We start from the raw sequence: 288,358 nt of genomic DNA, 5'->3' as shown, positions 1-288,358 counted from the left end.
GATGCTTGTTATGTGTAGTGCTGCCATCTGTCCCCAGTTTTACTAACTATGAGTGAAGTGTTATGGTTGAATGATTTACCGTTGTAGGACTGTTGCTCTCTGTGGCGAGACTTTTTAACGGGGAGATCGGCTCGCATTTGCGCCTTGAAGTTGGGAACCACAGAAAACCAACTTCAGCCGACCACCACTGTGGGGTTCGAACCCGGATCCTCGCATCACGAGTCCGGCACTATAACCACTCGACCACCACAGCGGCGAAAAAAAAGGATAGAAGTAACTTCCACTTCCAAAAAAGAAAATTCTCGTTGTTACTTAACCCCCACTCCCCGCATTGTATGTGTAAATAAAAGTGCACTGCAGTATTTAAAATATTACATTGCAATACTATGCAGTGATTAGCACTTTTAATAACTTTATCAGTATTAATTTTATTGTATTTCTCTTACAGGACTGCAATCAGCAGCAACAGAACAGAACAAACGCTGGCACATATCCGGGAACAGCAACCGGCAAGATGCTGCTCCTAGAGACGATCTCCTCGTTTCCCGATGCCAAAATGTCTGTGCGACTCCATCGATCTCAAGCCTCGCCATGGGAAACGGTCCACACGATTGCACGTCGGTCCATCCGCCTGCCTCACGAACTTATACCAGAACGGAACTAGCGGAAATCTGCACGAAATGCTTCTGCCGTCAATCGAGTCCAAACAAGGCTAATGATTTGAAGTCACCAGCATTCGATCACACGGAAACGCCCTCGGACCAATACAGCGTCTATCTCAGGATAAGGGACCAGAACCCTCTCCCATCGAAATTCTCGCAGCTGTACGACCCGAAGACGAACACGTCCACTTCGGGATTCGTACCGATATCCAACCCACACCTCAGAAGCTTCCGGAACCACTCCAAATCGGTGACGAGTCGAACTCTACATCCTACAAGACCGCAACCGGAGGTCAGACCCAAAACTGTGGCGTATTCGGATCGATTGTTATCTAGATACGACGACGACGATGCAATACTTACGGACATCTCCTCATTCAAGTCCAAAAGACTCCGAAGTAGTCGGAAAATCAAGTCCAGACAAGGAGACGTGGCAAAAACGTTCCCCGACTCCGGGAAGACAACGACAAGATTGCATGACTCGGATATGAAGAGGCTGAAGAAGATCCCGGATGAGGCTCCGAAATCCAAGATGGAAGCCATCAAATTTTCGGTTCCCTACGACCCCGAGAATCTTAAATCGACCTCGGGTTTTGTACCGATACCAAGACCTACGTACAAGAATCCTAGCAGCAGCAGCAGTGGCATTCCTAACACTAGTCAGGAGAATTCCAAAAAGAAATCCTTGGCAGGAGTAGGAGACGAGGATGTATCAGCCGAGAAACTCGTCAGGAAGGCCAGTTACGATAACGTCGACGATATCGTGAACAATGACGGGATTCTCGGTGACGGTAATTTCGAGATAATTACTGGCGGAATGTTCCTCGATCCTGAAGACAACGAAATCGGAAGATATTTCGATCTGAAGCCAATTGGCTTCGACACCAGAAGGAGGAGGAGGAGGCGGAAGAACAAGAAGCAGCGTAAAAAATTCGTTCCTTCCAGAGATTTCATCTACCCAAAATACTTCCAAGGAGATACTCCAACTGAAAACGCCATGCTGTTACCCATGAGTTACGGCGAGTTCTGAGAGATTTCCTGTGGAGAGTTCACTAATAAAATTTGTTATGACTCCCTTTGTATTTTCTAGATTTCTGGCTCCACAAAGAGCTATTGCGCAACACTTCATAGTTCCTCTGACATCACAAAGAGCTGCTGCGGAATTATGCATAGTTCCTATCACGTCAAAAATACCTGTTGTGCGATACTGCATAATTTCTGTGATGTCACAAATAGCATTTGCGAAATGACGCATGGTTTCCAGATATCACAAATTGCTGCATAGTTTTTATAGCACCACAAAGAGCTGATGCGCAATGCTGCATAGTTTCTATGATATCATAAAGAGCTGTTGTGTGATGCTATATAGTTTCTATGATGTCAAAAACAGTTTTTACGAAATGCTACGTACTATCGACGTCATAAAGAGCTGATGGGAAATGCTAAGACACCTTCATATACGTGTGTATAAAGGGGTTCCTCTGGGAAATGCTAAGACACCTTCATATACGTGTGTATAAAGGGGTTCCTCTGGGAAATGCTAAGACACCTTCATATACGTGTGTATAAAAGGGTTCCTCTAGGAAATGCTACATAGTTTATATGACGTCACAAACAGCTGTTGCGAAATGACGCATAATTTCTATGACATCACAAAGAGCTGTTGCGCAGTTCCGCATAGTTTTCATGACGGCATAAGCAGTTGTTGCCAAATGACGCATAGTTTCTATGACATCACAGAATTGCATTTGATAATGCAGCACATGGTTAGGTCCCTTAAATGCAGAGTGGTTCAAAAGTTTCTTGTCAAACAGAACGGATGTAGAAGCAGTGCCGCCGGATCTTGTTGAATCCTGCAAATTACGCGGCCGCAGGAGGCACCAACTGAAAGGGAGCGATTTCATAGGGCTCTAATCTAAAGGGAGAGGAATGATTTTTTTTTAATCCCAATATATATCATTCGCTTACACTTGAAAAATGTCCAGAACCTGCCCTGCGTAGAAGGTAACTGGTAGTAGTAGGAGAAAAGGGCCCCCAAAATTGAATATTTTTATAAGGCCTGTGTTACACTATAAAAGTTTGATAAAAGTCCTATTATAAAACTTTAAAAATGCAACCAATAAGGTCAACCGTTGCATTTTCTAGAATGCTTACCAATAACCTTATTGGTTAGATTTTTCAACTTTTATAACAGGGATTATATCAAACTTTTATAGTGTAATACCGGCCTTAGAAATGTGTCGGGAACCTGTGCAGTTCAGCCGATAAGGAACTGCACATTCATGAATCGCGTAATTACAGGAACACGGAAATAAACACCTACCTACACAAAAATATGTGCGCACAACTAAACCAAAACTAATGAAAAATTCATGTTGACCGAAATAAATAATTTCAGAATTTAATGAAAATTTTACTCAAATATTTTCAGAATTGAATTAAAGTCCCTGCTTACCGGAAGAAATGATTTCAGAACAATACCTGCGCATTAATCTGTAGAAAATTCCGCCTTTCAGACGTGACAGGGTTCTAGATAGACCTACGAATGAACTCAGTTGACATACGAAAACACAGTGTTACTCACTTACTCACACATCCGTAGGAGAAAATGTCGAGCACCTAAGCCACCTATCGATAAATTTTGGTACTTTTTCTATTAATTAAATGACAAGCGCATCATTTGAAGTGTCGGCTGTCTGAGTTGGCTTGGTGCCATCCATCAAGCCAACACCTTCTAAATCAGGCTAAAGCTTCTGATTCAGGTGTTGATCAGTCCCAGTAGAGCGCCCGAATTCGATTCCGATAACCCCGTATTTCGCCGGATTTATTCCCCCGTAAGCAAAAGTGTTTTTTTTCATCTTATTTATTGTGTGCGCTGGAATAAAATATTCAATCGAAAGATTTGTTCACACTTTCCTGTAACTAAATACAGGAAAGACACGGATTGCGGAGCACATAAACAGCCTACAGCAGGAGGAAGAACGTTATTCATGCAAACAATTTAGACGTTCAATGGAAAAAAACATTGCACGATAACATTTAATTTTATTCACAACTTAATTACTTAATTCTTCTTTTTCGTACACGAGCTATTTGGGTGGGTTTGTTTTTTGCATCAGACGATGTACTAATTGCGATCGCACATTTGCATTAATTAGGCACGAGCAGAAAGTAAACACTCACCAACGTATATATACGCGAGTGTAATTTCTTCCGGGAAAGTGATCGATTAGGGGATTTAATTCTACGCAAGACACGATAAGGATTATATACGATGTGTATGTAAATTAACACAAGTAAGCGTGTACAGGGTGCGTCAAAAGTTCGTTAAAAAAACTTAGAAATTGCTTATAAGGGAACACACAGAGATTTCCCCCCCCCCTTTTCCACCCGAATTGAGTGTTACGAGCGAATGGACTTGGTCTCTTGGTGATGTGTGTGATGATATTGTGCGTCATGTGGTGGTGTTGAGTATGCTGTGGCGGCATTGAATGTGTTAAGGGAGACAGACAGACCATGACCGATTGGACTTCTTTCTATCAAACACATACACGCACAACACAATTCTATACACAAACAATATATACTTTCCTTTCTTCATAGGCCTTCTTGGCTAGTTTGTATGCTGACAGGCAGCCCATAGGGCTGGGAATCAGCCAAAATTCAATTCTGGTCTGGTCTGATAAGGGAACACACACACACACACACAAATTATGCTAAAAAGTTGTGATTTGCACGAATGGGATCAGAGAGAATCGGTATAGGGTGTCCCATAACTCCGTAAATAGCCTAAAAATTAATAAAAATTAGAGGAATTAGTATACAGTGAGACCTCGATATAACGGTACTTTGAGGACCAAGAAAAAAATATCGTTGTAGAGGGGTTATTATTGAATCGAGAGGCAGCAATATCATCAACCGCTACCAAATCTATGTTGTTGTTGGTAGCTCTTCTGAATTAGCGTTGTTTGCACCATTATAAAATGCATTCGTGAGACTTTATTCGCGCCAAAATATTAAATTCGATTAGTTGATGAATAAAATTCAGTTATTTGTTTCACCCTGTAAAACAGTTTTTTGTGCAATACTTTTATGTACTACACACACAGGAAGTAGCTTCATGGCGACTTCGTCAACATTTCCGGAGGGTAGATAATGCAAAATATACCGATGTTACTGAAAACCCCTCCGAAGAACAAACATTGATGAGGAATATAAAACTACATGAAGATGATTTTGAGTGAAATATGAAAAATATCGTTGTAGCGAGAGAGATTTCTAAATATCCTAAAGAAATATCGTTGTAGAAGGGGTTTATTATAGTAAAGCGGTTTGCGAAAAAAATACTCCCACGAAGGGGAACTTTTTTTTTTTTGGTACAATAAAAAAAAATTACTTCAAATTTTTGTCGATAGAGAGCGCTAATACGAATGTAAATCCCAGAGTTTTGGGCTCGATCCTTTGTTCAATTACTTCTGTACCCGAAACGTTTGTGAAACTCTATAAATATAAAAATATATCATATATTGCATATAATCTGCTCCATTCGCAGCTGAAGATGTCTGCCTTTGCTGAGGAACGGATTTGGGGGTGGGGGCAATAGGTAAGAACCGAATAATATTGGAAAATTTTCCTGTCCCGTAAAATACGGAACAATCCAACGAACGTACGCAAACCATCGACCTGGATCCGCAGCTGTCGGTGCCCCATGCAGCCCCGCAGGTCACACGGCCAAAGAATCGTCCCTGGCTAAGAGCCCCGATTATGGTTTCTTTTCTGAATATGTGGATAGATAATAAAAAGGGCTGGACAAATCCAGAAAAATTTACATTCACGAATAAAAACTTTTCATGCAAGAATAGATCATGTGGTTGTGGGAAAAGAATACATGCCTCGTCAAAATTTTTACATTTCCCGGGCATTTCGGGCAATAGCCCAAATGATAACGTTGTCGTTTCTATAAAGTCTTGGTTGACACGTTTTTCTGTAAAAGTACGTAGTGGTTTTTAAGAGCCCCAGTGTGATATAAACGAGCCAATGATAGCCAAAACAATAATTAAAGTCAACTATTAAGACCACGGTGAGGGGGGGGGGCGATTTCCCCTACCCAAAATATGAGGAAAATGGCCGATGGAGATGGGATAACATGATCAAGAGTGTGTTGTTCTATCCTTTGGTTACACCCCCCCCCCTTCCTCCCGCAGGGCCGTCTTAAGTGCACTATAGGCCCGCACTGGCAAAGTGATTTTTCTGCCGCCCTCTCTCACCAAGCTGGAAGCTACTAAAAATTGTAACCAGATCTCATTATCACGAGGCTCCTTTTGTACTTGAGAGGTCCTCCGTCCAGGGCCCTGATGGGCCCATGCGTTAACACAGCACTGCCCCTTCCGAAATAAATTACTGGCTTCCACTGAGATCAAATACTTTTGGTTTTACTTTGGAGGCCCGAAAAAATTATGAGATCTGAGAAATAGCCCACTTGTCCTGCGCAAAAATCGGTGCTCCCCCTCCCAACATCTTGCAGCAGGATCCCTAGGTTGGGATCTTTGATGGGCCCCCTCTAAAGTGAATTTTTTCGGTCATTTTCTCACATGGGGGGGGGGGGACCCAGATCCCCAAATCCGCCTCCTTCCTCCCGCTACGGCCCTGCCGGGAACCCAAGGCCAGTGCCGTCTTAACGCATGAGCCCACCCGGGCACAGCACAGGGGTCGTGAAATGAGATCTGGTTGAAATTCTAAGAACCAAGAGATACGCTTATTGGCTGCATTTTTCAAGTTCTATAAAAGAAACTTTTGTCAATTTTTTATAATGTAAATAACGGACTTACGATAAGAATTTTATGGGAGACTCCCTATTGACAAGTATTTTATCGGCTGATTATGCCCACCTCCCCCTCTTCTCGCAAGTGCCGTCTTAATGCGGGGGGGGGGGGGAGCGCACCAGAGCACGGCCTGGAGGAGACGGGGCTCAACTGTAGAAAGGGGCCTCGTGAATATACGATCTGATAGAAAAATTTGAATATAAAAACGCAAATTGGTAGGCAGCAATTTTTTTCTAGCCAGATAAAAAAAAGGAAGGTGGGGCCTCAGAAAATCACTTCGCCACAAGGCTTATACAAGGCCGCAACTAGGGCGGAGCAGGCTGGTTTGGTGAATCGGGTGCTGGACCAGAGAGGGAACAAATTTCACCGTTTAACCTCTGCTTCAACATTACAAGAGGGATGCCAAAATGCTTGCTTGACACAGCTGACCAAACCTCTAGTTGTGACCCCGGGTCTACGATGGTCTTAAGGTGGTCTTAATGTACCAATGGGTAGGGGACAGAAAAAGAAAGGAATCTCTGCCCATGAGAGATCTGTTTTTGGTGCCCCGATGACGTTTCTCAGCTCAACAATTTTTTTTTACCATCCAATTCGGATTTGGCACCCTTCCGTAGAGAGGTGCCCCATGTGGCTGCACAGGTAGCACGGTCTCTGTGGGGGGTTGAAAGGTTTCAGCCTAGTGTCTTGTAAGTTTTGTTTTTTTAACACTATTAATTCTTATATCGAGGGACCAGTGAAAAATCTCGCCTCTAAGGCCCCAACAAAGATCTCAGCCTAGTGACCCCCTACTGCAGGACGTGGGTGCGATGAATGCATCCAGTCTTCCCGACTAGGCCAGTACGTCCTATAGATATTGTATCTAAAGCCGGGTTTTCCTAGGAGCAGGTTTCCTGTGCCACGCGCAACGTGATTCGCCCAGCGCGACACGCCGTCCACTCACCAGTAAGAAAAACAGCATGACTGTTTTCCTACTAAGCGCAATACGGCTCACGACAGCGCTTTACGTTGGGCGTTATTGGCCGACTCCTTCTGAAGGAGTCAAATGCGTCGTGCGCCGCGGTTTTGCCGATATTCTCTTCACTCTTGTGTGTATTATTTCCCTTCCCTTCAAACCGGAGCATGCAGACGACAGAAGCTGATGCCAAAGCCATATTTAACTTTATATATAGCCGCCCTGATTTGATGCGCCTCGCTAGGAAAACACAAACGCGTAGCGTGATTATGTAACTCGTTTCTGTCGGCGCGAAATTGTCTAATTCGGTTCACGCTGCGCAAAATACCTATTCCTAGAACCCGGCTTAAAAGAATAATAAGACATTCACTTTAAAAAATATTGTTTGTGCTGCTGTTTACTTTCAAAATCAGAAGTCCTTATGTGGTGATGACGAAGCTGAGGTATAAAAAAACCAGTGACGAACCGGGGGTGCTTTGGGTGCTGAAACACCCACGGTAATTTGTGGCATTGATCCGAGCACCCCCAGAATTAATACAGAAATTAAAATTTCCGATATAAAACTAGAGACGAGCACCCACAGTTTCGAAACACTTACGACGCCCCTGTAAAAAACTAAATTCTTCATTCGAAGCTCCTTATAAACGCAGCTTATAAACTGACCTGAAAGATCAAACTTCCAGTTCAGTTATTTTTTCAAGACCCACAGAGACATCCAAAACAAAAGACCTCCAAACAAGCAGACAATAGGGTCAATAGGTAAGATCGTAAAAAGTGAATTTCCACATTATAACTTTATAGTAATGTGCTGCCATCTAATCTCAATTTTAAAAGTGACTCATGTGGTGATGATGAAGTTTAAAGTAAAAAAACTATATTCTTCATTCTGCTTAGTTCCTTATAAACAAAGTCCATAAACTGAACTGGAAATTTAAACTGAAAGTTCGGTTATTTTATATGAGCATAAGGAGACGTCCAAAACAAAGAACCTTCTAATGAGCAGACGACAGACGGTTTGTTCGGTTCCCTACAAGCTGAAGCTCACAAACAGAACTGGCAGTTCGAACTCTCAGTTCAGTAATTTTTTCAGGACACAAGGAGACGCCCAAAACAAGTAACCAGACGAGAGAAGCAGACGACAGAAATTCTAAGCATCGAGCTTAAATTACTGGAGGGAGCATCCAGCCGCCGCGACGTCGTCTACATCTAATGCAAGGACACCACGTGACTCGGTGCAAACAAACACGATCCCCCATAGAGATCAATGTTAAAATTGCCGATTTTATCATAGAAATGCGGAAATTTGGTAAGGTTTTCCGCCGCATCAATAATTTTAAAAATTTAATTGAATTTTTGATTTTTGAAATATTGAGCTCGCTTAGAGATACGAAGCCCAGAAAATTAAATATAAAATAATGAGCTAGACCCGGTTTTGAGGTTGATACCCATGCAATAACATTGATTTCAGCTTTTTATTTATATCTTCTCAAGCTTGAAAATTAATGTCTCCGTATTGTCTTACATTATCCAATTGCATCAATCCGTATAGTTTAGGATGTTTTGAAATTAATTCTGGAATTATTTCTTTATTAATTATTATTTCTTTCATTAATGCTGAAATTATTTCTTTCATTAATGCTGAAATTATTTCTTTCATTAATGCTGGAAGTCATGGCCCCCACATCCTGAAGCAGGGCCCCTAAGCTGGGATCTTTCCCGGGGCCCCTTTATGATGAATTTATAACGTGAAAAAACAAAAAAATTATTAAAATCCTGACGGGCCCCAGGGCTGGAGCCTTGTCAGCCCACCTCCTTGTGGGGGCCACTCTAAGGAAGAACCATTGAATCTTAGAAGGACCATAATATTACCAATAGGCAGGGCCGTAACTAGTGGGGGGGGGGGAAGCAGGTAGGTCTGGTACCCCGGCCGCAAATTTAACCAGTTAACCTATCATTCAGCGTTAAAAGGGGATGCTAAATGAGTGGTTGCCCCGGCAAACCAAGTATCCAATTGCTGCCCTGCCAATAGATATCTTATTTCTGACGGGAATCGCCGTTGCATTGGGCATTTTTTCTTTTAGATACATTCTCAAGTTTGTAATTTACACCTGGTAGCATTTCTTTTACTTCTGTAGATCAAACTACACAGTTGATCCACTAATGACCCACAAAAATCATGTCCTTATTCTGTAGAACTTATCTACTCCATGGGGGGCCCATCTGGCATCGGGGTGTCAAGTGACAATTAGATCTGGTTCCGATTTTCAAGAGTAAATATGCAAATAGGTAGGTAGGTAGTGCTTCTCTCAAAAAAATCGCTTAGCATGTGGGCGTACGATGATATTAAGACAGCCCTGCGCGTGCTTTATGAAAATTGTGAAAAGCTAATCAAAAAAACTCTGCAAAATAATGTGGTCTAGTTTGCAATATCATTAGTTTCTCATCTTTTGTGCCATCCTTTGTGATAATGATCAACTATACAATCGAGTGTTCTTAAAATTTTAGGATCTTCTATCAGATGATCGATGTTGAAGAACTATTGTGCATTTAAAAAAAAATACCATTTGATATCTTTTTGTGGTGCCCCTTTTGTATTGATGCCCTAAGCACGTGTTTATTTTGCTTAATCCGGACTTGATTTGTTGACGTATGATTTGGGGGGGGGGGGGTTGAACTATGCTTATCATCGACCACTCTTTATAACAGTACGAAATATTCTTAATCAGCTACAGCCCTCGAAATATTGAAGTTGAAATATTCTTAATGACAATTACTCGGCGAGGCAAAAACGGGAAAACCTTTCGCTAGTTTGTGGGCATCTGAACTAACATTCTTCCTATTGATAAGTCCTCTATAGAGCCACTTTAGCGATCTCAATGTTCCGCGAATCATGCAAGTGATCTAGAAATGTGCCGAGGGTAACTTGAGTGATGTAAAACTGTACTTTGGGGGGGGGGGCGTTTAAGTACTCTAAAACAGTACCACGTCACTCAAATGATCACTAAATGTGCCACGGACAGCTTAAGTGTTCTGGAAACTGCCCCGTTTAGTTCATTTTTATAGAATTACGTTTGAGGTGATGGGGTTTATCATATATGGCTTGAAAGATGGGTCGCAATGAATTTCTTAATTATGTTCTTAGCCTTCAAATTAACAGAAATTGATAAAAATATAAAAGTATTTTCTTCCAAAAAAAATTTTTTTTTTAAATATTTTTTGCATCAAAATAACTTTTTGGTTTTAGGGGAAGGGTGGCAAAAGCTTCCCTCCCCGCGTACGTCCGATTCCCATATGCATTAAGAGGTGAGGGGCAGAGCCAACATCATCTATAGGTCCTTATCTATGGCAAAGCCTTCGCGCGAAGCTCGTAACGTCACCTCACCTAAGGCGACTGTATATAAGGCATTATTCTAGAGGCTATAATCTCACCTATAGCAATTGGATATACAGGGTGGGCAAAAAAGTCCGTAAAAACTTTAAAAATAAAAACTCGAAAAATAATCGAAATAAAAAACGGTTTGCAGGGTTAGCATTGTTAGGTCACGAATTTTTTTAAGACAAAAACTCAAAAACAGTGGATAGGTAGCACTGGTACTAGCGACTTCGGGGGAAATATGCAAATGAGACGATTATAAGAACTTCCGCTCCTAATCCACAAGCAGTTCACCTTTGTAAACAGTGTATGCGGACCTGCTGCACTCTACCGTTGCTGGATTTGTGCCTCACCTGCAATGTTATCCCCTGTGGTGGTCATGTGGAACATACTGCGGTAATAAATGACTTGGAGGCATTCTGCTCGATATTTGCGTATCTTCTGACTTGTGCATGTCAGCGCCACTAATCAGTTTTTTTTTTCTGTCTTAAAAAAACTTTCCGTGACCTAGCGACGCTAAGTTTTTTTTATTTCGGTTATTTTACCGGTTTTTATGAATTTTTGCGCACGCTGTGCTACAAAGGGATAAAGAGGCGCATGCGTTGGTCCACTTCAAGGCCACTGGAGTCCCTTTATATACATATATGAAGGCGTCTTAACTGGAATAAGGACCTTCAGTGACGTCACGAGCTTCACGCGGAGGCATTCTGCTATAGATGGTGTTGGCATAGATGACAATTTTGTTGACAATTGAAGGGTAGTCAAAAATAGTTGAAAATCTGGCGCAATACTTGAACGGCCCAACTGCTATGGCAGCCCGATGGATCAAAGATATCGATATTAAATTAGAGATCAATATTTTGTGATTTCAGACTTCAACCTTAACATGAACATTCATCTCACATATTAGAATAAATAATGTATCGCAATTTATATACACAATTTATATAATTTTTTTATTCGCCTATGAAGAATAAAATCCACCACAGGCCGCACGAAACAAAATATATTTCAGTAATATAAAATTTTTTTTTTAGGAAGCTGCATTTGACTAAGCACTGCAAGTAGTTACATACACACAAGTCACAAAATTTATACCGAAAGCATTTTGATTCGATTGACATCTGTTTATAGTAAATATATAATTTTCTTGTAAAAAATAAACTATTTCTCAGAAACTATAGGCAATTTACATACATTATATACTACAAATATACACTAAAACACTATCAATTTCAGTAAAATTTAAAAATTTTGACTATAAAGTTGTTCATAGTTATGGTAGCACACAAATGATGCTCAGAAAAAAACCTCCTTTGTACATATCACATTTTTAGTAAAGCAGGATGTAATTTTATACATGTGAAATAATATTGCTTAAAAAACATTCACATGTGAGGGAAAATGCCACACATCACAATCAAAACCGAACTAGATGGACTCGAGCAAACAAACACATCTTATCAACAAAAAAATAAGTATTTTTCAGTTTATCTAGGGGAGTACAATTGCTGGATTGTCATTTGAGGCTAGATGACACGTCCATTGTTATCAGTCGTTGAGCCAGGGCTATTACGGATCTCCCCTTGCTCCAGAATATACAGAGAAAATAGTTCTATCTTGCAAAACATAGGGGCTTATTGCTCTAGATTTGCACCAGTAATTGTTATGATGAATCAATCATCTATGCAGAGGTCAGTCAGTGAGATTCATGTGTTCACATATTGAGAACTCGATACTGTGTGTCACTCTTGAAATTTTCAACAAACATTTTATATACATTTCACATAAAACTTTCAGGCCTATGGATGATATTGAATAATAATACCTGCCATACCACCAATATTTACAAATGACTGATTTCCAAAGTGTTTCCTACCAAGTGAGAATGATCCGGGGGAGGGGGGAGATTACAAAAAATATGGGAAAATTTTGTCCAGTAAACTATGCATGATAATTTTTGTGTCCCCTAGCTGAAAAATATTTCTGGCTCCTCCAGGTTTCTAAGCCAAATTAAGAGACTAATACTACCTAAACTGCACTTGTACCTCTTTAGCATTCTTCTGAGGAATTTTTAATGAATATATTGTTGCATGCCAGAAAATGCTGTGTACCAAATGTGATATTTCTGAAAATCATGTGTAGTGCTGCCATCTGCCTTCCAATCAACAATCTACAAATTATTTTCCTTGTATATATTGTGTTAATTTTAAATGTTGGTCTGATTAGTCGCTGTTGAGTGACTAAACAGAACAAATCAATTATTCTCTTATATCAGGTGTTTCTGACAAGAGGATCGTGGACCTCTTGTTGAGATTTCAGGAGTGGAGGGTCCATAGAGCTTGAATGAGGAAAACAAAAAATCTACTAATTACTTTTGCACTGCTATATACTGAATATAGAGGTGTCTGTGGCCCCAAACCGTTAAGAACCCCTGCCTCATAAAATTTTTCTGTCATTAAAGAGCGATTCAAGGTAGTTTTTCTCATTTGTGTGCAAGGTCAGTACTGTATGTTCTCGTTTGAAATATCAATGCAGAAAATTTTAGCAACCATAGTCTCAGAGTTATTGGAAATAATGAGTGCTTAAAAAAACAGATGAGGGACCTCAAACCATATACTTCTACAGATACAGTGGATCTTGCTCATAATGTTCCCATTTACAACATTTTCCCTGCTTAATACAACTTATTTCCATGGTCCGAACTCTCTCACCAAGATTTCCCATTTAAAGCTTTTTTTTCTTCTAATATATGTTGCAAGCATTGGTGTATGCAAAGTTGGGATTCTAAACCCAACCCCCACCCCTCTTCCTCCAAGCCGAGATTAGTGTTATTTTGCAGGAAAAAATGTAAACCACCACATCCCACCCCCCGAGAAAAAAATTGAAATCCCCTCCCTTGAGAAAATTCTGTGTATGCCTATGGTTGCAAGTGCATCCTACTTTATGACAGAGGTGTAACAAACATTAGGAGGGCTCAGGCCTAAACGCCGGATACAAGTTTATGCTTATGCTAGCAACATACAGGGCTATATTGAACATGTATTCCTTGAACTCTTACTTCACTACTAAGAAAAAAAAGTCTTCATAATACACTTTAACACAGAGCTATTTAACATAAATGCTTAAAAATTCCAACTGTAACAAGATGAGAAAAGAACTGCATAGGAATATATTCCTCTCCGTACACATTAAAAGAAATATGAATATACTTTTACAATCTTTTGATAGATTGATCTTTGATAAATTATTGATAATGATCAACAAATCCATAGAAACTTTAAATTTGATAATTGCACTCACTGAATTTTTGACTAAAACGCCATTCCCTTTCCAAAAATGGTTGGGAAGGTTCAAATACAGTAGAGTCTCAAAAGTTCAAGGCTCTGGATAATCTGATGTGCTAGAAAAATCATTTCAAAATTCCTTCTCAAAAAACCTCTAAATTACCCCAGCCTAGGATCTTGGAAGCCTAGGCTGCAGTATATGATGAATCCTCGGAATTTTTCACAGGCCTCCCCTTTAAAGAAAATTTATAGTGTAAAGAAATAACATTCATATCAGACCTCAGGGATGCAACAGCCCCTGTCAGCATCCTATATAAAGAGGCCAGAGTGCCGTCTTAATACATGGGTCCACCTGGGCACCTCAAGTGCAAAAGGGGGGTCCTTCCATAAGTGAATAGACTTCTAAGTGGTGGGGAAACATCAGAGGATGCATGTAGTTAACAGGGGGGGGGGGGGGGGCAAGCAAATGTACAAATATGCCCTCCTGCCTACAACTTTTTCACTGAAAGGAAGGATAGGGAACATTGTCCTCCCATTTATCCACCTATAATGAGGGGACTCGTAATGATATCTTGTAAAAATTTGAGATTGAGCATAAAAATCAGTAAGCAATCATCTCTTAGTCAGGTCAATAGGGCATCGGAAGAATCAATTTGTCTGGGGGGGGGGGGGAACGAATGACGCTGTTAAGGAGGCACTGGGCTTGGAAGCCAAAATCTTAGGTCTTACACTCCACCCCCCCCCCCCACCAAAAATTGATTCATTTTTTTCAGATTGTTTTCATTAACCTTATGTAAAATAGTCTCTGATACCTCAAATCATTGAGATTCTACTGTACATACAACTTTCAGGAATAAGCTCGACTTTAGGAACTATCAATAGTTTGATACATGTACTCTTAAAAATCTAAAATGATGAATCTTACCCTCAATTCTGCTGACTTCCGAGATTATATAAGGTTTTAAAATATTGATGGCTGACATTCAGATATATGAGAGTTTTACTGCATTAATAACAATGCTCAAGGAACTGGAAATAAGTACCAGTGAACAAGGAATTTATCATTATAGGTAGTATACTAACACTATGGAAAGTGGATCAAAACCGGAGAAAAATATTGTGAGAAAGATTATTATAGTCAGAGAATATTGTTACACAGCATATTGTTGAACATTATTTTCATTGTAGCAGTTTGTATGAGAAGTAATTTTTTTAAATTGCAATGATAGTCTCGAGACAACACAGATCGCTATCAATAGCGCTCTATGACTTGTTCTGTATGTCATAAATATTTTCTTCGAAACTCGTGAAAGCACTATCAAGAAATAAATCCTTTTAGTTTGTCACATATACATATATACACACACACATTACATGAATATTCTATTTTTCTGGATACAATCGAAGAATAGTTTGTCCTGCATTCTCTCCTCGACTAGTCAACAATATAGGTTCCCTCTGGTGATACGAGATCAAATCTGCTACAGTTGGAAAAGTCTAGAAGAAAACAAATGTTCATATTATATTATTCAAAGTGTCTCAAAAACCATAGAATACATTAATATTAGGAGCTACAACAAATATAGTCAATATAATTTTCATAAATTAGTTTATATATATATAAATGCGGCGGTTATACATACTTTTTCTTTCATTTTTTCTTTTCCTAATGCATACGTTTCATCAGACCTCAACCTTATGTTCAGGTGAAAGATTTTACTGTTGTGTAAAACTGTGAGAGCATATGGGTTGTCTTTTCCAGCTCGTTTGCTGGGTCTCACTAAAAATGCTCCGCTGGAGTCCAAGTTTTGAATTTCTTGCTCTGCATCTTCTCGTTCTATCTCATGGAACCAAGGAAAACTTGTAACAGAGATCTGAAACAGAGTTTTTTTAAAGATTTTTATCAACCCTTGAATAAGTTATTTGCAGTTCAAGAATAAGTTTTGTAATTTCTCTACATCATCGTAAGAAAATCATGATGAAAGTCAGTACACATGCAGTGAAAATTTTATGTAATAATTACCCTCTACAATGATTTTTTAAAAAAAGTCGCCCATATAACAATATTACTCTTTGATCTTGAAATTTTTATAGTGTTAATATATTCTACGATCACTTCTTTATAACGATGAATTTCTCTCATCTTTTGAGTATTGTTATACAGTCAATGCTACTTATTAGCATCATGAATAATGTTATCATTTGGGTATTACTATCACTTTTGCAAGGAATGGACCAATGTCAGATCATGGGTGAAGATTTTTTTTTATAGGACTTTGGATAATTTTAAAACGTCCTTCATAATCGTAGCCCTGTGCATATGCTTAGAATTTTTAATGCACTGTTTCTCCAATTCATTTTCATTCAACCAATCAATGATAGTGCTCACTGATCCGATATGTAATTGTATAGCGTCGCCCACATGCTAATTGGATACTTTATTTTGGTATCTAAGTTTTACCCGAAACGCAAACATGTAGACCTATTCCTATTGAAACATGTTACAAAACATTAAAAAAAATAACTTCTGCAATAACAAACCATACATGCACCCCATCACAATCCTCTAAAGAATTTTATAAAAATTAATACATGTTATAATGCACGTGTTGTGAACCTAACGTAAAGTTTGTTACTGTGTACTGCTTGTTATGTGTAGTGTTGCCGCAATATATACATATGCTTCTGAAGCCCTTCAAGCCTCTTTTCACTCATGATTAAGACATCAGAATGGCTGATTTTTTAATATCACTAAAGAACTAAAATTCCCCAAAATTATACAGTTCATTTCATTACATTATTAATAGATGTATAAAAAAACCAAATAGAAATACCTGCTTATTTTGAACACTTTTCAAAGCTGTCTGTGGTACTGGAGGCAGAGGACGAGTCGCAAAATTTTGAGCTGAAAATTACAAAAGAATAATTTAATCTGAAGAAATCAAGCAGAACAAAGAAATGAAAATCTACTACATAAATCGCAATTATATTTCTAGAAATTTTTTTTTGGGGGGGGGGTGGAGGAATATAAATGGAACAAACGTGGTTAAAAAAGAATAGCCAGATTCAGTTATTAATTATAAATGCGATCAATCTATATAAATCACCACCATATGTTCTGAATGCTAATATATTTCCTATTCATACACCATATATTCTAAGCTAACTTGAAAAAAGAATGGAAGTGGAAATATATTCACTACAGATCATATGTAATAAAACTAGAAGAGGGGAAAACGAAATACTGTATAACAGTGGAAGGAACAGAACTAACTTGAATCATCAATCTTAGGTGGTGATGACTGTCTCATGTTATCTGTAGATACGCTGATTGTACAACTAATAAAAGCTGAGCTGCCAACAGTAAAAAATCCTAGAAGTAAAATTGTTTTTTTTATGATAGACATCCATAGATACAAATTAAGTTTTAATGCAAATAAAACTGATTTTTATTTTTTGAAATTAAAAAACTGCATAAGAGTTTAATTGATGTTTTGGTTTGAATCAAATACAAGAGCATCTAAGGCAGGAGTTCTCAACCAATTGCGCCAATAAGAGAACCAGATACCCCTCTTGCCAATAAGATGGCCACAGACCCCTTCACAGAATATTCATACACATCATAATGTGAAAACAATAAGTTAATTATTTCCTCATCCAAGCTCATAGACAACTTCACACCCCTCCAAGGAGTCTGAAAGTCAAAGTCTCTCCCCCTAGTTAAGAGCCAATGGTCCAAGTCTTTAAAATATATAAAATTATGAATGAGGAAGAAAATATACATAGGAAGAAAGAATGATAGATCTGATAAATATACTAGCGGGCTTCGCACTTATGACAGTGATTTTATAGTAAATATTTTTCATCCCTTTCACTGCAATGACTAATTTCACATATCCTTATTAGAAATGTTATTATTTAAACAAGGCTTTCTTCAAAAAAAATGTAAGCTCTTCTCCCAACTTTGAGCACAATTAATCCAGAAGAAAAATGCTGTCTATCATACAGTTGCCTAGAACCACTAAAATGAGAGGTGTGATAGTTACACATTAAGAAAATTATTACAATATGACCCAGAGTCAAACCCCATTTATTCAAGAGATGTGTGCATTACCATACTTCAGCAGTCACCAAAATAAGGCAACTGTGCTCAAAGGAAAATTTATACATGGAGTGCAGCGTGAGAAAAATTCTCCAGGAATACTGACAATTTTGGAGGGGGAGATAAATCATCTTGTATACCCCTCTAAAAGGTATATAATTATATATGTAGGAAGTACAAATATTTTACCCTTTCTTCCCTATCACCACGTTTACATTGAGACTTTATTTTTTGATGCCATATAGGCTTGAATTGCATGGTAATATGCTATTGAAAGTCATTTGCAACTCCAAGTTTTATAAGAAAAATTCTCTTGAGATATAAAATCACCCCTCATTCTAGTGGTTGAGTTCTGAGATACACTGTCACATTGTACATATATTCTCTCCCTAGTTTGAATACGCCAATTTTCAAGAGCATCGCTGACATTTTTCATCCGCATGGGGATGAAAAATGTTTGTGAAGTGTGCTTCACAAAATTTCTGGGCTTGTCATTGCCAAAATAAGGTGTCTTAACCCTTTAAGCGGCACAGCAGAAATCAATAAAACCACTTTAAAATGTCATCATTTAACTGACAAGGAAAGGGTCCCAAAGGTGTCGTTCACAAAAAAATTATGAATAAATTCAAGTACATTCATTTCACCCAGAAGCACATAAAAACTGAAAAATTAGTAGCAGTGTGCAATTAATAAAGCCCCAAAAAATGAAAATTACAACAGTTGGCTGCTCATCGCTTCTCATGCTTCTTGGCAAGATATTTGAAAAAATTCTTTTGACAATTTTCCTACTCTGTGGCTCTATTATTTTTCCTCTTTCCCTCCAGCTTTTCTCTTCCAGAAAAATTAGTTCTTTATTTCTCTACCTGTCCTGTACATGACCTTATGATGCTTGAACGATGACATTCTAAGACTAGGGTTGCAGGATTTTGGATTCATTCTTGGCCTCCATTGGAGTTCAATATATATATATTTTTTTGAGTGACCCATAATTCTGGAGGATTTTTTTCATATTTCTGTGCATATAAAAATGAGTAGGGTCAGAGGTAATTTTGCAAAATTTTTTAAAGTCACCTTGGGACCCTTTCTTTGGAAGAAGACTTTCTTCAACAAGTACAAAGTAAGGGTACGTGGGAAAAAGGTTTTGCTGAAAAGAGAATCTGTGTACTGAACCTTACAAAGTATCTGGGCTTGTCAATGCTAAAATAGAAGTGTTTTAGACCTTCTTTATGTGGTACTGATGGTATATCACTTAAAGGAGGCAAGATATCTCGTACATATTGATGAAAAGGTTAATGAGGTTGATCTTCGGGATCCTATGGCTGAACGTTCATGTCAGTTTTTTGTTGAAGTGGTCATGGCTACAAAAAAATAGGAATACATTCTTTCTTGTATTGTGTGTGAAATCAAACCCCATACAGCTACTCGTGTTGATATCATATAGGAATATGAGAACTAGCAATTTTCTCAGTCATTTCTGACAGGAGGCAAAAAAGCATTTGCTCTAGTGAGTTTGATTATCTGCCACAACTAAATAAGTTTGACTTATGAAACTTTTGACCTTCAAGGTAAAAAAATTTCCTATCATACACAATGCTACGAATGATCAACTTCTGGTAAGTCATTAATTATAAAGCATTTTTTTAATTAATTTAACTCACCATCTTTCTCCGAATTCACACTCGATGACAGACCATCATTTAAGCCAACAGAAAATATGCTATCATTACTGTTTCTCTTGGCAGTAATCTTTGACAATGAACCAGAGTTCCTTCTACCCAGAAACGAACCAAGGATGCTCGTCCCAATAATACCAGCAGAATGATTGTTGTCATGACCAGCATCATCATCTTGCCTAGCAGAGGGCAACTTCTGCCTATTCAAAGATCGAACACCATCACTTACTTGGTGATTCGAGAAAGAATCCTGTAATTTTTTAGGTTTCAGAGGCAGTGGCGGAGGTGGAATATTGAGAGATGTGTGAGGAAGACGTGGAGGTAAGTTTGGTTTTTCTGGTGGTTTCACAGGCACTGGAGGTCCTAGAAAAAGAAGATAGATTTACCAAAATGCTAATTATAATTACTCTTTTAATGATACTAATAACTTCTTTGATAGGTCATTTCTGGAACTGCAAGTTGAGTCCTTGCTTACAATTCTGTATGATAGAGCTTTGGTTTAATGTGCAAACATATTGTTGAAATCCAAAACACTTGTATATCAAATCAAATTTTCCCATAGTAAATGATGGATACTCAAATGATTTGTTTCACAGCTGTTCTACCTTAGACCTCCACCACGTTTCTTTTCAATAAAGCTAGCTAACTTATTTTAATAATATTTTTTACTTATTTTGTGTTGAAGGTTTGAGTATTTCTAATATGATACGGAAAAGTAAGGGGTTTCACTTTGGAATCCCTGCTTGCATTAATGCACATTGAAGGACTGGACAGTCCCTGCTTCACATCTTTGAGAGACAGACATTAATCTACACGAAGCCATGACAGTCTTTTATGAGCTTTTGCTATGAATATTACTCCTGAAGTGGCCTTTCAACAAATGGGCTTAAAGCAAACATCTTGAAACTATTAAAGGGTTTCATTAATACAGTTGTGTACACAATATATTTTTTAATTTTGTCTTCCACTAAAATAATAGCTAGCCTGGTACTTAAACTCGTTAAGATGCTATTGCCCACAGTGAGAGAAAACAAACCATCGGCTTTTTAGTTGTGATCATGTGATGCTCAACAGACAAAGGAAAAAAAAAAAAGAAGCTCCATTTCTGACTAATTGTTCATCTAAAATTATTTGGTTTTCATACTACTCATATTACAGGCTATCAGCAGTTCATCAAGTAAAAATTTGTTCTAAAAATTTTAAAACTTCTACTCGAAGTGCGAGACATCATTTGTTAATCAAATCAAAATTTTTGAAACTTTTGTTCTTATATAAAACAAAGTAATCAATACTATGAATATCGTACTCATAATCTATACTATATCTTACCATAAATTAAAAATGTTATGTTTTGAAAATTTTGGATCATTTGGGGCAGAGGCATGACTCTGACTGACCACTGGCTATGTAAAAGCTCATTAATACTCCAACAAAATGTGTTTAAGAAAGGCTTTTTATCAAGCTTTTGAATCAACACTTTGTTCTACTTATGTGAATGTGCACAATAATTTATTATGATGCAAAATGAAATTGATATGCAGAATAATTATGATTAAAGGTATTAAAACATTTCACCATACCTTGAACAACTTCATAGTTTTCTTCAGTCTGAAAATATAAAAGAAAAAATAAATATCTAAGAGTTACATTATCAAATAATCTATTAGAAATGATTGTGATTCAAAGCAAGAATAAAACAGGTTTTCAGAAAATTTTTTTGCTAGTCTTACTTCTGATTCCAAGCAGAAAAGTTTAGACCAGCAAAAAAAAAAAAAATGTCTCTTCAAAATACATCTTAGTTTCTTTGATTGGTCCCCCCACCATTTCCTCAAGTCAATGATTATTTTATCTATTTCAATACACTATCATACATCTTTGTAAAGTAACCCCTTTTTCTTACAATGTTTTTATTACATTTTATGTGTATGAATGGTTAAATAGAACTATCATATACACAGTGCCATCTTAACGCATTGCCCTGCCCTGGCAAGACATGGGGCATCATGATCTCGTTGAAATTTTCTAGAGTGAGCGCATAAATTTCCCTGGTAGGGCCTCCAAAAAAACACTTAGCCCAGGAGCACATAACCTTGAGATGGCCCATCATATATAAGGTGGTCTAGAACTCATGGTAGACTTTATTCTAGTGTGCTCCATCACCTCTTAAACAGAGATTGCATGCATGTGCATACATGTGGCAATTACGCTGTATCAATTGCCATTGATTTAGGGTACTATCAGATGCAAAGAGCACAAGAACTGCAATAACTTCATTTACAGAATTTCTCCAAGTTCCTCATTTATGATATGGTTTTTTCCTACTTGAACATTGTTCAACTTGGAATGCTTAAAATATTTCCCGTGATGGAATATTCCTACTAACAATCTAAGGTGATCATTTTGCCACTATGATGTACTTATCAGATTCAGAGAAGGTAAGTATCACCATTTTGAAGTTTGCCCAGAAATACTTCAACCAGTGAAAAAATTTTATTGTGTGGAATGAACCTTAACCCTCTCACTGGCAATTACGAGGCATGTTACCTCTTCAAAAAATTAGTCATTGACAAGCCCATATATTCTGTAGAGCAAATTTCTATTAAAATAATAGTTTTTCTTATCTTTCCCTATCAAAAATGAGTTCTGTAAGCAATGTGTTAAGAGTTTTTGTTTCTACTCAACAGCTTTCAAGTTAAAGTGATAGTATGATCAATTCTTGAAAAGTTAGACTCTGACAACTCAAATATCTGTTTAAATTGAAGTTTTCACTCAGCTTCCAAACTTTTTAAGAATTTTAGTGTTAAAATTTTCCTTCGACTTTTCTTCCTTTAAGTCGAAGTTTTTGGGAGAGGAATTTAAAAAATTATATTTAGCAATAGAATTTAGCAGATTCATTTAGTGGATTAGTTTTTGCACTGATTGCAAGATATATATATATTTTTTTTTGTCTTTTCATGAGAAAGTCAAAGTTAAAAATCACAGCATTTTTTGATGGAAAATGAATCTTATATAAATGAAATGAATAATAAATAAAGTATATACAAGTATCATGCATACATCTATTTCTATAATACAATATGTAAGTCTAGTTTATTTCTAAATATTTTCATTCAATAATTAAATATGATTAAATTAAAAAATAACTTATCTTTTCGAATTTCTTCATCTTCAGTGGTTTAACATGTTTTACCAATATGATATTCATAAATAGCACTTTTATTTTAATAAATTACTTTTCCCCCCATTCTGAAATTGACATTTCCAATAATTCGAAATAACTTGAATTTTTTGGTTGCCACACTGCACTGCATATTCAACTTATCAAGATTTGATTGCAATTGAAGCCACTAGAGCCAAATTATGTCATTTGTACCAATGCAATGCTCATATAAAATTGAGTATATTTTGATTTCTTCCCCCCCCCCCCGAAGTTTTTACTATGGGTTTAGAATCACAATTTAAGAACAATTAAAGAAAATTGTACTTACAGGCTCAATGATTTCATATGTTTCTGTCAAGAGGAAAAAAAATTCTCAATTAGATTACAAAAAAACTTTTAAAAATAAGTATAATATAAACAGCTGTCTCATGCAATATTTAAACTTCAATCACAAACTACATTCGTCTATTAACACATTTTTGTGCTCCACACACCAATACTAGCTTTGCCTAATGTTGAATACCTGTTTTTTTTAAACACAAGTGCAATATTTCAAAGTTTCTTCAATTATATTGCCACTTTTAAACTGAACAGCCCAGGCCCTAGAACTGTTGAGTAATTAACACTATTTGCTATTACTATGCTATTACTATTTTATTTGCAATGCTCATATCTAGGGTGACCATACATCCGATATTTCTTGGGAAAACCCTGGGTTTTTCCCCATTTTTCTGACTTCAAGCTTTTTCGCAAAAATGTCCCAGTTTGAACTTTTTAGTTGGGGGGTGTCTTGAATTCATTATTTTCATCAAAAAACATCGGTATAGGTAATTTTCAAAACTCAAAAACTTGAGATAGACTTGACATTTTCAGAAATATATATTTGTATTTTCTCTGAATATAACACGTATTGGCAACACTTCGAAAGCACACCAGACATATTTTATGTTTATTCAGACACCACATATTTATTTTGAAATTGATCAAAACCTTAAAAAACATTGATTACTGTTTTTTTTCTTTGTTATTGCATTGTACTTCAATAAAAAGCAAATTGAAGCATTTTGAAACATTAAATGAGGTCGTATTTCTCAATGTAACAAAATATCAGGCAAATAATATAAATATAATCTTATGCAAATAATATAAATATAATCTTATGCAAATAATATAAATATAATCTTATGCAAATAATATAAATATAATCTTATGCAAATAATATAAATATAATCTTATGCAAATAATATAAATATAATCTTATGCAAATAATATAAATATAATCTTATGCAAATAATATAAATATAATCTTATGCAAATAATATAAATATAATCTTATGCAAATAATATAAATATAATATTATGCAAATATAATATTATGCAAATATAATATTATGCAAATATAATATTATGCAAATAATATAAATTAATATGACATTTTTTGCTTATTGCCATTTCTCAAAAGCCTGTTGCTTTTTGCATTTGACAGGTAACTATGAATGATTATATTCATTTAACAGATTCACTTGAACATCTTATACGTTGAGAGTAAAATTGATTTTTTTAAAAATAAAACGTAAACATGACCAGTGAATTTCACCGAAATGTTCTGCAGCACTGCCGTCTTAACGCACGACCTGGGGGCCTAGTCGCATATCTTTGGCTGGCTTGTTTGAATATTTTCACATAGTTTTCATTAGCGTCTAAGCTTTTGATACAAGGCTGGTGTGCTTGGTCTACGGCTCCAGTCAACGATTAGTAAAAATTTCTTCTTACAATACAAGTGAATGAACATTAACAGACAATGTAAGATTATTATATTCAGAGGTATATTTCCTAGGTGGGGAGGGGATATGCGGGCTTTATCCCAAAATGACAAGTTCAAGTGAAAGGGCGTGACCAAAATTAAGTAATTGGTGATCAAGAACATGAATTAGAAAGGAAGAAGGAAGGCAAGGTTTGAATAGCCCACAGGTGGGAAAACTATAAATCCGCCTCTGATTATAGCCTACATTTATTAGGATAATTTTAATTTTAAAAACAATTTGTATCGTACATATAAACACTCCACAATATCTAAACCTTTATTTATTTTCAGTGCTTTGAGTATCATTTTATTTACACTTATATACGTGAATATCGCAGTAAAACCCGATGATTTATAGAATAATACGTGATGGTATTTTGAACTACCATAATTTTTTTCTTTTGTTTTAAAGATACGTAGAAGATTTCAATTTATTGCAATTTAAATTGAATTCAAACAATTTAATTTTAAAAAGTACTACATTATTTTTTGTCATCCGTATAACCTGTATCTCTCTTTAAGATACAACAAAAAACTCAAATAAAGAAAATTTATAATAGTCTAATTCATTTTGAATTGCATTAAAAGTTTTTATAATTTCGGAACATGAATTATGGGGGAAAAAACTTTTAAACACACACGTAAACCAACATATCATTTCCACGTTTGGTTTTACAATATTCCATGTTTATGCCAACAGAAATATGTAGACTAAGCACACCAACCTTGTTCCCAAAGCTTAGACGCTAATGAAAACTTTGTGAAAATATTCAAACAAGCCAGCCAAAGATATGCGACTGATTATAAACATAAGATTAATGGTTATATTATATCTATGCGACTGACCCATAATCATCTTTCTTATTGGTGATTACATTGTCTCTGTCGGTGCTCATCCTGTGGGCATTATGAAAACTTCATCGAATCGTCATTCATAATGCACTGTACATTTCCATCCTTGAACTGCGCTCAACTCCCTTCGCTGTGAGAAATAGAAATCCCAACAAAAGCGGGAAGTGCGGCTTATACGGTGAAAATTAAATATTAATTTAATTGAATTATTAATTAATTAAATATTTCAGGTTCTTATGGAGATACTGTAATGGTAAATGTTGGTGATTCTTGAAGGGGGGGGGGGCGAGCCCATGGGGCAGATAGAAATTTACCGTTAAAGATAGGCTCACTGTAATTTGGGGAATATCATACAAACCGAAATTTTTCCACCTGATATTGAAATTTTATCACAGCAAAAATCAATTATTTAACATTTCAAATTTTTATAACCGAATTTTCAAATATAATTGAACTTTTATATGCAGTTAAATTTTTTAATGTAATTGATATTGTAATTTTAATTTCGAGTGTCATGTACATGAAGAATAACGATCTAATTAAAAGTCTGATTTCATTCTTTTCACTCGAGAGTTGTTACTTTAGAGTTGAAAAAAAATCAAAAATCGATTGACATTTGTAGTGGTGTCAGAGACAGAGGTGCTGTTGGTGCCCAGGGTACTTTATGGAATGGGTATGAGCACCCAGAGAAATGATTCAGAAATCAAAATTTCCTACTTCAAGATCAAGACAAGAACCCACAAGTACCAAACACTTCCGGCATGCTTGGCCAGTCAAAGGTGCCGACATGAAGGAAACATTGAGGAGGTGGAGGAGGGGGGGGGGTTGAAAATCGCCATTCATTCCGTTTATAAGGGACTCAAACCCGTACTCAGGGACTCAAATCCCGACAAGAAGTGGGAAATGCGGCTTATACGGTGGAAATTAAAATTTAAAAATTTATTTGATCTCAATTTTTTATTTGGGTGAGCTCTTTAACATCCCTCACTGCGAGAAATGGAAATCCCGACAGAGATACGGCTTATATGGTAAAAATTTAATGACTTCAATGAATACTTTCCTTCATTTGTTAAAAATTAAAACAGAGGGGGAAGGGGGAACATTTCCAATAAATGAGAAAAAAAATTAGTTCCATTTTTTACGCCTAAAGCACCTACCCTATTTATAAGATCACAACAAACATATGAATTTTAAAGCAATTCAAATTTGTCGCGATGAAATGAGCTTGCGACAAATTTGTACGCAACGAAATGAGCCTGCGACAAATTTGTACTGCGACAAAATGAGCCTGCGACAAATTTGTACCGCGTCGAGTTTGTAGCACGACGAATTGACGCTGCGACAAATTGACTGCGACAAATTGACTGCGACAAATTGTCCCGCGACAAGTTGAGCGCGACGAATTGACCTAGACCCTTTTCTAGGTAGGGCCTAAAAACATCACTTGGCTTGGGGACCCATGATACTCTTAAGATGGCCCTGGGTAGCAGTCATTTTAATTCACTTGAGGGGAAAAGGTTTGGTGGATGATTAGAAAAATATATTTCAATCAATTAATGAGAAACAAAATATTCGGAATTCTAAAATTACGACAAAAATGAACTTGTTCTGAAAATCTTTTCAAACTTGGGGATTTGAAACAGCTATTTGTGATATTTTAGAAAGTTTTATCAGTTTTGTGCCATTTAATTGGCAATTTCCTCATAATTTGGTGACAATTGGCAAAGTCCTGTATTTTCCCGTATTTGCCTCAAGGAAAAATGGTCAGCCTATTCATATCTTGATGTTACATTCAACACAAAATTTAAAATTTTTTCTCACACTGAAATTCCAAAATTGCTATATCATTGCATTAATTGAATTGCTGATTTAATCACTGAGTTAATTATGCATGAGGCATCACATGCATAATTTATTGATAGAATAAAAAACATAGTTCTCACCGGTTGTTTCGATGCCATTAGTTTGTTTGGGAGAGTGATTCAACTGAGCTTTATACGAATTGATTTCCTGAGCTACATTCAAAGGCAAAATTTTATTGGGAGATGATGCACATGGTGTAACTTCTAATGGGTGACTGATGGGGACCTCATATTCTTCAACAGTAACTGCTTCTTGACTCTGAGGCTGCAAAATAAGATAAAATAACTTAAAAATAATACTGAAAATAACTTTCACAAAATATTTACGCACTGAATTGTAAAAATCCAGATTCAACTGAATGCGATACCTCAAATTTGTAATTAAAGCCAGTTCTCATTATACTCTTGAGCAGGCCCGTTATTAGGGTCTTTTACACACTACTTCAGTCAAATATATTTTAACATATAGAAATTCTATATTTCAAAATGAAGATAGTAAACGATTGAAGACACAGATGGCAGTACAAACAAGCACCAACTCTGACAACATGAATATTTTAGCACCACTCGTATCCACACACGTTCCTGCATATATCAATTAGTCAGAAATCTTGCAGAACAATGTTTATGAGGGTGCAGCATATGTTTATGAGGGTGCAGCATATGTTTATGAGGGTTTATGAGGGTGCAGTACGGTTAAGTAATAGATAATAGTAGCTGACAAATATTTTACACCTTGTGTCCAATCCTGCTATAAGAAGGATGAAAGTAATTAATGAGGTTTCTCTGCGGCCATTCTCAATTGAAAGACTTTTTTGGACAAAGGGCCTTTGTCAATATAAGAGTTCATTTCCCGACACTTCCCCATCACCAGCGCTTCACATCTAGAAAGATGTAGTTGGCCAAGAATCATCAAACAATAAGATTGGTTGTCTGGCTGATTTCGTTAATTTAAAAAGAGTTTAACAGACCTAATTTTTTTATCCGAGAATTTATCACTGTTCAAATTATGTTGTCTTGTACATGCTTCAAATATGGATATGATCTTGATTTCAATAATTAAGTATCACCAGAAAACATTAATATTCATGAAAATTTATCTTCCCCCTTTACAGTACACACACTAGAAATTTGTGGCGAAACATTATTGAAATTGATTTTTCTGAACAAATCTATTACAAGATATTTAAACTATTGTAGCAATTTCAATTCACAACAGTGAATAAGTAGGAAACTTTAAAAAATTCACATCTTTTCTAACATACAAAAACATGCAGTAATGACTATACATACACAGTAACACAAAAAATTTATACATTTTATTTTTTCTACCAATATAAATTACATACCCTAGGCACAGGAGGTGGTGGTGGTCCACTTGGAGGCCGTTTAATCGGTGGCCTTGGAAATGTATTCCTATGAGAAACTTGCGAACTGTAAGGGAATAAAATTTAAATTGAAATATCTATTTTTTATAGATAAATTATAATGTATCCCAGTTAAAAATTGTGAACAACAGGTCTACAACGATAAATTATTCAATCATGGTTGGAAAAACTGGTGGCAGATGGCAGCACTACCCATAACATTACACAAAAACAAACTTCACGTACACGCACATTCCCACATGTAGCAATTCGTTAGAGGTTCGTTAGAATAATATGTACGAGGTGCATGTGTGGTTTATTAGTAGTTAAAAATTGTGTTGAATAGATAAATGTATCACCATGAATGCTTTAAATTTATGTCTTTCATAACTAACCTGATTGATGAAGCACAGACTGCTGATGGCTCAGAATGACAAGACTCATTTTTCTGCTCGATTCCTGTGCCATCAACATTCGGTAGATCTTTCACCGGAGATACTAAAATGTTAAATTCAGAGACAAAAACTTGAACTCAGTGAAAGAACTCAATATTCATCATTAATTGAATAACAAGAAAAATAGTCCCAAATTTCATTTTGTACAGCTAAGATAAAATAAAAACTCACATGAGGAATCTGTTTTATCACTTTGATTTGTGCTGCTGCTATGTTCCGAAATTTGATCAGAAGTTGCTTCGGGCTGTTAAGAAATTAATCGTACTGCATTAGTAATTTTTTGTTAATCATTGGAATTTGAAATGAATATTCAATTTGAAAATGCATTGATCCATGTAAAAATAAAGATAAAACTTAAACAGCTGAAAAATCAAAGTTTAGCCATTAAATAGAAAATATTTAATTAAACTCTCTTATCACAGTAAAATAAACGGTCAATCTTTGTTTATACTCTATATAACTTATCTGTCATATAGGGTATTAAAATTGTTCTGCTTGTATCATGAGATGAAACTATAGGAACGATTTTCTTTATTCAGTCAATGATTACGGGCACATTTACAGGACAGGGTTAAGTGGCATATGGTCCAGAGCTGCTAATTCAGGCAGTGGCTTGTCAATAACATTAGAATAGAATGAGAGTAGAGTGGCAATGTGTACTGGCATTCAGCAAAACATAGATCTGCCTAATGATAATATATCCAGAAGTAACTAATCAAACTGGAGAACTGAAGCTAGTAACCGAATCCACATAGTACAATCAAGGCATAAAATATATTCAATCAAAGAAAATTTAATGTCAAAATAGTGTTCAGATTATGGAGAATTGAATACTGAATAACACAGGGCTGCACAAATCGCAAAAAAATCTAGATGCCAGTTAAAATTTTTATCCAGAAGTCCAAAATAATGGTTTTTTTTACTTTTTTCAGAGCATAGTGACACACTTTCGTGTTGGCGGATATGCTGCTATAAATTCCAAATATTTTGTGCTGCTTCAGCCTGAAAATTAATAACTATACAAAGAAATGTTAGTCGACCTAGCACCTGGAATTTGTCCAGCCTGCTGGATAATTGATACTGGAGAATTGGAGCTAGTAATTAAATATTCAAAGTACAAGGGTATGAAATGCATTCAATCAAAATACATCTAATCTAAAAATAGTGTTTAGATTATGGATGTTTATACACTTTATAATTGGCAGAACATATACGTTGGCAGTCCCTGAACCAATCCCTCTTCAACTTATTTATAACTTAAAAAATGTGATTAATTCCAATAATCCCAGGTTATGGAGCCCTGTCAGCCTCTTTCCATATAAAGACCATGATAAGTGGAACACTTTCTATGGATATATTCATTTTAAATGTGGTTGCAAACATGTTCTAAAGTGAAACCATTGATTTTGTATTCACTGACCAATTTGGCTTTGAATTTATATTTTTTTCCCAGCCACTTCATTGGGCAGTTTACCTGTTGCAGTCTGTATATTTGTATATAGTCAAGAACTTTTTATTCATCAGCTAGTGAATTCTCTATAGCCAAAAACAGCATTGGATTTGGTCAAATTAATCAAATCTAGTTTTTAGTGACTAAATAATGTTTTGAAAGCGATTTAAAATTTACTGCTGTTTTAAAAAAAATCCTGATTTTATATACATACCTCATCATCGAAATCCTCATCAAAATCAGAGTCCCAATAATCAAAATCATCATCACTTTCCCAGTTACCTTAAACAAAGCAAATTAAATTTTATCATTTCTTTAAATGTGATATTTTCTTTTCATACACGCAACAATAATATAATGAAACTATTTTGTGAGGGGAATATATTTTCTCTAATAGTCTGTTTAAATCTTTACCATTTGCTTCAGCTGCCTCTGCAGTTTTCCTCTTAGAGCGATGATGCTTGATTGTTCCAACAATTCTGCATGAAAAACACAAGTAATAAGTATGTGCACTAATGTACTTGTAAATGGTAAATTACGCATGAAATTCAACTTTACATGTATTAACGGTTGTACAACAAATGGTGTAAAAGGATGAAAATTCAAAAATCCATATCACGAACTTTTTAGCATGAGCAGCTTGGGATTTACATTCATTCACGCATTTCGCTAATTGCCTGAAAAGGAAAAAAAAAGGATTAACTAACATTACACAAATTATGAGCTCAATGACCCACATTATTGTATTATATTATTTTTAGGCCTGTTTAGTTCATAAAAAAATAAAAAATATTGATTGTCACTCATGCATACACTAACTTTGATTATTTGCACAGTGGTATCTTAACAGGCAGGCCAATGAGGCCAGCAGTTAATTAGGGCCCCAAACGATTAATTATATTGCACACAAATACAAGCTGTCTGACTAACATAAGTTGGGCTCAAAGGGACCCCCATAAAAGCTTAAACCCTGGCCACGGAGGCCACTGAGATGGCAATGGCTTTGGGCATGTGTGAATGCAACTTTTTTTAAATTGTATATCATTTATTTTTTGTGGCAATCATAACCAGATAGAAACGCTAACAACTCCAGTGATGCAAAAGCAACTTGCTTCCATTACTTCAATGAGGCAGGGTTGTAACGGAAAACTAAAGTTAGTGAAGATTTATAACAGTGGTCCCCGCCCAGGGCTAGCAAGTACCAAATTTCTTCTGCTGCTGCTGTTCTCCGGTGTAGACAACTATGAAATCGTTGTAAATATTGAAGACATTTGACTAAAAAATGTATACCTGTCACAGGCGGGTATGGGGCGAGAGAAGTGACCCCCCCCCCCTCCCGTTCGAAGAGCCTATATCCGCTTATGGTGGCCATGAATAATGGAGAAATGAATATTTCCGTCAATCGAGGAGTCCACACAAAATTCCTAGGTGATAGAACATGGGAGTCTCTGGCCACTGAAGCACCCTAAAAAGAATTGTAAGTGTGGGGGGGGGGGGTGAGCCATCCTCTAATTCATGAATATAAAATCCACTGGAACACCCGCACCCTTCACTACACACGCTTTTTAATCCCGTATATACTGGACGACTGGCAATCGTTCAATGTTTTTTTTTGTACCTGCGCTCCAATCAAATTTCTTGTCCTCCAATCAAATTTCTTGTCGCAAAGGGGCAAAATTTAAGCAATGCGAAGCAACCTAATCTCGAACAGGGATCATGACAACTGTTTTGAGAAAAAAGGGGATGATGTGCTTTTAATTCGTTCCATGGAGAGCCTGGAACGATCCAAACGCTGCGAATCTTATGAGAAACATTCTCAAGATTGAGCCTTGTGCATATCAAAAACAAGTAAATGACTGAAAAAAAGACTAGGAAAAGAATAAAGAAATTATAAAGCGTTCAACCATTAATATTTTTCTCTCATCATTGGCTATTTTACCGATGATAACTTACTCATATAATTTTCAATTCCCAAAAAAGCCTCTCATATAATTATAAATTCCAATAAAATTCAATTAAAACGCAGATTTGGCGGAAAAAATTCCGAAACATTGAGAAATGGGTTAAATGCAAAACAAAAATAATTCCCTACTGTAATTGAATGTATGTAGAAAAATATCTGAACTCTTACGATTTTCATTATTTTCGAAATTTTTTTCACTGAAATATAACAGAACTTTTCTGCACAAAAAAAGTAACTTTTCTTATAAAAGAAATAAATTGCCGTCATACAAGAAAGGAATATGAATAAACGTTCATTATTCGCCCACAACCGATTCCAAAAACTGGAAGACGCAAGAATAATCTGAATGCATAATAACGATCAAATAATATCTCTTGCAGGTAATATGCTGCCATATCCCCGAATAACAAAGAAAAACAGATTTTCCATGTAATGCTATTAATATACTGTACCTTTAGGAACAGCAGATTCCAGCAGGTGTTAAGATGAAAGATGAATTACATCCGGGGAGAAGGAATCTTATATTTCCCCTCATCCTATTTGTATAAGGCAGAGTTATTTTTAGACCATATGCTAGATAAGCGATTCCTCAAAAAAATTGTTACCTAGTCTGGCAAGCAATAAAAGTTCTTTATATTTTGAGATTTGCAAGTCCTCACTAAAAAAAAAATCTATGTCTGCAACTTTTCGTTTGACTTGTCAATGCTAATCCATAAAAAATTTGTTTCATACATGAAGCCATAACTGAAGAATTTATTTTTGGAATATATTTTTAGATTTTATTCTTAAATTCTGAAATTTTCCTTTCGGTAATTATGAAATTATTTTTTCATGAATTCTGAAGTTGTTTTATTCTATAACTCTTGGAATAATTTCTTTCAAAAATTCGGAATTCTATTAAAGCGTTTTGTAGAATTTCTTTATTATGCATGCTTTTTTTTTGGGATGCCCTCACTTTTCACTCTTGAAATTTATGAAATTAGTCATCCCTCGCAAAAAAAATTAGGCCCCGGGTCTCCCCAATTTCTCAAGTGAGGCAGATATTGTATTAAATGCGCAGAATCTGAAAGCATTTCACAATTTTGAATAACAGTTATATACTACGGTATTCAAAACTAGCCCGCGGGTTTATCGAATTATATTTTTTCACTTTTTAATGTTTTCAAGTCATTTTGAAAAAAGTTGGCCACGGCAAAAACCTCCGAAGGATACCGCACGTCGCTTGTGAACCATGTGTTAGAAGCCTGCCTTACAATATTTGAGGAGCTAATGCACTTGCCCACATAATGAAGATATTACTTCGACGCACTCCAACCCCGGCCACATGACTGTAAGCAAGTTACTGACATTTACGAGTTGGATTGAAGGTGCTATGTATCAGTGATCGCCTCAAGCTCGTTAGGCAAAATGTGTTATCTATATTATTTCCCTGGTTTGAACCTGGGAACTAACGACAACCTTCACGGTTGTAGAAGTGCATGTATAGATAACGAAGAGGCTAAAAGAGCTCTCACCTCGAAAATTTTGTCATATATGAAAAGTACCATTTTATTATTTTAAATTTATTGCAAATAAAAAGATAGAAAATAATTTTGTTCTACAGATTGAAGTACGACGCATGCTCGAGTTCTGAAAACATTTTCGGAATGCGGACATTTATTCGAGATGTGCGACGTCTGAGAGAGAGAAACAGCTATACCTGTACTAAATTTTAATAGATAATTTCTCAATTAAAATTTTACTGTCCTGTAAAATGGATCAATACGTGAATAGACAGACAGATGTTGAAAGTAGTATGAAAAAAATTAGCGAAAGAGACTAGGCTAACGAGAATGGTACTTTCTGTCCGTACGCCGACTGAATAATATCCATTGTCTGTCAACGAATTTAACATAGAATACAAAGAACTGCTCATTCACCGTATATTGTCTTCACACAAGAAGTTTTCTATTTTTTCTTACAATTAAGGAGCAATAACGTATGCCTTAAAACAAAGCTTTTCCAACTTTCGGAAAGCCATTCCATAACACTGGGATCAAAGTTGGTTGGAAAACTGTCTTAGAAAAGCATTCCAAGCTCATTCATGAGACAGACCTGATGAATTTGCTACTTCAATTCCAACACAAAGGACAAGACATGATCGTATCTGTGAACTCGTTCGAACAAATGCTCCGACTCTCATTGTAATCACGGAAAGACAAATCACCGACTATATATTTTTTCTTTCGTACACATTCAAGATCTGGATTAGTGATTATAGCGGCTCAATGTGTAACAATTTCAAGAACAATTTTTATCATTTTTCTTTTTGCAGCAATACGAGGAAAATAAAGTTTCCCTAAAAGAAAAACGAGGTTGGACGAGAAGTTCTAGACACATTTTACAAATTAATAACGAATCAACAAAACTGACATAAAAATGTGCGATTTGCACTAAAATACTTGCCATAGCCTAGTTTTTTTTTCATATATAAATTTAAAAAAGTTCAAATTTCCCTCACAGATGGCACTATACAACAAACTCGACAAACATTAATTATACACTTTGTTTCATTTTATGTATGACAATTTGCATTGCATATGTTTCAACATGAGCACCATGACCCCCAGAAAGAGAGGGCTAACAGGGCTCCATCTCTGGAACCCGGGACGATTATCATCATTTTTTGTTTTGTCACGTTATAAATTCATCATGAAGGGGCCCGAAAAGCCTGGTGTGGGGGCCCTGCTCCAGGATGCGGGTGGCCAGAATGAGCACCCTTCCACCCGTTTAGATGGTAGCCCGAGAAAAAAAGGCGCTCATATTGAAATTTAATACGTAGTTTTATGTAACGCAAATTGTCATAACATTAATATATGCACTCTGTGTTGCATTTTTTGTCGAGTTTGTGTTACAAGCAAATTTAGACAAAATACCTTTCATATTTTCCAAACAACGAAACATCTTTTAATCAGTCATGGGTGACCCCCTGGGGAAAAAAAACTTTGCGGGGAATTATACCGTTACACAAATTCATATCAACAGCCAAAAGATTTGACTGAACATCTGCTTAATATAAAAAGGCTCTAGTATTCTCTTTCGAATTGCTAAATGAAGTCTCTTATTTTCCAGGAAATAGAAACGAGATGAATGCAAGGTAACAGAAGTTCCTAAACGACAAAAAAAACTATTAACTTGCGGTAAAACGGCAAGAAATATGCACAACTGACCAACCATCTTAATAGGGAATAATAAACATTCCTTTAGTCATGGAATAAAATTCCACAGACATAGGTGGAGTACACACTTTAATATAACAGCTGCGGATGTTTCCTAAGAAATTGCAGCGGTGAAGAAAATGCGTTTTCAAGCAGCTGGGAATGCATTTTGTGGTGGTGAAATGATTCAATACTCAAACTGACTCATTTCATGGACCAACATCATTCCGACTCGGTTCCTCTCTCTCCCCCTCCTCCAGACTGGCACCAGGAAATGGAGGGGAGGAGCAAAAATAATTTTTCTTCACCAATTTTCTCGCGAGGGAAGATTAATTTAATAAACCGTGTGTCAACGACACTTTTGCGCACAAAAAATACATCAAAAAAGTACTTGAACAGCTGTTTGCCTGTGCCACCCAAAGGAAAGAAACGTTTGTTTTCCAAACTCATTTGATAATCTTTGTCTCTATCGCACATATTTTTATGACAATTGACAAATATTTTCTGTGATATACAGGGTGATTCAGAACTCATGGGCAAAATTTGAAGGAGTGATAAAAACATCTGAGAAGCAGTTTTCGTCATATGGCCGCAATGCGACGCTAGACGGCGTTGTTGAATGATGCACAGAGCTGGTTTTGCCATTTATCCTCATTTCTATCGTTGATTGCAGAAGGAATGGCTGGTTTCACGAATCGAAAAAGGCAGATATGCATTTCATGCATGGTGTTTCGAAAGGGAATGTCCTGGAAGCCGAAGATGCTAGATAAAAAAAAACTTAATATTACGCTTCGGCTAGTACATATACTAAAATTGGAACGATACAGATCACAAAAATGTTTCAGCGATTGCACCGGTGTCGGTGTGAAACAGACCTTTTTTTCAGTAGTATGCAGGATACAAGGAGTACTAAGAGTGTGAGGACGCCACAAGAAGCCACTTTCGAACAGCATTCCCATCCTCTTACACCCGATTCGTGAAACTAGCCATGCATAACTGGACAAATCTATTACACGACATCTCCGGGGCATGTAAAAATTTTGACCGGACATGTATGTTTTTCGACAACATGCCCGACGCATGTTGGAGAAACAAGAAAATTGAATGCTCCCATTTTCAATTTTTTCATCGATGATGCAAGTGCTCAAGCACTCATGCGTGAAATTCCACAGAAATGCTTTCTTCGGCATCCATGACGCAAATTTGTAATCAACGTATTTTGGTCTATCTTCATGGCCCTAATATTTAGCAGCCGATACGGTCACGGTCCTTATATACTGCAATCTCTCTCTCTCTCTCTGGGCTGTTCTGGAAAAAGAAAAACCTCACATCCAGCGAAATGGAATATCGTATCCTATTACACGGAGTTATTAAGTAAATAAAGTATCCGAAAGGGATAACAATTCTGGGATTGATCTTCAAATTGCGCATTTCTCACACAAAAATATCGAAACACGTATCCATTACAAAAATATAGGACTTTGGTTTTTATTTGATAGGTGGCAACCAAACTTATAATTTTTAAGTTAGTTGAGTTCAAACCGATATGCAGCATGAAAATAAACAAAATGCCTTATATCAAAATATATTATTTGTTTTTATGCTGCATACATACAGGTGTAAATTTCAAGCACCAAAATACCGGTTAATATGTTTTTACGTTTACGGCTGAAATACTTTAATCAACATAGTAATCGGTATTTTGGCGTGCAAAATTTACAGCGGTATGAAGCATTAAAAACAAAAAGAATCAAAGTTTTAATATCACATGTCTATTTGCATTTTGCGCATCGACATGAAATCAAAAACATTCTATTTTACGAATTACAACAAATAGTTTTGTTTTTATTCAATAGGTGACAGCATAAGTCTTAGCTTTACGCGGTTTCTCGTATTTGTAATAGCAAGTTGGACACGAAGTAGTTGAGAAGTCCCTGAGGCAATCGGTCCCACTCCTGCACCAACGCAGTTTTCAGCTCCGGGATGGTGCTCGGAGGGGGATGGCGAGATGTGATTGCCCTCCCAAGAGCATCCCAAACATGTTCTATAGGGTTTAGGTCAGGAGATCTCGTTGGCCAATCCATACGCTAAATTTTCTCACATTCCAGATATCCGTTGACCAGGTGAATCCGATGTGGACGAACGTTGTCGTCCATGAACAGAGGGCCAACTGCGTCCCTGAAAAGTCGAACATAGGGATCTAAGATCTCTCTACCTCTTAGCAGTCACAGACCCTCTGTCGAACACATGGAGGGGTGTGCGGCCGTCCCACATGATGCCTCGAATAGAAACAATATGCAAATTCTCTTAATTTTACACACGAATGTATGTGCACGCTCCTATCTATTTATAATTTTCAACTATTATTTTCCTTAACATTTAATTTTGTAGATTTCTACTTTGCATTCAATGTTTCCTGCATCATTAATCGCAAGCCCAATTTGTGTTGCCACTTTTGCCAACGGTCTATGTGACCATTTTTAGGTAAATAAAGATTATTACATAAAGAAATTTATAAAAATGAAATGCTAATCAGAGAAGGTTAGGAAAATTTCCTCCAATTTTTTTTTTCCGGTTCACAAATCGTTTCTCTCATTCACGCGAGTTCGCGAAAACGTTTCCTCATTTTCATTGATCTGCAATAAGGAAAAAAGTTAGTGAACACATAACTAACCCGAAGGTCTGGACACACATATCCGCACCGTAGCTTGGGCGTCAGTTGGCCGTGGCTCGGCTCGTTCCTCTTCCGACCATACCTTTCTGTGTGTTGCCCGTGTGGCTGCCGTAGACTACTAGCTTAACGAAGCTGTGTCAATTGCTTCAAGGCTTTAACGCAGACGGTTCGGTGTAATCAAAACGTTCAGTAAATTAATTAACAAGAGTGATTGATATAATAGCCCTAGCATAAATTAACAATAATTAATTGTTCTAAACATTTCTGTAAATAATCTATACATGCATATAAATTTTTTTATCTGTCTGTATATGTGTGCGTGTATGCTTTCTATAGAAATTTTGTTTTTATTTTGGATTGCTCTCCGATAGATTTTTTATATGTGACAAACCCGCAAAAAAGGATAAGATCTTTAATTGCAGCTGAAAATAAAAAGACACGGCCATTTGCTTAGTTTGACTATATACATTCTTGTTTATAGTTTGGAGAGAGGAGATTGTTTACGGATTGATAAAAGAGAGAGGAGAGAAGAAAAAAAGTCAGAAATTAAAAATCTGTGGGGGGGGGAGCGGTACTCTCTTCCTCACGTACACACTCGTTTTTATTCAGAGTCAACAGCCATCATAAATATAATCATCTGTAGGGGCAGATGGTGTCAAATTCCGATAACACCTCGGAGAAGTTTATCAGCTCAGTGGGAGTATATTGTAAGAAAGAGAGCGCATATATTTTACTCTGTGTGTGTGTGTGTGTGTGTGTACACGCGGAATCTTCTAAACTAAAAATTGGCTCCTCTGCACATGGCAAACGGATATTAGAATCAATAACAATTGGGGTGTTTAGTCTGCCGGGGCTCGATTCAATGATAATGCCTCACCAGTAGTCGATAATAATTTAAAGTACTCATTGCCAAAGTCCTAGTCGCTGAAACACCTTTGTCAAATATTTAGCACAAATGTGCTCAACTTTTTCGAAGGTGTGGGCCACTTCATTGTTTTGAAATATTTCGCGGGCTTCTTGAGTTATCCAGAAATCAGCCAAACCAAACAAGTTGGTTTGGTTTGAAAATCATGTTCAAGATTTATTTATAAAGCATCGGAAGTTAAACCCAGTTAGTTTTCCAATTTTAAATTATTTTAACAAAAATCGCCCCAGCAAAATTTCGTTATATGCTATGAAACATAATTTTAAACGTTGTTTTCCCATCAAAGTTGTGGAAATGTTTATCCATATGTTTTCTACATATTACGCTAGTGCTACAGAACCGAGGCCAGGTGCGTCTAAACAATTTCGGGGCACGAAAAATGTTTAGGACACCCCACAGAGTAAGAATATATATATCACATCTTTAGTCTATGGGACACCCCCTTCCTTTAACAAGATTTCATATATTTTGCGGGGAAGAGGGAATCCGCATACTGAATGTACACGAACGCTAAGAAATACCCCATACAAAAAAAAACAACTAGCTACATAAATGTGAATTAAGACAAAAATTAATGGAGGTAATTTTAAACAAATGTGAGAAACTGTTTCCTAAATTAATGAAAACTTTAGAATCGATGGATTAAAAATAATTGAAATTATTTCAGTACCAATGAAAAATTTGAATTAATAAAAAGAAATAACTTCGGAATTATTAAAAATTCAGAATTAATGAAAATAAGTCCAGAATTGATGAAAATCAAGAAATAAATAGAATTAATATAGTTCCGCAATTGATGAAAATTGAAAAGCGAAATAAAATAAATGAGCTCTTTTATAAAAAAATATATCTGCTCTCTCTCTCCCGAGACCGCACAGTCACCGTAAAAATATAAAATAAACTACTTGGTGACGGTGTGGACGCGGTGCGGTGACTGTGCTCGGCTACGGTGCGGAGATGTGTGAACGGCTGCATTGCTTAGCAAGGAATTATTCTTTGACCGTGTGATGACCTACCCTCGGTCGACGCACATGTCGGGCACGGTGCAGATGTGTGTGTCCAGATCTTAAGACTCAAACTTTATAGCCAATCGGTAATTTTTGCCATCGATTATTATCATTCAATTTGTGTAATGCCCCAGTTTCTTAGTCGCGTGATCTGGCGACGCTATCCTAGGTCCGCACCTGCCGTAAGGTCCCGTACCGTAAAATCGGCCACGATTCTATAAACGATGTGAATTGCAAGTTGGTCACTTTTTTCCCAGACACCAACAGCGTGGAAAATTGTAATTAGCGGTTTGGCTAATTTTTAAATGTTCTAATGGTGACCACATTTTTTCTCTGTAATTTTTGTATTTATCAAATTTTCTATTTAAAAAAAAGTATCGCTTTCTATATTTTTTTATGCAAAATCTGTTTTAAAATTTGTTCAAGTAAATCCAGTGATATTTTTCTGACAGAAAACTAGACGCCTGAATCAATATTTATAAGTTACATGCCCCGGATTCGTTCAATCTTGCCTTCTGCCATCCATGAAATGACGATAAGTGACAAAACCAGCACTTAATGCGTTCAATTACAACGTGGTCTAGGAGTTCACCACTTGCGTTTCGACAGTAAATTTTACAACGAAAATTGCTTGTTCAGATCTGTTATATCACTCCTCAAAGTATTGAGAAGTACTGAATCACACTGAATTCATTGGCATATAAAAATTTCTAACATGAAAAGTAGTCATTAGCAGAAGAAAAAAAAACTAAAAAATACCTACCATATCATAGTTTTAAACTTAGTTAGAACCACCCAAAAGAAACGCAGGCATTTTGCCAACACGATTCTAATATCCGTTTCAGTTAGCGCTCAAATGAGATTCTGCCCTGAAACTCCTACAGCTAACGATTTAGGAGGGTCGTATAAGTTATATGAATTCAAATGAGATTCATGGCTGGATAAAAAAAAACGAACAAAGACATCTGTGTGCTCGACCGACCTGTGGGAGTCCAATAATCGACGTTGAGAAGATACCACTGACCCGACCTTCGGAGTTTAGATCTCCACCCTAATTAAAGCATGACATGACCTCAGACTAAATACATTGCTCCCATCCAATGTGTTTCATGTCTTGAAGCTGATCTCCATGTACAGAAAGAGCAGAGTGAATGAATCGAAACATTCATGCAGTTCACATAGCAGGATGAAGCAATACACGTTTAGGTTCATGGGAGGAGATATTAGGGGTGGGGTGGGGGGGGGGTCATAAAGGGGAACATTGCCCCCCCTTCCTCAATGATGAGGGGACTTACCGACTAATATATGTACTGTGTTGATCATGACCCCCCACCATGTTCATTTATTCTCATTAACCGAATCGTAAACGGTATTTTTTTTCTTAATAAAAATTTGAGCATGTCCTTATACTGCATACACAACCAGCTAGGGGGAAGGCTGACAAAGCTCTGGTTAAGAGCCTTGGTAAATGAGTTTATTAAAAAAATCAATAGAAAAAGGTAATAGAAAAACCCCGAGTTAGAGGACCCGGCAAATACAGTACAAGTAAATGTATGTAATTGATGGTCCACTAGCATACTACATTTTAGAATATAAGAGACGAGTACTGTATGGGAGAAAAAAAAAATCGAGTATAAAGCACATAGGCGGAGATAGACGTGGAAGTCTCGGGGGGCACGGTCATTATTGCTGGGGGAGGGCACGATGATGTCAATTCATCTACACATATATGCATTAGATCAGTCGACTTCACCTTTGATGCTGGGGGCAATGCCGCTCCCCCTCCCCCACCCGTATCTTCGTCCATGATGAAGCATAATGAAGAGAACAGAAAATAGAATAAATTAATGATTTTTATAGATCAGATTAGTCATAAGTATAGCCCGGAAGTTTAGACACTAAAAATGGTCGAAATGATTTAGTGCAAAAAGGCACTAAAAAGCATTTAGAATTTTTGGAAGGAAGAAAAAAAAACTAAAAACAAAAGCAGTAAGGGTCCAAAAACTAGCTAAAAAATCGGTTGCACTCAATCCATCTATTGTCTTGATCATAGTTTACAGTTTACGCTAACTGCATTACTATCCAAGTTAAATTGATTTCAAGCCCAAAATAAAATGTTAGTAGACCCTCAGGATTAGGCCAATTCCAATGCCACTCTTATCAGACGTGGAGCCCGTACAAAAAATGATCTGTGGGCATGAGTACCAATTCACAGACTTGAAAAATCTGTAGTTTATCACTGATGACACACTCCGCATCAAAGAAAACATGTCATACATATAAAAGGGAAATTTTTAAATTGTAATGGGTGACCATATGGTAAATCCCGTTTTTCCGGGAGAAATTTTCCGTTGTCCCGATTTTTTAAGCAGTAGTTGGCCACTTTGCATGCATATGACATATTTGGCGACAATTAGCTACAGATTTTTCGTACTTGAAATCCATATTCCCCATATTTTTCCCGAGAAACCGGTCAGCCTGAAATTGAAAGGACTGGAAGAGTATTTTCTTTAGGGATTTTCCATTCAAACAAAGCACAATGAGGATTTTTAGGGATTTTTCTATAGATACGAAAAATCGGAAGAACCTAATTTCCGACCGGAAGATTTTAATAAGGCTTCCGGGTGAATCGGAAGCATTGGCAATTATGTGTGGGGCTCCCTGGAATTGCGAATAATTCTCATTTGTTGTATTAGTTGGAGTAATCATTTTTATAGTTGAAATATGGCTATCTTGTTCCATTTTTGTACGTAAAAAAATTAACTTTTTTATGCCACTACGTATGCGAGACTCAAGTGCGGGGGCCCTGTGTGGCCAATGTGGCCACACACCCCTGAGGGTGACTGGTCAATTTAATCGAATAACTAAATAAGTATGTTTAATAAACAGCCATGGCTGTTTCCAGTGCAGTTTATGGTGCAAAAAATAAAATCAAAACATGGGACCCAGAGCCCTGTCTGCTCTTACCCCGCTTTAAATTGCTCCAATCTCCATTCATGACTTCTTCGGACAATCATTGGTCCGCTATGCATATACAAAGCTGTACAATGCCTGAGCGAGACATTATGTGATTTTGTGGAGAAACAAAAATTTCTAATTCACCTCTGCTTTTCTAACACATGCAGCGTTTATCTGAAACAATCATTCACATCTTACACCATCCGCTCAAAGCAAAGTTGGGGCAAGGCAACACCTATCTCTCAGATCACTGTTTGAGTCTAAATGGGGCTGGAAGGGTATGGGAAGCTTTCTGATGATAATTAATACTAAGAGTTGAAAATTATAAAAATCTTAAAGTTCTTAATGCTCAAAATATCCGGGTTTTTCAAACTACGGCCTGTAAAATTCACTAACAAATTTAAAACAATGTTAAAATAGGCATTTATGACTCGAAAATTTAAAAAAAGGCATTTTCACCCATTTTCGTTCGAAAATGGGCAATAAAAGGCATAAGATTTTGCTTGAACTTCCGACTTTTGTCATAAGGCTTTCGACTGAAATAGTTTCCCGAAATGGGAGATATCGCTTCTTGATGGACACGGCAAAGAATCTCTCTCTCTCTCTCTCTCTCTCTCTCTCTCTCTGAGAATCAGCTCCTCTGCCACCTAAAACCTACCCACACTTCCCCTATGTCCTATAAAAACTGCAAGCTTGTTACTGAGTGGTTTCAAAAGTTCATACCTTCCCAGAGAAATTAGTGCTTATCAACAAAGATAAGCTCACAGACTAAATACAGTAGAACCTATCGATAACGTACATCCTTGGAACCGAAAATTGTCAGCTAACGAGGAGCGTACGTTATTGGGTATTAAATATATTGAAGCCCGTTGAAATTTTTTCGAAGTAGTGTCCGTTGTGAGGCTCTACATTGTATGAGTTATGATGTATAATAAATCATAACAGGTCTGTGGTTGACCCCAACACCAAAAACCATCTGCAATATATTAAATGCGTTATAAGAAAAAAATAAATTTATGAAAGGGGGAGATGAAAAAATGGGGGGGGGGGGATTTTTCCTCTAATAGGGTTGTGAATAAATGGAATATAATTCACGACCCTCGGAGAGGTGAGCTAACAGAATTAACATGTTTAAAAAGAAATACGATAAACATATTGGGATAAATCGAGAAGCTATCCATACTTAGATGAGACAACCACAATTTTTTTTATGAGCAATATATTTATATTTTTTCATAGTTATTGGTTTTTTTATTGCTCTTATTCGGTTGCTGTATTTTTGATATAGTTTAGAAACATATTCGACATCTATATTTTTTTATAGGCATTTCTTTTCAGCTACCTCGTTGGGCATTTTGTCTGTTGTGGCCTTTGTATTAGTCAAACATTTTTGACATACGCCAATGGACATAAAAAAACGGGTACTAGGGATATTGAAATGGTCCCGAAAAGAAAGTACTATATACATCAATCATTGAGAATGCAAATAAAAAACTAGCATGTTAAAACAAATCTTATATGTGCCAAATGGAAAGTTGAGCAAGACAGGCTTGTACTAAAAAAAGAAACTGCATGGAGTGGAAATCTCTGCCTCGCAACGGTTCACGAGAAAATCATAAATCAACTATTTCTATGGAAGTAAAAAAAGAGTGGATATATAATAAACTTGCGAGAGGGAGAAGGGTGGAAAGTCCATGACCTACCTATCTGTCAGCTAATTTCCTTAGCGGCTGCGGCTCTGAAATCCCTATGAGTCATATCCGAAGCGTATTACATACGTATCCATGTACTCAAGAGAACACATTTCATTTCTTAAATTTGTGCATCTATATGGGTCGCTCTCAAATTCCAAACTCCACATTTTCACAATTTTTTTTTCAAATAAGTTAAAATTTGATTTTTCTGGTGGCAAATCGGAAAAATATTAGAATCTAATTGCAATAATGATGAATGTATGAATCTTAGCGAGAAAAAAATGTATTCATATTAGCGAGAAAAAAATGTATTAATACTATTGAAAAAAATATGTATGACTCAGGATTAAAAGCGAATCTAACTGAATGACCACATGAATCAACGGGGAAAAATATCTATGGATCTAGTTTTTTTTTAATGTATGAATCTGGATAAGAAATGAATCGGAAGAAATGATGGATCTAATTCAAAAAAAAAAAATTAATCTAATTAAAAATCATACATAAATCTGATTGGAAAAAAAAGCATGAATCTGTATTAAGACGAATCCAATTTAAAGGAAATATCAACCTAACCAAAAGAAAATAGCTAAGAATTGGAAAAAGGATATTTATGGATCTAGTTAGAGATAAAATATGTAAGAATCTAATAGGAAAATAATATCTATGGATTTAGTTGGAAAAAAGTGTGAATCTGGATGGGAAATGAATCTAACTAAAAAGAAAATATGAATCTAAGAAATAATGATCTAGTATAAATATAATTGAAAATATTAAACTAATTGAAGAAAAAATAATTTTAATTAAAAAATATGTAAGAATCTTATTTGGAAATCATTGCTATCGAATGGCGTGCTGTCTCTCCCAATGGTGTTGCAAGACCGGGAAGGGGTGCTACCAGATTTTTTTGAGGGGGATAAATTACTCAAGTTTAGCTGTAAGAAATTTTTTTAGTATGAGGTGAAGCAGTATCATTACTATCGTCCGTCAACATTAATAGAAAAGCACACTCTTATCAGATCAAGACAAACATAAAATAACTTTTCTGCAAAAACGATGCAAACTTCAATTTTTACACCGATGTAGGGAAAGTATTTACTTTTTTTAATGGGAACCGAAATGAAGCTGAGTATTCAGATTGAATACAATAACGTTTGCGTAATGTATGCCAAAATAATTACGACCTTCGCACCCCGGTAGGCGTTGCCAAGTTTACAACATGCGTAGGCAGCAATAACAACAATACGACGTTTAGCGTAGGCCGACAGCAAACGAGCCCCGACCAATTCAAGAACAAAAACAATTTCTGTAAAGAAAATATGTACGCGTGTATTGCTCTGTTGTATCACAGTTGTTGAATCTTCATACCATGTCTCATGTATATAATATATACATGCGATCGGGCACGTAGGGATTGCAAGAACATTAATGAAAGTTATCAAACTTTGTGTCAGAAAACGTCAAACCTCGAAGCACGTTAAACGCATGGGTCATTTAAAAACACCAGTGGATTCCGAAAGCCTTTGAATAAGAGTTTCGCAAACCGAATAGTGAATGGTACTTTCAACTCAAATAACTTTACTGACCTTTCGAATGACGAAAACAAACATCCGCTTGTTGAATGGGCTTCATTCCTTTTCATTTCTTTCATAGACCGGAAGAAAATATCTGAAAATGCTTTGACGCACACAGCATGCTACTGTGCATTATACATATCGTATCGGAGTCCTTGCGTGTTTCCTGGTCAGTTGCTTTCGCACGGACTATTATATCTAAACATATGTATATGAAATAAGGACATTCGTCGGATGTAGAGATGCTACTTTTTTTTAAGATTCAAGAAAAAATTGCGTGCAACGTGTCATACAAAGAGACTAAAATATACAGTAATATCTTGATATACATGGTTTCACTTGAAACCAAGAGATTATAAAGCTGAATTTTTTCACTTGAAACTAAGCTGAAAAGGACCATTGTTTAGTTCGAGACCGACTCGTGTTACGCATGCATTCAAAGGGCAGATAACCCTCTTTAGAACATTAAAATTAAAGGTACGCTGCGTTTGGAAACATTCAAAAGTTGTACGTGTTGATGTGACTACTTCATATTCGCTCTAAGCTACTTGAAAATGGCTTCAAGTTTGGACGATAAAGTCAGAAAAATTCATGATAATTAGCTAAAAGTTATGTGAATTGTCACTTAAAATATTTAGGTTTTTCAATTTTTTGCCTTTGGGTGTTGATTCTAACGCCAGCTGTTCCCAAACTTTTGCTTTAAGAACCTTCTGGAAATGCATAGGAGACTTTTTGCACCGCTTCGAAATTTCAATTTTGAGTTCGTTACGTTAAAAATACACATACACAGCTCATTTTTCTCGTATGCTTGGATGGTCGGTTGAGGTTCATTGGTTGAGTCGATTTTCTAAAAATAGAAGGGTTTCAATTTTCAACGTGTTTGCGCAATAGGTCGATTGCCCCCAGTCTGATTTTTATTGTTGTACAGGGAGAGTTATCAACTGCTTGGTGGGAGTGTTATAAACAGGTAAATGTCTAATTAAAGAGTTTCCACCAACCTTTGTCAGGGAAGCCGCGGTGGCCCTTACAATGATGCTTCGAAGTGATTCTTTGTTATACTGCCTTGGGAGAGCTACGGATAAGCGTTGTTGAGGGAAAGGGGTGACGCGAGTGAAAAAATTGGAGAACCAATGGCCTAAAAAGAGGTATAAACCTCACCAGGGAGCTATGAAAATTTAGGAACATGTTAATGACGGGATAGGAAAAAAAATATTGAAAACAAAAGATACTAGTCCCCATGGTAAATAATAACCCTTTGGTTTTTATATATAAAAGGTGTTGTTTGGTTTTTGTTTCCAAATTTTGTTTTTAACGTTTTACGTTGTCTTCCCATACTCAGGAAGAAGCTCCACATAATTCCGAAATCCATTTTGCTTTTCTCCACGTTACGTTTTAGAAAAACCTTGCCAACCTCTTCAATCGGTTGACATTTTCTAAGCATACCACGAACATAAAAAATCAGGAATCCCCCTGCACAACAGATTAGTTCTACAAACTGGATATACAAATTCCTTCAATCAGTTCAAACATTCCCAATTGCAAGATGTTGTGTTCGTTACTAATTTTTTGCAAACATGTAGCCAAATGTATTACACGTCATAGCAGTTGCGATTAATACGTTTGGGGTGATTAAAGTATTACGTCAGCATCGAGGGGGGGAGGGGTTTCGGATTTGCTGACTTGATGACACGGGGGGAGGGGGTGAAGGTTGCCTACGTCATCAACCACCCCTTTTTGAAGATATGAAATATTCTAACCTGCGACGAAATTTTGCTGACAAGGGGGGATGGGGTCAAAAATAGCTTAAAATATGCTTACGTAATACTTGAATGGCCCCTTTGCCAAAAAAAATTTACTAGTGTCATCTGTTGTTGGCTTAAAAAACTAGTTTCTGAACTGATGTATATTTTCGAAATATGCTAAATGTCTTCTTTTAGAGAAATTTTTGTTTCAAATTATTTTGATGAAATTTATTACCCCGTTCAGCTTAACTAATAGTGAAATTCGTCAGAGTCACATATCAGTTAAAACAAATTTTCAATAATAATTTGAATATATACCAACTAACGTCCGTTTCGGTTTCGAAAATTACGTGTTCCAATCAAAATTAGTTTCGGTTCTTACTTCACCAGAGACATCTGTTGGCAATTATAGATACTTCCTTATTGTGTGTTTAAATGATCATTTGCATTTTCTGAAAAAAAAAATTTCAAAAAACTAAAACCTATTATTCTAACAATATTTCAAATAGCTGAGCCCACCGAGAAAATAGGACATACTAAAATATCGATATATAATTACGATTTCCCCCCCCCCCCCTAATCTTAGTGAATCTCAAGCCATAAAAGAATGTTAGGGGCCGTTCAAGTATTACGTAAGCAAATTTTCAGCCATTTTTGACTTCCCCCCCCCCCCCTTGTCAGCAAAATTTCGTCATCAGCTCTGCCTCTCTGAATCTTAACGCATATTGGTGGGATCAGAGACGTACACGGGAGGCATAGGGGGCCCCCTCCCACACGATCAAAAATTTATTTTTTAATGCAAAAAAATTTTTTAATTGAAATTTCGGAAGAGAATACCTTTATGTTATTATAATCAATTTCTATTAATTTCAATGTTATTTGAAGGCTATAAACTCAAAATTTATCTTTACTAAATTCATTGCGACCCACCCTCTAAGCCATATAATAAATCGCATAAAGGCAGTTGGTCCGCGCCCCGCCCCACTCCATCGATGATGACGTAATACTTGAACGGCCCCTTCAAAAAATTTAGCAATTTTTATTCGACGGGGAAAAAATAACTTTCAGCTGTTGATTTCAACGGAATACGCCAAGAACGCATTTATTATGGAACGGAATATGGAGCCCAAACAAATATGAATATTCACCACTGGCATAGATATTTTTATTGCAGCATCAATGAATATTTTCACCCCACTCCCCACTTTGGTACAAGTTGGAACCTATCTTCAAAAAGGTATCAGCGAGACAAAAATCACATTTATAAGCAGCTCGGTTTTCTGTCTCTCAGTGAAACCTCCCTTCCCGCCACCCCAAATATACGGTCCAGAAGCTAACGACAGCACGTCGAAAAAGTTAATTCATATCCAACTTATAACGCATCATCGCTCAAGCAGTACTAAGCGAAAGTGAAAATCCACCTAAAACGCTGGAAAAACGATCTGGAAAGAATCTCCTCATTTAGCAAGTGAAGAGATTCGATGGTCAAGGAACAATAACTCATTCCCTTGATGACAAAAGACGAGAATATATGCATATCAGTGTGAATTAGATGCTAATAACATGCAAATGAAACCCCAAATGGTGACAAAATCAAGGCTCCGTATCAGAGATAGAGTTTCCACACTGAAAACGTGAGTCACATTATATCTAACTGGAAAACAATAGACCTTTATTCACGACAATGAACAATTCTTTGCCTTATCCTCTGAAGACAGAATATAGGGACTGCCAATCAGAAGTCACGCCTCGACACGTGCCGAAATTTTTTTTATTTCCTTATAACTTTCGCATAAGCTCGCATTACTCAGAGGAGATAGAAATACTGAAATCGATGTTTGACTGAAGCAGCGATTACCAAAGGTCTTTTCACGGGTGCCATAAAGCAGTGGTTCTCAACCTTTGGAAGCCCGCGGCCCAGTTTCACTTATTTTTGTAAGTGGAAGGGCCCTGTCAAATACATGACTAATGGAAAATGAATGGGGGGGGGGGGGGAAAGGGAATGAAACGGCAGATCAGTCGTGGCCCGGTATGAATAATGTCAAGGCTCCAGTGGTTTAGAAACACTGCCATAAAGGGTGACTAGAGATATTTCGGGGATAAAAGTACATTGGAAAAAGTTGAAAAGTTTGATTTCTAGCCAGTACGTTACGGTACCACCGAAGTACCTAGATATGGGTCAAAGGTGACCCAAATTATGTGAAATTTCTAAGTGTACCGCGAAGGTAAAAAAAATTGAAGCCTTGCACAAGATATTTATCTGCTATAAACTGGAAGGTATTTAAAAATGAGCACTATTCCTGCCCCCCCCCTTCTCTCCCATTGTTTAATCAAGGGGTTGTTGGGAAGGCAGTGGTTCTCAAAGTGTGTGTCGTGGCTCGTAGAGGCATCGCCAATCCAAGTCAAGAGAACGGAGACGGGACGTGTGTGTTGGGGTGAGCTGGCGACATCAATGTGTGCCTGTCTATTTAGTGAAAGTTTCTTTTCAGACTATTCGGGGAAGTCGTGGATAAGCTTTTTCTGGCAAGGAAGCCGCGGGTAGCAAAAGTTTTAAAACCACCGTCGACAAGGTGCTTATATAAAAATACTGTTTTAGTATGCCATCTTTCGTTCAAGAAAAAAATACGGCCATTCGGAGCAGTGACCGATTCACATACCCTTTTAAAAAGTAATATTCAGTATGTAATACAGGGGTCTACAACATTTATTGAGTCACGAGCACTGGCTATGATCGCCATCGAAAGCCCAGCGTTTGCAAATCATGCTCCCCAAAGCACAAAGAGTGCTCTATGCTCGTGTTCAATTTCGTGCTCACAAGCACTTAAAGCTTTAATTAAATATCCTGTGAAAATAGTATCCAAGGATTACAGTTATACAGATCTCAGGTATACTTACAAAGTTTCCGTAAGGGTGTTCCTCGTATGATGATGGGCATAGCCAGTGCCCATAACCTTTATTGAGTCGCGAACACTGGCTATGCCCATTACCAAACGAGGAGCACCCTTGTGTCAACTTTGACATAAGTGCCCGAAATCAGTAATTTTTAATTTTTGGGTGCAATTTTCACAGGTTGTTTAATTGGAGCTTTGATCAAATGATCACGACCATCGAGCATGAAATTGGAAAAGAGCATAGAGTGTGCTCTTACTGCTCGCAAGCAACAGGTGGGAATGAAATATAAGTTGGTCGGATGAAATATAAAAATGATACGTTGATCATTATCTCATCCAAGCTCACGGATCCCATAAAGGTGGATTCACATCTATAGACACTCACCGTGTCGGGCTAGAAGCGGCATACATTATTTAACATAAAATTGTCTGTCTGCGCAGCCACGATACGATAGATATGAATACGTTCATTGGTTTTATATTAGAGAATGTTTGCCTTGTTTGACACGACACGATGAGTGTCTGTAGATGTGAATCCGTCCTAAATATCTTCGAAAATCCTACTAAGGGGTCCGTACACCCGTTTAAGAGCCCTTGCTGTAGGGAGCCGACCCTTCAGAAAAGTGTCATTGCAATTATTCTCTTCACTTAATGATCCGTTAAATGCCTCATGGGCTTAAATGCGAAGTGAAGCTCTGAGCAAGTTAAAATTGTCTCCAAAAGCATTTTGAGAACCTTAAAATGCATCTTCCCCCCTACCGATTACCGAGACCTTTTTCTTGTCATTTTATCACTCGTTACATAAGCATGCAGTGAGTTTACGAGATAAGGAAGCCAAGTTATATTTTTCAAGGCTTTAGAAGAGTTCAAAGGTATTGTCAATGCTTATTGAGATAATACTCAAATACAATTAAACCTCTCTGATGGCCTACCTTCCACTCCTTTTTGCCACTCACTGACATGGTTCCTTAATAGCAGGAATTTACAAATCGGGCAAAACAAAATTAGACACCAGCCAAATTACCCAGGAACCTAGAATTTTTTCTTCTGCGTAAAACCGATAAAATTATTTTTTTTAGGCTTTTCCGAGCCTTTTTTTCAGGCTTTTCTGAGCTTTGTAACTTCGTATGTTGGTGCGAACACTTTTACACAAGTTCCGAAAGTTCTCTGATTAAGGGTAATTTTTTTCCGAAATTTTTGTTTGCACATCAGCTTACCTCTATTAAAGGACAATCTTCAAAGGTCCAGTTGTCTGAGGAAAAGAAAGTGGGGCCCCTCTTTAGAGGTATATAGTTAAGTGTAAGTATTCTCTTTCGTTTAAAGCAGTGTTTCCCAAAGTGGGCAATATTGCCCCCTCAAGGGGGAAGGAATGGTCGGGGGGCGATAGAAGCTACGGGTTTAGCATGGGATCCTATAGGTTCACTTGAGTTAGGGGGAGAAAAAATTTGAGGTGGCGATGGAATAAAAAGTTTGGGAAACTGATTTATACAGCGTTCAAAATGAAAATAGTTGCAAGACACAAATTTGTCATTTTCCAATTTTCACTTTCTGGTTTTATTAAGTAGCTGATGATTCAATAATTTCCTTCTACGCTTCCATAACAATTCGTCACCGGCGATGGGATTTACGTCACCGAAAAACATCGTAGCGGAACCAAAACCCGCTCTGGAGCGGATAAATAATTCATGGCTCACCCTCTGACCCGGAATAACCCTTAAAAAGAAATCGGATGATGACTCTACAATCTTTCACTATAAGTAACAGTAATCCTTTTTCTCTTTCATCGACGGTAAACACGTCTGTTTATATAATCACGGTGGTGAGCAAAGTTTTGAGCGTATGTAGAGTAATTAATTCGGCACACCCAAACTTTCTCCTAGCATGGCTGAATATAAAACGAGTTGGTATAACAAAACCAGACCCAATGAAGCCAGTTTTATTTTTAAAATCGTCCTTCCAAGGAGAACGGCTGTAACTGGGATAATCAACATCCATTAAAAAACTCGATAAGGACAAAACTCCTGTATTTAACTGTTTTGTTCATTAGTCATATCCCAAGTTAGAAAAGTAATCTTTTTAACTTTCTGTGCCTTCTTAGTGACTTATCGTATTGTGGATGATACGCGGCTTGGGAACACTAATCCCGTTCACAGATGCCATTACTAATGTTCTTAAAAATAATGTGATATTATACCACCGAACCTCGAGAGATGGAAATTGCATTTGTAAGAAGCTTATTTGGTGCAAAAATATTTTTGGATTTCGTTACAGAAACGGACACAAGGAAACTTTCCTACAAGTAAAAATCGAAAACGCCTCTGACTGAGCCCGATTTCTACTTGCGCAAGTGGAGCATTTGCTCAGTACCTCCATATCAGAACATGCATTCGCTAACTCAATCAACCAATTCGGCGAAGAACACCAATTTATTGATCCAAAAATGAAAAATATTAGTTTTACAATTTCACCTTGATACTCAAATATTTAAAATAAGGAAATAGCAGTACTGTGGGCCGGATTAATCCATATGAAGGCCCTAAGCACACAAGTTATTTTGGTGCCGCTCACCCGTCACTTTTAACCTTAGCGCATGACTCGGAGAACCACATGACAAATCTGTTTACAATTTTCAAGTATGTAAATTGGTAATCAGGTATTTTTAAGGGTGGGGGTATTCAGAAAAATCATTTCACTTGAGGTCTATGATTCCACGACTCGGCAGCCTCGAACGCCGGGGAGACCTCATGATAATTTGATCTGGTTAAAGTTTTGGGGGAGAGTAAGTATGCAAATTGATATTCAGGTATTTATAGCTAGATGGGGAGGGGACTCAGAAACATTTGTTTTACCCGGGACAATGATGCTGTTGAGATGCTCTGGGCTGGCTTTATGGAAATAGAGCAAAATTCCAAATCAAAATATTGAGCATTGATACAAGTTCTTGTTCGCACTTTACTTAGTTTCTCTACTTTTGTGTCCTTTCAGGGCCGCAACCAGAAACTAAACTTTACCCTGTTAGTTAGGGGAATCAATCGATTTTTTGACGTCCCCTCCCCACAATTTTTAACAAAAAATAAACTCGGTACCCTTCCTGGTCCAGAGCCCGGGAACTAGAACCCCATGCCCAGCCTTAGTTGCACCCCTGGTCGATAAAGATCTTCAACTGTACAATCAAGTGCTCTTAAAATTTTAGGATTTTCTACCAAATGACTGATGCTGGTAAAAAAATTTAAAAATATAATATACTATTTGATCATTTTCTGTGGTGCCCCCTTACCCCTTGATGCCCCGAGCACGTGCTTATTTTGCTTACTGGTTAATCCGGCCCTGGCAGTACTACTAGAACAACAAACACGCATAACTCCGGCAACATAAATACGTTAAAGATACATGAATACGTCAGGGCAGATATTCTTAACTTTTTGTATTCCACGGACCATTTGTGCCAATAACAAGGTGGGTCACAGATCACCTCACAGAATAATATTCAGTATATAATGCAAAAACAATAACGTACTTTTCCCATCCAAGCTCACGGACTCCTTTAAACCTCTCCAAAGACCCTTGGTTAAGAGCCATTGCATTAGGGTCACAAATGTGCTACAAAACAAGATCCAACATATACCATTTCGCTGGGCTTGACAAATCCAAGCCGCCACGTCGTCATGCCAACTGAAAAATTTGTATTGGCACCTACAATTTTCTATTTGTGAATGCCGGCTCTAGGAAAAAGAAACTTGACAATTTCGAAAAAAAATCCAGGTGCCAACCGCGTATATTTTGAGTCAAGTCCTGTCATTTCGTTAGAAATTCCCTTAGAGCAGAGGTTCTCAACCGGTGCTCCGCGGAGCCCCAAGGGCTCCTTGTGCAACTTCCAGGGGCTCCGTGGTGACTCGAGGAAAATAATATAAATCAGTAAATTCGACAGGTAAATAAATAAAAGAGGCCAACAAGGTTCTGCCATACAAATTATGTACAAAAAAGGGCTCCTCGAGTCAAACAGGACTCCACCACAGAAATTATATATTGGATAGGGCTCCGCGAGTTATAAAAGGTTGAGAACCGCTGCCTTAGAAGAATGTTTACAAGGTACCAGTAGTTTAGGCGACTTGATAAGGATCAGTGGCGTCGGAGCCGGGGGTGCTCAAGCACCCACGATAATTTGTGGCATGCATCCGAGCACCCCCAGAATTGATTCGGAAATTAATATTTCCGATATAAAACTAAAGACTAGCACCCACAGTTTCGAAACACTTCCGACGCTGCTGATAAGGATCTTATTCTAGTGGCAAACCAGCCGGGTTTGGGGGTGCACAAGGAATTTTTTTCAGACACTTGAGTTACAAGCCTTTAAAAACATTTTAAATTAACAGGAATCGATTAAAATAGTATATAAAGGTAATTCCTTTCAATATTTTAATTTTTTCACACATATTTGTTGTTTTTTTATCGTCTTGGGGGGGCCGGACGATAAGAAAACAACAAATATGCCCCGCCCCGCCTTATGTACACCTCAGCGAGGTGCACGTGCACGGTTAAGTAGTCTCATTACACCTTCATAACACGCACAAGTCCCCTCCGACAAGACTTCTACCCCTTGCTTGAACATTTTCTACTAAATTTATAGTGCAAAAATTTAAAAATATCGGTCTATTCCCGTCCCTTCGGATTATAGCCATACACAACACAGTGTGAGCTTTGTGTGAATTGTAAATAACGACCCCCCCCCCCTAAAAAGGTGAGGCTGACGAGGCCTTCGGGGTCTTGGACGATTCTAATTTTTCCTTTTCACACTGTAAATTCGCTATAGAGAGCCAGTGAAAAATCTGGCCCAGGAGCCTGCCAAGGATTCTAGCCTAAGATCCCTGCTGCAAGGTGTGGCGTGTAGGCAGCCATATATTCAAATATTTTAGAGGGATAAAACATTGTTTTCTCACGAAGACGCCAAATTTCCAAGCTTGGCCATGTTCTTAATGGTTTGAGCCCATCTGTGAGATCCAGATGTATTGCGAGATCAATCTTTAAAACCCATACTAGAGTTACCTGCTAATTTTTCAAGTTCATGGGAAATTCAAAACAATTACAGTATTAGCAAATCGAAGCCCACTAGAAAACTCCCACCCAAGTGTGTAGGAAGTTCTCCATCTGTGAAAACACATTGTTTTAAATCGACCCGATCTCGCCCTTCTCTTCAAGGATATGAAACAATTGCCACACGCCTAGCCAAACGTAATCAAACATAAACTGAACATGATTTCATGGCCACTGAACGTTGATGTAACAATAACGATACTGTACGATAGGACGGGGTGACAAATAAGAAAAACAAAATTTAAGCACCAGCCAAATTTCTCGAACCAAAGTCTGGTATCTTGGGGAGAAAAAAAGCATTCTGATTGTTTTTTTTTAACTTTTCTGGGATTGAATGACCCTTTGACCATTAAAATTATGTCATCCTTTGGACCCGATTTTGTACCCGCATATACAAAATTCTAGACTTCAATACCAATGTCTTAGTCAGCTGGGTCACGCCATGCTATAATTAGAAATAAATTTTTATGGCTTTGCGCCAGTGGGCTGCACTAATTTTGCTGCCTTTATCTCATTATAGTCTGATCTAGACCACTCATTCCTCAAATCTGATGCCACTCCGAAGTTTTCGCCTTTGGCTATAAGCCCCCCCCCCCCCCCCCTCCCCGTAAATAGGCCTTTCTATACAATGTGAAAATGAATATAATAAGTCCTGAATAACGAACGAAAGAAAAAATCTAAAATTTTTTGGAAGCAAATATGGTTTTAAGCAATGTAGGTCGGTTTAATGCTGTGTTACGGAGGACTTCAAAATTAGTACCCATGAACAAATTTTTGACACCTACTGCGGCTTTGTTTATTGAGGGTTTCATGAAAATGATTGTACAAATCTGGTGAACTCTGGCTCCTATTCGCAATTGAGTAGGAGCTATGATCATACCTGGGAAGAGGGGAAGGGGGGGGATGAGGAAAAAGTTCACTTTTAACGTCTTTCAACACTACAGGAGATGCGTGCATGCAGGGCTGACCAAGCATCTAGTTGCTGCCCTGGTAGGAGCACTTTCATAAGCGACACACAAACCCCTTTAAAATCGACCTTATTTAATTTCTTGCACATGTAATATGGAAGCCCACTAAAAGTCCTGGCCATAAAGCCAGGATTGAAGATATATAGGTCCTACTTTTAGTAATATAAAAAAAAAAAACTCACCGTCTCATATAGAGCTTCATCGAAAACCAATCGACATCGAAATACTCTTGAATAGCCAATTGAATTTCTTCAGTTTTTCTCTGCATGTTTCGGCCGAATAAATTAAAGTCCACGCACGGTAATAATCGATCAGTTCATTCGAGTTCAGAAAACCTACACCATGATGAACCAAAACAAAACAGGTCACCACATTCACGAACGAAATTGCAATTGACCGGTGCAAGGCGATATCTGCTGCTGCAAGGCACGACAATCTCAAAACCCACTGATACAGAGGAGAAATGAAGAACGTCTACTCTTTCAAGTATATTTACTTTTTGATCAGAGAAAAAGACACGATTTATCTCTCAGAATAACGTCACACGTGAAGATAAGTTGCTCTCAACCTGGAATAAAAAAATTAGAATACACAAGGTGTGTCCTATAAAAGTCTAATTCCGAAAACCAACTTGGAGAGAGAGAGAGAGAGAGTGCGGATGTAATCTTATTTGGGTCTTGGGCAAGGTTTCTCCGAAGCGATGTTTTTTCTGCTGTTTTTCCGTACCAAAAACACCTCACTAGTGAATGGCAAGAAACCCACATGCACATTCACTGACTTTTTACACAACTGAGACTGGGACCTACTTGAGAAAACTGAGGAGAAATTGGGACCGAATCAGCGGAGGAGGAGGAAAAAACTAACCGGTTTTTTGAAACAGATGTCGAGAGTGGTGAGAAACTGAAATAGTGTAAAAAAAACTGAATCTAACAGAGAGGAGAGAGAGCAATGAGAGAGAATAAAAAAAGAGAGCGAGAGAGATCTTCTCTCCAGATTATGGTTTTTTTAATATGCAGTATATTCCACACAAAAGGTTCTTTTTACCCTTCGTTTTTTTTTTAACAGAATAATTTTCGTTTCTAGTACAAATTTCAATCAGGTTTTTCCTTTGTGACCTTGAAACTTCTTTTTCATTTGATCCTAATTTGAATGTCGTGGCTTCATTGGAAAGCACGTGGACGCCTAATATTTTTTTTGAAATATGGTTCATCAGAAACGATCATCATTTATTGCTTATTAATGATGAATCATGATTAATTTTCGATGTCGAATAATGAACTAGTTTGTATAGAGCAGCGGTTCTAACCGGTGCTCCGCGTACACTCTCCAGGGGCTCCGCGGACATTCGCGAGGAAAACTAAAAAAAAAACAGTAAAATTAAAAAAAATTATTTTAAATATTTTTAAAAGTAAAAATAAATCAGTAATTTTGATGAATAATTAAAAAACTGACTTACGGGCTCCTTTTTAGTAAATTTTTTTACAAAAAAGGTTGAGAACCGCTGGTATAGAGCATAGTTTCCCAACCTGTTTTGTCCCATCGCCCACTTCATAAATAGTTTTCTCCCATCGTAATATCCACCCATGATGATCCCACCCATAGGATCCTATGTTATGCCCGTAGCTTCTACCGCACCTTTGGAACTTTCCAGTGATTCCCAACGGAAATCACTGGTATAGAGCAAGGGTAAATCTGAGGTCCTCGGAATGATTTCGGGGGCTCATGAGCTCTAAGCGGATACAGGCTCCTTGAACATGGGAGGGACGGGACGAATGCCCAACTCCGCCCTCCCACCCATGCAAATAATACAATTTTTTATTGGACGCCCCCCCCCCCTTCTATATCCGTCTATGTCGAGCTGGGATAAGAAAACAATTTTTTTATTATTTATAATTGATATATACTGGTTGAATATTATTTTATGTAGGGGTCCGGAGCATTGACACACTTACTTTACCGCATACCAATTACGGTCATAAAGTATATCACCATACGGCAATTTCTAAACAGTGGAATTGAGTGGGAAATGAAGGCGTCATCTATCGGTTGTCCTTCGCCTGGATTCGAACCCGTGGATCTTGACGATAACCTTCATAGTGGAAGACGAGCATCTTACCACTGCGCCACTCGGGCGCAGGCATTGGCATACGTAAGCATGCAGAAATAATAGTTTTATTTTTTTGCACTAAAAACCTAACACTTAATTTGAAAAAAAAAAAGATGCCGCCCCCACCCAAAAAACCCTGTGCATCAACACCACCTATACTAGAGGGGTCTCCATATGGAGTTCGTGACGTCAATTTTTCTTTTTATCTTTCAAACAGAACACAACTTCGGTCTACTGCCATGGGCAATTTACTACCGACTGAGTTGGGCCGGAAGTGGGAGTGAGTATATACAGGGTGATCAGCGAATAAGCCCTTATTTCAAAATTAAATATCTCTACAACAAAGATCAATAGAATTATGCGGTAAACGGTACGTTTATTAGCAAAACTGTAAGAATGTTGTACAGAAATTCCGAAAATTTAGTTTATTTTTTTATTTTTTAAAATTAAAAAAAAAAAAAAAAACTGGAGATTTTGGGGTTACGAAAATCCTTATTTGTGTGAAGAGAAACCACTGCATTCGCCTAAAGTTACTGCATGGGCTGCGGTATGCTCCAGAGGCATTATCGGCCCCTTCGTGCGAGAAACGATTACTACTGAACGTTACAATTTTGGAACAACTTGTCAGCACACATGGCGCATACCGCAGCCCATGCAGTAACTTTAGGCGAATGCAGTGGTTTCTCTTCACACAAATGAGGATTTTCGGAACCCCAAAATCTCCAGTTTTCTTTTTTTAAATTTTAAAAAATTAAAAAAAAAACTAAATTTTCGAAATTTCTCTACAACATTCTTACAGTTTTGCTAATAAACGTACCGTTTACCGCATAATTTTATTGATCTTTGTTGTAGAGATATTTAATTTTGAAATAAGGGCTTATTCGCTGATCACCCTGTAGCTTTGTGTCTGATTTTCCAGTGCTGTCATCTATACTTCAGAAGTGAAGTGTAATGATTGAATAATTGTACCGTTGTAGGCCTGTTGCTTTCTATGGCGAGACTTTTTAACGGGAATATCAGCTCGCACCAGCACCTTGGAATTGGGAACCACAGAAAACCAACTTCAGCCGACCACCACTGTGGCGACGGTCGGGTTCGAACCCGAGCCCTCGCGATGCGAGTCCGTCATTATAGCCACTTGGCCACCACAGCATCGTGGCGTCACTGAAAAAAGTCATCTCACCTATAGCCATTGTGTGTGTGGCTATATCCAATGGCTATAGGTGAGATGACCTTCAGTGACGTCACGAGCTTCATGCGCAGTCACGAAGCTCACTATAGGTGGTGTTGTGTGTACGCTTATTATCCGCAGATTTAATTTTATTGTCTCCAAAGGGTTCGTGTAACCAAGCGCGGACCCACAAAAAAATAATGGGCCGATGAGTGATATCATACAAAAATGATGTCCCGCAAAACACGGTACAGTAATGACCATTAACACCCTATAAGCTTCCCCCAAAAAATACACATCACGCTGCCTTAATACTTTACGTTGATCACCAGCAAAGCCTTGTTAATAAAGTAGCACGGCTATCTTTACGGTACGGGCGCGTCTTTAATACGACTTTATCTACCAGGGTCGTTTCTGTTGCATTTTAAAGCCAACATATGGATACTTTTTACCGCTACACTCCTTGAATCCGCTTCACGATTCCTCCAGGGTGAAATATCACCCCCCCCCCCCCGTCTCCTTCCTTTAGGAACAACTGAAAATGGTGTAAAATATTTTCGAACATGAAATATTAATGCTGGATAGATTTTATTTGATTAGATCTTTGGCTTCATCTCATGTCTTTGCTGATGTTACTGTGAAACCTACATAATGGCTACGGGGACCAGTGTTTCAAGCTAAGCCAGCAGATGCGTATATTATGATAAGGGATAAGCACGCAAAGTTTTGTATTAGATCAACGTGTTGCTAAAAATAAACTATGCATTCGGATAATTGCAATTGAAAAGCAGCACGTAACCAATACAACCGATGATAGATAAAAAGAAATCATTCCAGTTGCAACAAAAAGCAATAGTGAAATAAAAGATAAGACAGCACTACATCGGGGGAAAATGAAAATTTCGTCACCATTCTGTATGCACCGTTTCTAAGGAAGCCTTGACCTCCAATAGGGCGATAAATTGACACCAGGCATGAAAGCTGTTAACAATCAGTGAAATTGGACTGTGTGTGCATTGACCTGCCCTTCCCACTCAAAGTGTGTTGTAATTCGATCGAACACAAAACAGCTGTTAATCGAGCACTCGAGTGTATAAGTGCTTCCAGAAGTGCCCCCACACTATGAAGACTAGTTTGACATGCGATTCCACGGGGAACCACGTGTAAAAAATGTCTATAATATACTTTACAATACAACCGTTCTGAGTTGAGATTACATTATAAAAACTTAAACGAAGGTCCGTAGTTGAAAGATGTTCGGATAAGAAGCTAATTAAAATGATCGATGAAAGATGTTAGCTAGCTCTTCTAGTGGATTTATTTTTTTAGTCCAGAGGTTCTTGACACGGGGTTCATGAGAGAACGATTGACTCGGTGGTTCTCAAAATTTAACCACCGACGACTCCCTCGAATTGGTCATCGTTTATCCACGTCTACCCAGAATGATATCGAAAAGCACCAGTTCATAGCGCTAAATAGTCACACATGTATGTTACATGCTGAGTATTATTTATAAGGGCGGTCCTTGACATTCTTTTTACTGGCGGGGGAATCGGGGTTCGCAGGCTAAGAACTCCTGCTCTTAATGTTGAAAACGCATTTATATTCTTTCTTCAAAATTGGAACACTTCAGGGCCACCCCACTACATGGGCCCGCCAAGGCACCCCAAAGACCCACAATGAAATCTGGTACAACAATTTTCGAGAACCCGTATGCAAGTTGGTAGTGTGATTGAAGGGCTTAAGCAGAGTAACCTTTGCGGGATTGGTACACCAGTGGAAAGTGTAGTGAATTTTTCCTAAAAAAATGTGAGTTAATACTCTTCAAAAAGTAGCATTTAAAAATGAATGAAATCGATTGAAGCATTTATAAGTATAAAGATATTTTCTTTTAATATTATATTACTATTTTCAAATTTCTGTTCACCTTGGGGGGGAAGGGCCCCTCTCTCAGCGTATCTCTCTGGATTACAGAGAGTTTCAGAGCACCACTTTATCCGTGGACTAGGATGACACTATTCAGGCGGTACCACATACAGTGGATCAAACTTACAATGTTCAATCTAAAACGTTTTTCCCCAATTAATACAACCTTATTTTGAGATTCCCAACTCTTGATAACCACTCATAATGATATCCCGTTTAAAACACTTCCCGCTTGCAACGTTTTTCAGAACTGTTTTTTTAAAACGTTACAAGTGGTATCCACTGTATTTTACGTTAGATACGGTATGAATGTAGGTTCAGCTATGCTTAAAAAAAAAAATGAAATATCGGCTGCATTAGAAAACTTGCGAATACGGGGCCTTCACAAAATAGAGCCTTATGTTGACAAAACAAACGTCTCGTAACGCTGCCAAACTAAATAAACACGCGTACACTTCCGCGGTGAGACTGGTGCCAGTGCTTTTTATCTCTTACGAAAGGATTACGAAAAACAAAATTAACTTCGGGGTAATAACTTGAATCTCAAGTTTTTGAAATACCAGAGCTTAACACGCGACATCACGACTCCGCCAGAGCGATAAAACTACATTCTTTGTTAAACTAAGAAAGTGTTCAGGAAACGATATTATATATCGTAATATTATGTAAACACCTTCCGATAGGTTCTAGATATGGTGGATTTTTTAAAACTTTTTACTTTCGCTGCACCCTATCTGACCCCGAAACACTTCGGTAGCACCCTAAAGTGCTCCGACACACTTCGGGAATCAAAATTCTTTTTATAGGACTAATTCAACACTATATAGAACGGCGGAAGCGGTCATTTTGACCGCAATCATTTCGACTTTGACATGCGATTATACCAGAACGGTTTACCTCAGGTTGTTGAAAGAAATTTCATGACTTTTCTTATCTTGTTGAGGCTCTTAATTTCTTGAAATATGAATATATTCCAGATCTCTTAGTTTAGTAGTAAAATGAAGCTCTACCTAGAACGACGGTAGCGTTAATTCCGGCCGATCACTATAGAAATATTTAACTAACATGATAGTAAAACATGCTGAAATGGACAGTTTTCTTATGAAAACATTGATATTGGAAGAACAAAATAATGATAGAAATGATGTTTTATCATTGTGTGTGTTTGCTTTTCTCCAGTACCGTTCAAAAGTACACTTTTGGAAAAGCTCGTCATCGTGCGTTATTAAATTTATTTAGCGTTTTTATGGATCTTTGCTCTTTTGCTGCATTACATTCGCTGGTACAATGCCACACGACGAAAAGAATCTTCATTTTTCATTATTTTGCCCATGGACACGGCTTCAGCTAGGAGGCCAAGACGATTCTTATTTTTTTTGTACCTTCACACTATAAAATGACTGTACAAGGGCCCCACCACAGATCTCAGCCTAGGGAACTCTGCTGAATGATGTGGGAAGCCATTATTTTACCACATATCACACTTTTGAGTAAACGAAAAAATATTCTGCAGTTGGTAAGCAGTTACCTCGACGAGAATATTGTGGTGGAAGCGAGACGACTGCGTGTTGCCGACTTCGAAAAGACGCTCAAGACCTGGCTACAGCACCTAAGTATGGACATAGCGGTAAACCAGATAATGCTATCCAATAGTAATCTTGTGATAGCGCCCGATATAAGACTGGTGATATATCGATTGAGCGATCCGTATAACGGATGGCTCAAAGACCCCCGAAGGAACCGGTAGTGCATTTGTGGTTTTGCGGCAGTATGACTCTCGTGAAGTATCTTGGAAGAGAAGGCTTGTAACTGAGAGCAGTGTCTTCCAGGCTAAGGTACATGCAATTTCACACGCAGTTCAATGGGCGCAATCTGAACAGCATCCAATTATCATATTTTCAGGCAGTGCACCAAGTCGGTTTGGGCAACATAAAATCCACGTTCGACATATTATAATGCCAGAGATTCGCCGCATCCTCTATTTAAATCGAAGAATAGGGCTGGCCTGGGTGAAGAGCGCCCTCTGGAGTAGCTGGCAAAGAGCAAGCTGACCAATTTGCTAAGGAAGCCACTAATCTTCAAATCCATATGAACATGCATATCGAAGAGGGCTTTGGCCACCACTTATTGCGTGAGGATCTATTGAAGACGTGGCAATGTAGTTGGAATTTCAATGCTGCCAAAGACACCTACAAAGTTCAGCGACGGGTCCGATGGCACCATTATGTTTGGCCTAGAGAAAAAACAATAGTGGTCACAAAGCACGGTCATTTCCAGCCTATTTAGAACAGTTTAACAACTCAAATCACTGTGTCTTTTGATTGTGGAGCTTCTGGATCCCTCTGGCATTATGCAACGCAGTATCCAAAGACGGCCCAGTTCCACTTCAGTAAGATGCCTGAGTCTCATACTTTAACCTGGAAGATGAAGACCCTCCGTAGTCCCATGAACTTTCACTGCCTGATCAGTCTCGTCAGGTTCCTGGAACAGAGCTTGCATCAAATACACGACAAAACCAGAGAAGGACGCAAACCGAGAGCAGGCACCGACGTATGTGCCATTAAGGGAAAGCGGCAGTCAGCTGAGGGAGTATGATTTGAGGCCAAGCAAGACTGGGAGGAGTTACTGACGCTACATACCTGCCCTCGCGAGAGGTGCAGTAGTCAAGCGAGGACATACAACTTGCGGTCTAGACGACGACGGACCTATGATTACCGAAGACCCGATGGCGACAATCGAACTGATATGTGGAAGCTGGACACTATAGAAACATGGATGACTGTGATTAGCTGATTCACTGCGATTCGAAATTTTATATTCCAAGATTATCGGCAATCATTCGATTAATTGACGATTGCTAGATTCTTTACTGGATGGACTATACGCCATCATCCTGTTTATAGTTTTTATTGCCCATTGGCGTTTGTCGTTTATATTTTAATTATGTTATAAGATTGCAGATTCACGATCGTTTTCATTTTTTTAATATAAAAAAGGCGACAATGTTTTGTTGTTTATAATGAAATTTTCAGGGTACACCCATCCTTCGGGAACGCTTCGATATCTCTCTCAAATGGGAAGCGGGATGTGTCCGCTCTTCAAAGGTCAAAGTTGGTGAGCAGAGAAAATCTATGTATTGAGTACTATGTACATACAAATTGAAATCGCAGACATAAAAAATTTCTGAAAGAAATCATGGAATTTCATTATTCTACGGGTATCTCTCGCTTTAAGCGATTTCGCTATAACGCTATTTTAAAAAGTTGATCTTAGGAATTCCTACCTGCAAAATTCGATTCGATTTTAATCCTGGAAATGGGCTTGCAAATTAAGAATATATAACAGTTAAATCCTCTGACGTCAAATATACGGGAGATTTGATAATGTAGCTGAGATAAATATGGAAAACATTCTCAGATACAACACCCCAAGTCTCACTAATGAACAACGTTTGGTAGCACACTGACATTCATTCAAATCGAGCACAACTCCGATCTATCGCCCTAGGCAATTTACTACCGATTGAGTTATGCCGGAAGTACGTGAGTGCCGTCCCCACTCACGATCATAGAAATAGAAAAATATGATCCATCAAAAATTCTTTAGTGCAGTTTACTTTTATTATAATTCAGAATTTTCATCAATTATGGAATTCTTTCATTAATTATGAATTTCCATGGAACTGAAACTGGAACTATTTATCTCTACTTATTTTTTTAAATTCACCAATTCGAAATTTTCATTAATCTTTGTGATAATTTACATTTAATTGCGTGTTCCTATTTTTCTCACTGGTATTTTTCAGCATTCCTGTACATTCTGTAATAATGTATGAATTATAGACGACTAATGATTTCCCTCCTCACAAAATATATAAAAAAGTATAATAAAATCAGTATAGCCAAGAAGTTTAGGCACTAAAAATGGTCGAAAAAAGGCAGGCAAAAAGCGAATAAAAATGCCTAAAATTGGCACAAAAAAAAGGCATTTATAGTTTGTGGAAGGAAGAAAAAATTAACTGAAAATAGTATTAAGGGTCCAAAAACTAGCTGAAAAATTGGTTGCACTCAATCCATCTATTGTTTTATACATAATTATGGTTTATACATTATTATCCAAGTTAAATTGATTTCAATCCAAAAATAAAATGTTACTAGACGCTCAAAAACGATTAGGCCAATTTCTAGACCACCATAACCAGAGGCGGAGCAGATAGAGAAAATGATCTGTGGGGCTATTTCTAGTTGCGAATAATTTTCGTTTATTTGTTGTATTATTTAGAATAATCATCATTTCTATAGTTGAAAAAATAAACTAATATAAAACCTGTCACACATCCCGTGAGGGCGACTCTGGCCAATTTAATCGACTACTAAATATGTACAGGGGGGCAAAAAGTCCGTAGAAACTTTAAAAATGAATAAAAACCGGAAAAATAACCGAAATAAAAAACGGTTTGCAGGGTTAGTATCGCTGTCACAGGAATTATTTTTAAGACAGAGCAAAAAATAACTAAAAAATAACCGATAGGTGGCACTGGTACGAGTGACTTGGGTGGAAATATGCAAATGAGATGGTTATAAGAAATTGCGCTACTGAACATTGAAGGACCGGACACACCCCGCTTCCCATCTCAAGGAGATATCAAAGCGTTCCCGAAAGATGGGTGCATCCGGAATTTTATTAAATATGAATATACTGTATATCTATATAAATTTGTATAACAGAATAAGTCCAATTACAGGAGTATAAATCAACGGAATGTTTATGATAAATCATGATCTAAAAATCGAAATCTAAATTGGTATTATAGCGTCCTTGGGACACGTCCGGACTCGATAATTAAATTCCGTTGGTGGCGGTCCGTCCGCGTTCGTTGGATGTCACTAGTCGTGTAGGCCGTACAACGACGAATCGATGTCATGTTTGCGTCACATGCCTTGTCCAAGTGTCCAAGTCAGCCAATGTTCGGACACCCAGATGTTTTAGCTCATTCTAGGCACACATTCCTGTTGCATAAGCATCCTACGTCTTAATTCTCCTGGGCAATTAGGAGATTTTCATCATTCCCGAAGCTACATCGGCTGGCTAGCTGGATTATGGGTGGCATTGATTCACCACGTTAACATGTTAAGTGTTTATAGTTTCTCCAATAAAGTTCGCCGTTCAACGACGTATCAGTTTCGTGAATTTCCAGTACCCCTACGTGGCCGCAAGTTGTAGACTCTCCCTGGTATCAGCTTTACTGGTTTGGATGGCTGAAATTCATCCTGCTTCTTCCGTAGTCCACCCTTCTTGTCGTGCAGCAAATATAGGTTACGGTCTAAAAATTGAATCAAATTTTGAATGCGTGAGAAGTTCATCGGACTTTTTAGTATTCTTATTTTGAATGCCGTCATCTGACTTTGTGACATCTGACCAAAATGAAACGCTGATGTTTCGTTGAACGCTGTGTGGACGTTGGCAGACGTAATGCCATAGCGAGCCCGTAGCACCACACTTACAAGCATTGTGAGATGATCGTCCAAAGCGCTGCAAGTATGTCGGAAATGGACCATGCTCAGTTAAAAGGATTGTTTTTGTTCGCGGCCATACACACTTGCGCACTTTGGAGAATCAATTCCAGATTACATGGGAAAATGGTGAATTGCGTCATTGCGCTCACCATTGAGAGTCAATGATCAGAGGTAGTTTAATAACGTATATAAAGGTGTCTTAATCAGAGGTATTTTAAACGAGTGGGAAAATGAGGGCCGGCACTATAGTTCGTTTCAGGTTAACTTTGCAGTGGAAGAAAGGTAGAGAGTGTACTCCTTCGCCGCAAAATAAAGTTCCCATAAATCGGAGTTTTACGATGATCACAGAATATTTCAATTTTTTTAATGATTTTGTGAAAAAAAAGGAGGAAAAATATCGTTTTGAACCGATGTTTCTTCGTTTGAAATTTTTAAATTAGAAAAAAATATTGGTTACCATTATCCAAAAATCTATAGCAACCACAACGACATTTTCGCGGTATCCTAGAAATCGTCCATGCCTTACCGAGGCCGCGCATCGATACATTGGTTAAGAGGCTTTTGGTGCCATAGTAAAGAGTGATGAGGTTCCCTCGTGGCTTCCTCTTTACTGCAAAGTTAACCTGAAACGGACTATAGAGAGAAACCAAGTGGAGCAACTTCTCTGGGCAGCGGTGATGAGAGAGAGAGAAAGGGCAACAAAATTTAAAACTAAAAGGTGAAAAGAAGAAAAGAAAGATCTTCACTTTAAACATATTGTAAAAAAAATTGTTATAGACCTATGGAGTGTGTGTATGGGGGGGGGGGGGCGCAAAATCAAGCTTGCCCCTTCTGACAAAAAATATTAATTACGGCGGTAGCAAACAACACCCGAGACCAAAACTCTCGAGTGTAGACGGGTCCCTTAAAGTCATTAAAATTTCTGGTCTTTTTACTTAAATTTCCAAATATTTTTCACTTGAATATGAAAATATACCATCTTTTCTTACTGGTAATTGGATTTGATAGTTCATAACTGAGATATTTTTAACAGAAATTGAAAAGGGCCCCAAAAAGTGTTTCGGCACACTGCCCCCAGAACTCATCAGGACACCACTGCCTGAGTTCATGCAATGAATGAAAATTAAAAGTATTTACTCCAGAATAAAAGAAAACTGTCATGCCCCCGATACAACAAATTTTGATTTAACCAATTCCTTGATTCAACATTTTTGTAGAAGTCCCTGCCTGTGGTTATATGTATTTATGCCTAATATCAACAACTATACACAGATTTTCATCGATTAACCAAATAAAACTGTCGGCTTAATTTACTTCGTTAAATCGGGGTTCGACCGCAGTTATTATGCCCAGTCCAATATAATTTTGAAAAACTAATATTTTATACGTTATTATTATTTTTTGTATCAGATAAATTGATATAATCGAAATTTCTCTCATACCATTCAATAACATACATTATCGAAACATCACGATAGTATATTTTTAGTTTTGATAGCATGATTACCTCGGCATATGCGTATGATACGTCTGTAAACAAACTCGTTTTCCAAATGTAAAAACGCTCCAATTTCAGACTCATGATACTCGTATCGGTGATACCATCAACATTCATTACAGGAAAGTTATCGCAAAAGTTTAGGATAAGAATCTGATTAGTTCTGAAACGTTTGGGACAGCATGAACGAGCTGTAACTATTCGTGAATGATTGGAGAAATCTATATAATTATAATAGTAATGTTTCACGTGAGTATTATATGATGGATTTTTCCTCCTCCTCCATTCCAAATAATGCTTCAGATGCGAGATAATAGTGAAGGAAAGAAAGAGATCACACAGCATTACTGAAATCATACCCCCGGGAACTGGGTGACCCCTTATTTTCACTGATCATACGCAAAAGCCTTGGCCATCATACGGCCGTAGACACGTTCTCCACGATGCCTATTATGTATCATTTACAAGCATGGCGTGAACGTAGACGTGGAGAGACAATAAATAATATTATAATGGTGTCCGTCAGACACGCGTACGGTGAAATGAGATCGACTTGTCATCGTTTGTCCATTTGAGATTGAATCTTATCCGTTCGTAAAAATTACTTTTGGGATATCTGAATAGCTGAAAAATCGTGTAAAAATAATTGAGATTGGACAATTTTTTTCCAAGGTTCGAAGACCTCGCACGTCGAAGTTGAGCCAGCACAAAAAAGGAAAAAAGAATGCCAATTTTCGAATGGAATTTGGTGATTCTTTTCTAAGATTCATTACGGTACTTCACAAGAATCGTTCATTGTCGTCTTAATTTATCACACGAAATGTTTCCACTAATCTATTTTAACTACAGTAGGATACTGATTATCCGACTTTCGGGTTATCCGAAGCAATTCTCATAAACCGAATTCAGAAATTGTGTACAATAACCTCTGTGGAACGTCTCTTATCGCGACAAAACTAGTTCACAAAAAGTCTATGCCTGTTTGAAGAGAGAGCGATATCGTTCTTTGAGCGGGGGGGGGGGGGGGGGAAGAATCATACAGCATGGAGCCCGTACTCGGCACAAGTACCTGCTTAACACTCACTATACACATTTACTCTAAAAAATTGTAAGCAGTATTTCATTATTGTGAGGCTCCCCGGACATGCCCGGGTTAGAGCTCCTTTATATACGCTCATCTATATGAAAGGCGTCTTAGTCTGCGTGGGCCCATATGTTAGGATGACACGGCAAATATAATATGGGATCCTATAGGGTAGAGTGGTCCACAATTTTTAGAAGCCCGCGGCCCGGTTGATTTATTTTTGTGAGTAGAACGCCTGGTCATACACGAGACAAATGGGAAAAATTAAACGACGGATCACTCTCTCACGGACCGGTTTAACCGATTTTAGGGCCCGGCAGTTCAGAAACACTGTTATAGGATACCTAAGTAAGAGGGAAGACAAGATTCTTATTTTTCGGAGAAGGGGTCATTGAGTGGAAAACGTTTGTAAGACTACGGGTTGGAGAAAGATTTCAAATAAGTTATTCGCAAGCACCACGGTGCCGTTTTAACGCATTGACCTACTCGGACATGGCCAGCGAGACTCAAGTGCATAGCAGGCCTCGTGTTAACGAGATTCGAAACCATTATTTCAAAGAATAAGTGTAAATTGGCAAGCAATCAGTGGCGTCGGAGCCGGGAGTGCTAGAGCACTCACATATTTTGTATGGGTGTGTCAGAGAAACCCCAGAATTAATTCAGAAATCAATGTTTCCGACGTAGAACTCGAGAAAGAGTACCCACAGGTCTAAAACACTTCCGACGCTCCAGTAGGCATCGAGCTTATATTACTGGAGGGAGCATCCAGTTGCCGCGACGGCAGCTACATCAAATGCAAGGAAATCACGTGACTCGGTGAAAGTTCGTGCCTGGCAATTTGCCCATAGAAATATACAGTTCGCTCTCTAAATATTGGGTTTTAAAGATTAAAAAAAAAGGATAGAGAACTCATCTAAAGATGAAAAAAGATTAAATCATTTATTTCATTAATACTGGAATCATTTCATTCATTAATGTTGAAATAATTTCTTTCATTAATGCTGGAATAATTTTTCTTTAATGCTGAAAAACATTTTTCATGAATTCTTGAATTTTCCTTCATTAATTCAGGATTTTCCTTAATTAATTCTGGAATTTTCCTCCATTAATTCTGGAATTATTTCCTTTATTAATTACTATTTCTTTCATTATTTCTAATATAATTGCTTTCATCAATTCTGGATTTGTTTCTTTCATCGATGCTGAAATTATTTCTTTCATTTATTGTTTTAAATTCCTGTGGATGCCATAAGAAAATAACGGGGGATTGTGTTTGTTTTCACCGAGTCACGTGATCTTCAGACGAAAGGTGTTGGGGGACACCGTTCTCAGCACTGCCAAGGCGGAGACCGCTGACGTCACTCTTTCCAGTAATATAAGCTCGATGCTAGTAGGCAATTATTATCTGGAATGGATAAGCATTATAACGGGTGAAAACTATTATAAGCAGGTGGGTTTCACACCCCTGGTGCGGGATCAGTGTTGGGAGATAGAATGGGCACCGAATTCACCATTCCCTTTCATTTCTTGTTCGTTCAACATTATAGAGGCGGGATGTCAAAATGCGTGCTTGCGCCTTGGTTTATCAAATACATTTTTGTGTCTGATTGCGTTTATTATTGGGAAGAATAACAGGATCCTAAATACTATCAGGATTTTTTTTTCAGTGTCTCTGGACTATACGTTTTCATATACATACGTCATACTCAACATATGTTTTCATATACAATCGTCATACTCAACATATGTTTTCATATACAATCGTCATACTCAACATATGTTTTCATATACAATCGTCATACTCAACATATGTTTTCATATACAATCGTCATACTCAACAATCGAGGAATGTTGAATATGATGGTAACACGAACTGGGCCCGGTCACAATTTGAATTCTGGCGAAAACCTTTGAAATCATGAGATATAATCCTAGTCGAGGGCTTTTTTTTGTGGGAAGGGGACCTACCGCAAACAAGGGGGCCACAGTACAGCATACAGGTCTGGTGAATTGAATGCCAGACCAGAGGAGGTCGAGTGGTCAAAGACTCGTATCATGAGGACCCGGGTTTGGGCACCACAGTGGTACTCAGCTGAAGGCCTTTGTAGAGCCTACTTGCTGACTCATTTGTCTACAACAGCGAGTAACTCCCGCTATAAGAAGTATTTTACAATATTTTTCACTACTTCTGTTATTGATGAAGGAACTTCATATAGTTCCGAAACGCAAATAGCCGAGGTTCCTTTTTGCAATTTTGGGTCAACTAACGTCGGTAGTTCAATTGTATCATCTAACCGAAAAAGCAATTCATTTCTAAAACACAATCTGTTGTAAATTGCTTATGGCGATAGACCTGAGCTGTGCTCCGTTTGAAAAAAAGACCAGAGGGACTCCGAAATCAATGTTGCCTGATCTGCACTTCATCAAAATATGGGGCTTGCCCAAGCTGACCAAGTAACTAGTTTCGACCATACCGAAAACGATTCCGTTGGCTAAGATGCCTTTTGTTAAGCCAAAACTGAAGTTGTATTTGGTTTTTTTTTTGTAGCGTGATAGATAGGACGTTGAAAAGGCTAATTTCCTTATAAAACATCACCAAGGATTCGATAATCTAAAGCGCATAAAATTGACCCCACATTGGAACTGCGTTGGTCATTTTGGAAAGACGACGGTAACCAGTCATAAATAAGGTATCCATATTGAAAAAAGCTCAATTCATTATAACGAGGTGGTACCATACTGGTTAGAAACAACAAATGAGCGCCGAAGTGAAGATGAAAGACGACACCGGCTCTTCCCATACACAAAGCCACACGGGGTTCCTCACAAAATGTGGTTACGAGGAACAGAAATTCAAGTGGACCCTGAAAGACTTCGCGTTCGGATCGTACGTGTGCCACGACGACTACTTCACCAGCTGCATATTCCCGGACGACTCGACTACAGAATCTAGGTGGAGCCTGGAGGTGGTGCCGGAGGACGAGAACGAGCACGAGAGAAGGATCCCAACTTCCATCCTGCTGTGGATGATAAAGCCTCCCATACCCATCGACGAGTACGCTTACCTCAAGGGTGGAGTCGCCGTGCAGTGCTACGTCACCGTCAAGTACGGCAAGGAAGTGTTCAAGAATACGGTGCGTCGATACCTGATCCAGGGCCACAATACTACGATATGGAAAGGCCACCTGCCGTTATCCCAGGAACCGAACGACGAACTGGAGATCGATATCGAGATCAGGGCATCCATCTGCGAGACGAATACCGAGAAAATATATTCCTAGATGCGGGAAAAAGACCCCTTGCGTTTGTAATACACCTCACCTCCTTTAATCACTCGATTCGTACGATATTTTTGATTGATTATATTATGCATCATGTTCCGATATTTTAAGAGAAATCACTCAGCTTTTATAGAATTGAATCAATCGATTTCTGTTGAAATTTTATTACATTAAAAATTCCAATTAATATCAATACCTGATCATTTTTGTCGCACCACGGTCATTTTCTGCACACGAGGGCTAATTAGACCGGGACCTACAATTTATTGCCGATTCCGAACGGCAGGGTTGTTTTTCATACTCGTCGAGATGTTGGTGCACTAACATCCTTGATGGGGGACTCCCTGCGGTAGCAATTTTTCTGCGGTCATGTCGCCGTTTCTGTTGTATCCCTGTGTCAGGAAAGTTTTCTGACAAGGGCGAACCGGGTATCGAACTCGCGACACCTCTAAACATCCTTTGGTACTTTAGGTATCTTATTTGAGTATCTTATTGACCTGGACTCTACTGCGCCCAACAATACCTGATATTTCATTTCTGAGATTGCATCTTTCTTGCACTTTACGGAAATTATGCAACGTGGAACCATTTGAGTCATGTTTCTGGGTGGGCGTTCGAGATTCAGATTAGTGTTTAAAATACTCAAACCATCTCATACCAATAATAAGCATCAAAATCCGAAGAATCAAATACCCTGAGCAGTACTCCCCCACAATACTTCGTGAAATTATATAATTACAAAGCAAAGTTCACCTCTTGCGTATTACTAGTCCCGTATAAACGGAGGGATTGGAAACACATATTACCAGCCCCCCCCCCCCCCTCATTATTTGCTTTCATGCCTATAAAGAGAGATTACATAAACGAAACGATACATTTTTCAGAGGAATGTTCACCTACACTGTGGTGGTCAAGGGCCCGGGTTCAAACCTCACCGTCGCCACAGTGGTGGTCGGCTGAAGTTGGTTTTCTGTAGTTCCCAACATCGAGGTGCGAATGCAAGTCGATCTCACCGTTAAAAAATACAAAGAGCAACAGGCCCACAACAGTTAAATTTTAATTACACTTCACTCATAGTTCGAAAAATAGGAGGCAGATGGCAGCACTATAACCAGCATTACACAGAAACAAGCTTCATATTAGGTCAGAGCTGGTTAAAGAGTAAGCGTTCCCACAATGCATTGAAGGTGGGCGCAAAGAAACAGTAGTGTCATCTGTAGTGTGAGAGGCGAAACAAGCGCGAGAATCTCGGCTTAGCCACGCCCATGTCTATCTTGATTGACACTACTTTCAAGGCCAGTTCCTTCCATAGGCGGATATAGACTTGGATGTCGGAGGGGGGCACGATGATGATGTCTATACGTATATATACGTATTTATCACTAATTTGGATGACTAATTAGTTAATTAATTATGATCTTAATTAGCATCAGGATCGTTGTGATTGATAAATGACAAGCTTTCAAATTTAAGAAAATTAGAAAATTCGCATTTTTACTAATTTTCATGGAAGTTACTAAATGTCAGCTTTTGCCAAAGGGCTTGGTAAAAGCCCGAAATGTATACGTTTTCAAGCGTATTTCGGGCTTTTACCAACTCGACTTGGTAAACGCCTTTACCACTCTTCGGGCTTTTACCGTAACATATACATTAGATTTACTTCTTTCATATCGTAAGCAGCAACAATAATTCGATGCTCCACCGCTTGCTATTTCAAATAACGTGAAAAAATAAAAAGGCAACGATAAAAAAACAACAAAAGTAATGATTAAAAAAATAGCTTTAATTTCAAGAAAGAAATTTAACCCTTATAAGGCCATTGAAAATTAGATGAAATTTAAGGATGAAATCTATATATATAAAATTGATTTTCTGTGTGTGTGTGTGTGTGTATGTTCTCTATACAAATCTACAATTTTAGATCGATCGTCGCCAAATTTTGCATGTATACCAAATGGGACCCGACTTGAACGATAGGCTACTTTAAAATTTCGTCAGACCAGGGCAAATGCCCCAAATGGGCAAAAAACTGTCTGGCAACAATGGTTTTTGGGCCTCAACAATCACTTTCCGAACGTTTACTTTGGTTACCGTGGTTCCCTAGCGATGAGTTTCAGACGTGTTTATGTCTTTACAATGGTTTGTCACTTTGATGCTGCCAGTTATGCCTTTATAATGGTTTGCCACATTTTCAATACTCTCAGTAATGAGGCTTTTTGAATAGACGTCATAATCATCACCATCATCGCTTTGAGGGTCAAGAAAAGGGTGATCCTCATAGAAATCACTATTAAAATTGCCGATTTAACTGCATAAATACGGAAATTTAGTGGGGGGGGGGGTTTCCTGCCACATCAATAATTTTAAAAATTAAATTGAATTCTCGATTTTTGAAATATTGAATTCACTTGGAGATACGAAGCCCAGAAAATTAAAAATATGAATAATTTGCCGGATCTACTTTTGATATCCATGCAATAACATTGATTTAAACTTTTTATTTATATCTTCCCAATCATGAAAATTAATGTCTCCGTATTGTCTTTTGATATTTATTTGCATAAATTCATATAGTTTAGGATCTTTTTAAAATTAGTTATGGGCCCCGTAAAGTGCATCGAAAAAATTCCACAGATTTAATTAAGCATTTTTGGAAGCTGAAACAGGCAGAGACGGGGATAACTTGAAGTTCAGGGGGAGGGAATCGAAATACCTAGCACCCATCAAAAAAAAAAAGGGGGGGGGGGACTATTCATTTCTATGTTTCTTTAAATTTAGATTTGTTTATTTCATGAGTCGCGCAGGACGTCGCCATATTGGTTAACTTAGACACGGTTTGCATGTCCCTCAAAGAAAGAGGGAGATATCACGTGGTTCATAAAGCCTCATTGAAGAAAATCCGGGCAACGCCGGGTATTATAGCTAGTTTAAAATAAAACGAAAACGGCAGAAGAGAGAGCAAGTGGAAAATGAGAAATTGCGAGAAAAAAATGGTGCTGAACGAGGGAAAGGGGAAAAAAAATCCTTTTTGTAGTTCGTCCCTCTGCCGATAGTGGTGGCGCTAGTTCGCGACCGGTTTTTCCATAGCGGTGACAACGCTTTACTCTTTAACCAGACTTCAAATTAGGTTCACAATACTAACACGCACATTCCAACATGTACCAATTTGTTAGAAGTTCCGCAGAGGAATATGGAGGAGGTGCATGTATGGTTTAGTCAGGGGAATGTTTCGTCGGAAATGTTTGGAATTTGTGGGTGCCCGTATTGAGATTCATGTAGGAAATTTCGATTTTTGAACTAATTCTGTGGGTGAATCGACATGCTCAGACCCGTTCCACAAACTTCCGTGGGTGCTCTAGCACCCACAGCACCCCCGGCTCCGATGCCACTGCTCGATACATAAATGCTCTCGAGGCGCGAATCCGAAATGGTCTCCCATTTAAAAGGTCTTTCCCAGAAAGCAGGCAGACATCGAAGACGGTATTTACATAACACGAAAAATCTGGCATCTGCCACTTCTAATGTGGAAGGTAGATGGCAGCACTGCTAGAACATGAAACATGCACAACTTTAACACCATTAAATACGTTAGGTTGAGACACGCAACAAAATCCGACATGCACCAATTCATCAGAAATATCTCAGAGGTATGTTTACGAGGTACATGTTCGGTGAAGTAGTATGCAGCGGATAATAGTTCACTAAAACGAATTATTTCGTTATTTGGTAACTTCTTAAGATTATTACTAGCGGGTATGGCCACAAAATTTGGAATTACCAGTGCCGAGCTTTTTAACGGGGAGATCGGCCTTAATCGGCCGGAGATTTGCACCTTGAAGTTGGAAACCACAGAAACCTGAAACCTGCGGCGAGAGAGCAACAGGCTTACAACAGTATATTATTCAATCATTACACTTCATGCATAGTTCGAAAAAAATTGGATGGCAGATGGCAGCATTACACATAAACATTACACAGAAACAAACTTCACGGAAGGTTCATTACACGTATACACACACATTCCAACATCTAAGAAATATGGACGAGGTGCCTGTCTGGTTTAGTAGTAGTAGTGCCGAATTTTGAATCAAAAAATAGATTACACTCCCCTTCCCTCATGAGCAGAACAAACAATGATTAAGAGCTGGGCCTGATTTTGACATAAGGAAGATCGGAGATGGAGGTGCTTGCAAATACAAATACAACGCCACAACAGGAAAAATGCCCAACGAGGTGGCTGAGAAAAAGATGCCCATAAAAATATGGATGTCATATGTTTCAAAAATACAGCAACCCAATTAAAAATGCAATTAACACAAATTGTAAACAATATATACACGTGATAAAATATTATACAATGCTCATAAAGAATACTTATGGTTGTCTGATTCTAAGTATGGATAGCTTCTCGATTTACCCCAACCAGGGAAACTTAACTAGAATGAAAAATTTTGTTAGTCTGTGAACATGTGTTGCCTAAATTTTGGGCCGCTTAAATTATCAAGCCACCTGCCCATACGTAAATCAAGCCCTGGTTAAGGGCAGTGCCGTCTTAACGCGTGGGCCTCAAGAGGAGGGGGCTCACAAAAATGAGAAATGGTTGAAATTTTCGAGAATTTTTTAAGTAGGACTTCAAAAATATCATTTGCCCGGGGCCTATGATGCTCTTAAAACGGCCCTGGTACCGGGTACAGTTTTTCAAGAACAATGGGCGACTCCATTGAGCACCTCCTAGAGATAGAAGGCCCCCGGCACGGGTTGCCATAAACGTCATCCAGAACTACCTAGCAAGTTTGCCACATTTTGAAACAGCATCCTATTTCGTTTCTTCTTATTTTGGTGTAGAATCTTCCTGATTGGCTCACAAATACCGCATAGTGATTGGATGGGGGCATAGAAATCGCCAATTCTGAGCCCGATCATTTCTTTTCCGCACAACGATGATATTGGCACGAGCAGGGAACTCTTTCCCTGAATATTCTGAGGAAAAATGGACTACTTACTGACGTCACAAGCAGCGTGCGGAGGTCTTCTATCTCTAGGAGATGCTGCTCTATTCCGGTACCTGTTCACTGGCCACAAGGCAAATTAATAGCTGAGAATTTTAACCCAATTTAAAAACAATGAGGATCATCCTCTTTCGTGGAACCAATCCCCCCCCCCCCCCACACACACACACATTTTACTTTAACCTTAGCCGCTGTACGGTCGTGTGGTCATAGAGACAGAATCATGAGTACCCGGGTTCGAATTCCTCCCCTTCGGTGGCACAGTGGTTGTCGGCTGAAGTTGGTTTTCTGTGGTTCTCAACTTCGAGAAGTGAATGCGAGCCGATCTCCCGTTAAAAAGTTTCGCCACAGACCCGATGCGTTGAAAGTGTTCTACACCAGTTGGGTGCCCGACTTGTTATTTACAAAAGAGATTTTGATATCTGAATTGATACTAGAGGTGCTCCAGCACTCCACGAACCCCAGTTTCTGTCGCCACGGCAACAGACAGAAGATCAACAAAGGTATCAGTATTCAACCATTATACTTCACTAGCAGTTTGATAATAGATGGCGGCACTAAATACCCCAGCAACAACACTAGATACACACTCATACTTTTAGGTACACATGCACACTTTCAGCACATCTAATTTCGGTAGTAAAATTGCCCATGGCGATATTCTGGAGTTGTGCTCAGTTTGAAAGAAAGAATTTAACCTTCAAAATAATCCGAAATTGTAGACCTGTTTTAAAGTTTACCAAATGAAGAATATTCACTATTTTCATAAACTAATACTCACATCAGGTTTGCTTTAGAGTCAGGGCCGTAGTGTGTCTTCTCGGGGTTCCGGAAAAGACTTTTCCTTGGGCCCCTGTCAAGAGGGGACACATGGAGTCTGCATAATACTAAATAAATTTACTATTATGCAAACCAAATGTAAACAATTGGGGGGGGGGGTGCATTCGGCTCGGGGGCAGTGCTCCGGTTGCCCCAGCCTAGTTACAGCACTGCTTCGAGGGGAAGTGGATCAACGGCTTTCATGGGCCCCATTTGGCCCATGGGAGACTGATTGAGCATGTAAAATAAAAGAAAATGTTTCAATCAAGCAATATAGTTGAAGAAAACAGTGAACTCGCAATCATAAATCTCTATTCCTATGGAATCATTTTCAAGCAGGAAATTCTGAATCATCTGTAGCAGTAAGCTGGAAGGGACTAATGAAAGACATATTGACATCAACACATGTAGATAATTGCAACATACTTGATATTAAAGGCAGAATTTTTTTTAATTTGTCCCTCACTTGGGCTGCGCTGGCTACTTGCCAAATTAGCAGTAGAAAGAATGAGGTTAGAAATAAATGAAAAAAGAACTATCTACAATTCAATTGTTACTTTTCAATGGATAAATGCCATTGAAAAGTGGCGCTTACATTATCTTTTCTTTTGAAGAGTTACTATACTTCAGGGAAAAAAGATAGGTATTATTTATTTCTCAAACCAGTGATTCTGCACCTTCGGAGCCGAGCGGGAGCGCGATCCATTGGAGAACACGCTCTCAACCTTAATACAGTCAAACCTCGTTAGTGCGTCCCCCGGTTAACACGTCACTCCGCTTACCGGATCACTGTTTGGAAGTCCTAATTATCCTCAAGCAGGAATTGGCAGAGGAATTGGCACAGCTATGGCTTACTCCGTTTAACGAGTCACTCCGCGTATCAAGTCATATTTTCGCTCTCCCAAGAGTGACTCATTAACGAGATTTGACTGTATTCCCCTAGACTTCTTATGCCAATGAGACTAAGGGTAATAATATCAATGATAGTCCCCTTAAAAACACATTCTAAAATAAGTAAGTACCAATAGGGAAGAACGAGATAGTCCCATTTGTTTTCTGTTTTACAAAAAATAAGCAAATTGTGACAATCATCGTTTTCCCCCTCCGACCCTTCAAATAGAAAACTTTAGACGCCAATGCCAATTTTTTAGTTGAAAGGGTGGACTGGTGGCCTGGGATTTGTCAAGTTCCGCCCCATGAAACTGAATACTAGATAGATTCATTCAAAGGTTTTTAACAGCTGACTGATGCAAAGATAAATTTTTTTGGAAAGAGAAAATTCAACTGCCCCTGCGGGGAATTGAACCCACGTCCTTTCACTTTCCGAGTGAATGCACTAGACCACGTTTCTTAACTTTTTTTTGAAGCACCCCCCCTATGAAGCATATTTTTTTTCTAGTGCCTCCACTGTCTTACCCAGAGTCTTCGACCCTCATCTAGAAGCAAGATAATTTATACGTATTCATTCGCGAACGCAAAGGGGAAGAGGGGTTGGGGTTCTGACACCCCCCCCCCCCCCCCGAGCCGAGATTATAGTGTTATTTTGCAGGAAAAAAAGTAAACCCCCTCCTCAGAAGGAAAAAAAAAAATCTGAAGCCCCCCCTCTCGAGAAAATTGCGTACGCCTATGTACGTATTGAATTGGTTTTTTCAGTGAATTTATACTGAATGAAAATTTTGCAAATAAGATTGGCCTCCAGACCACTGGCCTAGAATTTACTGAGCTCCCCGCTAATCCGAGTTCTATTCAGGACCGTCTCAACATCATGGGCCCCCTTAGGCAAAGTGATGCTATAGTAGTCTCATACTTCGCCGGAAATAAACAGAAGGCATATTTCCTACTTATTTTCAAAATTTATTATACTATACAAAATATCATAAGGTGGACTTATGACTTGGTGTAATATCACTTATGGACATGAGACTCCCGTGCATGACCCCTCACAAGAGTGGGACTGACAGAGCTGCAGCCCGGGACCTGATATGGTTCTCATCATTTTTTGTTTTTCTCACTATAAATTTAATATAGAGGAGGGGTCTGTGAAAAATCTAGCCGGGGGCCTGCGAAAAACCCCATCCTAGGGAATCTACCACAAAATGTAGGTGGTGAGGCCCGGGTGGGTCTATGCCCTAAAACGGCTCTGGTTTTGTGGGCGGTTTTGTTGGATTCTGTATAAGTGTATAGTCACTAATATAGAAGCTTTATTTCTTCACACATTAATTTTTCTTCTCGGCTCTCTGCAGCTCTCCAAACCACCTGTCATGGCCCCTTTCTAAATTTTCTTCCGTGGCCCCCTTGAAGTATCCCAGTACCACTAGGGGGGCCATATGGCCCCTGGTTGAGAACCACTGCACTAGACTACAGAGGCAACGAATATCTCAATCTTTCCTTGGAGCTCGTGTGCACTGAATGGGACCGTGCATGCACGGTCGGACACAATTGAGGCCAAAGCTCGCAATTGCTGACGATGCCACCAGATGGCGACTCATCCGAGGATGACATCACTCATCACTATCCATGCAAAGGTTTTTAACAGCTGGCTCTCTGTGCGAAGATATACATATTTTCTCTCTTTCCAAAAAAAATTATATCTTCGCATCGGCCAGCTGTTAAAACCTTTGTATGGATAGCGGGGAGTAACGTCATCCTCGGATGAGACAATTGATGAATTTATGCAAATATTTCTTTGTATTAATAAAAACGCTTTCAAATAAAACATTTTCATGAGAGAAATTTTAATTAAAAAAAGAAAATGTGATCGCCACCATATCGTTCAATTCAGAACAAATGAAATGTATCAGCTCATTTCAGATTTTTCTACGAGTTGCTCAACTCCTACACATACAGGCTTTTGGCAACTAATTTGGATGATCTCTATTTGACGTATCGGTGATAAACCTGATAACCTTGTCCTAACCTAACAGCACACTAGAAAAAGAAGAAAGGAAAAGAAAACAAAAGTAGAAGAAAAGTAAGAATATAAGAAGAAAAGTAAGAAATAAATAGAAAAGGAAAAGCAGTATAATAGATAAGTGAATATAAGAGAGTATACAGAACATTTCTATTTTCACCCTCACCCTATGTGTTCTCTTTGGCTCTTACATATAGTGGAAAAACACACATCATATGTGAGGGAAATCACCAACAGGTGCGTAGAAAGAATGGGAGGAAGAAGAAAAATTGGTTCATTAGGGTTACAATAAAGCTTCACGATGGTGAGGAGGTGGGGGGGGAAGAAAACACAGATAACTGGATTGGATTCATTCCACTGACATTTGAACAAAATACTTTATCCGTGATTGTGAAGGGAATTAAATATGTATTACATTGCTCATGCTTAGAAGGGAAAAAAAGTTTGGGTAGCAGAAGATCCAACGTTGCTATGAGGCAATCTTAAGAGCATATAACTCTCCATACATACTGTAGGTTTTTGAAGTATTTTTTATCAAACATTTGGAATCAATTTCAAAGAATGGTTGGCCATGCGCTACAACATACTGCGGGTAGTTGAACACTCTCAGCTGTATTTTATATGTTTAAAAAAAATTATCCTTACCCCTCCCCTCCATAAATCGCAAATCATCAGCAAGCCACTAAAATCATTGTACATGAGAGATGCAAGCAGTTTAAGCATTAAGCATAAAATAATTTTAATATAGGATTTATTTAAAATAAATTCTGAAGTTTTTGTATAATAATCAAACAGGGGTGTCTGAAGTGTTTTGAACCTGTGGGTGCCTGTCTTGAGTTTCATGTGCGGAATTTTGATTTGTGAATCAATTCTGCGGTTACTCGTACCTTATTCAAATCAACTTTTTACTATAAGATGAGCCTGATCTGGCGGTTATACCTTTCGGAGTTCTTTAATTTCTTCCTCCGTATATTATGATACGTCCATTGACAAACATTGATTGTATGTGAATTTATATATGTGCAATATATATGTAATATTTTTATTTATTATTCTGAAGGTATTTAATAAAATTTCCAGACACACCCATCCCCCAGGAACGCTTCGATATCTCAATGAGATGGGAAGTGGGGTGTGTTTGGTTTTCAAAGGTCAAAGAGGGTACTCGTACCAGTTCTACAAACTTCCGCGAGTGCTTGAGCACCCACAGCCACCCCGGCTCTGACGCCAATGATATCAAATACAAGAGCATTTAAGAATATAACATGGAGTTGTCAAGACAAAATAGCTCACCCTCTATGCTTGATTTTAACATCTTGATATGTGAATAGTTTTTGCTCCGTAAGCTCCTAGAAAAGAATAATTAATAATTATTTTTCAATATTGTACTACAAACCAAACAGTAAAGCATTTGGAAAACTTGACATTTTATTTTGAAAACTTGAAGTAATTTGATATACTTTTTCTGCGGAAATAGGAAAAAAAATTGAGTTTTTATTTGGTTTTTGGCTCTCAAAGACATTGGTAACAATATGCGCCAACAGAGTTAAAAATTTTTGAACAATAAGTTTTTTGTAAATTCTCATCAACAAAAAACAAACAAAATCCACATCCTGGGACTTAAATTAGATTTCTAATCAAAAGATTACATCATATTCTTCAGTTATATTTGAATACCTTATATAGAAATAATCTGGTACCTGTGGAATTAAACATCAATTATGAAACTTGTACAACACTAGTATAAGCTGTTAATGGCAGTTTAAAGTGAAATCAGGCAAAGATTTATGGTCTTGCCGCCTGTGGAATACACACATTTCGTCACCTTTCGCCCATTCCAGTTGAGTTTTCTCATTCCTCAAATTTTCCGCCATGAACTACAGCCTGCTTAGCCCAACATATCTACTTTCAAGTCACACTTTTGGCCACTTATATGCTTGCACATTTCCTTGGTCACTTTGGTCACACACTGACCCGGCCCTTCACTCTATGGGCCCCCTTTTGGTCATTCACATGCTTGCAAACTCTCTAAGTTACTCTTTTGGTCTTGATCTTGTCTCTAGGTCACTGATCTAGTCACTCTCCCCCCCTGAACATCGTTTATTTGATCACTGATGTGATTGCAAACTGTGTATGTTCTTTAGGCCAGCGGTTCTCAACCTTTTTTGACCCACGGAGCCCTTTCCAGTATATAATTTCTATGGCGGATCCCGTAGGCCTATTTTTTATTTATTCATCAAAGTTACTGACATTTTTATCATTCAAAAATATTAATAATTATTTTTTTCATACTTACGTTTTTATTTTTATTTTCCTCGAGCGGCAGTGGAGCCCCTGGGAGTTCACATGGAACCCTTAGGGCTCTGCAGAGCACCGGTTGAGAACCACTGCTCTAGGCCGTTCACATGCTTGCATATGCTGTAGGTCTACCTTAAGGTCTCCCACATGCTTGCAAATAATTTTGTCAATCACTGACCTGGCCTCTTGCTCTCTAGGTTACTCATATGTTTGCAAACTCTCTAGGTCACTTTTTTAATCATTCATTGACATGGTATCTAGGTCAGTGTCTCTCAATCGCTGGGCCGCAACCTGGTATTGGGCCCTGACATCATTCATACCAGGTCACGAGTGACTAGCTATTTTCTTTCCCCATTCATTTTATTTTATTCGTGTGTTTGACCAGGCCTTCCACTTAGAAAAATACTGTCTAGGCCACGCTTTTAATCATTCACCAACATAGTTCCTTGCTCTGTAGCTCACTCTTTTGGTCAACCACTGACTTGGTCCTCTGTTCCCTATGCCAATCATTTGGTCACTCATTAAAATATTCCCTGACTGCAGAGATGAATTTATGGTTTTGCTGCCTTTGGGCAATATAAATTTCATCACCCTCTTCTCCCACATTTTACTAATTTACCACTCATTTCTGAAATTTTCAGCCCCACTCCAAATTAACTGGCCTGGGCCCACTAAAGCAGCCCTATAAATATACATCTGGGTGAAATATTACAAGTAACATCCTGGGAATTGATTTCTGTGATTATGGGCATTTATTTAGGGCCCTTCCAATAATTTTGATGGCCCCAAATTTACAGATCGCCGACTGAAAAAAAAAATTAACTGAACAGTAATGGTCGAGGGGGGGGGGGGGTAGGTGCCCTAAATGTTTGCATAAAGATCCAGGAGGTCTTAACTTTTTTATTGTGTAATAATGATAATAAAAATGAATATAATTAATTGATGGGATAAGAATTACAAGAAGTTCTTACCAATAATTTCACTCCATCAATTTTCCGGCACTCAAATGCTGGAATACAGTCATCAAGTTTGACCTGTACAAAAGTAATTTACATATTTTTATTAAGCTTTTCATAATCAGCACGATGCATATTTATTTATTCAATTAAAAGCAGATGTAAAAAAAATATGAGATAATTAACATTTTAGATTGATTCCTGGCCTTTCACATCCTGGAGCGGGGGGGGGGGGGGAGCAGGCTATAATGTTTGGCATCCCTTGGCATTTAGTGAATTTATATCACGAGAGAAACAAAAATGATGAGAATCCTCATGGGAGCCCTGTGAGCTCCACCTTCGTAGAAGCCATCGATTGATTATGTACAGGGTTGTCTTAACAGCCTTGTGAGTGCCTGGGACAAGGACAAGTGATATTTCTGACCACCTCTACTTGGTTAGCAGAATCTGCCTATCAATTTTCATACTTACTCTCGAAAATGGCAACCAGATCCCATTATCATGATAGGTGTTATCCCGTTTATATCTGCTTTGGGCAGCCGAAATGAAAAGAAGGGTCTAGTGATTCTCTGCTATGGTCTCTAAAAGAACGTTATGAATTAATGCCTGTTAACTATTTCTTCTTCATTCTCCTTCTGCACTTGAGCCATGCCGGAACGGGCCCATGAGTTAAGACTGCACTGATTTTGCATAAAATAATTAAAAGACAGATGAACAAACATTTATTATTACAGTGAATACAACTGTACAGACCCCCGTCTGATAACGGACCACCCCCCCCCTTTTACAGATGAATTTTTTTCCCTGCCATGTATGCAAAAGAGAGGTTTCACTGTAATACAAATATAATTATGGCCTGTAGGACAACATGAGAAAATATGACAAGGCATAGCCCAGGGAAGAATGATTTTATCCATTTTATTGGGTTTTTTGAAATGTACATTCTAGGCCTGGGGGCAAAGATCTCTACATAAGATCCCAGCCTAATCATTATAACTGAATAATAGAAGGCAATATCATTTTAACCCCTGGGTCCACCCGAGCACGGCACAGGGTCTCAGAAAAATCACTTGGCCCAGGGGTCCATGATGCTTTCGAGACGGCCCTGTTAATAATGATGATAAGGAACTAAGGAAAACTAGGAGACCATAGCAATGATAAAGAAAAATAAGATACAAAATCTTCATAGGGAGGCAATGTGAATTCTTTGCATGGAGGGGCGGGGGGGGGGGCACAAAAACACAAGCATAAGAGGCCCTGAAGTAAAACTAAGTAAAAAATTAAAAACAGGGTATTCTAAAAATATTCCTGGGGTAGGGAGTGACACCATTTGATACCAGCCTTAAAGCATGTGAATTGTTAGGCAGGCATTTCTAGCAAGGTGGGGAGCCTCAGCAAAATCACTTTGCTTAGGATTATTGCCCTCACAGGGCTTACAATGCTCTAACCCTGGGGGCCTAGAATCATCATTATTTTTTTGTTTTTTCATGCAATAAATGCACTATTGAGGGAGGGCCCTTGAAAAATCCCACCTAGGGGCCCTGCCAGAGATCCAAATCTAGGAGTCCTGCTCCACGATATGAAGGGTCATGCACAAGATGTTCTTAATTAACACAGTGCTGCCTGGGAAGCCCTGTTAACATCAATGTAAAATAATATATAAAATTTACTTATGTAAAAATTGATCTTTTCCGACAAAAACATCTTCATGCAAGAAAAAAGGCAATTTCTGTTGCAGCTATGATCACCCCCCCCCCCCATGCCATCCTGGGTCTAAGTCACCTGGGGGGGGGGGCGTCTTAGTCTTAAAAGCGTCATGGACTTCCGGGCCAAGTGACTTTTCTGAGACTCCGCCAGGCAAATTTACATGCTTACTCTGGGAAATTTAACCAGATCTTATTTTTGTGAGGCGTTCTTATCTTGTGAGGCCAGATCTTATTTTGTGAGGCTTGAGATTTCTGGCCAGGCCCGGGTAGGCCTATGTGTTCAGACAGCACTGCCTGGGGCTCAGTATAAATAAATAAATAAATATATATTTTGTGCTATCAATTAAGTCTGGGAGGGGTTCGCTATGAAAAACCCTGGCCTGGAAGCCCTGTTCGATCAAATCTTTTTATTTACTCCAGAGGCCCGGAGAGCCTCAAACTGAAAAATTTAGGGGCCATGCCCCAGTAGCCGCATCAAATTTCACAAAGAATATCATTTAAATAAAATGCAGCCATAAATCCACTTACCTTTTTCAACCATTTAATAACTTTTTCCTGAGTCCATTTTTCAACGACATCACATGGAGGAAGTTTGATTTTATTCGCCATCTTGAGGGATACATGCGACACTCGACAATCACGACAATAGTTCTCAACAATAGACGAGCTGATCTCTTCTTTCAACAATGGGAATGGAGCAACGTGATTGACACTTCTGTTATCTGGGAAGCTGACACATTTGTTATATCAACATGTGGTTGTTTACAAATATTACCCTCAGGGCACAGCAGACGATAGGACTGGCAGCCTCACACGGCAATGTCTTGGGAATATTTCCGAGATAGAAACTCGACGAAACAGAAAACAATCCACGAAACTAGATAAAATGATGAAATTAAATCTAAAAAATATCATAAAAAGATTAAAAATTGCGTGATTTAAAACCTGAATGGGCGTGTCTTAGTTATTTCACTTCCGCCACCTGTATTAACAACTTCCGGCGGTGAAAGTGATACTCTCCTGGAGAAACAAATTGATCACATGTCGTCTGCATCCACGAAATTTCATGATGATTTATAGTTAATTTATGGATGAAATGATTTTTAATTTGAATTTATATCTATTTTTGATTTTTAAGATAATTTTTGATTGTGAATTTATTTATTTTTAATCAGAATCACTTACTCGATTAACAACCACTACTAATCATGCTTATCGTTTGCTTCCTCCTGGCAATGTGATGATCATGGAGGAAACTGAGCTACAGCAAACTAAAAAAGAAGAGGAGGAAATTAAGGGCAATTTAGTGACTAATACCTCTCCCCTGTCAGCCTCTACTGCTAAAGAGAAATTAAGTGAAGAGGATGGCGTTGGTAAAACCTCTGAACCGTCCTCTAATGTCGACGCTAAAGACGTACAACAGGTCGAAAGGTCGGATCCTCCATGTGACGATGGTGAGTGTTTACGTCCTAAAAATATCATAAACAAACCTAATCTCTGTCAATATCTATGTGTGAGAGACATTTTTCTTTCAAATGAACGCTGAAATTATGTAATAAATTTATTAGTTAACGCAGTTATTTAAAGTAGGATGGAGGCCTAGTTTTTGTTCTAGTTGTTTCACGGGGCCGGGGTCAAAAATTTTGTGGGTCCAGTGCGAGAAACATTTTTGTGGGCCATCTATGGTGTCTGTATGCATGGCCTACAGCTGGGAAAGCTGACATGGTCTCAGCCAGTGTCCAAATGTGACTTGAAGGTGGTCCTGATCGAAGCAACAGTAAGGGGCCCCTCAACAATTAGGGTCAAAGATGTTTAGTTGGTTAATGAATATTTATTGCTTAAATTCGGGGGCCCTGATCTAACTCTTCACTTACCCATGTAGAAATCAAGCTCAACTTCTAGCCTAGATAGCCAGAGATTGACCCAGGGTCATCCTAATTGGATATGGTCACTTGGGCGCAGCCTGGGGCTTTCTAACAATCTTGCCTTTCAATTGAAAAGGATGGCATTGGAAAAGCCTCTTAACCATCCTTTAATGTTGATGCAAAAGACCTACAACAGGTCGAAAGGTCAGATCCTCCATGTGATGATGGTGAGTGTTTACGTTATAAACAAACCTAATCTCTGTCAATATCTATGTGAGAGGTATTTTTCTTTTAAATAAACGCTGAAATTATGTAATAAATTTATTAGTTAACGCAGTTATTTAAAGTAGGGTGGAGGCCTAGTTTTTGTTCTAGTTGTTTCACGAGACCGGGGTCAAAAATTTTGTCGGCCCAGTGCGAGAAACATTTTTGTGGGCCATCTATGGTATCTGTATGCATGGCCTGCAGCTGGGAAAGCTGACATGGTCTCAGCCAGTGTCCAAATGTGACTTGAAGGTGGTCCTGATCGAAGCAACAGTAAGGGGCCCTCAACAATTAGGGTCAAAGATGTTTAGTTGGTTAATGAATATTTATTGCTTAAATTTCGGGGCCCTGATCTAACTCTTCACTTACCCATGTAGAAATCAAGCTCAACTTCTAGCCTAGATAGCCAGAGATTGACCCAGGGTCATCCTAATTGGATATGGTCACTTGAGCGCAGCCTGGGGCTTTCTAACAATCTTGCCTAGATAGCCAGAGATTGACCCAGGGTCATCCTAATTGGATATGGTCACTTGGGCGCAGCCTGGGACTTTCCAACAATCTTGCCTTTCAATTGAAAAGGATGGCATTGGAAAAGCCTCTTAACCATCCTTTAATGTTGATGCAAAAGACCTACAACAGGTCGAAAGGTCAGATCCTCCATGTGATGATGGTGAGTGTTTACGTTATAAACAAACCTAATCTCTGTCAATATCTATGTGAGAGGTATTTTTCTTTTAAATAAACGCTGAAATTATGTAATAAATTTATTAGTTAACGCAGTTATTTAAAGTAGGGTGGAGGCCTAGTTTTTGTTCTAGTTGTTTCACGAGACCGGGGTCAAAAATTTTGTCAGCCCAGTGCGAGAAACATTTTTGTGGGCCATCTATGGTATCTGTATGCATGGCCTGCAGCTGGGAAAGCTGACATGGTCTCAGCCAGTGTCCAAATGTGACTTGAAGGTGGTCCTGATCGAAGCAACAGTAAGGGGCCCTCAACAATTAGGGTCAAAGATGTTTAGTTGGTTAATGAATATTTATTGCTTAAATTTCGGGGCCCTGATCTAACTCTTCACTTACCCATGTAGAAATCAAGCTCAACTTCTAGCCTAGATAGCCAGAGATTGACCCAGGGTCATCCTAATTGGATATGGTCACTTGAGCGCAGCCTGGGGCTTTCTAACAATCTTGCCTTTCAGTTGAAAAGGATGGGATTGGTAAAGCCTCTTAACCATTCTTTAATGTTGATGCAAAACACCTACAACAGGTCGAAAGGTCAGATCCTCCATGTGATGATGGTGAGTGTTTACATCATAAACAAACCTAATCTCTGTGTTTATACCTATACGAGAGATTTTTTTTGGAATAAACATTGGAATAATGCAAGAAATTGGTTTATACACAGAGTTTTTTAAAATAGGAGGGGAGGGAGCTATTTTTAGTTCTAATAGTTTCACGGGGCTGAGTTCGGGGAACATTTTTGTTTTCCAACTATAATATCTGTGTGCATGAGACCCACAGCTGAGCAAGCTGACAGGGTCCTAGCAGAAATGTGACTTGAAAGTGTCCCTGATCGAAACAGGAGCAACAGGCCTTTAACGATTAGGGTCAAAGATGTTTAGGCCTAGTTGGTTAGTGAATATGTATTTCTTAAATTTGGTGGCCCTGATCTAATTCTTCACTTGTTCAAGCATAAATCACTTATGTTCTGGCCTAGAAAACAAGATTGACCCAGGGCCATCTTAATGGATATGATCACTTGGGTACAGTTTGGGGTCCACTGACAACCATTAGAGGACAGTTCAGAGGCTTTGTCAGTGCTTCCTATTTATTGCTATGCATAACCTTCCAATTTGTTCTTTAATGTTGATGCTAATGAAACATGGTAATCATATAAGAAGTCCAGAGGCATCAGAAGTATTTTGAACCTGCAGGTGCTTCCCTTGAGCTTCATATGCAATTTCGGAATATATTCTGAGGATGCTCAGATTCATGCCACAAATAAATATAGGTGCTTGAGCAACCCTGGTTCCCATTACATTGTATCAGTCGCAGTGGGACAGTATTACACTTGGCTGGAGTTAGGCATTTTGCATTCTAGTGAGAGGGAGTAAGGTTTGGTAGTAAAGTAAACACCTAATAAAGGAAAAATGTTTGTGGCCCCTCTACACTATCTGTATGGAGGATGACCTATATCTGACTAGCCAGAGCCGAACTTTTATTTGAAGGGAGGAGGGGGTGCTTGGGCAAAGCTGGCATTATGGGTCACCTAAGGATTAGGATCAAAGATATTTGGTTAGTAAGAACATACTGCTTAAATTTAGGAGCCCTGCGCTAATTCTTTGCTTGCCCATGTGGAAATCAGGGTTACGTTCTTGCCTAAATATCTATAGATTGATCCAGGGTCAAGTATAATACATTTGGTCACTTGGAAAAATATCCTTGGAAGACTGACAATCTTGCATAGCAATTAAAAAAAGAATGGCATTGGTGAAGCCACCAAACTATCTTCTAATGTTAATTTAAAAGATGTGCCACTTCTAAAAAAACCACTTTAAAGTACTGAAAAGGTACAGATCAATATCAAAAGCTCACAGTTACACTGCTAGAAGTCGCAGCACAGATTTTCTTATAAATTGCTGATGTGTACATGCTAACCTTGGGACCAAGCCTTTTCGTAGTGGTAATGGGAGGGTGATCCCCCCCCCCCCCAGGTTTTTTCCTTATTACCATTTTAAAAATTCATTTAAATTTTCTTAAACTCGACTATATCAGATATTTACTCAGCTCTGACGAACATTTAAAATAGCCTTTTGTTTAAAATTTGGCCTGTTTACCTTGAATATTCCTCATGAAATCAAATTGGAAGTTCTTCGGTTTTTGGAACAGGACACTAACACTGCTTTATCGTCGTCATCCCTTTTCAATTTTCTCTGTAGAAACTTATCCATAAAAAATCTTATGAAGAAATTTGATAAATTAACAAACTTAGTTTTTTTTCAATTTAGCAATTAAACATTTTCGCTATAGGTATTCCTGGGGTTCACCTGGGGATTCAACTTGCGGATTTGTGGGCAGCTGAACAAAGAAAGGAAGTAAACATTTAGAATGACTATGAACAACAAGGTTACTTCACTTCATTTCAAATTCAGCTCTATGTTTAAATTTTGGAGATGCAGTCTTTGCGTGACATCATTTGGTATTTGATAGGATAATAGAATTCAGAGAAACTTCCAATCAAAAACAAATGCCTTTGGAAAAACAGACTTCTGTAGTTTTTCACGATTCACCATAATTCTGTACTCTATGATAGAAATCCGAAGGAACTATAGACATTCTGTAGTAGTCGTGAAGTATGCACTGATGTAAACCATTACATTGTTTTTTAAAAAAGTCATATTTCCTAAGATTTCCAAATGCCATATTTCCCAAATGCCTATATTTCAATATTTCTTGTTTTAAAAGTTTTTGCCGTGTTACTCTTCAGTTCAAGCCCTGCATGTGTTAATGAGGAGCAAGTGTGAAATGAGGTATGTATGTGTGTTAATGAGGTATTTTTTTTTTTGTAGATGTTAGTTCTAATACAGAGATGATGAACATAAAGGATAAATTTTCTGATTCGAGTAAACCAGCTAGTATAAATGTTTTCGCTGTCAAAACTGAAGAAGAGCCACAGGAAGTGGAAGAAAGCAAGATTGTTGAAACTGAAAATAAAGCAGATATATTACCATGTGAGTCTATATATCTTTTCTATGTTCTTGCTACATAATTAGTAATTCTCCGTATGGAATGATGATAAATGCTGAACATCACAGATCACCATAGCCATACCACAATTGAGTCGTCCAGTTACAGAATCCGTTGATTTCCAACCAGATTTTTTTTACAGAAAGTGAAAAAGAAACTTTTGTATATATAGGGTATTTTTTGAGCTTACCGTTTGAAATTTAAAATTTTAATGACATACCATTAACATTTTAACTAGTGTCAACTCAAAAAATATCCTCTACAAAAGTTTTTTTTCGCTTTCTATAAAAAAATCTGGTTGGCGCTTAACAAATTTTGCAACTGGACGACTTATAATTGAAGTGCCTATCGATTTTAATGTCAAACAGCCTATAATGTGTGTTTCTGAAGTACTTTGCACAATTTTCCTGTTGGTCCATCGTTAGGTGGAGAGAACAATTGGTCAAAAGCGGATTTATTTGAATGGTTATAATATGCAAAAACACAATAATTTATTACTGGAAGACCCAAAAGCTAATTCAGAGTGCACAGAGAAACATTTACAATCATTTCCGGTGTAGCAAAACCTAAATCTACCAAGATAAGCTGATCATGTATACGTTTCACTGAAGCAGCCTAGCCTGCGATGGATTATTTGTTTGTCTATAAATTTGACCTTCATGTGATCAGCAGAGATTTATTTCTAACATTTTTGGGTGTCATTTCTATCAACCAAGGATCTCATTGTGTGAGATTTCTATGGACCCAATGCCATGTTAAAAATATTTTCTACTATGTTTTATTCATGCTTTTAAAATTAATCCCTAATATGCGTAAACACTATCAAATCAATAGTATCACGAAAAAAAATTCAAATAAGTCCTCTAAAAAAATTGTCGGCTCTGCTAAATTCTAATTCCTCCTAAACTAATTGATGTAATATATTATATTAACAAAATAAATTACCTTTACAGCTGGAGAAATGGAAATAACTCTACCACCTGTCATCATTGAACCAGCTGAAGAGCATCTTACAACGGAAGTTAATAATGCTGATCCCGAGAAGGAGAAAAAGCGAGAAGTTTCTCCAAGTGAGTCCATTCAGAGTTTTGTTACTATATCATTTGAATTATTTTGTGAAATGGAAGGAAATTATGGAATTTATTTCATAGCCTATGACAGGAAGTTAAGTTTTCTAGGTGCAGCAGAATCTCGACAGTGGCACCCAAAGGGGTAAAAAAAAAAGCTTCAGTTTAGTCGTTAAATGTTCTGCTTCCTCCTATGTTTGTAGAAAGCAAAGAATCACTTCAGCATCATCTAACGCATCTTAATGAGGTAGTGCTGTTATGCAGGCCTCAACAAATCTCAGGCTTTAGTACTTTGTATGAATAGCGGAGAGTGACATCACGCTCATTTCCCTCAATAGGTATCTATTCCCTCATAGGTAGCCCGAGAAGGAGAAAAAGCGAGAAGTTTCTCCAAGTGAGTCCATTCAGACTGTCCATTCACAACAACAACAAATTTACAGAATTTATATTGACATACAGGGGAAAATTATCAAGTCCTGGATCACCAAGTCTAATAAGATTATTACGGATTGCTTTTCTTGAGAAAAAAAGTGTTTGGTTTACAATTTAGCTGGCGCCTAAAACTTTTTTTTTGATTTGCCAATCTTTGATGTTGTGCCTTAATTTGAATTTTATATTTTCTATCAAAAGATCGTTTATTCTAAAATATTTTTCTTGACAAGATCATCTGCAATATAATCATTTATAGGACAAAATAGATTAAATGCTTTTGGCCAATGTTCAGCTGCAATTTCTGTAGATTAATTGAGATAAAATTGTAGAAATCTCCATAGACTTCAGTAGGCTCTATCAAACACTTTTCAAGTTTGTTCAGATTTCTATTAAGAGAAATTCCACCATCATTATAATAACTGTTGGGTCTACTGCAGTCAGGTGCAGATCCAGGAGAATGCATTAGGGTGGTGAATAATTGTGTAAGTTTCAAAAATTGTTCAGTAAAATACGAAACATTCTTTGAAACTCGCACATCAAACCATTTCTTTCCCATATTATTCATCTATTGAAGAGGGGTGATCGCCCCTTTCGCGCTCCTTTGGATCTCCACCTAACTGCAGTTCCAACTATATCACCATTTTAGTTCCCTGATATCTTCAAAAAAGTGTTCATCTTTTGGCTATCATTGTAAATATTAATAAAGTGTCATACTTATGTATTTGCTATAATAGTCATTTTCAAGTGTGGAATTGTGATTTGGCATTCTGATTCCAAATCTTTTTTTCAGGTGTATCGCTGCGGGATTACTTATATGGAGAAATACGAAGGGGATATTTGCTGGAAAATGACGAGCAGCGTTATACAGAAAGAAGAAAGAAATTCTATATATTCTTCAAGATTCCCAGAGAAATAGAAAAAGTTAGATTTATTTTGAAAAATTGTGGCATCAGTTTCTTGACTTCAAGCTGTCATTTTATTGATGCAATTTTTATGTCAAGTGGCAATTAACATCGTAATGTTTTTATTTTCATTTTTGTTCCAGTTTATCTTGTATGGGTTTTTCCAATGCGTTGATGCCTTCTTGTTCCTTTTTACATTTCTTCCATTGAGGTCTGCCCTCTCTCTGTGGTTTCTAATCAGCAGATCTATGAGACTAGTTGCTTTGTAAGTAATTTTGAGTTAAACAGTCAGCCCTCTATATTCGTGGATTTCATGTTCACACTTTTTCCCCCCAGTTTCCCGGAAAACATTGTTGCAGCATCAATTCTTATATCAGAACAAAATATAAGTTGCACATGTTAAATAAGCATTTAAAAATCCCTCTTAAAGATTTTTCTGGTGCTTCTAAAAATGCTTCTATAATACTGTTATTTTTAAATGCTTCTATAATACTGTTATTTAAATGCTTCTATAATACTGTTATTTAAATGCTTCTATAATACTGTTATTTAAATGCTTCTATAATACTTTTATTTAAATGCTTCTATAATACTGTTATTTAAATGCTTCTAAATTTGAAAAACTTGCAAGGAAAATTAGAAATATTGACAAAGGTTAACTTCATTGCTGTGGTTTCCCACTACTATAGCATCAATGAGTCTACAGTCAAATATATATCAAGAAATAAGTTCTTAAAATTTCATCAGCTATTGATGTCGTTACATCTGCTACTATATTGCCCTGGATCCGCACGTCTCTCATGTTGAAGATGTTTTTCTGTAGATGCAATAAAAAGATATGCAAGTTATGTATTGCGTAACTTGTACACTGTAACCATCATTATTTAATCTGCAATAAAAAGGTATGCGTGTGGTGTTGATGAAAAGAATAAGTGACAATAATGGAAAAAGGTTCACTGATGGGAATTAAAATAAATTAAAGAATTAATTAACAATAATTCAGAAATTGACAGATGAGGGATTAATCGAGCTAACTGCTTCTCAAACTGAAGCAATATCTTATGAAGATGATCAAGATTGAGAATTACAACATAGCAGAAGCTTCAATCAGCAATGAACGATTTCCATGAAATAGACCCCTCTGTGGTACGCATTTCACATGTATAAAAATTGGTAGCAGAGGCTTTGTTACTATAGTATATAGTATAATACTCTACAAATTAACTGTAATTCAGAAGAAACGACTAACAAATACAGTAAAACCTTTGTTCAACGAAATCTGGATTGAGCGGAAACCTGTCTTTGACAGAAAATAATCGTGGTTCCCATGATTTCAATGCCAAAATACAAATTAAAAAACCTGGATTAAAATGTAACCTGTCTTGCGTGAAAATGGGAAGAAAAATTTTACCCTTTAATGGAAAATTTCACACAAACACTTCGACTATTTCATGACCAATTGACCAAAGGTCATACAAAATATTAGTTCTTCTATCTAAATTTTTAATGCAATGACTGCTTACCAATGCGAGTTCTACTTCACTCACTCTTAGATTTGTAAAAACAGTTACCGTATTTGATGCTATGGTTTTTGAAAAGCCACATGTAGTGAAACAGTTGCTTTCTGAAATTGCAACAAAATTTTTCGGTAAAACAGGATTTTCTTTGGAGAAATCAGTGTAATGGTTAGATTTCCAAATGACATACAATGACTCTCAAAATTGTATGCAAACTGCTTTCTGTGATCGCAAGTGCTGAGCAGGGCCGGAATTAGAGGGGAGCGAGAGAGGGGCAAAATTTAGGAGGTGGCAGATTTTACATGGGAAAATCATCAAGTTTTACAGCAGTTGGGCAGTGAAGTCATGCTGCTCCCACCACACACAAAAATCCTAGTTACAGCCCTGATGCTGAGAATTACATAATATAGATGACAATGTACAAACTGAACCTGACATGACAGATATTGACACCCTCATTAAAAATTTCATAGAAAGCAAAAAAAAAATTAAATGTAGTAAAAAGTAAATGTAGTCATTTCGAATGAAGAGCAGTGTGGATGAAGTTTCATACAGATGCTGTGAAATCCGAAGGAAATATTTAGTAATTATAGAGTAAATAATGTACATTACTTTATTTTATGTATATTTAAATTAATTAGTTTACTTTCAAGTGATTTATTTTTATTATACTGTACTTCAATTACATATGAGATCGTTACATAGTTTTGTACATTGTCAATTGAACCTCTATTAATCGGAAACCTGTGTTAAACAAAAAAATCTCGGTCCCTTGCGATTCCGTTGAAGACAGGTTTTACTGTATTACATTGCTCTTTCAGAAAGCATCGCTTAGAACCACTGAACCCCCCCTCCCCCTTCTTCCACACGTAGCAAATGTTGTAAAAATGAGATGTCTAAAGAACAAAATTTTAGGGCTTTGGGTATTCACAGATTTTTTTGTATTTGCTATCACCCCTGGAACATAACTCCCATGAATACGGAGAGATGACTGCATTTTCAGTGGGTATTGTTGAATTCATGTGTGAGTAATTATAATAAGGGGTTGCACACAGCCTCAGTATTTCTTGCAACCAAACTTTGATATTTATATTTTTTAAATATTAAATTTTTCTGCAGAACACTTTTCAGCTCTCAAAGGGTCAGCTCTCGTCTCTTACAACCAGCAGAAATATGTGATCTTCTAAAAGGCAGTATTGTGATCTCAGTTAGCTTCATGATGACTTATATCGACACGTCCATGATGTATCATATTGTAAAAAGTCAATCTGTCATAAAGCTTTACATCATGTTCAACATGCTAGAGGTATGAATCTTCGCTTTTAAAGTGTCCATTATTCTCAGTATTCTGTAGGTATATTCTGGTGTATTAGCAAACCCCCCCCCCCCCCATTATTTCTATCATTTAGGTGGCTGACAAACTTTTCTCATCGTTTGGTCAAGATATTCTTGATGCGTTATACTGGACAGCTACTGAACCTCGGGGAAGGAAAAGAGAGCACATCGGCCTAATTCCTCACATTGTACTTAGTGTAGCATATGTGTGTATCCTTTTATGTGTTGCAAATTATGGAATTATGTATATTTTCTTTCTCTCCCCCCCCCCCCTGTTGAAGAAATCTAATCCTTACAAAGGTTTTTCCTTCTTCTTTGAATTATACAGTAAAGAACAAATCTTCTACCTTTTTGAGTCGCAATCTCTGGTCTACACCCATTTTAAGGAAAAGTGCACCCCAGTATGGGACGCCTGTGTAGGATCCAATGTTGTATCTTTAGATTCTACTAAAGAAGCTATATTGCACATTTTGGAAAACACTACGTTAGATCAATTGCAAAACTATCAGTGAGAAACATTTTAACATAGATCATACTAAGCTAACAGTAAAATTAAACATCTGTTTTTCAAGTAATTCAGGTTTTTTTTTTGGTAATCTCAGTTAAACCTGTTCCTATTCACTTCAGGTTCTAGAAACTCTGTTTACCCGTGGTTACGATTGTGTGAATTTGGTAATCTGAAAATTACTTGACAATGAATTCCCCCACATAACATTTGAATTCCGCATGACACGTCCTTTGGGGTTGAATTTTCAGAAATTCCATCTCTTAGTGAGCCTTCACATTATAAAATATAATGCTGAAACCAAATTTCATATTTATAGCTTCATCAGTTTTGGCTCGGTGACGATTAACTTTACCCCATATAACTTTTCAACCACCTTATGACCCCCTTTGAGGCTGAAATTAGAAATTCCTTCTTTAGTGAGTCTTTAAATTATAAAATAAAACTGCTAAATTTCACATTTTTAGCTTCAGCGATTTTGGTTCTATTATGATTGCTCTATATAACTTATGAACCCTCCCCAGGAGTTGAATTTTGAAATATCCCTTCTTATTGGGTCTCTACATTATAAAATAAAAATACTGACCAGATTGTATATTTGCGGCTTCAGTGGGTTTAGCTTGGCATGATTTCTCTATATAACCTTTGAATTCCTCCCCTAGGGGTTGAGTTTTGAAAATCCGTTTTAGTGAGCCTTTACATCATGAAATAAAACTACTGATCAAATTTCACATTTATAGCTTCAGCGGTTTTGGCTTGCCAATGATTAATGAGTGAATCAGTCAGTCAGGACATGTTATTTTACACGTGCATGGCTTCACATCAAAGACAGACATTGGCAACCTTCAGTAGGTTGTTAAAAAAAACAATGTTCTGTTGTGCAACTTGCATTGAATTATTCACTGGTGATTTTTTTTTAAGCCAGAAATAACTTGCTTTTGCATCCGTTATTCATAGAAACAGATTTCAGCATTCAAAAGAGTGAGAAAAATCCTATAGGAAACCAATGTTAACTCAATTTTGATTTTTTTTTTTTTTTTTGAACAGATGCCCATCTTTGATGTAAAGCCACTCATGCATAGATAATCTGAATACTTTCGTTCCCCTTCAATTAAGATAAATTAGCTGTTAGTGTATGTTAAACTGTTTGTTGTTAGTTGTGTTTCTTTCTTGACTCACTTATTATTCAGTCGCTCATGCCATAATTGTACTTCTCCAAGCAACAACACTGAATGTGGCCATTAATTCACAAAATAAAGCATTACTCACCATCATGTTGTCGAACAATGTAAGTGGCTTTTCGTTATAACCAGATCGTTTTATTTTTCACTGAACTTTCTCATTTCTATTCTTATTCTTGTTTGATACATTGGAAGAATCACTATTAATGACTTTTATATTGCCACAAATTCATGTGTTATGGGAATTTTTTGTATGTTTAAGTACTAAATTGTAGAGTATCAAGCTGTTTCCTCATCTATTGTGTATGATACTCACATTCTCTCTTATGTATGGGGGATTAATATTACTGTATACGTTTTTTAAACTTTTCTCAGTCTTGAGCACGTCTATGCTCATCAGGTAACTCATCTGTATGGCATTTCATTTCGTAAACTGCCCAGGCTCTATCGACAATTGTCAATCCTAGCGATTGCCCAGATGTCAGGCTGGACGGTGTCTGGTGCTTTATTATGCATGTATAAATTACCAATGTGTTACATGCACAACAATAAAACACATTAAAAAAATGTACAAATAGCAATAAATTTACAAAAACGCTCTCGGAGAACAGATGTGACATTCTTCATGGTTGTGTTTTTTCACCCATGTCTTCATGTTGCCGATCGGTCCATCTACCTGCCAAAGGGACAGTGCCGTCTTAATGCAGCCCACCCGGGCATGGCCCGGGAGCCTCGAGAAGAGGGGACCCTCATGAAAATGAGACCGCCTGAAAGTTTCCAGAATTAACAAGGTAGGACCTCAGGAATTGGCTCGGGGCTCATGATGCTGTTAAGACGCTGCAAAGGGACTTTGTATTGCAGGTTCCCAGTTTTGCCCTCAGTGCTCTGTTGAGCTTTTGCTGGCCAAAATTATTATTTTGCGAGCTCCCAGTTGAGCCCTTAGCACTTGGTCGAATTTTTGCTGCTATATTTCAGATTTGCTGGTTTGCCTAGATGCCAGCCAAAGGGACTTTGTGTTGCAGACTCCCACATGAGCCCTCCATGCACAATAGAGCTTTTGAATGAATTTGATTTGGTAGAGCTTTTGCTGCCATATTTCAGAGTTGCCGACTGACCCAGGTGCCAGCCAATGGGATTTCTATATGGCAACTCTGACACGGAATGAATACCGACCTGAATAGAATGGATTTGCACATTGCTATAGAAACTGTGGTTTCAGACCAGTGTGGTCCATTCAAATATTTTATGTCACATAAAACAATTCAAAATACAGTAGAACCTCTGTAATGAAACATTGAACATTTATATTTATTCAGTCACGATAACTGTTAATCAACTAATCTTTTGCTTACAATGATTCTGATGACTTTCTTTTTTTATTAATTTTTAGTTCGTAGAGCTCAAAAGTATGGTTTTCAAGAAGTTTGAGAAAAACAACCTTTTCCAAATGGCCTGCAGTGATGTCCGCGAGAGATTTCATTACTTAATACTTCTTTTCATAGTGATCATCCAGACCATGAAGGAATATAGTTGGAATTATGGTAAGCCTCTCGCATACATGTATAGCTTCGTCTTTCTTTACCATAGTGTTGCGGATAATTTTCCACAAGACTTCGAGATTGCAAAACAAGAAGCGGTTCGACGGACCAACACAGATTTATTTACAGAACAGCAATTTACACGTATTTACAGCCTAATCAGAGAGCTAACAACTTTCTTGCAAAGTTTAAATGCATCTGACTGAATCTCCTTGTGCCTCTATGAGCCTGTCTAGCCTCTCTCAGTCTGCCATCTTGCGAGTGCCACGGTATTTATAACCCGGATAGAAACTTCGAGAAAAAGAACATTCCACAAAATTCTATTTCACAGTTTCCTAGTCGGCGGCGCTACCGTATGGAGGGGCGGGACTTTCTAGATTTTTCTCTACACGCCCTGCCAGTTCTCCGCCAATCGCATGTCTCTGCGCTTAGACCGAAACCGGTGTCATCTATATTTCTATCAAACAAATCGCGCCATCTATCGTCAAAAGTCCGTAACAATAGACTTACTCTGGCCATATCACCAGGACTGTTTACTGCTGATTAAATTGTGTCAAAATTATTTTTCTCTGCTGGAGGTTGTGGTTTCCAACTTCGCGGCACGAATGCGACCAGATTAAAAAGTCCATTAAAAAGTCTCGCCACAGAGAGCAGTGGTAAAATCTTCAATCATTACACTTCACTCATAGTTAGAAAAATTAAGGCAGGTGGTAGTTCTACATTTAACAAGCATTACACAGAAACAACTTTACATTAGGTTCACAATATGGACACGCACATCCCAACATGTACCAATTCGAAGTTCCGCAGAGGAATATGGACGAGGTGCATGTGTGGTTTAGTGGTAGTGCCGGAGTAATTCAATTTTGAATAGAAATGTTGTGTTTACATAGCAAAATATGCTTCTGTCTTTGGGGACATTTTGTTGGAGTATCATTTATCTCTGTATCTGGCTCAAGTTTGAGAGAAAAATATTTCTTTTTTTTAGTTAATTTCTGGAATCTAACCATTAGATCCTGACACTTGTCTCACAGTTGTTTAGAGACCATTACCATGGTGCTCTTGCATGTATAGCAGGGCTTGATGAATTGCATAAATATTTTGGCTTCAGCAGAATTTCATAGGCATCAAGTATTCTCCCCCCCCCCCTCACAAAATTTATCGAAAATAGTGTATTCTTTGACTTCTACGGGACTTAGGTACCCATTTCCATACTAACAGACAGGCTGACATAATTGCAGAAAATTTTGTGGTCCTAAGACTTCATTCAATTCAGTTATCAAACATAAAAAGAATAGGTGCCAATCAGAACTGTTGAGTCGTCATGGCGACCTGACGCCTGTGATTTTTTTTAGTCCTGACATATAGCCTTGCATTTTTTTTAATATTTAAAATTTTTTTTCATGGGATCAGTTGGTACAAGAAACACAACTTTTTTATAGGCACAAAAAAAGTCTATATTGTAGTTGAATCTGTTTAACATGGAAACACAAAGGAGAGTCGATGCAATTACTTTGTATTTACTAAAAATTTTGTTATAGTGAATTTGAATAATCTTTTACTTCAATAGGTATTACAAACACAAAATTTTAATGAAGTGGTATTCAGCATTATGCAGTTTTGTATTTGCAAGGCTTGACTGTGTTTGCAAGTTTGGAAAATGCTTTTCTGCTATTTCAAAATTTGTATTTTTATTGGATGTGAATTAAAGTCGCGTGAGTTTTGATGTCTTTTTTTTTTAATAAATTTTCAGAGCAATTTGTGATCCTCTTTCCATATTGTGTTGGTGTTATTGGGGCGGAGATCCTTGTGGATTGGACAAAACATGCTTTTGTTACAAGATTCAATGAAATATCTTTCGAGGTGAATAGGTTTTCTTTTTCTTTGTATGTGTTAATGTGGTAAAATGACAAAATAAACTATACTTGGCACATTGATAAGCAACTAAAAGGCCTGTTGGGCAAGAAACCTGCCTTTTCTCAAGATCTTTTTTTCTTAAAAAAAGCCAACATCAATAGGTTAGAACAAAGGTGTCTATAATACAGTTGACACCCATTATAGTGACCATGCTCTCACACTCACTGGTATAGTCCCATAATTTTCCATATAAGCAACCTATTTGTTGTCCTTTTGATATAACAACCATCTAATAGAACATCCAATTTCAAAGCTAAAATTGAATTTGGCTGTGTTTTGAACTGTCCACAGCCTTGACTACCCATCAGAATGTTATAAAGCTCCAGGAATGTCTTTATAAAGGAATTGGGGGGGGGGGAAGAATTCTGGAACTCTTTAAAGACCAAAAATCTCAGCATAGCTCTGAAGGTGCAGAATCCCAGTGTTGGTAAAATAGTTTTACCAGCTGAGCCTGTGAACTCAAGTAATGCTTTCGAGGGAAGAAATACAAAAATGGTTCTGCTGCAGATGCTTAGACACCCTGCCTCTGTAAATACCAATCATTGAATTAGGTGATTTTCATTAATTTGGATTAACCACGAATGCTTCAGTCATACTAGATGAAAATTTCCATGATCTGTGTTCTCATATTATTTTTCCTTGTACTGCTTTTCAACTCATTGATGTATATTTATAGGTGTATAGGGATTATAGAGTCAGTCTGGCATATGATTTAGCAAGCTGCAAATTGAAAAATGTGAGTTGTTGCAACAATATTCTTATTATTATAGCAAAATATTTTAGGGACTGAGGGATATAAGGTTTTTGTAAAGTTTTGATCGTTTTTTTTTCAACTTTCTTGCAGGCATTTTCTGATCATTCTGATTTGATATCACGAAGAATGGGTTTCATTCCCTTGCCACTCGCAGCTCTTGTTCTAAGAGTTGTGGTAGGATCAGTGCCATTTGAGGGACTTTTTGGGTACATTGCCCTCTTTCTTGTTTATTTGTGGTGAGTTCTTAGAATTTCTATTTTAATTTATTAGTATGTATGCATGAACATGTAAATATGTAATGTGTGAATGTTTCTTTTATATGTGAATACATTACAACCAATGACTGAAACCTGGGACTCATTGTGAAGTTTTCAGACTCCGAAGCTGACCATGTCCTAATATTTACGTGTTGGCTAACTATAGACATGAAAGGAATTTGTGAATAATATTTGATTTGCACACTTGTGTACAGATCACAATCAGTCAAGTGAATACTTTATATCAGTATTTCCCAAAGTATGTGATATCACCCTTTGGGGGTGAAAATGAATAGTAGAAGCTATCGGGCCAGTTCTGAACATTTTCCAAGTGTAAGCAAATAATATTGCTAATATGGTGATAAAAATCGCCCTTTCTCTTCAGTTGGTGCCCTAAAAAATCTCCCCCTTCAGTTGGCACCTTCTGCAGTCGTGCAGTTTGCGAAATCCATCATCCGGCCCTGGAAGCTATAGATACATGAGACAACTGATAAGCATGCAGTATTTCAACAATAAAATTCATTTGCCATCAATAGGCTTGGACAATTTCAATTAGGCCAAGCAATGCACTAGGACCTCCTAATAAGTCAGGCATAATTGATGTTGATTGTTACACAAACTCATGAGACGTTAGGTTCCTTGTGCCATTCTTTTCCACGACAATGCAAGACCACAAACTGTTACATTTACAGCTGAAGGTGGTTCACTGTTTACTGGACACACCTGGAACGCCCTCCCTGTTCAGATAGATATGCATGAGACAACGACCAATGTAGGACTATTTATTCAGGGATAGAAAAATATATTCACGCACACACACACAGACAACCGGAACCAGTTGGTTCAATGTGATGGAGCATCATCTATACAGTTATTATGTGCAGTACTACAGAAACAACATTAAGGAGCGATTATACAATAACACCCCCTTTCTCCCCATCATCAGATAAAGTTCAGCTGTAAAAATGGGGTGACTGTTAATCATAGGTTTGAAATGCATATTTTTTATTATGAAAGGCAAATTATTGTTTGTTAAGGGATGGGGCGCATCTGAGGGGTGATGTTAAGACATGTTTTACTAGCATTTTCCCTCAGCTCAGATTTTTCCCCTACCCTGTGACTACCATTTGTTGAGGCCACTTGAAACCAATTGTCTCTGTTAATGCAAAATGTCATGTGTCATAAGTAAATTTTTTTATGCTACTAAAAGCTTCTTCACATGTGTTTCCATGTTCTGTAAATATGCCATATGTTTCTAACCAATAGATAGCTGCAGGACTTCGACTTTTCCTACTTTTTGGTAAAATGTCCTACTTTCCACCAAATTTTGTCGTCAAAATTTGTGTAATTTTTTTTAAATGAAAAAGGAATCATCGAAATATTGCCAAAGAATACAAATGTAATATATTGCAGTTAATGATTCTGCTAAAGCAGAAATCGTATCATTTTCCTCAGGTTATTTAGGGTTTTTGTATGTGGTCCATTTGGTTCATTAATTTTTTCTTTTCTTCAGTTTGAGGGTTCAAAAACTCATTTTGTGTCAATGTTTTGAGTAGTCAATAGAAAATTCTATATGGATAGACACAATAATTTTGTGTTTATGATAAAGTTCATACTTTTCGGGCTATTATGCTGTGTTCACTGCACTAAATATGCCCACCACGTAGGGCAAATATGCCCACACGTAGGGCAGCTATCTACGTAGGCCTATTCTAGGTTTTGTGACTGATTCTTCCCAATAGCATTCAATTGTCACATGTATTTTTTAGGACATACAGAGGCATAAACAATGCTCACAAAGCTCTGCATAGAGCTAGAAATGAAAATGCTTCATTTGTCAAAAACTAGTGTTGAACAGTAAAATTGAACAGTAAAATGTAAACAAACCCCCTTTAAAAAAGGATGGACAATGCAGTAAGAACATCCAGTTCACCTTGACTTATTTACATCAGACCTTTTAATTTACACATTTTGCACTGTGCTTGTGGAAGTTGTCTCAAACGAGCGTCATTCTTTAAAAAACCGTACGCCTTCATAATTGGCTATGCATCCAGAAAAAGAGTTTACAGACTGGACTTTGTAAGATTCCTCGAAAAAAATAATGCAATATACAGTATATTGTGAGGAGAGACAGAAAATAATTATCTGTGGTTTCTTGTATGCAGTTTTGGCCTGAAATCACTTTCGTTACCAAGTCATTTCTGCCATTTTGCTTTGGCTCGAAAGTCAACTTCATAGGATACTGAAATAGTACTATGAAAAGAAAAAATGTAATTTAAATTTTTTTAAATAATTTTTTTTCTCATAAATCTATGATTATGATCTCTTAGGATGTACTCCCCCTCCTCCCCCATTATCCTAATTTTTCTAATTTTTTGAGTCTGAGCCCTGCAGCTGTAAAAATGTATTATGACATTTTTACAGAACAGTGGAATGCATGTGAAGAAGCTTTTAGCGGCATAAAAAAAAATTTAGGCTTTTGATGTATGACATTTTGCATGAACAGCGACACAATAGCGATTTGACGATCATGCAGGAGTGCGAGTATAATGTTTACAATATTTCCTTTTCTCTCATGGAACTGGAGGCAAAAGTTCACACGAGAACCTTTTCCCAACTTTCTGTAGATGCGCTCTTTGTATTTTTTTTTGAGAAAAGATTTTTTTTGAAAAACTGTCGATTCATTTGAAAAAGTATATTTCAGAATTGTAACTTATGTTAAAAAATTTTAATTTATGTGAATATTTATTTCTTTAAAAAATAAAATAATTACAATTTATATTTGATTCATTTTCTAGATTTATGTTATTAATATCTATCAATATTTTGGCGGTATAGAATGATTCACAAGCAGGCCTGTAACTATGCTAGGGCAACTGGTGCCCCACAAAATTGTTTTCTTGATTTGGCATAAACCTTTCATGTCTGCCCTGGGGCTCCCTTGAAGGCACACTATGGTCCTGTTCACCATACATCCATTGTTTTAAATTAAAAAATTTCATTTCAGACACAAAATTTTTTATTATGTATGTGACATTTTTATTTTTTGAAAAACTAATCACAGTAGAGTCTTGATAATTTGAATCTGAAAACTTCAAGTTTCCAAGGTGCTGGAATTTTTTTCAAAACCTCTGTTTTTTTGCAACTAGTTTTGTTTGGTTTTATTTTTATATCATTTTTTCCATAAAACGAATAATTCCAGTTAGGAGTTCTTGATCCTTAGACAGGGTCTCCATGCCAGAATGTCCCCTATAATAAATTTATAGTACATAAAAAAACATTCATATCTGGTTCCCAGGCCTGGAGCTTCTGTCAGCCTGCTGAATCCATGGGTCTTGTATATAGTCCATGGGCAGTTGTGTAATGAATTAAGGGCAAAACAAGGAGTAAGGTACCCCACCTCTCCACTCAAAGTATTTTTCTATTTCTTTTGGATAATCTGAGTTTTTAGTAATTCCCTATGTGGTCCCGTTGGCCTCAGGTTATTTTGAGACTCTACTGTATAGCCAAGGTTTATTAATCTATGGAAATTTGTATTTTCAGCCTTGGAAGTGCAAAGCTTTGGATCAGTATTGCATTATTAGGTATAGCTTGTCAAGAAATTGAATTGCATAGAAGCTTACAGCGAGATAAATATATGCCACAGAGACAGTGTAATAGCCTTCCATCTAGTCGACACCACAGGTGAGACCGTCAAAGAAACCATCATTGCATTACGACATAAATCAATAGAATTTTTTTCATGCATCATGAATGTTGTATGTCCATGTGTGTGTGTGGGAGTTCGTGCTAGATTTGATTAAATTTGATATCTTTTATCAGGATATCACTGTTTCTTTGTATCATCACTTACGAAAATATTCTTTTTTTTTAAAATGTTTTTATAAATCTGTTCTTTCTCATGCAGCACGGAAGATCTAAGAGCGAACTGTAGTACGAAGCCTAAAAGTATGCCACAGAGTCAGTGTGCCAGCATGTCCTCTAGCCTGGCAGATTTAGCTGCTCAGGTTGAGCTCCACAAGGACATCATAGAGCAGAGCCCTTTGTTCGCGAACAGCACAGTCAGCTTGGATAACTTGGGAGGAATAAACGATGGGACTTTTGTGACGGAACAGTTTTTACCGGATAAGCTGGATCATGGCGAGAAGTGGAAAGCCACTGCCACGTTTGGTGGTGTCACGAGGCCACATCCTCCTGAAGCAGTGAAAAGAAGAACTTCACTTCAGGAAGAGCATAGAAACGGAGCTGCCATATGATCGAAGAAGTAAGCCCTTAAAGGAAAGCAGTTTGTCATGCTTTCGAGTTTTATGATTTGAGGGAGTCTCAGTGAAATCGTCTTATTGAATACTTTTGCATGTTTAAAGGCTTGTGGCAGCATATTACCGCTGTTTTTTTGTAAATGTTTTCCTCATCTATAATTGTGATAAAGAAAAAAAAACTTTTTCAGATTTTTTTCCATAATTATGTGAGAGTTAACCAAAGTCATGCGAGAGGTTGTATATCATTGCAGTGCTTTTTACACACTGTGTAAGTTTTACATTATATCTTTGTTAGAGAAATTTCTATCGATATTGATGTTTTCAATGTAGAGGTCTTATAATTTTCTTTGTTTCTTGCTGTATTTGAGTATTGCAAATTTAGGTTATTGTTATGATTTTAATATTCATAAACACTCAATATTTTAATTTTGTATCTTTAAAACTATGTCGTACTTTTCCCAATTCATATTCTTGCGTACTTATTCTCTGGCGTACAAATTCCATTCCATAATTTGAAGCCGTCCCATTCTGATTATGATTTGTATTCAAAAAATATGAGCCATGTTATGTGGCATGATTACTTGTATTTTATGTATATACCCACTCTGTATTATCTTGAATCTACAAAATATTTGAGGCTTAACAAGTTGTACTGCGATCATGAACGAAGCCTAATCTAAGTTGAACCCAGTCTATAACAAATTTCTTGATGTAGCCCTCGAAATAGGCCATTTTGTAAAGAAATTTATACCAGTTGACCACTTACAAAAAAAAAAAGAAGACAAATAATAGCTGACTCTAAGGCAGGGATTCCTAAACTTTTTAAAGTTTGCGGAACCTTGGAAAATTTTTAAACATGTTGTGGCACCCTAGGAATCATGTTTTCGAGAACCAGTCTAATTACCGCTTTCGATAAATTTTTATTCTCAAGATATCTAACAGGACCCCTCCTTGACCAAAACTTTCCAGCATTACAATATATTAGAGCAGTAATTTGCAATGTGTGGGCGTTAATGCCTCCTTGGGAGCAATATGATGTTTTGGGAGCGGTAGAAGCTATGGGTATAACATAGGATCCTATGGGCTAAAATTGCATTGAGGGTCATGGGAGAAAAAAAATTCTGAAGGGGGATGGGACGAAAAAGGTTGGGAAACTATGCATTAGAGCAACGATTCTCACAGAGAATCACTGCTCTAATGCATTGCTAAACTCAATGGTGTTTCCAGCCTGTGGGTGCATTATGTAGGAAATTTTGATTTCTGAATCAGTTCTGGGTGCTCCAACCTGTCTCAAGTTACTGTGGATGCTCAAGCATCCGCAGCTTCGATGCCTGTGATTAAACTTAAATGCTTGTGACACCCTTGGGAAATGAAACTAAAATTTTACTTATCTCGAAACAAATCGCTGCTTCTGTGAGACTGATAAACAATCTCATGGCAACATATTCCCTGCCATTGGCAATTTTTCAGCATTTTTAGTGATAGTTGGATACTTTCCTTGTGTTAGTAATTTTTTGGCTGTAATTGACAGTTTTAGTTGCAGTTGACAGTTTTTCACTCTAAATGGCAACTTTATTTGCTTCTGACAATTTTTTTAGCTGTAATTGGCAACTTCAATTGAAGTTGTCAGTTGTTTTTTCACTGTAAATGGCAACACTACTTGAATTTGAGGGTTTTTTTCTGGCTATATGTAATTGACAACTTTACTTGAATTTTACCATTTTTTGGCAGTAATCAGCAACTATACTTGCATTTGACAATTCTTTGGTGATAAATGGTGATATCCTGTATGGATTCTCAGATTTTTCGTATTTCTATGAAGGAAATATGACCAGTGCAGGTATTTATCATTCTGTGTATCCTGCGGTGCCACATTTGGCCAGTGGTTGTGCACCCCTGCTGTAAAGTGTTACAAATTTTTTTTGTAGAAGATCACATCCCACCAGTGAAAATTTTTTGCTCTTTACTGATGGGCTCACCAGTGAGGATGTTGAAAAATTCTTGTCTTGAAGTTCGTTATAAAAGGGATTGACTGTATATTGATATATTTTTAGGGTTGGATTGATTACAGTATCCAACAAAGTCTACTTACTAGTGGTCACTGGTTATATATCAACTATTCAGTACCAGCATGCTCGATCAATATTTACTTCTACATTCGAAAAGTTCAGAAACTTATTTTATTACAGAAGAATGAGTACAGATAGAACCTGTTCCCTTCAAAGTAACTACCCTGTGCAGTTATGCATTTTTCATACGAAGATGTAAATGCAGTTTGCAAGCCTTTTTGTCTGTCACATCCTCCAGTGCTTTCGTTGCACCAATGGCCATACCATGCTGAAAAGTCTGGTTCTCATCCGATCACAGAAGCTAATCAGCATCAGATGCAGTTAGTACTTAGGAGGTTGACCACCTGCATGCTGTTAGCATCAGTTTTGAGGCGTGGTGGTAAGATGCTAATTTACCACCGTAAAGGTTGCCGTCTGGTACTGGGGAAGAACATAGTAAACAAGATATTTTCCCTAAAGAGATTGAGGTGACTACCAATAGACGTCATCTTCATTTCCAACCAGGGTTTAAGCTTGATAAAAAATTCCTTTCGCAAAAAAGCGAAAATGGGGGAAAAGCTTTAGCAAAATGCTACAATGCTAATGTAATAATTGATGGTCAGATGTCTACTCCTTGTGTACCTCCTGTACGCATTTTTGCGGAAGTGGCTACTACTTTTTTTGCATTCTACGATTTTCTTTCGCATTTTGCAAAAAATGCAACCGTAGCTTAAACAATGTTTCCAACCCAATTGGAATGGCAGTAAGTTAGAGTGTAGTGATATCGCCGGAGTTAGTGCATGGTGAAGTAGTGCCTTCGTCGCTGCACTTCTTCGGAACCTGACAATCGTTGCCACTTAAGCAAATTCTTTATACGAAGGAAAAGAGAAAAGTCACATGAAGTGAGATCAAGGGAATAAGCCCATTGTAGAAGTTTTGGAACGTGGTGTTTGGACGGGTAATCTGACATCTGACACCTGGGGGGATCTCTGAACTGGTGCATTATTGTGATGAAGCATCCACAACTTGGCCTTCCAAGGATGTAAAAACATCACATTCTGATACTTTCACAACCAGCCTATTCCCTGAACTCTCGCTTCACGCGACTTCCCCCCCCCCTCCTCAGATGAAGAATTTGCTTTAGGGGCAATAATTCTCAGGTTCAGAAGAAGAGCAGTGGCAAAAGCACTGTCGGATGTAGCAAACAAAAAAGCTTGCAATTCGTATTTACATGTTTGTTTCAACAATGGCAAAATTCATAATTGCACAGAGTAGTTACCTTGAAGGTAACACAAAATAAACAGGTTCTATGTACTCATTCTTCTGTAATAAAATAAATTCTTGCACGTTTTAAACACAGTAGTATATTTGATTCATGTCTTATGAGAAGTGCCATCTATAAATATGGTATAAAGATTATAGGTGTGTCAACCCTTTTTAGTATACCATTGATACTCCCATTTTAGTTATTTTTTTAATCAAATTATTGTGTGCATAACTTTGTATCAATACAAAGATATATACTATATGAAATTAGCTATCATTTGTTTTGTTTTTATCGATTCCCATTTAATTTTAATATCTGTGATATTGTTGTATAGAATTGTCTTCTCCCCCTTCCTTGTCATACTCTGTGTATAAAAAATGTTTTAATTATAATAATTCTATGTTACCAGAGACATGTATATGCTACTGCCGAGACTTGAAATCAGTATGCGAATTTACAATTTCATTGTAAATTGATTCGGCCTATGTCTGAATTTCTGGCCAGCCAGTTCACGAAGTGTCCATAGATCCCTGGCCAAAGTCTGAAAAGAATAGCATGATTCGGAGTCATTCCCATTTGGCATAATTTTTCATGGCAATTATGTCCATGTTAGCTATGGCAACCCATCATATCACAATCTTGATTCAGTAATCTTTTCTTTCAATATTTGACAGAAAAACTATATTGTTCAAAAAAAATTTTTTCTCTTCACATGGAACTAATCCATTACAGCTACCACATATAGCCATTCATGTATCACAGGTTAGTGATGAAAAAGAAAAGATTTGGGGCCCCACCAATCCATCTTACTCTAGCCATTTTTGTGAATTGGCCAGCCAAAGCCTGAATGATTTCTGAAAATCAGCCTTTAGCCAAAACTCTCGGCCAATTTCACTAAGTGGCTGCACTTCAGACTTTGGCAGTAACATATATAAAGGGCTGTCTTGAACTCTTCTGACAAAAATCCACCTTGGGTTGCAACAAGCTACTCAGTCAGCCGGGCAAGCAGGCATTTTGGCATCATTTTACAATGTTGAACAAGCAGTTAAAGAATGAATTCGGTGCCGGAGGCATTAGACCAGCCTTCTAGTTGCGAACCTCTCATTATCCCCACAGCACCTTCTCTCCCCAAATTGTTGTATCCCTTCAGCTTCAAAAACATTTGTATGAAGTAAAAAAATTTGGAAGAGGTTGGTTTCATCCATGGCTTGATTCTGGCTGAATGTATATATTCCGTGTGATATACACTCCAGTCAGAAAGGCTCCATTGTCTTAATAAGCATAATGGAAGTCCTAAGTTCCATCACAAATATTGTTCACATTAATGTGAGTCAGAACTTGAAATACCCAGATGCTTCGTTATGGGCATCTTAATGTGCATTACGATCGAGTTTGGCTTACAGTGAACAGAATTTTCGGCCCCATGGTATGTTCTATTATAACAAACATTTTTTCTGTCTTTAGAATTTCGTTATTGTAAGGGTTTACTGAAATAGTTTTTTTTTAATTTAATGATCGCCATAACCACTTGTATTCCTAAAACTGTACATATGATTATAGCTGTTTATTTTCCCCCCAACGTATCATTGGAAATTTCACGATTTAATATTGGAAAGTTTTATATTATTTGCTATATATATATATATATGTCAGTTGTAGATATTTAGTTACGTTTTTTTGCTTTCGTTGAATTTGTTTTAACATTGTTTTTCAGTAAGTTATTACAGGGTGTCCCCAGGGGCAGGATTTCTGCAGATTCTGACAGAAATCATTCAGAGGAGCATTTTGGTATGCAGTGTTGAGCATCTCTGAATGTAGCGTCATAGCCTAGTTGCTGACTATGACAATATGTTCTACCCTCCCTCTCCGTTGAACATCAAAATGCTCATCTCAAAAACCTTTATTGGAATATGCAGAAACATCTGATGAAACGTATACCTGTTGGGATGGACACCCAGTATGTTTCCTTCTTTTTTGCGTGTTAGTTTTGTGGTCTGTTCGACAGTTGTATAATGAGCCAGCTACGACCAGGATTAGTGAAAAAACATTTTTAATTATAAATACGCATGTGTATATTGATATACTGTATATTATATAAAACCCGTTTCATGACATTTTTGGAGTATTAATGTTACCATTTTGTTATTTTAGCTGGCCATGAATAAATCTTTTGTTGATTTGAAATTAGCATCGCTCTGTTTTTTAAATTTCTTTAACCCTTAGGCTGCGGGAATAGTTATAGAAATGCTCATCTCAAAATGACAGCGTAAAAAAAAATTCTCTTTTTTGTGAAAGATAGATGGCACTCTTGATTTGCAAGTAATTGAAACATATCTAAGACAGTGTATGAGACTTGAACCTGTCTTCGACGGAATCAAAATAGTCCCTTCATTGATTGCTTTTATTTATGCGAAGCCACCCTTAGGGGGTATGCGACAAGTGCGGTCACACCAGCCCTGCTTTTTGGAGGAAGTCTAGCATTTACGATAACAAATAAATGAAATGAAATCAATTCAAAAAATTGATCAATAGTTTTAAAAATTACTTTATTTTCCTACATAATCACCATGTCGTTCCAAACACTTTTGATATTGTGAAACAAGCTTCTTCAAACCTTCTGCATAAAATTCCACCTAGTTTTACACTGCGATTTTCAATTCACTTTTCTCAAAACATGTAGACACATGTTCAGCCAGTTTTTGAGATATCTGAAGAGATGGTAGTCACTGGGGGCAGGATCAGGACTACAAGTGGGATGATCAAAGATTTTCCCATCTGAATTTTTGAAATTGTTTCCATAGTGAGTGCAACCGTGCATTATCGTGAAGGAGAACAATTCCAGAGCTTAGCATTCCTTGTTTTGAATGGCACTGTGCAGTTTAGAAAGTGTTTCATAATAGACTTATGATGTAGTGGTTGTTCCAGTTTCCATAAAATCAATCAAAAGCATACCCTTTTGGTCCCAGAATACAGTTGTCACAATTTCCTTCCTTTGAGACTGGATTTGTTCGGTTTAAGTGAACCAGAATGATACCACACTGCATGGATTGTTGTTTCATCTCAGCATTGACATATGAAATCCACATTTCAACACCAGTGATGATATGGGAACATAATTCTGCTCAAATTGTCACAATTGACGATGAATTTGAACAGCATTATGTCCTCTTGTGTTTAGAAATCTAATCATTGATTGAATTTCACAACTTTCAGGATTTATTACCGTACTCATTTTAAGTCTTGCGAAGGCAGACAACAATCAAATGACAGCAATATGGCGGTTACATTCCCAACAAACCAAGTAATGCTGCTACGTATGCGTGAACCAATCAGTATTGCCATTCGTTTTGTCATACTTGATCGGCCCTTAATTTTAAACCACCCCTCAGTGGGAAAAAATAATTAGGAAATCTAGAATTTACAGAAAAATAAAGTGAGAATCAATGAAATTTATAATCAGAACTATTTGAGAATCAAAGAAAATTCTAGAATTTGTGAAAATTATTTCTCAATTTATCAAGGCCCAGTAAGGGTATAAGTATATAAAGAATTTTTCACGCTAATAAATATGAAATTGTTACTTATAGGAGCTTGCAATCTTTTAAATTAAAAAAGGAACCCTGAATACAGCTCGTGCTAAAGCACCAGAGGGGATTCCTCGCTATTCCTCTTTGTGCCTTGAATAGTTTCAATATTTGGAAGAAGCAGTGTGGTAAATATTAAAATTATGTGTGGTTATAAATTATGCTGCAGAGAAATTTTTTTAATTACGTCACTTATACAAGGTAATTATTTTCGATGCAGAAAACATTTCCACAGAAAAATGATATTGTAGATGACGTTATCCAACTAGTTAGGCATATGTATTACCACCATAAATGATATTAAAAAATATACATTTTGCTGACTTGATATTGGGTTAAGACTACACGTAATGCAACAAAATCTTCAACAGAATAAATCACATCTGTTTGAGCAAATAAAAACCCATGCAACAACACGTATTGATAAGAACAATTTATTTTACAAATTATACAATTTTACACTTTGAAAAAGAGAAAAAAGAAGAGCGAAGAGAGACTCGACGGAACTTAAGGATAAATAGCTCAGGCAAATGTTAGGCACGTGATATGAAGACTTTCGTCTCATTCTTTTTGTAACTTCTCTCTGCGACAGTTATAAAAATATTACACAGCTATACACATACAAAGATATACGAGTATATGTACTACAAATGCTCGGGGGGGGGGGGGGGAAAGAGAGGAAAACAAAAAACGCCTTTCACGCACAGACTCCTGCATGCACTATATGCATATACATGGATGTAATACCACATTTATGATAATTGTAACCAATAACAATGTAGAATCGAGGCAGATGATGATACACATAACAAATGTGACAATAACTTGAGAGAAATGAAATGATCACATTGTATGAATGTTATGCATCTGTGTACTAGACATATGCTGACAAAAATAACGCATAGGACACAGTTTCATACACATCTCTTCCCTCTTAACACATTCAAAAACTGGCGCAAATATATGGCATGTAAGATTTGCAGTCGCAAACTGGCCTTAGAGTGATTTTATGGCACTGAATAATTTTATAGCAATGTTTCTTCAAATGAAATTATCTGGTATCTCAAGAACAAGTCCAATTCAAATTACCGAATACGAGAATCATTTGATTCCAGCTCCACAAAGGAATACTTGGGATTCTGTGAAATCGAAACAAACTGTAGATGTGAATGTAACGAAGGCACAGTAAAGTATTACACATACATGTATAAAATAAAAAAACCCTACAACTTTCTTTCTGGTACATTAAATTAAAAAATAAACAGATATTATGCATCAAGTATCACAGCGCAGCTTATAGGATACTACAGCTCTCTCTCATTATTGCATTATTTCTTCTAGATCACTCTCAGAATAGACAGTGTGTCCAAGTTAAAGTAGCTTTTCTTAAAATTTTCCTTGGCAATGCCATCTCTTGGCAAGTTTCTAAGCCACGACCATCTGTAATTTCGTATTTTAATTTAATTGTAAACTTTGATGTATCAATGTGTTTCTTTAAGACTCATCAGAAACTATAAAATTACCAAAAAATATCAAAATGCAATTTTGACTGAAGATCTTAGTGAACAGGCAAGCATGGGCGAGGTTCTCTGTCATTTCCATGAGTAAATGACCTGAAGCTCGAACTATATAGTGCCAGAAAAAGGCCTCAGATCACCCACCAAATTTGGTTCTAGCAGAATTGTGGCTATTCTCGTAAGTCAGGTTAATGACCATGAGGACACCATCCTGTTCTACGTATAAAAAAAACAAATACACCTTTTGACAGCGCAGTCCTTCCAGAACCTGGACACGCTGCAAACATAGCCAGGACTAAAAATATAGCATCTAAAATCATGGGATATATGAGAGAGAACGGTTTTTATTACTTCAAATAATGATAGATGCATTATATTTGATCCATGATACATCCAGGTTCTTCCATAAATAATGAAAATATGCAGGAAATAAGAATAAACTAGTTTTGCAGAATATTGCCGTCCACAATGCATTAAGACAGTGTTCTTCAAGCACTGTATGGACCAGTCCGCAAAAAAATAATTTCGAACAATTCATTTAGCCGCTACATCATTTAAGATTTATTTTAAGTGTTACAACCGTCTCTATAATATTGGTTTTTAATTCTGTCTTAGCCATCAGCAGGTCTGCAAATTATTTCAGACTCATTTATTTAATTTTTGTCAGTCTGCAAATTTATTTTTTGTTTGTTTGCAGGTCTGCAAATTATACCTCCCATTAATTTTCTTTTAATGTCCATAAATTATTTATCCCATTCATTCATTTTTTGCTGGTCCTCAAATGATTTCTCCAACTTATTTATGTATTTTTCGCAGGTCCACAAATTATTTCTCTCATTTATGATTACTGCCAGTCCGTAAATTATTTATCCTATTTATATTTTTTGCCAGTCTGCAACTTATTTTTTGCTGGTCCGCAAATTATTTCTGAAATTTCTTTTTTTGATGGTCTGCAAATTATTTTTCGTAATTGCCTTTTACCAGTCCATGAATTATTTTCCCCATTCCTGCTGGTCCATGAAATTCACCTATTTTTACCAGCTCGCAATTGTAAAAAGGTTGAAGAACACTGTGCAAAATAAAAGACCTACAAAAATTCAAGAGATACAAAATTATTGACAACAATATGTGTAATAAGTGGCTCTTGAATTGCCTCTGGTCGAGACAGACCAGAAATAAAAAAAGGACACGTACAGGCACTTTGCTAATTGAATCACAGAAAAATAGTTTCCAGAAAGTACCAAAGCAAAAAAGTCGCTGACATAATTCCACTCCAAAAATTTAAAACTTTTCCCAGACAAATCCAGGAACATAATCTCGTATAAAACTACATTATATGTATATCTATGAATATTCTTATCCCGATGCATACAGGTACAGGAGCTGAACAACATGAAAGGTTTTGCACGACACAAATCGACTCGTAAATAGAAATTGAATGTATATATATATATATATATACACACACACACACCGGTCAGTAAATCGAGAAAATAAGGGAATTTTACAACAAAAAGTAAAAAAGAAAAAAAAAATACAACAGGTAGAGAGAAAAATTAAATTTTCTCACACAGAAAAATCTACAGGCAATATACGGACGAAACATTGCTTTGATTTTACATGGATCACAATATTCTACATAAAAAAGGCTATTATATAAGTCAAAGCCAATAATACAGTGAAACTTCCCACATAATGGACACCTTACAACACATTGTCACTGTCAGACACACCGTTAGCCAATAAAAAATTTTCTTTACCCACCTAGGTGTCCATTATCAAGAGTTCTTAACTGTAAATGCACTGATATGTCTGCGAGAGCCTTTTGTTATTTTCATCTATGTGCAGGTTTTTATTAATTCATCAAAGCTTTGATGATAAAAGTAAAATTAAGCGTTCCCATTTACTCCAGATATTTTTTGTGCAAGGTTGCAAATGATACTGCTCACCAAAAGAACCTCTCTCTATTTTTTTGGCACACGCATCTCACTCTCTACCAAACTCTGCTGAATGATATGCAATGCTATGGAAATTTTTGATTGATCAAGGAAATAATTATAATAATTGTCTCAAAGATAATGCTGCTATTCATTCAGAAAATAAGGTACACTGATTAGATTGATTACCTGATTGCATACGATGATGAAAAATAGCTGCCAACTTTGGAGAGTAAGAATTGAGGGGATTTTCACTCCGATCACAATTCCACACAAAGACCATATACATGAATGAATGAACGCCAGGACTCTGCCACCGGACTTACCCCATTGCTGACATCTCTTCCAGTCCCGCTTCATGGCAGAGTCTGGAACAAAGTGTGTGTGCTTAACAGTCTGAGTGCTTATATATCTAGTGTCATCTGAGGTTTTTTTTTTTAGTGCTGTCATCTATACTTCAAATTGTGAGTGAAGTGTAATGATTGAATATTTGTATTGTTGTAAACCTGTTGCTCTCTGTGTCAGACCTTTTAATGGGGGAGATCATCTCTCATTCAATCCTGAAAAGCGAGAACCATAGAAAACCAACTTCTGCCCACCACCACTATCTATGGCACTGTGGGGTTCAAACCCAGGTCCTCGTGACGAGAGTCTGTCACCATGATCACTCGCTCACCACAGTGGCAAAAGAAAAAAACACAGATAAATATAAAAGGGATTTTTTTTTAAAAGAACAGATTTTTAATAAATAAAAGTAAAAATTGAAATTTTTTTACCGTTGAAAAAACAAGCTTTGATATTACATTAACAATTGCCAATCAAGGCAAAAGAGGCCAATCACATTCCAACAGAAGGTTAAATTACACATCATTACTACAATCAAATGAAAATGATGCCAATCAAAAACTCACCATCGGTTCCAAAAATGGAACAGATAGATTCATAAAGGGCCTATGGCATCTGATCTCATAAATTTAAATGTTGAGATACTAAACTGATACCTGGCTGTTTGGCAAATTCTGCCTTTTCCTTGCAAAACTGAAACATTTATTCATTATTTGGAAAGTCTGGCAACCAGTTTTACCCCAAAAAAATTTTTGCCCATAAAGTATGGATTTTTGGCAATCAGGCTTAAAATCGGGAGACATAAGAATTTTTTTATGTGTCTGGGAGACTTGGCAGCCATTTAAAAGGTGTACAAACTGGGCCAAAATCTTCTGAGAACAGCCATTTCAACAATGGTCAAAAAACAATAACAAGTTAATTCTCTCATTCTCTCTCTGCGCTATGCCTTATCATCATCTCTCCACCTGTAAGATTTGTCTGGGAAGTCTCTCGTCCTTGAAAAAACTACTGACAAGCACAGAGGCACCATTTTATTTTTTAGGTTAGCAATTTAGAAAATTTTAATTTTTATGAATGGCTCGACTGAATACCTCTTATGAGTGCCAAGCAGCCAATAGTGACGTCCAAACGATGCTTTCTAAAGAAATGTATTTTCAAGGAAAAAATGTTGGATGATGGCTCATTGCACTATCAAATTCTATGGTGAACAATGTGCTGCTGCTACAATCGTTATGGTTGTTTATGATTCATCACACAACCATTTAACTATGCGATATACAGAGGATAGACAAAATAACAAGATTTCCTTACAAACACACACACTCTAATTCTTTCCACAGTAAACTATTTGCAACACCAACAAATTTACAGGTAATATTTTTTTTTCTTATCAGTTATGTGGCTTACATTATTGTGTACATGTCAGTACTTTTTGTTCAAACATTCCTCCCTTTATGCCAGAAACACGAATGAAAAGAATTATAAAACAATGGAAACATTTGAATGTTTACTCAACCCATGCTTCTCTATGAATCTTTTTCTTCGAAAATGAATTTTAAAATGTGTTTTAATAAGCGATACATTTTATGCACTTTTCTGCTAAAACTTAATAGCAAAATAAGTGATGAATCCAAAAAGTTAAAATTTGCGCATTCATGTCTCTCACATAAGGGGGGGGGGGAATAATTTACAAACAGTTAAGCATGTCATTGATTACAACCATAACACATGCCAAGGGCGTGGCAGTGAGCTGGTGATATTGATTTGTGTGCCTATTTATACTTTGTAGTTTGTTTTTTTTTTTTTGAGAAAATACCTATACTATTCTGGGGAGAACAGCTGCAAATGAAACACGTCAAGGGAGCCGTGGGTGTTAAAACTTTAACCACTGGTCCACAGTATCAAAATCTGATTTTTGACTACAGCTGCTTCTATCGACCTATGTTTTGCTAGTATTAGCATATAAAGAAATGATTAAGGATACAGTAGATCTTGATGAATCTAATATCAATTCAGATGACTGATGACCAAAAAAAAATACACACACATGCATGTACAATTGTGATAGATCATGCTTTCATGGAAATTATAGTAACACCCAAACCGCGATGTAAACTTGAATGGTGAATAGAACTTGAAACAACAATGTAAAGGATAATAGAAAATTAAATCTGACGATAGATAAGAAACTACCAAAAAAATTAATCTTTACTATCGTTTAACAACATTACAAAATCTGTTCTCATAGAAAATTTTTTTTAAATATAATGGTCTTTGATGGAAAGGACTGAAAATGCTGGCTGTCAAGATGAGGAGATACAGACAAAGGACTGAAAGTCACAGCGAGTGCCTTGGAAGTGGAGTTGTTTTCTTATTATGCAGATTTTTCTGGTTCGTTTATACATCAGTGAAGTTATGCAACATATTGAGATACAGGAAACTGAATCCATAGAGAAGGAATTGATAGGTCAAATACAAAAATGGAAAGAATATCACACACTAACAGTAATGTAAGATACATTATTGACCCCCAAAGCAGAATATTTAGCACTGTTCTGCGACGAGCCCTCAGCTGACTGGAAATGTTCTGTGGTAAAAATCCCCATACACATAATAGTGTTTTTTGCACTTTTTCTTAAATTGCTTCCAAACTGTTCTGCAGTAGCACTAATTGTTCTGCGACATACATTGCAAATTTTGGCACATTCTGCTTCAGGCATTATTGATAAGAAAGAAAAGATGTTCATTACCTTTAAATTTTATGCAGCTGGCAAAAAATACTTCAAGTTTATCGAGTTGAAAAGAAATGGGGCTATTCACATAATTTTTTTGCTATTTGTATATATATCACACATAGGCAGATAAGTTCTTAAACACAGATTTCGGATAAGTAATTAACACCAAACTATATTTCCCTTTTGGTTGAACAGTATCAATTGCAAGATAAACAGCTATTTTTTCTGTATTTTTGCGCAAACACAAGCCAGTGAAAAATACAAAAAAAAAAAAGGAGAGAAAAAATATCGATACAATTACATTATATATAGATATATACATATATAACTATATTTACATTTAAAAAAGTATTAAGTAATAGATTAAATAAATAAAAACATGCAGGAATGACGATATGATGCGCTAACTGAGTGTGAACAGAGAAAAAGTTTGCTTTTTTTTGTTTTTGTATCTGCGTCGAAGGCGTTAGTGGCCTTCTTCCTACATACTATATATAAACAACGTTCATTAAGGTAATTCCAAGTATTTGTATAAATATGTACAGAATATTTTATTTTTGTTTTTCTCTACAAAATACTCTTTCCATCTACCGCGGCGTTATAAAGATGCCTCGCACAAAAACACTAATAAGGCTATAAACAATTTTTCACTAATCAACAAACTGTTACTTATACGAGTTTTACGACGATAAATTTATACAATAAAAAGGACCCCTGAATACAGCTCATACTGCTAAAGCACCAGCGAGGATTCTTCGTCATTTAATCCCCTTTTTATTTTCTTAAATAGTATTCAGTATTTGAAAAAAGAAGCAGCATGGCGAGTATTAAAATATATAGTTTGTAATTATACACCGAGAGAAGGCAAAAAATGCTAGTTATCAGATGCCGGAACTTTTCAGAAAATAAACGCATCCATATCTCTCTGTCAATCACTATTCCAGTGAAAATAGCCAACCTTGTGTCTCTTTCCATTTCTGAATTTTAAATACAAAATTTACAAGTATTTTCGACCGAAATTCTTACCAGAACTAACCTTAACTGAATAACAAACTTACAAACGTCTTGGGAATGACAATGTAATTAACAGCAGCATGAACATATATTAATGGGTGCGTTAAAAAAAATGACTATGAAAAAAAAAACAAACAAGGCTCATTTAAATCTGAGGAAAATCTTTCAAAGCGTTGGTAAAATTTCATTTAGTGTATGTGGAAGAGCAAACTTTTTTTTTTTAAATTCCCTTTCACAAAAAAAATGATCACGAAAAAAGCAAAAAAAAAGATCCCTTTTTTAAAAATATATCGGATCAACAGAGTTACTGACACATTCCTGCTCACAGACAGAACTGGAAGATTCCGTTACCACATCACTGCACTTGCTTCCATTGTCCGTAATCTCCGCCGTGGTACATGCAGAGTCAGACACTTCCTTGGAATCACAGTCTACTTTGTTTTCAGGTTGCATTGATGATTCGCCTGGCAAGACAGACAGATCAGCAGGAGCTGAATCAACATTGTTTTCATTGGAGACTTCGCCTGATGGTAAGCCATTATGTGCATGATCTGGATCACCACCAGTGGCAGTAGAATCAGATGGGAATATCTCGATGGCCGAATTTTCTGGCGATGACTCCTCCACCACTCGATTTAATACTGAAAAAAGTGAGTAGAAATATAAGTATTACCATAAAGTTTCTGATACATCTGCATGATAGCAAGTTTGGACCTCAATAGCTACGTTTACATGTGGCAAGATCTCTAGTGCAAGGGTGGTTCATTTTCAAATATGGAATCTACTCAAATTTTTTTTCCCTTGTAGGGAAGAATAAAAATTGTGATCTATTTTTTGGAAATAGATGAAGGAGGGGGGGGGGGATTCATACTAAATTTCTCATAATTCTTGGGTACCATGGATGAATGGTTCATGAGGCAAGGAAGTCAATGATAATGACTTGTAAGCACAGCAACTAATAATTAATGATACACAATGCAAAAGAACCAGGATAACACTGATCTGCAATGCAAGGGAGCAAAGGGAAAAATGATGTGTAGGGCAAGGAAGCCAATGACAATGATTTGTAAGACAAAGGAGTTAAGGATAAATTTACTTATTTATTTATTTATGTGATATTGTTTGGCCAAGGAGTATACAAGAGAATGCGCTTGATGGAGACAGAGAGATATTGTTTTATATTTTTAAAAAATTCAACAATCATGGGTGAATTGACAACAGTGAAAAGGAGTTTGTTCTGGCCTATATATGTGGAAAGAAACTAAATGATATTAATGTCGAGGGAGCAAATGACAATGATTTGTAACACAAAGGAGCCAAGGATAAACATTATGCAAGGCAAGAGAGTCAAGGGTAAATGTTGTGTAAGGCAAAGGAGTCAATGGCAATGATCTCTATGACAAGGGAGCCAGTCATAGCAATCTGCAAGGCAAGGTAGCCAATCATAGTGATCTGTAAGGCAAGGTAGCCAATCATAGTGATCTGTAAGTCAAGGTAGCCAATCATAGTGATCTGTAAGGCAAAGAAGCCTCAGGCGTCAAAAGTTACATCTACTGACATAGGACCATTTACTACCAAAAAAAAAAAAAACACAACAACAACACAGTGAATAATACCTGAAGATAGCTGCTGTTGCTCCTCTATTACATCAGGCGTATCTTCCGACATTGATGATGTGATGGAGACAAAACTGTTTGGCCGTGATTGACTTGCACTAACATTACTTGGTGACCGGGAACGTAGGGAACAATGGCGGTGTGTCTCGTGCATCAAGTGAATCTGCTCTCGAACATTACTCAGCTCGTTTCTAAGTTGCCGTCTCTCATTTTCCGACTCAGTTATCATAGCCTGTGGGAGAAAAAAGGGAAAGATTGTTACATTACTGTTTACTGTTGGAAATTCATACATGGCAAGAGTAAGAAAATAATTAGACAGCACCTGAAGGAGCGATATGAGACATATATTATCTTCCTAGATGCCATTACATGAATTGCATCCTAGTGAATATGAAAAGCCATAAATGAGAATGCTATGATTTATTTCCCTTTATTACAAACCTGAATTATATCTATTCAACTACCAACAGACAAAAAGTGACTATGCTGGTGGATTATCGCACCCCCCCCCCCCCACTAGAAGAACTTGTGACAGTATTTCTTCAGCATGCAGAACATTGTTCATGCGGAAGAGGGTAAACTATTCTTTATGCAATACAGTGTATCCAATCATTAAAGTCACCCTATTCTAATTTGCCTGGTTTGGGGTCATTGGAACACAGGTTGTTGGAAAATCCAAGTTTTTACTGAGTAAGAGTGTCCATGAGCAGGGTATGAAAAAAATGATTATAGAAAAGAAAAATGATTATAGAAAAAAAAAATCGGATTAATTTGATTTAAATTAAGCCATCTCTTAATAAGTAAAACTTATTTTATTAATCATTTAGAATTCATACTTTCTCATCTAATTTCTCAAACTTAACTTTATTTATAAAGACAAACTAACCAACTCCAACAGGCAAGAAATATGAACACCAAAAATCTGTGTTTATGTAGGTTAACATGAGAGTTTCAGGAACTTGAATTAACTTCAAGGACAGATATTTCTCATGAAATGAAAAAAAACAAACAAAAAAAAACACTTATTCACAAGGGCTATCCCGTTTTTTGTATAGTAAATACCAGGTAGCAACTCAGTATCGCATATCATGCAGGATTCACTCTATGTACTACCGAAAGGCTCTTCAGCATGAAATAATTGAAAAGCATATTATATTGACTATACTGTTTTTGTGCACATGCATTGGTTGATGCATTTATTATGATGTTTCCAACTTGAATATGTCACTTGAAAATTTTAATTTTCCTCCCTCCCCATCTCTCTCACACACATCTATTATCATTTTAAATCAACAATTAGGACATAGAATTCAGAGATTTATACAAAAAATAATTTTCCTAATTTTTTATCAGGGGAAACTATTGCCCCCATAGTTGACACATCTATGACACGTTGATTACATACAACAATAAACATACTGGGATAAATTGAGAAGCTATCCATACTTAGATAAGACAACCATAATAATTTTTTTTACGGGCAATGTGTATTATATAGTATTAATTATGTCTTTTGTTTTGTGATATATGCTCTTATTTAGGGTTGCTGCAGTTTAGTTATATGTGACATTCATATTTTTTATGGGCATCTTCTTTCAGTCATCTCAGCGAGCAATTTGTGAAAATACTTAGTGCAGCTATATCTAAGTGTGATTTCCTTTATTTCTCTGAATTTTTTTTCACATAAGCAAATGTAGGACGGAACAGCTACAGTTCTGCATGTATCTAAGGATAAGGCTCAAGTATGTATTTACTAGATCTCTTCCATATTGTTTAAATAAAGAAATCTATAATTTTAACTATATTACAATATTATGTTATTACTAGGTTATTTTTACTTGAGCAAAACTGAAGTTAAATGAAGAAAAATGTAGTTTAAATTTCCCAATTTAAATCAATGATTTTTTTTGTTCTAAATCGGCAGTCTGTCCATGAAAAGTGAATTAAATTTTTATGCACCATTTTGTGAAATTTCAGATATTTGACATCCTTACAGCACTTCAGAGATATCTTTGGTACACTTAACAATGTAATGCGTTTTTCTAAACAATGGAATGAATCAAAGAGATGCTATCATTTCGAGTGGGGAAAGTTTACTTTGAGAGAATACAAAATTTCTTGGTACCTCTTGAAAACAATGAAATTTGTTGGTCGAAGTACTTTTGTGTTTAGAATGTGTGTGCGCTCAGGGTATCAGCAGAACAAAACTTTTCACCAATTTTGTGTCATCAAAAGTCAGCATCAAAATAATAACAATAAATGAAATAAAATAGAATATTTTTCATCAAATTATTTAAGTCGGAGCATTTCCATACCAGAAGGTGAGTGAGCTTTTTGTTCAGAGAGGTCGAACTCGTCAGTAATTTATCTGCACAGACGAGTGGAACCTTCGGAACTCTTCTAAATGCACTTGGACTATGGTTTGAAAAACCATCTACAGCTATGGAATCACCATATTCACTCACATCTAAGAGAAAAAGAGTGAAAAATATTACAGATAAACAGAGTGAAAAAATAAACAGATAAAATATTACAGATGAGTCAAACAAATTATTACTAAGATTATTATTATTACCAGATTATTACTAAGTCAAAGAGAGCTGTGAAAATATTCCCAATTCAATTAAAATTGGTGTTTCAGCACAATTATGATTGTAATAAAGAAAAAAAAAATTTGTCCCTACTTTCTAAAGCAAGATCATAACACGTCAGACAAATTACAGGCATGAAGCATCTGAATGCATGCTATAACAATGAGAGTGAAAAGAGAGGCTGCACTGCACTCCCAAAATATTCCAGCTTAACTATTTCCAATAATTAAGGAAACTGAGGTCTAGATATTATGCAAAGAGCACTCATATTACATCCTGTGAGGTTAAAGTTGTAAGGTTTAAAATGATCACATTTAAACAAGGTACACACAATTTTAATAACTTCTATCAGTTTTCCCATACCAGGGTTCCCAGTAAGATTTGCTTAACCCCTCGGGGTAAAAGGCTTATATCCCTCTTGGGACAGAGCCTGGATCACGACTGGTCTTACAGTAAGATTTGCTTGATCATTTTCTCTGATTAAAGCTCAAAAATTTCCTTTATCGAAAGGGCATATGCTATATCAGCCTTTTACCAAGGACTGAAACATTGACAAACACAATAACATTCTACCTCAAGAAAGAAATACAACTTAAAACTCTAAATCTTAATTTTCCAAGCATATAAAAGTTTGTTTCTCCCCCTTTTCTGATTTCCCCCGACTATTATCAAATGTTTGAATATTTCTGACTTTGCAGGTAGCTAGGAGTCCAGCAAACACCAACTAATGTAAATATAGATTTAAGAATGACATCTTAATTTACACAGAACATATAATCACAAGATTTTTTTCATCAATTACAATACTTTTATGCACACATTACAATACCTTTATGCACACATTGTTTGTAATAAGAAATATCTCAGAATTTTCTGAACATAGGTGCATCATACGTCAAATCACATTTAAAAGTGACTTCCAGACAACTTGATAAAACTGGCAGAAAAATATGAAAGTAACATTATAACTACGCTTGTCAGTGTGAAGAAATCAAATTTTAAACAAGGTGCACAGAATAAAATTTGAACCTTCATTATTGTGGACACTGCTGGCTTCCTCTGCAGTAGCATTCAGGCATTCATTCAAGAGGACAGATAATTGATTCGCTGCAAAAAAACGAAACTATTTTAGATGTCATTCATAAATTCTATAAGTTGAAAGTTTTCAGTTTTTTTCTCTGATGAAGACTAAATAATTATAATTATCACACTTATTAGGATCAGAAAGTCTGATTTTTATACTATCCAGATTAAAAATAAAAAATGCCAAAATAGCAAAATGAACTTGCTCGATCTTAAGGAATTTCAGCAGTACCCAAAATTGCTGTGGCACACTGGTTGGAAGTTACATCAAAATCTTTCCATGATCAATATAATTTAATTCCAGAAATATCTTATGGAACACCTGATTAGATCTCTACATGGTTTGGGTGTGTTTTTGGTTTATAACCCATTATTAAACACCATTTTTAATTATGCATCAGTAACTTAAAAATTTCAATGATAATTTTTCAATCATTTATAAGAAAACTTGCATTTTCAATTGCACTTTAAAAAAAAAAAATAAAGACTAGTGTTTTTTGGTAATACTTGTCTTGTACCCAATAAAACAATATTTAATGCATTTGCATGCAAATTTGCACTCTGACTTACACACATATTGTCAGTCTCACTTCCAGATATTACTGTACAAATAAATATAAAGGCCACAACAGTCAAACTGCCCGATGAGCTGGCAAAAAAAAAAGATGCCCACAAAAAAGTGAGTACTTGAAAAATCGGTGAAAATTCTAGTTAACCCTTCATTTGCTGACGGTACTTTAAAGTACCAAGTTAGATTATTTGTTACGCACTAACTTTATGAAAAACAGTATTTCTCTTAGTTTTTATATCTTTAATTATGACCTCCCAAATAATTTACATAATAATTATTTATTATCATCACTTAATCTATATTTTTATTTGTATTTATTATCATTTTATTCCTATTCTATTTTTCATAATCTGGTGGATAAATGATTAAAGGACTTTGTAGGAACAAACTACTTGAAAAAATAAATAAATAAATAAAAAAGAGATAATAGATAATTTGACAAAGTGTGAAATAAATACCTTGATAAACAGCTGAGGCAATCAGCTCCTGCGCATTTTTTCCGTCGACATCTTCATTAAACTGAGAAGAAAACAAAAATACAAGGGAAAATGTATCATAAGGTCATAAAACAAATATTACAACCACTCTCAGATTTACACTAATCAATTAATCAATTATAGCTTATATTTATGTAACAAAGAATAAAACTGAAATTTTTCTTGACTTCCTCAGGGGAAGTCCCAACTCAAATCTTGTTTTCAAATCTCATGCAACAGGTCGTTCACTTAATGCTTGTAATTGTCAATCTTTAGGAGAGGTCTTCTTGTGGAAATATCTCGGTATCTACATTGATTCTAATTTGAAATAGAAATCTCACGTTGAATTTCTCATGAAAAAAACTCAGATTTTTCTTGTATAAGTTTTATCGTTTGCGAAGAATTGTTCATCACACTTTCTTGTGCTGCTTCTTATGCCTGGGTTCATTCATCATTGCAATATGGTGTGCTTACATGGGGCTGCGATTATAAGACTAACTTATTACCAATTATAACTATTCAATTCAAATTTCTCAAGTTTTTAGGGTACTCGATTTCAAATGACATTTCTTATAATATATCCTAAACCTACGACAGCTTGTCTTCTATAAAGCAATTATTTTTCTGCACAAAAACAAATATTTGCCCACCCAAAATGACTGTTTCCTCGAGACGACCTCATATGGTCTTAGAAATTCCCTTACATATAAAAAATTTTTTTGCAAATACTTTTTTTACATTGCTCTTAAAATTTATAACATTTTACCTATAGGATTGCAAAATATAACACTTTCCTGCTTTTAAACGACGACTTCAACAATACCTTGCTAGCATACTAAATATTAAAACTTATTTTAATACTCAGACATAAATTTATACATTTTGATTGTGTTTCATCGAAGCGATTTGCTTATTTTTTTTTACAAATAAATCCCTGTCTGGCACCTCTATTTTATATACTCAGCGCATGTATTTTCTTGATTTGTCGTTCACATATATGTATATTTTTTTCATACGTCTTTTTTATTTATTATTTTTATTTTTGCGCATTTAACATAGCAATACTAATTTCACTAGTGACTTTTAGTTTTAGCTTCATTGCATGTTGTCAGTACCGGTAACCAAGTTACCCCTTGTCAACTCATGTAACTAACTCAGTGTATCAAAAATTACTTCAGTCTGTAATGCGTTGTGCATATGTGCGTATATTTTTTTTCCTTTTTTTTTTCTCATCTTGTATAAATGAAAGTGAATAAATTTCTTTTTGGGGAAAAAAAATTTCAAACAAACAATATTTCGATACCTATGTATAGTTTTGTGAATACTAAAAAAAATCGTATCGTGCTTACCTCTATTGAAGAAATCACCTCTTCAGCTGGGACCTGTAGAATATCACTAACCAACTTTTCTTTCTCTTGCATTGCTATGGAAATTTCCTGGTCCTTCCGTCTTAACCTCTCTAATACATACAGAAAGTAGTTTTTTTAGTATTTTTCTATTAAAATGAGAATATATCAAACAAGCATAATTTCTGACGCAAGCATCAAAATTCATATACAAAACTTTTTATATCATAATAAAGCAATGAATAAAAATCTCTCAATTTCACAAGTTCATCAATCTATGAAACTCAAATACACCCTAATTCTCAGCCTGGTCTTACAGTTTATATTTCAGTAAACTTCTTTACAAGAATTAAAATATATACTGCAGCAAAATAAAACTTCCTCTACTCACCAATGGGAGTCAAAACAGGCTCAGCCGTCTGAAGCACAGCACCCTGGCTGACAATGACTTCACAGGGTTCTATGAGCTGAGGACCATCAGCGATTTTTAAGATTTCTACCCGTTGCAGACGTTTTTGAGTTCTATTTTGTAACTCCGCATTGCTTGTGCTGTCATCTGGACTGGTAGGGGAAAGTGTGGATTCCGAAGAAATGTTATCACCACATATCACAGCATTAGAAGCTTCTACTGAGTCCGCAGAGGGTTGTGAAGAAAGTCTGGTAGAAGTGACGCTGTCCATGCTCTCCGTGGAAAGCTTCTTCTCCTTCATATCTTCTTTGCTCTGAGCTCTGTCACGAGAGGAAAAAACAAGTGTCTTTTCAATATAAAGAAATAGAATTGAAACATAAAATGAACCTTGAATGCTTATAAAGCCTAAAAATATGTTTATGACTCATCTAAATTCAATGAAATACATTAAAAGAAGAGAAAATAATACTATCTGAAAATTTACTCACTCTTTGTTCAAATTCACAGACTCATCTGTGTGGCTCTCTTCAGCATTACCTGGATGTTCAGGTTCTCCCACATTGAATAGTTCTGGCTGCCTAACAGGACCTAAACGAGTATTGCTGATTTCGACTGCTTCAGTCAGATATCTACACCACCTGTAATGATTTATTTCAATTACATACTGGTCTATTGAAATTAGGTTATGGTCAAAATCAGTTTGGATTAGTGGGGTTTTGCTTTATACAGTCAAACTTAGTTAATTCAAAGTCACAAGATAAAAGTTTAAAGCATACGAAATTTGAATTATCTAATTAAATTACCCAGATCCATTTTGAGTGTAACATAATCATCAGCATTCACATATGAAAATATAAATAAATAAATATACATATATTAATAATAATAATAACATGATCTTCACGTATTCCCAAGGGATCAGCATGATCCGTCCAGGGAATTTGTTAGTGTTAGGTCAGTAGACATCCATGCCCAAACCGGGATTCGAACCCAGACCTGCACAGTGAGAAGCTAGTTCCCTAACCACTCGACTGCCAGGCGGCGATTTATTTATCAATTATTAAAATTTTATCATCAGTTGCACAACTGTTTCCCAAATTTTAATAATTTTTAATTATATTAATTTATCTTAGCTGCTACATATTCCACTGTTCTGGAATCAGCATCACTGCAGAGTTTCTTGACTATGTTCAAAGCCTGATTAAAGGAAACAGTTCATAATCATTCGTTTTAAAACTGTTGCCCAAATTTTGTTTGACATTCTTATTCTACCAAGGAAATATACTTTCATTAACATAGTACAATCTGAACTGTTAGATACTTTGAATAATCTTAATGACAACAGAAAGATTCAGACTTTGAATGGTACCCCTTGATCCATCGGTTGAAAAACATGAGCGGTATTAGTGATACACATTCACTACGAACTCCAGCTGAACATGTTGTTAAAATGGGCATTAAAATATCAAAAAAAAAAAAAAAAAAAAAAAAATATATATATATATATATATATATATATATATATATAGAGAAAAACAGAATATTCAAATTTTCATTTTCTTCAAAGATTTATGACGAGGAAGGGGAGTTTGTAAAAGTTGAATTATCCAAAATTTGAATTAACCAAGTTCATATATAACCAAGTAACATATAAAACTGATATTTATTTATGAGTAGAGGTATTCTACAAAAGGCAACTAAGAAGGTCTCAAAGCAGAATGTGCTGCAAGCTGTGACATATGTTGCAGAACAATTAGTGCTGCTACAGAACACTTTAAGAAAAGTGTAGAAAACACTATTATGGGAACTATTATTTTATCAGTGAACATTTCTGGTAAGCTGAGGGCTCAATGCAAAACAGGGATTCAGGGATAAATTGATGATTTATTCTTAAACTCAAGGCAATAGAAATATTCTTTGTAAACCATTCATTGTGAAAATAATCTAGACTTTACTGAATCTATTGTTTCTGGAGCCGAAAGCTACTCCCATAGCCATCAGAACCAGGGATTGCAGGAGATAATTAAGGGTATTCAAGGCTAATCTTCCTACACATCATCAGTACATAAACAAATGCTAGTTCCATGTCGTTGAATCCGTTGCAAACATGTGAGCCCTTACCCCCAATATTTTCTGCATGTCAGAGCCTCTGACTACCCCACATAATAATCAAAGTTTGTCACAGTGACCCATTCCCCCCCCCCCACATTTTTTTTAATTTTTTAGATTATACAAACAGATTTCTACTTTTTAAAGTTGTCTCTGTTTCAGTGATTTTCAAGTCATAATTAAAAACAATTTCTGCACTGTAGAAGCTTCTGCAATTTCTGCACTGCAGCACTTACCTTTTGTGGTAAAAGCATGAAGCAGCTTTTACCATTGCCATGTGTAGTTTTCATATGGATTATAACTGCAATGTTCCTTCTTGTTTATATACCAGAAGGAAATATGCCCTCCATCTGAGAAAGGAGTGTGCCATTCAATTTTAAAATTACTCGTATAAAGAAATTACACTCACGTTTTCTTTTCAGATGTTGTTGCAGCAGCGAATTCATACATTCCACATTCTGAAGGTGAAGGGGAAACTAAAATGATGCTCTTCTTATCTGAAATATCATAAAATCAATTGTTAAGAGCTGATGGCATAAACAATATAACTGAAAGGGCACATAATGTGAGGGCATTTATGTAAAGAAAAAATATTCACATGGTCCGATATTACAGTGAAAAATCTTGGACAAAGCGAAGACAATATATTTCCAACACAAATATCACAAAAAGGTTGAAGACAAACAAAGATATAACTAATTTAAGTTATTAATCTTACGAGAGAAAAAGAAAGTCGAAACAGTTCATCAACAATTAGGATCCAATCCTAATAAAAAACAATGAGTCAGCAAAACAATCATTAACATGTTGCCACTAAAAATGACAATTAGTAAGAACACCAAAACAATGATTCATCAGAAACTAGAAAATAGCACAATGAAAGAAAAAGCCCTAAAATTAAACAGTGTGAATGTATCAACACATTTGATGTCTTTTGTCCGTGTACAGAGTGGGAGATGGATAACATTTTTTAAACCATACCCCGTAGTTTTTTTCGTATGCAGAACAACGTGTCCTATATGCTGACAACAGAACACATTTGTAAGTAAAATATGGAAAAATGCAGGATTTTGCAATTGTCAACACAGAAAAATATGGATATTCACATTTGAAGAAAAAAAACCTAATTGTTTGCAAAACTGCTTATCATTTCTGAAATACACCATGACCAGAAGAAAAAAGAACAGAAAAAAATTCTACTACATATCTATAGTGAAATAAGTTTATTTTAATAAGAGGGGAAAAAACCAATATGACCAATGTATAAGAAAAATATTAAACCCGTCAGTCATGTCACGATTATCATGATGTGATTCATGCATATCTTCATCCATGATTTCAGTAAAGATTAACAATTGATTTCATTGAAAAGTAAGCCTCATTGGAAAAAATTGGGCATTTTTATAAACAAAGTAGGGACAGCCAAACATATGGGCGATATGATCAATCAACCGAAACTGTAATGATTGTACACCTTTGTTATTGTAGACCTTGATAGGATTGCTAGAAACCTCAAAGCAGAATGTATCAAAATCTGTGACATGTCCCAGAACCAACCTTAGGAAAACTTTTTGAAAAGAAAGTATTCTCTACACAGAAAAGAGTTCCTCTTTCTATCACGGGAATTTTTACCACAGAACATTTTCTGTAAATTGAGTACCTGTTACAGAACAATGCAAAACATTCTGTTCTGGGACCAAGGTGTCTTTTTGATACGATACAAAAATGTAAAAGATTGAAACCCCTCCTAATGGTCAATCTGCAGATACTATCCCCTGTAATTGATGGCCAAATAATAATAGCTTCACTTTTAAAAGCTTAAGTACAAACCTCTTCCTTTTTATAAAAAATTCTTTCATACAAATACAATGCCACTACAAGCAAAATGTCTAATAAGCTGGCAAATAAAGAAGAAAAATATGCCAATAACAAATATGGAAGCCATATATTTCTAAGACACAGCAACCCAACTAATGGTGCAATTATAAAAGCTAAAAATACATGTTACAATATAATACAATGCCCATAAAAAATATTTGTTTGCCTTATCTAGGTAAGGATAGCTTCTCGATTTACCAATATATTTATCTATATTTCTTTTTAAACATGTCAACTGTGCTAGAGTCCACCACTCCCAGGGGTAAGCTATTCCATTTATTCACAACCCTATTAGAGCAAAATTCAATGTGACACCACAACATAGAATTGTACCTTACCAATCGATACTAGTGTTCCCCTGTTGAAGCAGTCAATTGACGGTGCATTAATAACTCAAGGTACATTCTATCCATCCCGTTGAAAATTTTAAACACTTCTATCATATACCTCAGACACCTGCGTTCTTCCAATATAAACATATTTACGAAATCAAGTCTCTCTTCATAGCTCAAGCCTTGTGTGCCAACAAGAGCACGCATGGCTCTTCTCCGTACCCCTCAACCAAGTCCCTGTCCCTCTGTACGTGTGGTTTCCAAAACCTTAAAGCATACTTCAGTGCAGGACGAACTAAGCCCTGAAAAAGCAGAAGAATCACTTTAGGTGAACACAAAGACACTTTATCAAGAATGAAACCGAGCATTCTGTTTGTTTTTTTGACAACTTTTTTTTCTGCTGAACTGTGTTCTGAAAACTTAAGATGCTTATCAATAAGAATACCTAGATCGGTGATTGTAGTTGCATCCGGAATAACAACACCATTGAACTCATAAGTAAAACGTGAGTTGTTGGAAACAAAATGAGCGACCATAAACTTGTCGCTGTGGTGGTCGAGTGGTTATAGTGCCGGACTCGTGATGCGAGGATCCGGGTTCGAACCCCACAGTGGTGGTCGGCTGAAGTTGGTTTTCTGTGGTTCCCAACTTCAAGGCGCAAATGCGAGCCGATCTCCCCGTTAAAAAGTCTCGCCACAGAGAGCAACAGTCCTACAACGGTAAATCATTCAACCATAACACTTCACTCATAGTTAGTAAAACTGGGGGCAGATGACAGCACTACACATAACAAGCATTACACAGAAACAAACTATACGTCAGGTTGACTACACGTACACGCACATTCCCGCATTTACTGATTCGTTGGGGGGTGCCGCGGGGGGGGGGGGGGGGGGTGCATGTGGGGTGTAGCAGTAGTAGGTAGGGGCTCGGGGATCCATGATGTTCTTAAGTCAGCCACCTCGTTGGGCGGTTTGCCTGTTGTGGCGTTGTATTTGTATTTGTATTTGTATTTGTCAATGCTAAATATCATGCTCCATTCATTTGCTCATGCTGTAATCGCAAGTTTGTCTGAAGCAACTTCCTGTCGCTTTGATTCTGACTACCCCCCATTAGCTTCGCATCATCCATGGGCGGAGATATGGGGGGGGGCAGCATTGAAGGTGAAGTCGACGACAGATCTAATGCATGTATGTATAGTTGAATCGACGTCATCATCGCAATAATGACCCTGACCATCATCATCACAATAATCGACCCCCCAGCAATAATGACCATGCCCCCCCCCCCCCAGACTTCGAAGTCTATCTCCACCTATGACATCATCACCAATTTGCTAACAATCTCATCAATACCATTGTCAAGTTTATCAATTAAAAGTGAAAAAAGAATGGGGGCCAAGTACACTTGAGGAACTCTACTTGTGACACCTGTCCAATCAGAGAATTTTCCATTCACCATAACCAGCCATGACCTATCTATCTTTTAACAATGTTCCAATCCAATTCAGCAAGTTGTCCCCATTCCCAATCTCGCGCAAATGCTTCATGAGTTCACCATGTTGGACCCGATCAAATGCCTTCTGGAAATCAAGATAAAAAACATCAACATTTTTGTTCTTACCCAAACCTTTAGTGACGTGATAATAGAAGCAAAGGAGGTTGGTAACACATGAGTCCCTCTTCCTGAACACATGCTAATTTTCAGACACTATATTATTCTCGTCCATTCACTTCACCAATTACCTTTTGATATTAATTTCCAAAATTCTCAAGAGGGAGCAAATCAAGCCCACTGAATAATAATTACAAACTGCTTCTCTACTTCCCTTTTTAAATATCAGAACCCTGTTAACAAGCTTCCAGTCCTTTGACATGATACCCTCAGCAACACTACTCCTGTAATTGGCCCCAAAAATTCATTAACACATTCCCTATGGACCCTACGATAAATATCATCTGGTCCTGGTGCTTTGATTGCACATATATTTTTTACAAGATTTAGTAACTCCTCATCTTCTGCTTGAATATCGTTGAGGATATTATTGCCCTATGCAACACCCCTTACATTGAATATTGTTATTTCTATTGAAAACTGATGTGAAAAAGTCATTGAACACACTACACATATATGTTTGCATTACTCCCTACTCTAGAGCCTTCTAATTAAAGGGGCCAACTGGTCCTTAACATCCACTATTGACATACCTGTAAAAATGATTTTTGGTCAGTGCCAATGTTATTTGCCAACCTAGAACCAACTTCCTTTTTACCATCCTTTATATGGTTTTCTTCATTACCCTTGTTTTATCAGTAAATGATGACAGGTCACCTCGTCCACTTTCATACTCTTTGAATGCTCTTTCCTTTTCAAGATAAAGGTTATGCACGCTACATGTGAAACAGAAGGGGTGTGATGTACAAACACATTTTTTACAAATATAGGGTATGACGTCATGCAAAACAGAGGACAGCTTCCTAAATTCTTCCCATTGACTTACCAGCCCAACTACATGCAAAAGTAGAGTGTGTCCCATCAGTGCTTGCAAAAAAGAGGGGGGATTCGTTGTACTCATATACAATTTTTTCTTTCACATATACCTTCAGAACTTGAATGAAAATAAATACACACTACAGCTATACAAAGAAAATATATTGTTCCATCAATGAATACAAACCTGCAGCATTATTACGAATAAGCAAGTTCTGTAGACGAATGATAGGTGAATGCATGATTTTTGTGTCATCTCGGCTAGTGGTGAGGTTTTTACTGTGAAATTTCAGCATGTACTTTTCATCTTGCTTCTGTAACAAGAGCAGGGCATCTTCCAACAGCAAAACATGGACATCTATAGTCTTTTGCTTCCCCAGACGCCACGTCAGAGGTCCCTCATGAACAAGTCTGTGTTTTGTCACATCCAAGTTCTGTAAAATAAAATAATACACAGGTGAAACAGAATACAGAATAACTTTTTTTTTCTGCAGAAAAATTCTGAGCTGATAAAACTACTCCAAAAAGCAGTACATAAATCAATAAAAGTTGAACAAGAGTACATCATAGGCTTAAAAATATTATATATCATTTGACCCCACAGTTTTGAATAAATTTCTTGAGCAAAATTTTTCAAAACATTTATTTTTATTTGTGTAAATAAGAAGCAATTATGTAGCTATACAATTAAACTTTAAAAAAAAAACACTGCAAGTGTATATTATCCACTGAAAAATCATAAAAGATAAGAAAAAGGTTTTATGACTTAAATCCGCGAACTCTGGCCAAATAAGTATTAGAAAAAATTTACACGACAAAAACATTCAACTGCAGTGGAACTTCAATTATGTGATCCTTGTTTATCCAGATCTTCGTTATTCAATATGGTGAATAGTGGTAATTTTTTCCTTGGTGGTGAGGAAATTATTTAAGGAAAAAGTCACCAACAAATACTGAAATTTTTCTACTAACAAAAATAAAGATGCTAACGAAAGAGAAGAAACTCCAGTGAATGACCTCCTTTTCCTAACCAGAACATGGCCCACCTCTGTCCTAACAAAGAGATATAAGCAGGTGGCCAATCAGTGAGTAACCAACAATAATACATTTGAGTGATTCTTCAAAAAATATAGCTTGGTTGGAGTAGCAAAAACAGAATTGTGATTAATCAGAAATAATAATTGGAAAAAAAATCACAATGCAAATCAAAGGACCGTCAAATTGTGTAAAATTTTGATGTAAACAGTAGACTCTCACTAATCCTGTACATATTAGAAGAGGGTGCACCGGATTACAGAAATTACTGGAAGCTGAAAAAGCCCTTTTTTTAATAATATAAATTTTTGTGCAAAGGCATGTAGTAATGTTTTCCTCTTCTTTGGGATAAAAAAAAAAAACTTGCCTAAAAACGCTGGACTATTGAGAGTCTACTGTATTTGAATATAGATTATACACATTAAAATTCATGGACATTATTTGGAAATTCTTATTTATCAATGTAGGCTTGTACTAATCATGTTGAAAAATCAAGCTTACATTGTATTTCAAATTAAATATCATTCATTAGTTGAAAGTAAACTTTGTTTCTCTTAAAATAGTATATTATGGCATTTAAGCTACAAACTGATTCAAGTTATTGAACTTCTGAATGATTTATATAATAATACTCCCTTTTTTTTATTCTAATAAAAATCCACAAACAGGAGAAAAATGAACACAAATTGTGAACATAATATTAATGGAGTATAAAAGCATGAAATATAAAAAAATATACTCAAAATTCAAACTTGCCTTAAAACTATGAACAATCGGATGCTCTACTTTCTCAAAAGCACTCTTATCCAGTTTCTTATGAATATCAGAGAGCCTGTGAAGATTCACAGCTTCTTTCACAGCAGAGTCAACAAAGTAGTTTATCTCTCGACTGCACTCCACAGCTTTCTGGACATCATTCAACTCATCAGTATTGGCTAGGACAGGAAATTAAGGAGCGATAATCACATTTTACAACAAAATAGTTGAACATAAATAAAACCTTACAAAGAATAAGCAACTTCATAGTTATTAAAAAAAGATTTACCAAGACACAAAAATATATTAAAATTATGGGAGAAGAATGCAGTCGAACTAGTTTAATATGAGATCATGGCCAACACAAGCTAATAAATTAGACTAGACTAACACACTTCTTAAATTATAGAGGGTGTATTTAAACTGTTTAGAAAAAATTGAAAGGGTGATAGTAATCATCAAGATGAATGATATTTACTAAAGAACCTATGGTCGCAATCACCTCAGAGTCAGAAATGCTTAAAACAAATTGTTCAACTGAACTCTTTGAAGTTCAAAACAGCCGAAGAAGGGAGTATGGGTATGATTTGGATTTATGAAGGGCGAGGAAGAAAATGGAAGATCTCATCAGAGGCAGAAACCTGCAAAAAAAAAAGGTTTAAGTTATATAGAAGGGTGAGAAGAAAAAGAGTAAAAATGAGAAAAAAATAGTACTTTTAACTACTTGGATGAGCCTGCTTTGAAGAAAAAAAACCCAGCTGTGAAAGAGTTGTAGCTCTATAGTTCACATCCGCAAATAAAAGACTGGTGTACCCACTTGTGGACTCCTGGTGTCTGGTCTTGTTCACAACAAAAAGACTTGTGACAAGATCTTCTGCAGAGTCTACAAGTTGTCCTGTATAATGGCTTCATGTGCTCTCACAAGTAAGAAGTGCAGTGTATTTAGGTCTGGTGAGCTTAGAAGACACACAGCAGGCCCACCACGTCCAATAAAGTCAGGGATGTCTGGCATTCACGACATGTTCGACAGTGGTGCTAAAGCATGCTAAACATTGATGGTTATGATCTGGAGAAGTGCTGCTTCTTCATTAAAGCAGAAATCATGCCAAAAGTGAGGACATCTGACTTTGTTATTCCATAACAACGCTTGTTGGATGTTTTTCTAAGTTTTGCTTTTCTGACATACTGAGTAGATTGTGACCATAGGTTCCGTCATAAACATTGTTTGCTTTGATAGGTTCAAGGTTCATAGTTCAATGTTCTATTTTTTTTCTAAACAGTTTACAAACACCCTATATTTATTTATTTCCTTTATTTAAGATTTTTAAACACAGTTAAAAAACATTTAGGGGCTAAGCAAGCTTGTGAGCCCACAAAACAATATCTGATACCTATCTGTCCGCATAAATAATGAGAGAAAAAAAGAAAGAAAAAAAACACACATACATATAACACCCAGAAATAAGTGGCAACAGGAATGGAATTGATAAACAAAACATTTTGGCATTTAGCAGCGTATGCAAGATAAAAGAAGATTACATTACAATATCAAACAGATAATTTAAATCTTCTTGAGTTAACAACCAAGATTTTAAATTGATAAAAAAAGATGTGCATGAAGATTGTTCTTTTATTAACTGAGGAAGTAAATTAAATATTTTGGGAGCTAAATAAAGGAAAAATTTTTGGAAACGAGTTTTATTGGGCCTTGGTACCTGTATAGTATGACGTCTAAATTGCATTCCAGACTTATGTAATTTCAGATTGAGATGGCCACTTCTTTTATAAAACATTTTTAAACTTTTATAAACGTACAGATGTTGCAGAGGGAGTATCTTTAATTGATTGAAAAGTGGAAATGTATGTGCGAGTCTATTTTTACTCAGAATGATACGGATGAAAGACTTCTGTGTGACAAAAAGTGAAGAAAGATTGCTGAAGTATGTTCCCCCCCCCCCCCCAACATGTAATGCCGTAACTCAATATAGATTCTACTAACGCAAAATAAAGAAGTTTTAAAATGGATTGGGAACATTTATTCCTGATCAAATAAAATTTCCTAATGTTCCGATTTAATTCTACACTCAAATAATTAATATGTGTTTTCCAGGATAGTTTTGAATCTAAAAAAATCCCTAAATATTTAAAGGTGTCTATTCTATTTACAACTGTGCACATACAATCCGAGATACAGCCATCTGTCACACTATGATATTTTAGGACACCAAAATCATCGAAAGTACCAGAACCAAATAACATATATTTAGTTTTATCTGTATTTAATTTTAAATTATTATTTCTAAACCAGATATTTATTGAGTTAAGATCATTTTGCATGTTATTCCTCAAGTTGATTGAAGAGCTTTCAGAGTAGCAAAGAGCTAAATCATCAGCAAAAGCAGTGATTTTTCCTTTCAAATTAAAGTTACACAGGTCATTTATATATATTAGGAATAAAATAGGTCCAAGTACTGATCCTTGAGGTACACCAGATGTAATTTGTCTTTTAGAACTCAAAACGGAATTTACTTTCACACTTTGAACTCTGTTAGTAAGACATGTTTTGAAAAATTTAAGTGGCAAACCCCGAATTCCTGCATATTTTAGTTTGGTTAGAAGAATACTGTGATTCACGGTATCAAAAGCTTTGCTGATATCTAAAAATAATGATGCAACTTTACAATTATTGTTATCTGCTATACACACATTCAGGGTTGGTAAAAAAACCAAAAAACCGGGTTTTTTTGGTTTACACCAGGTTTTTTTGGTTTAAACCGGTTTTTTTGTTTTAAATAGTATTAACATTAAAAACAATGAAATTTCTGAAAAATCATTCAAACTTCTAATAATTAACTGAAATAAAATGGTTATTAATGTAATTAGCACTATTCCCATACTAATTAATCAAAAAATATTTCTTACATTTTAACAAAAACCAACTTTTGCAATTTAATTATTTTTTGCTTAACTCAATGGATTACTGTGTGTTTGAAAATTATTTTAATGTTATTATTAATCATATAATATATAAAGGTTTTTCTCCAGTTACTTTCAGTATACTTAATTAGGAAGCTATTTTGCAAAAAGTAAAAAATTAGGTGAATATAATGTCTTTAATGAAGCATAAATAATTCAGATTAATTAGCAATGATTTACGATATACAAGGCGATTATAACTAAGGTTCTGATTTCAAAACACTGTAAAAAAAGAATGATTGTCAGGATGACTTGAAAATTGACATGAATATTCCTGAAAAATTCAACTTTATTTGATAAAGGGGAAAAAACACTTAAAAATGTAAAATTAATGACATCATCCAACATGTGGGAAATTTGCACGCAGAATGGAAACGATAGCCAGTCATGGCAGAATGATAGCTTAATTATAGCATTTCACGATTTCATAATTCATGGAAACATCACAAAAAACGAAGTAATTGAACAAATAACTACAACTTACTTAAGAAATGTTAAATATGTTGTCCACCGCGTGTTCTGGCTATAAGGTTGAAAGCACAAAAATTCTTGTTCAACAGCAGAATCGGAGTATGCCATGGTCATAATGTGGATGTGCTTGCAATTCAGCTTTATTAAACCAAACGCATCCCCTCCCCCCGTTAATATTCCTGAGGAACTTATAACATATAGGGAATGTGCTGGACTCCAAAGCAGAATATGCCGAAATGTGCGACGTATGTCGCAGAACAACCAGTGCTGTTGCAGAACAATCTGGAAGAATTTTAAGAAAAGTGTAGAAAAGCGCTATTATGTATATGTGAATTTTTACCGCAGAACATTTTCAGTCAGCTGAGGGCTCGTTGCAGAACATCTCAAAACATTCTGCTTTGGGGGTGCTGGAGATTGCAATTCACCAAAGTTTGCAATCTGACCACTGTTCATAACATTTTGAGGTGTCCCCACAGCCAGAAGTTGCAAGGGTTAAGGTGCATCCTGTCAAAATGGGTCTTCAGCAGCTGCTTTGCTGGTATTGCAATGTGCATCTTGATAGAAGTTCTATCCACACACTGATGCTGTGGAAGTGCCGAAATGATGTGGTTGCACAAAATAGATTATACTGCTGGCCAAGTACAGCATCATCTACTTGCACATTTTGCATGTTTTTCTTTTGCGAAAGAAACTTCCATTGCTTCAGGAGTAACCATGCAAATTTTCAAGTCATTCCGATCAGTACTTATTGTATAGTTTTGGAATGAAAACTTAAATTATAATCACCCTGTATATAGCTGATTATTTTTCATAAATATGTTACTACTATACAGTAGAACCTTGATTAACTGGGCTTAACAGTGTGTGTGTGTGAAAGTATAAAAAAAACAACTATTGAATATTAAGACTGGGAGATATACAGTAGGAGATGTGCTACTTCTTATGGGAAAGAAAATGAAAATGTAAGTGAGGTAATGTAACTACTAGTACACTAGTCTTTGTCCTTTAAGGACAGCTGGTGTCTTTATTGGATTATAGGACCACCTGCCCCTAGCATGATGGTGTCACTACTGTAGCTGCTTCTTTGTGAAGAGAAAAAGAAATCCTGTGAGATAAAATACACCATTACATTTAGATGTGTGATGCACTCCTTATTCATGAATTTGCTTAAGATAGAGCATCAGAATGTAGCCAAAGGTTAAAAAATGTTGTAAGAATGAGAAATTTTGGCTTTTATATATAACTTTAAATGACTAAGATACTTCATATGAAAAATCTATATATATTCTGGCCACTTTTATGAGACTTTTTGAAAAAAACCACTTATAAAATCTTATGTCATTTAAAGATATACCATCAGAATGTACCCCAAGGATGTAAAATGTGGTAAAAATGAAACATTTTGGCTAATTATGAACCAATATGATATTTTTAAAGGAAAAAAAATGATATTTAGGCAACTTTTATTTGATTTTTTGAAAAAAACCAAACTGGTTTTTTTAAAAAAACCACTTGGTTAAAACCAAGGTTTAAACTGTGGTTTAAACCAAACAACCCTGCACACATTTGAAAGAAAATTAACAAGAGCGTCCTCTGTACTTTTTGCCTTTCTGTATCCAAATTGGTTCTCACAAAAAAAATTAATGCTGTCAAGAAATTTAATTACTTTTTCTATGACCTTTGAGAAGACAGATAGTAAAGAAATCGGTCTGTAATTATTAACATTCTTTTTGTTCCTTTTCTTGTGTATTGGAGAAACGATTGCAAGTTTCAGGCACTCTGGAAATTTGCCAGTGATAAAACTTAAATTAAAAATAAACAATAAAACATCACTTACATATGGTGCAATACACTTCAATGTTATGGAATTAATTTTGTCAAATCCTGACGATTTTTTGGAGTGTAAAGAATTTATTATACTCAATACTTCATGACTATCCGTAGGGTATATAAAAAAGGATTTCTCAAAAAAATTTAAATTTGAACAATTTAATGAATTACAATTATTAGGAAGATTATTGTTACAAAAATTAGAAAAAAATTCATTAAAACATTCATTAATATCAATTGGATTCGTTATTTCACCAGTTGTTTCAGTAAAAACCGTGTCAATGTTGCTATATTTATCCTCACCAATTAATTTGTTAATTAAATTCCATCGAGATTTTGAACCACCGTTTGCTTGAATAAATGCTGCAGTATAATAGTCATTCTTATTTTGTTTTATCTCATTGTTTAACATATTTCTAAATGTCTTGAAATTATATTGCAGCTCAATATCAAACGGTTTCTTTTTAATTTCTTTCAATAATTTATGTTTAATTTTAATTTTTTCATAAATTTTTTTCGTAATCCAGGGTTTTCCTATTCTTTTATTATACTTTACTCTAGTAGAAGCACCAACACAATTCTTAATTAAATCCAAGAAAGTATTCATTGCAGAGTTTGCAGATTCACAACTACGAACATATTTGTTTTACTATTTGTGTGTGATTGCATTATGCATTTTATATACTTCTCATATTATGAGAAAACAAGAAGCTCAGATACTACAAGGGCATAATGTTTTAAAAGTGAATGTGTGTGTTGGTAAACATTCTTTGTGAGATTTAATAAGCTGAAAGAAAAATTTATAACATGAATTTTTTAAAAGCTTTTTAAAGATAATAGCAGTATGCACGGCTTACTGTAGTATTGGTTTTCAAGTTTCAGTCAGTGGACCCCTGGGAACATGATCACCAAGGATCCCATTACCAAATTTGAAATTGTGTAGTAGGTATGAAATGATAAACATTATATAATACATGTTTATTCAACATGGTATTTGTCTGGCTTAATAACTGATATGTAGATATATACACTTTTTCAGAGGGATTATACTTCATTGAAAACAGAGGAAAAAGATTATTAAATACTTGCATGATATATGTATATTGCTATACAGAAAAATCTTTTTTCAATATTCTAGGAAAATATTATCAAAAAACTTACGGGGTGTGTATTTTGCTATATTTTCAAGAAGAAGAGGATATTTAGTTAGCCTTTGAAAGCCTGAAGCTATAATATCTTTGAACTGCAGCCTCCGACAAAGATTATGGAGCTCAGCATCCTGAAATACACAACAAAGAGGAACAAACTGAATGAGTGAATATCAATTACGTAACTCCTCTCTTTTGCATAAGGCTAGAAGATTCCACCATATTTTTTTTGTTTGCAATGAAAAAAAAGATGACCTCAAAAAAGAAAAAAATTGTAATGATAACACACACACAATTTACATATTTAATTCATCTGAGCAATCATCAAAATCTTCCCCTCCCTGGATAATTCATTTATATATTTCCAAATGACTGGGGAAGGAGCCAATAGCTTTTATATAACCAGAACAGCCCCAAGAGAAATAATCTAATTGTAATCTTGATCACCACATGCTAAAAATGTTTTGCTGCATTTCACATAATTAACAAGAAGTTATTTATTACTAGGTATTTTTAAAACCATTTCGATAAAATATAAAAATATGAAGGGATTCTAAACAAAACGTAACAAAATCAAACATACTGCAAGAAACTGGGCGAGTTTCTGATCCTTCCTTTGCCTATTCTTCAAGCTTTCTAAGGCGACAGAATAATTTTGACAGAAAGTAACAGCAGCTCCTTTGAGATGTTCACCCGACGTTCCATCAAACTACATCAAGATCAAAGTGAAAGATGTTAGGTATGCATCACATTGAACTTCAACAAGTTTAATTGAATTTGAAAAGCTAATTAATATAGCTCGCACCCAATCGATATATATAACCTTCAACTGTTTTTACTGATTTTCAGCACACATATGTATACAATTTTATGCATAAACTAGAATAAAAAGTTTAGTGTATATTTTATAGTTGCCCACCTTAGAGAATTAGAATTAGACAGATTTTCATGCAGGTCGTGCTAGACATCGCCAATTTGTACAAAGTCACAAATCATCATTTAAAATTACCTGTCGTTAATATACTCAAATAAAAATCAGGGCAACGAAAAATTACCATTGGGCCTAAGATAGGACCAGATTAATTCCTAATGGGATGTATGATCAAATCTGTTTTGTCAATTAACTCTATTGAGTAGATGCTGATGGGAAAATTGTCTTTTACTCATCATCATTTCTTTGTGGTTTGATGCAATGGCAATATGCGCATTAGGGTGGATCGAAAAATAAAAATGTGGATAAAAGAATCTGCATGGGTTGCAAAAGTTTTCTTTTAAGCATACTAGCATAAATGCAAATTTTTTTCAACTTTAATTAATTTCTTTCAGTGTCCCAAGACACTTAAATATTTGCAAAAAGTCAATTTTTATGCAAATTTTGAATACAAAATGAGTTAAACAATTGATTTCACAGGGAAAAGGCAGAGAATGAAAAATCGTTTATTGTTCATTATTAAATGTATAAAATTTAGTATAGTAAAAGTTGTAAGCCATGGTAAAAGTTGGAAGGAATGGTGAAAATATTCATGCCATACCCAAGCAGTTGAAAGATACATTCTCACCTAGTGTCTGAGACGTCAGAAAGTGTGTGTGAAGAAGATACACGACTTCATATTGAATAGGATAAAATCAAGAAGCCACATCGAACATTTTAATGCCAAAAAAGTGTTACAACATTTAGAAATATGTAAATCTCTTCAAATTAATTGAATTAAAAAAGCCACTATATAAGTTAAATTTTTATAATTTGTTTTATGATTTACCGCTTTGATTTATGAATTTATACTTCATGTATTATAAAATTATTATTATTTATAAGTTTATACATTAATACCTGAATACTCTCAAAATTTATAAACATTTTTTTATTAATTTACAATTTTTAATACATTTTCATAAAAGTGTGAATTTTTAACTATTTTTGGGGCACTTAGCCACCAGAAGATATGAATGGATTTCAATAAAAAAATTATGCAACATATACATATCCAAGACACAACTTTCCTACCCCACGCCAAAAGTAATTTCAAAAATTTGGAAAAGAAACTTCAAAGTACCAATTTTTAACTATTTTTGGGGCGCTTGGGGCACCGGAAGATATGAATGGATTTCAATTAAAAAAATAAGCAAACTAATATACTCAAGACACAACTTTCCCACTCCATGACAAAAGTAATTTAAAAAAAATATTTTTCCAATACTTTTTGATCCACCCTAATGTGCATGTCAATTAAGCTCGCGGAAATTCCAGGAGACTTCACAGTTATGATATTTACATACAAAATTATCCAGCATATCCAAAAAAATTAAACATATTCATCGAATTTATAAACATTTTAAACTTTACTTTTATTACTTGTTTTCAATTTCTATGATAGAATTTTTAAATATTAGAAAAAAGAAAGTTTCTGTCCAAACTTTACCATTTCCAGTAACATCGGTCCAATATTCCCAATGACAGGTTCTTCTTTCCTTAGGGCTTTCATCCTGTTGTTAAATGTGCTGTGTATTTCTATCATTTCTTCTAAGTTCGGGAAAAGCAACTGCAAAAAATCTGGAGGGAGTAATTGCTCTTGCAATAGTGGTCTATAGAATATCCTGTCAAGCACCTTTAGGTTCCTAACATGATTCCTTTCAGTGTGGAATAGCTCTGCACAGGAGGGAAAAAGCCATCATCAGTATTATAGTATAGTCAGTATATTAGTTTATCAATAAGTAGATTCAAAGAACTTATTTTGATTGGAAAGATGGCAACTTCAATAACAAAAAAAGATCACAAGAAAGCTATTGAACTTTATAATAAACTTTTCTTATGCACTGGAACTTTCCCAAGATAAGCCGCAGTATGGACACATTTTGAAACCAGCTGGGCCTATGTATACCACCACCTCCACAAGAGATTGAATAAAAATTTCATTAGCAGGATGAATAAATAATGAGTATTCACAATTCACTTATAATGATAGCACGAAATTTTAAAAAACCGGTATCATAGGCAGGGTGATGTTATAGGCGATTAATGTTAAACAGAGGTCTGATTGTACTAATTCAATTTTTGCTTCTGTGGCTAGCATGAAAACTTCAAAGCTTTTTTCCCCAGAACGTATGAAGGCAGTTTATGTAAACTTATTTTCAGTTGCTGGTAGAGGTTATTATAACCAATATTTATTTCATAATACAGTGAAACCTTGGTATAATGCTACTCTGTGGACCAAGAAAAAATATTGTAGAGGAGGGATTATCGTTATATCAAGAGGCAGCTATTTTACATTAGATTACTACTACCACTTAAATGTACATGCACCAAGTACACATTTCAATATGCAATTTTTTACGAATTGGTATATGCTTGTATGTGTGCGTACATGTTGTAAGCCTAACAGGAAGATTGTTTCTGTGTAATGATTGTTACGCGTAATGCTGCCATCTACCATAAATTTTTCTAATTATGAGTGAAGCATAATGATTCAATAATTGTACCATTGTAGGTGCATTGTTCTCTGTGGTGAGACTTTTTAACGGGGAGATCGGCTTGCATTTGCACCTCAAAGTTGGGAGAATCACGGAAAACTAACTTCAGCTGACCACCACTGTTGCGACAGTGGGGGTTTGAACCTGGATCCTCGCGATGCGAGTCTGTGACTATGACCACTCGACAACCACAACAGCATTAGAGTACAGATGTTCCAAACAAGACTTAAAAAAATATTGTTACAGAGAGATTTATCATTATATTCAGTATCATTGTAGCAAGGTTATACGGAAGAGTCCCTACTATATATATACAGAGATATATATAGTTCACTATATATCACAACATTGGCGTATGCAAAGTGGGTTTGGGCTTCTAAATCCCTCCCCCCACCTCAAGCCAAGACGATAGTGTTATTTTGCAGGAAAAAACATAAAACTTTCCCCTTTGAGAAGAAGAAAATTTAAATTCCCTCCTCCTAGAGAAAATTCTGCGTATGCCTACGTATCACAATATATAATTTCAGTCTAAATACATATAATTGAGATTTTTAATTCAAAATATTTTGAATTAAAATTAAATTTTTGTTTCCACACTATCTTATGAGTTCTTTTCCTTGGACAACAATAAATCCAAAATATCACAATATATGCATAAAATTTTATCAATCATCAATAGAGTGACTATTCTGTTGAAAGTATCAGATATACAGTAAAACCTCAATAAGTCACCACTCAAGTTATCGAAAAATTATGACGGCTTAAGCAAAGTGCAGTCAGTTTAAATGTATAATCGTTTGAATTTAAACAAATACACCATTTATTAAAACATTAATTAAAATGAAAATATATATTAATAAAATTTATGGGTTACAAAAAAAAACCCCAAAAATTTTCAACTTTTTGAGCTTTAAGTATATTTAACTCAGACGTGCCAACTTTTGAAATCCAGAAATCCAGAGATTCTCCCGAGGGGGGGTACCCCCCCCCCCCCCAACACTCAAGACTCAATCAACAAAAAAGTTCATAAAAAATTTTTCAAAAATTTTCGCATCAGTAGTTCATTAGGAAAGCTAACACTCGATTTGTGGAGAGAGTCCATGGGCAGGGCGAACCAGACATTATAGAAGACCTCCAACAAAGATATTTTGTTAAAATTTTCCAATTTGAAGCCCAAATTGGTAGAGGTACATACAGAAATCAGGTTCAGCTTGAACAATACCTAACATTTCAAGAACTTCTTTAGTCAGCAAAAATGAGCTTCCTCAGTATTACTTTCATTATTTGAGCCGTTCTGTTTTGATACATAAAAGCGACGAATATAATGAAGAAAAAAGTTCACACTAAAAAGTGTTTGAATTAGAAATTTTCACATCTATCACTAATTAAACAGTTTTTTACAAGTTGAAAACTTGTCAGGGACAATGCATAAAATTCTAAATTAAATTTGCAAGGAGTCTAACAATCAGCAATAAACAAATGGTACTTATTTGGCTGCTTTACAGAGAGGGCAAAAAAGTGACTTTTACTATGATTTTTTACTCACCATTTATTACATCTTGCCTCTTTTTCTCTTTTGGTTTCATCAATCTCAGGACTTCTTCATCAACGTTATCTTGCCATTTGGGGGGATCAACATCTGCTTCCAAGTCAGAATCATCATAGTTGTTAGTATTTGCGGTGGACGGCGTACCAGCAAGAGGGGACGGAACATTAGCTGTTGCTACCGACACTTGAGGCACATTGTCTGATAGTGTGGCAGTTGGAGTGCGATGAACCATATCAGATGATGTACTTGGACTATCCAAACTCCTGTAAATATTTGAGCATAACTTTAGACATAGTAGTAAAAAACGCTAAGAAAACTACACCAAGCGAACCAAGATCTATCATTCGATACCTAATTAGACCATCACAGTATCAATTACACGACTCAATATGGTAGTTCTATTGAGAATTTAAATTAATAAAAAGCAAAAATCCATAATTTTTTTTTTCAAACAGTGTTGCATGTATTTTATGGGAGAAAAATATTTATGTACCTGTTTGACAAACTAGAATTGGAAGAACTTCCTGAGTTGTTCAGGTTGGACCCTCCCGATCTATCATCCACTTCAACATCACTGAAAAAAAAATTCACATTGAAGACAAACCAAAACACATTTACCCCTGAGGGAAAATCAATCTGATAGCAGAATCGTATAATTCACAAATAGCTACATTTCTATGCACTGCAAAAAAGTTTTTCCCGAAATTAAACTTTCAAGTTAAAATTAACAATTTCCATTAACAACAAAGTTCTCTTGGCTCATTATAAAACAGGTGTGTGAATAAGTTTTCACTTCCTTTCATTAAGTTCAGATACTGTGAGATATTTTTCACACGAAACTACATGTTGCCTGGCTTAAAAAAAGTTGCAAAGTAAAATAAAAAACTCGCAAGGATTAGAAGAAAGCATTGGGATCTATGGGTGTGTCGTGTAGTTCTGGACTATAATCAGCAACTAAAATGAAGTTTACTGAATATTTCATCATACTTAATACATTTTTGACCTGTCTCAATGGACCTCAAGAGCATCAATGGTGACTGCACTGAAACAAACAACCGAAAAGACACTCACAGAAACTTTATTTACACCTGAGAAGGGTTCAAATGCTTGTGTAGACAATATATTTAAATTCAACTAACTGTTCACGGTTAGTAGGAGAAGGAGCAGTGCCATCTTTTTTAATGCGTGGGCCCATCCGGGCATGGCTTGCGGGCATAAAGAGAAAAGGGACCACACAAAAATGAGATCTGGTAAAAATTGTCTAGAATCTACCAGGTAGGGCCTCAGGAAACCACTTGGCCTGGGGGGCCCATGATGCTCTTAGGACAACCCTGAGAAGGTGGAGGAGAAAGATGTAGACTATTGCATAACTATGTAGAACAGAGAATTAACCCAATAATTTCAACAATTTAGAAGGATAGGAACTTTTTTGATAGGATGTGCCTACTTATAAAATAATCGGATACAATAAAATACCGGCCAAGATCATGCCGATATTTCTTCTGCCTTCATGAGCCAGAACCATTTAAATGGCATTTGAAAACTTGATTCCTGTGCAATGTGTATAGTAGTGCTTATTTATTATGTTTTGAATGTAGGAACCTGGACAAATCTATTGCCAGAGGCAGTAGCTGATACAGAGGGAGACCAAAGGGGGGTGATTTATTAATACTAAAAAAAATACCATTAACAAGGAGACATAAAAATAAAGCTTACCTTTTAGAACGAGGGATATTTGGGTCACTTCTCTTTCTGAATGATGGCCGGCTTTCTCGCTAAAAAATGAAAAATATGTTAAATTGGGCATATGTCAGTCACATATTATGCATAAGAAAAAAAATATTGATTTTCAATTAAAGTTCACATTGCCATATGATAATGATTTCGTAACTGCATAATTTCACATTTTTTGGATGAGATAATTATTACTTTCATGGAGATCAATGTCCAAGTTTTTTGTACACCTTATAATCTTGATACAAGCAGCACCAACTGATCACAAAATTGAAGCAATAACCATAAGAAACAAACACAAAAACCTCAATTACTCCTAAAAAAACTATAAATTAATATGAAGCAAAGCCAAGCTACATCTCAGATTATTCCATCATTGTTATCTCTTCTAGCAAATCAATATTATATTTTTCAATTCGGAGATAAATAATGCATGTGCTACATATTTATTATTTCTCATTTGTACTTAATATATAATTATTATGTGATATTGTACACCTTTTACTGGAGCATTTAGAGTCTCATATAACTAGGGAGATGCTTAGGCATCCATTGAACAACCAGACAAAACTCGATTTTCAATGGAAAAGTAATAACACCCAGAATGAACTTCAAAATGTCTATCATCAAAATATTTAATCTCTGTAGTTAATGTTACTGGTCTTTTATGTTGCTTATTGTTGGAGACATAGGCCTATTTGTTTTGGAGCTTAATGAGTAATACATGATGGAACATCACCTTTTGGATGGATTTTACATGATGAAAAGACTCCACCACTCATAACATTAAGTGTTTAATAGAAATATCATAGCAAAATATAGAGGGCGACAAAAATAGAAGTCCAGATGTCCACCTAACCACAATAGTAGGTGGGTAGAAATCTATAGCCAAAACAGGTAAAACATCTGGAGCCAGAACAAACAAATTTCACAAAACTCATGATGAATAGAATGTTTAGAGGTTATGAAAGAATATTTTATAATAAAAATGTAGGTGATTTAACTCACTTTAAAAGAAACTAATTAAGGCATAACAGCAAATGAGTGCTTTTTTTTTGGGCTTTCACATTAAAAGTGATGGTTATGTATGAAATGTTAAAAAGGTTTATTATAAAATTATTTGATGATACTTTTAAGCAAGTCAAATAATATATTTTTTTGCTTCATTATAATTTCTATAACATGGATATGCCAATTTAACCCTTTATTTGTGCAAAAAAAAAAAAAATTACATCTTTGCTTTTCAGTCTTATTGTTTTTTTAGCTAAATAAAACTTATTTATTGAGGAATCATTATATATACCCCTCCGCAAATTGCAATATGTAATTATTTAAGAAGTCACAGCTTTTGTTTTATTAAATATAGATTTTTTATTGTTAAAGGGTTAGCAACAAACATGCTAACCTGAAAGAAAAGTTCTCTCAAAATGTCTATGAAACCGCATATAAATAAAAACAAACAACTCCCAACTTCATAGATCAAAAGACGAGTTATCATTGTTGAGTTTAGTAACAAAATTAAAAAATTAAAAAAATATATTTATGCTATCAGCAAGATCATTTTACATTCCATAGGAAAAGCATTATCAAAGAACTGAAACCATGTTCATAATATTGAAAAATTAATTTGAATACAAACCTATGAAGAATGCTCATCAGTTTCAAAAGATATAATCTTTTCAATAAAAAAAAACACGATTTTCATTCATTATATCGATTTAAAAAAAAATTATTCACGCTCTTACGCAATCGGAAGAGCACAAGAACATCGCTTTTATCTCACATCTCAGCGCAAAGAGATCAAAATGACGTCAAACATCTCTAAAAAAACCACAAGTGCAAACCTATGAAACGACGGCACATAGCAGACAGAGAAGGAATCCATTCAAGAAAACGAACGCACTCGCGAATTATAAAGACCTTACCAATTTTATTTCCAATGATGTATAGCAACTTCACCTAGGGCCGAACGGGTAATACGATGATGATGATGATGATGACAGCAACCGTGACCTAGGGAAGCATGGACGACCCAAATCATCCATACAACACTCAAACTCCCACACTTTCATTCAAAAAGCATAAAAAAAAAGCGGGTAGGAAAGAAAAGAAATAGAAGTTTGGATAAGCTTTGGAGAAAAGGAAGGGAAGAAGCAAAACCCACAAAAACACACACGCACAGCCCTTTTGGCGAGCTCCACGGCAAGGCGCGCGCGGGCAGCAACCAAAATGGATCAAGCCTACTGATTCCACGGGTAGGGTGAAGAAGAGAAGTCGCCTTAAAACATATCCTCAGCTGTTTTTCCTTTCGCCTCACAACTCTCTTAGTACATACGCTTCCACTGATGCTTTTAAAAAGAGTTCCCATCCTCTCTAACTGCACAACAACCACCCCTCAGTCTCACTCTGGCACAGAACAAAAAGGGATGTTGTTAGGGCGCTTTCTTTTTTCGGATAAGCTAAATGAGAAATGAAAAAAAAAAAGAAAAAAAGAAGCTCTCAAGAGCGAAAAAAATAAATGAAACCGCGAAATATGCGCCAAAGAGCTCTTCGCACTGGCCGAACGTCGAACTTCAACCCCGAGAGAGAAACAGAGATAGCTTTCCATAATATCTAAGTACGTTAATACACGAGACTTAACATATTTTTTTCCCCTCCATATCACTGTCCACTCAATTACGCATATCGCTCTAATGGGGTCTCGCTGGGAGGACAATAAAATCAACTCACTCAGACATGAGAGAATTGATTCATTCATTCATCTCCATGTGTAATGATAGCCTAATGGAAACGTGGCAGAGAGAAAATTTAAAAAAAAAAAGTGCATGTATACGCATTCCACAATCTATTTCGGTAAACGAAATTTCTTTAAATCGTTGAGTAGAAAATTTAGGCATCCGCTGACAACTTATCTTAAAAATAAACCGTTAAAATACTCATAAGGAAGGATTTTCTTTTAAAGATTTCGGTAACACACGAAATGTTCGGTAAATCACCGCACAGCACTGAAAGTCACTTCTGAAACTGATGAATGATCTATACAATATCATCGATTCCAATCTATTATAAGTTTTCATTTCAATGCCGCAACACGGTCATTTCACGGTATTATAGTCGATATGACCAGGCACGCATTTCAAAGACGACCACGGAATTTACATCCATTAGGAACTAGTTCTTACGATTCAGTCGGGTCCCTGGACGTAATGAAGTGATACATCAATCATTTCTATATCGGAAAATACGTATACAAAACAGTTCGTCCGAAAGATTATTGTATGAACCTAGCGATATTCTTCTAACGAGTTTTGTCTTAGAATGTGCCTAAGATTTAATTGCACAGTGTCTTCATGCCCCTCCAAAGATTTTTGTAAGGTACAAAAACTTCCGAATTTCTTCGTGCGGATTATATGCTGGTGCGCTTTTATTTGCAACTTTCTTTAAGAGAGAGAGGTTTCTTTGAGAAGTTGGAATGGGGGAATGAATATTCGAAAAAAAAATAATTGTTTTAAACATTAATAGACGACGTATAGATGTGCGATGAAGAATCGACTTTTTTTCCGAGAATAACGTGACAAAGAACCCTTCAAATTCTCAAATATTTAATCATTGATGAATGAAACAAAGCACATCATACGCCACCGCAGACTATGCGGTATTTTTTTTTTCAAAGTAGCAAAATTTGCATCTGCGGATTATACGCAAGAAATTACGGGAAATAAAGGTTCGTTATACAGTAGACCTCTCACTAATACGGCCGGCACACATCAGACCAGGATGTGCCGGTTATCGAAATCGCTGGATTACCAGAAGTCAATTGAAAAACCCATTTGAATAATAGAAACTTATGCGCACAGGCATACAGTGGCATTTTTACCTCTTTTATACTCGAAGAAAACTCGCCTAAAAACCCCCGGATTATCGAGTCTATTGTATTTCAAGATTTAATAAAATATCTCAAGAAAAAAAAAAGTCGATAGGATGATGCTTCGACAGGAGATTTAAAATTGGAAGCTGTCCACAGAAAGGTGCTAGCGTCTTGTTGTTCAGAGCCCCAAAGCAGAATATGCCGAAGTCTACGTCGCAGAACAATCAGTGCAATTTCAGAACAATGGAGAAGAATTTTAAGAAAAATGTAGAAAACACTGTTATGGGAACTGCAGAACATTTCCAGTCAGTCGAGGTCTCATTGCAGAACAATGCAAAACATTCTGCTTTGGGGGTTCAGAGCAGAACCCCAAAGTGCTGAACACTGGAATTGTGCTGAGTAATAAATATAAATAACGGGGGAGGGGGAAGAAATTAACGGTCATTTACTGCCACCTAGCTAGGCATTAAAGCTCATATCAAGCTTTCTCTTCGAATTCTCGGAGTTTATTAAGTCTATTGATGCCTCAACCAGTGAAAACCGAACGTAACCAAATACAGACAAAACCATCAATGACGAACGATCGAAAAACAAGACGAAACAATATTTCGTCGATTGGACTGCGGTAATTCCATTCCCGAATGAAATCGTAGGTTTCACCTGCAAGCTATATATAATTCCTCATTATTGAACGCAAGTTGCCTCTGAAGATAAAACAAATAACACGATTAAATCTTTCCCAAATTACAAATCGAATTTATATTGTTTAGTAGCCGGTCAGTGTTTCCATCTTGACCAGAACGGCAAATAATGAACTCGACCGTATTCAAAATTTTTCAAAAATAATGCACAAGCATCTTAATATAAAAAAAAACACAAACCTGTTCAGGATCCAAAAAAACCAAGACTAGTTCTACTTTGCGCCTAGTGGAATTGATCATTTTTTTAGGGTTTGGGGGGGGGGAAAGCAAGTTCAACAAAGCTTCACATACAAGAAAAAAATACCGACCGAATGATTAACGACATTATGAACTACGATTCGAATACCATTCAGCTGTTGAATAACTATTGAATAAAAGATGACAATCATCCATGCAACACGCGCACAGATCCGATTCACTCACAACAGCAGAACTTTTCCAGGACATGTTCGGATTCGATAGGGGATTAAGTTAGCTACACCACATGTCAGACCATATTCCGTTTACATAATTCGAGATAAAACAGTCCTTCTTGTCACACCCGAGAAACAACGGTGTCGTCTAGCGGGACGAACACGCACCCGTGTCATCGCCAATTTGGCGATCGCGCGGTCAAATTGAACGGTATTTACATAAACACTGAAAAGAGAACCGTTTTAATCTGGGGTTTTTTTTTAAATAAATTTTATGTGTAACATTTATGCTCAAGGCCTAAATGTAGTCCTCCGAGAAGTTTGGCGTTGCCACAAAACGGAACCTAATTTTGATTAAAAATCGATAATATATGAACTATTAATATGACTAGCACACAACCTGATTCAGAGACTGTCATAAAAAAATAAAATAAAAATACAGCGTCTAAACTGTTGCCACCCACGTGATTTAGGTTAATTAGAAGTTACCCTGATTGAAAACCTTCACCCCCCCCCCCCGCGCCTCCTTTTTTTTAAATCATTTTTTTTCGAAAAGTATTAAATTTTTTTTCTAAATTCCATTCCTCAAGATTTCATCATTGATGAACGAATTTGCATAAGCAGATTATGCAATGACATTTCTTCTCAAATTAGTGAAACCTTCATCCGCAGATTATACGTAGGAAATTACAGCAATTCATATAAGACATAATTAACTTAATTGAAGAAGAATAATTACTGTAATTTTTTTCTTTCAGTGTCTTAATGTCGCACGCAGATAAAACAGAATCGATGCGAATTTCCATCAATTCTGTAGTTCTGAATTTTCATGAGAGCTGGAATTATTTTAATTTGCATTTATTCTCCATTCCCATGATTTTCATTCTTTGAATTTTCGATTGCCCTCTCTCGCAGAAAATGAATATCAGGACTAAAGGGCCCACACCGGACCCCGCGTCTGGTAAGGGCGGGCCCTGCTTACAGAAAATGAATTCGATTGCTTTTAAAAATCTTCATTACACCATCCGAAACATTAAAATTTGAAATGATAAGCTATTATATTTCATCGTCGACTGTCGTTCTTTCAAACCGAGCACAACTCAGGTCTATCACCATCTATGGGCGATTTACTATCCAGTGAGTTGTGCCGGAAGTGTAACTGTGTGTGTACCTAACAGTTTGAATGCATATGCAGTGTTGTTTGTTTTTTCAGTGCTGCCATCTATATTTCGGAAGGGAAGTGACTGATGTGTTATGATTGAATTACATTTGTGCTGTTTGTAGGTCTGTTGCTCTCTGGCGAGACTTTTTAAAGGGGAAATCGGCTAGCATTCCCGCCTTGAAGTTGGGAACCACAGAAAACCAACTTCAGCCGACCACCACTATGGCGACGGTGGGTTCATTGCGGACTGCGATCGGTTATCTAATAATTTAGGTAGCCTGCGAAGTGTTATCAAATACAAAAGATGGGCACCTCTTAGGTATATATGGGAGGGGAACGGTAAATGGGATCCGAATTCTAGACCGTAATGGAAGTGTTACAGAGGACCGACCGCCAATGCCGTTTCCTAATTCCTAGCTGTACATTGAGCATTGGAATGACTGAAAAACTAATACAAAAATAACAGTATTTAGAGGCATATTTACATGGAACTAAGCGGGCCTTAGGTCGCCAAGTTTGGAGGAGAGCGGAAAAATTTGCATAACCCATTAACAAAACTATAAATTCACGTCTTAAACTAGTGTAATGTCAATTCCAACAGCGAATGCGTAATATCTGAATTGAGGCAAGTTATTTTCCATTTAAAATAAACCTGACCTGAAACTTTCTTAAACTATTAAAACTATTTTAACCTATTCCATAATTGCTAACAGATTTCTGCAAGCGTTTTCGTTCGAGGAAGAAAGAGAAGATATATTTTTCCATGTATCAAAAAGGGATTACTGGAAAAAGATTAAGACTTATTTGTATTCTAAATGAAAATTATCAGATAAAGGGAGAAAAGGCAGTTTATCGCAACATCGTGTTTTTACGCGTTGGACTGTCTTCTTCCGTCGGCGAAATTTATTTGATTTTTTTTTTACCTTATTTGAAAATTCACAATTTATTTTTATTTTATCGATTATTCAACTGAGAAGAAATATGTGATAAACAAATATATATAAGAATATGGTGTATCACGTTTTGGGAATAAAGTTCCGTCGCGTTTAAGGCTATGACTATATAGTATACTAGGGGGGGCTCTGCCCCCCTTCCGCCTTTGGCGGCCAACCCCCCCCCCCACTTCTCTCCCGGACATATCTTGTTTATTTCGTCCCACTTCATCAGCGTGCTATGGAAAAGGGGAAAGGGACGTGTGAAAGCACCAGCCTACTGAAGAAGCGAATTTTAATGAAAATAATAATAAAGCAACAAAAAACAAATGAGATTCATCAAGTATCCCCAGAAAACTTCCCCATGGGGGTCCCCAGATTCAATTCGCTGAATTTCAGTGGGGCCCCACACTGGATATATCTTGGGCTACCGATGTGTTGCAAATTTTACAATGTTAAACCACAAAAATCAATGAGATACATTCAGGGGCACCGAATTACAACCTGCCAACATTTCCATGAAGCCCTGACCTGCAAGCTTGTCGGACACCCCCCTGTGAGAATTTTTCATTTTTATCAATTTTACAACGAATAAAATCCAGGGCCCCACATACAGTAGCGGGGACACAATACGCAGATTTTTAGTGGGGCCCCAGACTGGCTATATCTCGGGTTTGGGCTGTGGCAAATTCTACAACAGAAAAGAATGAGATTCATCCAGGGCCCCCAAAATCAAACCTGTAAACATGGGGCCCCCCGACTTGGAAGCTTGTCGGTCATCCCCCGGTGCGAGTGCCATGAAAAATGTCCATTTGTATTCGTTTTACCAACAAATAAAATCCAGGGCCCCCAACCAATTACCCGGGACACCAATTCGCATACTTTTGGTGGGGCCCCAGACTGGCTTTATCTCGGGCTTCCGCTGTTGCGAATTCTACAACAGAAAAGAATGAGATTCGTCCAGGGCCCCAAAATGAAACCTGTAAACATGGGGCCCCCGACTTGGAAGCTTGTCGGTCATCCCCCGGAGCGAGTGCCATGAAAAATTTTCATTTGTATTCGTTTTACCAACGAATAAAATCCAGGGCCCCCAAAATGAAACCTGTAAACATAGGGCCCCCGACGTGGAAGCTTGTCGGTCATCCCCCGGAGCGAGTGCCATGAAAAATTTTCATTTGTATTCGTTTTACCAACGAATAAAATCCATTGCCCCCAAAATGAAACCTGTAAACATGGGGCCCCCGACTTGGAAGCTTGTCGGTCATCCCCCGGAGCGAGTGCCATGAAAAATGTCCATTTGTATTCGTTTTACCAACGAATAAAATCCAGGGCCCCCAAACAATTACCCGGGACACCAATTCGCATACTTTTGGTGGGGCCCCAGACTGGCTTTATCTCGGGCTTCCGCTGTTGCGAATTCTACAACAGAAAAGAATGAGATTCGTCCAGGGCCCCAAAATGAAACCTGTAAACATGGGGCCCCCGACTTGGAAGCTTGTCGGCCATCCCATGGAGCGAGTACCATGAAAAATTTTCATTTGTATTCGTTTTACCAACGAATAAAATCCAGGACCCCCCAACCAATTACCCGGAACACCAATTCGCATACTTTTGGTGGGGCCCCAGACTGGATATATCTTTTGCTTCCGCTATCGAAATTTTTCAACGTTAAAGCAGCAAGAAAACAATGAGATCCATCAAGGGCCCCTGGAAATGAAAACTTTTCACTTATACGTGAAATCTTCTCCGGGTACCCCGACCCTGTGTTGGGAGCACTGCTGTTGTGTGTGTATATTACACATATATATATACCTCTCGGCATGGACCTCCCCCCCCCCCCCACAAAGGAAGGCTGACAGGGGCCACAACGATTCTTTTCACTTTTTGATTTTTCACACTATAAATTAATCACAGGGGGGCCCCCTGAAAAGCTGGTTTGGGGGCTCGAAATCTAAATTCCAGCCTAAGGGCTCTGCTGTAGGATGTAGGAGCCTCTTGGTACATGCACATAACATGGTCCCGATGGGTCAAATGGGTCCCGATATGTGAATATCGACCCAATATCGATATATGATATATGATATCATATCGATATATGAATGTGAATATCGATATATCAATCGAACCCACTTCCGTAACAGAGTTTCCGTCACTCGGTTGCTTAGCAACAGGCCCTTTTCGAGTTTGTTTGTGATTTTATATTATAGAATAGATAAGGTACCATTGGAGAAGAATGCGCAATTAACGAATTTCAGCATAGATCGGACATCACATATTACTCGTGTATAAGTTGACCCCCCCCCCAAAAAAAAAATTCGAATAAAAGTTTGTCTTTGAGATAGAAAAGATTTAATGCAACATAATCAGAGAAGAGAGAGAAAGAACCAAGGTCATAGCGGGGGAGGGGGGAAGACTTAAGGGTCTAGTACCCCCGAAATGTGAGAAAATGACCGAAAAAGGGGAGAAAGATGGCCAAACTTAATGTCCTATCACTTTTGTCCTCCCCCTCCCTAACAAATTTCTGGACGCGGTCCTGGAAAGAACCTAAAACATCGTTATACTCTTCTATATTACTCGTTATACTCACTATGTGGAAACAACGCTTTCTAGCGGATCAATATGGGTGCAAAAGGTAGGGATGCACAACTTTCCGATCTGCGTGCCATATACGTGAAATGGCCACCGTTCGCAGCCCGCATTTGGTCACTGGTCTGGTCGGAGGTTGTGCATCCCTGCTGTAATGCTCGGGTTGAACTTTCTTCTAAAAATCCGACCCTTTCAACATAGGAACAAGTTAAAAAAAATACTCAGTTTATGCCAGGGCTGGACAAATCCCAGGCGCTAGGTCGTCATGACATCTAATATATATATTTTTTTTTGTGTAGTTACTAAATTGCAGGTTGAAGTAGCACAAAATGTTTGGAATTTGTTGATCATTTTGTCGCACCACGGTCATTTTCTGCACACAAGGGCTAACTAAACCGGGACCTACAATTTATGGCCGATTCCGAACGGCAGGCTTGTTTTTTATACTCATCGAGAGGTTGGTACGCTAACCCTTTGATGGGAGGCTCCCTGCGGTCATGTCGCCATTCTTGTTGTACCCCTGTGTTAGAGAAGTTTTCTGACAAGGACGAACCGGGTATCGAACTCGCGACACCTCTTAAACATCCTTTGATATTTTAGGCGGGTATCTTATCGACCACTGATTTAAGTTTAGTTAGCAAGGGTGGTTTGCTACCAACCAAAATTTACTGGTAAATATGCGTGTCCATAAACAGCTAAAAACCATAAAACTTGGAAGGGAAAATGTTAAAGAAAAGCAACGCGTTTTAAACTATGTTATCAAAAACTGAAAAAACAAAAAAAGCACTGTGAGGAAAACATCCTTCAACGACAAGCCGGATGATCAAGGATTAGGAAGCTGTGAATAACGTTTCGACCTCGGGAGGAAGATAAGCAAAACGCGCGGAGATATGAGCACGTAGCTCCATCTGGTGAACTGCAGCTGATGAGAGTAATTTAAAATACGAAAGGAAAAAAAAAATCAAATTTTTTTTTATTCCGCGTACAAAAAATTATGCCGTATTAAACATGCACATGGTTTTTGAGCTATTACCAATATATATATATATCTGTGAGCTTCTAAATACACTAAAAAATACCAACTTTCCGATGTTAAGACGGCATTAAATTCTTAATTTTGACCTCAAAGCCATGGCTCGCACATTTTGGAGCAGAGCCCCTAAGCTGGGATCTTTTGCAGGTCTTCCCCCCCCCCCCCCGGTCCGACTTTTCACGGGTCCTTCTATAGTTAATTTATAGAGTGAAAAAGCAAAAAAATGATGAGAATTGTCTCTGGCCCTGTCATGAAATAAAACATTCTAAAAGATGAATATTAATCCAGGAAGTTAATTCACAGGCTCAAAGACTTTTCATGTCACATAAATAAAGATTTTTAGTGTTCATATTTCTTGCTTATAGTTTGTTTGTTAGCTTATTCATCAATTTGCTGAATTATATTTGAGAGATTAGGTGAGAAAATATGCATTCTTAATGATTAATAACATTTGTTTCAATTGTTATTACCATTGAAGGAAATGTAATAACTGAATTGAACAATTATTTCAGCAGTCAGTTAATTTAAATTTAAAAAAATCTGATTTTTTCATATCTTGCTCTCAGCCTCACCCTATCAATGAAATATTTCATAGAAGTTGCATGCAAGAATCGGTTTTATGCCGATTGGAGTCTAGGCGTATGACAACCCTTTTTTTCCGATAATAGCCATAGACAGTGCTCGCGACTCGATAGAGGTTGAAGACCTCCCATAATAATGGGATACATGTTATATCAAATCAAAAAAGATAAGATTGGTTTTCTCGCTAGAATTAGAATTAAAATCGTGACTCAAAGTACCGTTGTTCGCCTATTTCAGTAACTAAAATCACAGCACAATTACGGAAAACTTCGCTATGGTCCTTCGATGTACAAAAGCAAAGTTGTTCTAATTTTACAACATGTGTACACAACCGAAGTCCTTAGCCATAAATGCAATGTATTGAACTTTAAACTCCGAAGAAATGACTGAACCGGAATTATTGTGGAGAATGTAACAGTGCATTTTTTAAACGTAGCGTATGTTATGTGTTATGGTGTTGCTATCTATGTGCGGCAGTTTATTATGAGCCCAAATTTCTAGAAGCACTTCTAAACAACGAAATTCGACTATATGTATAGTTCCGTATTTACCTCTGCATAATCCGCGGATTATCTGTCAAACATAAAAAGAAAGATGTTAAAAAAACATTAAAAAATGATTCGGTTAAACATTAAAAATTGCGGATTATCTACCGCTGCGGACAATGTGCAGAGAAAGGATATCAGCCTGATGAGTTGACTTGCGTCTGAATTCGAAGGTTTTCGATTGAACTGTAAATTTTGTTTCGTGTATGAATAATGCTATTGTTTCGTAAATAAATTCCATTAATTAGTGTACCAATTAGTGTACTTCTCGCGAAAAACTAAAGCAATTAATTTATACGGTTTTATCCGGCAGTCGTCAATTGAAACTGTTGAAGTAAACAAAAATAAATAAATAAATAAAAAAATGAGAAAATTACTACAGTATTATTTTTGCCAAACAGCATCCGACTGCATCATTTCGCAATGCGTCAAGACAACGCAGTGGTTTCCATCCCGGAGACATTACTGAGATTTATGCTAAACACAAGGCGGCATGTTTGTTCCAAAAACAAAGAATGTTTTCACAGAATATACATAATAGTAAATGACTCCACAATCGTACATAATTAAAAAAAGGGGGTGGGGAAGCAAGCGCTTTCCCAAGTGTATACTCGGATCAACCACAAGGGATTGGCAAATCGAAAAAATATTTATTCGCCAGCCCAATTCCTTAGCCAAGCATAGTATTTTGCTCAAGAAAAACGGTCCTATATATGTTTCTTTTACACACTTTTCCTATGATAAAAGAAGTAGCAGTGAAATCAGAAAATTTTGTGTCACCCTGAATCCAATTTACTCCATTTTAACAATCGCATTAGAAAATTTTAGGCACCAATGCAGATTTTCTAGTCGCCATGGCGACCTGGCGCCTGGGATTTGCGCATCCCTGCCAACTACTATGTATTTCAATATCGAGTACCTGGTGTGCATTTTATAATAGATAAAACATTATTTTCAAATTAAATCCAAATCAGTTTCGGACCTCATAGCTATTGGCACGAGTGAAGGACACATGGAAAACTATAGAATACAAACACCTTTTCAAGAGATTTTCCGCGGCAAATGCCTATCAGAGTACCTGGGTATTTAGTCATAAGCAGGTGTTATATTCCATTAGTCCAAGACAGTTATCATCGAGCTATCCCACCCGAATACGAGAGAAAAACAACAAAAACAACCGGTAAAGGATAAATAAATCAGTTTAAGATAACACGCAATTGAAGGAAAAGCGCTGCTTGCTACTGTCTGGTCTGAAAGGAAAGCGGACGTCTAAAATCTACCCTGAATATCAGATGCGGCAGTGTAGCAGAGCTCAGACTTCCATCACGAAATGTGCTTGCAATGTCACTCAACCCAAGTACAAATATCGGAGCTTTGTAGACGCCAATCTGACGCAAATAATCCGATGGCTTCTTCAGGAGGAGCGGGTAAATTCTCGCGCGCAAAATAACAAGGACAAATTCGTAATCCAGTAATCAAAATCATATCGAGGAAGAAAAAAAATAACTAAACATATTCAAAATAATTTTGTAGACAACAATTTATACATATATTTGCAATACAACCGAGTGTTAAAAAATTAAGTGTTAATGTCAAGTTAATTAAGTGTTAATGTCAAGTTAATTAAGTGTTAATGTCAAGTTAATTAAGTGTTAATGGCAAGTTAATTAAGTGTTAATGTCAAGTTAATTAAGTGTTAATGTGAAGTTAATTAAATTGTTAAGTGTCATAAAGTGTTAATTTTTGTCTTCCAATGTTATTGAACGTAAGCAAGTATGATTCAATGGGTGATTGGTAGTCTAAAAACTGCAAAGGCCAGACAAACCTAGGTGACACATCACCACAGCGACGAAAAAAATTGGAACCCGAAATTTTTAATGTGTGATTGCCGAGTCTGAGGGGATAGCACAAAATCTTTACATTCAAGTATGAATGAGTGCGATAACAAAATGTTCATGAAATGATTAATACTTCATAAACCCGTGAAATACTTTCTCATTAATGCGGGGAAAATTAATACTAATTGCTTAAAAAATCAGGGGGAAGACTCGATATTATTAATTCCAACTATTTATACAATATTTCGACGATTGGATTTCATTACCGCATTTGTTAGGGGTCGTTCAAGTATTGCGTCAGCAGATTTTTAGCCATTTTTGGCTCCCTGTCAGCAAAAGTCAGCACCCCTCCCCACTTGCCAACAAAATTTCGTCAGCACTGCCCCCTACCTCCTAACGCATATTGGGGCAAATCGAGAAGCTATCCATTCTTAGAATAAGACAACCATAAGTATTCTTTATGGGCGTTGTATAATATTTTATCATGTGTATATATTGTTCATAATTTGTGTTAATTGCATTTTTAATTGGGTTGCTGTATTTTTGAAATATATGACAACCATATTTTTATGGGCATCTTTTTATCAGCTACCTCGTTGGGCATTTTGTCTGTTGTGGCGTTGTATTTGTATTTGAAGAGATGTACGCGGGGGCTTGTGCACCTCAGATCAAAAATTTATTTTTTTCAATGTAAAAAAATATTTAAAAAAATTAAAATTTCGTTATTATACTCAATTTTTGTCAATTTAAATGCTATTTGAAGGCTAAGGGGTGAAAGCTGACTCAAAATTCCTCCATAATAATTTCATTGCGACCCACCCTTTAAGACATATATGCAATACCCATGGCCCAAGGACTAAATATGGACCCTCGGGGTTACGGACCCTATGCGGCCCGCCACCTCAAACCTAATTTTTTAAAAATGAACTAAGCGGCACATTTACAGATTGCTTAAATGACCAATAGCACAATTCCAGAGCATCTGAGTGGCCAGCGTCACAGCTCCAGAATACTTAAGCGGTCCGTGGTACATTTAAAGATTTCTTGAGTGAAATATGGCACAGTTCTGGAGCATATTAGCGCCCCCCCCCCAGTGCAGTTCAACATCACCGAAGTTACCAACGGCACCTTTCCAGATTACTTAAGGGATCTGCGGCACATTCCCCGATTAGTTGTAATTCGCGCCATAATTAAGGAGCCCTTGAGTGACGCGTGGCACAGTTCCAGAGCACTTAAGCTGCCCGCGACACTATTCTGGAGCACTTGAGCGGCCCAGACACATTTTTAGATCACTTGAAGAATCCGCGAAACATTTAAAGATCACTAAAGTGGCTCTGTAGAGGACATAGGGAAAAATGTTAATTCAGGTTCCAACAAAGTAGGGAAAGATTTTTTTCGGTCTCGGCATACCAAGTAAGTTGTCATTAAGAATATTTCATATTTTTTATAAAAGGTGGTTGATGACGTGAGCATCATTCAAATCCTTGTCATCAAAAGTCAGCAAACACGAACCCACCCCCCCCCCACATCGATGCTTACTCAATACTTGAATGACCCCTTAGCTTAAGCGCCGCATTCGAGGAAAAATATTGTTCGACGTTAGCACCACACATATTTTCCATGTAATTACTGTTTTATTGTAATCCTCATGCAAATATGTGTTACAAAACATTTTCTGAATGCTCAGAACCGAATGCTGAATAGTTGTAACGTAATTCAATAAGCTGTTATTTGGATATCATACGGGGTACGTTCCACAGTCAGCCTTTTAAACTGAGCTTTAAAAAAAAACCAATTGGCGTAGAAACCGCAGCTGCGAGAGGGGTCACAATCTTCCAAAATTGTTTTTAAAAACTTGGAAGCGGTGGCTGACAGGCCGCGCAAAACGATAAATTGTTGTACCTTATGACAAAGTCGAGCATAACAAAATAATGTTCAGTTATCTATCACACTACCGGCTTTTTCGATACAAAATACCCATACTAGATAACTAACAAAAAAAATTCACTATTTTCGACAGATATTTCGTCATATTCACTATGTAATAAGGAAATGGAATTCAAATATATTCTAATACCATCGTGCGAAATGCTTGGAATGAAACTCAGTTTTCCCAAGCGTATTAATTTAAACATTTCATAATAACATATTAAATTTCATTTAAGCATATTTTTTATTTCATCATTTTTTACTTATTTCAGTATTTTTTATATAGTATTTTATTGATTTCGGCTTTTTATTTTATTAGTGATCTTGTATTTGGCTGCATTTTATACATGCTTTGAGCGTATTTCTCATATGATCAGTATTAGTGTATTCATGTCTTTTATGGTTATTTCCAAGGTGCATAGGTAACACAGCGTATTGCATTTTACTCGCGAACCGTTGATCCAAGAGACATATTTCCAATTAGAAAAACTACCCAAATAACATGTAGTACTCAGATATGTTATTCATGTGTTGCAAGGGGTTGTATAGTTATTAAAATATAAAAAAATTAGCTCTTTATATATACACCCTGTGCCCATATCCCAATTAGAAAGTTGTTGCTGTCTCTCCTGAGGCCAACTAAAAAAAATAAAAATTCCCACGTTTTTAAGTACAATACTTGCTGAGTTATTCGAATTCAAAAAATGGAAGGTGGGGAAAAAACAGCATTAAATTCGGGTAAAACGGTTTAATGCTCGATTTTTTCTATTTTTTCCCCCGTTTTTCGAATTCGAATATCTCTGCGAATACTGCATTTAGAAACATGGAATTTTTTTTGTTGGCATCAGGAGAGACAGGGCAACTTTTTAATTGGGTTTTCGGGCATACGGGGACTGTTTAAAAACTCAATTTTTTTTATTTTAATAACTATACAAGTCTTTGCAACGTGAATGACATATCTGAGTACAATACGTAAGGAGTCATTCAAGTATTACGTCAGCATCGGGGGAGGGGGTTTCGGATATGCTGACTTTTGATGAAAAAGGGGGAGGGGGTTTGAAGATTGCTTATGTCATTAACCACCCCTTTCTGAAGATATGAAATATTCTAAGCTGTTGACGAAATTTTGCTGACGGGGGGGGGGGGGGGTGTCAGCGTTTTGCTGAGACAGGGGGTGGGAAGGGGGTCAAAAATGGCTGAACAAATCTGCTTACGTAATACCTGAATGGCCCCTAATTTGGATACTTTTTTAAATTGAAAATATGCCTCTTGGATCATGAGCCCCACACTGGCGGAGCTTAGAGGGGTCTATTCTTATCATTGTTTGATTTTTCAAGCTGTAAATTTACTACAGAAAGGCCCGTGAAAAGTCTGACTGGGAGGAAAAGATCTTATCCTAAAGGGCCTTGCTCCAGGCAGTGCCGTCTTAACGCATGGGTCTACCCGGGCACGGCCGGGGGGTCTCAAAAGAAGAGGGGGGGGGCCCTCAGGAAAATGAAAAGTAGTTGAATTTTTCGAGAATTTGCCAGGCAGTGCCTCAGAAAAATCACTTGGCCTGAGGCCCATGATGTTCTTAAGACGGCCCTGGCTCCAGGATTTGGGGAATCCGTGTCTAGGATCAACGATTAACCAGTAAAATGCCATTGGCCCTGTTACCTATGTACTCATATATACACAGTATAATATAAATCAACAAGATGTACAATATGATAATTTTCCTGACTTTTTGTCTGATCCGGGAATTGACAAATTAAAAAAAAATTCATTCACCAGCCACAAATACTTTAGGAGAGAAACAACAGTTTACAGTAACGATTTTTCACTTTTTTACAGGACAATAGGAATTTCACAGTACTTAGAGACTGAGTACCTGTTTACAAGTAAATGTGTGGACATGATTTCCGAAAATTTTGTGTTGTCTACAGACCTCAATTCAGTAAATACAAATCGAAATTTTTCAGCACATAGTTCATGGCAAATTCGCAATGGAGACTTAGCGCCTGGGATTAGTCCAGTCCTGGTTTAATCCATGGGGTTTAACTAGTTTCTCTTAGATTCTGTGAGAGATTTTTTTGGGTTTCACAGTAACAAAAGCAGTAAAATATCACACTGTAGAGGTGCAATTAAAATATATACAGTATATCAGAGAAATGTTCATGCAGGGTTCCCAGTAAACCCTGCTTGACAAAAAGTCCTGAAGAAAAAAATACAATTCAAAATCTTAATTTTTCAAATGTTTTTTTGTTTCACTTTTTTTCTCCTTTAGAGAACTTTCCCGACTTATGCCAAATATTTTATCTTTTCCCTGATCTTTTTCATCTCTCCCTGACATTCCAGGTCGCTGGCAACCCTGGCATGTTCGTTTGGGTTCCATGGGACAGCCTTTTAAGCGTTTCACGAGAATAAAAAAATTGAAATTGTTAACATCAGATCTAATCAATCATCATGCAGCAAACCGGATGAAGGTCACTTCGATGACGATTTTAATGGATCCAAATATAATCGTAATAAAAACGGAGAGAAGCTTCGTCACTCTGACCTAGACATTGAACAAAATCACAATCGATAAACTTATTTAAGGAATAGGAAAAAAAAAAATCGATCGGTACTCACCCTCTGCCTGAAGCTCTCCGAGCGTCCGATCCCAGCAGCAGCGTTTTTCTTGTTGCTGAAACGAGGAAACATAGCGACCGTCAGTCAGTCAGCAAGCACTACCCAACACACAACACGGACATCACTGAAAACACACAAGTCATCATCGAGCACGAGTTCCACCTCTGGCTGTCTCTCCGGAGAGAAAGACACTCAAAACACACATGCTGGTAACGAGACGACGACGTATAGTAGTAACATATCCTCCACAATAACGTACGTAAGACGCGATCCACAAACATCAGATGTAATAGCACATATACACTATGATGGTGATGATGCGGCAAGCACACACACACACGAAAAAACGAAACAGAAAAAAAGGGCACGCGTCAAACGCGTATCACACACACAACGAGCGGAACATTATTTTAAATAAAACTAAAAAAAGAAGCATCACACGAAAGAGGTTGAGAGAAAGAGATGATACACGAGAAAAAAATAAAAAGGCGTTGAAAAACAATAATAAAATGTTAGGAGAGAGGACCAAGGAAAAGCAAACAGCAGGAAAGACGAATTTTTACGACAGACACCGGAAATTCATTGGGCGCCACAATCTAGTATGATAGCGAGGGTGGCATGGGAGATTGGAAAGATGGCTGAACAACCGGGAGAAACGAAGGCAGAAAAAAAAAACAGAATGGACGGCGAACACACATCGGTGAGAAGCGAAAAGAATATGCCCTTCTCTTTTTTTTCCAGAGTAGAGGCAGGAACTGGACTGGCACATAAAACCGTGGCAGCAGCAGCAGCTGAATGTTCGATCCGGCGGCTGAAGTCGGGGAGAGCTAAGCTGGAGAGGAGGGATAAGCCATGGTATGGTGCGCGCCCACATGCAGAGAGCCCTTCCTCAGGCAATGGGAGAGAGAGGAGGACAGGCAGGAAGGAAAGCCCATCACCTCATTAACTCTTACATAGTCTGGGGCGTAGCAGCATAGCAAAAAAAAAAAAAAAGAGTACCAGAGTATTCATTCCATAAAATTTTCAGAGCCACTGAATGACAGGAGGATGAGGAGTTGGATATTGAAGGCATATTTAAATGGATTAGATGACACGCATTAGTCGAAGAGACATAGTGGCAGGTGGACAAAATACAAAGTTTCAGTTAAGCTCTTAATAAGAGAGGCAACGAAAGCATGACAAGAGAACGGGATTTAAACGAAAAGCTGAAAATGTGATAAAAATACAGCAAAACTCGGTTATAGAACGGATAAACTACCTTGGAGGAAACCATATTCTTGAAATGAAAAGGCTGAGGCTACTGGTACAAAATATAGAAATCACGTTAATTACACAAATATTGCCCATATAAACAAAGTTTGCACCACCAAAAAGATGGCCTTGATACATACCAGCACACCTTCGTAATCAATTCCGATAAGAAAGACAAGTATGCGTTTTCGACCCTGACGTATTCCCCTAAATTGGCTCTGAAATGAATTCCGGAAGTCTTCAAATAAAAGACAGAAATCTCAACGACATATTGAATGCTCAGATTACACAGAGTTAAGAATATCGATCCCTTGTGCGATACTTGTAGTTTGGTATGTACACTAAAGAAAGAGCATATCAATAGGGGATTCACGGATTCCGGGAACACTGCCAATGTTCCTGTGCACTGCATAACACAATGGATGGAAACTGAACAATGACAAAGTTTGCACAACCAATTCTGTTTCTATTTGCAATAGTTATCAATACAAGAGGACAATCATTTAATTCGCCAATGTTTTGAGCTAGAATCTCTACAAATTTTTTTGTTTACAACAGGAGCGAAAGTACTATTATTACTTAGCATACACCTCGTAAACATTCCCCCGTGGAATTTCTAATGAATTGGCACATGCCGGAACGTGTGTGCGTGTAGGCCTATATGTGTGGCCCTAGCGTATTCATGTTTCCAGAGTCATGGAGAAAAAGACAAAGTACGTCGTTACGCCTGATGTTAAATTTCATTGACGTTAAAATCGAGATCCATTAACATTCTTTATGGGGGGGGGGGGGCAGTCACTTGTTAAAGTGACATTATAATAAGCGTTTGACTAATCGTGTAAGAAATAAAAATAGCAGCGTACTCTTTGAAAATATTAGTACGTCGATATAACTCGACCAACAAAGATAATTCGTTAGGGAATCACATTAGTAAGCCGTAACTTTTAAATTCTAATAAATTTCGGACCTTAAAGCCATTGGCATGGGAGAAGGATATGTTGCGAACTAGCATACATTTATTTGTTGGGGAAACGTTGAGAACAAACTCAAACGGACGACGGTCTTCGAACCCGAAAAAACAATTTTTATCATACATTTATTTCCCATAAATATCTATGAAAAAATCATTCCATTCATCATTCGTTCCAAGCAATGTTATCCGAAAACATAATCTTGAAAAGTAGTTTCCCTCCTGTCCAAGTAAGGGGCCGTCAAACTAAAAGATAGCCAGGCCCCATCGCCATATGGCAATATCGGCTCATTGTCCTCACAGACTGGATACCTCTGGCAATTTATTCATAAAAAAGCATACATTACAAAATATACATTACAATCATAACTATAAAATCATAATCTAAGTATAAAATCAGTTGCGAGATCATAATCTACGTATACAATCGGAAATCAAGCATATAATCCTATATTCCATATTAAATCTTAATTCGAATATAAAATCCTAAATCGCATATTGAAATCGATAATAAATCAGATAAAATTCATAATAGATTTCGTCCTCAATTTAAATTGTTCAATTTTCACGATCATTACGTGAGCAAATAATTTTCAGCCATTTTTGACCCCTCCTTCTTCTTGTCAGCAAAACGCTGACCCATCCCCCCTGTCAGCAAAATTTCGTCATCAGCTCTGCCCCCCTGAATCCAACTCACATTTTCATAAAGGGTGGTTGATGACGTAAGCACTATCCAAACCCCCCTCCCCCTTGTAATCAAAAGTCAGAAAATCGGAAACACCCCCCCCCCCCCCCCCGCCATCGATGATGACGTAATACTTGAACGGCCTTAAAATGGTAAAATTTGCACTTCTCTAGTCTGGCGCTCCTGGATCCGCCTCCCCCCCCCCCTTCCCCCAGTTGCAGCGCCGCATGAAGATGGAACAGGTAATCTGGCTAGAATGTCCAGACCGTTCAATTTGATGTAAAGAGTTTTGGACTGAAAAAACGTGCAATGAAAGCAAAAAATCTCAAAGAATGTTATAAAAGACTATTGTAGCATAATTTTCAAATATCAATAAAATTGGATTGTATTTCAATTTTACAGAAGAGGTACTGAGCACTAAGCGAATATTTGTTTGCTATACGTTGACACTAAAATCATTTTCTAAGAAATATATGTTTGTAAAATAAAATCAATTTAAAAAAAATAATAATAAATAAATTAAATAAATAAATGGAGATTTAATTTTATTCTGGGAAGGTGCGACGTATATGCTGCCTACGTTAAGCTCATAAATACCCCTTCGACGCTTTTTTTTTCTGCACAGCGGCGTATCGCCCATACTGCACTTATTTCGAGAAATACGGTTATACGATTTATAAAAAAAAATGTCAAAATATTTTATCCACAAAAAATCCAATTCAACTTGAAATAATCAAAATATTTCACAAATTTTCTAAAAATAACAATTTACGAAAAAGGTTTATATGAAAATCTAAACCCACAAAAAAATCAAAATCACACCCTAAAAAATTAAAATAGCATTTTCTCATAAGGAATACAACGTTTGTAAACCAATAAAATCACATGAACAATCAAGAAAAAGTTGATAAAATTAAAGTACCGCATTTTTCTGGCGAGAGAGGGCACAAATAAGTTCGGCTAAACGTTCAATTTCTTGATGTCATTCATCATCATTGATTGCACAGTGAAGAAGCCCTTTCAGCATCAAAAAAGTGTATCGGAAATTAAGTAGAAATATTGATGACGAATCAAATCGGTTGAAAAAGAGGAAAGGAAATGGACCGCTACTTCCTCGCTATGGGCCGCCGCTGTTGTTGTTGGCTTCCTGATCTCCGTCATAGCAGCAGCTATCAACTGATGTCTAACTTCTTTAAATGGTTGAAAACATAAAATCGGGCTCTAGACAAAAGTCGTCACAGAATCCCACAAGCCTAGTAAAGCATTCAGGCGTGCCATTATACAAGCTCATACACCTCTGCAGAAGAAAATAAAAATGCTTCTAAAATGCGGGACAACGACCTCTAAAACATAAGCGATAGCCTAAGGTCTTGAAGAAAACTTTCAATTTTTTAGTAATATTCATGAGCAATATAGGTGCCAGAACCTAGGGACTGAGGTCATTTGAGCCTGCAATGCAATGCACCTTCCTTTTCCTGCGGACGCGCTTGAGTCCCGCATATACGGGACGACAAGCGACTTTGTCCCTGCAATGTTTTCTTCTTGTCGGCAACTCTGATGAGCAATGTCTTATTTAATTCAATAAAACATATTAGAGATGGCTAGATCAGTGATTCAACATGACTATGCTATCTCAAAACCAGTTTCCCAGCTGGTACTCAGGTGCATGAGAGCTATTCTGAGGTTCCCTGGTATCAAAAGCCGCAAAAATTTTCATTGATATGGGGAATATATTACCAATTACTGGAAAAATATTAACGTTTGTTCTGGTTATGCCAAAAATTCAACAACTGCTCCACGTAAAACGTTGGAAACCTCTGCTCTGAGCCAATTTTCCACAACCTTTTTACAGCTATAACCCGGTGAAAATAGTTTTTGGCGGACCGGGAGAGATAGTTTGCGGAACGGAAAAAATAATAATAATTTGTGGACCGGCAAAAAAAAAAAGAAAAAAAAAAGACAATAGGATAAATAATTCACAGAACTTGCTGATGGCTAAGTTCTAATAAACATCGCGTGTAGGGGCCACAAGAATTGGTGGATCAGCGGTTGAAAAATATTGCTCTAAACAACCGACAATATTCAATAAGAAATAACATTCAGATGAACCGGGCTGGTTTTTTTTTTATAGAAAATCAGCGTTTTACACGGAAGTTCACGACCATGATGTTTATTAAACTTTTGTCGGATTTTTTTACAGAACTCTGGTCAGAGAACGAACAGAATTCAATTCTTATTATTGAGGCCTGATAACTGTCTTCTTCACTGATCGCATTGGACTTATCCTTCTCCAGTTCGAAAAAAAAAAAAGGTCGTATGTTGATTTCGAGACCGCCACACACACACACACACAAAAATAAGCAAAATCCCGAATTTGGCATACTGCCTCTTCTCCCAACTGATTCACCACGGTTGTCAGCAATCATGTCACGGAGCATAATTGCATAAGCAAAATGAAAGATACATATTTTTATTCATGAAAGCAAAAATTTAGTAGTTCAAAATTTGAGGTCAAAAAACGTAAAATAAGGGGGGGGGGAGGGAGAAATCCTTCCAGAAATAACAAAAGCTCTTGCACTCTTTCAATGCCACCAAATAAATATATCAAGTGACTTGAAAACAGCTGTGTTGGATGCTGTTTCCAAGAACTTAAAAAAAAAAAAAAAAAGAACCAATTCAAAAGTTGTGCCTGTTGAGAAACCAGGGAATTTTAAATTCGGGACTCTTGATAAATATCGCGATTTTAGCACTATGGAGGTGGCTAATAATGTAAAATGTCCATGTTGAAAATGGTTATCGCTTCTGAACGATCTACTACAGCGGTTCTCGAACTTTTTTTGACTCACAGCCCTTTTAGTATATAGTTTCTATGGCAGAATCTCGTACAGCCCCATTTTTTTTTATATTTATTCATCAAATTTACTGATTTATTTCATTTTTCTGGAGAGGTCACAGAGCCTCTGAGAATTGCACACGAAGCCCTAAGGGATCCGCGGAGCACAGGCTGAGAACCGCTATAATCTATTATGTCTTCATATAAATATCAACTAGTAATTTGATTTTACAAAAAAAAAAAAAATCACTAATATGTTTAGAAATTTCATGAAACATACCAGTTAATGTTTTTTTGACACCAAACATCAAACAGAAGCAAATTCAGAGGTTTGGTTAAGAAATGGTTTTTTTTTTTAAAAACCAAAAGAAAAAAAAAACTGGGATTTTTTGGTTTGAACCAGTTTTTGAATTTCTGAAAAATCATTCAAACTTCTAATAATTACTGAAAATAAAATGTTATTAATGTAATTAACACTATTCCAGTATCAATTAATCTATAAATATTTCTTACATTTTAACGAAAACAAACTTTTGAGATTAAATTTTTTTTTGCTTAACCCTTTCCGGCATGCTACCCTTTAAAGTTGGAATTTCAAAAAAAAAAAAAATTGCAGACAGTCTATTCAGGACTAGAGTATGCAGGCATAATTGTAAAGATTGCACTAACTGTTTTAATTTTGTGGGTGTGTCCAACCCACAAAATCAGTCTACCAATTAGCTCCTATTAGAATGGAGCTACCCGATTGGTCTATTCAAATTTTCTTCCAATTCCTGCTTGTAATGAATTTAAGCTATGGCATTGCGATCGGTGGCGTCGATTTATTATATATGTACAGTTCACTAATATATTTTCGAAAGCCCGAATACATGTGCCTTCGAAGAAATCAAAATTAACTGTGGACTTGATGGCTGTGAACTGAACACGTGAGGGTCTATGCCATTCATAATGAGTAACAATAGTTCTAAGTCATTCATCTTTAGAGCCATCCTAAAGCAAAAAAATATCATCCACGTATCTCCAATAAAATAAAGGCACAGCGTTCGATAGCTTACTCTCAAACTCGTCCATATATGTAACCGACAAACACATTTGAAGCAATGAACTCTATTTCTTGGACATATCAGCAACTAAACACAGAAATCACAGTTCCGAACCTCTGTCTATCGTAAGAGGGTCCTTTCTCGGTCTCACTACCAACTCATTTCAGATCTTCTCATCCCATGCAACAGAAACTTTTGGTACTTCGTTATTATATAGTGAGAACATTTAACATCTGCTCAGATTGAAACACATTTGACTGTGAACTTGAAACTATCAGAGCAATGAAATTGATGAAATAAGTAGAAAACTCTTGAAACCGGTACAAGGAAACTCAAAGAAAGTGTAGTCATACCATATGGTCCATTACTACTCTAAAGATCAAATCGATTCTCAAAAAGTTTAACCTAATAACCATAGATGTGCTTGCTAAAAACTTAGGTTTCATGCCCCCTAAAGATGCTATACCACAGAATGAACAATGGGGCATTTATATTACATTCCATGTGGTGATTGTCCTCTTGGTTACATAGGACAGACAAGGAGACCCATAAAAGCAAGATTAAATGAACATGCTTGCCGTGTTAAGAATCAGGAATGTGAATACAAGCTCACTGTTGGTAAGAGGGCCATAGATTTAAATTTCAGAAAGCAGGAGCTTTTCACAAAGTCAAGTCCACAATTGGTTTAGATTTTTACAAAGGCACATATATTTTGAAATTAGTAAACAATAATAAATCTACACCACCTATAGCAATGACATGGCTTAAATTCATTACGAGCAGGAATTCTAAGAAAATTTGAATAGACCAATCGGGTAGTTTTATTTCGCAAGCATCTAATCAGGAATTAGGATGTTGCATTAGTATCACACGCAGACTCCCAGCTTCATTCTGACCACAACGTTTGAAGTGAACATATGTACTTGTTCCACTGAGCAACCAAGAATTAAGATTTGGTATTGAACCCAAGTGGGATCCTCGGCCAGTGTGTGTGTGTGTTTAGTGGTTAAATATTTTTTTCTCTGAAGATGGCACCCACTGTGTGTTGAAATGCATTAGGAGTTTTTTGTATTTTTCGTGTATTTGCCTTATTTGTTGGCGACGTCTTAATATTCTTGGGTAAAGTCGATCTACTCTTCCAAGATCAGAGTATGCCATAGTCATAATGTGGATGTGCTTGCAATTCACCAAAGTTTGCAATCGAGCCATTGCTAATAACATTTTGAGGTACTGTAGTGTCTTCACAGCATTTATAAAATATAATTTTCTCTTTGTGGCAACATCATAAAAATCCAAAGTCAAGGCTGTCTGGCTAGAGAGTTTTTGTTGTTTACGTTTGCCAGTCACATCTTTGTACATGTCCCTGCTCCTCTCTTGTCCAAATCCTGTTTCATTTTACCTTTTATTAATATTTTAAATTAATAATTATGTTGCTTAATGTACTGTTTTGAATATTATAGTTATACCTTAAAGTCAGCTCCCATAACTATATTTAGTGACCCGGACATGATCCAAACGTGCATGATATGGCAATCAATTTGACCGGTCTCCATCACTCAAGACCTGCAAGCAGACCGCATGGCGATCAAGCCACCCCCTTCCTGATGCGAGACGCCAGCATTGTGATTTGTGCACTTGGAGGCTTAATTCAAAACTGCAAGAGTGACCAACGAAGAAACTAAGTACAACATTGTGGTTGGCACCATGGCCCAACGACTGCTCAACGTCAGCGACATAATGATGTCTCCGCCCGATGATCATCCATATTCTGCTCTGAAGAATGTTCTAACGTCTAGAATATCTAAATCAGAAAGCACACAAATCAAGAAATTACTTTCTGGTTTAGACTTGGGCAATCTTCGACCATCACAATTGCTCAAGGAGATGAGAAACCTAGCAGCAAACAAGATAAGTGATGATATTCTCAAATCTCTATGGCTGAAGCTCTTGCCACAGCATGTGCAAGCAATTTTGCCAGTGAGCTTGAAATTGCTGTTGAGATTAGCCGACATGGAGGATAAAATTCTCAAAACTTGTAATTACACAAATCCGAATATCATGGCTATCACAAAACCAGAAAATGGCATGTCTCACTCATCATCGCATGATATATGCCTCGCCTCTCTATCATTTCAGACCGAAAAATTATCTAATGAGTTGCTGTGGAACTGAAATGAGCTAGAAGTCAACAATGCTCGACCAGTCAATTGTGATTTCAACGAATTAGTAGCAGAAATTTAACTCATTGTGGCAAGGACATTTGCTGGTACCATAAGAACTACAGAGATGACACTTGGAGATGTACAAAGCCCAGTGCATATGTCAGCTCATATAACCAGGGAAATGACCAGGGGCATCATTGATGATAACGTGTAATGCCAGCCAAGTTGGTCTTTTCCTATTCAACTGCTCTTGTAATAGACATTTCTTGGTCGACACAGGAGCGGTCATTTGTGTGATTCCGGTAACGGCAAATCGACAACCCTTTCCAGACAAACATTTTTCCTTGTACGCCGCAAACTCTACTAAAGTTCTCACTTTTGATACCCAACGTCTATACCTTGATCTTGGTTTAAGACAAAGATTTCTCTGGACTTGGCAGACGTGTCTAAGCCAATACCCTGCGTGGATTTCCTCAATGAATTCAGCTTACTCATGGACATCAAACGGTGACGCCTTGTTGATCCTGTCACTTCACTTAGCTCATCGGGCAGGGTGGTCGCTGGTCCTTCTTGTGCATTAATGACTGTTTCTCACAACATCAGGTACAACTGCATTAGAATTCTGCTCGCTGAATTTTCATGTTTGACTCATGAATCCTCCATTCTGAGAACTGTGCCTCATCGTGTCAAGCATCACATTGTCACTAAAAGGCCTACCCATTGCTGCCAAAACATGTGGCTTGGCTCCAGAAAAGTTGAAAATTTCAAAAAGTAATTAGACTATATGCTTTAACAAGGCATATGTAGACCCTCCCAGAGCTCATGGGCCAGTCCTTTACACCTGGTGCCAAAGAAGACTGGTGGTTGGAGACCATGTAGAGATTACAGAGGTCTCAACACCATCACTCAACCTGATAGATACCCGATTCTAAACCTGCAAGACTTTTCATCAAACTTGCAAGGTTGTACGATCTTCTCAACCATCAACTTGGTTCGTGCATATCATCACATACCAGTTGCACCAGAGGACACTGAAAAAACAGACATCACAACACCATTCGGCTTACTTGAGTTTAACAGAATGACATTCAGCCTACGATTTCTGGCTTTAGGCCAAAAAGTTTTTGTTGTTTACATTTGCCACTTGCATGTTTGCACATGTCCCTTTGAAGACCGGACACATCCCGCTTCCCATCTCAGAGAGATATCGAAGTGTTCCCAAAGGATGGATGTATCTGGAAAGTTTTATTATAAACAACAAAACATTGTCGCCTTGGACAATGGCAACAAAAATAAAATATTTAAAAAAAAACAATCGTCAATCTGAGATCATATAACAGGTAATTAAAACAACAAACGCTGATAGGCAATCCAAATCATGAACAAGATTATACGATGATGGCTTAGTATGATGGCATTCTCATAAAGAATCTAGTAATTGTCAGTTAATCCAATGATTGTCAATAATGAATATAAAATTTCGAATCGCAGTGGATCAGCTAATCAGTCATTCATGTCTTTTTAGATTGTCCAGCTTTGACATCAGTTTGATTGTTGGCATTGGTCTTCAGTAGTCATAGGTCCGCCGTCGTCTAGGCCGCAAGTTGTATGCCTAGCCTGATTGCTGCACTCTCGCAAGGGCGGGTATGTGACGTCAGCAACTCCTCTCCATCTCGGCCGCATCCTGTTTCATATTACAGTTATACCTTAAAGTCAGCTCCCATAACTATAGTACTTCCACAGCCAGAAGGTGCAAGGGTTAAGGTCAGGTGAACTGGTTGCTGGCCAGGTGTCGTGTCATCCAGTTATTTTTCATTTATCTGTTACTACTATACAATAGAACCTTGATTAACTGGGCTTAATGGTGGTGTATTGAATTAGAAAAAACACTTGAATATTAAGAATGGGTGATACACAGTACGAGATCTGCTACTTCTTATGGGAAAGAGGGCCTGTGAGATAAAATTTAACTACTAATACACTGGTCTTTGTCCTTTAGGGAAAGCTGGTTTCTCTTTATTGGATTATAAGACCACCTGCCACAAGCATGATGGTGTCACTACTGTTGCTGTTTCTTTGTGAAAAGGGGGGGGGGGACGTGAGATAATACATGACTACATTAAGATGTGTGATGCAATCCTTATACAATTTGCTGAGGATAGAGCATCAGAATGTAGCCAAAGGTTAGAAAATGTGGTAGGAATGAGAAATTTTGGCTTCTGTATATAATTTTAAATTACTAAGATACTTTATATGAAAAATATACACTGAAGAGCCAAAAAAAACCGGTACACCTGCCTAATATTGTGTAGGGAGCCCGCAGAAGTGCCGCAACATGACGTGGCATGGACTTGACTAATGTCTGAAGTAGTGCTGGAGGTAATTGACACCATGAATCCTGCGAGGCTGTCCATAAATCCGTAGGAGTAAGAGGGGGGTGGAGATCTCTTCTGAACAGCACGTTACAAGGCATCCCAGATATGTTCAATAATGTTCATGTCTGGGGATTTTGGTGGCCAGCGGAAGTGTCTAAAGTCAGAAGAGTGTTCCTGGAGCCACTTTGTAGCAATTCTGGACAAGTGGGGTGTCGCACTGTCCTGCTGAAATTGCCCAAATCAGTCGGAATGCACAATTGACATGAATGGGTGCAGGTGATCAGACAGGATGATTACATACCTGTCACCTGTCAGAGTCGTATCTAGACGTATCAGGGGCCCATATCACGCCAACTGCACACGCCCCATATCATCACAGAGCCTCCACCAGCTTGAACAGTCCCCTGTTGACATGTAGGGTCCATGGATTCATGAGGTTGTCTCCATACCTGTACACGTCCATCAGCTCGAAGCAATTGGAACCGAGACTCGTCAGACCAGGCAACGTGTTTCCAATCCTTAACAGTTCAATGTTGGTGTTGTCTGGCCCAGGCGAGGCGTAAAGCTTTGTGTCGTGCAGTCATCAAGGGTACACGAGTGGGCCTTCGGTTCCGAAAGACTATATCGATGATGTTTCGTTGAATGGTTCGCACGCTGACACTTGTTGATGGTCCAGCATTGAAATCTGCAGCAATTTGCGGAAGAGTTGCACATCTGTCACGTTTAATGATTCTCGTCAGTCCCGTTCTTGCATGATCTTTTTCCGGCCGCAGCGATGTCATAGATTTAATATTTACCGGATTCCCAATATTCACGGTACACTCGTGAAATGGTCGTACGTGAAAATCCAAATTTCATCTTCAGTTTATATATTATACTCAGAGCATTTTTGTTAGACACTTTTCAGAAAAAAAAAACCACTCATACTATTTAAAGATATACCATCAGAATGTACCCTAAGAATATAAAATGTGGCGAGAATGAAAAAATTTTGGCTAACAATAAACCAATATGATATTTTTTTAGGAAAAACAATTATATTCAGGCCACTTTTATTTGATTTTTCGAAAAAACCACTTAGTTAAAACTAAACAAACCTGCAAAATCATAAATTGAACAGTACTCCTGAGACATCATAATAAGCTCTCTATTTTCTAAAATCCCATGGATTCCACACACATTTTTCAGAACCAAGGCTATTGGCATGAAATTATTTTCGGGAACTTCTGTGACACTTCTATGGCATCATTTTAGAACCACGACACAATGTTCTTTGGTTTGTTGATTCATTTAATTTCTTTCTGTCAGTCCAAATTACATATAGAATTTTAGGGAAAGAATTATATCCTAGATGCTACAAAACAGAGGTTTTGAAGAAATACACTTGCAAGCAAGACCATAAAAATTTATAATAGACATTTAAGTTATATTAAGAAAAATATGTTCATTTTGCATATTGCACGAGCATATTTGTTTTACTGTTCATTTAGGCAGTAAAGTTTTTTTTTTTTTCATTTAATGAAATTGACATCTCAAAAGTCTTCTCATCTTTTCAAAAGTCAAATAGTTTGTTAAGCTTTCCCTGACGAGCATGAGATATAAAAAGGAATGATTATGGTTATTACATTGGTCACTATGTTTATAGAAATGCTTACAATAAATGTAGCAAAAACTAGTGTGATGAATATGATGCAAACTCAATTTCACCACATAACTCGCAAGATCTCATACAATACTTCATATTAGACCTGTGTTCCTTAACTGTTGGTGACTGACTTAACTGTTGGTGACTGAAATATTTTTTTCAACTCGTGTAGCTGCTACATAATTTAAGATTTGATTAATAAAATACTGTTTCTATATTGGTTTTTATTTGCCTTGGTAGTCAACAGATCTGAAATTTATCTTATTCCCACCGGTCCTTGAAATTCCTGAACTATTCCTTTTACCATCGAGTGTAAAAAGGTTGAAGTACAATGTGCTACATTCTTCTCGATGAAAATGACCATATCCATGCAAGAAGAATCTTATAAAAACGAAGTTTTCTTGTGGACATATATTTTAGTTAGATCAAAATAAAAAGATTGATTTACTTTTTTTTTGGTACATACTTTATGTTCACAACTATACTATTTGTACAGAGACATAAAACAAACAAATCTGATTAGCTATTAGATTTTGTATATGTGTGGAGCAGTTCAACTATTTAGAAAATGAGTGAAATTATCTTCTCATTTGAAAATTTTTTTATTTGATTTCTAAACTGATGGTTTCGAATCTTTCCCTTTCCTGTGCCACTGTCTAAAATATAAATTTCTGCGTTTGGCACTATCTTGATATATGGCTCACATTCTACTTTTTCCAGACATCCAGTACATATAAGAATGGCCCACATTTCAAATAAACAACCAAGTGTAATAAAAAGTTTTAATTAATTTGGAAAACTTGGATTTCCTCTTCTTTTTTGCAGCAAATCCTCACCCAGAGTATCATGGCGTGTCATCGAGTAGCACATTTGCCACAGGTTGGCATTTCCTGTTCTAAACTGTTGCTGAAAATTTTTTGTGTGTACTTATCTATTGCTTTTTTCAGGGCAGCAACTAGGGAGAGGGGGGGGGGAAGAGAACAGGCAGGTCTGATGCTCTGGGCAATGGACCAGAGGGGGCGCTGAATTCACCTTCAACTATTTCTTCTACCTTACACCGGGAGCCGAAATGTGCGCTCGCCCAGCTGATGAAGTATTTAGTTGCAGCCCTGGATTTTGTAATCCAAGATGAAGAGTTCCGGGCATGAGGAGGACTATGATGCACACCATAGAATACAATGAAACAGAATTGTTGCAATATAAGAGAACAGCATCATAAAAAAAATTTCACACTGGCCAACACAAGTGATTTTTAGCATTTACTTGTGATAACATGGTAAAAATCATAACCGACTAAATCATAGCTTAGACGATGCTTCCATTAAAATAAGTGTTGTGCCAACCTGGGAGTTACCAGGAGAACCAAATTATATCAAGTTATCACAGTTCCACTGTATAAATGTAACATTTTCTGATGCCACAAAGCATAGACAAGTACTACTACTTTATTACACACCAACTCTGGTCATATCCCCATACTGCTACATCCGACCGATGGAGTTGGATGGAAAAAGAAGACACCATCTATTGTGGTTGACCAGTCTCAGTAAATAAAGAACTTGTTTTCTATGTTCTTTCCCCAGATCAAACTCGTGGACCCTGAAAGTAACCTTCATGAGGAAAGACGAGCACCACTGCACCACTTGGGCGCCAAGTACCACTCTCTAGATTTGATTTCATTTCATGTTTTTAAAATTATTCCAAATATTCAAGAAACATGTATATGTAAGAAAATAAACATATTGTTACGAACTATAGATGAGATATGGTGTGATTCTATTTTTTTAGAGCCTCTAAACATATCGCAATTTGCTATTCGCAACGGCAGTTGATACCGGTTTCTATTTATCACAAAGAATGGTGATTGATGGAGAACATTCCAGAAGATTTCCCCCCTCCAGACAGTGGCACCATTTTCCAGGAACTATGAGAACTCTCGAGAAATTTCTCTGATCCTATAAAAAGCATTACTAGGACGACAGGAGGAGGATGAGAATAAGAGAGACTATGAAAAGTCAGTTGTGATTGAACTTTGTGAGAAAGAAGTGCGATTGGTGGAGAACATTCCGGAACATTCCCCCCCCCCTTCCAGACAGCGGCGCCATTTTCAAGGAACTACGAGAACTCTTGAGAAATTTCTATGAAAAGTCAGTTGTGATTGAACTTTGCGAGAAAGTTGTTCGCTCTATGATTAGCTCGTAAATATGTGTAAATTGTTGTTCTGTAAATAAATTTGTGTTTGTCCGCCGAACCACTTCTTGTTTTGCAATCTCGAAGTCTTGTGGAAATTGACCGGAATAATATATTTTGACTAAGAGATGAAAATGATTTGACTATTTTTTTTTTTTAAGTATCAAAATTAAATCAATCGCAGACACAACCGATAGGAACAGAGAAAATGTTCAAATGTGAATATTGCACGTTTGTTTCATAAAAAATATCTGCACAAATTACAAATTTTTTAAACATATTTTTTGCCTTTATAATGTAAAATTTTATAACACAAAGAAAACATGAAAAAAAATTTTTTTTTCTTCTGAGGATTAAAATAATTACCAAATCTTATCGAAAAATCTAGAAAGATTTATAAGCATGAAAAAAAAAAAAAAATCAAAGCATTCAGTTGCAACTCAAGAAATATTAAAGATAAAATAAAAATAATTGATCCACTGCTCATAAATGAGCAATTTATAATCCTCTTCAAAATATTTGATACCTGAAAAGTATTTGAAGATGGCTTTTCCTCTTAATCTGTTAAAAAAATTTATAAATATTGTACATGTTTTGAAGCAATAAATATATAACTCCCCACATTACCAACAAAAAAACCATCAAAATTTTGAAGAGATATTCTAATTTTATTTTAATAATTTTCAATTTGAAATTAAAATCTTTTGAAGGAATCAAAAACAGAAAATTTTGTCAACCACAAACTCAAGGCATTAACGACATTTTCATTCAGAAACATTAGCGAAATTAATGTGCTTTTGAAGTTGGTGCAATAATAATGTAAAACAAGAACTGACTGGGCTGTTATGTTTTCTATTTCTTCATAACATTTTATTCGCTGCCAGGATGGATATCCCCAGACATAAAACTACTCGATTTATATCAATAAGATGCTTTTGTGAACTTTTTTGATCCCTCAGAGAGTAGAGCCAAAAAAAATTTATAAGAAGAGCACCTTATGCATCAAAGTCCCAATAATTTCATCCGTTAGCAAGAAATGAAAGACAACCATGGCCGAAGAGTAAAGCTCCAGTTTTTCTTCAAATAAAATAAGTTTGAAAGACCATTTATAAAAATAATTCTTCGTACATCAGTAAAAAGCTAATACTTACAAGTGTGTTTTTTCTAGTTTGTTCTGTAAATGCATGGCATGTGCATTGTCATTTGATATTTTCTGATCTTTGGAGTCTGTCTTATCACCTGAAATTAGAATAAAATTTACAAGTGAGGCACATCAAGAAAATGTTAGAAAAGTTATTTCTATGTTACACTGTTCAAAAGAGAAAATTAATTAAACCAACCTGCATCATGATTCTCATTCGCAGATGAATCATTGATGGACATCATTTCGTTTTCCAAATTCATATCTTCATTTAATTTCTTGGCTCTTTCAACTAAAATTAAACAATAAAATAAAATTGAAATGTAGAGTATAAAATAATGCTAACAAAAAGTAACATGAAATAATAGGAATTAAACTATCTATACCATGCATCTTCAACCCGTTACTCCCAGAAGTACCCAGAGTGCTTGATGGTCGTGTCTGATTTTGTGTTCGAGAGCACTTGATCAACGTTACAAGTAAACACCTTGTACAAAATTCTATTGAACGATTGAAATCATCCTGATTTCATGCATTGGTATGTCAGAGTTGCCGTAAGAGTGCTCTTCTTTTCATGATAACCACAGGCAGTGCTCACGACTGGGAAAAAGTTGAAGACATCTGATCTATACTGTCAATGCTTGATTTTACAAACCTCCAATTAATGAACTGCATGTTTTTACGCACTAATTTTTTGGTCCCATACAACCTATTCCTTTAAACATTTTTCTAATTTATGAACTTCCAATTTTATGAATGGGTTCTTAAAAATTAGCATTAACTGTACAGTGGAACTTTGATTATCGAGCAATTCATATGAACAAAAATTTTGATTTGGTTAACAAGTGATTTGAATTATGAGCAAAATTTTTGCGTTTTGTTTTCTTTAAATATTTATTTTCAAACTATCACAACTGTGTGCAGATGGCTTTTTGCTTTCTCATCCACACACACACACACATACTGTGAAATTGCGAGTAATATTCTCCCCTACAGATGTCCCACTGGTCAGTGTGCTTCACTGAAAAATGAAATGAACATGTGGGCGAATGTGACTGTTTACAATACAAAACTGAATGTAGCATTGTAACCCTGCGTATGTGCTATTGTAGTTTTTTTTTAAATTCTGCTTGGAGAAAACTGTGGGGCTGATTGCATTACTTAATGTGACTTTGAGAGGCTAGCTCATGAACAGGAGATAACATTTGTCGAAGAGTTTGTGTCCTTGGGAGGATTACCATAGAACTGGAGGTGCATAGGACTGCAGGTTTTTTATCATAGAATTCCCTAGTTTTTGTGAAAAAATCATCAAGATATCTCCTGCATACAATACATGTTGTACAGGTAAGTCAGTTTTCGGCTTCATTTCTCCAGGTTTTTGTTTCCTGCATGCAAAATTTGAATAATTGTTTCAGGTTAAGAGTGTTTTAGGTGTGTTACATTCACAGCATATGTTTTAAGCATTGTATGTAATAACAGATGTAAAAATAATACGTCAATACAACAAAATAATATTCAATATAACATGTCTAATCTTTATAAAAGCAGTGTTCTTAACCGTTTGAGTCCCAAGCAGCGCGATCGTGCTGTTGAGATTTTATGTCGAGAAACCCCAGTACATTTCGAACATTGTGGACAACAGACGGTGCATTACTAATTGTTGAAGTTGCACGCTCAGATTTACTGAAGCAAGTACATCACAACACAGCTTCTTTTAATGTAAATAGTACATTTTACAATAGGTAGAATAATACTTGCACCTTACAGGAACAATGTAATCGTCATCATCATCAATAATATGATCACATGGGTTTGTGATTATGCTCATAGATTTTCCTTTTCGTTTCATTCTACCTTTTTGGGGATACACCAAATTTAAAAAAGTTAAACAGTAAATCTAGATTAATTTTTTACTTACTTTTTGCGTTGCTTCGTCTAATCATTTTGAAACACACAATTATTAACAATGAGAAACACTTACACAGGAATATGCCCGATCGCTTTGCAAACTGCAATAAATGTGATGGAGCGATGAGAAAAAGACAAGAATCATGTTACCTAACAAATACAAGAAGCGCTATTGCTCCGATTGGGATTCATCGATGTAAAATAAACAAAGCACTATCGCGCCGCTTGGTATTTCTTGACATAAAATAAAACAAGCGCTATCGTGCTGCTCAGGTCTTTTCGTACTCATTTAAAGAAAGCACGGTTGCGATGTTTGGGATTCTTCGACAGTGTTTTTTCAACACTCCCTAGGACTCAAACGGTTAAACATATGTGATTATAACCCCCTTTAGATCCGCTGGAAGGACTTATTAAGTCCCTTGGGGCCACAAAGTGTTTGTATTTATGTGTTTTTATGTTTGTACCTATGTGTATGTTTGTATTTGTATATATGTCTGTGTTTTTGTATGATTTATTTATTTAAAAAAATTTATGGAAATGAATGGGCTGAAAATCAGGGATTACAAAACCATATATTATATACAGGGTATGTTATAAATGTACTCCACTGTATATATTGAAAAATACATATATGAAAAAACCTTACTGGCAGCTGGAACTGGCTGACTTGGTTTACGAGATTTACCAATGAACTCAACAATGCCAGACATCCTGTCTTTTCTTTTATCTTTCTTATTTCTCAAAGCTCCAATGCAGTGTTCTTCAACAACTTTAACACAAGTCTTATGAATATTCATAGTACAATCTATGCAAATAGAATGAAATAATTGAAAATCAAGAACGGAAAACTATTTGAACAATTTAATATTCAAATGAAAAAAAAATGCTTTCAACTGCATGATCTCAATTATAGCGTGATGAGACTGCATATATAATTAGGCTGCTCCTTATAAAATTCACATGAATACAATGAATATCTAAAAACTGATCATATTATAATACTGAATTGAGGCTTACTTTGACACTGATATCCTTGATTACCAACACCCCAAATTATGAGTTGACAGTGATTGCAATATGTGACAGAATAGTAGTGCTCTGGCAAAAAATGATGACCTTGAACGAACACCACCTTTAAAAGTAGCATCATTTATATAAAAAAAATAGATTACGTTAACACCATAATCATATTTGCTTCATAAGAAAAGTCACACAAGCAAATAATTTACATCTAAACAGCAGCAACATTACGGAGTATAATGAAATAGAAAAACAAGAAATGAATTGTCAATCCCTCTATTATCCAGTATATGTCATCTTTTTAAGACAAAAAAACTAAGTGAATCTCATGTCAATGCTGAGTACTTGATAAAGTATACAGAAAAAAAAAAAGAGATTTTGGGAGAAGGTTAATATAATGCTGCCACGAGTTTGTTGGAAAAAATCTTAGGACACATGCATTTGAGAATATTTTGCTAATATTCAAAAATCTATATAAGGCCACCTTCAGCAAATTCGAACAAGATTTGAAGAAACAAAAGACAAAGTTGTAGAGCAGTGCTTCCTAAACTTATTCAGCCCATTGCCCCCTTTTCAAAAACAAAATTTCTCATCGCCCCCCTGGAAGAGATGTTAAAAACCCACATTAAAAAGTTGAATGATGCAGCGACGAATTTTTGATTGTTTTGCATATACTATACAAGCATAGTATAAAAAGGGTTAAAAGTTCTAAAATAATTACAATTAAGAAAATTACAGTAAACTTCATTGCAAAACAAAAAAAATTAAATTTGTGAATTATAAAATTATAAACATGCATATAACACAAAACATATGCATTTAGTTGCATTTATTGTGGTCAAAGTAATATTTGCATCACACAAAAAAATATCCATTAATGTTAAAATTATTAAAAAATACAGACGCAAAACTACAATTGTTACTTACTTTTAATAAAAATAATTTTATTATTAATAGATGTTTCCCAAGTGTGATGATTGTTGCTTGGTTTTACTAAGCTGAGTTCTCAAATCCTCACAATTGAATATCTGTAGGTGATTTTGATTTTTGTCGAAAAATTTGTGACTGCATTGAAACGTCTCGCACATGAAAAATGTTCAGCTACATTAGTACCTCTCAATAACGGACACTCATGATAGGGCCGTCTTAAGAGCATCATAGAAACCCCCCCCCCCTCCCGCCAAGTGATTTTTCTGAGGCCCTACATGGAAACTTCTCAAAAATTAAACTACTTCTCGTTTTTCTGAGCCCCCCCCCCTTTTCTTCCGGAGCCCATGCGTTAAGACGGCACTGACTCACGGGACCGAAAATTTTCGCCGCTAACGAGGAGTGTCATTTAATGGATAGTAAAATTAGTAAAATAATCAGTCTCAACGGGAGTCTGGAGTCCCGTTGACGTAATTCAAAAAGTGTTTGGTAACTGGAGGTGCTCACTTAAAACGGGGAGTGTCCGTTATGGAAGATTCCACTGTATATCCCCATAAATTCCAGGTACAGTATTTGTTTTTTCAGCCAGAAAAATTAATAGCCATCTTCAAATTTGAACGTCAGACTGTCTTTTAATGCTATTTCTGTCAATTAATGTGATCAATCACATTTCTCTGTCAATTACTATTTCTTGTAAATGTGATAATTGTGTTATTGTTGGAGATCGAAAAGAAAAGTATCGAAACTAGTTATTTCATTCAGTAGAGATTATTTATTTCATTGCAGATTGTAAGGATCTCTTGGGAATACGTGATGATCACGTTACATAAAAAATAAACATTTTTATATATTATATATATTATATTTTTATATATATTATTAAAAAATAAATATTTTTTAATCGCTCTCCACACGCCCCCCCCCTCTCGCTATTGTCAACTGCACCTTACACATTCTTGAAACAATTTAAACTACATTTAACTTATTATTATTATCAACTATTATTATAGTTTTGTCTTTGAATTGTAGATTGGATATTTATCAATCTTGTACATTTGCAATTAAATACAATTTAGAATTGTAATAATCCTTTCCCTTATAAATTAAAGAAAGAACCTACGATAAAGGAAAATAGGGAGAAAAACGCTATGAATTCTCAAAGCATTTCGTTACACTACGGGTGCCGTCGTCAAAGGATGAATACAACCACTATCAACGCAGACCGGATATCCCACTTGGGTTGATTACCAAATTATAAGCACATCAGGAAAAATACATCAATTCAAGTCAGAAACTGTGGTCAGAATCAAGTGAGTCCATCGCATGGTCATTCTGCCACTTTGCTCATATAAGCAAAATTGGTCACTTAATAAAATGTGATACATAATTATTCATTTCGATGAGCAATAACACTAATAAATGTTCAACAATAAAAAAATAAATTCATTTTTGAAATTATCGATCTTGGAAGCTCGTGAGACATTCATTGGTGTTTTTGGTTTGGTTAACCAAGTAAATTCTGAAACGAACTCGATCACTGGGTAAACAAAATATTTGGACTCAAGTCACAGAAGCCCCAATTCCTGCCTTGCCCAAGTAAGTCGGGCTCCGGTTAGCTGCCATTTATTTTTCAAATCACCAGAGTTACTGCGATATTATATAGGTCCATATTTTAAGAAAATGTAATTTTACATTACTTCAAGCGCAGGTCTCTCACTTCTTTCTTGATTATAATTATATTGTTGTTAATAAATGGAATAGCTTACCCCCGGAGGTAGTAAATTGTAACACAATTGACACGTTTAAAAAGAAATACGATAAACATGTTGGGGTAAATCGAGAAGCTATCCATTCTTAGAATAAGACAACCATAAGTATTCTTTATGGGCATTGTATAATATTTTATTATGTTTATAATTTGTGTTAATTGCATTTTTAATGGGGTTGCTGTATTTTTGAAACATGACATCCATATTTTTATGGGCATCTTTTTATCAGCCACCTCGTTGGGCATTTTGCCTGTTGTGGCGTTGTATTTGTATTTATTTGTATAAAACTGGCAAGCATCGGGGGGATTGCAATTCACTCTCTCTCTCTTTGTTTTCTTCTACATATAATTCCAAATGACATAATCATTCTAAATATTTACCATTGTTTTATGAACATATCTGAAATCTTGTTAAGATTGTAATGAAGTTCAACCCTTTCAGCTCAAACATATTAAAAGGAAAAAAATTCGGATGAAACCACGCTAATTAAACGTAAAAATACAATAAAAAAATCCTTTCAGAGAGATGATTGATTATATAATTGAGTAATACTATTAATATAGAATGCAAAAAGCCAACGATGTTCACTAAAAATACCCGGAAATTCATTGCCGTTTATTTCAGTATATTTATAACAAATATTGTTGGTTTTTTTGCATTCTACATTGCTAAAAAGGTAATTCCATCATACTATTAATATAATACTATACTTAAGAATGAGCGGATTAAGAATGAATTTCGAATTGAGTAGAATCACTCTTCAAAGGTCATATGAAAATACATAGTTTTCTTTCAAGGAAAAATACTACATAAGTCACAGTAAAAAAAAAAATTCAAGTAAAAAAAATGAATTTTAATAAATTTTCTACTAAACCGACACCATCGCGAGAAGAAATTTCTATCATACGATGCTGAAGGAGCATGTATTTCCCCCCCCCCCCCCATCCATATATTCTTCGCAATATTCAAAGGAGAAACGATGCTTATTTTCGGAGATAGTACCAAAATTTCCCTTTTATCCTTATTGTCATAATCAGCACGGTTACGGATAGCGCTCTTGATAAGCATTAATAGATAGCATAGGCACGGAAACCTAGAAGCTGAGGCCCTTTGAGCCCCTCTCCCAATACAATTTTTAAGGGGGTACTGAGCCTCCCCCCCCTAATTAATTTCTAAACATTAATTCAGTTCTCTCTGTCCTGCGTACACGCTTGAGTCTTGTGTATACGGGACAACAAGCAACTTCATGCCTCCCCCCCCACCACAATATTTTTTTTCATGTCGCGCCTCTGATAGATAGTACTGCCCAAGTGGGGCTTACTTAAGTCATGAAAATTGGTCAATATAAGAGGATTTAGTAATATCAAAATTTTGATGAAAATAAATACATTATCGTACTTAGGGCGTGGATTCAACAAACATTTTCCGCATTACATTAATTTCTTTTCGGACACCATCGAAATTACAAATACAAACACAAAGGCCTAAAGAGGCAAATCGCCCAACGAGGTGGCTGAAGCTGATATGCATTTTTGAACCATGAAATGGGTCCATCTGTTGTGTAACAAACACTTTAGATATGTGACTTTTTTGCACGAAAGTTCAAGACTGCTCGTCTGTAATTCATATTTTAAGACTTCCACACACATTATCTTTGGGTTTAAGTAATGAATTTGAACGAATACATTACAAAAATTTTCTATTACGGTAGTTCCTCAAAGTGAGCGTCGGGGTGCCTAGTGGTGTCGTGACGAACTGTTGACCATTGATGTTTGTGTCTGTTCCCAAGCGGTTCTTTTATTAAAAAAAACCAGCATGCAAAAAGGCCATAGCCGTACGTGAATGAACAGTGATGTTAAAATTATGCCCCCACCCGCATCCTGCCTCAGGGTCCCGAGGCTAGGCCCTTTTCGGGCCACAATCTGTATTGAATTTATGAGGTGAAAAAAGAAATGACGAGAATCGTCTCGGGGCCCTGAAACCAGCTGCACTTTTTTGGGGGACGATAGCTCCAATAATGAATAATCATTAGCAAAACCAGTCATTCCCAGATGGTGTTGAAATCTGCGACAGAAGGTTTTATCGATCAATTATAGTTACAATACAACTGGAATGTACAGCGCATATTCAGGGGGGGGGGAGAAACTTTAGCTCTGCTTCCTTAACAGATAAAATAAGTAAAACTACTGTGTGCAAATATTCTTAGTTTTTTTTTCGCCCATAGGCACGGATATTTACGAAGGCTTTTCCCGGAAAAGGGTCCCAGTCTTCGAAAACTTATTTTTTCCTCTCGTCCTCCCATCGCCCCTTTATGCCCATTCGTAGCCCCCCAATCGCGTCTGTAGCTGGTATCGCCCCCTTGAATAGTCCCATCGCCCACTTTGGGAAACACTGTTGTAGAGCATAGGTTTCCAACTGGTGTTTCCTAGGTCAAGGGTTCCGCAAGAGCCTTTCAGGGGTGGCCGAAGTATCATAAGCTGTAAAGTTTTTCATTGCTTTTACAATAAAGTAGCTGTATTAGAGAAATATTCATGTTCATCCTGGTTCTGTGGAACAACCCATAAACCATCAAAGATTCTGCATGAACTGAAACCTCTGTTGGTTGGCAACCTCTGTTGCAGAGAGATTTATATTAGAGATATAACATACAGATATCAAATACAGTGAAATACCTCTTGATGGGTCACCCTGTTTTTACAGCAAATAACAATCATGGTTTTTTTATACAAAAAACTCTTCAATAAAAATCTCTTTTCTACAGTCACCTTCTTTTTTTATGGGAATTTTTTTTATCCAGTCAGTTTCAGCAAAAGAGGGGTTTTGCTGTGAGAATGTACAGTAGACTCTCACTAATCCGGCACATATCAGACCACGGTGTGCCAGATTATCGAAATCACCAGTTTAGTGCAAGTCAATTGAAAAATCCCATTTAAATAATATAAACTTCTGTGCACAGACATGCAGTGACATGCTTTCCTCTTCTATGCTTGAATAAAACCCATCTGAAAAATGCCAGATTAGTGCATGCCAGATTATCAAGAGTTTATTGTAATGAGATTTCACTGTAACAGTTTCGACAATAAAGTTTAATATCAGTATGTAGCACCATTGATTATCGCCAGATGATCAAGAGTATATTGTAATGAGATTTACTTTAACCAGTTTTCGACAATAAAATTTAATATTAGTACGTAGCACCAATGTGAATAATGACATATGTAACTTCTCTCATAAGAACAAAAAGATCAGAAATCCACCATTATTCTAAATGATCTGTAATTTTTGTGAACTGGAATACATTTTTTTAACCGTTTCTCCAGCGTTGAAAAGAGAAATCTTACCTATTTATAAGACCCTTTGACTTTAGCAATGACAAACCAAGATATTTTTAAAGCTGATTTCTTAGCAAAACACATTTTCTTACTCCTCATTAGTTGGCACCTTTTTTCCCCTTTCAAACTGAGTATACACACACACAACTCTGGTTTATCACCATGGGCAATTTACTACTGATTGAATAGCTCCGGAAGTGTGAGTGCCTAACAGTTTGAGTGTGTATACATAGATGTGTAAGAATTTTTAGTGCTGGTATCTATATTTCAAATTGTGAGTGAAATGCAGTGATTGAATATTTGTATTGTTATTACTCTCTACAGTGAATTGTAGTGAGTAACTTTTTTTACAGGTAGTACCCTGTAAAAAAAGTTAAGTGAGTAACCTGAGACTTTTTTAACAGGTAGATTGATTCATATCTATGCCTCAAAATTAAGAACCACACTTTTACTTATCACCTACTAAAAATTGGAAGTCTACTTCATGAAAAAAGATAGCATTTAATGAATTCTGCTCAGTCGGGGAAAGGTTTAATAAAACTGTTATTTGATGAGGGAAAACAGGAACTTTATTCAAATGCTTCACAGTGTTCAATGTACCTTTTCTTTCCGCTGCAAAAATCGAATACGAGATTTTTCTTTAGCAACAAATGTTGGACATCGCTCACATAGATTCAGAACCTGTGGGTTTTTGAGGCCAAAATTCTTTAGTATGGTCACCAGAGCAAATGTTGTTGCTGCCAGGGTATCGTTCATACTTTCAAAATCTTCCCTAAAAATAAAAATACATGTTAAAACGGGAGAAAAAATTAAAATTAAAAAGGCAAAAAATTTGTGAAAAAGAAAATCATGAAAAAAAAACTTTAAAGTTCACGTCCAAAATGACCACTGTTTGCTACAGAAGCATTTTGATTCCATAGTGCATCGTAAATTTCACTCAATTCACATGCAGTTGCATAGTGTCATGCCTCATATATATTATATATAAGTAGAGAGAGCGTACTTACGCAATATTTTCATAATGACGTGCAAGAACTTGTTCGATTAATTTCAATTCTTTGTTCTTATCATGCATTGCTTCCTCCAACTGGTAATCTGGTGGGCTGAACATGTTTATTAAACCTGAAAAGGAATAACATTTTCCAATACAGACAAAATGAAAGTATATTGACTAGATCAGGGGTTAGTAAACCCTTGATTCCGATCAACCAGTATATTATGAACTATATTACGGTAATTACATGATACACCTTGGGTAATTGTTATGAATATTTTTCTCTGGAAAAACCTTACAATATGAAATCTTGAAAGCAGAAGTTTTAAAGATAATTGCAGCTGTATTTGAATAGTCTGTTATAATTGCATCAAAAACCAAATACAGTGAAATCTGTATGAAACTGAATGCTTTAAACCAATTTCTGTTTTATAAAGGTGCAAATAAAAACACTAATTATTGAACAGACTATATTTTGATTCTGTTTAAGACAGGTTTCCGTCTAATACAGTGTACGTCTTAGACAGGTTTCACTATATAAACTAATATTTGGATAGCTTTTGCGATAATACAAATACAAATACAAATACAAATACAAATACAACGCCACAACAGGCAAATTGCCCAACGAGGTGGCTGACTTAAGAACATCATGGATCCCCGAGCCATTTTTTGGAGGCCCCACCTACTACTGCTACACCGCACATGCACCCCCCCCCCCCCGCGGAACCCCCCAACGAATCGGTACATGCGGGAATGTGCGTGTACGTGTAGTGCAACCTGACGTAAAGTTTGTTTCTGTGTAATGCTTGTTATGTGTAGTGCTGTCATCTGCCCCCAGTTTTTCCAACTATGAGTGAAGTGTTATGGTTGAATGATTTACCGTTGTAGGACTGTTGCTCTCTGTGGCGAGACTTTTTAACGGGGAGATCGGCTCGCATTTGCGCCTTGAAGTTGGGAACCACAGAAAACCAACTTCCGCCGACCACCACTGTGGGGTTCGAACCCGGATCCTCGCATCACGAGTCCGGCACTATAACCACTCGACCACCACAGCGGCAGTATAGCAGCGGCATGTATAGTCTTATGCATTATCACAAAATTAAAAGAACCTATCTTTAAGAAAGGTGCTCCTACCTTCTTACACCAGTTTATCTAATATCTGGTATACAAAAAAGTCATTAAGTAGCTGATCTGTGATATTGGGTTGCGACTTTCGGTCTAAACTGTTTTAATATTACTACATACTAACAGTAAGCATATACACATCAATATAATTTTTTTTTAATTAAAAAATTAATTTTTTAATTTTCAGGAATGGGTTTGAAGAGCTCTTTACAACAGGCATCTTCATGCCCATGAGTACAGCACAGCTCATTGAAACATCCAAATATTCTAGATTTCCCATTTGCAAGATATAACCTGACTCCGCAATTAAATACTATGGAAATTTCTATTCAGGAAAAAAAAGGCATCCAACTGATGTTTTGGTTGCATCCAATCAAGTTTCAGCATATGACAGAATAACGATAGGAGAGTTTTTAATCTGATGATGAGCATAGGCGGTGCTCGTGACAAAAATGTGGAAGCCCTCTATATTCCAACAATGTTAGAAATGACCATCTTCTGTGAACTCAGACCTAGTAATTTTGCCCATCAGTAGAAGGAAAAAGTTTCCTCATAATGCCAAATGCCAATACATTTCATCAAGTCAAACATTGTTAACACAAAAATCAAAGAAATCATTTAAGATTATGTGATACAATTAAAAAAAATTGATATTCAATGGCCAAAAAATTGTTTTTATTGGACAACCTTTCGCTTTGAAAAAACCTCATTTAACCTATTTGCAACCTATCTCATATCATCACAAATCAATAAAAGGAAAGAAGTTTATATGATTTTTACAGGTTATCAATATAAATGTGTTAAGAAATATACAATGCCTACCCATTGTCCTTTTATTCCGAAAGTCAGCTAGCATGTCATTTATTTCTTCCCTAGCTTTCTTGCGAGCCTTCCTGAAAACAGTTCTCAGTGTTTCTTCTTTGTCTACGTGATGGAGCAGCACATCATCTATAATATATGAGGATAAATGAATCAACTTTATAAAATCACATATTATAAAGAACATATATAATATAATCATAATTATGTCAAGAAAATATCTACGTGGATCTGTTCAGATAAAAGTAAGAAATACTTGTTATACTTAAATACTTAAATAACATAAAATATTTAATTACTTAAATAACATAAAATACTTAATTACTTAAATACTTAAAATACTTCATTTCGAAAGAAAATACCTTTATATGTTATTATAATCTTATAATTATAATAAAATAACAATTTCTTTTAATTTCAATGCTATTTGAAGGGTTAGAACTCAAAATTTCTCTTTAAGAAATTCATTGCGACCATAAGCCCTACATGGTAAACCCTTGACCCACGGACAACATGTGGTCCTGAAGGTTATCTGATATGGCTTGCCCCACTCAAACCTAATTTTGTAAAAATGAACTAAGCGGCACATTTACAAATTGCTTAAATGACCCGTGGCACAATTCCACAGCATTTAAGTGGCCCATGGCACATTTTCAGATCACTAAAGTAGACCTCAAAGATCACTTTCACATTCAAAGATCACCTAAGTAACACACGACACAGTTACACAACACTTAAACAATCTGTGGCACATTAAGAGACCCCTTGAGTGACATATGGCACAGTTTTAGAGCACTTAGGCCCCTTTCACATGGAGCGGATGCGTGTCCGGAAGAAGTTTTAACAATTGGTATATACTGAGCTTTCCAGACGAGGCAAAATTTGCCAGCAACTTTGAAGTGTTCATGCAGGTTCGGACATTGTCCCCATGTGTCAAAATCTAAGTGTGGGCTCCGCATAAGCACATACAAGTTTCGTACATTGGGCTATTCGGAGCTATTCACACGACCGTTGCAGGTCAAATTCGTCCGCATCTTTGGCTACTTTTTAAAGATGATTTTGCACGAAATTTTAATTATTTGCCATAAATACCCTTAAAAATACCATCTGAAGGTCCCTGTTCATCAATAGAATGTACCCATATAAGTCTATCCCTCCGTTTCCTTCTGAGATGAAGGAGATATAGCAACTTTAACTGCCTTTTGTCCATACTTTACAATTTTCTACAATAAAACCTGCCAACAACGGCCACTGACAGGACCAATATTATAAGCCGTTCTGTAATTCATTACGAATATTTAATTGACTAAATACTTTAATAACTTTTAAATTTAATTAAAAAAATTAATTTTTCTTTTTAAATTTTAAAAATTATTTAAAAATATAAATATTTAATTCATTTCAAATATTTATTTTTTATATTTAAAATTTTTTAAACTTAAAAAAAAAAACTTTTATCAAACAACGTTATCCACGTACGCCCTTCACTCATCGCCGGATTAAGACGTTTGAAGGCCCTAAGCACTTGAATAGTTTTTGTGCCCCCCGATACCTACAAGTATATTTTATTTTACTCGATATTCAGTCTATAAACTAAAAAAAAAATTTAATATTTCAGAAGTGACTAATCTAAGGATGGGATTTCACTCTGGGGTGTTGGGGTTTATGAAATTTATTTCATAAAACTTTAAAAAAGCAACCAATAAATTTATCATTTATTTTTTTTACCAATAAGCTAAAAATGCAACTGATTAGCTTATTGGTTGCATTTGTAAAACAATTATTATAAAATTATTATAGTGTAATCCGGGCTTAAGACAGAATTGTGATGTGAATATTTCTAAGCATAGGCATTTTGAAAGGGTTCCGTTCACAATCCCGACAGACGAAATCCCGACAAGTCACACTCCCGACAGACGAAATCCCGACGGGTCGAAATCCCGACACGGTCAGAATCCCGACAGGTCAAAATCCCGACAAGTCGAAATCCCGATACGGTCAAAATCCCGACACTGTCGAATTTAAAAATTCAATTTCGCCGTATAAGCCGCACATCGCGATTTCTGTCGGGATTTAAATTTCTCGCGGCGAGGGGCGTTGGGGCGACGATGAGAATGATAAATTGCGATCAAATAAATTTTTCAAATTTTAATTTCGCCGTATAAGCCGCACTTCGCGATTTCTGTCGGGATTTGAATTTCTCGCGGCAAGGGGCGTTGGGGCGCCGATGAGAATGATAAATTGCGATCAAATAAATTTTTTAAATTTTAATTTCGCCGTATAAGCCGCACTTCGCGATTTCTCTCGGGATTTGAATTTCTCGCGATGAAGGGCGTCGGGGTGACGATGAGAATGATAAATTGCTATCAAATAAATTTTCAAATTTCAATTTCGCCGTATAAGCCGCACTTCGCGATTTCTGTCGGGATTTGAATTTCTTGCGGCAAGGGGCGTTAAGGTTACGATGAGAATGATAAATTGCGATCAAATAAATTTTCAAATTTTAATTTCGCCGTATAAACCGCACTTCGCGATTTCTGTCGGGATTTGAATTTCTTACGGCAAGGGGCCTTGGGGTGACGATGAGAATGATAAATTGCGATCAAATAAATTTTTTAAATTTTAATTTCGCCGTATAAGCCGCACTTCGCGATTTCTGTCGGGATTTGAATTTCTTGCGGCAAGGGGCGTTGGGGTGACGATGAGAATGATAAATTGCGATCAAATAAATTTTTAAATTTTAATTTCGCCGTATAAGCCGCACTTCGCGATTTCTGTCGGGATTTGAATTTCTCGTGGCGAGGGGCGTTGGGGCGCCGATGAGAATGATAAATTGCGATCAAATAAATTTTCAAATTTTAATTTCGCCGTATAAGCCGCACTTCGTGATTCCAGAGGCCTGAGTTAGGTCCGACCGTTCATCGCATACAAGTTCCAAGGAAAAATTGATATTCTTTGCCTTTCTAGTCTAGTGGGCTCACCCAGAAAGCTCGAGAACGTGGGTTCGATTCCTAGCAACAGCACAGCTGAATTTTTCCTTCCTAACTTCATCTCGCATCAGCCAACCGTTGAAACCTTCGTATGGATAGCGGAAAGTGATATCATCCTCGGAAAATACAGTGTGTGTGGCTCAAAATAAAAAAATCTAAATTTTTCTTTGATTTCCCGTCCTTTAACTTCCAATTAGAAAGTTGTTGCATTGTCTCTCCTGATGCCAACAGAAAAATTGCATGTTTCTCAGAGCAATATTCGCTAAGATATTTGACTTCGAAAACTGGAGAAAAGTTATGAAAAGACAGCAAAAACTAATCGACAACGCTCCTTCCCCAAATTTATGCTGTCCTTTCCATCTTTCCTTCGAATTTTGAATTCAAATATCTCAGCGAACATTGTACTTGTCAACTTAGATTTTTTTTGTTGGTCTCAGGAGATACGGTGCAGTCACTTTATAATTAGAAGTTTTAAAAATTTATATTTTTTTCATTTTGTTACACACTGTGTTTTCACTCTCAAAACTGGTACAGGGTAATTTTTGAAAGCCTTATGAGCATTTTTTCAAACTGAAATCATCTCTACCACGGATGGTTGAGAAGACAATGGCCGTACTAACTCTTAAAGGACACCCTGTATGCAACTACACTACCACACAATTTGCATACTCTCTTCAAAGCCTTAAGACCAACTTAGAGATAGAATTTTAAGAAATTTTTATGGGAGTCTCAACAGTATAAAATAAAACTACTGACAGAATTTTATGTTTATAGCTTCGTAGTGAGGAGGGGGGAATTGGGGATCCGGTCCCTTCGAAATGAGAGAAAATGATTGAAATAAGGTAAAACATGGCCAAATATATTATTTGACCACCTTGTCCTCTCCCCCCCCCCCCCTCCGAATGGAATTTCTCGATACGGGCCTGACCTTCAGTGGTTGCGGCTCGGCGATGAATCAGTGAATTAAGCTGTCAAGACATGTCATTTTATACATATGAATAAAAATATTTCTCTACTATTACATTGCTTTCGAAAACCTTGAAAATTTTAAATTAAGATCTTCATGATACGGTCTAACTTTGTGCAATATCATTTGACATTTTAAGTCTATTTGAAACTTGAGCGAGAAAGAATTTCGAAAAATTCTCAAAGAAAATAATAAGGAATAGCAGTATTTGTGGAGGATAGAAAAATCGATAAATGCCAGAAAAAGGCAACCCTGAATCCTTTGCTTTTCGCCAAGTTGGAAAAGTAAATGAATTTCCAAATTATTGATCTCCATTGATCATGGTATGCGCCACAAACCACTTGCAGCGACAAACGGAAATCCCGACAGAAATCGCAAAGTGCGGCTTATACGGCGAAATTAAAATTTGGAAATTTTATTTGATCGTAATTCACCATTCTCATCGTCGCCCCAACGCCCCTCGCCGAGAGAAATTCAAATCCCGACAGAAATCACGAAGTGCGGCTTATACGACAAAATTAAAATTTGAAAATTTTATTTGATCGCAATTCACCATTCTCATCGTCGCCCCAACGCCCCTCGCCGAGAGAAATTCAAATCCCGACAGAAATCGCGAAGTGCGGCTTATACGGCAAAATTAAAATTTGAAAAATTTATTTGATCGTAATTTATCATTCTCATCGGCGCCCCAACGCCCCTCGCCGCGAGAAATTCAAATCCCGACAGAAATCGCGGAGTGCGGCTTATACGGCGAAATTGAATTTTTAAATTCGACCGTGTCGGGATTTTGACCTGTCGGGATTTCGACCGTGTCGGGATTTCGACCCTGTCGGGATTTTGACCTGTCGGGATTTTGACCTGTCGGGATTTCGTCTGTCGGGATTGTGACTTGTCGGGATTTCGTCTGTCGGGATTATGACCCACACCCATTTTGAAAGTCTCTCCACCCCTCCCCTTTTTTCTACTTTGCAAAGTCTTTGATATCTCCTGAATTTTTTTTTTTTTTTTTTGGAACATCATTGGATGTTTTTGAAAATTTTCTTTCATATTTTCCAAAAAAATATCTTAAAAGGATCTTAGATTTTTTTTTTTTCAAAATCTTTTGAAAATATATTTGGATATTTTCTCCCATCGATTACTTGTGAGGATCGAACTGAAGGCATCTTTATACCCATATTCTATGGGGATCTAGATTAAATCACCAAAGAATGGCTTTAGGCTGCCTATGAGCACTGAATCAGGGGTGACGGAGAAAAATTACAAAAATTGCAAAAAAAATAGTTTTTATGCACGAATTTCAAACTAAAGATGCAGGCAAAACGCATCTTTAGTGCTCACATGAAACAGGCCTTAAGCAGCCCCCAGTGCAGTTCTGCATCACTCAAGTTACCAGTGGAACATTCCCCGATTACTTCAGTGATCTGCGGCATAACTACGGATCACTTGAGTGATGCGTGGAACAGTTCCAGAGCACTTACGTGGCCAGGACACATTTCCAGAGCACTTGAAGGATCCGTGAAACATTTAGAGACCATTAAAGTGGCTCTGTAGGGGTGGGGGACCTATCAATAGGTAGAATGTTAGTTCAGGTGCCCAATAACTATCGAAAGGTTTTTTCCGTTTTTGGTGCACAGAATAAGATGCCATTAAGAATATTTCATACTTTCATAAAGGGTGGTTGATGACGTAAGCATTATCCAACCCCCCCCCCTTGTCATCAAAAGTCAGCAAATCAGAAACCCCCATCGATGCTGACGTAATACTTGAATGACCCCTTATACAAAGCATTTAAAAACAAATGCAAATCAAAATTTTAATTTCAACAAAAAATTACATAGGAAACTTTTTGAGGGGAGTTTGCATAAGTATAAATTAATTATAACAGTTCCACTGTATAATCTAACATTAGCAGCAATTTTATTTCAATAAAAAATTTCATAGAAAAATTGTACATATTATTTCAGTTTATTGGACATAGAAATGCACTCACCTATTTCATGAAGAATTCCTTCATCAACTGTCACAACTTTAAGAGGCTAAAAATAATTATGACAACATTAAAACATCTAAACCAAATGGGATCTATTTTCAAAACATATTTTGCTATAAACATTAAAAAAAAAATTGAACTTACAGCACCAGGTACTAAAAAACTTGAATGAATTTCATAAGCCCATTTTTTCATCTCTCTAGCAGTGCCTTGTTCAAACAGATCAGAGATAAGATAAAAAAACTAAAAAAAAAAAAAAAGAGAAAAAAAACACATCTGAATTTAGTATAGAATAAAACAATATTGTGACAACTTACATCATCACACCTTTATTTATAAATATAAAATATGACTTCATTATCAGGTATTTGTAAAGCTAAATGATAACTCAAAGTTTTTTGTCAGCTACTGCACATTCAATGTATCAAGATTTGACTGTATTTGTAAAGTAAAATTAGTTCGACTTATCGGAATTGAATTTAGAGTGGGAAAAAGAAAAAATTATTAAAATAACAGCACTATTTATAAATATTTTAACATGTCAAACTACTGGAGATGTAGAAATTTGAAAAGATAAATTATTCTAATTCAATCATATTTTAATTATTGAATCAGACTATCAAAAAATAAACTAGACGTACATACTGTACTATGTAAACAGATGCATACATCATACTCGTATAAATGAAAACACATTATAAATAAAGTGCATACAAGGTATTATTTTCTATAAGAAAATGCAGTGATTTTTGAGCTCATTTTTTTGGTCCTTATGTGAGAAAATCATTTACTTCTCGCAAGCAGAAAAATGAATCCGCTAAATAAATTGGCTAAATTCTGTAACTATATGCTATCTTTTAAATTTATCTCAATACCAGAAATTTCAACTTAAAGGAAGAGATTTTTGCGTTGAAGGGGAAATTTCAACATTAAAATACAGAAAAGTTCTGGTGTTGAGTGAAAACTTTGACTTGAACAGATATTCCAGTTATTAGAGTTTGATGTATCTCAAATTCACTGTATAATTTAAAATGTTTATACAGTGGACACTTGTTATAGAGGCTGCCACCGTCCCTTGAAAAGCAGAGAAGTTTGAAAAAAAAAAAGATTTTTAAAAAATAAGCAACTGCCATGGAAATGCATGACTAGAAAATAATAATGAGATTGTAATAAGACAACCATAAGTATTCTTTATGGACATTGTATAATATTTTATCATGTGTATATATTGTTTACAATTTTTGTTAATTGCATTTTTAATTGGGTTGCTATATTTTTGAAATATATGACATCCATATTTTTATAGGCATTTTGCCTGTTGTGGCGTTGTATTTGTATATAATAATTAAGATCCAAGGGTATCTGTTGTGTATCTTATATTAGATCTGTGTGTTGTTCTGTGTTTTATTGATTTTTCAGTTTTGAATAGCTATGTTGAATTAAAATAAACAAGAAAGTGTCATGCACAGCATGAAAATGTAAGTCGACTTGTCGGTATATTCCCCACTTATCTGAAGACATGATGTTTCATTATCAATGCCTCTTGAACTACATGTCAAGGTTAGAACTTTTTATAACCGTTCTACTCAATCAAGATTACGAGATACCCTGACCTCACGGGGAGGGGAGTAAGAGATGGGCTTTGGTTGCACATAAAATAACATAAGAGGAATAGGAAAACATTTGGGACTCATAATATCTGTTGCAATAGAATGGTCACTTTTAACAAACACTGACTGTATTTGCTATGATATCAAAAAAGTTAATCTCTTACTGATTCAAATGAATTCAAAATTCTTTCTAGTTTCCTGATGGTACTGGCTTTTCTTTTTGAACTTTTATTATCACTGCAAGAAAAATAGAACAGAATTTTAAACACCAACAAATACTTACAAGACTGGACGAGTTGCCATTTGACATGAGGTAATTCATGAAAACTGCAAGATGAGCAGGATTTCTAACCAGCTTCCAGAGGCCACTGAAGGGGCCATGATCATCAAGGTGACTCTAAATAAACGAAACATATGCATTTAAATAACTAAAGATCGTTTTTGATTTAAAAAAAAAAATTCTAAACAATAAGTAAGAGAAAATTTGTTTTGTTTTTTTAATCTCACAAGGAAAAAAAAATTTCAAACAAACTCTTACCAAAGCAATAAAGAAAAATACATACTAGTTCAGTATCAGATGAAAATTCATCATCCTCCATACATATGATGCTTGGTGTTTGACCAAGTTTGGCAATCACTGAATGAATATTGATTTCAGTCGGGTTCGTTTCTGGTGGAGTTCCATACTAAATAGTAAATAATTTTTTTTTAAATAAAAGTGATAATCACATGTGATTTGAAAAAAAAATATCTTTGAATGTTTTTTTACTGTATACTTATTTACACTATAAGTCACATAGATCAGTGGTTCTCAACCCCTGAGAAACAGCAGCCCAATTAATTCCCTTTTATAAACAGAAAGCCGGGACATATTAAAGTATGGAATGATCACATGTGAATATTCAAGCATAGCCTGTATTCAGAATGCTGAATCTTATCTTACATGCTGGTATTATTAAATAATGGTGGAAGTGAAAAAAATCTAAGGCCTTGTCTAGACTGTATGCAATATTTCTGAACTTCAAGCAGTGTTCCTGCATGTTGCTCAACAGTTCAAGTTTATCTCCGGCTTATTTCGGAACAGTTTTAATCATGCAACACAAAAGTTACGTTTCTTGCTTCCATATTCATTGATATTAAAGGACCGGAGACACCCTGCTTCACATCTCGGAGAGATATTGAAGTATTCTTGAAGGTTGGGTGTATCCAGAAATTTTATTGAAACCAAAGGAACTTTACCACCTCTGATGAAGGCAACAAAAAAATAAATTGATATAGCCATAATAGTATATCAGCAATCATCAATCTGAAATCATGCAACAGATAAATAAAATATAAACAAACTATTCCAAAAAGGGAGATCAAAATTACAAATATGATCATAAGGTGATGGCATAGAGCTGCCCATAACAATCTGGCAATCATCAATTAATTGACTTGATTGCCTATAATCTTGGTATACAATATTTTGAATTACAGTAAATCAGCTAATCATATTCATCCATGTTGTCATATTGTCCAGCTTTCACATATCAGTTCCATTGTTGCCATCGGGTTTTCAGTAGTTGTAGGTCCCTATAAATGATCATGTCAAGTTGTCACTGCCATGATGACCAATCATTTGTTGAAGATTTTTGTCTTGGTCACCAGTTGTACTCCCCCCCCCCCCCCGACTGCTGCACGCTTGAGAGGGCAAATATAGCCAAGACAGAGAGGAGCCACTGATATCCGTAAGTCATACTTTCACATTCATTGAAATGCAAGACATTCATGAACCAAGTCTGGACACTGTTCAATATTATTCTGAAACATTGTTTACAGTCTTGACAAGGCTTAAATAAGCTGAGTAAATGTATATCTCAGCTATATAATTTGCATCTATCAGTTTCATTGATGTCTATCAACACGTGGAAAAAAATTAACGTTTGCTAAACTAAATAGTTTTTTTAAATAATAATAATAATGATTCTCTCACAATATAACATAAAAGTAAAAATATTAGAAAACTACCTCCTCATGCATGCCATCATCCTCAGCACCCTCCGCTTGAATGTCTAGAATTTCAGCATATTCTGCAGGTGAATGTGGAGGAGAAGGTATTGGGCTCTCAGTTGAGCTTTCATGTGTTCCAAGAGAGGTATCCTGGGAGAAAATTACATTTTGGTTTAACTTGACATTAAGAGCTTTGATAATATAAATTAGATGAAAAATCGTGATTAATTTTGTTAGACACATTCACATGTTTTTACTGTTTTCAAATTTATTCATCACTTTTATGAGAGAGGGCGAGTTGAAATTTTTTTTTTTTGTTTAAACATACACAAAATGCTAATTTAACATTACTTCAACTTCCAACACACCAGAAACAAAATATCACATCTCTCTCATATATGTATATACTGTATACACCTAACCTTATTCAAGGATTTATTACTTTTTAAATGAATATAAGCAACTAGCGAAAAAAAAACAAAAAAACCCAGTTGACTGTTTGTAACAAATTTTATAACCCTGAAGTATATTTGGCTCCTTTCTAATTAGTTGAAATCTATTAATACAAAAATCAAAAACATTCAGCATCCTCTAGCATTAGCACTCAACACTCTGAGACAAGCAACCTCAACCCATTGCTTGCGAGCACCGCTCCCTGAAAAACCGAGAGTGCTCGATGATCGTGTCTGATTTTGTGCTCGTGAGCACTTTATCAACGTCCCAAGTAAATACATACTGTACAAATTGCATTGAAGGATTGAAATTATTCTGATTTCCCACATTTGTATGTCAAACCTGCCACAAGGGTGCTCTCCTTTCGATGATAGGTACAGACAGTGCTTGAGACTAGAAAAAGGTTGAAAACCTCTGCTCTAAGAGGTCATTAAAAAAATAAAATGAAAATAAATTCTTTTAAATTCTATCACCCTTCACTCAACCCTCAACAGAGTTTACAAGTGGTCAAGCTCTATGACCATTTTGCATTTTTCACAAAAAAGGAAAAAAGAAAACTGACAAACAAAATCCAAATATACTACATTATACAAATACTGTAAGTGCTGGCACTGCCTTTATCTTATCAACCGTCCATCATAGAGGTATGATTCTAATTCACAAAATGCTTAACAGGCATTCAAAAATTACACTGTAGCAGTTTTGAGAATGAAAATAAAATGTGTTGCAAAATAAAAATCTACATTTTTGTACGGTCCCCTCATGCTCTAACTTCCAATTAGAAAGTTGTTGCCCTGTCTCTCCTGATGCCAACCAAAAAGAAAAATATTCTATGTTTCTGAGTGTAATATTCACAGAGATTATTTGAATTCGAAAAACAGAGAAAATTTGGGAAAGAACAAAGTTAAATATTGAGTAAAAGTTTTTCCGTATTTATCACAGTTCTTTCATAAATTACCTCCGTTTCTAAATATCTCTGTGGATATTATACTTAAAAACATGAAATCTTTTTCATGGCATCAGGTGAGACAGGGCAACAACTTTGTTTTTGGATTTTTGAGCACTTGTTGACTGTATAAAAATTTAGATTTTTTTTATTTTGTGACACACTGAATTTCCACTCTCAAAACTGTTAAGGGTAACTTTTGAATGCCTGTTCAGCATTTTATAAATTGGAATCATAACTCTACGATGAACAGTTGATGAGATAAAGATCATGCTAGCGCTTACAGGACACCCTGTATGTGCATAGGCAACAGGGCATATGGCATTTTACTGGTGAACCATTGATTGTAGAGACATACTTCCAATTAGAAAAAGCCTCCAAATAACGTGTAGTACTCAACACATGGCCCTTCGGACCCCTCGAAGAGGCATCCGGTCACATGATCATCTCGTGCTTGAGCACAGAATGTATTGAGATTCTTTCACGTGACCAGAGCATGCTTGGTAGGAGAGCCAATGTGGAAAGTATAATAATACATATAAGAATATTTTGAGGCTCTACAGAAGATATGTTATTCATGTTGCAAGTGGGGTTTTTTGTATATAGTTATAACAAAAATGTTAATTTTTATAGAGACTCCTGTGCTTCAAGAACCCAGTTAGAAAGTTGTTACTCTGTCTCTCTTGATGCCAATTTCATGTTTCTAAGTGTGCATATTCACTGAGATATTCAAATTCTAAAAACAGAGGGAGTTTCGGGAAAAACAGCATTAAATGCAGGTAAAATGGTTTTCCTGTATTTAAAGCTGTTTTTTCCTGTTTTACTCTTGTGTCACTCCAGTTTTACTATTTTTGTAGAATTTAAGTATCTCAATGGATGTAGCATCTAAATGCTACATCCACTGAGATACATGGAATTTTTTCAGTTGGCATCAGGAAAGACAGGGCAACAACTTTCTAATGGGTTTCCGTGCATACGCAGACTGTATAAAAAGTTAATTTTTTTATTTCAATAACTACACAACCTCTTGCAACATGAATGCCATATCTGAGTACTACAATTTATTCAGCTACTTTTTGTAATTGGAAGTATGTGTCTAGGATCAACATTTCACCAGTAAAATGACATACCCCATGTTCCCACTTTGCATATAACAAAACTATTTATTTATGCTCTCAAAAAGGTTAAGTTTTTATGCAATTAAGTAGTGAAAAAAATTTTCATGTATGCATGTGACTTATCCTATGGATCCTGTTGATGCTGTAGATATTGGGACCATATAACAAAAATGCTCAAGTGGGGAGAAATATTTTTGCATAGGGTTTTTCCTGGTCAGACACAGAGTGAATCATTTTCCAAAACCACTATGCTACTCAACATTGAACTACAGTAATATGTATGAAAGAACATTTTTTTTAATTTGATCATTTTGTCCCCCCCCCCCCAAGTCATTTTCTGCATTTGAGGGCTAATTAGCAACTATCATATATTGTCCTTCCCTCTCTCATGCCAGAAACATGAATGTGTAAATTTTCACTTCTTGGGTTCATCAGCTGGTTGGATAAGTTATTTTACTAAGTTTTGCCAGAACCGCATGTCACTAAGCATTGTAGGAAAATGACACTCATGTATCATGGGCAGAGTATAAGCATTCAAATGCCATTTTGCAAATTTTGGAAATTTGCACATTCATGCTTCTGGCATATGTTTCTCTTTAGATAGAACGACCACTTAATACAACGTCCATTTTTGACAGAATGATGGGGTCATTACAGCAAGCGTAGTCAAAACAGAAAATTTTGCATTGTTCTGCAATGAGCCTTCGGCTAACTGAAAATATTTTGCGGTAAAATTTTCTTTACAGTGCAAAACAGTTTTTCCCGAGATTGTTCTGAAGCTGCCCTGATTGTTTTGTTACATGCGTAACAGTTTTCAGCATATTGTGCTTTGGGGACAAACATCGAATGCATATAAAAGTTACATTTAGGGGAAAAATCATACGCACCACAAAGAAGCACATTAATCTGTACATACAGAAAATCAGTATCATTTGACTAACAGTTGAATAAATTGTAAGATACAATAATTTTTGGTCTTGATAGTGGAACAGACAAAAAGAAATTTAAGCTACCACACAGAAATAAAGAATGGTGGTGATGATAATTTGCACAAGACGTTATTTTCTGTTCCTAATTAAAAAATAATAGGCTATAAGTTTCATGAGAAAACTAAATGGAAGCATGTAATGCAATAATAAACAAATGAACAAGTCAAGGTAATCAACCTAAGTCCTGTATTTTTGCCACAAATTCAAATCATCTATATTTGAAGTATTGGCAATGAAACTCCACAAACTTGTTTTCTTGTTTGCATGTTAGAAATATAAGGGGGGGGGGGATGAATACAGTGGATTTCTCTTTTCACCTCAACCTCTCCTATGTGTTCTATCTCTCTTAGTGTGAACAGCAGTATGGAAAGAATGGGGGGGGGGAACAACTTCCTTTGATAGGGTTACAATAACTTTGCGATGAGAAAAGTGATAAAGAAAACCTGGGAGTGTTTGAAGAAATTCCTAACATTTGTATTAGGATGAGATATCTCATCCCTGATCATTAAGGGGTAAAGCATAAGCACCACATACAGTAGGAGAAAATTACTTCATATACTCGTGTATAAGCAGATCCCTGCACTTTAGAACCACCAAATGGTGTGAGAAATGGTTTTTCTCTTCAAAAACTGACTTATATAAGTTGACCCCCCCCCCCCAACCCTTATTTAAGGAACAAATTTTTGAACAAAAAACTTATTTATACCTGAGTTTTCAGGGTGATTACTTAATTCTCCTTGCTACATTTTGCTAGCAAACCATTGATCCTAGAGGCACACTTCAGATTACAAAAATTATCCAAATAAGGTGTAGTACTCAGATACGTAATTCATGTTGCAAGGGATAGTATAGTTATTAAAATTAAAAAAAACTTTTTATAAGTCCCTGTGTGCCCAGAAACCTAATTAGAAAGGTGTTGCCCTGTCTCTTTTAAGAGCAATAAAAAAACTTCCACGTTTTGAAGTGCAATATTTGCAGAAATATTTGAATTCAGAAATTGTGGAGGAAAGTTTAAAGAAAAAAGCATAAACTAACAAACAACACTCTTTTATGCTTTTCTCTCTGAACTTTCTTCTGTTTTTAAATCCAAATATCACAGCAAATATTGCACTTAGAAACATGTAATTTTTTTTTGTTGGAATCAGGAGAAACAGTGCAACAACTTTCTAATTGGGTTCTTGAGGACAGGGTTTTATTTTATTTTAGTAACGCTATACAACCACTTAAAAAAATGGAAGCAGTATCTGAATCCTATACATTATTTGGATAACTTTTCTAATTGTAAGTATGGCTCTATGATCAACGGTTCATCAGTAAAATGTGGCAAGGGGTAATCACCCTGCATACAGTACTTGTACACCTATAAAGCTGCCAATATTGCTCATTCAAGCATTTATTCTTTTACCATGCAAATAATTTGGTAGTACGAGACATACCCATACATGCAACATAAAACTCCTGCCCTTTTTTTCCAAAATTACAAATCTTTATCTCATCAATAAATGATTCAGCTGCTTATTTAGCCTATCATCTATGAATAATAGAAGTAGTTTAATTGTTAGACACTTAAAAACTAGATAGTGCCAGCTACAAGAATGAGGTGTTTACTTGAGACTTCCCGAGAGAACTGAGACACAGTCAGGCTCTATCACACAAGGTGATTTCAGCACATCGTTCTATGGGAACTCAGATGCTTTTGGAGATTTATTGAAATATGAAAATGGCATTGCTCGCCATCACTGGCACAAATACAAGTTTTTATACATGAGCAAGTGCAATAATTAGCAACTACCACTACCATCCAGCAAGAGACAGAGCGAGAAGAAAAAATTTTCACCAGTTGAGAAACTTGCTTCAGCAAGTCTATGCATCTTAATCACTGTCTCATAATTTTTCAAACTGCAAATTTAGATCTCCATACATTATATATTATAATAAATCAAAAAAAAAAAAAAAATTCATACATATTCAGTGCTTATTTGTAGCACAAATAGTGAAGTTTCACTCACTCTGGGAGTAGGGGGATGGTGATGAAAGCTCTTGTTTTCGACATTAGGCACTGTATCAGACACTGGTGATTTGCGAAACAATTGAGACACTTCACTGTGGGAACGAAACAAATCAGAGGCTGTCTTTGAATTTTTTTGGTGCCTTACACTTTCTGCATGTTTCATCAAATGATCTGGGCTAGAGCTTTGTCGAGTGTGTGTGGCACCAACTTGAGGCTGAAAAAATGCACATAGATTGCAGAAGCACAAGAACAAAACACATGAATAGCAAAGGGTGAGAGGAAACATACTCAAGAGGAAAATAATGCGGAAAAGCTTATACACATGGAAATGCATGAGATTTACGGATCCTTCAGCTGCGAAGCTTCAACAAAGGTACAAAAAGCTACACTGCTTGGGTTTTTTTACCCACATAAATAATAATAGTTTTCCTTCCCATAATATATATTCCCTGTTAGTGGACAATTCCCATTAAGGGACACTTTTTGAATCTAACAGAATAGGGTTTTATATGTTTGATGTATCTCACTATCCATCAGCAGATACTTCTTGTTAACAGACAGAATTAAGGATCTCATGGTGTCCGTTATCACAAGGTTCCATTGTATGAAGTTACCAAAGAACGCAGAATGAATTTCTATGTATGTTTCTTTGTCTATGTATTTCCCACTCTTGAGCCAATGGTTGCTTTGTGCCAAACATCATGAAACCATCAATTCTGAGGTCAGATGGCAAAATGTCACAAGTCACTTTTCCCAAAAAACTGAGTTGTTTGCATTCTGGTGTCTTGTTCATCAAAATTTTGGAAGGTGAAAAAATTTTGTCTATCTCTTTCGATTTATGAGGAACCAATGGAGGTTAATTACTATAATTCAAAAAGCACATTATCACATTTTCGCAAAATATTGTTTAAAAATTTGCCCTTGTGAAATTTTGAAAAAGTGACTTATTACATTTTGACATCTGAGTTATTTGACATATGAATTAGTGTTTGAGGAGGTTAAAGAAAAATATTGGGAGATCACATAATTCAACTGGGTTCAACAGATTCAAACAAGTTAAAATATTGTACTTCCATTGTTTCAAATGTGATACTTACCAATTTGACCTTTACTTGGCTGAATTCCGCCAAGGTCTGTATAGTGCTAGTATGTAAAAACCAGTTTGGTTATGAATGGTGATACAGATGATTGATAGTTGACAACATTAGATTAATGAAGCGAGTAGTTATTTAGAGTTGTTACAAAAATAGATTTACAAATAAAATGTAGCGATTGGACAATGATTTTGATAAGTTAGAAAGTGTTCTGATCCGATCATTCTTAATCCCAACATATTCACAAAGTTGTAACTGGATGTTTTGTTACTTCAGTTAATTTTGGACATTAAAAGTTGAAGAAGTCACTGAGCAGCTCTTTTTTCAGAAATGAAATATTCAAGTCCTCATAGACCAAATTAATTAGAAGACAGCAATACCTTGGCTAACAAAGATGATCTGTTCTGGAATCACTTTCATTAGCCAAAATCTTCCATAATAGCTGAAATGTGATTTTCCTTAGGTTTCTATGTAAAACCATTTAATTCGTTCCAGATAGGGCCCAAAATTTAAAGATAAGTTTTTTTAAACCTCAAGCAGCACTATAAATTGAAAAAAAGGACAGTTCTAAGAATGGATAAATGAGACAGAATTCTTAAGATCTTTCTATTTTACACTATATGCATAACCAACACCAGCTTCAGTCTACTGAAGTTGATGTTGACAGAACCCAGTCGAATTCATAGGTCATCCATCCATTTGTGATTTAATCAGCTCATTCCTGTGTCTGATACGCGCAGATGGAAATGATAAGCTTCAAGAATGGAGAGACTGTTAAATTTGATGCTGAAGGCCTTTACTGAAAGGTGCTCTGAAAACATAGGCTCCCCCCCCCCTTTTTTTTTCTCAATTAGCTGGATTTTTCATTTTCCGTGAAATGGTTCAAATCTTCCAGAAAGAGAAGTGAGCATATATCTGGAGAAGAAAAATTTCGAAGTTGACATCAGTTAATCAGGCGACCATAATTCTGATGATGATTGCACTAAAATTCAGCTAACGATGTGGCTGTTTTATGTTAGCACATGCATTTATATCAACAAAAAATGTATGCAAGCCAAATCTGCATTCATTGGTGAGGTAAAAAATCATGAAGAAATGTTTCATTAGCTGAAAAATTTGTACGCCAAGGCATCATTGTATATTATAATCAAAATACTAAGGAACGTATACAATTTAAAAAAACAACTTACCCAGGTTGTTGTTCTGCAAGTCATTTGTTTCTCGATACTTTCCAGGGAAGCAGAAAGAGAGGGTTTGGTAAAGCTGTCTGGACTCATACTGTTCCTGTGACTCGGAACACTGGGAGGGCTGTTGAGGTCTGTAGTCTGTTGTGCTTTGGCATTGGCAATGAGGTGATCTGGCTTTGGCGGCAGAGACGGTGCAGATACTTGATGCGTCAGAGAACGAGCCAAATGAGTTGATGGCGTCATCGAATGCCTGTTCTCCTTCTCTGAATGATAATGGCGATGCAGATGAGGTGCTGGTGGAGACTTGGGTGACTTTGGAATCTGAAATAACAGAATGTAACTGTATATAAGAAAATTTAAAGTCTTGTAAATAAAAAGTAATGTTTCACAGTAATATTACTTGAGCTGGAAAAAAAGAATTGTCACTGTAAATGATGGTGTTTTGCCTTCGAGAAGAGATCCTCCAAATGAAAAAAAACACTTTCTTAACAATTTGGAATTCTTTTATGAATCTTCAAATACAAATACAACACCACAACAGGCAAAATGCCCAGCGAGGTGGCTGAGAAAAAGATGCCCATAACAAATATGGATGTCATATATTTCAAAAATAAAGCAACCCAATTAAAAATGCAATTAGAAACATTATAAACAATATATACACATGATAAAATATTATACAATGTCCATAAAGAATACTTATGGTTGCCTTATTCTAAGTATGAATAGCTTCTCGATTTACCCCAACATGTTTATCATACTTCTTTTTAAACGTGTCAATGGTGTTACAATTTACTACCTCCAGGGGTAAGCTATTCCATTTATTAACAACCCTATTAAAGAAAAATTCTCTCTCTCTGCGACACCATAATCTTGCATTGCCCTTACCAATCGATACTGGTGTCCCCTTGTAAAAGCAGTCGATTGGCGGTGTACTAAAAGTTCATGGTCCATCCTATACATCCCATTGAAAATTTTGAACAATTCGATCATATCTCCACAACATCTGCGTTCATCCAATGTAAACATATTCAAAAAATGAAGTCTCTCTTCATAACTCAAGCCCCGTGTTCCAATAAGGACACATGTAGCTCTTCTCTGCACCCCTTCAACCAAGTCTATGTCCCTCTGTAGGTATGGTCTCCAAAACCTTACAGCATACTCCAGTCCAGGACAAACTAAACCTCGAAAAAAAGCGGAAGAATGACTTTTAAGAGAACACGAAGAGACCTTCTTGAAAATGAGACCAAGCATTCTATTCAATTTTTTGACCACCGCTAAAAGGTTTAGGTTTTCTTAGGTTTTCTGAACAATGTTCAGAAAACCTAAGCCGCTCGTTAATGAGAATTCCCAAATCGGTGACCCTAGTTGCATTCGGGATAGTGACCCATTCAACTCGTAAGAGAACCGTGGGTTGCTCGAATCAAAATGAGCTACCATGCACTTATCAACGCTAAACGTCATGCTCCATTCATTTGCCCATGCTGCAATCCTGTTTAAGTTGGTCTGGAGCAACTCCCTATCTCTTTGATTCCCGATTACCCCCATTAGCTTCACATCATCTGCGAATTTGCTAGTTATCCCATCGATACCCTGATTGAGTTTATTGATAAAAAGTAAAAAAAGTATGGGGCCAAGGACACTTTTTTGAGGAACTCCACTTGTGACGCCTGTCCATAATTATTTCCAAAATTTTCGAGAGGGAGCTCGTCAAACTCACTGGACGATAATTGGACACAGCTTCTCTACTACCCTTCTCAAATATCGGAACAACATTAGCAAGTTTCCAATCCCTTGGGACGATACCCTCAGCAACACTACTCCAGTATATCTGCGCCGACTGGCCCTAACAATTCATTAGCACATTCCCTGAGGACCCTGGGATATATATCATCTGGTCCTGGTGCTTTGCTCGCACATATTTTTTTTAGAAGATTTAGGATCTCCACATCTTCCACTTGAATATCGTTGAGGATTTTATTTCCCCATGCAACACCCGTATATTGAATATCATTATCTCTGTTAAAAACCGACGTGAAAAAGTCATTGAAAGCGCTACACATGTCAACATTGCTCTCTAACCTAGACCCTCCTACCAAGAGGGAGCCAACTGTCCCCTTACATCCATTATTGATGTATCGAAAAAATGATTTTGGATCAGAGCCAATGTTATCTGCCAACCTAGATTCAACTTCCTTTTTACTATCCCTTATCGCTTTCTTCAACACTCTTCTTTTATCAGTAAACAATGATAGGTCACCTTGTCCACTTTTATACTCCCTGAATGCTCTTTTCTTTTCAAGATAGAGGTTACGCATGCTATCCGTGAACCATAGAGGGTGCGATGTACAAACACGCCTTTTTCGAACAAAGGGTATGACGTCGTGCAAAACAGAGGACAATTTCGTACTAAATTCCCCCCATTGACTTACTACCCCTACTGATTCCAACCAGTCTTTGAAAACTTTCGCTAACCTTCCTCTCAGAACATCAAAGTTAGTTCTTCGAAAACGAGGAACCAGTCTTTTGTTATCAACCTTACCCAAGGAAAAGTTACAGTGAAATCTGACGATACAATGATCACTGGAAGAAAACTCTTCCCCTACCGAAACATGTTCAACAAGATCCTCAGAACTAGTGAGAACTAAATCCAAAATAGTAGTACCCCTAGTGGCTTCTGATACATGCTGATACAAAAAATATTTGAGTACCAACTTAAGAAACTCTCTTTCATACTTATCTCTAGATGAAAGGTTCTCCCATTGAATACCTGGGTAATTGAAATCCCCTAGTATGAGAACCCTCTCACGCTTACACATGTAGGAAATTTCATCATGCCATTTGGCGATGTAGTTTGGATCCCTATTCAGTGGATTGTAACAAGCCCCAACAATTTGATTGATTTGACCCAGATTTACCTTAAAATTAAATGTACACTTCGAGATAAAATAACTTATGTTTCAAATGTGACATCAAAGTAACTTTCATTTTTGAAGAGAAAAGGTAGTTTTTTGTAGCTGTAGTTTACAGAACTGTTGAAACTTTCTGGATTTTGATAGTGATTAGGTCGTTTTTTTATAGCAAACATTTCATACACTCTATGGCTGACATTACTCCATAAACCATATGTGCTGTTGCTGAGCATAGATTTCTCAAAGACCATGAAATCCAGTTCCATGACACAAATGCCCTCATTCAAATTACATAGCTACACTAATCTCAACCGTGAAGCAATAAACCAAAAAAGCAATAGGAAGAAAGAAGGATTACACTTACATGGCCCCCAGTCTCTCTTACAGAAAAGAAGGATCAAGACAATAACAAAATGAATAACCTTGAATCCCGATCCCTCATGTGAATTGAAAGCCTCTGAGCCCTGTCCAACCAATCGAGAGTTTTTCAATGTCACTTGTCCTGAATTCTGCCATATCTCCAGCTAAAGCACTTGTAATTCTTCTGGGAAGGTTGCATTGTTACCTACACTGAGGATGCCCATTGCAATAGAGGATAAAATGTTTTATATAAAAATTATTTGATCATGATATAACCCAGAAATTTCAATTTTAGTTCAAAAAAATCAGGGCTGTAACTAGAACTTTTATGAGGGAGGGCAAACATGATTTTGCTGCCCCTACCACTGCAAAATTCGATGATTTTATAACAGTACTTTAGTTCATTCTTAAAATTAGTCACCCCCCCCCCCTAAAGTTTACAGCCCGAGACAGTTGCCCCCTCCCCACCACCACCAGTTCCCGACCCTGTCCGCAATTACTGCTTTATCACACACTGGATACATCAAGAAACACCATAAGTAGGATACTAAGAAATCTACTAAAACTTGTACATTGATTGACACTCTATACTTTGCCTGTATTATCTGCATGGAGCAACCTGAATTTTTTAGCACATTGTAACATATCATATGCTTATCTTGATCAACTATATGATGAACTATAGTTAGCTACAGCTTTCACCTATAGAGTATTTTACAGAAAGGGATGAATGAACAAATATAATTGATGCTTGTTATAATGGCCATGCATTAGAGTGACTCTACCATTACAACGACTGGTATTATATGACCTTAATGTTTTGATAAATATCCCATATATTTTCTTTTTTGATACAATGACCACTCAATAAAACATGTTTTTGACAAAACCCTGTGAGGATTTTTTTTTAAAGAGTGTCGACAGTATAACAATCATTACACTCACAATATGATCAGGTGATACACCAGTAAGATTCACCAATTGTTCTTCCAGAGTCTTCACCCTTTTCACAGCACCATTTAACTCAGAATGTATCTTTTCTGAAGGAGACTTTAAATATTCAAGTTTCAAATTCTGTTTAAAAAAAAATTAGTTAAGTATTTCATTATTTATACATGTTTAGACTGAAATTTAAGAATGGATACAGAAAAACATATGGAGATGGAAATAAAAACACATTTTTTTTATTTCATAGTAAATTTTGTTGAAATCATCTCAAGTGTATAGGAAGAAAAATTTAATCAATGATTAAAAACATAATTTAGTCACGTCGTGACCAGATGATTGGCACACATCCTTAGGTATCATAACTCTATACTGTGATGCCAAAAGCACCCTGAGATGACTACTACTACTAAACCCATACATGCACCTCGTCCATATTCCTCTGCGGAACATCTAACGAATTGGTACATGTTGGAATGCACGTGTCCGTGTTGTGAACCTAATATGAAGCTTGTTTCGGTGTAATGCTTGTTATAGTGCTGCCATCCGCCTCCCATTTTTTGAACTATGAGTGAAGTGTAATGATTGAAGATTTTGCTGTTGTAGGCCTGTTGCCCTCTATACCCTGAGATGACTGGTTAAACCGGAGAAGCGTTTTTTTACATGATATTTGATGGTTGACAAATGATTAATAAATGCATCCTTCACATACTGAATGATTGACATACCTCTAAGTATGTAACTTCTTTCTCTAGCATTTTACGTATTGTCATTATTCTTGAATTTGTCAACTGCTGCTGTTTTTCAGGCTGTTCAATAAAAAAAATATTCATGTTATTTAAATAAAATACTGACCAGTCTCAGGATGGGTAGGAATTTATAAACAATTAAAATAACAGTCAGCCTCCATATTCGCAGTTTGTTTTCCTTTATTGGAATTTTTTTTTACAACACTCAGCAATCATCATTCCCGTGTTTTGTTTACAAATTTTGAGTTGTGTGTGTTTAGCATGGCTCATTCTTCTAGTGCTACTGATAATGCCTTAAAAGAAAAAAAAGTGAAAACTTGACAAGAAAAATGGATGTATTGACTATGTTCCGCAAAAGCAAGTCGTGCTGTTGTCTTCCATTACAGAATCAACAAATATACGGTGAGACATATCAAGAAAAAGGAATCTAAAATTCGTTCGGCCGTGGCTGTACCTGTGGCAGTGAGAACTTTTGCATCGCCTATGGGATCCATGTGTTTCTCGTACAGAAAATTTTGTTTTTTGTGGGTACAAGACTGCTACAAAAAGGTATTCCAATTGATTGTAATATTATAACAGAAAAGGCGAAAAATTTTACTCTTCTGTAAGGAAAGGGCTGGTGAAACTCCTATTTCATCAGAATTTTATGCAAGTAAAGTTGTTGCATAGGTTTAAGAAACGCAATGCAAAAATCACTGGCAATCAAGCCTCTGCCGACCAGAAGGCAGCTAGAAAATTTCTAAATACTTTGCAGAAAATTATTGAAAAGAAGGATAATGCACCTCAGCAGGTGTTTAACGCTGACGAAACTGCACTATTTTGGAAGAAAATATCACAATTGTACATATATACATACATTAAGTACATATGCTTTGCCACCCCCCCCCCCCCACAGAAAAAGTTGAAATGATGGCCCTGCTGGTTTTAAGGCAGGTAGAGGGAGACTTACTATGTTGTTTTGCGCAAATGCATATGGGTACATGATAAAGCCCACCGTCATTTTCAAATCTGTGAATTTGTGAGTATTGAAGGGAAGGATAAACCAATGCTCCCAGTATTTTGGATGAACAATAAAAAGGCTTAAACTACAAAAAGATTTTTCCTGGATTAGTTTAAACAGTGTTTCGTTTCGGAAGTCAGGTGGTACCTGAGAGTGAATACCTTCCATTCAAAGTTCTTTGATACTGGATTGACTGAGAAGGAATTATTGCAGCTGACTGATCCTGAAACTGCAGCGGTACCAGATGAAGATCAAGATAAAGTAGTAGAAGACAAGTTCACCACAAGTAACATAGCGGAAGAACTTCGCAAGTTCAAATCAGCAATATATTATTTTCATGACATAGATCCCTCAATGGTACGTTCTTCACATGTACAAAAATTAGTAGAGGAAGCCTTGTCAACATACTTAATGATATGAAGAAGAAACAACAAACAGAAATCACAATGTTCTTTTGGAAAACATTGCTGCACCCTCTTTTTACATTCCCTTCTACCTCTGCATCACCCTGCTCCTTCTTGGTATGTTCAATAAACGAGATATACAAAAAAAAAAAAACCAGATGGTTTAGGTTATTGGAGGATTTCCCATATTCGCAGTCACCCTGTAACCTAACCCCCCACGAATACGGAGGGCCAACTGTATTCACAAACTGAAATTCAACAATCATTACTGTAATAAAAAACAAATAAAAAAATACCAATGATGAAAAAGATGTCATTAATATACAATTAAAAAATTGCTCACATCCACAGGTTGTGGTCCAGTGATCCTTTCAGATGGAGATGACAATTTTCCAGCAGCCGAATGTGAGCTTGCATTGCTGCCAGATATGTTGAGTGGTTGAAGAGTACAAGATTGGGTTCGGCCATGGCCTGGGGGTTTCCCTAACAACGTCAGTGCAACATAGGATCCAGCTAAAAAAATAATAAAAAAATATAAGAACTCTATTAACCTTATAAACATACAGGATAGGGTATTTGTGAAGAAAATTTTGAATGTATTCTAAGACTTAATATAAGCATCCCTTGATACTTTTAATCATGACAACTGAAAAGACATAATATAGAATCAACAAGCTCGACAGCTATCTACCATAAAGCACACCAATCCATTTAAAAATATGAATACAAATGTGTGAGATCAGATATTTATAAATTAAAAACTTTCATGAAATGTATGTACCTAAATGTGTTTGAAAGGTGAAAGAAAAATGGCATAAATGTATAAGCTATTTTAATACTTTGAAAATGAATGACATAAATCAAGGGGTTTTGAAACACTGAGAAGGCATACCCTAAGACAGTGATGGGGAAACTTTTTTTAGGAATGGGCCAAAAAAGCAGAAAGAAAAAAACTTTAGCAGGCTGGATATATTTGGACATGTTTCTGTTTTCAATATTTCTACGATTTATAATATTTATGCTTAGAAATGAAATGGCAGGAGGACGTGTTTCATACCTTGAAGACTGCCACGGTTTCAATGCAAATAAACGGTTTAGGCCTATCCTTTGCAACAATGAAAAAATAAATAAGTATATTTTAATAACTTAATGCAGGGGTGTTACACTCAATTTATGCCCTTTGCCCTGCCAAATTACCTCATTCTCAAGGGGGCCACAGTTTATTAAAATTAGTAGCCAAAAAATGTTAATTAATAATTTGTTAAACAGTAAAATTAAAATTTGTTAATTGGTAATTAAAAATTAAATATAAACATTTAAAGAACTGTCTATATTTAAAACTTTCTACCTTTCTTCCTTTGAAAGACTGTTCCATTGAAATCGAAGGAAGTTAGAGAAGAATTATATGAATAAACGATAAAATTAATTCCTCCTACTTACTAACCACAATTTTTATCGATCACCTGTTGACACATAGAAAAACAATTCAGAATATTCTCTTCTGAATGTCATTTGAGCAAATATAATTTACATATAATACTTGCCAATGTATAAAAAATATGTATTATTAGCTGATCTTGCCCTTGAAATTTGATATCAAAGTCATCAAAATGTTCTATATCAAATTCAATCAAGAATGCTAGATATTGAGCTCATGTCTTATGTTTACAAAATCAAGCATTGTTATTAAATGAAACATCAGTTTCTAGGAACAGTTATAGCTTGTTTAAAAGTAGAAACAAAAATGTTTTTTAAAACTTTAAGACAAGACAATCAACATATTTCTTTCTAATGGGAGTAGCCAATCAAATTCACTCTCCAGGGTTTTAAGAGATTGTGATAACAAGCGCTACTTGAGGTCTCTGGATCAGATGAAGTTCCAAGTGTTCATCACAGGACTGAAAGTGCTGCTGCAAAATTTATACTTTTGCCAGCCTTGTTGGCACCACTCTTTCTCACTGCTACGAATTTCTTCACAGGAAGTTGATATTTTTCCTTAATGCATAATTTTATACAATTCACCACATCTAAAATACCTCCCCTTTCCTAACTTTTGAGGTTTGATGAATAGAAAAAATTCCTAGAACTTCTTCAGTGATGTTAAAATTGCCACACGAGTCATTTAAGCCACTTCTTGAACACCAAAAATTCTATTGAGAGCAACTGAGAAACAATGTACATTTAAGGATATTACTTCCAACTGATTACATAAATTATTAACTACTGTTGTTATTCTTTTAACCACAATATGTCTTAGTATAAAAAGTAGCATTAAAAATGCTTTCATATATTGAAAACCAACATTTTCTGCAGCATTTATCATCCGTTCTTTAACCAAGGAATCATTGCTAAAAAATTTGGAATTTTTCATGAATATGTGGCTGACTTCATATAATGTAGTGGCTTTCACTGTCAGTTCATTGAATTTATAATTTTTGAAGTAAATTCTTCATACTTTTTGTATTTAAAATAAAACTATCTGAAAATTTTTTTATTAATAACAATACTTTTCTGGTTTTGTAGCGGGCCGCAAATTACTCCTCTGGGGCCGCATGCTGCCGTCACGTTTAACACCACAGACTTAATACACATGTGTTACATTTTTTTGCATTGGTAAAAGTTTTGGAAATATGCATAAAAAATGGAAGTCTTTTCTTCCTGTTTATTTTCTTGCATTGCAGCAATAAAAAAGATAAACTCAATTTGGCATATAAGGTGAAAGGAAAAACCCCTCTTTCTTGTCAAAAAAAATTGTCTAATCACAAATCACATCCTTTTTAGCTGCCTAGTTCAGATGACACAGGTTAAATAATTTCTATTTTAATTCCCACTATATTTCCAATATGCAAAACAGGAATGCCTTCATTTAAATGAAGTTTATTAACGTACTGAAATCAAAAATTTAAATCTGGTGGGCTGGATAGAACCTCTAAGCAGGCTGCTTATGGCCTGTGGTCTATAGTTTGCCCATCACTTCCCCAGGAGAAGCTGCCAAAGTTTTCTGGGAGGAGTGTGAGAACTTATCAATGTGTTTAATATAATTCACTAATAAATATTTTGAGGCACTACCATGATTAAAATAGGGCAAAAATCAAGTAAATTTCATAAAGCTCAGTGAAGGGACAAGTAAATTTAGGAAACACCAAAAAAGGTTGAATAAATTAAAAAATAAAGCAATAATTAACTTTTTATATACAGGGTGATTCAAAACTCAACATACAAACTTTCAGGGGAGGTAGAAAACACAAAAACAAAACAATCACATAGGAATGAATGACCGGAAACCCCAACTTGATCAGCTGGAGGATACATGAAGATGCAGAAATGACAAGTCAATAATGGGTGGGAAAACTCTTTATGCTCAAAATTCTTACCTTCCACAGTTATTCACAATTTTTTTTTACATTCTGATGTGATTCTGTTTTGTTTTTATGTTTCTACCTCCCCTAAAAGTTTGTATGTTGAGTTTTAAATCGCCCTGTATATAAGTAGCAGCAACGAGGTGTAAACTATTTACATAACAGGTATATATAAGAAAATAAAAAATATTCATCACAGACTTACATTTGATAAGCTCCACTACATCTTGATGATTAGACTGTGTCACTAGTGTCCCATTCACCTAAAGAATGGAAGAGAAAATATGTTTAATAAACATGACAAAACAAATAGATGAGTGTAGATTGACCAACACTAAAAATACAAGAACATTTACAGTAGCTTTCTGCTTATATTCTGCAGATGCAAATCTCATTTACCAATACAGAAATATTAAAGAATGGAAGGGGATCGATTGTCACGTTTTTATAGGGAAAATGCTAGTTTTTCTGCTTGCATGTATAAGACTAAAACATTTTCCAAAAATTATTATTATTTTTTAAATATTTGTTTCTATTCCAATATTTCAGAAAAATAGCAACTGCTGTATACAGGACGTTCTGTTAATGGATGGACAAACTCAAAAAGTTGTTAGTAGACATCAAGAGGAACAAAAATTGCAATAGAACTTGGTGTCTGAAACCACATTAAGAGGGTGAAAACTGCAAAAAATGCATGCAGGTTTTGACGCCACGCTGGAACGGCAAAAAGTATAATAATAACTACAAAACAGATTTGATTAATTATTACAAAAGTAGTTGGAAATGGCGGCCGTTGATGTCATTGCACAGTCTACAATGACGTAAAAATGATTCCTGGACATGCTCGAATATTCCAGGTATGCTTTCAATGTCTGCCACAGTGACGACAATCTGTGCTATGAGATCCTCCAGTGTGTCCACAGGCGGCGCATAAACATCGTCCGCAGTGCATGATCCTACCCAAGTGCATGCGTTTCACGAAGCTGCTTACGTCAGATATGGTGAGTGAACCCACGAATGCATTCAGTGATCAACTGAATAACTGACCTCTGGACTCAGCCTGCATGTGTTTTTTTGTGATTTTCATCCTCTCAACGTGATTTGCAACACCATGTTCCACTGCAATTTTTGTTCCTCTTGATGCCTACTAACAACCTTCTGTGTTTGTCTGTCCATTAACAGAACACCCTGTATATGATATGCAGTGAGAATGTTTTTAAACATAGTGCATGTATTGTGAGCAGAAAAATATGTATGCCAATGAAATACAATGGAATTGAAATACTTTAAATTTCCCACAGATATGGCCTTGATTTTGTGTTATCAATATGTTGCTATCATTACCATTTGAAAAATAGATTAAGATTTGTTTCAACTCAATCAGAATCATACAGTCAATACTTTTTCTTTTTGAGAACTTGGAATGATTCATGAAAATGTGTGGGTTCTCAAAATTAAGCTGGGATATGACAAACTGAAATAACAATAAGCCTAATTTTCTAGGAACCAAGTATTTGTTTCAGGGTTTCACTGAGTCGGCTGCCTTTTCCTATTTAAGTGTACATGCTTACATATTTTTAAGATTTTTACATTTTCCTCAGACTGCAATTACACACAGAAAATTAATGGGCATAAATGTTAACGTTTTAGCCAAAATGGCAGCCTGACCCCTCAAATTTATCAAGCGCTGGTGGCAATTGTATATTAAAATGTGATGCAAGGAGCACAAGAATACATTACACATTATGAAGTATGAAGATCGAAAACTTCACTATTTAGTGTTCTACTTAGAATATTTTACTTGCAGCCACATGGTAAGAAATACGTCAAAGCTAGTGCAAAGAGCATGGTTTTATGAAAATTTTGCAATGGCAAAACAAAAACACATATAATGAGAAGTCATGGCTATGAGGTCCATTCAGTGATTTTTCTCAAGAGTATTTCACTGTGCCCTGCTTATTGCACATTGAATTGTATGTTATTTATTTATTTATACAATATTGTCAGCCGAGGCCTACACAAGAGAACGCATTTGATTGTGACAGAGATACTGTTTTATGGTGCACAAAAATTCAGTAGTCATGGGAGAATCAATGCTATTGTGTTAACAATTATAGTTTATGTTCAAATGTAAAAGCTTTTGTGATTACAAGACAATATTGGAGGATAACAAATTAAAATAATTGAAATTCCTTTATACTCATTACTACACTTGTTCCTACTCAGTTGTGTGTTCGTTCATTCTTAATGAAATATAATGGTCATTCTTTGGTGGATTTGTATCATTTGCAAAATTACCTTGATAATTCTGTCCCCTTGTTGAACACCAGCTCTTGCAGCAGCTCCATCTGTAAACATTCCAAATAATTAGACATTTTCTAATGATAAACATTTTGAAGCAAACACACACAAAAGAAGAAAATTCTATGGGAAAAATAATTAATTATAAAAATTAAGTGCTTTGCAGAGAGAAGGGAAATTGTAAAATGTTTAACATTAATTATTACAAACAATAAATCACTCCCATGTTAAAAACAAAGTATAGAAAGTATCTGTTCATTGTACAGTGATGTTCAAAAATAGCAAATCATTTATCATGAATATTTTGCAAATTTTCAATCAAATGAAAAGTCTAGGTTGGAGTAAACAAGGCTACCATTATATGGAACATTCAAAATAAAACAGAAAAATAAATCAATAATGAAATTACATGAAAATCAAAAGCATAACTTCAAAAGGAATCATACCATCATTTTAAAATATTCTACTTTCCGTATTGTGGCCTTGACAAGAATGAGGAAATTGGCACATATAATAATGCAAGTAAATAATTACAGTCAAATCTCTTTCTCGAAAAACTCCATATCCCAAAGAAGAAATTCCCTGCATTTACTGTACTACAGCAATACATTTTCCTGTCTGTGTCAAAGAAATTTTCGAAAAACTCTGTATCTCCAAGGCCAAGGCACAATGATAGTAAAACAAAAACATGGAAATTCCCTTTCTTCAATTTTCTTTTTTTCTGTAAATCTGTTTTTCCCCCTGGAGGTGAAAGAAACTGATAATAAAAGGATTGTTCGCAGGGCTGCAACTAGGGAGGAGCAAGCAGGTCTGGTGCCATAGGCGTCGAACCAGAGGACATTCAAATTTCATCCATTAGTCTCTCCAACATTACAAGGGAGTGCCAAAATGTGTGCTTGCCTCCAGCTGCCTTGGCCCTTGCCCAAGCATCTGATTATTCATATTAGGACCCATTGTGTTGCAGGGTTTAAGCTGGATAAAAAATTCCTTTCGCAAAAAAGTGAAAATGGGGTGGAAAAGCTTTAGTAAAATGCTAATGTAATGATTGATGGTTGGATGTTTACTCGTTTCGTACCTCCTGTACACATTTTTGTGGAAGTGGCTATGATTTTCGTACGCATTTTTGTGAAAAATATGACCGTAGGTTAAACCCTGTTGTGTTGATGGATCTTGTCAAATATGGGAAGATACTATGATTGATGGGGGTGGATGCCAGGTATGGTTTGTTCAACACAGCAAAATGTCAGCCAACAGACAATTCAACATTGCTTCAAGAAAGCTGGGTTTGAAATCAGTCATCTCATTGATGAAGGATAAGATCTCTGATGGTTCACTCAAATTTCAACAATTCTCAGAATAATGAAGATGAAATTTCAGAACACTGAGGCATTACTAAAAAACACTTAAAGCTCAAAATTTCATTTTGCAATTTTGTGGAAATGGACAGCTCACTACATACTCGAAGCATCTTGATTGATTCTAAAATTATAGCTGAATGTATAGCCAACTTGGGTGACAAAAATACAGCAGAAGATGCTTCAAAGGAATTGAAAAAAAAAAAGCATCAATCTAAGCAGATTATTTTAAATAAGGTATGTAAATAAAATTTAAATTGATCAAAAAAATATTCAAACATATGTTAGTGTACTTGCATAAAGTGTGATTGAACATCAATTGTGTAACTTAACCAATAATTTCATTAGTATGTAGTAAAATGTAGTAAAGTATTCAAGTTTTTATTAATAAAAATTTTGCCATTTATTGTATTTTTTTTTTCCCGGTCTCCCATGAGATTTGACTGTACTATTATCAAGTCAGAAAAGCATCAAATTTCCTTTCTTGCCAAGGCCGCTATGAACAGGGAAGTACCAAATATTCACCAAGAAATCTGAAGTTTTGATGATAGCAGTTTAAAACCTTACCTTCCTTAACGGACTGTACAAAAACTGGATTGTCTCCCGACACAGTTAGACCATAACCTTTCTCGTCTTTTTGTATTATCACACAACGTTGCACCATTTGTTCTATCAAAAGTTAAAAAAGAAATAACTTAGACAATTTCTTTCATTTTGATAGCACTAGATTCTTTATCATGAAAAGGTCAAGTAATCACAAGAAGCATGAATAAAATTACCAGCTTTCAATGAACTAATTTTTGCTAAAAATTGACTGGGACAAGTCTTTCTGATTGGGATTGCATCTGTCAAATAGGGCCTTTTGATCAGACAGGGTATGAAAAAATAACGATTTTTTTTTAAAACAAAAAAAGATCAGATTTTTTTCTATTTAAAAAAAAATTCAATTTTTCATTTTAATGACTGCTTATTAATTAAAAGAAATCTTGTTAATCATTAGGAATGCACATTTCAAAAGCACCTCTACCTGTCTTTTTTCACCTAATCTAAAATTTTATTCAGCATTAATGAATAAACTGCAAACAAATCACAAGCAAAAAATATGAACACTAAAATTCTGTGCTTATGTAACATGAGAGGTTGTTAAGTCCGAATAATAACTTCATGGATTAACATTTCTTCTTGTAGAGAAAAGTGCTTCTATTCGTAAGGGTTCCTCTACTCCCCTTAAAGTGAAAATACCTGGTGACAACTCAACTCAGTATCACAGTATAGGTTTCTCGTTTGACTATGTACAACCAAAGGGCCATTCAGCATCAACTAAAAAAAACATTCTAGACAAGACCTTTTCTTCAGCAATTGATGGATGCATTTATTATGATGTGTTTCTGATTTGCATGATGCCGCTTAACCCTTTCAGATGCAATCCTGAGATATCTCGTCAAACTTGATCTGCTTTATTTCTATCACCTCGAGATATTTTGTCTTCTAAAAATGCAATGAAATTGTTGTTACAATAAAACATGTTTTCCAACTAATCAACTGCAGGGGGTGAAGTTAACTCTTGTTCAACGTTAGATAAGGAGCGAGAAGAATAGAGAAATAAATCTCAGTGATAAATAAATATGCTCAGTGTATAAATGATACAAAAATATTTTTTCCCCAAAAAAGTTTTTCCCTCCCTAGAAAAACCCAACACACGTGGCAAGTGTTTTTGCATCTTAGTCAGGAAAGTAAAAGTGATTGGTGGAGTAAATTTTCTTGTGGGTGGGGAGGGGAAAAAGCAGTTATCTGCTCGTAATCAAAAAAAATTATTCTTAAAATACGTGCCAATACACATATACACACACAATGATCTTCTATATTTCTTTTAATTAAGACCCTTTTAATTTTAACACTTTACCACATATCAATAACACACATTCCATACTGAGTTACTTTTACCTCAATATCAATTAAGTTACGTAAAGGAAAAACAAAATTTAAATTTTGTGATTTAAATCAATGATTATTTTAAAAAATCAAGTGATTTAAATCGTGATTTTAATCATGCTGATTTATATCACCATACCCTGATCAATGGAAATTGATCTGATCAATGGAAATATTCTGAAGAATGGAAAAAAAGACTCAACAAGTGAATTAGCTCTAATGGAGTGTACTTTAAAGAGAATTGAAAAATTTTAAAATCAAAACAAAAACATTTCTGACAAAGTAGAAAGTTAATGGGAAAAGAAAATATCAAATTCATTAAATAACCAAATGATATAAATAATAAATACACACATTGAATAATCAAAATCTCTTGCTAACCTTGAAGGTCATACACCTCTGTAGCTTTTATATTGACATGCTCATCCTTCTCTTTGTGAGGGCTCGAATCAGCTTTATTCAAGTTATTCAATCTAAATATGAAAATTAAAGTACATGTAAAAAAACGCAGATAATTTTTTTGAGAAATTAGATTTTTAGATACACAAATCTGTTATAAAAAGCTTTAAAAAATAAGATCAGTTTATTCATTAGACGTTAGGGAGGTAAAGGGTCTTTGCATAGGTGCCAATTCACATTCTGCATAAAAGAAAACATGTAAAACAGATAAAAGGGAAAAACCAGGGACTTTTTAGAAATTTCAATGGGTGACCATATGTAAAGCTCATTTTTCCAGGATGCATTTTTTGCTGTTCCGATTTTTTTTAGCTATAATTAGTCACTTTGCTTGCTTTTGGCATCATATTTGATGACAATTACAAATTTTTTGTACTTGAAATCATTATTCTCCATATTCTTCCTGAGGAAACGGGGTCAGCCTGAAATTGCTAGGACTGGAAGAGTATTTTCTTTAGGGATTTTCCATTCAAACAATGCTCAATTTGATGACTTTTAGGGATTTTTCTATGAAGATACGAAAAATCGGAGGAATTGGATTTCCAAATGGAATATATTAATAAGGCTTCCGGGTAAGTCAAAAGCATTGGCACGTATGTTTTTGTAATCTTGGTGCGATTGGCGATTAAGTGATATATTTTGCTTATTTATCAACATTTTGAAGGAACAAGCCACCAGAAAACTAATACCTGAGCGGGTGATGTGATTTCGCATTTATTCTGTTATGACTTATTCATTTATACTTAATTATTATTTTAAATTTATTAATTAATTGATTTTATTAACCTTTTAAGTGGCAATGAGACAAAATATCTCACCTTCATGAAAGCCTCTTATTTCAGCATTGACAAGCCCAGATGTTTTGTGAAGTTTATTTATAAATGGAAAACTTTTCCCTATGTGAGGGAGAAATGTTTGTACCTGCTGAAAATTGGAAGAAAGCCTACTTCATTAGAAAATATAGTAGTATTTTGAGGGGGGGGGGAGGGGTTTAGTGATTCCTAATTGCCTCTTAAAGGGTAAATAATTAATTACTGATTTTGATATTGATTATTAATAATTTATTTAATTAATTAATAATTAATTTCACACTAGTTACCGATTTTATTAATTATTGATTTAAGCAATTTTTTTTTTATCTTATTTCAACATTTGTTTCTTGTGTGAACCAATTTCAAGATAATCACTATAACAAGAGCTGTGACCGCTCCCTGCAGAAAGAACCCCCCCCCCCCCACCATCTCAAAGAACACACACACACAACACAAAAGAATTTATATTAATGATGATGAAATCACACGAAGATGAAAGAGAAAAAAAATGCATTTGAGCTAGAATCGAACCCGTTGTATCAGCAGTTTGGTGTTCTTTCAACTGCCCCCCCCCCTCCCCAAAGGGATGTCAGTTTTTGCTCTAACTAAATACATCAATTTTATAAAATGTGAAAAAGTTGCCAAGAGATGGGGATAGAAGGATGATGGCCCATCTCTAACAAGGTTACCTTAACACTCAGGGAGGGGAAATCTACTGAAATGATCGAAAGACTCCCTTTTCTCCCAACACGTATACTCTGTTTATTCATTTTTCTATAAAAACAAAAATTATAGACAAAATTTTATATGAATTGCTTCGGTAAAAAAAAAAACGGAGAGAAAATCAAGGCACTAAAAAAATTTCTTCAAGAGTTTAGTATATATTGAAACAAGCTGTACCCTTTACTTAGTAGGTTGAACTAACAGTTATATCATATTGTCCACTAGCTGTGATGTATATCTATAAACCTGTGTTCTCTCCCTCCCTCTCTCTCTCTGTCAGCACCTCTCACCCTCCATTCCATGCAGGAGGGAAAATATATAAAATGGGAAGTTCCTTCTGCTCTGGTCATTAGTTGATTAAAATTTGAGTTTGATAAAATAAAGATGATGGAAAACGAGTGTTTTCCCCATACAGCATGGAAAAGGACTACGAGTCCAGGAGAGATTACTATTTCTGACCATTTTTCTAAAGAAAATAGTCAAAAATTTGTGCATCTAGCTGGAGCTCAAATTCTTTCCTCTGATTTGTCAAGCACTGCATTGAAATGAAGCACATCAATGTCTTTACAGTATGATTGCATGACGTCACATAATTTTAGTGTCAAAGTAAGTGCAACTATTCCAATTTGTTAATATACACAGTGGAAACTCCTATATAACCCCCAAAGCAAAATATGGCAAAACTGTGACATAGGTAGCAGAAAAATCTCAGGAAGAATTTAAAGGAAAAAATCAGAAAACACTACTATGGGAACTTTTACCGCAGAACATTCCCAGTCAGCTGATCCTCTTTGAAACATATTTTCTTCTTGTGGCCTCGTGTTATCTAGCTCTCCATCTAAGAGAAAGATCCTTTACTTTGCACTTATTTTACAAAAACTAAATTGATAATGAACAAAAATTACATGCGTACCTTCCATCTGAATCCCTGGGCCAGGATGGATCCACATTGGTCTCTCCCATAACTTATCGGATATCCATACCTGAGGAACCTACAGAACATATCACCCTGGATCTGTTCCCACTCTAGAGTGAGAATGAAATTCAATGATCTTCATTTATGTGGGGGTTTTATACAGGGCCTATGCTGAAGCTCCATACTCAGCTGGAAGTAACAAGTTGATATATTTTCATACCCTTTTGGGCAGAGTTGGTCTGGTTTTGCCAAACCCCTTTCCCCCAAAAAAACTCACAAAAAATTACAGCTTAAAACTGCACTTACTTACACACAGTGTGCTTTCTAATGGTGTTATTGCATTGTCATATTCTATCTAAAGAGAAATGCACTAATAAATCTATGTATTCAATGGTATGTAAATTACAGGGGTTAGAGAAACACCCTTGAAAAAAACTGATGTTATAGACCTATTTATCATAATAACATGCAAAATGATTTTGCCCCCCCCCCCCCCAGAATTTTTTGTAATGAGCCACCACTGATATAATAACATTAGTAATTGTCATATATTTTACTATGTCTATTATATATTTATGTAAGTTACAGAGCATATATCACTTACTATACTCAGGCTTTAGTATTGTAAACTCGAAAAAATCCAAAAATCCTGAAAAACCCAATGGGTTGGGTTTTCGTCAAACCTGGTCCCTGGGTCATGCACGGATGGGCCTATATGCATCAATATAGTCCAGTTTTTATGGGCACCTTTGCTTGATCCTAATACTGTAGTAGTTCCATTTTTTTCCCGCCCTACTTTATTTGAAAACTTTATTTCTTCACAGCACTCTATGGCCCCTAAACTATATTTTGTGACTTCCCTTTCACCCGATTTTCACCCTCGCCTCCCCCCCCCCCCCAAGAATATCCCAGTGTCACACTGATAAGAAACAGTGTTTCTGAACAGCCGGGTGCTTGTGACCAGGCCTTCTGCTCACAAAAAATAAATAAAACCAGGCCACAGGCTTGCAAAGGTTTAGAACCACTAATCTAGAAGACATTTTTGGTAGCGTGTTTTTGAGTACAACCTTAAAATCTTCTCTCTGTGCTTCTCTTTTTTTACTTTCCTCTGTAAAATCTTATTTTGAATGCAGATAACCAGACTCACAGGTTAGTTATAAAAAGTATCTACCCTCAGAAACACCTTCATTACACAATCGCAAATCTTTTGCTAGGTTTAGACTTCGGTAGCGGTGGTGTTATAGCACAGGCTTACAATCAGCACTGTCTTAAGGCAAGGCCCGGGGGCTTAAAGAGAAGAGGGGCCTCACAAAAATGTAATCTGGTAGAAATTTTTAAGAATTTGCCTAGTAGGATTTCAGAAAAATCACTTGGCCCATGGTGCTCTTAAGACGGCCCTGCCTACTAACATTAAGCATAGATTATTTTAGGTACCATTCTAGGGAAGAGAATGCCACTTTTGAAAATGTCTAGCACAAAACACTTTCTATTGCATTAAGAATTGAAGCTCAGTTGGATGTAGGCTAAAAATGAAAAAAGGAGTTTCCAAGAAAGTTGGGATTTTTCAAAGTTTTTTATCCATGATTCCAAAGAACAAAGAGGAATTGATGAGGAAGAATTCAGATAGTGAATTGAAAATCAGCAACGAGAGATTCAGAGAAAGAGCTCATACTGACGTGGTGGTAGCTCTTCTAAATCCTTTGGGGAAAAAAAAGGGACGAAAGATGTTCCAGTGACTGGGATCCTGGTTAATGTACATAATAGGTATAGTACCTGGAACAGTACCTAAAAGAATCTTATGCTTAAGGATACCTATACGAGAACTACTATTAATACTACTTCACCCTACATGCACCTGGTACATATTCCTCTATGGAATTTCTAACGAATCTGCACCTGCTGGAGGATGAGTGTTCTGAGTATATGTGTGGCTCTATTGTATTTGTGTTTCTAGTAATGGGAGAGAGAACGATTGACAGATAATTTCTGCCTGATGTATATATTCAATTATGTTAGATTTAAATTAGATTTTTAACCTTTCTCAAAAAACACAGGCCTGCTAGTTTAATCTATATTATTTTGTATATTGAAATATTGTATTGAAGGTCTTGACAAATCATAGGAAAAAAAGTTTCGGCACAAGCAAAATTTCACAGGCACCAAGCAATTTTTCTCCCAAACAAAAGCAGTCCAAAATAATGTATTTTTTACTTGTCCACAATTTATAGACCCCTCTATATACTACCAGACATTGTGGAATAATTTTGTGTTGTTCTTTGACTTCAATTGAGTAAATTCCAATAATTTCCAATGAATTTAATAATTAATCATATACAGTGAAACCTGCCTTAAACCGGATCAAAATATAGTCTGTTAGACGATTAGTACTTTTATTTTGCACCGTTATAAAACGGAATATTATTTCAGTCTCTTGATGTTCCGTTTTGTACAGGCTTCACTGTATAAAAAATATTAGGACAAATTTTATTTTTTAGTCACCATGGCGACCTGGCACCTCTGATTTGTCCAGCTCTGTTGTACAGTATACTCTTGCTAATCTGATACTCATTAGGCAGGTTTTTTTTAGCATGAACAACGACCTGCTGTGGTGGTCGAGTGGTCATAGTGACGGACTCGCATCACGAGGATCCGCGTTCGAACCCCACCGTCACCACAGAAGTGGCCTGCTGATGTTGGTTTCTTGTGGTTCCCAACTTCCAGGTGCAAATGCGAGCCGATCTCCCCATTAAAAAGTCTCGCCACAGAGCGCAAAAGGCCTACAACAATAAATCATTCAATCATTACACTTCACTTATAGTTAGAAAGAACTTGTGGCAGATGGCAGCACTACACATAACAAGCATTACACAGAAACAAACTTCACCGTCAGGTTTCACTACACGCACAGTCCAACATGTACCAATTCGTTAGAGGTTCCGTAGAGGAATATGGACGAGGTGCATGTCTGGTTTAGTAGTAGCAACATAAACAATGAAAACATGCCACTGCTGCAACTTGTGGCAGATGGCAGCACTACACATAACAAGCATTACACAGAAACAAACTTCACCGTCAGGTTTCACTACACGCACAGTCCAACATGTACCAATTCGTTAGAGGTTCCGTAGAGGAATATGGACGAGGTGCATGTCTGGTTTAGTAGTAGCAACATAAACAATGAAAACATGCCACTGCTGCACAGAAGTTTGAAGCAACGCGTGTTTTTCAATATACAGTAGTATATTGAAAAACACGCATTGTACATTTAACATATGATATACTGGCTGATATAACATAGGCGGTATATAAAATTCTAATAACCTATTAGAATATCTCAGCCCATTGGGTCACAAAAGTGACTCATTAAGTGGAGCGGGATGATGCATTACAGTCGAATCCTGTATGACGAACTCCAAGAGACCAGAGAAATCACTTCATTATAACAAAATTTTGTTATAAAGAAATTCCAGGTTTTTGCATTGCTCCTATTTTGGGGATTAGAAAAGTGTTCGTTAAAACGAGATTTGTGCAAGAACGGAATTTGTCAAAATAGGATTCAACTGTATCAGGAGTTTTATAACATTAGAACCAAATTGAGGACAATTAGGATTTCCGAAAAGTGATGTGTTAAGCAGAGTGGCACACTAACAAGGCTTGACTGTATAGGCTAAGGATACATCTACACATGCACTCTATGTTTTGTCCTTGAGCAATTTGTAGAGCTCCAACATAAGCAGAGATGGACTCATTTCAATTTAAGAAAACTTTGTTCACTATTAAAGACAAAGCAGCATGTCAGTGAAGGAATATGAAAAAACGGGAATGAGAAAAGTTGCGAGGGGAAGACACAAAGATGAAGGGAATACCTTGTAGAAATTTGAACGGTATCATGACATGTAAGAAGTTGATTCTTTTGTCAGCACACGATGAGGATACAAAGCGCACGAGACGTCAAGCTTCAAACTTTAAAGATATCCAATCCTGCCTGCTTGAAACAAACTAGTGCGAAAAATGTTCCAGTTTCAGGAAATTTGCTCGAGGAGAAATCGTTAGAAACCTGCAATCTCCAACAAATGATTATCACATGCGAAGATTCCTTTTAAACAAGAGGTCATGAGCACTATCAACCTAATAAGAAAATTTGTATCAGGACTGGAAAGCAAAACACATAGAAACTTCCAATTTCAAACTTCTTTTGAGAAAAGGATCCCTTCTTCAACACTACTGATAATGCATGGGCCCACTCAGTCACGTCTCGGGCCTCAAGTGCACAGAGGCCTCATCAAATTGAAAAAGTCTAAATTTTTGAGTGTAAATCAGTAGACAAGCATTCTTAGCCTTGCGGGAGGGGGCAGAAAAATCAGTTTGCCCAGGGGTCCCATGATGCTCCTTAAGACGGCCCTGACTACCAATTTTATAAAACAAAACTCGCCAGTGCGTGTTTCAGTGAACTTTTTTTCCTTTCGAACTCAGAGAATATTTCATTCTCATTTAACGATGTTCCAAATGAATTAAACTGTCATACAAGGTTACACTATTTTGGTTTCCATAAACATGCAAAAAAAAAAAATATGAATTTTAAAAAATCAAAAAATGTAATATTTTGTTATTTAAATGTATAATTATGAAGCAAATAAACACTGATTAGTGAAGAACTTTTCATCGCTGGACCGGATTCAGCGCTATTTGCTAGAATTGCTAGTGGAATGATAGTGGATCGCCCCGTTGAAATGTCTCGCCACAGAGAGCAACTGGCCTACAACGTCGCAAATATTTAATCGTTACACTTCATTCACAACTTTGAAATTAGATGGCAACACTAAAAATTCACACACAGCACTATATACGCACCAAGACTGTTAGGAACACACAATCAATCAATAGTAAATTGCCAATGACATTAAACTGGAGTTGTGCTCCATTTAAAAATGTGCCAGAAAGGATGGCTGCAATGACACGGCGCTATTTTAGCATAGTCTGAAACTTTGCGACAAAAAGGTGTGGCATATATTGGGAATTAACCCCACAAAGTTTTTTCCCAAATCAGAGGACACAAAAATTAGAATCTGCCTATGAACCTCGTAATTTCAATCATCCAATGTGAGTAACGGCAAAATGTCCATTAACAACAAAGATAGAGTATGGTGGTAGGAAAACCTTAAATCTAACTATGCCATTATCTTCCTACTCTAATATCACTGACCACACATTTTTAAACTCATCGCCCCTAGGCTATAACTCGCTCAGCTGCCGTAAATCTATGTTCAAGCCACATAGTGACCTAAATTGTTATAACAAACACTCTACATCAATCTTCTCCATCAAACTTGGCCCTGTAACACTCATACCTAAATTAGTACATAGCGCCTACATTCATCTGAATCGAGACATGCCTCCTCCCCATATCTTACAAGTGTATATTTTCTTATTTACAACTCTTATAATCTAAAGCCAATGAAACTTGTATATATGACACTTACACAAGGGTTTTAGGGAAATATACAAACACCAGCACGGATATATTGATTAATGAAACAGTAAATTACATTTGGTGTGAAAGTAAACAAAACTTTACACAAGTAGGGCTTGCTCATAAAAACTTGTCTATACCGAGTCACCTGTAGGTGACATTCATTGATATTGTCCGCACCTTTTCCCAGTGTCTCATTAATTCATTGAGGGGTGATTGTGAGGAATTGTTTATTTTGTTTATGCGCATGTAATCAAAGACCCTGTCAATAAACAAAACACAAAAAAAAGCAAACAAAGGTCATCACGACTTGAAAAGAGCACTGACTTTTCGGGAGGACCAGCGGATGATAACTCCATGTCTTTCCCGTGAGGTTATGCATTTGTCAAAGTCTCTCAGCCGCCTAAAATTCACAAGACAATGTTAGTAAACAACGCCTTCCCAATGCTTTAACTCACAAATATGGCTGACGCGGAGGATTTTAATGAGGAATCCTGGGATGCTTAAGACCAAATCCATGATAAAGCGCTCGAGCGACAGACGCAGCTCAATAACGAATCAAATAAGTTGTCTTATTCGGAGTTATGTATTTTGGACGAAAGCACCACCTTTTGATTGGTTTTTGTGTTTCAGCTAGGAGCGTGATCGCTTGATTAAGAAACAGGCTGTAAAGACCATCGCCATACTGAGATAACAAAATTAATATCAAAAAATTAATTAATTAAAAATTACCACCCCCCAGCAGTATATTTATTTTTATCTGGATTAATTTTGAAATTGGCAGCCAAAACTAAGTTGATAATAGATGAGAAATGTAAGTAAGGAAAATTGTAATGTAATTCTATAGGTCATCCCTATTAAATGTTCTATGACCATATTTCTTCCAAAAAAAACATACGGGACATTGTATGGCGTTATTGGCATTGTATTTTTTCGGCCTGAAATATACTGAGAAATTAAATTTTCTGGATGTTACGCCGAAACTGATATTTGGAAAGAAAGGCGATTTCGTTTCCTCCGGGAATCGAACCTGGTTCCCTTTGCATACCAGGCAAGTGCGCTAAAGCCGAGTTTTCCTATGAATAGGTTTTTGGACCACATGAACCGAACTGTATTATTTTGCGTCAGCAGAAACATGTTACATAATCACGCTACGCATTTGTGTTTTCCTAGCGTGATGCATCAGATCAGGGCGGCTGTATTATAGTATACGGCCCTGGCATCAGCTACTCTGTAAGACGTTTCTCATTCTTCAGATCTTCTCTCTGTAAGATTTTTTTCTCAATCAAATTATTCACTTAGTACAGTACCAACATTAGAGATATTTTGTGTCATGAACAGAGCCGGATCTTGAATCCTGCGAACTAGGCGGCCGCAAAAAGCGCCAACTGAAAGGGATGATTTTTTTAATCACCAAAACATCATTCGCTTACACTTGAAAAATGTCCAGAACCGACCCTGTTTATGAATATAGAGTTCATGCATGAAAACATCATTTAAGAGCGCAAATTTCCGAACATTTAGGATGTAGGCTACGTTGCTTACATCCCCGGTAGTTCGTTGCCTACTAGTAAATAAATTATATCTGAGGTTTAGGCTGATTGCAGCTAGTGTTGTTAATTTTCGACTCACAACCTATTCCAGAACGTCCTTTTTAATTTCGAATTCGAATGTTCAAATATTAAGATTGTAATCTTGGATTTTGTTTGTGACACAAGTAACTGTTGGTTTTAAACAAGTAATAACATTGAAGAGCTCATGTACAGTGAATCCCACTTATAGCGTTTTCCAAAAACTCATGAAAAACGTGGTGGGAAACCGTATTAAAAGGGAAATTTCAATAAGTGTTAGTAAAAGTTTAGAAATCACGAAAATAAGTCGTACTAAGCGAGAAAACGTTTTAAATGTGACCGTGTTAAGCGGAATATGTTGCAGTAATTTTAAATTAATCTACATTTTCAAATGTAGTTCTAACGTGTTTCAGAATGTCTTTCTTTATTTTTGTGAATTCCACATCCCCACCCTCACATCCTGGAGCAGAGCTCCAAGCCCACGGGCTGAGATAGACTTGGAAGTCTTGGGGGGGGGGGCACGGACATTATTGCTCGGGGGGTGTGCAAGATGATGCTGTTGTCGATTCATCTATACTTCTGGCTGGAAATGCTCACGCTCACCTAATAATTTGTATGAAAAATGCTCCGAAAAAAAGTTCACATATCCTATTATTCTGAACCCCCCCCCCCCGGGTGGACCCTGGCCCGTAAAAGGGTTGGAGCAACCAGAGTACTGCCTCAAGCGAAGGGGGGGGGGTTACAAAAATATACACTTATTTTGCATGATAATATAATAAATCATTTCAAGAGGCCCCAAGAAAGTCTGCCCCGGGGTCCCGAAAAGGCATGCTACGTCCCTGGGTGGACCCCCATAGGCTCCTTCCCACAAGAAGGGTCGCAACAGGGTCTCTGCATGGTCACCCGGCAAGATCATATTTTGGCACCCTTTGTAATGTTTGGAGCCCTCCGGGCACCGGACCCGCTTGTCCACCCCCACTAGTTGCGTCTCTTTCCACAAGAGTAGGCATCTCCGACAAACCAGACACGACCCAGGCTCTGTCCCTCTCGGGATATAAGCCTTTTACCCAATCAGGTTGGGTCGCGCTGGGCGAGTCACGGTATCTCCAGCGCCAGGTAAGTATACAAGAGTAGGCAGGACTGCAACTAGATGCTTAGTTAGCCGAGGCAAGGACACATTGTGGTGCCCACCCCCTCTGACCCGACTCCCGGGTCACAAGACACGCGGCTCCCGAGGGCCGCAACTAGAGGGGAGCTAACACGAGACGATAATTACCATATTTTGTATTTTCTCACATTATAAACTTACTACAGGGGGGGGGGGGGCATGAAAAGAGATCCCAGCCTAGGAGTCATGCTGTAGGGTATGGGATCCATGGTTTTTACAAATTCATTACAGAGTAATGAATATCCGGTAAAAAAACCTGACACAACGACCCTGCATCTGGAGATTGGAAGGAAGAAGGGGGGGGGGGAACCTGATGCACCAATATGCGTTAAGAACAGGGGTGACTCGAGAAGATATTTTAGAACCTATATATTAGAAACCTATTTTTGATGTCCTCTGGGCACGTTTTTTTTTGTCGACAAAGCTTCTCACTTTTTCAACTCGAATTTCGCACTCCTGTTAGAGCAGTGCCCAAGTGCAGATCCAAGCGGGGAGCGATCGCCCCTCCCAAGAGCCGAATAATAGAGAGAAATTTGTCTGTCCCGTGAAATACGGATGATCCAGTGCACTTATACAGGAAGTCGCTCTCCGTCACATCGTCCTAGATCCGCCTGCCTTCACTCCATTCGAAGCTGAAGATGTGTGCCACGGCTTTATTCGCAGCTAAAGATATCTGTCTCGGCTTCATTAGCAGCTGAAGATACCTGTCTTCGTTCCATTCACCGCTGAAGATCTCTGCATCGGCTTCATTCGCAGATGAAGATGCCTGTACCTCCGCTCCACTCGGAGCTGAATATTTCTGCCTCCACTCATTTTGCATTTTAAGATGTCTGCGGGACAGAGCCAGCTCCCTGTCTGATAAAAAAGTAAAAAAAGTTTAAGATGTCTGTCTCAGCTTCTTTCCTAGCTGAATATTTCTGCCTCTGCTCCATTCGCAGATGAAGATATTCACCACTGCTCCATTCGCAGCAGCTGAAGATGTCTACCTTTGCTCATGAATGGATACAGAGGTGGAGGCGATAGGTAAAAACCGAATATTATTGGAAAATTTTCATGTCCCGTAAAATACAGGACGATCCAACGAACTTACACAATTCGCTTCTCCCGTCACATCGACTTGAATCCGCATCTGACGGTGCCCCATACAGCCGCACAGGTTGCACGGCCAAAGAACCGTCCCTAGTTAAGAACACCGATTATGGTTTCTTTTCTTAATTGTTTCCAACTCTGCTTCAACAGTACAAGAGGGTGCCAAAATGCTTACTTGACACAGCTAACCAAACCTCTAGTTGTGGCCCCCGAGTCTACGATGGTCTCAAGGTGGCCTTGGTGTACAAATGGGTAGGGGCAGAAAAGGCAAAGGAATCTCTGCCAGTGCGGGATCTATTTTTTGTGCCCCCGATGACGTTTCTCAGCTCAACAAAGTTTTTTTTACCTTCCAACTCGGATTTGGCACTGTTTTTTATAGAGGTGCCCCATGTGGCCGCACAGGTCGCACAGATTCTGTGGGGGGGGGGGGGGCTGAAAGGCTTCAGCCAAGTTTTTTATAATTTTTGTTGTTTTTCATGTTATAAATTCTTTATCTTGGGATCCGTGAAAAATCTGGCCTCTAAATCCGCAACAAAGATCCCAGTCTAGCGACCCCTGCTGCAGGACGTGGGTGCGATAAATGCATCCAATCTTCCCCCTAGGCTAGTACGTCCTATATGGGGTGACCATACGTCCCGTATTTTCCGGGACAGACCCGGTATTTTCGGTTTCTTTGGCTGTCCCGAATTTTTAGCAAAAGTGTCCCGGTTTTTCCCGTATTTTGCACGAAGCCTACTTGAAGTTTTATTCTTTATTGAAGTCAAAGATTGAAATTATTTTCAACTTATAAATTATATTATAACTGCAACTATAAATGAGTATATGAATCTCCCACATTTGTCTTAGTGAAATTTTTTTTTCGTGGAATTCATTTTGATCCACTGCAATTAGCAGTAATGCTGCATTTCCCGCCATTGTGATTTCTCCGTTATTTCAACAATATTTGGCGACTTTGTTCGGTTTTAGCGTCATTTTTGGCAATAATTGGCGATGTCCCGTATTTTCCCGTATTTGGAATCCCAATGTCCCGTATTTCTCTCGAGGAAATATGGTCAGCCTAGTCCTATAGATATTGTATCTAGGAAGTAATGAGTCCCGTATATACCGGGTGACTCGAAACGTTATGCCGTCTGCCAATAGCCGTTCTTTTTGCCTTGTAGCATTTGCAGCGAATTCACGATGGCACTAACAATTTTAAGGGAATTAAAATTAATTTAATACTCTAAGAAGATATTAGAATACTTTAAGACATTCATTTTTAAAAATATTGTTAGTACTTTCAAAATCAGAAGTGCCTTAGGTGTAGGCTGACCATATTTCCTCGAGAGAAATACGGGACATTGAGATTCCAAATACGGGAAAATACGGGACATCGCCAATTATCGCCAAAAATGACGCCAAAACCGAGTAAAGTTGCCAAATATTGTTAAAATTACGGTAAAATCACAATGGCGGGAAATGAAACGTTACTGCAAATTGCAGTGGATTAAAATGAATTTCACGAAAAAAACGTTCACCGAGACAAATGTGGGAGATAAATATTCTCATTTATAGTTATAATTATCATAATATAGTTTATTAGTTGAAAAATAATTTCAATCTTTGACTTCAATAAAGAATAAAAATTCAAGTAAGCGTCGTGTAAAATACGGGAAAAACCGGGACACTTTTGCGAAAAAGTCGGGACGACCAAAAATACAGAAAATACCGGGACTGTCCCGGGAAATACGGGACGTATGGTCACCCTACTTAGGTGGTGACGAAGCTTCAAACTTTCAGTTCGGTAATTTTTTCAAGACCCAAGGAGACATCCAAAACAAAGGACCTCCACACAAGCAGACAACGGGTAAAGCTAGGTTTTCCTAGGAGCAGGTTTCTACACCGCGCGCAGCGTGAAAGTTCTACTCATAGGAAAACCCGTGAATCACCCAGCGCGACACGCCGTACACTCAGCAATAAGAAAAACAGCATGACTGTTTTCCTACAGAGCGCAATACGGCTCACGACAGCGCTTTACGTCGGACGTTATTGGCTGACTGCTTCTGGAGGAGTCAAATGCGTCTTGCGTCGCGCGCTTTGCGCGATGTTCTCTTCATTCTTCTGTGTTTTCTTTCTCTCCCCTTCAAACCGGAGCATGCAGACGACATAGTAGCTGATGCCAAGGCCATATGCTATAATATAGCCGCCCTGATCTGATGCGCCACGCTAGGAAAACACAAACATGTAGCGTAATTATGTAACACGTTTTTGCCGGCGCGAAATCGTCTAATTCGGTTCACGCAGCGCAAAATACCTATTCCTAGGAAAACCAGGGCCGTCTCTATTCTACCGCGTAGAATAGAGACGGCCCTGGGAAAACCCGGCTTTAAAATAGTAAAAATTGAATTTTTCAACACTCCATTTTATAGTAATGTGCTGCCATCTAATTTCTAATTTAGAAGTGACTCATGTGGTGATGAAGAAGTTTAAAGTCAAAAAAACTATATTCTTTATTCCGCTCAGTTCCTTATAAACAAAGCTCATAAACTGAACTGGAAATTTAAACTGAAAGTTCGGCTATTTTATATGAGCATAAGGAGACGTTCAAAACAACGTACCTTTTAATGAGCAGACGACAGACAAGAAGTCGGTTTGTTCGGTTCCCTAAAAGCTCAGCTCACAAACAGAACTGGAAGTTCGAACTGCCAGTTCAGTAATTTTTTCAGGACTCAAGGAGACGTCCAAAACAAGTAACCCGGAGAGAAGCAGACGACAGATATTTCAAGGCTTGCATCGAGCTTATATTACTGGAGGGAGCATCCAGCCGCCGCGACTGCAGCGACATCAAATGCAAAGGAAATTTGAACTCGAAAACAAAGTTTCCGCCTGGCAATTTGCCCATAGAAATGTACAGTTCGGTCTCTAAATATTGGGTTTAAAGATTACAAAAAAGGATAGAGAATTCATTTGAAGGTGATTCAATTATTTATTTCATTAATACTGGAATAATTTCTTTCATTAATGCTGGTATCATTTCTTTCATTAATACTGGAATAATTTCTTTCATTAATGCTGGAATAATTCATTTCATTAATACTGGAATAATTTATTTCATTAATGCTGGTGTCATTTCTTTCATTAATACTGGAATAATTCATTTCATTAATACTGGAATAATTTCTTTCATTAATGCTGGTATCATTTCTTTCATTAATGCTGGAATAATTCATTTCATTAATACTGGAATAATTTCTTTCATTAATACCGGAATAATTCATTTCATTAATGCTGGAATAATTCATTTCATTAATGCTGGAATAATTTATTTAATCAATTTTTTAATTTCCCTTCAGTAATTCTGGATTTTCCTTCATTAATTCTGAATTTTCCTCCATTAATTCTGGAATTATTTGCTTTATTAATTATTATTTCTTTCACTAATGCTGAAATTATTTTTTTCATTGATTCTGAAATTATATCTCATTAATTCTGGAATTGTCTCTGTCATTAATTTTATTATTATCTCTTTCATGAATTCTTTCATTAATTTTGGAATTATATCTTTCATGAATCCTTTCATTAATTTTGGAATTATCTCTTTCATGAATTCTTTCATTAATTTTGGAATTATCTCTTTCATGAATTCTTTCATTAATTTTGGAATTATCTCTTTCATGAATTCTTTCATTAATTTTGGAATTATCTCTTTCATGAATTCTTTCATTAATTTGGGAATTATCTCTCATTAATGCTGAAATTATCTCTCATTAATTAATTTTGGAATTATCTCATCGATGCTGAAATTATTTTTTCATTTATTGTTTTAAACCCCTATTTAGGGGCCGTTCAAGTATTACGTAAACAAATTTTTAGCCATTTTTTGACCCCCCCCCCTTGTCAGCAAAATTTCGTCATCAGCTCTGCCCCTCTGAATTCTAACTCATATTGGTGGCATCAGAGACTCAGGCTACACGGGGGGGGGGGTTCCCCTCCCGACGACAAAAAATTTAGTTTTTCAATGCAAAAAAATATTTTTTAAATTAAAATTTCGGAAGAAAATATCTTTATATGTTATTATAATCAATTTCTGTTAATTTCCAATGCTATTTGAAGGCTATGAACTCAAAATTTGCCTTTAATAAATTCATTGCGACCCACCATCTAAGCCATATAATGATAAATCGCATAAAGGTCCTTGGCCCACGGACCAAATATGGCCCTGGGGGTTATCTGATGCGGCCTGCCCTCCTCAAACCTAATTTTGTAAAAATTAACTAAGCGGCACATTGAGTGTCCTGTGGTACAATTCCAGAACATTTAAACGGTCCGTGGCACATTTTCAGATCACTTAAATGACCCGGGACACAGTTCCAGAACACTTAAGCGATCCGCGACACATTTAGATACTTTCTAAGTGACATGTGGCGCAGTTTTAGAGCACTTATGTGGCCTCCAGTGCGGTTCTACATCACTCAAGTTACCCGCGGCACATTCTCAAATTATTCAAGTGATCCGCGGAATATAATTACGGATCACTTGAGTGATGCGTGGCACAGTTCCAGAGCACTTGGATCCACGAAACGTTTAGAGATCACTAAAGTAGGGCACTTATCAATAGGGGGAATGTTACTTCAAGTGCCCACAAACTATCGAAAGGTTTTTCTAGTTTTTGGCGCACCGAGTAAGATGCCATTAAGGTATCCGACTACCGTTCTTGTCACTTTTCTTCAAAATGGTACTGGAGTGAACTGTAATAACATTTTTTGATAGAAAGTGTCTCGAAATGGTGAAAACTGTGATAAATTTTGGTCTACCTATGACATTTTCTATGAAAACGTCGTTTTTATGTCGAATTTTCGGCAAAATTCGTGTAATATTCGAAACATGATTGCAAAAGATTTTGTTAATGAAATGCTTTGTGATTTTCACAGTGCATTTAGCTAGTACTGTTGCATGTTATAAACCAAAATTTAAAGGATTGCATGATATGTTCATAAGTTACATCAAAATATGTTTAAGTACGTGTGTAATTTTTGAAATTTCATCCTACATTTTGTCTATAAAACACTGTAATTCAAAAAAATATATGTCATAGACCTTAGATTTTGGTTCATAACCTCAACAATATATAGCAAAATATCACATTAAAATTTCGTAAGGATGCAATGAATCAATTTTTGCAAATCATGTCACAAACTCAAGTAAAATGTCAAAAATAGCGTTCTTTGTAAAACACGTTTAAAGTCTTTATTCGCGTATTACTTGTATGTAAAAACGCAACACTAAAGTGAACGTAACTTTGATTCTAAGCATCATATAAACAAAACAAGGCCTTTTTAGAATCACAACAAACAGGGCTTTTATAAAAACTATCCATATTTTCTTCCAAAATGACGTTTTCAACGTAGTCGGATACCTTGAAAATATTTCATGTTGGTGCTGCCATCTCTAATCTCGAAATTTCAGGCAACTCATGTGATGATGAAAAGAGAGAGAGAGAGAGTTCTTTGTGTGTTATTTTTTGGCATAAAATTTTTTTGAGACGAAAATTTTGGTAACAAAATTCGTACATTTGCAATAATCGATTTTTATGTAGTAAAAATTATTATTTCTTTCGACAAAAACATTCGGACAATATGGATGATCGAACAAATAAGTGAAAATACGGATTATGTGGTCTTCAGATAGGGTTACCAGGTTCAAAAATGAAAAGGAGGAAAGCCTGGTGCGAACCTTAGGAAGTGTCTTAACGCATGCCTCCCCCCACCCCGGGCCGTGCCCGAAGGGCCTCAAGAGAAGAGATGCATCAGAAAAACGAGACGTAGTTGAATTTTTCGAGAATTTTTCAGTTAGGGCCTCCAAAAAATCCCTTGGGTCGGGGGTCTATGATGCTATTACGACGATCCTGCCTGTCAGCCCCACCCTTGTATGGGGGTCATGAAATTCCAGTACTTGATTCCTTTACTTCTATTAATTTACATTAATTAAACAGAAACAACAATAAAAAATTCGAAAAATGATCAAAGTTATCGAATCGCAACGTATATTTGATAAAGAGATGATGAAGCAATTTAACAGTATGACAAAAATTTATGTTCGTTCAATATGGTTCGAGCCACTATGAAGTGTCAGCAGGTGGACAAACGCTAATTATTATTAATAATTTATGAATTTTGTAAAATTAACTAAAATGCAATTTCCTCTCAATGGATCGTGTTTGATTACGATCCAGACTATCAACGCGTTCCTGAAATAATGAAAAAAATGAGTGTAATAGAGAATGCGCTCTCCCCTTCAAGATTTGGTAACTCGAAAGTTTGTAAGTCGGGGAACAACTACATACAACTTTTTTTTGAGGGGGCCCGCAAAAATTTTTTTTTGCATTGGGGAGTGAAATTCTCCTAAGCTCGGACCTGCCTCCGATTTTTTAATTTAAATATCTCAGGGAATAATGCAGTTAAAAACATGTAATTTGTTTGTTGGTCTCAGAGGAGAAAGAGCAACAACTGTCTAATTGGAAGTTAGAGGACGGGGAGATCGTATAAAAATGTAAATTTTTTTATTTTGCGAACACTGTATTTTTATCTTCAAAACTCGTAAAGGGTGATTTCTGGTCACATTTTGAGAATTTTTAAAATTAGAACTATACCACCACTTCGACGAACGGTTGATGAGATAAAGGCTGTAACAACACTCCAAGGAGAAACCATTGAATGTGTTAAGATTGGCCATAATATTCCCAAAAGCAGGACCGCAAGTAGTGGGGATGGGGGGGAGCAGGCGACTGGTGCCCCGAGCGCATCACAAAAGGGGGAGCAAATTTCACCATTCAGCATTACGGGGGGGGGGGTGCCTAAATGAGTGGTTGCCCCGGCTAACCAAGAATCCAGTTGCGGCCTTACTGGTAGGTATCTTATTTCTGACGAATCGAAATTATATTTGGTATTTTTTCTTTTAGATACATTCTCAAGTTTGTAATTTACACCTGGTAGAGCATTTCTTTTACTTCTATAGATAAACTACACAGTTGATCTACTAATGACAGACAAAAATCCTGCCCTTATTCTGTTGAACTTGGTTTACTGCATGGGCCTATCTGGGCACTTCTGGCACCAGGATGTCAAGTGACAATTAGATCTGGTTCCGATTTTCAAGAGTCAATATGCAAATAGGTAGGTAGGAATTTTTAGCTAGGTAGTAGTGCCTCTCTCAGAAAAATCGCTTTGTATGTGGGAGTATGATAATGTTAAGACAGCCCTGGGCGTACTTAATGAAAATTGTGAAAAGCTAATCAAAAAACTCGGCAAAATAATGTGGTCTAGTTTGCAATATCATTAGTTTCTCATCTTTTGTGCCATTCTTGTGATAATGATCTTCAACTATACAATCAAGTGTTCTTAAAATTTTAGGATCTTCTATCGGATAATCGATATTGAAAAAAATCGTACATTAAAAAAAAATACCATTTGATATCTTTTTGTGGTTTCCCTTTAGTACTGATGCCCTAAGCACGTGCTTATTTTGCTTAATATGGTTAATCCGGTTCTGCACTGTACTAGCAGCGCCAGAAGCTGAAAAGGGCAGAAAGGGAGGTAACAAAATGCCGAGAGGTATGCATATGTATAATATACACACAACAGCAGTGCTCCCAACACACCCGGGGGAGATTTCACGTATAAGTAAATAGTTTTCATTTCCAGGGGCCCTTCATGGATCTCATTGTTTTCTTGCTGCTTTAACGTTGAAAAATTTGCGATAGCGGAAGCAAAAGATATATCCAGTCTGGGGCCACAGCAAAAGTATGCGAATCGGTGTCCCGGGTAATTGGTTGGGGCCCCTGGATTTTATTCGTTGGTAAAACGAATACAAATGACAATTTTTCATGGCACTCGCACGGGGGAATGACCAACAAGCTTCCAAGTCGGGGGCCCCATGTTTACAGGTTTCATTTTGGGGGCCCTGGATGAATCTCATTCTTTTCTGTTGTAGAATTCGCAACAGCCGAAGCCCGAGATATAGCCAGTCTGGCGCCCCACTAAAAATCTGCGTATTGTGTCCCCGCTACTGCATGTGGGGCCCTGGATTTTATTCGTTGTAAAATTGATAAAAATGAAAAATTCTCACAGGGGGGTGTCCGACATGCTTCCAGGTCAGGGCTCCATGGAAATGTTGGCAGGTGGTAATTCGGTGCCCCTGGATGTATCTCATTGATTTTTGTGGTTTAACATTGTAAAATTTGCAACACATCGGTAGCCCAAGATATATCCAGTGTGGGGCCCCACTGAAATTGAGCGAATTTAATCTGGGGACCCCCATGGGGAAGTTTTCTGGGGGTACTTGATGAATCTCATTTGTTTTTTGTTGCTTTATTATTATTTTTATTAAAATTCGCTTCTTCAGTAAGCTGTTGCTTTCACACGTCCCTTTCCCCTTTTCCATAGCACGCTGATGAAGTGGGACGAAATAAACAAGATATGTTGGGAAGAGAAGTGGGGTTGAGCCCCCCCAGTATATATATATATGCTATTTGGCCATGGGAAAAAGATAACTCCTAAAAAAAACTACACTTTTTCACCGGGTGGCTAACTTTTTTTTTATTGAATCTTCCTTTTCCGATATGTCCTCACATGCACTCGCACATATATTCTACATGCCAAGTTTCATCAAAAAACCTGTGTCAGAATGAGCACTACATATGTCTGAGTAGCGTCAGTATATTTGTAAACGCACTGTATTTATCCGGTATCATAAAAGTCAGGGCTCGAGGACACACGTGGGGTCTACCAGACACCCAATGTTTACTTTAGTGATATTATTGTCAAAGTATTGCGTTTCTGGACAGAATCGACAGAGACACTAAGCTAGACACTTCCCTCATCAAAAATCTAACTGAGGACAAAAAGTGGTAAACGTAGTAAATGCCAAAAGCGAAAATGTTGGGAAATCGTAAATATCTGTTTTTTTGCACTTTTTCGTTTACATACGTTTACATCAGTTTGTGCACTGGTGCAAATGTTGCGCTCTTTACACGCTCTTTTGAACTACTTAAAGGCCTACCAGACACTTTTAAAGTTTACCGCATGGTAAAACATTGTTCATTGGACACTTTTCATGAAAAACGGCTCTTACATTGTTAATCGCTTTTAATCTTCGATTATGATTTAAAATGTACGTCTTTTTGAACGGCACTATGAAGACAATGATCTTAGACTCAGCTACTACTCCACCGCACATGCACCTCGTAAATATTCCTCTGGGGGAACTTAAAACGAATTGGCAGATGTATCGAAATGTGCCGTGTATGTGTTATGTGTCTATAACTTGAAGTTTTTTTTCCGAGGAATGCCTGTTATGTGTCTAAGAAGTGCTGCATCTTGACTTCGGAATTCAGAAACAAATAACTCTGCAGGTTATTTAGCCGGTAACATTTATGGTTGAATTTTTTAAATGTTGTAGGCACAGTTGCTCTGTGTGGAGAGACTTTTAAATTATATATCGGCTCGCATCTCCTCATAAAATTGGAAACTACAGAAAACCGACTTTAGCCGGTTAGTATTATGCCGTCTGTGGTGCGAGTCCATCACGCGATGCCACTCTTCCACACAGTGGCAAAAACTCAGTTATTGAAAGAATGACGAAACTCACGTGCGTGGGGTGAGAAGACGAGTCCGCTTAGGGAGTGAGGTCTGTTGGGCCCCTAGCACGCGTTAAGATGTCTTGAAAGCTCTATTTTTGATTGGCGCGTTTTAGGTAGAACAATGAATTCTTAGAAACGGAACGATGAACCTCTCCGCTAATTGTACGAAGTACAGATGACACATTGGATACCAAGCGAAGATAATTGGAAGAAAAAAGTGGCATTTCTCTGTGGGGAGTCAAACCACTAACCTCTCACTTCCCGGGCGCGTACCTCTACCATTGAACTGCAGAGGACAGACATTTTTTTCCTAAGACAACCGTGTTCCTTTCGGCTGAGCGGGACTGAGGAATAGCCGCCTCAGCAGCAGCTCGAAATGAAATTAGCCCAAAGAAATGCAGTGTTCTTAAGAAGGAAAATGGCTCTGCCTTCTGTAGCTAAATGGTAGAGCGCGCGTCCGGTAAGTTCGAGATTATTGGTTCGACTCCCTACAAAGGAATGCGACTTCTTTTTTTACAATTATCTTCGCTTGGTATCTTGTCATCTATACTTTGTATTTTCTTATTCCAATTTGAGAGTAATTATAACATCTATTTTGATTCAATGCCACGTATTTATATATAAAAACAAAATCGATGAAATGCACAAACGAATAACGAGCACCATCTGATCCCGCAATGTTAAAAATTTGAGCACCTAGTCGATCGATTGTACTAATTGATTTTATGCTGTTATCTCTTTTTTTTTTAGGACTACCCCATCATAAGGGTGGCCAGATGAAGAACCTTTGAAAGCGGAAAAAATCCCGGAATTCGTAGGAAAAATCCAGGACAAAACACGGAATCTATTAATAGAGCAGGGACAAAACCGGGACATCCTAGAAACCCTGTTTTGCGGACATTACAGTATAAAATTGCAAACTTGGAATGCATTACGAAAATATTATCACACTGCTTCCACACAAAGGTGTCAAAATGAGTAAGACATCAGGATAGGGCTATAAATGTCGGACGTCCCCGTATACACGGGAATGTAAGGCGTGAAGGAAGAGTTTCTTTTGTTTTTTTTTGCATTAAAAACTTTTAATTAGTTACACTAACGGAAATCCTTTCTTTTTTGCGATCATTTTTCTAATTTCAAGATATTTCATGAAGCTCTGGCATTGGGGCAGATTTTTCGAGATTTTAAATTTTACTGAAAATGTCAGCGCCCTCTATATTAGCTGCAGCGAACAAAAAATACGATAAAGTAATTAAATGGCCTACAAACTGAATACAACTTAGACACTTCAATCCGCAAAGTCCAGGATTATGCAAGTTCTAACTGGCAATATATTTGTCGTAATTTTTAAATGTTTATTTACTTCAATAAAAATGCGATGTACACAGAGTGGTTAATATACATTTACAGTTGTTATGTGAATCGTAATAGTATTAGATTAAGTGGTAATTAAGCCTTAACATTGTCGCTATGGGGGAAATTTTGGTTGCATAGGGTATTTTATCGTCACCCAATTAAGATGGATGGATTGTATTTGATAATAATTTTATTTCGTTCGATGCTTGATTGCGCAAAGAAAAAACCGGGACGAATAGGCATCCCGAAGGCTTTTTTCGGGGAAGTGAATTTGATAGTGATAAACCGGGGCATCTGACCACCCTAACCCTATGTAATAATCATAATTCCATCAAGCCTAAAAGTCATAGTGATATGTATCGATCTGGGACAGTGCGTCATCCATCATGATCCGTGTTACTGCAGTGGAGTAAACATCGAAGGAAGCAGTTAATCTTATAGGATGGAAGGAATCATTATTTACTCCAGCCAAGTCCATCTTCGTTCGTTAACTGCCACAAGCTATTAATTAATGCAACCGATTTGAGAAGAAGAAGAAGCAGCAACAAATTTTGACCCTGGAGAAATATGTTTCCCGAAAAGTAGGTACATTAATTGAAAAGGATTCTCGGGACGAATAAGAAGAGAGAGAGAGAGGAGGAGGTCTTCAGGATTAATGGTTTGCGATTAACGAGGGAAAGCGCTTCGGTCAGCTGTTTCAGTTTTCCAGAAGTTTCATAAATCTCTTCTCCTCCTCCTCCTCCTCCTTCTGGGAAACTCTCTCTCTTCGAAATCGCTCATAATATTTATAGCGTTGCAAATGTTTAGCTAAATACACAGGCAAAAAATACTAATATGGATTTCAGTCGGGCCCCCGCTTATAACGAGCACCAGATATTGCTAATTTTTACATATAACGAAGTTTTCTTGTGTCCCGTGAATTTTCGTATTACTTATCTATGATATTTTGATTGCTTATAACTACTGCTTGGATTTATATGACTAATTTGATGATATTATTAAAACCACAAGGTAATGAGTTTGTTTAATTTTTATGCCAAAAACACGAACTTATGCAGTTTTCTTCTCTTAAATTTCTCGCTCTCTCCACCTACTCTGTCGCAAATGGCATGGTCACTGAAAAAAACTTCAATATTTAATTTGTCGTTGCCTTTGAGAATCTCTTCACCTGCACCATTTTTAGTAGCTGAAATGGTCTCTTACCATACATTTTATTTTCATAAAGACCAATGACTAGTTTGAGTCAACCTTTAGAGACATATTCTTAAAATCACCTAAAAACGGGAATGAGATTGCTAGACACTAATCTTGTACCATTGATGACATCCCTTTTGACACCCTTGTCGAAAAAAAAATACTTTAAAATTAAAATAACATATTTTCCGACAGTGATCTGAAAATAAAGACTTCAAATTAAACTACTGAAGGAATAAAAGAGCTCACGGGCCCGGGTTGGGTGGACGTTCATTTTATAGAAAATAGGGATTGTAGAAACCCACGCACGCTTTGGTAATCACCGATTAAACCAACGTCAATTCCAGGCATTCTATATTTGAAATATGTTCAGCTAGGAAAGTGTATGTATACGTTCGAATAGTTTAATACAGTCGGACCCGCTTATAACAAGTTGGGAAAAAACAGCGAAGCTTTTCGTTACACACGCATTTCGTTATTTACGTACCGGCTTGGAATATGATGCGTTTAAGCAAAATAAAATATTTTGCATGCCCACGGTGCTCATTTTTCAGTAATCTAAGCATTCTTAAAATGAATAAATTAATATATTTTAATAAATGTTAAAAATTCATTTGAAATATCAACAAAAATATTTGTCAATAATTTTTTTTCCTTGATATTTTTATGGACTTTGAATGTTTTGCTTTTAAATAATTTTTACCAAAAAGCATGAAAATACATTAGAAACACACGAGAGGAAAACTAATTTCATGCAATCTTGAAATTTTTTTCGTTTGATATTTCACTTTTTTTTTCTATATATGTATATATATATATATATATATATAGGTACCGTTTAAATCCTTTCCCGATTCATCCTCAAGTCAAAATAGTGCCGTTTCCTCCACAGTTTGATAATGAGTGTCTTGTTCTGATCCCGTTTCCTTCAGCCCCTTTTCTTTCTCTGTTCTACTCCTCCCCCTTCAAGTCAAAGAACAGAGGACATCAAATTTGGATATTCCTACTGCTGAATGTGATCCAAATTAAGTGCCGATGACAAAACGAGAGCACCTCAGTACATTTGCATTTCTCGAAGCGCGGGGCGTTGGGGCGCCGATAAGACTAATAAATTGCGATCAAATAAATTTTCAAATTTTAATTTCACCGTATAAGCCGCACTTCGCGACTTAAGATTTAAAAATTTATGGAAATCAGAAAATACGAAATTTTACTAATTTTCACGAATTTGAATGACTAATTAGATAATTTAATTATCATCTTAATGAGTATCAGATCGTTGTGATTAATAAATGACAAGCTTCAAAATTTATAAAAATTAGAAAACTCAGTTTTACTAATTTTCACGAATTTGAATGACTAATTACTTAATTAATTAGGATCGTAATTAGTATCCGGATCGTTGTGATTTATAAATGACAAACTCCAAATTTATAAAAATCAGAAAATTCGCACTGTTCCGATTAAGTACTGGGACCTGTGGAAGCTGTGCTTATACTATTTAAACATAGTTTTATACAACGAGAACCGTAAAAAAAACATTAGTTATACGTACCCTTTGTGCCGCATTTTATTAGCAGAAAACGCAATATGTAAAACTATCGAAACAAGCTACACTATATAGACATGATTATGCCGAGATTTGTCGTGATACAGCACCATCTGTGATTTATTATATTTAAAAAGAACGTATATATATAATATCCAATATACTAATATATATGTACGTGTTCCCCCTGTGCTCCCATATATATATATATATATATATATATATATATATATAAACTATAACGTCGAGACACTGTGCAACACAACTTGTTGCAGTGTGACAGCTTCGACATTCTTTGTGGCGAAACACGATAAGTAGGGATACGTAAATTTCGCAAAAAAAATCCGAAATTTCACGAAAAATAAAAATTAAAAAATAGCATATAATAGGCCCTAGTCTAGGCCCTGAGGCCACTTCCCCCTATCTTGCAAGAAATACTCTTTTCTGCTGCTGTGTCTTCAGCAGAATACTATGCCGTTCATCAATTCCAACATACAGCAGAGTCTCGTTTATCCGACCTTCCGTATTATCGGACGTCCCACAGCAAAAAAAAAAAAAAAAAGATCAAGCACCAACTGTGTTGAACTTTCAGAATTTCACATAACGATGGCTCTAGAAACTGCGATTAAATACATTGAGCAACAAGAAGCTACAGGGATCGACATAATGATGCTGCAAAGATGGCGAGATTTGGCAGCGAAGAAACGACACTAGTCGGGAAAGTAGATTACGATCAAACATTTTTTTTAAATCATCACAGAACTGAACTTTTTTAAACACTGTATTTAACTTCAAAATATTCTGTAACTGTAAGTTCATTTTCTCAATTATTCTGTTGTTTTGCTGTAAACATGATTATTAGGTTCACAATGTGCGAAATTATAGCATAATTTGACGTTTAATAGGCTTTTCCTTATCACCTCCGTATTATCCGACGTTCTGCCGGCCCGTTTATGTCGGATAAGCGAGACTACTGTACTCAATTGTCAATTTTTTTTTCGTAAAATTGCCCTTGAACTTTGAGCCCAAAAGATTTCAAATCTACTGACTTACTCCACAAAACATGTACGAATGGAAAGTTTGAAAGTTTTTCAAATTGTCGATTTGCATAATTTTCCTACAGAACTCGGAAACGAAAGTCAACTGAACCCGTATTTTAGGAGCTAGAATTTAATTTTGCCAAAACTTATTGTTTAGAAACTTATGCTGGAGTAATCGTCTTCATATTTATTGAGAAAAGCAGCAATATATATATATATATATATATATATATATAGTCAAAATTGGCAAATTTCGCATTTATCGCATTCATTTCGTGAATGTCGCATTTGTCGCGGTTATTTCGTAAATACGAAATTTACGTATCCCTAACGATAAGCAATTAGGACGGCTTTGACGGTGAAGGTTATAAGTGATAAGAAATATACGCATGCTATTTTCCATTACTCGTTCGCCGGAAATACGGGACAAGGAGGTTATAATACAAGGAAGGTAACATGAGGCACGAAAATTGAAGCCGTTGTGGCAACCCTATGGGCTGAAAAAAAGTAAGTCCAAATAAACGATTTCTCTAATTTTCATAAATTTGGAAACTTGCCATTTATCAATCACAACGATCCTAATGCTAATGCAGATCATAATTAATTAACGAATTATTCATTCAAATTCGTGAAAATTAGTAAAAATGCGATTTCTCTAATTTTCATATATTTGCAAATTTGCCATTTATTAATCACAACGATCTCGATGATCATCAAGATCATAATTAATTAGATAATTAGTCATTCAAATTTGTTAAAAATTAGTAAAATTGCGAATTTTGTAATTTTTATAAATTTATAGCTTGCCGTTTATTAATCACAACGAACCTGATGCTAATTAAGATCATAATTAATTAACACTAATTTTCATAAATTTGAAAGCTTGTCATTTATCAATCACAACGATCCTCATGTTGATTGAAGTCATAATTAATTAATTAACTAATCATTAACTAGTCATTCAAATTCTTGAAAATTAGTAAAATTGCTATTTTTTCAAATTTTCATAAATTTGAAAGCTTGTCATTCATCAATCACAACGATCTTGATGCTAATTATAATCAAAATTAACTAATTAGTCATTAAAATTCGTAAAATTGAATAAAATGCGATTTTAATGCACGTTTGGAATCAAAATTGGCTAGTTTTCTTGCAATACACCTTTCGCACCAAAAATTTCGAAAGGAATTCGTATTTCCTTTGGTGATAAAAAAAATTATTTCAGAGTTTCTCGTCGATTTTCTCTCCCATGACAATCGACTTAGATCGTGAATTCCTAAACTTTGAAAACTTCGCGTTATTTTTCATACACTTAATGGAAGTTATAAATTCAAATATTTCGAAAACGAAAGTCAAATTTAATTATTGTTTTTTCATCTTTTGCGATTGACCAAATTCCGAACGATTTCCGCTCTGACGATCACGATCGACGAGTAGCCGATCGCTTCTCCTAATCTCGCGTATTAAAGCCGGGTTTTCCTAGGAATAGGTTTCTTGCGCCGCGTGAACCGAATTAGACCATTTCGTGCCGGCAGAAACGTGTTATATAATTACGCTACGCGTTTGTGTTTTCCTAGCATGGTGCATCAGATCAGGACGGTTATATTATAGTATATGGCCTTGACATCAGCTACTCTGTCGTCTGCATGCTCAGGTTTGAAGGGAAGGAAAGACAACACACAAGAGTGAAGATAACATTGGCAAAACGCGCCAAGCATGACGCATTTGACTCCTTCAGAAGCAGTCGGCCAATCACGCCCGACGTAAAGCGCTGTCATGAGGCGTATTGCGCTCTGTAGGAAAACGGCCATGCTGCTTTTCTTATTGGTGAGTGGACGGCTTGTCGCGCTGGGCGAATCATGTTGCGCGCGACACAGGAAACCTGCTGCTAGGAAAACCCGGCTTATGAGAGAACTCTGAAAGGAGTGACCGGTATGCCTGCCGTTCATTCAGCTCACTCGGAAGAAAACCAAGAAATGAATCCAACCGACAATCACAGTTACATAGTGACAGAATGTGAGATTGGGTCAGAGTAATCATAATTAGTTTATCAGAGGCTACTATTCTACCACACACGAACTCGGTCACATCGCTATATAACAGTTTACTACCTATCAAGTTGGGTCGGAAATCTTTCTCCCTCTCTCTCGAGAGTGGCATGTTACACTTCTACCCCCGTCTTCCGGCGAGAGCATGTTCAGGCGCATTATGTTCGTAGTCAACCGATGTCTGATAAAGAAAGAGAACTTATCTATGTCCTTCCCCGGGATCGAGCCAGATGACCCAATGGCCATGGTGGGGGACGAGTATCTTTCCACAATACCATCTTACCACCATCACAGACGTAAAACTACAAAATTTTGCTTCCAGAAAAAACTTGAGGTTATTGCGAATACTTCACATAGAACTGACTAAAATCATGTCAGAATAGCATTCAATACATTCTTAACATGAACAGATACTCGTCTTTCGATACGTGTGAAATCTCGAATCTTTCTTTCTCTAAAAAAACAGGATTACAGCTTAACATATTCAGCAGAAGAATACAGGGGATTATGGAATTTTACTGGCAAACCCCCCGCGTTGATTCTAGATACATACTTCCAATTAGGAAAAAGTAGTGTTAAATGCGGAAAAACCGTTTTTCCCGCATTTAACGCTGCTCTTTGACAAATTTTTCCTCCGTGTTTCTAATTCGAATATCTCAGTGAATATTGCACCTACAAAACTAATTTTTTTTTGTTGGCATCAAGAGGGACTGGGCAAAAACATTCTAATTTGGTTTTTGGGCACACGGGGACTGTATAAAAAGTTCATATTTATGTTAATAAGTGTACAGCCCTTGGCTCTTAAGAAGGGAATGAGCATTTTTAAGTCTCAAGAAGGGAATGAAAATTTTCGGAGCTTAAGATTGGTATGGAAATTGTCGTAGCTCAAGAAGAGAAGATAAATTTTTAAAGCTTTATAAGGAATATGAATTTTTGAAGCTCCGGAAGACAATGTAAATTTTTAAACCTCGATAGTGAGTTCAAAAATTTAGATGCAAATTTTTAAAGCTCAATTTGGTTCAAATGTCGTGAATACCCCACGTAAAACTGACTAATATCACGCAAAATAACATTAAATACATTCTGCACATGAACAAATACCCCTTGCGCGGAAACTCGAGTCTTCCTTTCTCTAAAAAAACAGGATTACGGCTTAACATATTCAGCAGAAGAGTACATGGAAAAACCATTAGATGACACAATTTCTAGAGGAACGTGCTACAGTTAGAGTAGGCCTTGTTTATACACACATATATATATACGTACATTCCTTTCGGGGCATTGATAACAGAAAATGAGTAGTTGCTTTTGATTGCAGCTGACAACACAAATTAGAGAGATCTTTCTCTCTCTCTCTTGGCCCTTTCTCTTACCCTTTGTGGATCCCGTTTAACTAACTACGAAAGATAATCTTCGTTGCCCAAGTCCCGCCAGGATTCCTAATTAAATGTTCCGGAAAAGACTTTGGGCGTAGGGACGACGGATCCAGCAATTTTCGTTATTCGTAGGAATTCTTCATCGTCTCTTTCGCAGAAATTTCGTTGATCGTTAAATTCACTCTATAATGTAGCCAACATCTGATAAGAATCTCTCTCTCTTTTTATCATTATTTTATCTTCTTTTTTTAGATTCTTTATTAACTGGAATTCGGGGTAAAATTGAAGAGGAAAGAATTCAATTATCTTAATTTTCTCGGAAACATACTGTTCCGCACCGATAATATACTCCCCTTTTTCCCTTTTAGAAAACATTAGAAAGTATTTAATAGGATAAGCAAGAGCTCTTCTTTTTTATTGTTCTTTTTTTTTTCTTATCCTCGAATCAACAAAATACTTATTAAATAGTTCGAATTCTTTCAATTTCCTTTAAGATAACGTTAACACTTCGTTGTTGGTATTATGTGAGAAATCGTCAGTGTAGCGTGAATTGTTCTGGAATTTTTATTTTTAGTTGTAGATCATCTCAATTTCCGTACTGGTATATGTTACGGTAATGGGATAAATCGGTTACTATACATAATAACTTCTTATTACGCATACTTAACAATAATCTTGATAAGTTTTATAAATTTATCACTTTTCCCAGTGGATATGCACGTTTAGGTTTTCGGAGCTCATGTAAGTCACGTGTAAATTTTTTGAAGTTGTGGAAAGTGTGTGTAAAATTTCAACTTCAATGGACAACCTCAAATATTGAAGCATGTGTTTGGGGACGTAAAACGCAGGTTTAAATATACATGTTTATTTTCTCGACACAAAATATATTATATTTAAATTATGAAAGGTGTCTATTACCGCTACTACATTTTAAGTAAGCTGTCATACCTTCAAAAATATTAAGTAACATGAGAAAATAGAAGTATGAGATTATGATAAGCACGTGTAAATTTTTGAAGCTCAAGAATCGTAAATTTTGAATTTGAGGAAAGGAACGTAAATTTTGAATTTGAGGAAAGGAACGTAAATTTTGAATTTCAAGGAGACAGTATAAATTTTTGAATTTCAAGGAGACAGTATAAATTTTTGAATTTCAAGGAACGAATATAAATTTCCGAAGCTCAATGTAAACACATATAAATATTTGAAGCCCAAGAAGACAATGTAGAAAATTTGAATCTCAAGGTAAAAGCACGTATAAATTTTCGAAGCGCAGGGTGAGCTCGTGAAGATTTCAGATCTCTTGTGAGGCAAGTGTAAATTTTAAACGCTCCAGATAGGTACGTGTAGATTTTGGAAGTTCCTGTGAGCCACCTGTAGCTTTCGAACGTTCTTGGGAGCCACATGTAGATATGCAGAGCTAGTGTGAGGTCCCCTTGAAAATTTTTAAAATTTAAATGAGGCGCGTAAAGTTTTTTACAACTCGGAGTACTCCCATCTATATTTTGGAAGCTCATAGAAAAAACTGCTACTCAATATTGCATTATTGTTGCAATATTTGTCTTTTTACTTCATTAAAATATAAGCATTAAAATCGATTATTATGTTTGATTACATACGACTTCATACGACTAATCATAACTTCATTCATCTAATAAAAACGGGTGCTTATTCACTCTCACAAAATATACCTAAATTAAAAAGTGTTTATTATCGCTATTAAAATGCAGGGTTAACGATGAACAGGAATTTTATTACACTTACATAAGATTTTCATTGTGATATTGGTGCTACTCTCCGTAAATGTGATAAATCCGGTTGATATAGATGGTAACAGGTTAATATAATAATCATTTTCGGTAAGTTCGATACATTTTTCCGAACTTTATCACTTTTACCGGCAATTCTACATAGTACCCACGCGTCGTTGGCAAACAATTTAAAGCTTATACTATACGTGATAATTTCTACATGTATTGTACCATTATATCCGGGGTACGAACGTAAAATTTGTTATCATTATATCGGGGTCTGACTATATTCATCACACATACTAAAGTCTCCTAGCTCCAAAAATATAAAGTAGAATGAGAAAATGAAAATTATGAGTTGAAAACTTTTCTAGTTAGCGAGATAATTGAGGCAGCGCAACTAATTAACACGTTCATGTGAGTTATCCTTTCCTCTCCCTCTGCTCAATTTTTAATACATTTTTCACCACCTCTTCTTCTTCAAAAAAATTTCTCATATTTCATAACATTTTAAATTAAAAATAAATTCATGAACTAAACGAAATGCAAATACTTCAATAAAAACATACTCTAATTTGAAAAATAATAATTTATGTATTTACTGCACTCGTAAATTCGTGGAAAAAAATACTCTTATTTTTTCGTGTGAGTGTTAATTTGAACACTTATTTGAAAACTTTTCCCCGAGGCTTTAAGGAAATTATTTTCGATCCTTAATCCCTGGATTTCTACCGAATGAACTTAATTTCATGCTCCGCTAAGGATCGTTCCATTAAAATACTCGTATCTTTTAGTTTTCCTTTCGAAGACCACGGGATATAATTTTACGTGGGAATTTTCACTGATATATAACCGTGTTCCTACGTTTAGTTTAAAATTTAGTGGATGTGTTAACTACACTCTTGGCTAAAATTAAAGTCTGAATTTCGGGCAATTACATTGTGATAATATTTTGATTGAATAATTGTGTTTTTTATTCATAATTTAATGTATTTCAAAATAGCGTCACGGGAATTTTTTAAGAAAGGAAAAAAGATAATTAAAATATCAGCCGATAGGTAGCGCGCACAAGTCAAAGAAAAGATACGCAAATAACGAACAGAATGCCTCCAAATCGTTTATTACAGCAGTATGTGTTGTGCGTTGTTTTTTTTTTCTCAGCAGATAAAGAGTTAGTACTAATTTTTGCAAATAAAGAGCGCTGCGTGAAAGAAATCACTAGGAATATACGTTTCAGGGTCCTTTAAAATGTGGGGTGATTAACTAGCATGTGATTTCTGAATTTTCCTATTACTGGCGGTCAGATAAAGCTTCTATTGTGATGTTGTTGACATTGGTAGACACTATAGGTGAAATATTTTTACCGCAGCCACGAATCTCCGGCTGAATCTTTGCGAAGGTTTCGAACACAGATGTAAGACGACAATACAATATCAGTAAATCAATATACTAATATTGTATTGTAGTAGTGAGGATATTTTATGTGTAAGTTTTGTATAATATATTAAAAAAAAAATAGCCGATGGTTGTATTTAAGCAACCATTTTGCCATTCACTGATCCATATCACTACCTAAGTAGCGAAACCAAGACGGAGAACTCGGTGCTTCGCATCAACTAGCAACGGTAACCGTCCCGAGTAAATTTAAAATTTTAATTTATCTTCGAGCCGTCGGCAAGTCAACAGACAGACAGAATTTAATTTTTCTCGTCTCTGCCCAGCCCGAAGACTTACAGACTGCCCCTGCTAGCTATGAAGGGGGTTATAGGCAAGTTTGTGTAGACCTTAAGAGCCTCAACAAGATGAGAAAAGTCACGAAATTTCAAGTACCTGAGATAAACCCTTCAGGTGTAATCGCATGTCACAGTAGTTTCGCGGTCAAAATGTCAGCTTCCATCTTTCTAGTACTCGCAGTCATGGGCATGTAATCGGGTTTTTATGCGTAGCCACTCTATCGAGAATGTCGTGTACAGGGTGTCCCACGAACTCGTAAATAGTTTTAAAATTCATGAAAATCCAAGGATTTGAAGCGGTTTGCGCAAGACAGTTATTTACAACACACAAAGGATTTTCTTTGTACATTAAAAACAAATTAGTTAAAATTTTTGTCGACAGAGGGCGCCACGCAAAAGCAAATCTATGGATTCTTGAACTGAGATTTTTTTTCTTCAATCTCTCCCCACACATGTCCGTAACGTTCGTACAGCTTCAGCCGGTGATTCGTGGCTGAGATAAAACGACTTCACCAATATTGCTTTATCCACCAATACCAAAAACAATGATTGACAACATCACAATAATAATCAACATCAAAATGAAAACCTCATGTAAGCGCCAGTAACAGTTCACTGCTACTACTAAACCATACATGCACCTCGTTCATATTCCTCTGCGAAACCTCTAACGAATTGGAACATGTTGGAATGTGCGTGTACGTGTAGTGAAACCTGGCGTGAAGTTTGTTTCTGTGTAATATTTGTTATGCTTAGTGCTGCCTCGTTCATATTCCTCTGCGGAACATCTAACGAATTGGAACATGTTGGAATATGTGTGTACGTGTAGTGAAATCTGGCGTGAAGTTTGTTTCTGTGTAATACTTGTTATGTTTATTGCTGCCATCTGCCACCAGTCTTTTTTAACTGTGAGTAACGGTACTGCGATTTGTAACAGTCCATTATTTTCCCTCATCCTTCACATAATTTAGGAGTAATTAGTGCATTTGTCGTAAAATGCATTTTTTGGCTACAATTAGTGACAACCCGTATTTAGAATCGCAATTTCGCACATTTCTTGATGAGTTCTTTCTGGTCTGGTCTGATATAGATAGCACGAATATTAATCATAACAAAATAAGAATTTAATGATTTTTCATTCAGTTAGAACAGAATCATCAAATTTGCCTACTGACTATCTATGCTATCGTCGAGAACCTATGCTATGGTCCGCGGACCATAGGTTGAGAAACGCCGTCTTAAAGATATCAACCTCGTTTATAACAACAAATTCGATATCGTTATAACCGAGTTTAACTGTACTTGGTTCACCTCATAACTTTGTTTCCGATTTCTCCCACCATGATCCTAAACCTCATTATAAAGATTATAAACCTCTCTTCACTGATTTACAGGGAAGATCTATATCAAGCAGTCATTCCGGACATCAAAGGCTTATTCAGACGCGATCGGGCGTCCCTTTAATGACATATCCAACGAGTGAGTTCTCCTTTTAGTACGTAACTTGGACTTCCAGTACCTGGGACTCTCTAATCCGGAAAATAATCTCCGGCAACCAACCTCTAACGTGGGTGTGCGATGCATCCAATCAATGAAGTTGCTGGATTAACCCGCTGATGTGGAAACGTGTAGAAGCGTAAAGAGGGGTTTACTTACTACTGCCTTGAGCGAGGTTTAGGAAATCATACTTCCACTGAAACGATACCAGGTACCTTCAATTGATATGAATCCTTCTTGGAAAATGCTATTACACTTGACTGAAGTAAAATATCACTGTCCTTCAATGGATATGAATAGTTAACGAGCGCATTAATCCCGGTTTGATGTTTGATTGCTTTTTCTGATGATTGAAATGTGGATAAGGTATTAGGGTTTCAACAATTACTGTCTCTGCCGTTTTTTCATATCTGAATGAAGCGTGGCTTTAGAAAATGCATATTGTTATGAAAATTATGCAAATAGTCATTATTTATCATTTATTATGTAATCTTTCACCAGCAAATAGTCATTTTAACGCATTCCTCTGTAAATCTCGCCACATTGAAGACAAAGAAGTGCGAATTTAGCGAGTGCTCCGATAATTTGGCGATGTCATGACGCCAAATGATTGTTCCAGAAGGCTCCCGACTTTTATCTGCCTGCCTAGAAGTGCCGCCAAAGCAGAAGTATGGGCAGTTTTGATGAGATTTTGAAGACGAGATTTTTTTTATGTGAGAGAATTTGCTCCCTTTTTAGCGTGTTTAGCCAAATCCCTGCTTGTGAATAAGTGTAAATAGCTGTTCTGTAAAATAAATGTGTTTTGTCCTTGCTTTGGGCTTTGCCTGTGATGTGCAGTCAATGCATTTCAATCTATTGTCAATTGCCATTTTTATGGCTCACATAATATTTTGAAGCCTGGTGGTCCTGCCGCCGTCCATGTACGGAGCCTTTCAACGTATATATACGTTCCAAGTTTGAAATATTCTACCTGTTTCCATAGCGTAGTTGGTAGAGCCCTCGTCCGGGTAACGAGAGACCGGAGATCGAGTTTCCGTGGGCGCAGACATGACTTTTTTTTCCTTGTAATCATAACCTCCACAAATAAAAAGTATTTTGATGAATCTTGCATTAACAAGTGGAGAGGACATTTCTATATAAATATCCATTTTTGTTCGTTTTTATCTTGACACATTCTCTAAACTCACAATTCGTGAACTCAGTTTGCGATTGATGCGTTTTTGATAAGAAGCTCTAAGTAAGAAAATATCGAAATTTATAAAGCTTCTATTTGATGTGTAGGCTGTAACACATAAATGTATAGTGAGATTTTTTGTGCAAAATAAAATTTCAAAAAGATCTCAGGCAATTTACGAAAGAATTGCGTGTAAGTAAAAAGTTATGCGAGATTCGTTCGCTATCGCATTATTTTCTTTACATGAAAAATGAATTTCATCTGCACATCATGCACTAATTTAAGTATTTCTTATATATATAACACCTAAAATATATTGGATATATATAGGCTATAAAAATGATATCACTAAAAATGTTTGGTATCTTTATCACACGTGTCATGATGAGATAAACAAAAATCTACTGGATGAAATAAAATCGAAAGTTAATGCGTATTTCGTTTCAACTAAAAGAATTTTATCAAATTATGCCTTCTCTATATTGGAAATAGTTCTTGGGTGAAAATAAAATTGGAAACATCCATATGGAAATTTTTTAAAGCAACGTATAAGGGATATCTACATTATTTTCACTTGTTAATTTTGATAATTTTCTGGAAAAGCTCGGAAACATTCAGGCTTAATTGTGAATCCAATTTAAAAAAGCATTCGATTTGGAAATAAAGATGCGTCAAATTAGAGATCAGGCACGAGGATTTCCTGTCTCACGGATAAATCAGCATTACAATTTTTTAACTCATTAATGGATTAAGCGTGAGAATTTCACCCTTTTACTGATGATTCTGACGTGAGGGTTTGTTTACTCACAGATGGAAAAGGTGGACGTTATCCTTCGTGTGTGAATCGGGGAGAAAGAAGTTTTACATCGTACTCTAGCAACTGCAATAGATTATCTAATTTATTACAGATCATCCGCAAGGAACACACTCATTTGAATTAACGTACGTATGTACTGCATAATAACCACTTTCCGTTCTACAAACTTTGAAAATAATCGGTCGTAGTTGTGTAATTAATATCATCAATAATTCAATAATGAACAACTAAGAGAAATTGAGTTATAAACACTCCTCCACACACACACACACACACACACACACACACACACACACACACACACACACACACACACACACACACACACACACACACACACACACACACACACACACACAATATGTGTTTTAATAGTAAACAGTTAAACGTCAACACTACATACTCGATATAACGCGATAACCCCTCTACAACTTAAATATTTTTTCTTGGTCCGCAGAGTATAGTTGTATCGAGGTTTCACTGTATTTAAACTTTTATGTTTCAAACGATTCTAAAATGTATCGGAAAATTCATCGGTCGTATGCTCTCCTCGTACGATACGTACTTAAGTTGAAATACAGTTAAAAATTTTTCTTTCTCAGAGGAATTCATTCGAGAAAGTTCTTCAATCCACGAACTCGTCAGAAACACTCGATACATTTTCTCTCATCCTTCGGGAAAAAAATTTTGTTTTATTCACCTGCGCCTTATTTACTCAAGCTCTCATAAGAAAAATGTCGTTACCAAGAATATTGATGTTTCACAGAATTATTTTCATCATGTAAATTTTCAGAAATATTCTACATTTCGAAAGATATTACTTATAGATTTTCTATATGCTGGCGTAAGTTTTATTTAGTAGAATTCACGTTTGCGTTTTATTTTTGCACTTCTTTTGCACTTTATGTAAAAAAATTTCCAGCGTGGAAAAGATGTATATATTTTCATACTCTCAGAAATATTTAATATTTTTTTCTAGTCTTGAATCACTATTTTAAGAGAACGTATTAAATATCCTCTTCGCTCCAGTACCCCCTTGTACCTGTAGTACGCATATATGTACCTAACTCAAGTATCTCTAGTAAAGATATCGACCCAAATTAATTACCTAATTAATTTTTTTTGCTTTTATAGAGAGCATTTTGACGTACAGGGTATCCATAATTAACGAACCATATTTAAAAGCTGCCTACAGCCAGAACCAGGCATTATATAGATCATTGTGGAATTTTTGGGATGATTCTGTAAAGGGATGGGAATTTCTTTCAGCGGAAAAAACAACGGTTCTGAATATCGTCCCAAGAAAGCGTGTTATTTTCAAAACCTGCAGTATATACATGTAATTTATTTTTTCACTTCAAGCAGCAGCTGCTAATTCACGGAGATCTTGTTTTCAATCTGCTTGTTACTCACAACGAGCTTAAGTTACCTTAATTAGTCTTAAAGATAACTTTCAATTACCCAAAAATGTTTTGAATGCTGTCATATCTCATCGAATACATACAGTAGTTAGTTACTTTAAGCTGCTGTACGCAATTTAAAATTTTTAAGTAATTTTAAATTACTTAGAAATTTGCTAAATTTAAACTCTTGTACGGTCTCTGGGTTTCTACAAGTCATATCTAGTAAAATAAATTTCATTCGCTTAACATGTGAAGCTAAAAGAAAATCTACGACCAAAGCTGACCGCGTTGCTAACTAAAGTTGAACCACTTTTTCCATTGAGAAAATATTTGGTCACACGAAACTATTTCAAAGGAAAATAGTTTTGACTAATATAATTTATTCACTAAGAGCACCTTAACACCTCGTGTCATTTTATTGAGTGAAATTTCCGAGAAATATTGGTTCCGTTCAAGTTTTTGTGTACGTCTCTTCAAATCTTGGATGGAATTGTGCGTTTAATAAGGATCATGCTTAAAACTCGCGAAATTCAACTTTTTTCTCAATAATCAACTTTATGAAACTTTTTCCACTAAATATGACCGACAGGACCCGGATATTTGAAAATTAGCTATCGGAAAATGGTAATAGTTAGGTAACTTATATTTAAAATTCTATTTTAACATTGAAACAAGTTATGTGTCCAATATGTTAACCCTCCATTATCTAGAAAAATCTGTATAAATTTCACCGAACATCCACATTGTATAAAAGACAAATTACGAGTTAAACAATTTTCTAGTGCTTTAAAAAACTACCATAAGAATAATAAATTGAAATTTATGACCGCTATTCCTCCCTTTACTAAAAATATATAATTGTTAATCTTTTCTTTTCTAAGAAAACCATTTAAATTGTTCTTTTATCGTATTTTCCTCTAACAAAAACCGTATTTTCCATTACTGTCACAGAGGGGCAGATAAGACGATAACGGACACCCACTTTTGGTTTTCATGATGATTATCCAGTCGCTAACATCCATGATTTTTTTCATTTAAAGACCATCATCGCTGTATCGAAATAATGAGTAGAAAAAATATAAGTAGATAAAAATACACTCTAGAATGCACACGCTGTTTTCAGGTAAGAAAGAAATATTTTTTATCTGCCACGCCACATATATATACACACACACGTTCCAGCAAGTGTCAATTCGTTAACAATTCCTCATAGGAATGTGTGTGTGTAAATATTGTGTGAATTATTTACCGCCGATGACCCGGATTCAATAGTAATGCTGTGCATTTGATGTATTAAAAGGACCGTCGAAACGAATTCGGGGACCCATGATTGCATGACTTTTTTCTCGAGAGGGTAATCAACATTTAAAGCCCTATTCAGGAGTCAGGACGCAAAAGCCCTCCCTCTAGTCACTCTGTAAAATTATATTATAAGTTCTCTCATTATCATGAGGCCCCCATTATACGTTACATGCATTCAGTAATACGCGCATCAGGTTGGAGGCTCGTGAAAGTCCCATCCACAAGGTGCATTCTAACACGTAAACACAGGCATCAAATATGAATACCGAGTGTCTGAACAACGTATACATCTGGTACGTGAGACGCATGAACAGGATCGAATTGCCTCAAAGTTTCCTGGACACACAAAATTATCAACTTGTCAGAGCTCTTGCGAAGGTAACATGTGTTTACACAGTCCTTCCTTCAGCTTATATCAGCGTCTAACCTCTCTTTGAGGAAGTTCTCCAAACCCTCTGGTTAAATAGTTGAAATTCGAGGTCTCGGAGAGAGAGAGAGAGATGGCATATTCTGAGTGGGTCGCTATTTGCACTCGCGCATAATTTGTCGTAACGAGAGCGTGTGTGGTTAGTGTGAGAAACTGCCACTTATCTGTAAGCTGCTCGGTAAACACTGTTATAGAGAGAAAGCGGCTTCTGTATCCGGTAAATGGAAGGAGAGATGTTTCGGTCATTGACTAAATTATTATTGCCCAGCGATTGAACAAATATCCATCTTCCCGATCTAACCAAGCGATATTTAATGTATACTGTACCAGAATCATTCCATAAACACTCGTATCCCGAGCTGGTGAACAAATATACGTGGATCGTTTACTGGTATTATCTGAATATTCAATGCGCTGTCTGCAAAACATAGGTTTCTAACTTGTGCTTTCCGTGGTAAAAAAAGCTGTAGAATTTTCCATTGTGTTGCGGTAAAAACATCTATATTTGAGAAATATTCATGCTCATTTCGGTTCTGTGGAACAGTCTTGTAACTAAGAAGGCTTCCATTCTTGCGCGGATCCGCATATCATTCTGCCCTTGAAGAGGGGGCAATTGCCCCCTCTTCAAGGGCAGAATAATATGGAAGAAATTTGTCTGTCCCGTGACATACACTTGCACAACAAGTGACTCCTCTAACACATCGCCATTGATTCGCTTGCCTCCGTTTCATTCGGAGCTTAAGATGTCCGTCTTCACTGAATCTTAAGGTTAAGAACCGCCTGCACTTCATTCACCATTTAAGATGTTTGCCTTCATTTGAGCATTTTTGTCGCATCACGGTCATTTTCTGCACACGAGGGCTTATTAGACAGGGGCCTACAGCTGTTTACTATCATCGTGAGGGTTCACGTTCCTACCCCGTTTGCAGGACACAGTGGTCAGCTAAAATTGGTTTTCTGGAGTTTTCCAACTCCGAGGAACGAATGCGAGCCGGTCTGCCATTTGAAAAAGTCACTCCGCCAAGAGCTGGCAGACCTTCGAAGCGATACTTGCATAACGAGAAAATTCAAGCATTTACCATCTTTACTTCAAAATATGGAACACAGGAGGCAGCATTAGCAAGAACACGAAACAAGCTCACTAACAACATAAATACGTTAGAGCATGGGGTTCTTGACCTTAGAGCAGGGTTCATATTCAAACTTACAACCACATCAAAGATTCCAAAAATGTTTTTCGTTGTAACCAAGGTCTCATAACAACAAAGTTTATTGAAAATGTCCTTTTTTTAACGAGGAAAATTCGTCTAGCGTGTCGGTGTGCAATACATGAATATTTTCAAGCAAATATGTATTTGCAATGTCAATGAAACAAAGAAGTATTATGTAACATACAAAACCACGAGTGTGTGTTAAAACGAAAACACATTATCTTTCTCTATGGTGACATTTACTATAATAAGATCTAAAAACAAAGACAATCACACGAAGGCGTGTTACTTACGGAGCAACTCATTCTATACACATGAATGTAATTCATTATATGCCGATATATGCATTGGGGGCGCTGTGAGAAATGCCTTTGGATTTATCAATAAAGAAATACAAGTATTAACAAGTGGAGAGCGACATTCATGTCATAAATAAAGAAATTACGCTTTGACACGCAGATTAATTGTTATTCATTGAAAATCGTTGAATGGCATTAAAGGCGAAAGGAGAAAAACGGTATTGATCATTTTTTTGTGCGTTAATGGGTAATGCAAATGCTATGTTTCATGATTTGAGACACTAAATACATGTTGATGTACGGAATGAGTATATTGATACGGAGAGGAGACATCTTGATGTAATTATAATCCCATGAAAACAATCCAAGCGATTGCGTGTCTTTCGCCCTAAACACAGAAGAGATAAATAGATATTCCAATATGAATATGAATCGTGTTCTGTCATCATTTCGAGGCTGAGCACCTCCAGTCGTTGATGGCTCCTATCCTTCAGATCAAGTTTGATGCTTAACTGCTGTTGCCGATGTCGGTTGGTTAGGCAAATGTTGATTTCAATGATTAGAGAGATGTAATCCTCTCATGATAGATTGTGTTGTTTGCTGACGTTATAACAATACGAACTGGACTACATTCGACAATTGACATCGAAGAAATACTCGAATATGAGTGATCACGTATAGACATTGTAGAAACTACTTTCAGTTATGAAGAAATTCACATTCGGTAAACCTTCTGAGGTCTCCGATATGCCTCGGAGTGAGCAATTGGTCAAAGGTTTGTCCTTCAAGTTAGCTCTCATCGGGATTTCTGTCATAGACTTTGGCAGTGGTCTAGTGAGAAATGAAAGATGTCTCCTCCCGTTCAGAGCACTATTAATAATCTGCAGTCTCCTCGTTTACAGCGCTCAGTTTTGCGTGGTAGTCGTCAAAGCTACTATAAACTCACAAATGAATACGTTCGCGATTATAGGGCAGTTTTTGATACACATCACATTCTGGTGGAGTATCGTCATCAGACGGAAGAAGATGCGCATGCTTTTAAGTAAGATATATTTCGCCCAAAAACGCGTCGGCCGGATTCCGAGAACCTCATTCAGAAATAGTGTGTCGCAGATAATGATTGCAGTAATGTCGTTGTTTCATGTACCGCTGGATATGACCCTCAAATATATTTACGATGATATGGTAATGCATCTCAGTTATTACGACATCATCTATCCATTCCGGAATGACGATTATAAGATAACGATTTGGTTCGGCACGTTCGTGACTGTGTTTCTGACTACTGCGACGCATATGTTTCTACAGAACGCGTTCGTCTTGTATCATTTATGCATGTGTTCCGAAACGAAAGATCTGCTGACTATCCTCAGAATGAAATCTAAAGATCCCTCGCGAAACGTCAAAGTACTCTTCAGCAAGTACCGTGTCGTCAGCGATGTCCTCGACGAAGCCGAAGACCTGATGAACTTCCCAGTCGCGGTTTACGCGGCGAAGGCGTTCTGTGTGCTACTCTTCAGTATATCTATCCTCTTCGGTGTGGATCGAACCGTGTGCTACAGCCCGTCGAATTGCATCTCGTTCGGCGTCCACGTGTCCATCGTCACGGTTAGCTACTTCTGTATGCTACAAGTGTCAGCCGAGTTCAACGAAGAAGGAAACAGGTTGAAATCGGAGTTGAGGATCAACCTTTCTGGTGACTGCCTGAATAAACATCGAGGTGGTGAAGAATTTCTCATAGAGACTGTAGAAAAACGAACGATTGCTTATAGCGGATGTAAAATGTTCTACCTCACGAAAAGTTTCATCCTTGCTTCTGTCGGGACAATGCTGACGTATTCGCTGTTGATTGTGCAGCTAAAGAATCCTTTTTCTGAGTCTGCATTTTAAAACAGGGAGATGAGATCAAAACATGAACGGACTCGGATCACTTTATACTCTAAATTTGATGTAAGGTTCATGAAATTTTATTTCGTTTGTTAATCGAGTAAGTTTCTTGGGTAATTTAAACTGCATGTTTTGTTTTCCGACATAAATTTGAATTTTTTTTTCAGTTATCTTGCATAGAATCACCGATGTAACGTTATACGAGGTGCCCGGTGCCGTAACTGGAAGTAAGAGTAATTTTGTCAGGGGGGAGAAAAATGGTAATTTTCTCACTTCTTCCACTGTCGATGATTTTCCAACGGTGTTTTTTGTTTCCCCCGGAAATTTACCTCTACACTCAAAGTTGCCGCCCGGGGAGATCGCCCGGTGATAAGTCCTTTCTGCTTAAAATAACTTGCGGATAGAGGGAGCTGTAAAGTTACGTATCTAAGATAACAGTGGGAAACATGAAAATCGTCTTTGTATACGGCTCTCAATCTTAAAAATGCCAGTTAGTGAAACTAATACTTTTTAAATTATAATTTTGGAAGAAATTTACCGCGTAAATGAAATTCGGTGAGAAATCGATGACTGAAATTCTTGTTTTCCGTCACTTTTTTGCACAATTACTTTCGTGCTGCCTTTGAAATACTACAGGTGATTCAATCTTGAAAAATAAGCAAAAATCGAGAATTTCAATCACAGGTAAGTCGGTGAATATACAGGGTGCATAGCTAATATCTCGAACCGCAATTTACTGTCCAACAGTTGATCCTAGAAGCTTGCTTCAAATTGGAAAAGTATCTAAATAACATGCGGACGTTAGATACGTCGTTCATATTGCTAGGGAGTTGTATAGATATTAAAAATTAACTTCTCATACGGACACTTTGTGCTCAAAAACCAAGTTAGAAAGTTGTTTCATTGTCTCTACCGAGGCCAAAAAAGAAAAGAAAATCCACGTTTCCACGTGTATTCACTGAAATATTCGAATTCAAAAACCAGAGAAATATTGGGAAAGAAGAGCATCAATGGGGGGGGGGGGGAGAACATTTTCCGTTAGTTTTTATACCGTTTTTTCTAGGCTTTTCTCCAATTTTTTTGAATTCAAATATTCCACTTGGAAACGAGGAATTTCCTTTTTTTTGGACTCGGGAGATACAGGGCGACAACTTTCTAATTGATTTTTTGAGCACACAGAGCGTCCGTATAAAAAGCTGTTTTTACTGACCCCCCACCCCTCCTTCTAAAATATACCTTCACTCTTCTTAGCGGAACCCCGGAATCCAACTCTACCTCACCTGTTATCACCACAGAATCCGTTAATCGCGACAGTACCCAATTGTCCGAGGATTATAATTACAGTATATTGTAAATATTTTGTATGCTTGTTAATTTTTTTTTCCCTTTTCGATTCAAAAAAATAAAGTGATCCGGACTCTGCCACGAAGCTGGACTGGAAGAGATCTCGGCAACAGGATAAGTCCAGTGACAAAGTTCTGGCGTTCGTTCATGCCGCTGTGGTGGTCGAGTGGTTATAGTGACGGACTCGCGATGCGAGGATCCGGGTTCGAACCCCACAGTGGTGGTCGGCTGAGGTTGGTTTTCTGTGGTTCCCAACTTCAAGGCACGAATGCGAGCCGATCTCCCCGTTAAAAAGTCTCGCCGCAGAGAGCAACAGGCCTACAACGTTACAAATATTCAATCATTACACTTCACTCACAATTTGAAGTATAGATGGCGGCACTGAAATATCATACACAACACAAGCTACACACTCAGACTGTTAGGCGCACTCACTTTGTTCCAGACTCAGCCACGAAGCTAGGCTGGAAGAGATCTCGGCAACGGGATAAGTCCGGTGGCAGAGACCCTGGCATTCATTCATTCATGGTGTTCGTTCATGTTACCAATCAAAAATAAAAAAACAAATACATCTATTACAATTCTATAAATGAATTTGGATGTCCGTTTGAAACCGAAACGGTGTGAAGCGTCAACATGGCGTGATGCCGTATACTGCTCATTTCAATGCTAAAAAACATCGTCGTAATTTTTCTACCCCGGTTTTTTACTATGTTTTTATACTTACTGTATATTTTCAGCTAAGAGAAATATCGTTGAGTTGGGACCTCTGCTGCCACCTATCTAGTAAAAAACTATTTCTCATAAGTCTTTCAAACTCAAGCTGTTGGTTTTGGCGTCAATGTGGTTTTATGATACAAAGAAATTTTATATTATTTATGCTGCACATCCATTTAAGTTTTATACGGGGTATACCGTAAGTGCTAATGTGACCTATATCTCATCAACCGTCCATCGTAGAAGTATATATAGTTTCAATTTAAAAAATACTCAAGATACGTTCAAAAATTACTCGAAACCAGTTTTGAAAGTGAAAATACAGTGTCGCAAGCAAAAAAATAAAATAAATTTTTATACTGCCCCCCCCCCTTGTCCTTTAACTTTCAAATAGAAAGTTATTGCCCTATATCTCCCGAACCCACAACCGAAAAAAATTCTATATTTTCAAGTGAGAAATTGAATTCACTGAGAAATTAGAATTCAATGTAAAAATGCTTCTTTGCACAATGTTTCTATGACATGAAGCTCTGCATCGACTATCATTTGATTTCTTTGTGTGGTTTTTATTACTGACGTGATTGGACACAATTTTTTTTGGCACAAGCGTCGCCCTTCTCATCCAGCTACGATGCAGCTCCCTAATCACATGGCTTTAACAATTTGGCAAAATCTTGGTGATTTGTGAATCAGCAGTAGAAGAGAATTGTTGTATTTCATAATCTCCTGGATATCATGAGCTCTATCTACAGGCTGTTACAAAAATTCGTAAATAGCTTAAAAATTCATAAAAATCGAAGGAATTTGTATATTTGAATGTGGTTTGCGAAGAAATTATTCTTCCGGAAGGGGAACTTTTTTAGAACGTGGGGAGGAATAAGTTAAGTTTTTGATGATAGAGGACGCTAAACACCAGCTCAGTGGAAGTTATTGGACTTGAAGCTTTCCTCAATCTGTTATATGTCCGAAACATTGAAAGCTTCAGGCGGCGATTTCTGACTGAGGTTAAAAAAAATGTCACTAATTTCATAAATTCACTTTATCCACCAATGTCAACATCACAATCAAAGCCTTATGCAAGTGCCAGAAACAGAACAATTCAGAAAGGAGCTGCTGATCTTGCACCCCGCATTTTATAGGATTCTGACTTGCATGTTTCTAGGGATTTGCTTTCATGCAACGTCCTTCACAAGCGGATTTGTGGCTACAAATTTAGAGGATGTTAAGGACAGCAAAAAATTTCATTTTTATTAAATTTTACTCCTAAAAAATGAAATAGTTTGATATTTTGTAAATCCGATTATCGTAATGCAAATCGGATAAGCGTTTCCATTTCAAGGAGCTTGGAGTGTCGTACATTTAGAATTTCGAGAGCTGTCCACCAGTAAACAAATTCCTGCGTTGCAGGCATAGTCTTTTCTAGAAAAATCCTGATCGGGACTTTGTTTAGATATGGATTCGATCCCTTCGATCGAACGACCTTCGGATCACGTCCCGCGTTGCCGCTGCTACAGTATAAAACCACACACGTGAACCAATAACCGAAAAAGACCCAAAAGGGTGATGCAGCTCTGATCGATTTGGGTGTGAACGGGTTATAAAACCTTTCTCTGGGAATAATGAAGCCGTCATAATCTTGACACATTCCAGTCCGAAACCACCGTTTCACACGCCAGGCGTTGGTCCGTCTACTACTGACCATTCGATGTTTCCCCCCCCCCCCAACTTCTTTAGCTTCATATTTTACTGAATTCTTATGGCAGTTCTTTCGTAGCAAATTGGGATTGATCGGAAACTTTACGAGCTCGCGTTCTTTTATCTTGAAAAGTGTGATCAGGAAATGGGCGAATATAAAATTAGAATGGCTCGCCCAATATAGACGCTGTTCGGTTTGAAGCCCTGTTCTATGCTTTCTCTGCGCGTGTTATTTCAACACAAAAAAAGATCTAAATTTAGGTGTTATCAGACGTCTGATTTAGTGCAGATATAGTACGTATTTCGAACGTCCTGCTTGTACCACACTTTGATAAAATAGACGAGTCCGTATTTTTCATTGTTTGAAGCAGTCCCCGTTTTTCATTGTTTGAAACGGTGTCCTCATTTTTCATTATTCGAAACAGTGTCCGTAATTTCCATTATTCGAAACAGTGTCGTTATTTTTCATTATTCGAAATAGTGTCTTTATTTTTATTGCTCGAAACAGAGCATTATTTAGACAATTAATTATAAACATTATTTAGTGCTTAAAATGTGTTTTCATTTTTTACATTGCTTAAAACTGTAGTTGTATGCATTATTTATTGTTTGAAAAACAGGGTCCGCATTATTCATTGTTTGAAACGGTGTCCGCGTTATCCAGTATTTAAGAAATACGTCCTTTTTTTTCATTTTAAATAAACTTTCGCAGCATGTATTTTTCATTACTTAAAACAATGTCAGTATTTTTCGCTATTTTTAAGACGGTGCCCATATTTTCAAAAATATCACAGTATAGTATAACAACTATAGAGTGACCATTCGACCAGTTGTTTACGGAACTTCCCCGTATTTCGCAGTCTCGTTTTTTTTTTTGTGATTTCAAAAAAAAAAGCTCACTTGAAAATTTTTTCTCACCCTCATAAGCAAATGTTATTTTTTTCATCAATAAATTTTTCCTCACCGCACATTCGATCCGAGATATTTGAATTCAAAAACTAAGCTGTTTCTTTTATAATTAGACGGTGATTTTTTTTTTTATTACGGTTATCATGTTTTGGAAAAGATTCGCAGTTGTTTTGAGGAGAGTTGGCAATGTGTCATATTTTTCTGCATTTATTATTCTGAAGTGCTGCATTCGTCTTGAGTAAATATGGTCCGCGTTGTCATCCACACTTCAAATCAAATTTATTCCATTTTCACACATACAGAAAGATTTAAAATTAATTTTTGTAAAATATATTTACCATCCAGAGGCTATGATGCCTGTACGGGTGATTGAAAGCTTACATGATAATTAAGGAATCAAATAAAAAATACATGAACTAAAACATTAATCCCTTTACGATCAGGGACGTAATATGGCGTCCAAATGACAGTCGAATGCCAGTGTTCAATCCAGCTGACTGTTTCTCCAACCGCTTTTTTCCTCATCGTATTATTGTATCGCTTTATTGTAACCCTATGGAAAAAATTGTGTGTGTGTGTGTGTGCTTTCCCCTTCTCTGTTCTCCTTGCTTTTCCCTCTTCCTCGTTCTCCACGGCATCCCCCACACGTATAATGTATCTTCCTTAGAACTAATCCTTGTAATATATACCGTAAGTACATGGAAGTGAGAAAGAGAACACGCAGGTGAGGGCGAAAAAGCAAGGTACTGTTACCTCTCTGTAACTCTATTATCTAATTATGTACTGTCTGTTCTGTTCTACCCCACCCTTATCAATTTCTTTAAATTTCTTTCTTTAAAGTGTGAACAAGGCTATCATATTTATTGTCTATAAGTCTAATACAAATCATTTAAATTTATCGGCAACAGCTTGCACGCGAAGGGGTTAAAAAAAAGGGGTATATAATATAAACAAGACAAAATTGCGAATGCCAAGTGAAACACGGAATGATAAAAAAAAACAAAGAAGAAACACACAGCACAAAGAAGACAAAATTCTTAACGGATGACGAGAAATGTATAAAATGAACAAAACATTAACCCTTTAAGCGGCACAGCAGATATCACCGGAAAACTTTCAAAATGCTACATATTTTTTTGTAATGAAGAAGGATTTCCTCAGCAGGTACAAAGTCACATAAGGGGTACTAAGAAAAGTTTTCCATGGAGAAATCAACATTACAAAATATCTGGGATTGTCAATGTTAGAATGAGAGGCTTTTAAGGAAGCGAGATATCTCGTCAATGACGTTTAAAGGATTAAATGAAAATTATATGGGGGAGAAAAATGAAACTCGCAACACAAACAACAGAAAATGTTATGAATTAAAAAAAAATATACATAATTATAAAGTCGCAAAGTTATAGTGAATAAATATTATTGCTCCTCCTGAAGGTCAACTCTAAGAGGTTATTGAAATTAATAATTTAAATAATGATTTTTGAATGCCCCCGCGTGTGAGTATATTCTGTATTTCTAGTGTTAATGAATTATATAATTTGAGTTGAAAATTTAGTAATTAAACTTTTTTACTAAAAACCTACCAAAGGAAGATATTAACAACTAACGTGTTTGGTTTCTTGTGCTATCCTGTCTAACTAGAGCTCGTAAAAAAGATAGTTTCGATATTTTCGAATTGAATGTTTGATGTATTCTAATGTAAAAGATTCGAGAAATAACATTTCCACACTTCGACTGCAATGGATAGTTTTTTTTTTTTTTCAACCGATGTCTGACGTTTACGTTCCACGACAGGATACTGCACAGTACTTTCAGACCGATAAAAAAAAAAAAGATGGATACAAAAGCAGTCGCGAAAACGTTCTCCATTCAAAATGTCTCAGCAGGAGACGAGGAGGAGCGATTCTTCTACTTTCTAAAATCTTCGGAATAGAAATTCAAACATCTCTTAATAGATTTCGAAATTGCGACTCTATATTTGAAAACCGAAAACTGTTCCATTATTCAGTTTTACTTTCTGAATGGTAGTTATTAAGGAGTTCCTGGGTATTTTTTTTTCATGGGAACACAGAGAAATTTCGAGAAATTTGAGAGAAATACGATTCTGTCGTACTTTTTCTTTTATAGTTTGGTAAAGTTATGTTAGGTTTATTTTTATTACATATCATTATTTCAACTGGAAAATATAGAAAATTGATTCTAAAAAATATGGTTTTTAACTATTAGAGTACAACAAAGTGTTACACTTTGTTATTATTAAACACAAGTTATTTATTATCAAACAGCTGATAATATTAGGGGTAAATTCTAATTACAAACAAAAAATTCCTTTATTGTCAAATATTCGAAAGTGGTCACTCCACATCCACTCTCTCACTCACACGTTCAGGACAGGCGAGGTAATCGCTGGGGCGAAATATCCGAAACATCACACACGCCCCGCCTAACACTTATTTTCTTTAACATTACGACAATGCTCTTTGACAATCATGTGCGAATCTCTCGTAATAGCGAGATTCTCGCTATATGCCATGCTCGTTATAACGGGCTTTTACTGTAACTGTAGTTCGCATCCACCGTCCGTCAATTCAGAATCAATATTGATTCCTTTCCCCACATGAAACGAATCATCGTTGCATTACGACAAGCCCTGGAATCAAAGATAGAAAAACATTTCCTGGAGGTACTTTGGTACAGCCCTTTACACGTATAATAACAGTTTCGCCGCGATGTTGTTGCTCCATGAAATCACTGATTGTTTCTTGGGGAATGAGTTTTTTCTCATCAGAGTGGTGCTTGCTATCGTTGTTATCAGCTGCGATAACCAGCTACGAACATCTGCGTGCGGCCACTCGAGTGAAATAATTGAATCGACCGAGACTGATAATATCCGACGGGGAAATTAACACGGTCTTGCTCATGTACGTATTGCAGTCGACGTTCGTTATAATGACCCTCCTTCTACGGAAAATAGACGCTATACTGGGAGGTCGTTTTAGGACAACCTTCCAGGCATTGCAGAAAAAAAAAACAACCCGATAAAACCCGAGGGCCAAGTCATTCTGCGGAATCTAGATTCACACAGTGGTATCTTAATTAATGAGTGGGCACAACGGGATCCAGGGGTCCATTAATTACAAATAAGTTTAGTATGTGTGATGAATATATCATTATATCAGACCCGATATAATGATAACAAATTTTACGTTCGTATCCCGATATAATGGTACAATACATGTATAGTATATGCTTTATCATGTTTACCAACGACGCTTGGGTACTATGTATAATTGCCGGTAAAAGTGATGAAAAGTTCGCGGAAAATTTATCAATCTTACTAAAATGTTCGGTGATTATGTCTGTTAACCTTTTAATATGTATAATAACCGGATTTATCACTGTTACCGCACGTAACATCAACATCACAATGAAAATCTTATGTAAGTGCTTGCATCAGGAAAATTCAGAAATATTTTGTTAATCTGCATTTCGTAGGACATATGTGAAAATGTATGATTGACTTTGCGGTTCACCGTTTGAAAAAACGTGTATGTGGACCTACTACACTTAGCCGTTGCTAGATATATGACTCGCCTGTAATGTGTTACTCCTGTTGTGCATATACACATTATACACATACTGTTGTAATAAACGATTTGGGGGCATTCTATTTTTTCGTTATCTGCGTATTTTTTCTTTGACTCGTGGACGTCAGTGCCACCTATCGGCTAATTTTTAAATTATATTTTTTTCCTTTCGTAAAATAAAATTCCTGGATCTGGCGATGCTAATCCTGCAAACCGTTTTCCATTTCGGTTATTTTTCCGGTTTTTATGAATTTTTTAAGTTTCTACGGACTTTTTGCCCACCCTGTACTTTACAATGATATTTCATACACACATGTACTGTATCCATCGAGCTTGTATTACTGGAGGGAGCATCCAGCCGCCGCGACAGCATACACATCAAATGCAAAGAAATCACGTGACTCGGTGAAAACAAAGTTCGTTTGCCCATAGAAATGAACAGTTCGGTCTCTAAATATTGGGTTTTGAAGATTAAAAAAAGGATACAGAAAACTCATCTAAGATGAAAAAAGATTAAATTATTTATTCCATTAGTACTGGAATAATTTCTTTCATTGATTATGAAATTATATCTCATTAATTTTAGAATTCTTTCTTTCATTAATTTTAGAATTCTCTCTTTCATTAATTTTGGAATTATTTCATCGATGCTGAAATTATTTTTTCATTTATTGTTTCAAACTCCTACGAAGCTTTTTGGATCACGTGATATTTCCTTCTTTCTTGAGGGACATACAAGGTAACCAATATGGCGACTTCCTGTGCGACTCATAAAGGAACAAATCTAAATTTAAAAAACATGGAAATGAATCGTTTTTTAATTTTTTATGAGATCTCGATACTTAGAATTTTTCTTTTTAAGTTCAAGTTATTGATCCGCCTGTTTTTCTGTTCAAAAAATGCTTAATTAAAGCTGCGGAATTTCTTCAGTGTAATTTATATGGGGCCCATAATTAATTTAAAAACATCCTAAACTGTTTGGATTGATGCAATTGGATAATATAAGACAATACGGAGATATTTATTCTCATGTTCGTGCTTGAGAACATATAAATAAAAAGCTGAAATCAATGTTATTGAATGGATACCCACCTCAAAAGTTTTTGGTCTGGCTCATTATTTTATATTTAATTTTCTGGGATTCGTATTTCTAAGCAAACTCAATGTTTCGAAAATCAAAAATTCAATTCAATTTTTAAAATTATTGAAGTGGTGGAAAATGCCACGTAATTTTCGCATTTCTATGCTAAAATCTGAAATTTTAACATTGGGATCGTGTTTGTTTTCACCGAGTCACGGGATCTTCCGACGGAGATGTTGGGGACACCGTTCACAGTACTGCCGAGGCGGAGACCGCTGACGTCATACTCTCTCCAGTAATACAAGCTCGCGATGACTGTATCATTATATCGAAGTACGATCGTAGAATTTTTTTAATCATTATATCAGGGTCCGACTATATTAATCACACATGCCAGACTCATTTGTAATGAGCTGGCATCCTTGCATTTCGAGCAACATCCTCGTGCGGATGTTACACAAAGCCTATGAAACGCATGTTAAGTACTTTTTGACATTATATAATAGAGCCATCTGTTGAAAAAAACGTAACTATTCCGATATTTTTTTCATTATGAAAAATAAAATCATAGGCATTTCTAAGCATATCTGTGAAAACTGCATCTTTCTATTGTACATATTTAAAAAGTCATTAAGTTTTCAAAATTCTTGTGACTTTTGGATCACACTGTAGTTTAGTATGTTTTGAAATTAGTTATGCGCCCTTGTGTTGCTTATTATTCATTATAAATTTGCAATGTATCATCCAGTATGGGTCTCTAGACCCCTTGGCTGATTTTTTGTTTCATCTTGTATTTATGTAAAATATTAAAACAATAAACAACAATAAATATCCCTCAGGAAAGAGCGAAATATCACGTGATAGACCAAAAAAGTCTCATTATTATCTTATAATACAGGGTGGTCCAGAAGTCCTCATTCCACGGGGGCCACCAATTTACTGAAGTTATAGTGGTGTCGTGACAACCAAGGCCGTTATAACCGAGTTTCACTGTATTGATTTTACCGGGAATGCTTATTTACTCACGGAAAACGCGATGAAATCACGGCATATATATGTGTGTGATGAATATTTGTATTTATACATTTGCCGTGCACATTATAATATATTTTCTAAATTTTGCTATATTACTTTCAACCCGATGTAAGCAAGTACTTTGTATTTTCGGTGTACAGGGCGTTTCACGAAAATAGTCCGAAAGAAATAAAACTTTTTACTGTTCATACTAAAATTTGGAAGTGAAATTCGAAAAACTATCAGCAGCAAAGTTAAAATGGGAGGTGTGATAATTTCGCTCTCACATTAAATATAGCAATTGAAATTTTTATAAGGTCCTCAATTAAAAAACATATCAATCAGAAAAATTTGGGGTTTTTCCTTTTATACCTCGTACTAGATACAGAATGAAAATTTGTCGAGATACCGATGAATCAAATTCTTGAATTTTTCCACTTTTTTAATAATACCATCTCTTTATATGTTCTGCAGCTTGTACGACGTAAAAAGTGGCAAGACATCGGGCTGATCACTGCGGTGATCACTGATATCAAAACGAATTAGAAGAGCACAAATGTTACTAATCGGTGCGTTTTTCGATTGGGGGTTCGATTTCCCCCAGTTATTGTTATAGCAGAGAAGAAATCCACCAAGGGTAATTTCCTTTCTCTGTTGCCGATATTTCTTTCGATATTTTACTTTATTTCAATATCAATTGTAGAATTTTTATTACTTTTTAATCCAGAAAGCATTAAATTAAAATCATAAATCGCCGCCTGGCAGTCGAGTGGTTAAGGAACTGGCTTCTCACTGTGCAGGTCTGGGTTCGAATCCCGGTTCGGGCATGGATGTTTACTAACGCTAACAAATTCCCTGGATGGATCATGCTGATCCCTTGGGAATACGTGAGGATCACGTTATTATTATTATTATTAAACACTTCGAGAATTTTCCCCAAAAATAATACCAATGTTCGGCGAAACACTGCTGATTATTGATTATAAACGATCCTTATCACGGAAAAAATTTTGACAGGCAAGTCTGCTGTTCATTTGACCATTTTTGCCGCACCACGGCCATTTTCTGCACACGAGGGCTAATTAGACCGGGACCTACAATTTATTGCCGATTCCGAACGGCAGGCTTGTTTTTTATACTCATCGAGAGGTTGGTGGGCTAACCCCTCGAGATAGGGGGACTTCCTGCGGTAGCAATTTTTTCTGTGGTCATGTCGCCGTTTCTGTTGTGCCGCTGTGTCAGGAAAGTTCCCTTTCAAGGACGAACCGTGTATCGAACTCGCGACACCTCTAAACATCCTTTGGTACTTTAGGCGACTATCTTAGCGACCCACAGAGTAATAATAATCTTTAGTCTATGTAGCGACCTGTGCTACCGCGCCCGAAGTCTGCAGGGCATCCTTTTAAAATGCATCTGTTACAGTAAAAATG

General features: G+C 36.5%; 4 protein-coding genes across 6 annotated transcripts in view; 2 read left to right on the top strand and 2 right to left on the bottom strand.

Moving 5' to 3' along the window:
- Positions 1–1,936, top strand: part of LOC149083906 (uncharacterized) — a 22,988-nt gene extending 21,052 nt beyond the window's left edge. The window contains exon 2 of the mRNA XM_089235424.1: positions 449–1,936. Within this exon, the coding sequence (XP_089091550.1) occupies positions 449–1,692 (1,244 nt within the window). The 3' untranslated portion in view covers positions 1,693–1,936. The remainder of the gene's footprint in view (positions 1–448) is intronic.
- Positions 1,937–15,360: 13,424 nt separating this feature from the next.
- On the bottom strand, positions 15,361–88,802 carry LOC149083905 (uncharacterized). Of its 3 annotated transcripts, XM_089234276.1 has the most exons (17): positions 88,316–88,802; positions 86,097–86,159; positions 84,121–84,176; positions 31,445–31,498; positions 31,236–31,300; positions 31,036–31,103; positions 29,543–29,615; positions 29,312–29,414; positions 28,899–28,983; positions 27,631–27,814; positions 23,360–23,382; positions 21,452–21,479; positions 19,857–20,234; positions 17,371–17,469; positions 16,931–17,001; positions 15,740–15,970; positions 15,361–15,593 (listed from the first exon to the last, which is right to left on the bottom strand). In XM_089234276.1, exons 1-17 carry the CDS (start codon positions 88,394–88,396, stop codon positions 15,480–15,482), a joined length of 1,776 nt encoding a protein of 591 aa, XP_089090402.1. In that variant the 5' UTR covers positions 88,397–88,802; the 3' UTR covers positions 15,361–15,479. The 3 variants fall into 3 exon arrangements, with proteins under 3 accessions (XP_089090402.1, XP_089090403.1, XP_089090404.1); XM_089234277.1 differs by lacking the exon at positions 17,371–17,469; XM_089234278.1 differs by lacking the exons at positions 84,121–84,176; positions 86,097–86,159; positions 88,316–88,802 and adding an exon at positions 57,688–58,324.
- Positions 88,787–110,089, top strand: LOC149083904 (transmembrane anterior posterior transformation protein 1 homolog). Its single transcript, XM_089234275.1, has 14 exons — positions 88,787–89,241; positions 93,482–93,643; positions 94,613–94,729; positions 95,949–96,079; positions 96,204–96,325; positions 98,697–98,883; positions 98,987–99,122; positions 100,608–100,705; positions 101,989–102,139; positions 103,890–103,999; positions 104,730–104,789; positions 104,898–105,043; positions 108,608–108,748; positions 108,972–110,089. The coding sequence occupies exons 1-14, from the start codon at positions 89,028–89,030 to the stop codon at positions 109,318–109,320; spliced, it is 2,124 nt and encodes a 707-aa protein (XP_089090401.1). The 5' UTR covers positions 88,787–89,027; the 3' UTR covers positions 109,321–110,089.
- A 13,212-nt stretch (positions 110,090–123,301) lies between these two features.
- RhoGEF2 (Rho guanine nucleotide exchange factor 2) lies at positions 123,302–241,576 on the bottom strand. The gene is made up of 40 exons (XM_089234273.1): positions 241,401–241,576; positions 233,078–233,169; positions 231,332–231,433; positions 229,407–229,456; positions 227,314–227,371; positions 224,093–224,262; positions 222,325–222,405; positions 221,597–221,725; positions 217,383–217,700; positions 215,097–215,312; positions 209,600–209,731; positions 208,153–208,275; positions 207,873–207,986; positions 206,124–206,222; positions 205,980–206,025; positions 200,036–200,161; positions 198,099–198,213; positions 197,692–197,863; positions 191,061–191,175; positions 190,690–190,848; positions 188,335–188,427; positions 188,146–188,233; positions 171,841–171,895; positions 153,621–153,679; positions 152,398–152,478; positions 151,902–152,167; positions 149,308–149,534; positions 147,471–147,596; positions 146,901–147,018; positions 140,463–140,641; positions 138,859–139,105; positions 134,381–134,468; positions 132,351–132,500; positions 131,845–132,182; positions 131,457–131,566; positions 130,090–130,150; positions 129,007–129,084; positions 127,702–127,853; positions 125,387–125,618; positions 123,302–124,411 (listed from the first exon to the last, which is right to left on the bottom strand). Exons 1-40 carry the CDS (start codon positions 241,430–241,432, stop codon positions 124,050–124,052), a joined length of 5,559 nt encoding a protein of 1,852 aa, XP_089090399.1. The 5' UTR covers positions 241,433–241,576; the 3' UTR covers positions 123,302–124,049.
- Positions 241,577–288,358: the final 46,782 nt, after the last annotated feature.

This window comes from Pholcus phalangioides, unplaced genomic scaffold (genome assembly GCF_987345545.1).
Source record: "Pholcus phalangioides strain wild (caught in Gottingen) unplaced genomic scaffold, Ppha-v1.0 ptg000008l_1, whole genome shotgun sequence".
Taxonomy (NCBI): domain Eukaryota; kingdom Metazoa; phylum Arthropoda; class Arachnida; order Araneae; family Pholcidae; genus Pholcus; species Pholcus phalangioides.
The sequence above is the reverse complement of the archived record's forward strand: the minus strand, read 5'-3'. Positions and strand labels throughout refer to the sequence as shown.

Coding starts and splice junctions, on each gene's coding strand:
- LOC149083905 (XM_089234276.1), bottom strand. CDS start 88,396: ATGGCGAATAAAATCAAACTTCCTCCATGTGATGTCGTTGAAAAATGG. Junction 31,104..31,235: donor AGAGGCAGCTGAAGCAAATG/GTAAAGATTTAA, acceptor GCTTTGTTTAAG/GTAACTGGGAAAGTGATGAT. Junction 27,815..28,898: donor CACCACCTCCTGTGCCTAGG/GTATGTAATTTA, acceptor CTTATTTTGCAG/CCTCAGAGTCAAGAAGCAGT.
- RhoGEF2 (XM_089234273.1), bottom strand. CDS start 241,432: ATGGAGTTATCATCCGCTGGTCCTCCCGAAAA. Junction 208,276..209,599: donor ATGATGGCATGCATGAGGAG/GTAGTTTTCTAA, acceptor TTTACTATTTAG/TATGGAACTCCACCAGAAAC. Junction 152,479..153,620: donor AATATCCCTCGTTCTAAAAG/GTAAGCTTTATT, acceptor TTTTTTTTTCAG/TGATGTTGAAGTGGATGATA.
- LOC149083904 (XM_089234275.1), top strand. CDS start 89,028: ATGATCATGGAGGAAACTGAGCTACAGCAAACTAAAAAAGAAGAGGAG. Junction 89,242..93,481: donor GGATCCTCCATGTGACGATG/GTGAGTGTTTAC, acceptor TTTTTTTTGTAG/ATGTTAGTTCTAATACAGAG. Junction 99,123..100,607: donor ACTTAGTGTAGCATATGTGT/GTATCCTTTTAT, acceptor CTTATTATTCAG/TCGCTCATGCCATAATTGTA.